The following is a 264,556-nucleotide window of genomic DNA, read 5'->3' on the forward strand; positions in this document are numbered from 1 at the left end:
CCTAATGAATTTATGTGTCAACTTGTTATGTGCAACTTCAGTGTGTTCTGTAAATACCAAATTAAGTTCATCGTTCAGTCTCCAGGCACCCGGAGCACAGGTACTCTGCAGCCAGCCGACTTCACGAGCCGAGAAGGATGCAGAGCAGTCGCCGCTGTCCCTGCTCCTTGGCAGCGCTCCAGCCCCAGGCCGGGCACAGCCGCCTCGCCGAACAAACCCAGAGCAGCGGTGCAAACGTGCGGGAAGTATAAACAGCACAACAGCTCAGGGCGGCCGCGCTGAGACGGCTCAGGGTCCTCGCTGTGGGCTCGTCCTTGTCCCAGGTGCTCAGCCGAGAGGAGGGCTCAATGCCGGACCTCGCCAGGGACAGATTTGGGCTCCGCTGGGCAAACAGCGGGACGCGGGCTCCAGTCACAGCCCCGTGCTGGGCACGCTCTGCCGCCTGCCCCGGCTGCTAACAGCTACCGGCTGCTAGCAAAACGCTGCTGGTGCTCTGCCGGCACGTGGAAGGGGTTCCCAAGCTACAAAACCAGAAATTAACCCAGAGAACAGAAATGTGTAATCCTGTTGGCTTCAGTGAGACTTACAAGCAAATAGTGCCGTTCATTATTAATTGTTATGATTGAACAAGACCAAAATCCCTACCTGTGCTCATGAAGGAAAGAGAAGCTTCAGCAAAAGTTACCGAAATGATGCCGTGCTCCCATAATGGCTCTTTACAGAACATAGCTTATTGTCATTGTTTTTCACGTTTGCTACCAAAATACCAGCTACAGCTCTCCTACAAAGCTGTGCATGTTAGTTAACCTCATTAAATCCTAAAGGATTAGTCAGCTGTTCCTCAACCACAGAACTGTTAGGAAACATCTAAAGCTCAAAGTTACGTGGCTTGGAAAGTGATTTTCTAATACGCAAACTTCAAAGGAATTTTGAAATCCTGCAGCGTAAGGGAGACAGACTAACGTTAATCCACTGGAGTGCTGCTTAATGGCCTGTTTAATTTTTGTCTTGCTAGGTCTGTATAAGCAGCTGCACATGAAGGCTGCCTTGCGATAAGCAGGGCTTCAGCTTCACCGCCGGGCGCCGCGTCCCCCGTGTACCGCCCCGCGCATCACACGCGGCTGTCCTCTCCCCCATGGATGACAGCGTGCACAGGTACCGGGGGCCGTGCTGCTGTGGCCTCTCGTAGGCACGCACGGACACAGACCCACCTGGGGAGGGTCTCCCCCGGGCCCACTGGTGGGTGATGGGGAGCATGGGGAGCCTGTGCCTGGCCAGGCTGGTCCCTGTCGCGGCTGCAGAGAGGCTGGCTCACGGTCGGAGCGGGCGCACGTTCCGCTCAGCGATGACTGCGTGCTGCCAGTGCCGGTGGGTGCCCGGGGTCCGCGGGGAGCCGTGCCGGGACAGGCAGCCTGCACCTCCCGAGCCCACCCCGCTCCCCTGCGCCAGGGCTGCTCCTCCCGCTGCCCGTGCAGCGTATGGCATCGGGAACCCATCATCGTGCAGGCTGTGTGGGGACTGCCCTAACTCAAATAAATAACGTTATTAACTGTGAAGTAATGAAGGAATTAAACACACTGCATTTTGAGAGCACAAAGCACCAAAACCCACAAATTAATTAAGCTTCACAGCCCCCCTGTGAGACGCAAAGGTAATTGCTATGTTCGCAGTGCATGTGGGAAAAGAGAGAAAGGGATTTGTTGTGGCGGTAGAGCCTCTGTAACGTAAGAGCAGAAGCACAAGTGGCATTTCAGCCCCGAGAAGCCCCTCCTGCCTCACCTACGTCTCCTGGGGCTGACAGGGAGCTGGAAGAGCGGGGCTTGCGCGCTCCCGTGCTGTGCCAAGCCGGGACAGGTATCCCTGGCTCTGGCCCCATCCTGCTGCTGAGCCCCGCCGAGCCCCGCAGGGCCGGGGCAGAGCTGCTGCTGCCCACTCTGCCCCTACGGCGTTGGCCACGCTCTGCCAGGGCGCTTGGCCACGGCACAGCGAATCCTGGGTTCTCCACTTGTAAGTGTCGGAGGATGTCGGTGTTATGGAGACAGCCAGCAGTGGCAGTCAGCGAGCCAGGCTGAATAATGTATTTGCTGGTATGTTATCAGCTGAGAAACCTGTTAGTAATAAAAATACATGAGAAGAAGCAAGAGGACATGAATGTTTAAGTGGATGAGGGCATCCTCTAGGATACCCACATCTCTGCCACTTAGGCTGGCCCAGCGTGAGTGGAGACGAGCGCTCCCCGGGCGTCAGACGCGCCGAAACGCTGCCGGAAGGCAGCGTTTCGGCGCGTCTGACGCCCGGGGAGCTAGGCAGCATTTCGGCACATCTCCTCTCCGGCATGCAGCCCTCGCAGAATCTCCGAGGCACGGCTCTGCAGCTTTCCGGCACCCGTACCGCCTCGCCAGCGCGCTCCTTGGCTTTGCGCCTTTGGTGAGCCTCCGTAGCGCTTCTGCGCGTCCTTGCTACATCTTATTTCATTCACCTGATAATGAAAGGCACCGTATCATGGTCTGGAGACCACCAAAAGACCCTGGCAGTTGGACTCGATGATCTTAAAGGTCTTTTCCAATCTAAATGATTCTAAATGATTCTATGATTCCCGACCCTTATGTTGATAACAGTGCCTGAGCCTGCAGGGGCCGTCTACCAACAGGTCACTCTCTTTTTCCTTTTCTTGCTTAGTGAAGCTGGTTTTGAGGACTGGCACTGAAAAATGGAGAACTGTGTACTCCACCACACTGTCCTTCACAGTGAGGTCGAGCCAAGCTGGGGAAGCTGAGAACTGATATCTGTAAAACAGATCCATCAGCAAAGAAAGAAGAGTTCCTGCTTTCTGAGAGGGAAATTAATTTTGACATCTTAATTATAAGTCAGAGGAAAGGTTGGTGCTGGAATGGTGAGCTTTGAAGATTATTATATTGTCATTATTCATTAATGACTACAAAAGGCACTAGCTCCAAATGATAATGGTAAAGTATAATGGGAAACCTATGAAGCTTCTATTATATCCCATTTACTCCAAAAGAGTCCTTTGCTATTAACTTGATAACAAAAAGCAGAAGTACTAATCAGGTTTCGGTCTACAGTGACATGTATTGCTGTATAAACACTGCCAGGAAAAAAGAACCTAGAAAATCTGTCTCACTGTGTTTAGAGCAATAATCTTAAAACTGAATTAAAACAGAGCAGGACTTCCAGAATTATGGATGTGGTAACGTAGTGGTGGTATTTTTGTCTGGCCGATATGGCTGGGCATAGGGAGGAAGGGAGAAAAAGAATGACTTGGAGAAAGGTGTCTCGCCAGTGCTCTTTGAGGAACAGTGGCATTTGTAAATGGCCTCTCATTCTGAGACTGCCTCTTAAACGTGCTGAAAACCATGGGGAAATGGAGAAACCCGATCTAGGGACCAAACGCGGTGCAGTGGAAAGACGACTATGTCTCAGTTAGTGGATGCTCAGCATTGCACCTCGCAGCAAGATTGCCATGGCAGCCACGGAAAATAAGGAGACCTTTATTGCTCGAGTGCGGGGAGGTCTGGGCGAGCTGCGACAGCAGCCGCTTCCAGCCCTGCTCTGAGGGGCGGGAGGCGGCTGGGGACGGGGTCCCCTGGGTGCCGCAGGCAGCACCCGCTCGGCAGCTGGGTCCCCGAGAGCCCCGGAGCGCGGCAGCGAGCCGCTGTCCCCTTGCAGAGGGTTCCGCGGGGGGCGAGCGGTCTTGTGCTCGAGCGGTGCTGGCCACCCGGGGTGGCAGCCTGGGATGGGCTTTGCTGGTGTAACCCTTGGGGTCCCTTTCCCACCACCTCGTGCTCCTGCCATTTGCTGGGGAGCAAAACAGAGGGGCCAGAAATCTCTCTACAGATTTCCTCTGAACCCTGGGTATATTTTTTGCCAAGTTCTTCAGCTATAGCAGCAATACCCGGATGACCCCTCCCTTGGGGGGAAGTCTGTTCTGTCAGAGTGTGTTATTCGATTTTGTGTACTAAAATGTAAATGAACTTAAACTCGCTGTAAGAAGCTTAATTCAATATGAGCTGTAATTACTGCTGGGGCTGTAAAAAAAAAGCTTTCTTTAAAACTTTTATCAAAGTTATTTTGTGTTATTATTGCTTTCTGTGATGTGTCTGGATTTTCCAAACAGCAAATAATTCTGCACTTATCTTGGTTCCTTTGATAATACTTTCTATGACAGATCTACTGAGACTCTAACTACATTATTAACATTAAAAAAGGAAGAATGGGGACAATCTTTTCTAAATAAGCCTTAAAAACCCTTGCATGCCATTGCTGCTGCTTAAATACTAGTCATGGAAAGACAAGAAATGTATTAATCATATAGCTTTGTACAGAGTAATGTAACCAGATAGGAATTATCATGTTGCTAGGAATAACGAATGCAGCCATCCTTCTTCACCTGCGCATTTGTTTGCTCAAATGAGGCTTTCTGAGATGTTAGTGCAGTTGGAAGAGATCCTTGAAGTGACAAAGCCAGCTACGTGTACAATAGCAGCAAAACAAAAGGCCGGTTGTGTTGGGCTGAAATCGCACCTCGGACACGGGGCAGCGACCCCCGGAGAAGGTGGACGCACACGCTGCAGCTCGCAGACGCAGGCAACCAGTTCTCCTTCCAAACAGGAGGGGCAGGAGATGTGTTTTTCTGGTCCCAACACTCCATTGCTCCTCCTTCGTCCTATTTTCTAGAAGTAAAGAAAATGGTTAGTGTGTTGTTGCAGCTCAAACCCCCTCTCGTCCCTGATGGCTCCTCTTTCAATAGGATCGGTGTAACTGGAGAGGGCAGGATAGCATCTCACCCCTCCGTCACTGCTTCAAATCCACCTTCGTTGCTGTGATAGAAATAGCTTCTCTCTGAAAGACAGACTGTAGTACGGCCTGCAAGTAACTGAAGGACTCTCGGGGTCCCAGAAGGCAATGGCTTACAGGAGTGGGCATCTGCTCTCAAGAAAGTGGATTTTCCTTCTGCGTTCTCCAGGGAAGTTCGACTGTGTTTGCACACAGAGTGCCTGTAGTGCTGCTGCATGAGTTTGGTCCGCTCCCCCTTGTTTCCCCAGCTGCTCACGCAGCCGATACCCAGTTAGGAGAGGGAAAGTGACTGGTGAAAAGGAGCAGGGGATTACATTTATCAGGCAGAGACTGGGATAGGCTTTTGGACCATGTCAGCTACCCCAAATCCCTGTGAACAGGGCTATAAAACTTGACAAGGCTGCTACAGATATTTCAGATCCTATTAAAGATGTAAAACCACTGACAGAGCTGAACCGCTTACAGATGCTAACTCGGCTGCTGGTGAAGTAGGCTGACACCAGGGAGAGGGTTCAAGCAAGGGATTTTAGTGGGTGATGATCAGAAACACACCCCAACGGAGAGAAATAGCTGAATTGATGAACATGGTGAAACATCATCAAACCAACAGCTTCTCCTGTTTCTGATAAATGGTCTAAATAATGCACCAGAAGTAGTAGTTCAAACTGTAGTTGAATTTGATTTGTTTTAGGTGAGCTCTAAAGAGTAAATATTTGCAACAGGTAATTCTGTTCCTATGAATGATTATGGATTGACAGACAAAAAGTCCTCCCTCCAGTACGCAAGTAGACAAACAAACAAGCCTAGCTTGAAAGAGCAAGAAACCAATCCTTTTTCTCAATTCCTAAATTGTCTGGTTCGAGTCAAAAGGTTCAAGTTCTGAGCTGGCAGTAACCTAAACAACACAGCACACGGAAGTGCTGAGGAGTAAAGATTCGCCTCAATAAACCCAGCATGCAGCAGGCTTCGGAAGTGTTCAGCTCTGGGGGCACCCGCTGCAAACCGCCTGGTCTTTGCCAGTAAGTCTTGCATGCAGAGGAGAGTTGGCCTGTGACGCTAGGGTTGCATCCTATTGTCAGCACAGCGATTGCCAGGTAACGAATTCAGGAGCAGCGATGCATCCTCTGCACGGACGCACGGGAAGGAGGAGAGGACTTCTGCTGTGGCGGAGTAAGGGCCTACGATCAAAGCCTTGTGGCTACTTGTGAGACAGTGCCAGTGCCTCAGCACGGCAAAGGGGGGACACCGCCCCTCAGTGATGCAGAAGGGAGAGCGCCAAACGGCGGGACCAGCGGAGATCAGGTCAGTTCTCACAAAGAGCTGGGATGTGCGTTCATTTCCCGAACGCGCCCTGACCGCAAACACCCAGATGACCTTTACGAGCAGTCGCCGCCACCACAGCCCCCTGCAAACGCTCCCCTGGCCCTGCCGCACTTGCGTCCCTGCTGCCCGAACCCCTCAGTCCTGCTTGCCTCCCCGAGCCACATCAGAGCATCCCACTGGTTTTCTCCAGCCTTGATTTTTCTGCAAAGCACTAAGCTCTAGATCTAGACTTAAATGCTCCATTACTACTTTTAGGCTCTAAATCCAATACATAGACTTCAAACCCATGCTTAGCTGTGATTCTGTATGACTGCGTGACTCTCTCAGTTCACGGTTTGACTGGGCCTTTATCCCCACTTTGCATTCATCGGCGTCTGCAGTGCTTGATCACATTGCATTGCAGGCGTTTCGTGTGCGTCCCAGAGCGAGCGGCTGAGGGGTATTTGCATAGGCTGCTTCTTTATTCACTTTGACAAGTCCTCTTAGTTCATCTTGTTAACTCTTCTACAGAAAGCTACAGCAGCAACCAACCGCGCTTGCAGCAGGCATACATGGAGCAATATCTCTGTAGTTGCTTTTTTTTTTTATTCTGGAAGTTTTGACTCTTGAGGGTGAGCTGCAGAGGAAACAGCCAAGTAGATGAAAAGTGCTTGAGAGCATATGACTGCGTGCTCCGTACACATCTGCGTTACAACTGCTGATGGAAGTTATTTCCCCTCTTTCGGCGGTGCCTTGTTTGTTGTTCTCTCACCCCATTTTTTTTTTTTTTTTTGCCAGCTTGAGGATAACTAAACACTGCTGTCATTGCGCAAAGCAAGTACAACACAGGTCAGGAGCAGACTCATCAGTTGTCCAAGCTTTTAACCTGTTGGCAGGTGCTTGCGTCAAGCAAGCAAACCATTCGGTGTCTTTTTATTGTTTCATATTCTCCACTGCAGGGATCTGCCTAGACACAGCCTCCTTCCGCGGAGGTTTCTTTCGTTTTATGAGCATTAGTTTAAAGGAATTTGTGGTGTTTCAGGTATGAAATATTGTTGAATGTGCAGCTGGGAAGTTGAGGCATACAGAGGATCTGACTTGAATTAATTTACTGTAAAGGCTTGGTCAAAACACAGTAAATTCCCAGACCAGCGCTCCTGCTGTTTGAAAATTTTACATGATTATTTATGAGACATGCAATACCTATCATATGCAATGATCGCTAGTTAATATCTGCGTTGCTCAAGGGTGGTTTTTATTTGTGGAAGCGGGGCAGAGAGAGGAGAGGAGGACATTATGCTGCGTGAATGCTATTCTTGCCGGTATTGCCTCTCGTTTGCATGCCGCGGCGATGCAGGTATTAAATAGAGGCAGATTTACGGAGCAGCTTTGTATCGGTGAAGCATTCATTGATACTGAGCTACAGCCTGCTGGGGCTGATACGTTCTCCGTTCCCGGGTGAGGAGTCCAGGCACCAGGGCTTAGTCAGTCCAGGTTGACACAGATCTCTATTAAGACGTGGGTTTATTCTCTAAGCTTTTTTGGAGCTTGACGAAATTCCCTGGTAAAAGCTGCTTGCATGGCAGCTCTTGCTCCTGTACAAGTTAATTTATGACGTGCTTAAAAGTTTGCCTTCAGATAACTGTATCTTAGGGTCACACAATTTTCAAATAGCCGGTCCTGGATGTGTCTGCCCACAGAACAGCAAGTGCCTGGCTTTGAACCACTCTTACCCAACCGTGATTTTTTTATGCTTCCTTAGAGGCACGTAGCTTACTGAATAATTTGTTACCCGTGTTTGAGATGAGCGCTTCTGTTAGGGAGGAAGGCTGTGCCTACTGCTCCTCCCTGGCAACTATTTTTGTTTTCAGTTAATGCAGTGCAGTCAACCATCGCCGCTGGTTCTCCCAAAAGCTTTAACAGCGTTGTGGTCAGGTAGCACTGCTGTGAGACAGCCGGAGCTCCTGTGTGCCCAGTCGCTGGGAGGGTAGGAAATGACACACTTGTACACATACAAACGTCTGCACATTGCTCTGTGCTGGTGCAACTTGCTTTCATTTCATCCTCGCTGAGGATGGAATTGTTCTTATTTTGTGTGCGTACGTGTTGCGTATTTTGCCTCTGTGTGGGTCTCTTCCCGTAAAGCACAGGACTGATGAACGGCATGTAGCACAGACCGCGGCATCGCCAGTGCTGGGCGCTAGGAGAAGGACTTTGAAGGAGTCCAAACATAACGCCACAATTCCCTTTCTTGTCCTCTCTGAGAAAGCGTGTCTTCACGCTCTAATTAAACAGCAGTCTGACATGTTTTTGCTGTTTTGATTGCCTTTGAACTTTGGCAGTGTGATAAACAAACTTTGCTTCCCTGCCTACCACGAAGTTGCACTGCCTTGAAGCAGTTTCTTTCCTTAGTTCTGATGTGGCAGAGCTCAGCACCCTGTTTTCGTGGCATCTGTACACGTGCTGATGTCAAGAGCAGAGAGGGACGGCAGCTGCCATGGCACGACGGGTGATGAACCGGAGATGCTGGAGCACTGATGTCTCTTTGATGGCCCCTTTTAGCTCGCTGAGGTTTCAAACGCTAGCGCTCCATAACCACGCAGCTCTTCACACCTCAGGAGGCTGGGGCTGGTGGCGGTGCAGAGCACGTTCCTTCTGAGCACTGCGAGGTGGTGCAGACGCCTCACGGGTCTGTGAGCTGCAATGAGTAATCAGAAGGAAGGAAAGCAGGACAAACGTACTCGTCGTCATGTGGCATAAATGAGAATTAAAATTGTCCGTCAGTTCCCCAGCAGTTTGTTGACGTTTCAAAGTTTGCTCCTGACAGAACAATAAAGCAGGTCCTGGGGGGTGAGGTGTGCTGCGTGGGTGGGCTACCCCAAAAGAGCACGGTGGCCTGGGGGGGCTGCCCACATCTCCAGCAATGTCCACCCCTGCAGGGTGCGGCGACCCCGGCAGAGGTGACACCGGGGAGCCCAGGGCAGGGCCCCAGGGAGCCCTGCGGGCTGCGGCCACCGTCTGAGAGAGGCTTCGCACATCTACGGGATTTGCACGTGGCACCAGTGCATCCACAGCCCGGGGACTGAAGGGGAGGGAGGGGATTAGCGAATGATGCTGAGAAAATAAATATCTTCAACACCACTATTTACTCTCTCAGAATACAATGAGACTGAAAGGTAAACGTGCAGCTCCAGAAGAGAATTATATACAACGTACAACTAACCTGCACATCTCACTGGCATCGTGGAGGTGGGGAGCTTCATAAAATTTACAAAGGATTAGGCAGCTCATTTTGGCTTTCAAGTTTATATTGAAGCATACTGTTAAAGACAACAGGCCTTTCACTGAAGGAACAGCAGCTTCGTGACTTGCTTTTGTTATTAGCGTTATTAGCTAGCACGTCAAGCTCAGCCTTTCTGAAGCTGCCCCCCATTTCAGGTGTGTAAACACAGGGGGGATCTCACTCTGAGGTTTGAAAGTCTCAGCCAGTGAGAAGACCGAGGTGCATTTTCGTGAGATAAAGGGCGGACAAGCCTGCTGTGTAGGGGGATGGATAAACTGCTAACCCTGGAGCCAAAAGGACACTTTCCTCCTCCTTGAGATGCCCATGCTGTCCACATGATCGCGCGTATTCTCTGGAACATCTGGCACAGGCCACTGTCAGCGGCTCACAAATTACGGATCACGCCTGGTGTCACAATTCCTGCGTAAAATATTGACGGCTGGTCTTAAATAATGTGACAGTGTCCCTTTTAATGTCCAGATCGCGAATGCCACAAAGCTTTCAGCCTTCTTGCTTCCATTCTGCAAGTGAGAAAGAAAATTTATCTCTGGCAGTTTTTTCCATGCCTGTTGGCAGAGAGCCCAACATACCTCAAATAGCACCGAGCACAATGAGCTAACCCTGCGCTTCTTGCAACTCCATTAATGCCGGAGGCATTACACCTCAGATGTATTGGGAGCATTTGGTTAATGTCCCCAAACAAGTTTAGATTACATTGTTTTACCCCAGCAAGCACGGCTTTATTATATGATTGGCGTTCTTCTAACTTCTTTGGAAGCATTCTTGCTTTTTTGATAATAGCTACTGTAGAAGTCATAGACTAACAGGCCTTAAAGGTAGAGGAATCTGTAAGAACTGGAGAATATCTGGTAGCAGCAGCTATTGGTATTTGTTAGGAGCAGGTTTCTTAGTGGTTTCTGTACTACGCAGAAATTAACCACTTGCTGCTATTTACCATTGCAAAACGTTCCGTGTTGAAATGCGATGCTTGTAATGCGCTCTGTTGTGCAAACTGAGGTGAACGCAGGGACACAGCAATGGAAACAAAAATCCATTGTTTTACAGCTCAGCAAACATTCTTTGGACTCTGCAGACACCGGCCTCTTCATTTCCTCCTATGGAAAGGAAAGAAGTATTTGAGTTATGCGAAGTCACGCCTCTTTATTTGCAAACAATGGCAAAGCTACACCTTCTCGGGACTCAGATTTAATGCAGCCCCGCTGCTCAGCGAGGACTTCAGCCCATGAGGTGCAGCCAGAGCCTTCAAGACACTCCTAAACGTCAAAAAAGATTTGCAGTGGAAATTCAGCCTCTGAGTAAGAGAAAAACAATTTAAGAGGACTGGGCAGAGAAATTTGCAATTTGAACCATAAAGCTTCCAAAGGATTAAGCTTTTACAGTGGCGGCATTGATTTTGAACGAACTTTCCCGTGGTTCATAGTTTTTGGTGTTTCATTTGTTAAACAGCTGTGCTATGCTCCCAAATGCCACGATTTTCACAGTGTGTACCTGGCGTGTCATCCGTACCTGGCATGGGCTGATTGCTACGCTGAAATCTTTGACACACAGCTAAATAAGAAAGCTCATGTGGAGAGCAAATGCATTGGGTTTGTGTTTTACAGTTGAAAAAATGTCTTCACGGGTATACCTAAATCGTTTTGACCTCTGCTTCGGCCCAACGTGCTCCAGCCAGCTTTGAACCAGCTGGCTCCAGCAATGGTGGCCATGCGGAGAGCGGCGTTCCGTGCCTGTTTAGCTGTGCAGGCAGTAAATACAACTATGAAAGGCAGCTGGGAGAGAGGTGCCTGCACACCCCACCTCAGCACCGAGCGAAGGACGGTTGGAAGCACCGGGGCGATGCGGGGAGGTACCGGCAGAGCGGCCGAGGGGAAGGCGGCCCTCCCTGCAGCCACACAGCACGGCCGGGCTGAGGGGGGCCCTGCCTGAGGAGGGATCCCGACTGATGGGAGACCTTGGCTGAGGTGGGATCCTGGCTGAGGTGGGTGCTGGCTGAGGTGGGTGCTGACTTGAGGGGGGCTCCGGTCTGAGGAGAGGTCCTGACTGAAGCAAGGTCCCGACTGACGGGAGACCCTGGCTGAGGCGGGCACTGACTGAGGTGGGTGCTGGCTGAGGAGAGGTCCTGATTGAGGTGGGCACTGACTGAGGGGGGGCTCCTGCCTGAGGGGAGATCCTGACTGAAGAGATGTCCCGACTGCCGAGAGACCCTGGCTGAGGTAGGTGCTGGCTGAGGTGGGTGCTGACTTGAGGGGGGCTCCGGTCTGAGGAGAGGTCCTGACGGAAGCGAGGTCCCGACTGACGGGAGACCCTGGCGGAGGGGCTGCTCCTGCCGAGGGGGCCACACCCGGCCCCGGGGGGGCCCTGGCGGGGCCGGGTCCGAGGCGCCCAGGCGCTGGAGCCGGGGGCCGGTGGCCGCGCCGCCCGTGACGGCACAAGCCCCGCCCCGGGGGGGCCGGCGGCGCGGCGGCCGCGCGGGGAGGGGCGTGGCCAGCGCGGCCGACAGGGCGTGGCGGGTCCGGGGGCGCGCGGCGGGGGCGTGGCGGGGCCCCGGGAGCGCGCGCGGCGGGGCGGGGCCGGGCGGGGCGGGGCGCCGCCGCGGCGGGGCGGCAGTCGGGCGGCAGCCGCGGCCGGGGCGGGAGCGGCGGCGGCGCGGCGCGGCGCGGGGCGGGCAGCGGCGCCCCGTGGTGCGGCATGTCCAAGACGCTGCGGAAGAAGCGGCACTGGCTGAGCAAGGTGCAGGAGTGCGTGGTGTCCTGGGGCGGCCCGGCGGGCCCCGACCCCGACCTCCTGCGCGGCGGCGCCGAGCGCGGCGAGTTCCCCTACCTGGCGGGCCGCCTGCCGCCGGGCGGCGAGGGCGCGCCGGGCCCCGCGCTGCTCTCGGGCAAGGCGCCGGCGCCGGGCGACGTGCTGCTGGAGGTGAACGGCACCCCCGTCAGCGGCCTCACGCACCGCGACACGCTGGCCGTCGTCCGGCACTTCAGGGAGCCCGTGCGCCTCAAGACCGTGCGCCCAGGTGAGCCGGCCGCCGCAGGCCGCGTCGCGCCCGCCGGACCCGCGGCCCGGCCCCGCCGTTGCCCGCGCCGCCGCCGAGCCGGCCGCGGGTAGGCCCAGCCGCGCCGGCGCCCTGCGGGGCGGCGGGAGGGCCGCGGCGGGGCCCGGGGGGCGGCGGGAGGGCTGGGAAAGTTTCCTCGGCTCCCGGGAGGGCGCCTCCGCCGAACGGGGCGACCGGGGCGGGGAGGGGGGGGGACCCGCTGCAGCGGCGGGCGGCGCGGGGCCCCGGAGTCCCGCCCCGGCCCCGGGGAGGCGCTGGCGGGCGGCGTTCGCTCCCCCGCTCCGTCGGGGACCGCCGGCCTCGGCAGCGGGCTGGCCTCCGCGGGCCGCCGGCTCGGTCCCGCCGCCGGTGCCGCGGCCCGTCCCGGTGGCCTCAGCCGGGGGAGCCGCTGTCCCGGCGGGGCGAGGGCCCGGTCCCCGGCGCTGCCGCCCGCTCTGCCTCTGCCCCCGCCGTGCCGGGCGGCAGCGCTGCCCGGCGGCCCCGGCACCCGGCCGCGGTGCGGGAGCCGCCGGGTTTCACGCCGCCGTGGTTCGGGTGTTTCGGGGGTGCGGGGCTCGGCGGGGCGGGCGGCGGTCGCCTTACGGGGCTGAGCGGAGGCTTCGGGTGGCTCCGCCGCTCCCCGGCGCGTCCCCGGCCGCCGCCGGTCCGTGTGCGAGGGCCCGCCGCTTGAAGAGACGGTATTTCGTGGTTTTTCCATGGTATTTGTGTGAACTGCTGCTCAGAGCCGGCGGAGGGTGGGAGCGCGGCTTGCGGGAATGCCATCGCTGTGTCCTCTTGGTTTCTAACTTGCCAAAGGCAAACACCGGGAACAAACTCGGGGTGTTCTTTTCCCGGGGATTTGGATTAATTTTGAGTACGTTTTAATTAACTAATGATATCAGATCATTGTGGTAAAATCTTCTTTCTCAACATGCCTGTCAAATGTCAAGTTAATGCTGAATAGTGGCACCTGCAGTCACATGAGCTAATGATTCACAGTGTAACGAGCTTCAGATTTACCGCTTTCCTGGTCAGAGAATCCAGGTGTGAGCTCCATGCATTACAAAGAAACTGTCTTTGGTAAAACCATTTTTCTCTGAATCCTGATACCGGTATTTCCATGATGAAGCCTGTAACATTTCTTATACAGCTTCTTTGTTTAACACCTGTCTTGTACTTCTTTCGTAACGGCTGGGTTGCTGTTTGACATTAAGGAATGCATATTTTAGATCAGATTTTCCTCGTTTGACTGCTAATGAAAAGTCATCCTCTGTATAGAGACTGTGCAGTTGGTCCTGATGCATATCACTTGTTAAACAAATTTAAAAAAAAAAAAACAAAACCAAAAACAAAACCCGAAAACGAACCCACACCTTAAAAGCACTTATAGAAGCCTGGTAGGCTTTGAAAGATGTCTTCATTTCCAAAATTGGAAATCCCATCTGAGTGAAGAAAAGAGAAAAGAACAAACTGCTGCAAGTTAAATGTAAAATAAGAGGATAAAAAAAAAAAAATTGAGCAACAAATAAGGTAGAAGACAATAATGAATCTCTTCTTAAATAGAAAGCTTGTGGAAGATAAAACTATAGTTAGATCAAAGGAATTTCTTGTGTTTACTGTGGAGGGAAATAGGGATATTCCTGTACTGGGACTTTCCATAACAGATGTCTCCAACTGCCGAGGTAGAACTGGCAGAAGAGATTTTGGAACCAATTGATCCAGTGAGTAGTAGAAAATGGCCAGAGCCAGATGATGTTCATCAGGAGTTCCAAACGTGAAAGTACTGAACAGCAATGCGTTACCTGTTCCTGACGTAGTCGGTGGTGTGGAAGGGGTAGGAGGTGGGCAATATGGTGCCACTGGGAAAAGGGTCCAGAAGATCAAGAGGACTGATTTCTGATTCCAGCAACATGGTTAAAACTACAGTTAAGAATGAAACTACTGGGCATGTGAATAAATACCACGTAATGAGGCGAGTGCGTTGCTTTTTAGAAGAAAGTCTGTTAGTTTTTGAAGGGTTACCGGTTGGTTTAATCAAATGCAAGTATTTTGGTGTAGTGGATTTTCAAATAGACTTTCAGCAAGGTATCAATAGACTTTGAATAAGGCGCTCTCCGAGTGAGTGTTGTGTGGTGGTGTAGCTGCTAAAAGATAAGAGCAGAATTCTCCTGTGGGTTAGTAACTGGTTAAAATACAGGAACAGTTTTCTCAACAGAAGGAAACTACTGCTGAGTCTTGCAAAGACCTGTGCTATTTAGCATAGTCATCCACAGCTTGTAAACTGAGCGCTGGGATGAGTTGTAAAAAGAGAACTAGCATTTTTGTGCTGATTTTATATAACTTTTGGAACAAATAAAATCGAGGCTTCAGATCCAGCAATTTTTCCCATACAGGAACATACGGAAAGCTTATTTACCGCATCAGATGATTTTTACAGTAAGTGTCTGTGTTAGACTTAGTGTCCTTAAATACAATATTTTGAAGCATACTGCTTTTCTTGGTGTTTTTGTTTTGTTTTGTTTTTTTTTTCCCCAAGATTGCCACGGTAGCGCTCAGTGGCAGTATTCCAGTTAGGGTATATGTAATTAGGAAAGTCGTTGACAAGGCATTCTCCCTGAAGACCTGTGACTTTGAATTTGGCTTCCCTTCTGCCCCTCGTGATCCAGAGCCGTCCGGACTTGCTGACCTTTGGAAGGCAGCCGGGAAGATGCGTGGGGTTGTGCGGGTGGTGGTGAAGGGAGCGAGGGCTGGGGAGCTGGTGGTCCATGGTGCGCTCATAATATGTCTGAATTCTCAGGAACCTTTCCTTGCATTACCGGGTTTTAAGGTCCCGTTTTCCATGTTTAAGGTCCTGTTTTCCATGTTTTTCTCCAGTCAAAGCTGCATTCTTTCAAACGACCTGTCATGTTGAAAGGCACGGAGTGCCTCTGCCAGCAGGCCTTCGTGTGCCCAATGGCTCTTCAGATTTGAGTGCTGTTGGGACAGAAATTTGAGGGGATCCAACTTCAGGGGTCTTTACCATGACAGCAAGGAACGTGTCACCTTGCCTCTTAATTTTAGGGTGTGTATAAGGCCTTGATGCTCAGGGTCTGCCTCTGCATTTTAGAAGGACAACTTTGGTGTTTAAGAGCTGGCTCCATCTTCCAGGTGAAGTCTGTGCAGGTGTCCCGATGGCCTTGAACAGTGTGTCGGGGGACTGGACTACTTTATTTCAAGTAGTGATGTAGTCCCTCGTTAAAGGCAGCAACAGCTTTAGTTGACAGCAGTAAAATCTGTCTGTGATACTTAAAGCAAGCTCATAGAAAATTTAAAATGGAAATTTCAAGATGCTGTTTAGTCTTGTTTGATAAGACACTTGAAAGATATGAATGTTAATTTGAACGCCATCTGTTAACTGCACATCACAAATGATGGACCATTTTGTTGATGAAGAAATTTGTCCTTCCCTTCCTTGCTCTGTCCTTACTTGCTGGGGAGGGAGAACAAGACCGGCGTGCCACGGCTGGGGATGAGTGTCGTCGGTGCCGCAGCCGTGCCCCAGGCGAGGTCTGGCTCGGGTGTGTGCAGGCTAGCTGGAAAATCTTTGATTCTGGTATCAGTAGGGGCCGATGTAGCAAAGTCTGCAGAAGGCTGGTCTCAAGCTCTGTGCCAGTATACCTGGACTGATGCTGGGATCCGAGTTGTCTAAATAAAAGTTAGATATCCCTTTATTCTGGTTGATGTTTGAGATTACAACCATACCTCTATTTTTGTATCATCTTGATCAGGTGAGCAAAACGGTAGTGGAGAGAAATAGGGTTTTTTGTGCAATGTAGTATTTGTATGTATATGCATGTGTGCTAGCGTTGGCTGGCTCATCATAATGAGTGCATTTGTATTTTAGCCACGCTTGGTTAGTGCTGGTTTCAAGCTAATCGCCTGCTTACATGCATCCAAACGATGGCTGGCATGTGGCTCGAGGACCTTCCCTGTCCAGTGTTACTCGGATTAGTACATTAGCCTTGTAACTAGCTGGCGTTGCTGCAGGTTCATTTATTTCCATTAAGGAAAAACTAAAGCATTGTGCTTTAGTCAAATCCATTGTCTTTGAGTGCTAAGTTCATCCTCTGAAGTTACCTACTAGTTCCATCTGGCATTCAGATTGAGCCAGAAAGACGTTTGTATGTGCAGGCGAGCCTGCTTGCTAAAATACTCATCAATATAACTTTGAATGCCCTCTTTCTTCATAGCAGCATGGTAGCCAAAATACATCAAAACTAGGTTGCAGACTTAAAGTAACAAAAATTACTGATTATCTGCAAGTTCCTCTTTCTGCAGCCTGAGTTGCCAGATAGTACGTAGGAAGGAATGTGTTTTCCTTCCAAACTAAGGAGCTTTGATGAATACAGCTACTCTGTGGCAATTATTATGGTTTCATGGCCACTATAACTAGCATCTGGGAAGAAATGGCAGAGTCTTGTAGTTCTTCCACTTGAGAAACGCTTCCAGAGCGCATAGTTTTGTCCCTTGATTATTGAGAGAATGTATGTTGGCGCCATTGCATCGAAACTGATCTTTAATAAAAAAATGCCGCAAGATTTAAAATGATTAGAAGTGCCCTTCAGACTAAATTTTTTTAGTAGTCTCAGTTCTCCTGAAACTATGCAACCTTGGTTTCCTGTGTATTTGTTTCACAGCTGCCTTTCACAGCTTTCACATTCGTGGCGGAGCTCTTCCTCCGCCTGGGGCATTTATTTATCTCCAGTGTGGATGGCCTGCCCTCCAGTAAGGTGTCCGTTCGTGCTTTCATGGGTTTTTTTTTTGAGCTGGGGCATGTGGAGGACTTCCCAGCTCATGCTCATAGAACTCATGGAGTCTTTATTTTTTCGGTCCTTCGTGCCGTTTGCAATACGCACAGTATGCCTCAGTGCAAAGCTGGTGCGTGTTGCTGCTTTGTGTGCGCTCAACCATAGTCTGCAGCCTTTCGGAGTGACATCTCGAACTAATTCAAATCTATTGCTTTATTTGAATTACGATGCATTAGTACAGAGAATGAGATGATTGACAGGTGGATGTAGTACTCTGAAGTTCTCAGTACCAAACGAATTTTTTTTTCGAGTCAGTATCTTTCACTATATCATGTAATGCTCTTGGGACTTGAGGATCTTGAAGCTAGCAAGGTCTTATCTTACCAAAATGCTCTCCTGATCAAAATCTAGTACAAGCTTACAAGAAGACAACTTACTACTGGATGCATTTCCTCACGTGACTGTAAAACTGCGTGGTGATCGATCCCGAATGCCTCCGTTACCAGCAGGAGTTAATGGAAATGTTTAGAAGTTGGCTTGTGCATGGGGGTCCCCTCTTGGAAGCAGAGTGAATGAAAACGGTGATGACAAATACAGTGACTCAGATCAGGATTCAGCACTTGAGACATAATACTCGAAGCTGAGTATATAAGATTCATTTACATTTTCTCTTGTGCTTGAGGTAGGTACAAAGCCTCCGTGTGGGGGTAAACATTTACATGTTTGGCAATTAAGGCAGAAAGGAGGGCACGCCGCACTCCGAGACTGTTTTCACAAAATCAGATGAATTCTAAATGTGCCGTGTTAAAACGGAGATCAGAGTACACACTAGGATAATTTTGCCTCTCTGAGGAAAGGCATTACCCTAATTCTGTGTTTCTCTGGAAGCTGGCAGTAGGCCAGCTCGGTGATTAAACAGACTAATGTGTTACCCTGCTAGTCTGAGGAGCTGAGGCAGCCAGCTCAGGCCCTTCAGTTCTTGATGCGCCTTAGGTGGGGGGCTGCTGGATGCTGGAAAGCTGCCCTCCCTGCTTGAGAGTGCATGGGGAACTGATCCATTTTTATACACAAGAAGGAAAGGTTGATTCATTTTTACTACACCAAGAAAAGCCCAAAACATACAGGGTTGCTATAATGAATGTGTAGAGTATCCCGGTTTCATGAAACTGGGCAGAAGACAGATGTGCAGTCTTGAAAAAGAAAACTGAGCAAGAAATGCTTTCTGCTGGAGGCTGTCATTTCTCTAAAGCATGGGCAGGAGCAGTGGTGTGTCCCGTAGCAGTTTGAGAGGGCCACCGTGCACAAAAAGCTATTAGCCTGCATCTCAGATGTGTGAATGCAGAGGACTATCAAGCATTTGCCAAGGGATGGGTATTAGTATGTGCGTGTAACTTAGTCTTGTTTCTCTTATTCTTCTTTATATAAACATATTATTCTTGGCACAGAACATACTGCCTTTCCCTTTCACATGCTCCTTTGTTTAAATTTTTTCTGCAATGAGAACTGTTAATGATTTCACCATAAATGCGCTCTAATGATTCTATTCTTTCTTGGCGTGCTAGTTTCAAATGATAACGAGGCCTCATGCGGCTTCTGCTACTGTGCTGCTTAACACCGCGGTTTTAATTTGTACTTTTTTGTTCCCTTCAGGAGAGCCATTCTCCTCCCTGTACCGTTGGTCGATGTGTCTCAGGAGAGACCCAGTAGCATAGCGCAGAGTAAGGCCAGCGTTTACCTGGAGCGGGTGGTGCAGTCGCTGTTCTCCAAACCCACCTCCTCTGTCTCCATGTCCCCTGCTTTAGGGGAGTGAGATTTTTCACTAGGACTGAACGATCAAGCACTTGTATTCCAGTTATTCCTGGAAGGAAATTTTCTCATTCAGGTAGACAGTTTTGATTGAAATTCTTGCATATATGTTTATGTTGCTTTTCTATTGGGGGGGAAAAAAAAAAGCTTCAGTTTACATGCCAGCATAGAACTTGTTTAAAATCCTTGAAACTGTAATTTTGCCACTGCTCTGCAAGGGCAGGAGGCTTTCTCTTCTATGTGAATGAAGCCTAGAATGAAATAAACACGAACCTTTACTAGAAGCCATGATTTCAACAGCACATTTTGTCTTCATAGTTTTTGTCTTCATAATTTTTGAGTTCTTGGCTGGCTTTAATGAAATGCTGGTCAGTTGTAGAAAATGGCTATTTTTTGTTGCTCTCAGAAGATAGTTTCCTTAATTTTTTTAAAGAATTTTCAGTTTGCTTTTATAAAACAAAGATGCTTTAAAACTGAACTGTCTTTTTAGAAGATTCCTGAAGTAAACGAGCTGTGCTTGTATAACTTGCTGTACACCGTGCTCCTTTATTATTGAAACATCTGCTTCAAGATATTTTTCAGCTGATCATTCTTAAAAAAAAATAAATCTTAAAATATAACAAGGCTCTGTTTTAAGGTCTTTGAATTCATTCTTCTGGTTCTTGTTTTTAATTCATGATGCTTCCTTTTAAGAAATACCTTGTCGCATTCATGGCCTGTTAGTTAAATCACATCTTGTTCCCTGAATGGGAACAATTTTCTCCTTCAAAGCAGTAGTATTCCTGAGAGTACTAGATTTGGATTAAGAAAAATACAAGCTCTTTGTATTTGAGAGTAAATTCCTTATTTAGTCTGCTGAACAGAAGGTGAGGGGAAAATGCAGTAGGAAGATTGCAGACTTGTATTGATTTGTTACACCGTCATCGAAACCAGAATCCTAAGTAATTCATCTTCTCAGTTGCTAATTGGTATTTGAATCTGTGTTAAATTAATCTTTTTTGGGCCCTCAGCGGGTCACAGTGGGAACGGGAGCTGCTCCCAGGTGACGTACCAGCAGTAGTTGGGTACGATGGGCCGGCTTCCAAGCTAATCGGTTTTAAAAGCAAGAGCATATACTTTTGGTGAAAAGGGGAGTATCCTGGGAAGGGTGTTTGTCAGTGGGGTGTCAATGAGATGGTAAAGGTGACACTAATGGAGAAAAGGGGATTGCCACTATGGGTGCAGCAAGTCGAGGGACGCTGGGGTTTATATTAAAATCGATGTACGCGCTGTCCCTCAGTGCTGTTGTTTAAGATGCAGATAGGGGTGGTTGCACGTAGCCATGTTCTGTGATTAGTTTAGGTGTAGCTTTCAATATGAAATACAATCATAGCAATCTTTTGTTCAAGCTTATGTCACTGTGCTTTTTTTGTAATATGGAAATGCAACACGTTAAAGTAATGATCTTATGTGGAAATGTAATTTCATTTGCAAAGCACACCCGGGTTGTTAGACATAACTCTGGGCTTTCTCTGCCAGTGAGCTTCTAAAGTGTGTTTTCATAGATATCTTTAAAAATGCTTGCTTAAAGCTACTTTTCAATATGTATGTTTCTCAAGCCTGTAATTTTTCATGAATTGTTGGTTGCTCTCAGTTGAATGTAACTTCTTCAAATGGAAAATCACTAGTGTGTTTACTATCCATCCTGTGTCGCTTTTCACTTGCTGAATAGTAGTCTAGTTTGTATAGCTTGATCCATTGTAAGTTACTTTCCCAAGTTATGAGTAAAAAGTTAATTCCTTTAAGCTCTGGATTGCCACATCTCTTCAGTTACCTGTATAAAAAAATGTAAAGCTTGAATTCTAGCTCTATCAAATCATGGTACACTTGAATATTGATTCTTACTGTGTTCTACTTCAGTGCCGTTTCATTACTGACTTTTGGTAATAAATACAATCAGACTAACAGCTGGTGTCTTATGAATATGGATTGTGGATGCTATATAAACATCAGAAGTATTCTGGTTTTTGGTGTCTCGAAATGCGTTATTTCCATCTGCATGATAATGAAGTATTCTTTCAAAAAGGTGGTAAAGGCAATCAACAAGGTTAATATGATTGTGTGAATGATCTGCTACTGAAGTTGTCTCTTCTTAAGTCCTCTGCATTTGGAAATAGAGAACACGCATTCTTACAAATCCAGACTAGTATTGCCCTAACATGAGAACCTAGCCCAAAGTCTGACTACAACAGCAGTTGCATTGCACTTGTACAAACACGGGTTGGTTTGGTGAGGCTGGGGCCATCCAGGATCATCTCTGGCGCTGGGTGTTTAGAAGAAGCCAGCAGCATCACCTTGTCTCTGCCGTGGCACGGGTGCCTGAGCCGACACGTGCGGGGCAGGTCGGATCCAGCAGGGAATGTGGGAGCTGCGAGTCACAAGCTGGTGTTGCCGACTTCTGCAAATGATATTAGGGAGTACTTTGAGGATGATTGCTCACCTTATCTCAGAGAGACAGAAGTAGAGGAGATGCAAGGAAAGAGATCACCAGCCTGGAAAAACGCTCGTGCAATGAGACGGAGAAAGGTGGAATTACAACACAAAGGAAATAAGTACGAGGAACAGGAGTATGCAGTAACAGTACAAAAGAGCAGGATTAGGAGTTTGTTGCTCCTTCTCTCACAGCACAAGTACGAGGCCATAACCCACAGCAGATAATCCCTGATAGCAGGAAACTGTCTTCAGGCGTGTAAGGTGCCAGGGGCAGTCCGTGGAGTCGAGTTCAACAAGGTTCAGTAATTGTTTGAACTTTGCCTTGTAATGCTCTACTATTGTAGCGACTTGTACATGCTAATTAATGACTGTGTGTGGGAAGGCCCAGATGTTCAGTTTTTTTCTAATTTGGTCCCAGTATACCTTCAAACTGAAGGCATGGGAATGCTTCCCTCATGTACTGGATTGTTATTTAAAACTTTATCTTTTTGTCGGCCAAGCGGGAGCTGTAGGAGCCTGTGGAGGCCCGGCGCCTGCGGACGCCTCTGCCAGGGTGGAGCTCGTCCACTCCACGTGCGCCCAGCTGAGATGGGAGTGCATCCCCTTTTGACTGAGTAAATGTCATGGGGGGACTATAGAAACTTCAGCAAAGTCACCCAGAAACGCCTACAGCCCTGGATGTTCATATGCAGCTGGACGTCACTTGGGCTTCTCGGGAAGTGGGGACATGGCAATCCTCCCGTCCTCCCTTTGTGGGACTACAAGTAGACATATGTTTGTATAGCTGGGGCTGAAGAGCATGGCAGTCTGAGACAGGGTGTGAGGACAAGCTTGGCACAGACACCTTTGGAAGGGTTCCCCCGTTGCAGCGGGGGGCCCGGGGCCTCCTTGCAGCCGCTGGGCACTCGTGGCCGGTGCACACCTGGGGAGGGCTGCACCCCCTGGGCAGGCGGCCATTTCAGCAAACTCCGGCCCAGCAGAGCCTGAAATATTTGCTTTGCAGGGTGTGTTGGTCATTTCTCGGCTCTGACAAGAATAAAGAATTAGAAATTGGATTTTTTTTTTTTTTTTAAAGAAACTGCTTTTCTTGAAAACAATCATTCAAGCACCTGGAAGGTGTGAATCAGGGTGATGTTTACCCCATCTTGGATTCTTTGCTTGCAGATTTACAACATTCATTAGCTGTCTGCAGACCATTATGAGTTTACATAAAAACACTTTCAGAAGTTTTCAACTCAAGATGCATCATAGACTAAACACTGTAGTCATTTAAAAGAAAAACCAAGCTCCCTTCCTCACCTACCCCACTAAAAACCCACACGCATTTTTAGGCCTGGCCATTAGATATTTCACTCCTTTGTAGTGCAAATATGGATAAAGATCTCATGTCTTGGAAATAAAAATGAATGGTTGGTGTGTTCCAGTGTTGTTTACCTCCTGGTAATCAAATGCAGTTTGAGGTATGCATCACCGGCCAGCTTCTCTGAGGTATGAAGAACACCGAAGGCCATTTTGAATTTTAAAAATGCAAGTTGGGAGATCTGTGCAGTCATCTGCCAGAAATTGCTCTGAAAAACAACCATTGGTACTTGGTGGTTTAGCCTGTATATCAAGCTTTGAATGTAGAGAATATAAAGGAATGCGTTTAGTGTTGAGTTTCTACTGAAATGTCCCTGCTGCCTTTGCCAGAGGTTTTTTTTGATAAAACATTTAGGGAGAAATTAATTTCCCTTGGACTAAGATTGTTTTGCAGTTGTATTTTGAGAGCAGTTCAATGTTCGCTATTATGTTTTGGGATTCAAATTGTGTCTCTTCTATTAAGGACTGGTTTAGCATGCAGGCGAGGACGTAGCATGCGATTTGGGAGCCATTTTGCCAGGACTCATCTGTTTGCCCTTTGAAAGGGTTTGTCAGCTCTTGCGTGCTCTGTGGGCAAAATGGGGCATACTGGTGTGGGGGAAAGGGGAAATGCCGTGACCGGCCTCGGGCTTTGCCTCTGGAAGTCTGCGATTGCAGATTTCTTCTGGAGTCCTCGCCAGCCGTGGTATAAAGCCATCTTCTTGGATCGTCCTTCTGCTTGGCTTGGAGAAGGTGCAGGCCTGTCGGCGCGCTCTTGGCAGCTTGCGGCCGGGTGAGCAGGAACGCGAGCGCTGAGCTTCGATGGGGAAATGCCGCGTTGCGATCGTGGCGGGGGACGAAGCAGCTGTCCGTGCCCCCGGGGCCCTGCTCGCTGCCGGCGTTGAGCGCCGGCGGGTCTGGAGTGCCGGGGGAGAGCTATCTCAGCAGGTCCCCCCGACCGAGGTGGGAGAGGTACGCAGTGGCACGTGCACCGGTTTTAGCTAGAAGAAACATGTTTTTTAAAAAAAAAAAAAAATCTCCTTTCATGTTGATGAAAGAACAGATGAGAGAAAAAATTCCATCTGAAGTGGCTGCTTAATTACTGTTTGATACGGTGATGTAGTTTATCAAATTAAGTTGTTAGTGGAAATAATGTTAGGGTAGAAAGTGGTTTTTGCTCTAGAGCACTAACTTTCAACTTGTTTGTCTGAATTTTCCGGTGTCACCAAGTCTTGTGTGGCAAATTTAAGCCCGTTTTTAATCTGTGTGCTCTTCTTAAATGTTTTGTGAACAGCGTGGGAGTCATTCAGGGCATCTCGGTCTTCACCGGCCGCAAGCTGAGAGCTGCTGCTGCGGGGCGTCTGCCAGCGGGGCAGCCCTGGTGGCTGACCAGAAGGGTTCCCAGAAAGAAATTCAAAATATGGCCCGAGGTATTTAATCTGCAATTGAGTAGGTCTTAGAGTATCTGCAAATATCCCTTCCTTAACTCATGAAATCGGGCAGCTGGGTGAATCCAAATAGTTAAACCAGTTTTAATTCTTGATATCCTAATAAAAAATTTATCTGATTCAGTGTTAAGCATAAAGAAATCATTCTTGTGAATCATTGAAAATAAAATTCCTGTGGTGGTTAGGACCTGTAGTAAAAATTACAAAGAAATAGACAAAGCAACTTGTATGCAACTTTGTGCTTTTGTTTTGTGTGATGTTTTTAACAATGTTATCTTAAAGATAACAAAATGAAGTATATATAATTTTTAGATGACTAGGTGGTTTGCTGTCTAGTTTAGTAAAGAAAGCCTCTTAAAAAGTATTGTTTCTCTTAAATAGTTGCTGTAGTTGTAGCCAATCTTTAGGAAAAAGTAGTGTGCGTAGTGTTTTGGACGTGCATTTTGGATTCTGAAAAAAGCAGCACATAGCAGGGGCGCGGTGTCCAGCGGAAACCTTAGTGAGTCTGGGTAGCAAAATCACTCTCTTAAAAGCAAATTGAAATAAAAAGCAGAAGTGCCTGTCTTGATAGTAGTTTCCCTTTTTCCTGCAAGACTTTTTGGAAGATCACAACAGAAGTATAACTGAAGTAGAAATGAGGGCTGGTTTATTCTGTTTGGCACATTTCTTATGTTTGCACAGCTGGTGACCTACCAGCTTTATCCTGCAGCTGAATACAGAGATGCACGTATGTAAGCTATTTCTTCTTTTCCTGACATTATTAAAAACCAAAACATAAAACCCTTGACAAATGATTTGAACTCGGTGTAAGTCAAGATGCTGATAAAGTATTTCCCTCCTGCACTAAGTGATTGGTATGAAAAAAGCTAAGGACATAGGTGGATTTTTAAATCATTTTGACACATTTTTTGCTCGGATAAACAATAGTAACACCCAAACCGCTTAAGCCTTCCCCCTCTCTGTAAGATTTCATTGCTAGTATATGCAACTTTGTTTTGGTTATATGCCAACTTTACCCTGATCTTCTTGCGATAGGCAGAAGCAGAGTTTGCTGGTACTACTCATTAAATGCAAGAGGATTAACATCCAGTTTATTTCCTCTAAAACCACAGAACTATCAGGAAATAACTAAGCCCTGAAGTTTTAGGTTTGTAGAAATTATTTCCTCCTAATGCATGTACTTGGGGGGAATTTTAGAATCCTGTTATGTAAGAGAGAGACAGAGCCCAATATTAATCCTGGGGGATGATGTTTAATGGCTTGTTTCGTCCTTTATTGGTCTAAAGAATTCCTCAGAAATCAGCTGACCAAAAGTGCCAGGAAAGTATTTTCACCTCTGTTGCGGAAACTATTATCGCTCAGTAATTTCACTAATCTTCTTTGCAGTGAGATTAGATTGTAAATGCTTTGGTGCAGGGAGAACTTGTTTGTGAAAACTGCTTTGTCCTGTGGGTACCATTGAGTGGAAATACCAATAAGTAATCAAATGTGGTATTCCATTGCTGAGCAGTATTTTGAAATATTTATTGCCCTGGCTTTACTTCAAGTTGACAGTGTTTCCTTGGAAGACAGCGTTTGTAATGTGAACTTCAATGCATTGTGTTTGGTGTATGACAAAAAATGCTAATGACGTAAGTTTGAAGACAAAATTGGTGTGGTTTTATTTCATATTGAGAGTTGGTCCCTATTGTATGAAATAGTTTTGTATGAATAAATACAAATTGTTGTCCATTACTGTAGATCTCTGACATCTTCAGGTGCCACTCATGCATGTACTTTTTAAATGGCTTATTATAGAAGCATTAATATGCCATATTTATAAATAAAAATATTTTTAGATGTATTCACTGATAGATAAGGTATGAAATGTTGATGGGTGGTTAAACCATACAGAATAGCTGAGGTAACAGCTGACCGGCTTATGCTGTGTCCTCTTAGGAATTTTGAAAAAGACAAATAGTTACGTCCTTGACAGACCTACATACTGTTATTAAACCCTGTTTTGTGGCTTATTCGCAGGCAGCAGGAAAACAGTTTTACTCAATGCCAGGCCTGAAGTATTGCTCATGTCGTGGAATTACGCACTACAGCAACTTGCCTCTAAATTGCAGGCTTTCCTATCTGCCCTACTTACTCAGTATAAAAAAACCTAATCCTGTGGATTTTGTTTCCCTCTCTGTAGGACAGCAGTGAGTAATTACTCTTCTCTGGTGAAGGTAGAGATGCTGGAAAAGTTTAATTAATGCCCATTAGGAGATGCTGCTAGTACTTAAATGAATTCATTAGGGCAGGGCGCTTCATGTTCATCAAAATAGCAAATAATTGCAGTGGACTGAATGTTGTTTACGCTGTGCTGCGTATGGTATCTTTTTGTTCTGCTCTGTTCTGCAAAATATTTCAGGATATGTGCGTCTTCCTTAGCCAGGGTCATCTTTTCTAACCCCTACGTAAAGTGCACGGATTCCAAATGAGGTTTGGGTTTAGAGCATCAATCTCTTGCTGCTTTGTCACTGCGGAGTTGAGTAACATCGGGGGGAAGAGGTACATTTGTCGGCTCAGCCGTAAGGTACTGCACTGAAAATACTTCACTGTCACTTAGTTTTGTTAGCTGAATAGCCTTATTAATATGAATCTTCCATATTAATCTTTCTGCCTAGTAAATAACTTGCAGAAGGCCGTGAGAGCGTGGTGACTGCTCGTCTCCTGCTCCAGGGCCCTCCGTTGTGCGAACAGGAGTGCCAGTAATCCAGATGCATAATGTCACCCACCTGTAAGCTCACGTGCGAACGCGGGCGCCCTTTTGGGTGTTGTTCAGACTGACTCGTCTCAGGCGGAGAGGGTGAAGTTTGGGGGTATTTCCGAGGCAGACCCGAGCGCGGGCGAGGTGCCCCGTGGTCACAGCTCGGGTGGCGTTGGGTGTCTCCCCGGCGGTGGGTGGTGGGGAGTCCTTGTCGGTGGTGGGGTCTGCCCTGGGTTCAGTGGAACATTCAGTTTGTGATTTGAACCTGGAGTTACAAATATTTGTAAATCACAAGTATTTGTATTGTTGGACCAATGTTCTTAGCACGTTTTGTAAATACAAGCATAGATAAGTGATTTGCACAGTTCTTAATTTAAAGCTGTTTTCCCGTAATTAGCTGTCTGCCACCAGAACTGTCAGTGGCTTTTTAAAGAAGCGTCAGAAGCGATTGTGCTGTTCAAACGGTTCCTTATCCTGAATACTGAGAACTGGAACTCCCTGGAGACCGGAGAACGCTGCTACTGTGCTGTGATTTGCGTAAATTTAATAAACTTTGGCCATGCCACAGTCTTGATTTTAGCACAAATTCCGTAACAAAAAAGCGGCGAGACAGGTGTGTCTGTTAGGAGGTATCGGCTTTTTCTGGTCTTTGCAGAGGGAGGGAACATGGAATGAACACAAAAATTGCTTTGTGGATGGGCCACTGTTTAAACTGTGGTGCTGAACATGGCTTAAAATGGAATTATTTTCATCAGGCTGCGGTGGTCCCTCTGGGGGCAGAGGTGACCCCGAGGACGGGATCCTGGGGTCTTTGTTAGCCTTTTCATCGGCCTGGATTTGTACACAAGCGCGTGTAGTATTTCCACAGGGAAGTTTCAAAGTATTCAGAAACTACCAACTGTTCTCTGCTTTTTCTCTCAGTTAAAAGTCTACTAAAAATAGGATATTCTTCCATTCAGGCATCAAACTCAGTTAAAAGTCTACTAAAAATAGGATATTCTTCCATTCAGGCATCAAACTCAGTTAAAAGTCTACTAAAAATAGGATATTCTTCCATTCAAGCATCAAACTCTGATATGTAATGTGAAGTGTCATGCAGTAGGAATAGTAAAAGGGTTTTTACCTGAGGAAGTTCTTTCTGTGGGCTGTTTTCTCTTATACCGGGTGAAATGCAGCAAAGATAAAAAGGACTTAAATCAGTTTCTGCTTTGTTGAATCGCCTTCGGGGGGCATAAAATTTGTTGTTCTGAAATCCTTATTTATTGCTTCTTGGCAAATACGCCTGCTTTTTTTTTTTTTTCTAATTGAACTATGGTCTTAAGAGGTCCATTGCTCTGCTGGGTGTCTGTGGTTGCAGAGAGGTTGGGTATTAAGGAAATGGCAAAGAAAACCAATACCTGTCATGTTTTCAAAAAAACCCCGTTATTTGACAGAACTTTCTGTCTCATCTCAAGAATTTGAAATGGGACACGAGAACTGGGCCCTTTCTTCAGGGTGCTTGCAGTGATCTGAGAGATTTAGTGTTCGTTGTTACCTGGAAGTACAAGTTTTAAAGGCAAGGTGTGAGGCTTTTCTTATATTTAACAAATGCACGGAGATAAGAATAAAATCTGCTTTTTGAAGTAACAACGGGCATCTGATTCAAACGCAGGAAATTCGAGTCATGCCTGTGGACTTACCTGGACCTCAGCGCTACTGCAAACACTGTAAAGTAAATCTGGAAGCAGAGGATATTTGAAATTTTGCTCTTCAAAATTTATTCTTAGCCTGCGTGTTTTTTTGCATTGTTTTTTTACAGTAACAAATTATGCAGTCTCCCCTTTCCAGCAATACTCCTCCTGGCCCAGTAAAGCCTCCCGCCGCGCGCAGCACACAGGGTGCGGAGCTTTCCGAGCGGATGCTGATGTGCTTCGTACCAAATGCACACAATACGATGGGTTTCACCTGATTGCTCTGACAGCGCCTTCAGGAAAGCCCCGTTAGCCTCTTAGTAAGAATGTAAACTGGCAGATAAAGACAAGCTAATCTCTGTTTCATCACATTATTTATTTGAGCAGCAAGATGTCTGGTTTCACTTCTTTGCTGTTTCTGTATAGCTGCCAATGGGGACTGAACGGTGAATTTTGGAATTTAAATGGTTTTGCTTAGTAACAATCAAGTGCTAACTATGTAACTGCTACCTGATTCTGACTCGATATGACGAGTAAAATTAGGAAGGATCTTGACTACGTTCCAGTCACAGTTTTGTGAGATGATGATTGTTAGGACGGGTATCGGCTGTCAGAATTGCGTGATGTAATTCTTGTGGTCATAGGCGCGGGGTAGTTTTACATCATCTAGCTGTACGTTTTATTATATTGGTAAGTTGACATATATATAAAATCAACTTATATGGAGTTTCTGTTTGAACAAATGACCGAGACTGGCTGTGTATATGATGATATATACCGTATGATATTATATATCATATACCTGTACTCAATCAAAAAAGGTAACCTTTTAAAACTCTTACCGTCAGGTTCCTATGTGTGTCCTGGAAGCAAGGAGAAAGGAAGCATTTCAATAAGAAGTATCTACTGTGGGTAACAGAAATATCTGCTCTGTGAAATGCTGTGCTCCGGCGATAGTAAAGCATTTCAAAGAGATTACTGCAGAACCTATACAGTCAGACAAGGATGACAGAAAAGGGAATGATGCAATAAATACAGGAAAAAACTACCGTGCTGTCAGCTTGGGTTTTCCTGTTGGGGTGTACGTCCATAGCTGCCTTCTGATTGATTGTGAACTGAGAACAGAAATTAGATTTGGCTTTGCCTTCAAAGCTATCTCTTTATTTGAAGTGCTTTCTTATGAGAATTCCATTTCTGTGTCAGTCTTGAATTTAGTGAGCTCTTTAAGCAGATATAAATGAGTCCAGCCTTTGGAGACAGCTGCATAAAGACGATGACTGGCAAGCTTCCCGCGCTGAATGCACCGCAATCCAAGAGCTAAGTGCTCCGAATGTGAAACCTTCATTATTGTAACTGGATGACCCTTTCTATCTCAGCCCATACAAACATTATTATTTTGCTTACGACATCTACCTTGTGCCGAACTTTCAGGGGCAGAAATAAAACTGAAAGCAACCGGTGAAAGTTAATCACTGATTCGAATTGATTGTCATCCACACAGTTGTTGCAGACATCTGCCAGGGAGCAGTTGTTCTCTGCCCTGTTCTTTAGACTTTGATTCTTGTTCACTGCCGATATGTCAGTTCTGTGGCCATTTATTGTAGCTAGAGAAGGGAGGGTAGGCGGCTTGGAAGCTGACCACAAGTGAAGTGGTATGTGCCGTTTGTATCTGACGGCAGCCGTGGCCCATGAGGACCTTGTAAAATCGGATTGTTTAGGTTTTTAAGTATGGTTGCACATGGCTTACGTAGACTCATTTTTATGGTGGAAAGCACAAAGTAAACATGAAAATGGCAGTTATCTTGCTGTGAAGTTGCTGTCCTTACTTCTCGTCTCTGCTTCAACTAGTTCTAGTTTATAGCATGTTTTAACGTAGCAGAAGTTTGTTCTGAAGATAAAAATAATTGGAAATACAGCTATCGTGTTCCTCATGCAGAATGACCTCTCCACAGGTGAACATGTGCCAGTTAGAACTTAATCTGCTGCAGAATTGACCTGTGGTCTGTGCTTAGAAGTTTACATAGGTGGCAATGAAAGAGCGAGTTTTGTTTAGTGTTCAGTAAGTTCTGGTTTTGCAAAGCAGATTTATTGTTCTAATGAATAGGTTATTTGCCCTTTCTTTATCTGCCAGTCTCTGAAATGCAGATGTTCTGAAAACTTTATTACAGAAGCATTTCTTCAAGGAAGATTATCTTGTAAAAAACTCTTTGGAAATTTTACCTTTTTTCTTTTTTAGCTTCTCTTGATAATATTTAGCAGATAAAAGCACAGAGGAGAGGCAGCAAGTAAATCTTTTCAAAGTTGCTGAGAGCACTGCATGTCAGGTTCTGGGGCCGAGGGAACTGAAGTGGCTTTGGTCGTAAGATGGGCAACTGTCCGACTCTGCGGCCGGCCATCAGGAGGTGCTTTGGTAAGTGCTTGAGAAGCGGTTGCCAGAATACTCTACAAAATGCAACTTCCCGCTGCGGAATTCAGCGTGAGGCTGCTCTTCTGCGTACCGGTTCTGATACAGTCGGGCGCTGCCGTGCGGCCAGGGCTCATCTCCGCAGGAAAGGCGACGAGCTGGGCTCCGGACCAGGCTGCTCTGAAAGGTGAAACTGGTCGGGAGGCCAGGTCTTGCAGAACGGGTGACGCCGGGGGTGTCCGTTACTCCCATTACCTTCTCCTTCTGAGTTGCAGCAATCTTTAATAAATGCCTTGCGATGAGGAAATCGGAATATCTCTTACCTATTTCATGTCTGCTCTAGGTGGGCTTTCCATTCTGAGATACATGGGTTCATTAGTAATTTGAAGGTTTATGTATTAATAGCTGTTAGTTAATAAACTCATTTATCAGCTTCTTTTTCCACATACTGACTGACATACTCCGTTGAGACTGTTTTCTTACAAACTACTGATAGATAAGAAAAAGAAGAAATGGTGAGAAGCAGATGTTGCATGACCAAGTACCCAGCTGTGTACTAACAAAATGAATCTCATGGTGATTAGTTAACAATTCCTTGGCAGTCAGAGGCATATGTAAAACAGTAAACACAGCATGGGGAAATAATAATAATAATTTCAAAAAAAAAAAAAGCAGCATTTTCTGAGCTTAAAACATTGGCAACATCAGTTCAACCATCTGTGTTGCTGAAGAGCTGACTGTGTTGTGGGTAAGTCATACCAAGGTCAGTTGAACTGACTTAGAAGTCCTTAACCCTTTATTGGTAAAATATAACATTTCTGTTTTCTAAGCATGGGATGCATCGTAATTTGAATGACGTGAGAGCCACAGCAGGGATACCTCAACGTAAACTGTCAATAAAGGAAAATAATCGTTGGTGCTGTGGAGTTTTTACCTGCTGTCACGTGAAGACGTTTTGCCAAGAGCAGCAAAGCCCAGGAACTGACAAAAATAAGACAGACAGACGTTTAAGGTTAACTGTTAAAGTTTAAGGTTAACTCCGTTACTGGAATGGACTTGCCATTGTTGTATCTACGGGTGAGTGTGTGCAAAGGAGGAAGATAAAGATCGTTATGACCTTCTGGCTATATAATTTAAAGCTGCGGCTGCAGTTACAATAGTCTGCCCTCTGGAATCATTCTGTTCTGCAATGCCCTTTTTCCCCCCCCCCACTAGAGAAATAAATGAGTATGTGCTGGGCTGTGAATGCCGTCATCCTTCCCTTTTTACCCCCTTCAATGCCCTTATTGCCCCCGCTGTCCAACAAGATAGTACAACCGTGTTTTTCTCACGAGTTACTCATCACAGGTTATGACAGTTTGAAGAGTAAATTTGGAGAAAGTGTGTAAGTTGTGAACACTTCTTTTTTAGCATGTTGATATAAGGGGATTTATCAGATCAAAGATGTATTTACAAAATACAGAATTAACATACAGATTCCGCAGTAGCTGCCCTGGCGATACGGCTGGTTTTAGACATGTTTTTATGCAGAGAGATGATGGGAAGGTGCACGGATTTCCAAGCTAAATGCTGACATCGATCCATGTGTTCCCAGGGCGGCTTTGTGAACGGGACACGGCTGCGGTGCTGTGCCCAGCCCCGTGGGAGGCTCCCATGGGTGCAGATTTAAATTGGATCAGACTTGGTGCAAAAGGGTGTGAGGAATTCCTGAACGGGAAGAGCTGTTGACTGGAGGTTGGTTAGTTGGGTTTGGTTTTGTCTTGCTCACTGGCTGTTCTTTCTGAAAAAAGCTGCTTCCATGATTGAACTGGTTCGGTCCTTGTTTATACATGCTGGATATCATTAGGACAGTGCAGGAACTGACATAAGGAATAAAAACGTTATATTTTCTGCAAGACATTGGAAACACTTGTCTGATAATGTAACTAGAAGTGTACGGTTTTTAATTTTTATAATTTTATTTGGTTTTGTCGTGTGCATAGAATCTGTGTAAGGCATAAACCTCTCCACCAAGAGACATTTTCCATGCTGGGTTTAGCAGCCTTTCCTGCCTCCCAGCATGAGGCCGTTCCCTCTCATCCCATCGCTTGTTCCTGGGGAGCAGAGACCGACCCCCCCGGCTCCAGCCTCCTTTCAGGCCGTTGCAGAGAGCGATGAGGGCTCCCCTCAGCCTCCTCTTCCCCAGGCTGAGCCCCCCCAGCTCCCCCAGCCGCTCCTCCCCAGCCTTGTGCTCCAGCCCCTGCCCCAGCCTCGCTGCCCTGCTCTGGCCATGCTCCAGCCCCTCCATGGCCGCCTTGGGGTGCGGGGCCCAGCGCTGAGCACAGCATTCGAGGGGCGGCCTCACCAGCGCCCAGCACAGGGGGACCATCCCTGCCCTGCTCCTGCTGGCCACACCATGCCTGATACAAGCCAGGGTGCCACTGGCCCTCTTGGCCACCTGGGCACACTGCTGGCTCATGTCCAGCGGCTGTCGACCAGCACCCCCAGGCCCTTTCCCGCCGGGCAGCTCCCAGCCGCTCCTCCCCACGCCTGCAGCGGTGCCTGGGGTTGCTGTGCCCCCAGGGCAGGACCCGGCCCTGAGCCTTGCTGACCCTCACCCCGGGGCCTGGGCCCATCGACCCGGCCTGGCCAGGGCCCTCTGCAGAGCCTCCTGCCCCCCAGCAGATCAACGCTCCCGCCCAACGTGGTGTCGGCTGCAAACTGGCTGAGGGTGCCCTCCATCCCCTCGTCCAGATCGTTGATAAAGATACTGAACAGAACTGGCCCCAGTACCAGCCCTGGGGAACAGCACTGGTGACTGGCCACCGGCTGGGTTTAACTCCATTCACCACAACTCTTTGGGTCCAGCCATCCAGCCAGTTTTTTACCCAGTAAAGCGTACGTCCGTGCAAGCCATGAGCAGCCAGTTTCTGCAGGAGAATGCTGTGGGAAACGGCGTCAAAAAAGGCAAAGTCCTTTTACCAGGATGCGGTTCCTCCCTGGCGCCGGCGTTGCCTCTTGCGGTGAACCAGGCTACGGTGCTGGCTGGAGCCCTGGGGCAAGGAGGGTCTGGGTGAGGACTGAGCCTCAGCATGGCCCTTTCTAACCTGCGTGTTTGCATCTGTTTTCCTCTTTCTTTACCACTTGCTATTAAGCTAAATCAGTATAGTAACTATTCAAATAATTCTCAGTTCAGTAGATACTCTCTATGGAAAAAAAGCAAGCATTGCAATATGGACTCAAACGTACACAATGCAACTGAATGGTTTTAATTTTTTTTGTTGCTACTAGTGTTGCCCTAGAGAGAAAACAGTATCAAATTAGGTTATAATAATTGTACTTTTTGGTAAAAAATAAAAATAGGCCATTTTTGTAGGACTCTAATAATTGAGCTTTGTTCTTAGAACGGAGTTGTGTCTGTCTTCATGATTTTCTGTGTGCTTAATCTGTAGGATAGGAATTGTTCAACTGTTTGATTTACTAAATCACTTTTAGTTCACCCACGGTTTTTTCCGAGTCCTCCAGGGTCCAAACACTTTTATTTATGGAACATTTTAGAGTGGGAACAATAATGAAGCAAATTTTTTCAGTAAATTGCAAGTCTTCAATATCTATATCCTCCTGTAAATTTAAAGCTACTGCATTGTTTTGCATCAACATAGTCATTCCTACTTTATGTTGCAAATTCTCTGCCTGCATGACCATAAAAATAAATTATGAACAATCAGTTAGGACAGGAGATGGAATCAGTTAAAGCCTAATGAAGCTTATACTTCAGAGCAGGCTCATCTGCTAAAATATTACGTTGGCTGAATCGCTGCTGCAAATGGGTGGTTTCATAATTGCGTTTCAAGGGAGGTTGATAGTACACTCTTTTATCTCGATGATACCTTGTTAAAGCCAATCTGCCCTCGGTCACTGCACATTTGTTGCGCAGACCTGCTCTCAAGGAGCAGGAAGGTTGAGGAGCCCCTCTCCGCGTTGGAAACCTGTTTGGATGAGGTGCGCCGGAGCCTCTTCGTGCCCCCACCTGCCGTGCTGCTCTCTGGAGCATGTCAAGGGCCTTCGGTTGGCTGGCACCCATGTCGGCAAACGCTGGCAACAACTAGCTGGAGGTTTAAAAACTTACTTGAACATAGTGCTGAACACCAGGCAGAAGCTGTTGGGTCCCCAGATGCGCAGGAGCGAGCTCGGGCGGGTGGGTGCTCACTGCACTGCTCACAGCAGTTTCAGACCCCGAGTACCTGTCTTACCTTCTCCTGGAGTGTAAGTAACAAGAAGGAATATGTCAGCCTCAGCTGCCTGAGTCTGTTAGAAATTTAAATTAATACGCCAAACCCTGGAGGTGAGCACGCCATTGCTTCTGACAGCTCTTCCGTGGCTTTCAGCGGTGCTGATTTACACCACTGCCACGACTTGCTGTGGAGCTCGTGAATCGGCACCGTCGGTGCAGTTGTGCCAGGTTAACTGCTCTGATCCGCCTTGCTGTGGAGCTGGGCTTCTGCAGCGAAGAGTTGCGATGGGATGCGCTAGGACTGCCTGGGCAATTTCAGTTCTTGCTTGCGCTTTGCTAGGAAGCAATTGAATCTCAAAAGGCTGAGCAGTTCCTCTTTGCTGGCATCGAGCTCTTCACGCTTGCTCTTCTCAGAGAAAGCACTATTTCATATTTAATTGAAAATCCTGGGTGCCATAACTGAAAATAAATCTTAGAAAATGAATAGTGATGAAATAATAGGATATGCTCTGCAAGGGAAAAGATGAATTCCTTTCATTTTTAATATTACAGGATTATTAAGTTAACACATAGGGAAATGTTCTTTCCTTATGTGATTACTTCAAGAACAGCATGCCGTTAAGATTGTAAACACGAGCTTCCCTGCAAAATTAAGCTATAACAAAATTGTAGTTCGTTGAATGAAACCAGTGAGATTTGTGGGTGTGTGACAGATAACGTGTGCTCGGTCTCCGGGGACAGGGCAGGAGCTCGCTCGTGTCTCCTGATGCGCTGTGCTGCTGGCTGCCCCCTCTTCTGCAGGTAGCTGGGACGAGTCTCCTGGCTCGTTTTGTACTTCTCACAGGTAGATGTAGTGCCAAACAAGTGATGGAAAAGTCTTGACTAGCATCTTCATACAGGTGAAAGTGAGAATTGCCTTATTTTCTGAATGGGAAGATTTTTAAAGTATTTTGAACAACGTTGGTAGGTCTTGAATTATTTTTTCTTTCTTCTAGGTTACTGTGTAGTAACGCTGTGATTGGGGTACACAGTGTAAAACTGCGTAGTGGATGCTCAGTACGTTCTCAGAGGCATTCTGGGGAAAATTTTAAATTTTGTAAGATTCCTTAAGGGTATAACTTAGCCACAATTGACACTAAATGCTGTTTTGTAGGTTGTGTTTTGAGAGAAAGTCTTTCTCTTATTTTATTTTTAGGAAAATGGTGCGACTTAGGCAAGCTAAAAGTTGCAGGACCGTTTATACCAGCACTTTAAAATGTCAGCGTTGATACTTCTCCGTAACAAGCTTGTTTTTGCTGAGAAACATGTTGAAAAATCTGAGGAACATAAACCTGTTTCCTTCCAGCCATGCTTGTGCAAAGGGGGTGTCTGCAAGAAACACTCGGCAGCCTTCGCGCTCGCTGCAGCCCGTGCGTGGTTCCCACGGGCGCTGCCCTGGGACTTCTCCGTTTCTTACCGGTGCATGCCGGTGTGCCCCCAGTCCTTAGCCGTTGTAGCAGACGGAATAAAATGTCTCTCGATGCAGAATTGCCATGTGAGCTCTGTGTGAGTCAGGCATTAACATTAGTCATGGCCAGCGCACATCTGGAGTTACAGGGATTTTGCTGACTGCCCATATCGCGCAGAGCGCGCTGGGGTGTGTGTTGTTTTCCAATTAAACTTTGAGATGTCTCTAATCAATACCGCTGTGACATAGCACATCTGTTAATTTGATGCAGAGGAGTGCTGACCTAGCACTTGGATGCTGGTGTTTTTAAGTTCCTGGGAGTCCTTGGGAGCGCGGTGAGGCACAGCGATGTGATCTGCAGCTCGAATTTACTGCTGAACTGCCTCTCTCTGGCGAAGCACAAGCTATCCGTCGGGAACGCCGCAGCCCACCTCTGGGACTGTTGGGATTTCCCGAGCTCCTTGAAAAGCCGGTTTGAGAAGCTCTTAATTCCTTCATAAAAACTGCATAATGACTGTTCCTCGGAGCAGGAATTGCTGCTTTACCTGTGTGCCCAGTGCTCCCTCCCTGGGGTCCCTGCCCGGGCTGGAGCTCGGGGGCCCTGCGGGAAGGGGGGCTGAGGAGCCCAGCAGAGCGGTGTGCCCGGAAAGCCCATCGATGATATTTCTGCACGGGCCAGCGTGTGGGAATGAACCACACTGTTAGGAGAACTGTTGTACTTGAAAGCGATGTGAAGCAGGGACGTTTGGGATGGGTCCGGTGTTTGAGAGCCCAGATTGCTGTTGTGTAAACTTGGTTTATGGGTCCAGCTATGACGGACCTTGCGCTGCCGCTCACGGACACAGCTGAAGGATGCCTTTGCTGTGAATGTCTCCTGTTGCCCGTCTTGGTCAGTCATCCAAGAGGTTTGTCCTGTTCCAGGAGAAGAGACATACAGCATCTTTGTGAATATAGTATCTTTGTCAGGCTCCTACTCTGCCAAATTCCAGACTGAAATAGGTTAGTGGGCCTAGAAATTATGCAGAGTGTAATTGCATGTCTTGTTTCCTATGGAAAGCAGGCTAAAAATAAACATGTCTATGATTTGCATAAGTTCTATTCTAATCAGAACACTGGGGAAATAAAAAAAAGGTCTTGGCATGTGAACATGTACCCTTATGCTGGGAAACCAGTGCCAAGTCCCAAGCAGATTAAATCGCTTGTGTAACACAGAGCAGCTGCAAGGACGTTTTTCTTTGGGGATGTGACTGAAATGTGTCATTCTATAGAACTGCACGCTGCTTAAGCAATAAGATACGGTATGTTATACGTACGTCAGTGTCTGAAATGTGGTGGTGTGTTAGGACAAGCAGAAGGGCAAACAGTTTTTGCTGAACACTACAGTAGGTTAACCTGCAAGTGCCCTGTGTGGAATCCCTTGTGAAGCAATCCCCGGTGAAACAATACTTACTAAGTGTCGGTAACTTTGAATTTGCACATTAGCTGCAGATTATCAAAGGGAAGCATTAATATTAGAACAGTTTTGGGACGCAAGTAACATCTTGTTCAGTTGTGTATGTTAATTGTGCTGTCTAGAGCAAATTGGTTTGTTTGCTGTCTCAGTAAATCATTTTCCCTAGTGTGAATAAACTAAACCCTCACATTGTAAATTTAAGGGAATGAATGGAAGATTGTTTATAAATCGGGAAAAACAAGCCATAGTTACCCGCAGGAAAATCACCTGTATTGTTTGGGTTACTAATCTTTGTTTTGGAGTGCTCCAGTTCGGTGTCTGCTCAATTAAGAGCAGAGTAAATGATTTATGTATTATTATAACCTGTGACCGCTACAGAGGGCTCTGATTTCATGGCTCCTGCCTGCATTTGACTTTACAGCACGAGTGTTGCAGCGACAGATACCACTCGTGCCAGACAGTCTCTGTAGGTGTAGTGAGTTGCACAGTGATTAACACTCAGCAAGGGATTGAGTGCATAATTAGGAAGCCTTAGTAAAGTAGTGCTATTATTAAAACAACCCTGTATTTTTAATTTTTTGAACATGTTTGCTTATTACAGATTCTAATTGTTGTTTTGACCCTTTAGATTGTTGTAACACACTCTTTTAACAGGTTTGAGCCCGTTTGTGTGTCGCCGCACAGGCTTCATCACCTGCGTGGTGGTTCGATTAGATCATATTCTGTCCTGTCCCGCGTGTTTGTATTCGTCGACTGTCGTGATGTCAAAAACCTGTTGCCTCTCATGCTTTACATTTCTCTCTTACTTTGAGAGGCAGTTAGATTTTGCAAATCTAAGTTTTGTTTTGCGAGGCGTTTCAAGCTCCCAGGCTGTGCTTAGTGAGCTTTCCAGAGATGCCTGTGAATCCTTGTCTTTGTCTTAAACCTGGCAGTCGCAGAGGCTTACAGGGTGCAGTTTATCTGGGTTCTTGTTCTTTATCATCAATGCAAACACATCTTATTTGAGATGGAAATCATGTGCCATTTTGGCAGATGGAGTATTGTGGGGACTGCTGCAAAGCGAGGAGGACAGGGACGAGCAGAGCGGCGGTGGAGGTGAGGAGAAAGAGCAGCTACGGCCGGAGCCGGAGGGAAGGATGCCTTTCCCTGCTCACCCACAAGGACGGCTTCGTCAGGTGTAGCGACCGTGATGTCTCAGGGGTGGCTTTCCGCACAGGCGCCCTTCACCGACTCTTCCCCCCAGCCATCGTCATGGCATCAAACAAAACGCTGTCTGTGAGCTGAGAGCAGAGTATAGTTCTGCTTTTAGGTACGACTCCACAGTAATTAAAACTGAATTCTCTTCAGTGAGTCTTAGTTGTTTCAGAAAGTTGTAAAATGCTCCGTCTTTCCCATGAATTAAGTGGGATACCTGCTGCCTCCCAGTGAAGTGTGGCGAAAGATCTTGAGAAAAGTAGAGAATTAAAATCTCTTGAAAATGTAGCAAATCTTTATAAATAGGCAAAAGATTGTTGATCTGTTGAGTGCTTTTTTCACTTCTCAAGAAAATACCAAATCAAAGAGAGGAGTGGAAATTCTCCATATATAATATAAAAGGTCAAACTGTTCTCTTGCGGAAAATTCTTCTGCGTTTTTCTTCCCCACTGTTAAGTTGAAGGAAATGGTTATGTTTGCATTTTATTTGAAACCCATTCATTATTTTAAATCATTTGAGTTCTTCTCATATCTCCTTCAGTGTCTGATCTTATATCAGAAACAGCTGTACAGTTCTTTGTGCCTTGCCGTTCTCCTATTTAATAATGGTACATTAAAATACTTGGCGTTATCAGAGAAAACCCTATCCATTAGTAATTCTCCTGACTGTACTTCCTTGGTTAATGGATTTTTGTGTGCGTGCAGTATATTACTATAACCATATCAGATATCAGTATGCTTGAAGCTGGCATCTGAAAGTTTGAACTTCTTCACTCAAAGGATTTTCATTTTAAAAATCCTTAAGGTTGTAGGCAGAGATTGTATTAGGCTACGTGAGCTTTTTTGCTACCGATGCATCGCACAAAACCAACTGACGTCTGCTGTCATTCCACAGAAGTCATGCATAGGCTGAGGATGTCTATAAATGTAACAAGATACAGAAAAGAAAACGTAGCATTCAGTGAAAAATAGTGAACTGACTGTGTGGTCCACCAGTAATTGCCAACGTTTCTCATCATCTCTCAGCGTACTAATCTCTTTTTGGTTTTTTACATGCATGTTTTGTTTCATGTTAACTCCACTAAATGTATATACTTTATTTTCATGAAAAGATAAATGCCTCTTCACCAAATTGCGCTAGGCTGTAATGAAGGAGAGTCACTGAAATAGCATTGCTGCAAAATGCTACTTGTTTTTGAGTCCAGTAGAGCCTTTATCTCTTGTTGTCCTACATACGGGTCTCCAAATGCAGCTGGTCTTAATTTACAACTTTTTCCGCAGCTCCGAAGCGGTGCGTGTGACCGTCCTGCCGCCTGTCAGCCGGCCGCAGGTGCCCTTGGGGAGCCGCGGCAGCGTCCGAGGCGCGGATCCGAGGGAAGGGGCAGCCCGTTAGCCAGGAGCTCCGCGCTTGCGCTTCGAGCCCCGGCGGCCCAGGGCTTTGCGCTTGAGCTTTGCTGATGCTGTCCTGGTTCAGTATGTGTTCTGGTACGTGAGCTAAATGCTTTTTGCCTTTAGGTGGCTTAAAGAAAAGCTGCCTTGTTCGTGGTTAGATGGGAGCTGCCCTCCCTAGGTGTGGGGCAGTGTCCCCCCGTGCTGCCCACAGACCTTTCGTGCTCTGGAGCTGAGGGGGATGAGCTCGGGGTAGGTGGAAGAAGATGCTTCTTTCCTCTATTAATAACCTCTTGATTTCACAGTGCTGGGTCTTTATTCTTCACTTCCAAGATTCAGCCAACTGTGATGCATCTATTTGCAAACGGAGGCAATTGTTAGTTGGGTAACAAGTGTTATTTTCATATACCGACCAAATGGCACTGAAATACTCTATCTAAATGCCATCTATGTTCTGCCAATATTTTCTTCTTCTTCCTTCTGCAGTAAACAATAGATATTTTTTCTTTCATGGTAGATGAGGAACCTAGCCATGGATATTCACAATCTAGAGCCTTCTGTTACAGTTGACTTTGCTGTTTCTATACTGCCAAAAATAAAAACCTGGAGGATTGCATACAGGCTCCCACTGTTTACATTTCATCTCCTGTCCTTCTCAGCTGGGAGTGTTTTTCAGAATAAACAATGGATTATTTGCCAATGCTTTTTGTATTTCTTAAAGATTGTTTGGGGATATGCCTTCCGAGGCATATTTTAGTTATCTTCAAAACTTGAAATGCTTTAATGAAGAAGTTTCTAAGCAAACACAAAGCCAAATTATTTTTGCATAGGTTTACCAACAGTGGGCTGGTTTGTTGGTAGAACATGTCCAACGCTGTAAGATTTCAAGGGAATGGTACAACACGGTATGCTGTGACGTTCAAGAATGAAGACTGAGACACTTTGTCTCCCTGAATCAGTCACCACCTTGACTGAAGATCTTAAGGCATTATCCTGTAAAGGCTTGTGCTGATCGCCCCTTTGATCATGTCCCGTGATGAGCAATCTCCTAAATCTGTAGCCTTAAAAAGTCAAAACTCATAGTTACTGGTGTTTTCTGAGTGTATTTTGTATTACTAACAAAAATAAGATCATCCCCAAAGTGAAGCGGGATGTACATACTCTAATGAGGTTTGGGGCGACCTTATTTCTCAAATCTGGAGAAACAGTTTTTCATTTATTTCAGAAGTACTGTAAAACACACTCTCAGTATTTCGGATGCTATGGTAAATGATTTATTAATACTGTGAGGCTTATCTCTGCCATAATTTCTGTAAATATGAACATATTACCAAGGATTTATTGGACAGCATGCAACAAACTGCAATGAAACAAGCCTTTCAAAGTAAACCTTTCTAATATTTTTCAGCTTTCAACTAGTAATGAGTCTGGTTTAATGCATTATTGTGGCTATGAAGTGCCATGAGATTTTTTTTTCTGTACAATAGACCCTATGTAAATTATTCTAGGAATTGTTCTGCATCTATCATGTTAATGTAATTAGATGAATCTGACACACTTACCCTTTACTTTTTCTGAATTTGCAGAATATCTTTAATGACACAGCCATAGTTCAGCTACATGAAAGATCCTTAATTCAATTTTCTTTAAAGAAGATTGACACTAGTAACATTTAGCCACTTCACAACCTTTATTTCACAGCATGGTAATTGGCAAACGCTCTGCACCATGATTTCTCTTCAGTACAAAACCCCACGATTTGCTATTGTAGTTAAAAGTTTACGGATTAGTTGTGTTGCTTGGAGGAATGAAATTCCTCCCTCTGCTGCTCGCGCAGGTCCTGCTGCTTGTCGGCGAGGTCTCCTGCAGTCCCAATTCCTTCCTTCTGTGCCGATGCTCTGCAAATTCCCACCCGTACTGGTTGGTCTTGCGTTGTTACTGTATGCCTTGGAGTATTTGGTAGGGATTTGTAAAATCAGTCTTGTAAATGTGGCTATTTGCACAGTTATTGTGGCTATTGCAGTTTTTGGACATACTGCATTGCACAGGAGAATGGTGGACAGGACAGTTCGCAAGTACACAGAGCAGGTCGGGTTCGCCTGTAAAAACCTACCCCAAGTCTGAATCTCTCCGTAGGACGCTGGCATGCAGGAGGGTAATGACTTTCATATGGCTAGTGTTCCCTAGATATCTTCATCTGTGCAATTAAAAAGCATGGTAAAATAAAGCAAGTGGATAGCAATCTCCTCCAAGCTTTCGGAAAGCTGGGATGTGCTTGGCAGGGCTGTGTACAAAAGCTCATCTCAAAGGAAGAACGGTGTAAAGGACTTCTCTCAAAATGTCCTTTGCCCGAAAGTTTTGATAATTTCTCAAATACTTTTTTTCCTTTGTTATAACATGTTTTCCCCAGATGCTGGAATAACTTCCAGAACTGCATAACGAGACTGATTTGGATTTTCTGCACACAGACGCCGTGCGAGGCTGCATCTCTCCCTGTCTCTCCTCTCCACGTTCACCCCACTTGTTCCCGAGCCTCTTGCTCATCCGTGTACCTTCATCACCTAAAGCTGGGCTGTCTCCGCTGGTCCCACGGTCGTGTCGCAGCTGATGCTAACCTTGTGCCAGTGGCTCCAGTCCGCAGAGTTTCACGTCGTCTCATTTTTTTTGGGGGGGGACACACTCATGTAGTTTGCTGAGTGCAGCATGGCTTAATAAAAATATATTTGCTGTCACTGTCTTCAGTCAAATAATTTATTATTCTCTGCAGACATTTAGTGGAGGGAAATTCACAGAGCCCAGCAGGCTTTAGTGAGATTCCATTAATGAATATTTGAAAGCTTTTGTGAGACCTCTTACAGAGGAATTTAAAATGTATTTGAAAAATATTTTCTCCCTACAGCATTATTCTGAATCATAACGCCTCCTGTGATACCTGTCTGTATTTGCAAACAGTCCAGTTCGGTTTTATCTGTGCTCATCAGCTTCTCATCCTCAGGACTTGCCCTTCCCTCACCAAACAACTTTCCCAAGTCATTCCCCGATTCTCCCTCTGCTGATAACAGCGTCAGTAATTTCAGAAGAGTTTGGGTCTTGGTGTCTGTTGGTCTGCTCTCAACCCAAAGCTCTACAAATGATACAGGGTTGAGGGAGAAGGTGAGAAGTCTGTCAGTATGGCCAGAACAGATTAAAATATATTTTTGCTCTTTTTTTCATGCCCTTTAATAATCTAAGGGTTTTTTTTAATTTTGTCTTTGTAAAATACATCATTTGCATTTCACATCCAAAAATAAACTTGTAATGTACTTGGCTCTTCTCCCACGTTTGTTCTGGGAAATCAAGTTTCATTCTTTACCTTGTCTGTTCTGTTCGTTGTCGAGGGAAAATCTGTGTCTTGTGACAGATTTCTCTTTTCAGACAAATGTCGCTACCTACCAGCGATACAGCAAATCAAGATGCCCTTATGGTACCCGAGCCAGAGACCTGCCCGCTATGGCCCTTCGGAGGATCTCCGCTGAATTAGTCAGCGGTTGGCCTTTTCTGATGTCGGATCTGGCAATCAAAAGATGTGATTAATTTAGACTTTGGGAGCAGAGCAGTGTGGACCTACTGCTGTTTGAGTCTCATTAAAAGGCAAATGAGCAGAAGCCTACGTGTCACATTCCTGAGATGACTATCTGCTTTTGGTCTTTTCAGCCTCCTTGCAGCGACTTAACTCCAAAGCAGCTTCTCATCGCGGATGGCGTGTAGGTGCTTACTGAGTCCTGAGAACTGAACACGTCGATTTTCTTATTCCTTGTCTCCTAGAAAGTAACGCTTCGCCTGATGGTGAGCTTGATTGCTCTTTGAAGAATTTACGTAGTGAATAAGCAGAAATCATCTTGAGTGGAGCTCAGCCCGTAACAGGACCAGGATCTCTGTTGCCAGACGGATCGCTGGCCCAGATGCCATCGTCATCTCAACTATCTTACTGGTCTGAATTTTCCTAGGGAGCTCCTCTCTGCAACAGGCAGAGTCCAAACTTAGGTTCTTGCCTCCATTACCTGGAAGAGGGACGGGGAGGTGTTGAGTGGGAGCGTGTCCTCGGAGCCCTCGCTGGGCTCGTAGCTCCTCGGTGGGAGCTGCTGAGCAGCGCTGTCGGTCTCAGCCTTCCTCCGCGGCGGTCCCCGGGCTGCTGGCCCCTCCTCTGGGAAGGAAAAGCAAACTTTTGCACAGTAATCCATCGATGTTTCTGCCCCACAAGCTGAGCAAAACCGCGCCTGCTGACTGGGTCGGACATTCTCAAAATGTTGCTGTCTCTTTCTAATTTAATTGAAATAATTTGAACCTCCTACATGTTTCTTGTACTGAGAATGTAGGTGTGTATTTGGTAGGTGGGCAGCATCGCAGCGCAAGTACTGAAGGCCGTGTTAACTGCTGGCCTTTTCCATCTTTTCTTTGATTCTCTTGCATGCTTTTAGAAATAATTTATTGTGTTCAGTGAATGCATGTGTTCGGATCTGTAACTTCAGTTATCGTATGTGAGGAGTTGCTGAGGAAAATATCATAAAGTTAATGTGTTGCACACTAATTATAACTTTGGTTTCCTAATGCAACGTGTCTGCTTTGTGTAGCTGAACGTTTCTTTAAATGGCTTTTGCTTAGTCACGTCAAAGATCGCTTAATCTTACTTTATGTATTGATAGCCTAGTTTTAATTAAACAGTAACTGTTTTCCACTTGATCAACCCTGAAAATTCCTATTTTAGTTAGCCGCTTTTGAGCAAAGCCACTTAGCTGTTTTATTAGCCCTTAATGTGTGTTTCACGTGGAATTTTCATATTCTGGGTTGCCTTTTGCAACCACGGCTTATGTAACACATCACGCAGCCGAGCGTAACCTTGGACGGTACGAAATGCTGTTTACATCTGTGAAATTCTGGATTTACGTTACCCCTCTGCTTGGTTCCCATTGAGAAAACAAAATGGTGCAGCGGTATCTAACCTGCGCTTTTTTATCGTTCTTTAATGCTTAGAAAGCCCTCTGGACAGCGGTGCCGAGGCCAGCCCAGGGAGGGGAGGGCTGAGGGCATTTGGGGAGGTGGCAGAAAGCTGGGAGTTGGGTTCAAAACCCCCAAGCAGATCCGCGGCGCTGCCGGGGCCCGGCCCGGCCCGGCCCGAGGCCGCCTCCCGGCAGCTCCGCTGGCGGCGGGCCCCGCTCGGCCGGCGGCACAGCGGGGCGGCCCGGGCCCGCAGCCGGCGGCGCCGGGAGGTGGCGGCAGACGGCCGCGGGCCTGCGCCGAGCCGGAGCGGGGCCGGCCGGGAGCAGGCCTCGGGGCGAGCGGGGCCGGCCGGGAGCAGGCCCGGGGCGAGCGGGGCCGGCCGGGAGCAGGCCCGGGGCGAGCGGGGCCGGCCGGGAGCAGGCCTCGGGGCGAGCGGGGCCGGCCGGGAGCAGGCCCGGGGCGAGCGGGGCCGGCCGGGAGCAGGCCTCGGGGCGAGCGGGGCCGGCCGGGAGCAGGCCCGGGGCGAGCGGGGCCGGCCGGGAGCAGGCCTCGGGGAGCGGGGCCTGCGCGGCCCGTTCCCCCCCGAGCCCCCGGCCTTGCCCCTGTCCTGCCCCGGCCCAGGACGCCCTCCCGCCTGCCCTGGGCAAAGGCCTCAGATGCCGCCCCTGCCTGCCATGAGCTTCGGGTTTTTTTCTTTTTTTTTTTCTTTTTTTTTTTTTTTACCCTTGAATTCGACAGTGGAACACACTGGGACTGCAGACAGGCTTTTTAAAAATTTACTCCAAGAATGAGGGAGTGCAATTCCGTTTTCACATCTGCTCCCTTAAAATATGTTTTTGTGCTAAATGCTGCAAGGAAAGTGTAAGCCCTAGTAATGAATAATATAGTTTAATAGGAAAGTAGCATGCTTTTAATGAACTGCTACTTTGAAAAATTGCTTTTATAATTAACAGTAAAAGTATTTTTCGAAAAGTTTGAGAGAAAAATGCCATGTACTCCTTCGTCCGTCAGCATTGCAGCTCCTTATTAGCATATAGATGCCACTGTCTGTAGGAGGTGTTGGCATGGAAACTTCAGAGTATAGCTCCCCGCCTGGTGCAGTCAGTGTGGTGTGCCGTACCTCTGGAAAGTTGTCACCTATGTCTGTCTGCATAAAATGTGCATCAAAACGAAATGGAGAGTTTCCACGTGGTCTTCAGAGCGATTTGTGGGGGATGTCACAGATACTCCATGTACTGGCAGCATTAGCCAGACGTACTTGTGACATTATTGGGCAGCAACACAAAATCTTCACAGATTGAATTCTTAGAATTTATTTGCATATTTAAACTTCGAGCTTTGCTGTTTTACCAACATTGCTTTTTTGGAAATGGACTTCTTTGTGTTGAGGTCTAGTAGCCCCATGGCAATACTCATCTGTTTGTAATTGCAATATGTATACTTTAGTGTTTCCATGACAGGTTGGATGTATAAATAGCTGTCTTTGTCCTGCTTAGGTACAGCAGCAAAGGCGACTTTACCATTGCGGTTTGTGGGGTAACAATAGAAATGAAAGCCGCTACCGGTTTTTTGCAGTGTCTCTGTCACTCATACTTGCCTCTGTCCTTCACAGCCCTGTATTTTGCTGCAGTGGTACTCAAGCCTTTTTTTCTTCTGCAGTTACTTAGTTTTCCTTACTGAGCTGCAGTGTGCATATCATCATTGAAACAGTTCCTTTGTGGTTAATTTAAATTAAAACTGAAAACAAGATGCTTGTGCCTGTTCATCTTGCAGAACCTGAATGGTATAAAGTACCTCATTCCTCTTGACTGGTCCCTGTGTTGCGTGTGTCATCCTTCAGGGACAGCTCAGCAGCACAACAAACACTAACCTGACATTTATTAGCTCATTTCGGGGAGTCTGATACATGAGGATTTCCTAAAAGCTTGCGTGAAACAATGTAAAGGAGCATGTTCAGCTCCTGAAGGAGGAAATATCTGGCTTTTGCGTAAGAACAAGCTCTGGAGGTTGCCTAAAGCATCCTTACAGTTACTTTATTTTTCTGCTCTCTAATGCACACCATTCTCTATGTGACTTTCTGTCATTTTCTCTCTGCCTACTATTTTGTTTGTCTGTCTTCTGTTTTCCCCAGGCAATCCTTTCAATCTTCAATTTAGTCATCTTGGTCTCAGAGTATAGTCCAATCTTTAAGGTTTTAATGTTAAGATTAACCCCTCGATGTCAGCATATCCTTAGTAGCAGCTTTGCTTTTACTTTTTTTTTGGACTGAGTTAATACTTATTGAAAAGGGTTTATGAGCTTTTAAAGTTTAAAACATGAAGAGGGTAAGATGAGTGAGCAAATAAAGTGTCTGTAATTCTATATCCAGTACAGATTTTCACCTCTTGCCAAATTTTTCCAACATGCAATGCTCTGAACATAGCTAACGACCAGATTCATCCGCCCGAGTGAAATATGTGTGTATTGATCCGCCTAAGTGAAATATGCTTGTATTGTTAAAAGTGCAGTGCTATAGATCTGGCTTTGACAGGGAGATGGATGAACCGTTTTAGTGGTAAAACATTTTTTAATGTTGAGAAACCATCTTGTCTACAAACAATAAAGCGATTTGTAGTAACAAATGGAAAATATTTTTCTTGCTGGAGATTACACCATTTGTTTTCATTTTCCATGACATGTTTTGCTCATTATGCTGCAGAAAGCGAATCCAAAGTTTTATAAAGAACAGCTCATGATGGCAAAATAGGGAATTGAGCTCGGGGCTCGCTGTCATAACAACAGAGAGCGTTGGACCCTGGGGAGCTGCGGAGTTGCTGCGAGTTTTGGGTTTGGGAAGGAGTCAGGGGCCGGGGGATGCTGCTCACCCCACCCATGTTAGTGGGAATTGCTGTTTCACTTGTATAACTCCCAGAAAGCCGCGAGGACGGTAGCGTGGTGTCCTCTCTATGCTGTAGAATGCTTTTTGTGTTTCTGGATGTAATTTTTAAATAAACGACAGCGTTAAAGGAGGGTGAGAAATGGACTTCATTCGGAGCTCAGGGCTCACGTTAAGCACTGGCTGTGCTGGCTGTGTTCCTGGGGGCGTGCGTGTGGTGGGCTTTTTCTTTGTTCGCTTGGGGGCTTAGGGTGGTTTTGTTTGGGTTTTGGTTAATTTATGGACAGCACAGACCTCTGTGAAGAGAGGGCTGATAGGTAATCTTGGTGTCGCCTGTAAATACTTTCCAGCACACCATTGTTTTACTGGAAAAGGGTGCAAATTGCAGTACGGTTTGCCATTAACGTATGGTGGTAGCCGAGGTGATGTTTGAGATGTGTATAAGGTCTGTGTCTGCCCTTGACTTGGCAGAAAGGGGAGGGAAAGTATAAACTTGCCAAAACCAAAACATGCAACTGACTTTGCAGCAGTGACGTGTGCTTGGGAAAATGTGGTTAGTGGTGGTGGAAGGGGGTTTTGGGTATTGGTGGGTTTGGTTTGTTGGGTTTTTTCCAAATTTGACATTTCATGGAAGCACCGTAATCTCGGTTTAAGGTGTAGGTGAGCTTTGCATTCAGACTGATGTGGGTCTGTGCCCCGTTTCATTCTTGGGCCTTTTGAGGTGGCTTCTTCAGCAGCTGGCCTCAGCAGGCTTCGGAGGCTCCGGCAGAATCACTCCTATGGCCAGCTTATACATTTTGTAACCTGTTGCTGACGTAACTGAAAAGGAGCAGTTGAGTGTGCCAGCTTTTTGTTCCTGCTGTAGTGGTGCACCAGCGTACGCCCGCGCCGGCCATCTCCTACGTTGGGTTTTGAAGCCAAAGACTAAGAGTCTTTTTCCCTAAAGCCCCGAGTGTTCTGCTGTAGTACGTAACTTAAATTTATCAAGGTCACTGAACCCTATTTAATGTGCTTTCTGGGAAGATGACAGGGTACAAAAGATTGTTTTGTACCCTTCTGTCAGAAGGATGAAGCAGTAATACAAGAGCTCAGTTATTTGTGTGCTGAAGGGGCCATGGTTATCTAGTGATATGACAGATTCGCTAATGATACCTGACAGAAGTATTGCAAAGGAATAATTGTAAAAAAACCCTCTTCTATCATGCAGTGTTTTTAAAAAGAAAATATTTTCTTTTTATAATATCAAGAATGCAGATTCCCACGTGAGAAGATATTGAGTTCAGGTGCCTAACCAGTAGGGGTAAATTGAATAGAAAATATTATTGCTATATTTTGTAGCAGTTTCCTGTCTGTAGAGACTTTTGATTTTGTATTATAATAATTTTTATTGATTTCAAAACAATTCCAGAATATTGTCACTGTCTTGCGTGGGAGGTACTGAGGTTGAGTGGTTACGGCTCAGCTGTGCTTAAAGTCACTGTGCCAATTTAGACCAGCAGAGTCGGGCTTTGGTAGCATGGAATGGCTTTTCCGTTCAGGTTGTTGCATTTAAAACAACCCAACTCTTTCTGCTGCTTTCTTTTTTTGAAACATTTATAGCAATGAAATACCATTCTTGTTGCAAGATCCTGCTTAATTTTTACAAGTTATTCTTGTTTGTTGTTTTTTAAGGAAAAGTCATCAACAAAGACTTGCGCCACTACTTGAGCCTTCAGTTCCAGAAGGGCTCGATAGACCATAAACTCCAGCAAGTGATCAGAGACAATCTCTACTTGAGAACCATCCCTTGTAAGTATGTAAAGATCAGCCTCATTTGATCTGTTCCTGCTAACTGTCACGTAAATTGAGAGTTTTAAATGCCTTCTCTCCTGATCTGGTTTATAGTTTTACCTTGCAGCAGGAACTTCTGTGAATGGCTTTGCTAGAGTAGTTTCATATCTTAAGTTGCAATGAAAAGGTACAGCCAATCTGGACTGACAAAACAGCAAAAACTTCGGCATTCGAAGCTCAGAGTATTTCAGGAGTATTTATGTTTTACTCATCGGAAGTTTGTCAGTTGTTGTTAGAGTAACCAGAACCACCATGGGAGATCAACCTTCCTCGGCGTGATCAAGCAGTGCAAACACGTCCTGAGTTTTGTCAATGCATTGGTTTTTGCACAAAGAGGAAACTTGGAGCTCGAGAGGGTCACATGCGTTAGGCAGAGTAGCGCAGCTGGAAGGAGAGTTGCAGGAGAGATTATGTGCAGAAAGGGTTGCAATGACAGAAGATACAGAGGAACTGTTGTTCGCTTGTCCTGAGAAGACAGTACAAGGAGGTGGCGGTGGCAAGAGGGAGGGCAAATCCGTGGCCCAAGAAGAGGAGGAAGGAACAGCGCATGGACAGACTTTAGTGTCACAGCAAGAATTAATTAGTCAGGGAATCTGGATGGTCCTGACGTCTCATCAGTTACGCCAGCCCTTCTGCTCTGAGCATCTGCTAGCATCTCTCGGTCCAGCCAACACAGGTGTTAACTTGCCTTTAGCGAGGTGCCTAAAGGTTACTGCTCCCGCGAGCGGAGGTTTATAGAAAGCACCGGTCAAGGTACAGGACGCTCTGACAGCTGCCAGATATCCTGTCCTTGCTTTTCACCCTTCTGTGCCATTTCATTTCTTAATTATCACAAGATCATCCTTTACCTTGTCTCAAAGTTTCACTGATTAAAAAGACTCATCACCGATTGTATTTAAATATTCATTGCGCTAAAAACTTAAAAGTTTGTCAACTAACATTTTTGTAACTACAGGAATTCCGTTCTCGGTTTAGCATCATTATCATATTAAGCACGCCCAAGAGTTTGTGACTTTCTTAAAAGATTAGAAGAGCGAAAGGCAGTTTGGTTAGTAGCAGCTCTTGTTCGTGCTGCTGTCTGAAAAAATTGATGTATGCCTTTAAAATGCTATTGGATTATAGACAGTAATGAATCAGTGGAGTCCTTTCCAGGAGAGCTTTAATTAAGCAATTATAACTATGGGAGGCCCGTATTTATAGACGTAACACTTTGAGGACTTCTGCATTAACACAGCAATTTACTGATTACTTTGAAAAAGCTTACCTATAGCTAGGGTTTGGAGTATAGATGAATTACACTCTGAATTGTAAGGTTAAAAAAATAGTCTTTGTGCCCAGTTACAGATTTAGTGGCCCAAAAATCAAATGTGTTTAGTCACGCTGACCTCATTACAAATTAGTGAGTTGGTACTGGTGGAAACAACGGAGAGAAGAAGCACCTTTACAGCTGTGTTAAAATACCACAGCTCCTAAAGAGCTCCCCAGAATCCCAGACTGCTATTGCCTGGCTCAGGCGTCATCAGCTTCCACAGAATAAGTTTTCAGTTCACTGAGCATAAGAAAGAATTCTCTGCTATTACCACCTCACCCAGCATTTTTCTCCTCCTTCCTCAATACAAGAACTGTCATTCCTATGTAATTCATTGGCCTAGTTTTTATACATTTTGTTCACTTGCTCGCCTGTGTTCTAACTCTTATCTTACTGGAGTGACATCATCATTGTATAAAGATTCACAAATGTATTGTTTTTACTGAATTGTACAGCAGGCAGCGTTTGGTAAACAGGTAGCAGTTAAGTATCTTACAAGAGTGTTTTCTCTGTCTTTTCAGGCACTACAAGGGCTCCCAGAGATGGGGAGGTCCCTGGGGTAGACTATAATTTCATTCCTGTCGAGCAGTTTAAAGCACTGGAAGAAAGTGGAGCCTTGCTAGAAAGTGGAACATATGATGGTATGTTGATAACGTTTCATGGAATGGGAATAAGGACCCAATACTCGTGTCCAGTATCGTGGTCTAAGTGTAGCTCCTTGTACCCAGGAGGTGCCACTTTTCCTGCCTATCGATGGTCATTGCGGTAGTAGAGCGGGAATATTAAATCTATTTTTGAAGTACCTGTGAAGAGGAGCAGTGGTCTTGTTTTGAAGCTGTCTAGTGAATCACAAGTTGTCCTTTCAACCAGTCTTAATGCAATCTGATTATTTTCCCTATTGTGTTTTTGAGGAAGCATTCTGAAAACGTTTGTCTATGCTTGGTAAAATTTTGTTTTAATAGAATTCGTAGTCAATTTTGTTTAAACCTTTGGGAACAGAGCCGTGTTCTTCTCAGAAGTGCATATCAAAAGGACAGAAGGCAAGGGAAATTCTGATACAGCAGGGGAAAAAAAAGTATTTTGCAATGAAAAATTGAACAGCGCTAGACCAGATTGTCCAAATCTGTAGCAACATCGGTTTTGTTAAATGTGACGGGGAAAAACATTGTAATGAAGGCAGTGAACCATCAGGAACTGGTTATCCAGAGGAGTCATGGAGCTGCCACCGTGTGATGGGCTTTTGCTTTGCCTTTTGGTTTGTTTTGTTTGAAAGGGTTTGATGGCAGTCAAAGATAACTTTAAGGTTCCTCTCGTCCCTGTGCTCCGGGGTGGGGGGACGGACCGAAACCCACCTTTGTTTAAAGTGAGAGGGAGGAGAGACCAGTTGGACTGGCTCAGCCCTGGGGTGTCTTGCACTCCTGCGGAGGGTGCCCCGGTTGCAGGTGGGTTTCAAGTGACGATTGCCTGGTTTCCGCTGCTTTTTACTATTGGACGACTTACCTCTTGGCACCACGGACAGAACAAATTGCAAACATCTCACATTGCCTTTTGTATCTCAGTTTATAAAACCTGCAATATGATCTGGCTAGATTTTTTCAAATATATAGTTGTACTTGAAGTCAACTAAATTACAGCCAAATTTTCAGAAATGCTGAGCATGTGCAGCTTTCATTGATGCTCAGCAGAGTTTACCAGATTATAAACCTGCCTGATTTTTACATATGTTTAATATATATTTGATTCAAGCAACTTTAAGCATGCATCTAGAGGACTTCTTTGGTAGGTGGTGGTTTTACTGGCACTTGAATGACTTCGATTGACACACACACACACACACACGCACACACCCCCCAAAAAAAAAGAAGAAAAAAAGAAAATGTCCAAAGTAGAAAATTCTGTGCAAGGCTCTGTACCTCCTTGTTTTCCATGTCTCATGCTGTCTGTTAACATTGTCCTGTCTGTGGAAATCTAAGCAAATTCAGACTAAACTAGCACTTTTTTTTTCCTTAGCTCCCCTTTATCTGGCTGTCACCACTTAGAGCCTCGCCCTCACTGATATTTCAGAAGGGTTTCTTTTTTTTTCTTTTTTTCTTTTTTTTTTTTTTTTTCCCGTGGTCAAAACCATATCCAGCCACCAAATGTTACCCCAGCAGGAATTCTGGGAAGCTCTCTTGCTGTGTGCTCAATTCCCTAATAAAAATCATATGAGCAGTCAGGAGAGAGGTCAGTTGCCGAAATTCTTTTCCAGAAAACAACAGATGATTCCTGGTCTTTGTGTTTTAGATTAAAATATTGAAGTAAAAATCTGCTCATTTTTCTCAAGTACAAATCATTTTTAGATGAAGCTGTATTAATGGCTTTGTTTGGCAAGTGTATTGCCAGTAGAAAATTGTAGGGCTGTAGTTTTAAAATCAATTATTTGTAACTGCTTTTATGTAAGTAGATACTTTATGTTTCTGCACAAAATTAATTTGCTTTTTGACTTTAGTGTGTTTCTGTTGCTGCATATTACTCTGTTAATCAGTTAAACAGTATATAGAGTAAGAACAATTGATTTTCACTGTTTTGCTTCTCTCAGACTGTTCCCCAAGTCTCTTTATGGAGCATTAGTGAATTCCAGGCAAAGTAATAAATCTGTCTTTTTCTTTGAAAACACGTAGCAGGACAGAAATTTTGAATTAAACCTGTTGTTTTCTGATGTCCAATAGCATCATTGGCAAAAAAACCAATGTAGGAATAAATAGGTTTTGACTGTTGACTGGGTTTTGATTGTGCTGATGTCTTCTCTAAGAAGTTAAGTTACAGTTCAGGTCTTTCACTAAAAACACGTTATATGGGCAATAAAACATTCACTGCCAGTACTTTCAGCAGGTATCAGTGCTTTAGTCATCTTGATTTCTCTCTCATTGTCAGGTAATTTTTACGGTACTCCGAAGCCTCCAGCAGAGCCCAGCCCCTTTCAGCCTGATCCGGTGGATCAAGTTCTTTTTGACAATGATTTTGATACCGAATCACAGAGGAAAAGAACCACGTCCGTCAGCAAAATGCAAAGGATGGACAGTTCTCTCCCCGAAGAGGAGGAAGAGGAGGAAAAGGAAGCAGTTAATGGCAGCGGAGGGATAGGTTGGTTGACAAGGGGTGAAATTCCCTGAAGTATTGTATGAATGGATAAGAAGTATACGAATAACATTTATGCTTGCTTGAACTGCTTCCTTAGTTTTGGTGAAGTTTGAAGGCAGTTTTCTATTCAGACTGGTGTTTTTACTCGATTTTGAAATTATCTTTTAAAAAGAAACAGCTGTTCTCCCAGCCAGATGTGCAATTGCATCATAAAATGCACTGCTCAGTAGAGAACATGTAGTGCTGGGTATCAGCCAGTTACATGAGGAGGAAGGAAAAATCTATCCACTCTTCAACTAACAGAATCCTTTGCAGAGTATAATTCATACCCTGTAAATGTTATTGTTTAATTTTGAGGAGATTACTGAATTTGTATGCAGGAGATTTTAGTGAAACGATTGGTTTAAGGGGCAACACTAGCTCATACTGTAAACTTTTCAGATTATTTTGGTTAAGGGAACTATCATGCAACCTGAAACTGCCTAAAGGGGAGAATGCGGAGAGAAATAAAGCAGAGTGCGTTGAGACTGGACCAGTGTCCAGTTGGACGTTTCAAAGATTGGCAGGAAGCCCTTTTCGTTTCGCTGTCATGGTTACTCATCTCGAGGGGGAAGAACTGATGGCGGAGAGAAACCGTCACATTGCATTTGCAGATGATCCTGTGCGTGAGTGTTTAAGACAGACTTATATTGACTAGACCTGACCTAATCTTGCAAGCTTTGGGGCTGGCAACACAACGGCACAGAGCAGCCCGGAGGCTGGGCTGGTGGTTAGGTGAAGCTCACGGACATCGTTGTGTGACGGAGGATACTGAGCATAACCTTGGGACTGAAGGGTGGAGGCTTGCATTTAAAGTTTTCTGCAGGGATTTTTGGGAGCTTTTTCTTCTTGTGGCCTGCAGGAGGGTGTTGTTTGTTTTATTGCCGTTTGGGTCTTCTCTACGTTTCATTCTGGTGCTTTGAGGAATATTAGTAGGATTTGGAGTGGGGGTCGATGGCATTACAAACATCGTTCTCTATGTAGGGACTGCAACAAAGTGCAGTCAACTTGGATTTCTGCCAGTGTTGATTTTTCAGCGTAGGCTCAGGCACATAATACAAGGTTAATTCTGTTTGGCAGAGGAAGAGCAGAGTTCAGTGTTCTCATGTCAGCTTTTCAAAGTTCACAGCTGAAAAAAAAGTGGAAAAATGCACATCACATACAGGGACGTGTTTGACATCCACTCGTAGCCAGATTAAGAGGGTGGTTCTTTGTGAGAAACAACATAAACATCTGACAAATAGTAACACTTTCCCTGAACAACTGCAGAAAACAAAGAAAAACATTCAGATTCTCCTGACTGGATGAAACCTGTTCCCAGCTACAACCAGACAAGCAGCTCTATGGACTTCAGAAATTACTTGTCGAGGGATGAAACCCTGGAACCGCTGCCCAAGAACTGGGAGATGGCCTACACCGACACTGGCATGATCTACTTCATTGAGTGAGTAGACCGACACTGCGGGGGGGTTGCTGTGCCCTTCGGAGGAGAGAAGTGCTGATGAGCTGCAGTCTAGGAAGCTGCCTGCTGCTCTTACACCTCTCTTCTTCTGCTCTTACTGCTTCTATTTCTGTATGAAATTTAATGTATTCCTACTGTTCAGTTCCTTACTGATAGTCATCTGTGCTGCGTGCTTGGTATGACTGCCATCGTGCAGGAAAGCCTTATGGTTCCACGTGCATCATATAAACCTTCACTATGTCAAATTTCCGAGAGCTTGTTTATTCTCTCTTCGCTACTTGAGTTCCTTGGCTGGGAATGCATGCTTAAAAATACAAATAGCACAGATTAAAGGCCAGGATAGGAAAGCGGCTCATATGTGCACGTGTGAAACAGCCTCATTTATTAATTTCTAAAGGCAACAAAAACCTTACTGGGAGTCAAGCGTAAGAAGGGGCTAAAAATGTTTGTTCCTTTCAGGTAGAAATAGCTGATATTCCCACATGAGCTCTTGGGGGCAGGGGAGAGTGTTTGTACCTCTAATATTTCACATCTGTCCTGGAGAATCTCCAGTGTGCTCGTACCTCTGAGCATCATTGTTGCCTTTTTTTAGCATTCTGTGATGTGCTGAGGCACAAATAAAGGTTACGTTATCTAAAGGCTACAGTTTGCACATGGTAGTAAATATTTAAAAGTAAAGCAAAGTTTCTTCAATCTGAGGGAGTTCTCGTCTTCTAATGGGGTGTGTTCTGCTCCACAGTCATAACACCAAGACAACCACGTGGCTTGATCCACGGCTCTGTAAGAAAGCCAAAGCTCCTGAAGATTGTGAAGATGGAGGTGAGATGTTCAGAATTCATCTGTCACCTGTGACTGATAAATGTCTTGAGTTTATCACAGCTGGATATGATCCATTACTGCTGTGGTAGAAGCTTCTTCCTGATACACGTGACTGGAGCAGGCAGTGTAGAGCCGAGTGTCCCTAGTTTGGTGGCAATAGGAGTTAAAAGAAGACTGGGAAAGTCCGTAGTGTATTTTCCCTGGAGTAGTAGAATCTGACTGAATCGTGGGTTTGTCTGCATTCCTGAGATGCGAGTGAGATATTTTGTTCCAGTAACTAGCATTGCTGGGGAGAAAGCTGCATATATTTGTGACGATCTCACTGGAAATTGTTGTGCGGGTGGAATGTGGCAGGAGGAAAAGGTCCATAAGTGTTAGAATATAGGAGTAATGAAGAAGGTACAGCATAATACCTGTTGCTAATGATACCTATTGCATGTGACATGATATAATATTTGAATCCATAAGTAGGGTGAACAATCTGACTCCCTTCAACTCTTCATGTTGTTGCTTCAAGACCTACAGGTCAGGTTCGTGCTTGGCCTACGGACAATTCCTGCAACCATTTCCTAGATAGTCACGCAATTTAGTCAGCTAGAAGAGAGTACCGAATAGCTCTGTCTTCAGCAAATGCCTGACATGTTTCAGAAGCCGAGGCAGACTCAGAATAGCCTGTCATCTTCCTAAATTGCACAGTCTAACAATCATGAATTCATAATGAAGCCAGCTGCAGCAATGGACGCGTACTGCTGCTTATTAAACATATGTGCAGCTCACCACAGGATAAAAAGAGCACTTTAAACAGAGAGATGCAGGATATCCAAACGAACAACGTTTAAATGAATAGACCCACTGGGTCTTTTGTCAAACCCTGTGGAGTGATGCTGGTATTAATAATTGGTAACATGCTGTCATATGCTAGGAAGATTCCTGTCACCATCAAACTTAAGGCAGCCTCAGACAAGATTACATAGCAGTTTTATCCTTCAAATGTCTAGCTACCTGACTATCCATTATTCTAATATTTAAATTTCCATGGTCAAGATAACTAGCACAATAAAGATAGAATAATTGGACCTCTGTGTTAACTGCTTATCACCTTCAGTAGTAATGATCTGCTGCTGGGTGCCATCTTACCAGATTCTGAATTTGCCATAAAAAGGAGCTTTTCACATGTAACTTTCAGTACCTATATCAAACAGGTAATTTTTTTATTTTAGACCTCTAGTGTAGGGATGTCCAAGGCAGTCAGGCCCGAGCCGCTGTCAGCAAGCTTGCTGTGGCTGCAAGAGCAGTCAGGCTGCAGCAGCATAGAACTGCATCTCCTCGTCTTGGCAGGCCAGGCAGTCTGTGCTGAATTTGATGTGGCCAGACCCAGACACGTGCTAGCTCGTTTTGGGGTGTCTCACTATATTGTAAACATCAGGGCAAAATAGCCTACCATGGCTGGGGCTCTCTTCTTGGTCATCGCATACGGCTGTTATAGTTCTGACTGAAGGTTTCTTGGGTTGACTGAAAACCGAAATGCTGTCAGAATACAGTGAAATATCCTGATGTTATTGAGAGAATAAATAAAGGTGGCATTACTTCTGCCAGGTGGTCTTAAATGGAAAGTACAAGAGGAATGGAGATGCATGGTTTTACAAGCTTGGGATGTGATTCTGCAAGGCATTTATAGTTCTCTTTTGTGGTGTGTTTGGGGTAGAAGCAGTGCGACCATATTCATATTGTACAGTTTAAAAAGTTGACAACTATCAAATCACATTCCTAATTTATAATTAGATTAATTTTAAATAATGTATTTTTCTTCCCCTTTATAGTTTCTTCCTCTCTAAATAGGTTAGGTTGTATCTTATTCTTAAGTTTATTATACGTTTAAAGTGGTGTGATTTTGTTGAATACAAGTCTCCTCATCTAGTGGAACAGAGCGAGAGTTACAGGACTTCAGATTCCCTGGAACAGGCTGATGTCCTTTCATCAGAAGGACCAGCCTCAAACAAACGAAGGGAAGAAAAAAGGACCTGTATTTTCCTCGTATTTTTCATGAGTCCGTAATCTGTCCTCCTGTTCCTTCATAAGACCTCTGATATTTGCTGATCGTTCTCCACTGTAATGGAGAATTTTGTTCTTTTTGATTGCAGAACTTCCTTATGGGTGGGAAAAAATAGAAGACCCTCAGTACGGAACATATTATGTTGAGTAAGTACTAATTATTAATTTGACACAGTTATAAATTGAGCAGAAAATAATGAAGCTCTTGATATGCAGCATGTATAGGTTGTAATGCAATGTAAGTGTTAAACATATCCAGTAGAAACAGTTCGAGAGGCAATGAACACATGGTGCGCACTGCTGAAGCACAGGCGTGTGGGAAGGTCTGTGGTGTGACCTGCTAACATTTTTTGACCTTGCAAACCAACACAGGTATTCAAATTCTGCTCAAACTTACTGTTTTTTTCCACTCTGCTGTACTACTCTAACATCTACTAGTAAAAAGGTGACGTCTGAGTTTGTAGAGGTAGATGGAAGCAACGCATAATGTCAAGAGAAAAAACAGATTTTCTCAGTTCTAATCTATTACAACGTTTTGAAAATTTGCAGAGTGGAATGAAGGTATACTCTACCTAATAATTACAGGAAGTAAAATTGTATTGGCTCTTAAAGTAAATCAAGTTGTTGAAAGAAGAAAAATGCTTTCAGTGTTGATTATGATAGTTTATTGTTCATTCCTCCAGAGCATTTATCTGAGATAATAAAAAATAGTATTTGTAGATGTATCTTTTGGGGTTGTCTTTTCTGTGAAATAGGCAGATGCTTTCTGCTGAAATCTTGATCTACCTTTTGTATGTTTACAGTCATATTAACCAGAAAACTCAGTTTGAGAACCCTGTATTGGAAGCCAAAAGAAAAAAACAGCTAGGACAGACTGACGTTGGCCCTTCAAAATCAGGTATCACTGAATATTGTGTTCTTTGTCACTGATATCTTTATCTGCAAGCATGCATCGTAACTAACCGATTTTGGAATTCACCAAGGCATTAGCCTTGTCTTTTCGCTGGCCACTGTGGTGTTGCCCTCCCAAATCTGTAGGGGTTTTTGAATGATTTTTTTAATGTTAAAGTTGAACGGAGACCCTAAGGCTGCTTTAAAATCATTTTGCTCATTCTGAAGCTGGTTGTCATAAGCAGCTTTTGAATATACGGAGGGTTAGAAGTGCCAGCTGGAAGATGCAGGTAAAACGACACCTGGAATTTTTATGCTTTTGATCTGCTTTAGGCTTGGTGTTCAAGGGTTAGAGTGCGAAACTGGGAATTAGAGGTGGGAGCTTTACTTCCAGCTCTCTTGTAATCTGTACAAGTGTCTTGAAAAACTCTTAACTTTCCCATTCACCTAACTCAGCTGTGAAATGAGCGTTACAGTATCTTGTTTGCTTTACTCCATAACAGTGCTGCAGAGGGTAACCACTGTTAACCAAACAAATCATTAACCTTTATGACACCTTAAAAACACACACACACACACAAAAAACTTATCAAAACTAACCCTGGTTTCCTACCTTCGTGTCTCTTTGTTCCATAATTCAAAAGGACCAGAGAAGTCTGTCTTCACTAGAGATCCATCCCAGCTTACAGGAGCACTTATACGGACGTCGCTGAAAAAAAGTACAATGGGATTTGGCTTTACAATCATTGGAGGGGACAGACCTGATGAGTTCCTCCAGGTGAAGAATGTGTTAAAAGATGGACCCGCTGCACAAGACGGGAGAATTGCACCAGGTAAAGTGTTATTTCCCTAAACTTCCATTTCCTGTGGTGCTTTTTGAGAATGCAGCTTCTGAGGCACGGGAGGTTGGATGGCTCCATCCACTGACTCTGATTACGAGCTCCTCACTAAATGAAATAGTTTTTGGATTTGTGAAAGACCTGTGTAGAGCAGTGGCTCAAAAGGAAAAGAAGCAATGTTCTAGATGCAAATCTACTTTGAAGATTTCAGTAGTTCTGCTTTAGCCAAGACTTTTAGCTTCATGGTTGTTTACAGAATGTATTTTTATTCCCTCTCTATATGTAAAGTGCAAAACGTATAGTGCATTTGAATCCTGGTCTGTGTTTTGCCTTGTTGCTGCCAAAAAACATAACACCAACTATTAAATTTGAAGAAAACATGCAGCAGGAATGAGCAAGCAAAGCTATATGAACTGGGCAAGTGAGAAAACGAGAGAGATGAGAGAGCGCCTGCAATCCATGAAGAATTGCAGGCTTTTTCATTGTTATTATATGTTTAATTTACCTATAAGCTTACTGTAACATACAGTTTACATATTAAAAAAATGCATAATGCTTCTTTACATACCACATGAACTCTCTTACTCCTCAGAGAAGAAGAGTAAGAAGAGTTCATGCTTTCGATGACTTAATATTATTTACTTACAAAATGAAACAATTTCCTGTTTTGTTGCTGAGCTATTACTTGAACTTGTTTGTATGCAGTTCACTTTCCTCCTCTGTAAAAATGAAGGTGATCGTGCAGTGTTGTGTTGCGGTGCACACACATTTGAATGAAAAGATGTATATCTGTTCCTGTTGTTGTTCATGTAATAGGGGAATTACTGTTTTACTGATGCCCGGGCATTTAAGTGATAAGACAGTTTGCTTGCTGGGAATATTGTATTGCACGTGCAATGTTTCATGATCAAAATGATGCAAATTATAAAACAAGGTTTCAGGATCTGAAGCCTGCTTCCATTTCATTTTGAAAATACATGCTTAGCCATGTGTGGCAACAGTGTAAGAGTACGGAATGTGTGTGGGCGCAATCCTAGCTTAAGTTCAGCCAGTCCTAAAATAAACATAGGACCCCCCCCCCCCCCCCAAAAAAAAAATCCGATTTATTCTGGATTGAGTTTAGGATGATGTACAATATGAATTAAAGTAGAAGACATCTGCTTGCAGTAGTGTGCGTGTGCTGCTTCATCTCCTGTGACTGTACAGTATCATTTTTTAAATCTGCTGCAGATTAAACTTTATATATTTAGCACACTGTGTTCTGAGATGAAATAGAATAAATGCAAAGAGGAAATCCTTTATGCTTCTTGGCAACAGATAGCCAAGAAGTAGTAGCCCAGCCACCACTTGTTATTAGTTTTGAAGACTGCGCGGTGATTTCCTCCAGTTAGGCTTTTGTTCTGAGCCTCAGAACACAGGACAGGTGTGGGCGGTTTCATTTCTATTTTTGACGCTGTTGAACTTCCTTTTGTAACAGGTGATGTCATTGTAGACATAAATGGAAGTTGTGTCCTTGGCCATACCCATGCAGACGTTGTCCAGATGTTTCAGCTAGTTCCTGTCAATCAGTATGTGAACATGACTTTGTGTCGTGGTTATCCTCTTCCTGACGACAATGAAGACCCTGTGGTAGATATAGTGACAGCTACACCTATCATCAACGGACCGCCTGTGACCAAAGGAGATGTTTGTGTGACCGGCCAAGATTTAGTAGCAGGAACAGTTGTGTTGGACCAGAATGGAAAAATGGGCCCTATGTTGGTCAATGGTCGTCTGAATGGCCCTTCCGTGGATACAGCTGAGCAGAGGATCTCTCTTGCATCTTCAGGAGCCTCTCAGCCAGAGCTGGTCAGCATTCCTCTAGTCAAAGGTCCTAAAGGCTTTGGGTTTGCCATTGCAGACAGTCCTACAGGACAGAAGGTGAAAATGATTTTAGACAGCCAGTGGTGCCAAGGCCTTCAGAAAGGGGACGTGATCAAGGAGATTTGCCATCAGAACGTACAAACCTTGACACATCTGCAGGTGGTGGAGGTACTGAAGCAGTTTCCAGTAGGAGCAGAGGTGCCGCTGCTTATCTTAAGAGGAGGTACATACGTAGATTTATGGTTGTCATATATGGTTATATGCTTTTTAAAAGTCCCTTTTTAGTGTGCTATCTAAATCGTGTCCGGTCTTGACAGTTAAGTAGCAGCTTATTATGTCTCTGAGCTGTTATGTTCTAAGTTTAATTTATACCCCTGAGTATTTGGGGTGAGAGCATATTGCTAGGGTTTTTTTTCCAAAATTTTATTATGATATGTTTATGCACTGTCTCTTCCAAGTGTCTGGGGAGTGCTAAAGCAAAAATGCGGTCTCTAGCATAATACAAAGTGTATGACGCATAGAGTTTTCTGAGGTTCTCCAAATGCATTCCAGTAACTGTAGCTGTAATGGACAGGTGATTAAAGGAGAGGAAGAAGCATCAGCAGTGAGGTGGAGCTGGTCACTGGAAATACCAGAAAAATTCTCATTTTGGCTCTTGCATATTTATACCTCTTCAGTGACTGTCAGTCACAGACCAGAATGTGTCTTCTCCCCAAAAGCTGACTAGGAGATAGTGTGCGTTTGCCAGAAGGAGCTGAATGAATTACGAAGCAACACGTGGCTGCTTAGTGTCCCTTTAAGCTTTTATTGTAGCCCTGAGAGTGTCACTTCAAATAGTCATCCACATTTGCAAAAATCTCCAGGTCTTTTTCTGTATAAATGCTACTATTCCTTAATCAGCTAAGGAAATAATTAGATTTCTTTGGTAGCAAGTGAAATTCCTCTAGGCAAATTCACAAAGTCTCCCTGTCCAATGAACTGATGTGCGATTTGGTTGACCAGTGTCTAGCAAAAAGAGAAATAGATGTTTTTCATTGTTGTACAGCCGGCAATTCTAATTTGAAACTTCTCTGAAGTGACGTTTATGGTCAACTGAACATTCACATTGCCATTTAAAAGAAGTCTGAATAAGCAGTTATTGTTTTCAACCTGGGAGGAGCTCATTATATTGCCTTAATGCTGTTTAAACTTTTGGTGACATAGTATTGAAATTGCTTTCTACATTGTATTTTCTTCAGGTCCACCCTCACCTACTAAAACTGCCAAAGGGGTGAGTATTAGCAATGTATTTAAATTTGTTTCTGATAAGAGAATATTCAACGGGTTTTGGTGGTAAAACAGACTCACAAATATGGTGTACTTAACACAAAAGATTCCTTGGAGTTTTTTTGAGTTGTTTAATGGAGGTGATGGATGTCTCTCTTCTTACTCCTGAGGAATCAAGAATGCAGCAAAGATCCTGTATGATGATGGGTGTAGTACTGTGGATTTGTCCTGATTTTAAATATGACATTGCCACTTAAGTTCTATCATTATTTCCTTTTTTTTGCATTATATTTGAAATTGCTATCTCTGTGCACACTTTGGCCTGCTTTTGTAATCTCATCTCCTCTGGGTTTTAGTCCCTGTGATAACCTGCAAGATGATTTAGCAAAACCGCGTCTACTTAGCTGGCACAAATTCATTGACTTAAGTAACTGCTGTCAGAATACCCATTAAATGGGAAACAAAAGACAGTATATATATTTTTTTTCATTGCTAATTATCTGTATTAAAGTGAAACGGGATTTCTAAAATAAGTTTATGATACTTCGGTATTTCTCAATCCTCGCATAGAATTAATGGACTTGTTAGTACTCCCTTCTAAAAATGCTTGCTTGTCTTTGACTCCATATTTTCAGGAAGTCTCTATGTAGCGGTACATTTGTAGTTTGATACTCATTATTCTTGGAAGTTTTATCTTTTGGGGTATCTTTAATATATATTAGCTCAGTAAAGACTCCTTGGGCTTAATAAAATACCCTCTGACTGGATAATGCTGATAGTAATGCATATTTTTGTCACGAGCACTTCTTTTATGAATTAGGCTAGTTGGTGAGCAGAGCTGTTTCTTTAAAAATGTTTCTTGTACAGAAAAAATTATTTCATTTTTGGAGAACCCCATTACCAGGATGTAGATGTAGCTTCTTTTTCTGTCTTTGTCCTGCTGTTTGAGTATCGAAGTCGTATCCCAGCAGTGGGATAACATGAGCACACAAGTTCAGCGTGCTTGAAACAGACTGCACTCAACGAGATTTGCAGATTCAGTTCCTTGCAATCGTACAGCTGCCCACACTAAATAAATCAGTGCATAAATCTCTGCAGTTTGAGGATGCAAGCCTCGTCAGCGTGGCTCCTGTGTCAGTGGACTCCGTGCAGGCATGCTAAAAATACTGCAGACTCAGGGGCTGGCGTTCTAGCACACGTGCAGCAGCAGCTTCCCGTGGAGCACTCGATGTTCAGTGGCATTCAGCAGCATGGCAAAATAATTCAGTTAAAAAGGGCAAGTTCTTGTGTTTATAAACATGCAAGAAGTGTCAAACTGCTAAATCGCTTGGGGCGGTGTTCTTCCACTCTTCGTAAAAGGGCATATCTAAGTCTATTCTGCCTGTGCTTTTGCTTAACATGCACAGACGTATGCAGACTACCATGTTCCAGTTTGCCAGGTTGGGTTTCAGCCCAGAATAAGTATTGAGAGTTACTTTAGTGCCTAATCGATTGGAAATGAGGGTGGGAGACCACAAGGATGCTTGGTGTCCTTTCTTCATGAATACTAATAGGAGTGTTGCAGCTATCAGATCATAAAAGAAAAATGCAAATACTGGATTACTAATGCCTCGCACTACCCACGTGTATTCCTCCTGTTCGGTATTTATAATGCCGTTGGGATACCTGCAGCAAACCACCTGACGTTGGGCACGCCTCACGTGCTCTTGTTGGGACGTGGTTTGGCAGTGGGCAGGAGGCAGTGCCTGCGGAGCAGCTTGCGCCCGTGGTGGTGGACCGCGGTGCAGAGCCCGGCAGGTGCCTGCTGAGGAATAGGTCCCTTCTCTGAACATGACCAGTCCTGCACGCCCTGCTTCATCCCGGGTGTCGGTAACCACCAGGAGCTGGCTAGCTTACTCATCTCTGAGCATCAGTCACTTCAAACCCCCTTTCTAAGCCCAGTCTTCAGTAGAAACCTGTGGCCTGTGAGGAAGACTTCAGTAGTCCGGTCAGACACATACATTGGAAAAGCTACGTTGAGTTGTAATATTATTCCCCTATTCCCTTGTTTTGCTCTGCGTTTCACCTCTGCATGATGTTTATTGTCTTTGCACACACACCTACACAAATTCAGTTACACTTTGGATTTAATACGGATTTTGTGGGGTGGGGTCTGTTTCAGAAGGACAAGCAGGACAGTTCAGGTAGTTTGGAAGCTGTTGGCGATCCCATCCCGCAGCCGATGCCGTTTCCACCCACTGCTGTACGACCAGGCTCTCCTAAACTAGACCCTTCGGAAGTCTACCTGAAGTCTAAGACTCTATATGAGGACAAACGTGAGTATATCAACTTCAACTTGGAAATATTCAATTATGAAGGAATTTTTTCTTTGTCATACGTGTGGTAAAACTACTGTGACTTCCATATTGAGTTTGTTAACCTCCTATAGATAAAACATTTCAAGAAATGCATAATTCATACAGAAATTAGAAAACTGTGGAACTTCTTTTTAAAAAAAAGATACAATATGCTTCAACCATATTTACGATAAAACACTTAATCATAGAAATGGTCTCAAGGATGATCTGGTTCTGAAGTAAACTGAAGTAGACCTGACCATGTCAGAGTTTATGGAAGGTAGCTGTGAGTTGTGTTACAGACCGGATTTTATCCTGGCCCACCATACAAATGCAGCTGTGGTTTCTCCTTTGGCATTTGTCAATCTATCCTTTCCTTTTTCAGCCTTTTCTTGAAAATTGATTTTTCCATTTTGGAAAGAGAATGTCACTGAAGATTTGACTGTTTGAATTATTTACTGTATTTCTGGTTGCTGTGTTCTGTTGATAAGAAGAGTCAGAATGCACCGCAAAAGCATAATCTTTCAATAATCAAAGATAGCTCCTTACATGTTTTGAAATGTTGCTTCGTCTTAGCTCCAAACACAAGAGATTTGGATGTTTTCCTGCGAAAACAAGAGTCAGGCTTTGGTTTCCGGGTGCTCGGAGGGGATGGACCAGATCAGCCCGTAAGTGAAACAATTTATGGTTGCCTATGTGTTATCTTACAGTATTACTGTTAGAATGACTCCTACTCTGTCATCCTCATTTCCCTCTCATCCTAAACAGTTCAGTGATGACAAAATTGATCAATGCAGTAACTGCCTTTTAAAGATAAAGATTTGATTCAGATTTCCTTTCTTCTTTTCCTCTTCGTGGCTGACTTTAATCTGCAAGGTTCCCGTGCCCTTTCTGCTATCTAGAGTCTGTCTTTGGCACCAGTTTTCTCTGTCAGGCTGATAATACTGATGGTGTTTCTGTAGTCGTTGCTGTGTCTTGGGAGCACTCAAAAGGGCAGCGCTGGTGCTCAGCCTTTGCCCGTTTCCACCTGATGCCGATGGTGGCCTTGGCACACAACGCGCCCCGGTAATGCTCAGCGTGCCGTGCATGTCGGCGCGTCCCGAGGAGCAGCTGAGTGGAAGGAAGCTGCTGCTGACCCTGCAAAAACTCCATCAGGCCATTCTTTTGAATGCAGCCCAGTAAAAACAGGCAAGATCTGGGATTGTGTCGCACCCCTTTTTCCCCCAGCTCTCCTGCCAAATTTTCAAAAATGCATTTTATTCTGGCAGTCAGTGTGGTTTCTGGTGGCTTCGTCTCAAGGAGACAAGCACAGCCTTTCCAGTGCACTCTTTCAGGCTTTTATTTGCCTTGTGTTTTTCCCTCTCATCTCGGAAAATACAAAATGCGGTACTTCAGGATTTTCATGAAAGCCTTGAAGCAGAACCTATTAAGACTGGCTTCCTTCTGCAGATGGACGTTGGTGGTGTTTTGCATTGTAACTGGCATCAAAACGTAGCTCTGATGTTTGCACAGGAGGAAGAATACTAGTGCGAGCCTGGTTTGCTTTAACCTGGTCAGTGACTAGAGTTCAGTTATGCTTTTAAGTTGTCAGTGTAGTTGTGTTTCCTGGCCTCAGCCTGCAGAGCTGTTGCAGTTGGACTTGGATGGCTCTCTGCTTGAGAGGTAATTGCCAAGGAGTGGCGGAGTTGGAGGCAGAGGGGCAAATGCCAGTGTGGAAGCCCCTGGGCAGTCTGTTCCTCTGCCAGCAGGCTTTAGGAGACTCCCTTCTATTTCCAAAAGGCAAAAATTTTTCTCTGGGAAGAAGTGCTAAGACTTGTGCTGTGTGTCAGGGGCTGTTGCTTCAGCTGCCAACTTAAGAGGAAAAGCTTTTGGAGTAGACACTCATAGATTGCTTTTTGATCACAGTTAAGGAATACTTTTTTTTCTATTCACAGCTGTGATCCAGTGCTAGCACTCCCCGCCCCCCAACATGCATTTAAAGAAAAGGAAGAGCAAAACAAAACAATCTTACTTCTGTTGCACTTCATAGCATTTTTGTGGTGTTTTGTTTCCATAACAGCCATAGCTGTTGGTGTCAAGCTAATGTCACGAATGCTGTGTGCAGATGATCTGTCCCCCATTGCTTAACCTCCAACAACTACTGGCCGTAATTAATCTTTCATTTAACCTGAACGGGATCCTAGTATATGAAATAGCGTGTGGTGTTCTTATCTGTGTTATATTTAGTAGCACTTTATGAGGTGGGGGTAGACAAAATTGATAAGGGCAGTGCAGCTGTTTGAATTCACTATCTAATCACCAAAAGCTGTGCACTGAAAAACCTTCAAGCATGGAACTGTCTACTTTTCAGCAGTAAATTTGAGTTATTTTGGAAGCTTTTACTTCTTCCCCAGTCACTCTGGCATAGTCTCCGTAAAAAAAATAAAGTAAGTGGAATAAATGACAGAAGCTTTCATTTCAGTAATGTCTGAGAAATTGTATATATGTAATAAGTACACAGTGTGTACTTATGTCAAAAGTTGGGCTTTTTAAGAAACTGCCAAATATGCTCAGGAGATAAGAGATGCTTCTAGAATTCATGGAAATAAGAATTAAAAATCCCCCCCAAACTTTGTGTATTTACTGAATGCTTTGAGCCCCCACATTGTATCCACTGAGTCAGCTTGTGCAAAGCTTGCTCGCTGGCTGTATTTCTGCTAGAATTGGACAGTCAGGTAGTCTTTAAAAATATCTTCCCAAAAGCCCTCATCTGTCTGGATTCACCTGGATTCCAACCATTACGTGTTCTGATGAGTTCGTGTTCTGCCATTCAAACCCCTTGACTCTGCTCTTCTGACAGATTTATATTGGAGCCATAATCCCGCTGGGAGCAGCAGAAAAAGACGGCAGGCTTCGAGCTGCGGATGAGCTGATGTGTATCGATGGAGTCCCTGTTAAAGGGAAGTCACACAAACAAGTTTTGGACTTGATGACCAGTGCTGCACGGAATGGCCAGGTGCTGCTCACAGTCCGGAGAAAGATCTTCTTTGGTGGTACGTGTCTGTCTGTCCGGAGGGGGTACTGCAGGACATAGATGGGGCTAAAGGAACACTTAGGTCTTTGTAATCAAATCGACTGAAGCTGCTCTGAAACTTATCAATTATTGCACTAGAGCTGAGCAGCCTGAGATTCAAGAGGGTCAGCTGTAATTCTGAGTAAGCGGAGAAAAGCAGAATTTCATAAGCTGATGCTTTAGTACTTGCTAGTTTGCACTGCTCGCACAGGTAAGGCTCTGAAAATTATGATGGCAGTGGTGTTTTCTTCAGCCCTTTTTGCAGGTATTAGTTAGAGCAGCTGCTAATGCTATGTAAATCGAGTAATAACACAGTCTCCTCTGTACAACCTGCTGTATTCTCAAGTCTTTTGGCATCTATGTGTAGCAAGAATGAGTGTATTCAAACCAGAGATGATTCAGGGCAGCATCTTGTGATTCTGCAGTTTTAGATCAGTGTCCAGATTGGTAGCGTCCAGAAGATTATTGTCCTTGACTTGATGATGCTGATCAAGTGAATGACAGAGCCGGGATGGGTTCAGGAGAACTGGTAACAGTCCCCTGTTCCAATTAGCAACCAGTATTGTTTTTCCATTGCATTATTCAACCATTAATTCTGAGTATATACAAGTAAAAGGAAAAAGTATTTTTAAGATCGATTCTCAATTTCTTTAAGATGCCTTCTGATAGACTACTTCAGGACCAAAATTTTGCAGTTTTCCTAAAGAAAGCCTGGCTTCAAACTGCCTTTTAAAAAACGTTTCCATTGCTCCAAGTACACAGTTGTTCCTCGCTTAAGGTAGCAATAGTTGTAGTTTGTAGCTGGATCTCTGACATAGATCTTGTACTTGTAGCATGCAGAAAAGCCACAACGTTTGGGTTTTTTTACTATAAAAAGGCATCAGATCACTCTGACAAAGTCTGTGTACACACTGCCAAGTCTGTTCGACTCTGTGCAACCAGTGCACAGCAGGCTTTCCTTGCATACTGGGCACACCTGTGTAGGACTGGGCCTTTGAATGCTTTATCCTGCATCTGATTTCTGTTTGATCCAAATTGTATTGTTAATAAACTCACCCCTTACTTTCCCAGGCAGACAGTGTTTCCTCCTGCTGGCACTGATACTGAGATGTACAGTTTTGCTGTAGTTGCTTGGTAAAACAGCAGTATTGTTTTTTCCTTATTTGTTGTTTGTCTGTTACCTGCAAGGGGAAAAGCAACCGGAGGAGGAGGAATCTCAGCCTGTCTTGACGCAAAACGGCTCTCCTCGACTGAATCGGGTAGAGTTTGCAAACCAGCAGTCCCCAGAGGTCTACGATGTCCGTCTGCAGCGGAAAGAGAATGAAGGATTTGGCTTCGTCATCCTCACCTCAAAGAACAAACCTCCTCCTGGTGGTAAGTGCTGTGTTCTGGCAGCGTTGTCGCTGCCCGGCCTCACTGCGTGGCACCTGTACCAAAGCTGCTGCTGGCATTAGCAGGCGTGAGCGAGGCTGCGGCTTCTTCAGGGATTTCTCTTTCTTTGATGTGCTGGAGTTACCTACACAGCACTCTGCGTAGATACAGTCGTCTTTCACTCACAGTATTTCACAGCCCAGCCCAAGACAGCTTGGTCTGTCTTGCTTCGCGTTTATCCTCTTTTTAACCCAACTGTGACATAAGTGGGGAGCAGGGGGAAGGTCTGTCCCACGCAGGCAGCCCGTACACAGGAGCGTGCGCTTGTCACAGGACGGTCTTCAGGACGCGGATAGTTGTCAGGCTGTGGTGGTGATGTAGATTCTCACACTGTGTTAATTCATAGGCATTTTAATGGAAGTATAGTTTCCACCTTGGCTTTGTATTACCTCATCAGGTCGAATTTCTTATTTTGGGGATCTGAGAAAGTAGAGACAGCAGCACTTGGAAGAAAGCGATGAAGTTGTTACTGTCAGACAGATAGGGTGTTTGTCTAGAAAGATCATCAAAATGAAAAAGTAGCATGCTCTGGTATGACAGTTCTGATGTATGGACATGGCTTCAGGCATAGTCATGAAGATAAACAGCAAAATAACCAAGGTTAAAAGCAAAAGTAAAAAGAAATCTTGTGAGCAGAAGTGAATGAGAGAAGCTGCTTGCAGGAAGCCCTGGAGTCCAGCTCAGTTAATGGAAAGATCCGTGAGCCCCTGCACAGGAGCCGGTCTGCTCTGTAATCAAGTGCATTTGTGTTCCTCGTGCTGATGGCTGCTGCTTACCTTGCAGTGCCAGGTAGAGGCTAGTGAGTATTTTTTGCATGAGGTGGTAAATAGGATCATCTTTCTGAGATTCATTCCCTTTGGCCATCGGGCTTGGGTTATCTGTGTCAGCCCTTGAAATACAAGCCAGCTTAGTGTATTCACCCACAAACAAACTCAATTCACTGACATTGAGGTACAGGTAACTCCCGAAATCCTTACTCGGTTCCTTTAGTTCCTTAGTGTAAATCACCCTTCTGAAACTTCCTCAGCTGGTTCCAGACAGACATAATGATGGCTTGAAAGTGTGGGTCTCTTTTATTGAGCCTCAGACACTTTCTTCTGTTTTTCCACTTCATTTTACTGCACAATAAAAAACCAGCAGGAGCGCAGAAAAAAACTGTTTCTAAATAACATTGTGCTGAATTCACATGATATATATTTAGAGTGTGATGCAGCTTGGCTCAGACGATACCTTTTCAAGAATGTTAAAGCCAGCTGCTCTGGAAGCGCCTGGCGCGGTGGGCTGGCGCAGCGGCCCTGGTCCACGTGCGGAGCTGCCCACTGCTGTCGGGTTCCCGCGGCGGTGGCAGGGCGAGCTGTCACCCTCCCGGGGCGTGATGCTGCACAGATGGTCGTGGCCTACGTCAGAGTGGCCGTGAGGTGACGGTGTGTTGTCTGGTCAGTCTAATCATAGAATCGTTAAGGTTGGAAAAGACCCTTAAGATCATCGAGTCCAGCCATGAAGATATTAAGAAAAAATATTATAAACAGAATTATTCTATAATATATTGATATTCTGTTTATTATAACTTTACTACAGACATTTTTGTCTGAGGATCTGTGGCAAATCCCTGTTTATTTGATATTAGAACTGAAGGTAGAAGACAGCTGAAACCAATTCCAGTGCTGGAAACATAAGCCCTGTGGTCCAGGCTGTTTCTAACACACAGGAAAAAAAAGAGATGCTGGTGCATCCACAGGCTGTGCTGTGCAGAACTTTCCTGTGCCACGGTTTAACATGAAGCTACTGTGTTCTTCTAAAGCCAGGATATTTTAAAACAAGTAATCAGCAGTTGAGTCTGCAACCCTGCAGTGCTTTACTCTTCACAGTTGGCTCTTAGGTTTATATAATACTTAAAAAAGCCAGTCTATTAAGGGAAGTGTAATTAAAATTTAAACTCATGGTAAATGCTAGAAGGCATCAATGTCTGTTCCTTCACAGCAACTTCTGTGTGTGCTAGCTCATTAAAACAATCCTTGATGGCTTTTTAATCTTGGGTGGCTGATGATGCTGTGAAAGTGTTTCAGATTTGCTGTTACGGTTTTGAAAAGCCAGCTGATAATCCTGGCAGGCGCATAATGTTCCTCACCTCTCCGATCCCTCAGAGAAAAGCATGTTTGGGAGGGCAGCAACTACAGAAAACAGGTATCCATTGAACCCACTTCAGGCTTTGGAGATGCAAACAGGCTTTTACATGAAGTACCAGGAAGAGCATTTATGAAACATGTGGAGGTCAGTCTGGAGAGGTGTTTGGAAATGAGTTACAAAGGAGCAGCGCAGCAGTTCCTGTGCAGAAGAACCCTGATGAGGGATTTGGGAGCCAATTTGCTATGCTTTCAGGCATCCAGATGAATGAAAGGCTGGTTTAGACGCATGGGAAAGCATGCTGACTGATGTGCTTTGATGTAATGCAAATCTGCTCTGTCGGGGCCACGTCAGCACGCAGGCAGCTCAACCAGCCGCTCTTTTGCCCCAGGTTTTGGTAGGCTCCTCCTGTCACAACGGCATCTCGCTGGCTACCGAGTGCCATCTTCGGGTCAGCAAACCATAAAACATGATCTCTCCGCAAGCACCAGCATGGCTCTTGGCGGGGAGGGCGCGGGAGCCGCTGGGGCCGTGGCGGTGCTCTCCCGCGGGAGAGGTGCCGGAGGAAGGGCCGTGCTGGAGTGGAGCATCCCTCCCTCCTTGTGCCTTTTTAGTTCTGCTCCTTCCTGCACTTGTGTTCACCTCTGGGAAAGTAACTAAAAGCAGTCTTTCTTCCTCCTTCTTCTCCTAAAATTCCCTCTTTTCCCTGTTCTGTCTTTTCTGGCCCCATTGCTTTGGCCTCTAGAGGAGTCTGTATACAGAGCAGAGTGTCACTAAGGGATGAACCGAGGAGACCGAGCCAGGAGAGCCAGCTAAAATTCAAGCCAATTATTACAGGTGCAGGTTCATCTCGGAGAGCGGGAATAGGGAACGGGTCTGCAGAGCTGATCTAGCACACCTCGCTGGGCTGCTGGGCGTGCTGAGGGTCGCTGCTGAGGTGTTCACCAGGTACTAATAGTCTCTGGCAGGAGAAGTTTGACTTCCTTTTGAAGTGTATTTAAGGCTTAATTTTTGGTTGCAAGGAGGAAGAGTTAATCCGTGCATCCAGATTTCTAATGACTGTTAAACTGGATGTCCGTAACTGTCTCTGAGCCCACACAGTGCTCCCGGGTGGATGCATGAAATGGAAAACAATACATTGAGTGGCAAAACAAACTGCTTCAGAGCGCTCCTGGGACACCTGGTCTTACTCATCCCTTTGCAGGTGTGACCCATTTCCTTCCCGTGTTTTCCTCTAGCCACAACACCTTGTATGTGACAAGGCCGTGCTGTCAGGGGTTGGCGTTTCCATTCGCTCCACTGAGGGAAGCTTTCTTCATTATTTGCAGGCTTTTCTTGTGCTAGCGGTGCCGCCCTTCAGAGCAGGAGCGGTCTCTGGGGTGACTGTGGCAATTCTGGGCTTGTGTGATGTTTATCTGACATGAGTATTAATTGCGTTGCTGTGCTTGTTCTTGATTTCCTAGTGATCCCTCACAAGATCGGGCGAGTTATAGATGGGAGCCCAGCTGACCAGTGCGGGAAGCTGAAAGTGGGAGACCGCATCTCAGCGGTGAACGGTCAGTCGATCGTTGAGCTCTCGCACGACAGCATAGTGCAGCTGATCAAGGACGCGGGCAACGTGGTGACTCTGACTGTTGTAGCTGAGGAAGGTAAGGAGGGCACGTGGCCTTGTCAGGCGGATGGGTCCTACCACACTGCCAAAGTCTAATGTTTGTAACTTCTGTAGTTAATTTACTTAAAGTGGAGTATTTTAAGATGTTAGGAAATTAAAGAAAAGAGTGAAGGTCATCTGTTTGCCCCACCTGCCTTCAGCTCTTCCAGAGCAGAGAGAGACAGCTGCCGAGGTGGTTGTATTGAAAAATAAGATACAAGTATTAACAATACAGTGCAGGGTAAGAGAAATTCTCATGGTTTCTCAGATGAGAGAGGGAGACTGCTGCTCCCATGGAAACATGTCCTGTCCAGACCTTGTATTCTTCAACCAAAGAGAAATGTCTCTTGGGAGAGCTACAACAGACTGATGGGACAGCGCTCAGAGAGAAAATCTTCTTGACCCTGGACAGGGTCCGTCTCCTGCTGCTGCAGTGGCTGATAGGAGCTTTGTTGCAGAGGAGGGAGGTGATCTCGGGATGCTCTGGAGTGGCTCTGCCAGGCACAGCTAGGGTGCTCTAAGGCCGCAGGGACACCTGCTTTCCAGATCCTCTCCATTTAGGCACTCTGAGTTTTTCCTTCCTGCCACGTTAAAATACACAAACTGCCTAATGCTGCATCCCTGGGATGCAACAGAAGCATCCTATGGTTCTGTCTGCCAAAGCTGCGCTTTCAAAAATGGTCACATCCCCCCATGAAAACCTTACTCAGGGTTTTCCTGCGGAGCCTCCCAGGCTGCTAGCAAATTCTTCACACGCAACTGCCATGTCATCTGAGCAGCAAAGTGAGTATTTGTGACTCCAAAGTCCCATCTTTAGAGACCGTATTTTTAATGAAAGCTCCCATGCAACACTGTGTTCAATATGGTATTGTTCCTATATAAACAGTTCACTATAAATATGTAAAACCCAATCATTTGAAGAGAAAATCTGTTTTCCAGCCCTGCTTACCACTGCATTTTTCTGGATTGCTGCTTGTGGGTTTAATTAAACTCGCTATCATTATTTTGCCAGAAAGTTGGCTTTCTTCACCTTCTAAATAATAAATACCTAAAACCAGAATGTGAATAAAGCCAACAAATGATTCTCGTAATTTCGCGTTCATTGCAAATATTTAACATGCTATCTCAGCCTGTAATACAAAATTTCAAAGACTGAATTTTCCTTTTTGTTAATGCTTGAAGCAGAGAGACTTCTATATATTGTTATTTTTCTATTAAGATTTTCATTTTTATCAAGTCTCATTCATTCCAGTTTGAAGGGACACACCTCAGAGCAGTCGCCCAGGGCAATGTTTATAATGCAACTGAAGTTTGGGTTGGTTGCATTAGATCTGTTTCTCCAGGGCTCTCAATCAGCTTTGTTTTCAAAATAAGCTTTCTGGATATAACATTATTGTCCCTTATTTATGCGTGGCCTTACCTGGACTCTGGGTAAGAACTTAGCTTTTCCCACTTCTTCAATTACAGATTTGGAGCCAAAATGTAGAGATAAAACAAGAACCTGAGGAGATTTAACAGAGAGAGGGGAAAAAAAAGTCATAAAACAAGAACCTGAGGAGATTTAACAGAGAGAGGGGAAAAAAAAGTCAGTAGCAGGTGATAAAACTAGACTGAAGAGGCCAGTCAGAAAATACGTGTGGCTTAGAGGCGCTGGAGTTGGTGTGTTTCAGATGTAAAGGATTTGTGACAGCGAAGGAGAGAGAAGCAGAACCTGTTCCACAGAAATGGGAATATATCACCACATAAAATTCTTGATTTAGCTGGAGAAATACAGTTTAGTTCACAGCATAACCCTCCATACAGCAGACTCCCATAGAAAGCCAGAGTGGATGTGAATTAGTCGGGGCCTCGAGCATTTTCCCCGCTGGGCTGCGGGGAGGGAGCTGAGCTTCGCAGAGGTGGTTCGCAAGACAGTGGTTAACACCGAGGCAGATGCAGGAGGCAGCTCCAAAGAGGCAGGCGCCCGTTTTGCCAGAAGCTGTTCGGCATCACGAAGTGTGAACCCTAACAGAGTTTGCGGCTCCCCAGTGCATCGTCTTCAGCGCTCTCCTCCGAGACTGACAATGAAAATACTGCCTTGTTCTCCTTCCTTCTCCCTCCTGGCTTTCACAGATGTGTGATTTTTCATACAAATTTTTTGCTTTTCATACGAATAAATGAATTCCACTTCCTGCGCCAGAAGACATTCTTTAACATTTTTCACAAAAGCAAGAGCCGTCAGCTTTTGTCATATATTAGCTGGAAACACGAGAGAGCAGGCTGAAAAGAGGACTGGAGAATTTGTACAAACAGATGGCATTTTTCTTGCTTGTGCTTCTAAATTAAAACTCTGAATATAAACCAGGAGTAAAAGTTGACATTTCGTCTCTAGAGAAAAACCTCTTTAAGGCATGTCATAGTAATAGCACCAAGCAGTTCTGTGAAGGACTTGGGAGGTCTCGCATACCTGAGAAATTCAGTCTAATAATATCCGTTATGTTTTCCTTCCCTTAAGATGCTTGGGCACTTTGTATATTTTACTGGGGTTTGTTTGTTCCTAACTGAGAAATGCAGTAATGTGATGCACCCAACAGAGGACTGGAACATCTCTAGTTTGGGTGCTTGGGAATTTTTTTAACCCTTATAAGGAAAAGGAGTTTATTAGTTTATAATTCAGTATGTAAGTTCATCTTGGGCCGCAATGTGCCATTTCAGGTTCTAGCTAAGAGGCAGCTTTTTTGCATAGACTATGGTTCATTACTCTTAAGTGACAGAGACATTTTGTATCCTGAAACATGTTTTTTTCATAAATGCACTGGATTTATTGTAAAGTGCACAATTACTGTATTTTGTGTGGCAGGGAAAATCATGTTAAACTATTTTAAAAGATTTTATTAAAGTGTCATTATACTTTAATTTTTACTTAGCCTTTGGGAGAAGGCAAAACACTTTAAGATTCTCGTTGATAACCTGTCAGTGAACGAGTCCCTCCAGTGTGGTTGTGGGACCAGTTTGTAACCTTTCCTATAGCTGGCCGGTAGCAAACTCTCCGTTGTGCCTTAAATGAGTTGACAGTTTCCCTCCATTGTTAGGGTCTTCACCTGTGAATTCTTATTGCCACGGCAGATCCTCGTTCTGCTCTTACCTTTAGAAAGGGCTATGTTCTCAAATGGACATTGTTCTTCATCTCTTAAAAATTTTATTATATTGACCATCCGAACCAACTTCATGGATCTGAGTAACCCTAATCCCTTCTGGTCTTTATCAACTTGCAGACAGTCCAAAACCCTTCTGTTCATGTCTGGTTGGGTTAAAATTGTGTTGTTTTTCTGAGGAAAAGCAGCATAGGTAAGAATAAAATCCCTAGGAATTTATTCCACGGAACCAGTGAAGTGCACTTGGGTTCCTGGCTTATGGTGTTAGACCTTGGGAAATCCTCTTCGCCTTGTGGCTCAGCTCAACCTGAGCTGCTGTGGCAGTGGCATCCTTAGCAACAGCAGGCACGGCGCTGATGGTCACCGTGGTCTCGTGAGTGTGCCTAGCTTTGTATTTGGGAAGTTCTCTCTGACTGTCGCTTCTGTTTGAATTTATTAGAACACCGTGGTCCTCCGTCAGGAACAAACTCCGCCAGGCAGAGTCCAGCTCCGCAGCACCGACCGCTGGGATCGGCACAGATCAACCCTTCCAGCGCAGACAGGTACAGAGCTTTTGCTTCTAGCAAAAGGAACTGAGAACAGCTAGAAAAGCTCGACCAGAGCTTGACCATCATTTGTTAATGCAAAGGTAACATCCACGTCCTTTTACCTCTGTGTAGGGGAGCTACGGAAGGTGAAGCTGGAAAAGAAGTTTCAAATAGTTACAGGCTTTCCTGGCCCGAGCATAAGCACTTGACACAGTCCGATGCTGGCGTTGCTTCGGTTATTGGTAGCCGTCATGTCCAGGTAACCATCCAGAGGGTGCAGAGGCATGCAAAATACTCGTTCGTCAAGACACTACAGTGGCATTGCCACGGAGTATTCAAAAGCAGAACAATAAAACTTTTCCCTGTCAGACGTGGGTAGAAAAGTTGCATATAAAAATGCACTAAAGTGTCTCACAGAATGTGTTTTTGCTAACGTTTTAGATTTTGTTATCTCCTTAGTATAGTTGAATACTCATTATAATTATAAAAAAACCAGAAAATGCTTGCAACAGGGCTAGTACAGACCCACATTTCATGTGTATCTAAAACTTAGAAGGAAAAATGTTCTGTATGTTTAGACTTAGAATGAAACCATTACACCTGGTCATACGTGAGTTGTGATGAATTCAGTTTAAATCGTGGATTGCATGTTTCTCATAATACAGAAATGCGTGAAGCATTTTTCTAGAAAAACAAATGTTTAAATCTGCCTGCAGGTCCTCATCTTTTTTTTCTCCGACTTCCCGTACAGAATCCTGGCTGTTTCCCAGTAGAGTTGGAAAGGGGCCCTCGAGGGTTTGGATTCAGCCTTCGAGGAGGAAAGGAATACAACATGGGCTTGTTCATCCTTCGACTTGCTGAAGACGGGCCGGCTGTCAAAGATGGGAGAGTACATGTGAGTTTGTCTTCTCTAATCAATTTGCTGATCACGTTGGCCTTTTGACATATTAATTCACCTACAGTGGCAACAAACTTTGTTCTTTCATGAGTTCGGGGTCCCGGCAGGCAGTACAGCATCGGGGCAGCTGCCCTTCTTCCCGCTGGTACCGTGCAGTGACAGCAAATGCTGGGGCGGTAGGCTTTTAGAGGAGGAATATATGAACAGCTCTGGCCATCCAAAATGAACTGTCCATCCATGCTCGAGTTACAATAACATGCATGTCCCAGGGTGCGAGCAGCAGCTACTCAGGATACTTCAGGAGCCCAAAGAAGAAATTACACAGTGGAGCAGAAAGTTGAAAGGAGAATCACTGTCCGAGTCAGTGAATTTGTAAGGAGTGTTTGTGTGTACATTGTGCTATTGCTGTTCTGTGCAGTCTTTGAAGATATAAGCCTGACTTTTTTCAAAGATTATTATGTTAATTCTTATGTTTGTGTAAGGAATTCGCTTTCAAATATTGTAGTAAAAGCAAACTACATGGGCGCAATAGCACAATGCAATAGCAAAGCACAACGGTACGTGAGAATCTGTGACTGCTGCCCAGAGCTGAATTTTCAGAGGCTGGAGCATGAAGGTGAGCCCTCTGCCCGTGAGATGCCGTCCCACGTGCACTCCTGGGGCTTCGCTGCACGGACGGCCGCTGGCACAAGGCTCTGCTTCCATTTGTGTTATAGTTTGTAGAATAGTGCTGACACAGATACTTGCTGGGGCTACTGTGGGGCTTAATTGGATGTGAAATTCTAAGTATTGTTAACTTCTATTATCCTAATTCTTTACAGTAATTAGCTTTTTTCCCTCATGCTTGAGAGGCTACATGAGTGTAGTAGTTAGTACTAATATTTTCTTTCGTATTGCTCCTTCGAGTGGTGTTACAGTAAGCTCCAGGGCTTCGCTTTCTGGGCAAGAGCAACCAAAAGGTTCCCAGCTGACTGTACTGTGCTTTGCGTAGGCGACCTGTGCCAAGGCCCGAGGTGGTGGGGGACTGCGATAGCAAGATGTTGCTGCACGCGCTCCAGCTCCCACATTTCAGCTTTCACTCCGGGCTGTGGGTCCTCGGCAGTCTTGCGCAAATCCCCCTCCCACCCCTTGGCACCGAGCACCTTCCTGTGCAGGGGATGTGTGTACGTAGGGATGCTTTTGCTGCGATGGTGGGTGGTCACGTCCTGTGGGGAACGTGAGCCCTCCGCAGCCCGTGGCCGCTGCTGGTGGTTGTGCAGGAGCAGGACCACGAGCGCTGTGCCGTGTGTCCCCAGCAGCTCAGAGCACAGAGGGGCTGCGCTTGCCCAGCGTGAGGTTATTCACAATTTTCACATCATTCAGTTTCTCCCTCCTCAGCTGGAAAAGGGTGTCATTCTTCTGGCTGTACTTGAAAAAGGTGAGGAGGAATTTCTCACCCAGTTAATGGCAACTGAGCATGACGGGAGGCACGTCCTGCAGCGTCCTGTCCTGTCCGATGACTAACCAGCCAGTGACCTCCTTTGGCAGAGACAGTTTATTTAACAAAGCCCCATCAGTCTCTTCAAACTGCTAATTTTGTGCACTAGTGACATCCATTGGCTGATCCATGTGTTGTGCAATAGGTTTCACGACCCTTTTTGGGGGGGTGCTATTCCAGCCCTTCCCAGCAGCCTGCAAAGGTAGCGTGAACTGTAATTACCTGCCCGGTGCCTTTCTAAGTTGCTAATTGGCCTCAGAGACCTAAGTACCGATAACCGCGTAGTGGTGATCTCTCCTACCGGGAATAAAAAATCCTTTCCTTACATAAAACCTGTTCAGCCACGATAGCATTCAGCTCTGCATTAAGCATGGAGAAGTTGCTGCGTTGCTTCCCTGGTTAGCGTGACTTTACACAGGCGCGTGGTGCCAGGTCTGACGTCGTTCGTCCATGAGCTCCCTCTATACGACGATCCAGAATGAAAATACATTGAAGCACGTGGCTGTATCTGTCTCATCACTTGGAAATAAATGGAAGACGTGTTTAAGGAACCTGAGATCTTCTGTTGAGCTGGCTGGGCACGAAGAGCTCTGAATTGCCAGAGAGTTGCGTTGCATCGTGTTAATCAGCAGCCGTGGAATGGTGTTGCTGTTGCTGAGTGGATTTTGGCATGAGAGGAAAGACAGAAGCATCTGCCTCTATTTTTTTTCTTTCTAAATTAAAAACTAGTTTATAGTGTCAGAGATTCACAAAGACTAACCTGGTTGCTATTTTCTCGTCAGGTTGGTGACCAAATTGTTGAAATTAATGGAGAGCCCACCCAAGGAATCACTCACACACGAGCCATTGAGCTGATTCAGGCTGGAGGGAATAAAGTTTTGCTGCTGCTGAGACCAGGGACTGGCTTGATACCAGATCACAGTAAGTCATCTCAAGTGCTGCTTCATTTTGAGGGTCCAAGGTAATGGAGTAGGGTCTGATAAAGAGACTTTGGTGCTTGTTCACTGAAATCGTTAGCAGTTCCCTTTTTGATAGCTGTGCAGGCTGCTTATGCTTATTTTAAAATACAAGGAATATTTTTGGTAAAATTAACGCATGACAAGTACTTAGGAATATTGCGTAGTGTGAAATTATTGCATATTTGTAATTGTAATAAGTTTCTCAGCTCTGTCCAAGCTAATCAGACTTTCCTATAAAAATGTGATAATTAACACTGATTGCCTTTTAATTTAAATTAAAATTCTCTATGATACCGTACTCAGTTCAAGATGCCTATGTTCTTAAGAATAGTATTATTTCTGTACAGATTTACTTCACTGTTTTTAGCCTTCTAAATTATGAAATGCTTTGTTGTTCAAAGCCAAAACTTCAGAAAGCAGGGGCAGAGACAGCTTTGCTCTCAAAATGGATTCTGTTTGTTTAAAGTTGTGACGTCTGCCTCTGCAACAGGAAAGCACAACTTTGTAGGCCAATAAAAAAAAGGAAGGACAGAAAAGCAAATCCTTGCAGGAGCTCCGAGTTCAGCTGCAGAGAACAGAGCTGGCGGTTTTGAGTCTGACTTAGGAAATGCTGCAAAACTACAAATCAAAAAGACTTGTGGCCGTGGCAGTATTTTAAAGCAAACACCACCTCTCTGAGTGCACGTTTTAATCTTTTAACCCGTGATGCTGACACCAAGATTCTGCTGGTAAACTTCTTAAATTGTAAGGTCACTTTTTCTGATGAAGAGCTTTTCAATAATAGTGACCAACCATGAGTCTCCCCTTTGAAAATTTTAAAACACGCAGTTTGAACTACCAAATAGTTTGTCGTGTTCAGTCGTTGCAACTGGCATCCACTCAAGGGATAAAATCCGCTCAGAACTTTCTCCATTTCTTTTCTCCAGAGGGCTACAAGATGGCTCTTAACATCTTACTGCTCCGACCTGCGCAGCACAGTAAAATCAGTGAATTAGCGCGTGGCACGGAAGCAGCCCATCTGTGAACGGCGAGGCCCGTTCTGTGCCATCTTGCTCGATTCCTGGCTGCCTGGGTTTGTCTCTCACACTGAATTACCTTCTCATTAAGGGCGAAAGTTAAATATAGTCCTCCTTGTGTTCCGATGAGCTTCTGTTGAGGTCCTCTTTAAAATCAGCGTTTACAAGCTAGAAGAGAGGGAGGCAGTGCGAAGGCACCTCCAGCGCTCTCCTTACTAACAGCTACTTAAGCTTGGTTTAATTTCAGCAGTGATAAATGGTGTTTATCCTGCACCACGAGGGCAGCACAATAGTTATCTGGAATCGCTCCTGGCCCTCTTATTCACAGAAATCTCCTGCGTCTGAGGTCGAAACACAGAAAAGTCTGAAGGAACCTCTGGAGACCATCTGGTCCAGCCCTCTGTCACAAGTGAGGCCTGAGACTGGGTTAAGCAACTTAGATTAGATCAGCAGCCGTGGAGAAGGGAAGGGTTTTGTTGCCTCTTGTCTTGCTGTTAATCATACGTTTCTGATTGAAATCTTGCCTGCTGTACTCTGTGATTTTGGTATGTAGTTCTGGGCTTTTTCTCTTCCTCCTTCAGGTTTGGCTCCTTCCAGTCTGTGTCCCTACGTGAAACCTGAGCAACATTAAGGGCTTTCAGTGCTTTTCTTGGTTTTTCCTTAAAGACTTGGTAAATCTGCATGTCTTGTGTTTCATCTCTTCCTATTATTAAAGTGCAAAGCTATGAATAACCTCAACTTTTCCCTGTTTTCAGTTTTCTTTTAGCATAACAGTTTCAGTTCATTTGGTTTTCTTATATTAAACAACGTAGGTCAGGGACTTTTGTTTTGCAATTTTGCTACGTAGGCTCTGAAGTTGTGCTGATACAAGAGCGTGTCAGTCCCGCAGAGGTCGTGCCAGCATTCTAAGCACAAGATTTTTCCCAGATCACATCCTTATGGTTATTGTAGGTTGTAGAACAATGCAATATAGCAAACTGACTAAATAAGACTTTGAGAGTATGCCACTACGTAATATTTTTTAAATTGAAGATTTCATATAACATCCTGAAACCTCAGTAGTATGCACGTTTCTAAAATATTTAGTGATTTTTTTTTTTAAGTCATTTAATCAAATCTCTCATTGTTCACTTCCAGGTGATTGGGATAGTTATAATCCATCTTCGTCAAATGTAATATATGAAGAACAGTCACCATTATCTTCATCTTCACATTCTGCTTCCCCATCTGAAGTGTGTTATTTACCAGTACCAGGAGAAGCTTTAACGAGAGTTCAGCTGTCTGAGAAACTGGAACAAGCAAAGAACACTGTGCCTGAAAAGATAAGCACTTTAACTGAAAACCAGTTTGAGATGAAGCCTCTGCCTTCTCCCCAGAGAACAAAGAGCAGATGGGAATGTCCCTCCAGCCCTGGAATCACAAAAGGCAGTTTGGAATTAGGGGCCAGAAGAGACAGATCTGCAAGTCCAGAAAAGTTGGTGGCTGCTGAGGGACACCCTCACACAGGATTCCACAGCCCCAGAAAAGGGGATCCAGAAAAAACCTACAGCAATCTGTCACATAAATCTGACAGTTCCAGAAAGAGAGAGAGTAAACCCACAGAAACAGGGGTGAACAATGGTAACAAAAAAGAGTATTCCAGTGGAAATCAAGGAAGGTCTGCCAGTCCCCACAAGCATCTCGGTAAGCAGGGAAACGTAGAAACGGTAGGCAGGTTACAAGAACATCAAGACAGAACAACTGGTGGTGATAAGACGACTGCTGAGCAATTGAAAGGTGGAAGTGGTAAAACAGGAGTCAGGAAAGACACGAAGCAGAAAACTTCTGGAAAGACAGAGGGGTGGTCTCCAGAGCGACAACGTGCAGCGTTTGATGAGAGTAACCTTCTGTTCAGTGACTCCAGGAGAAACACATCTGAAGACGAAAAAATAAAGAAGTCAAACTCTGGAGCGCCGAGTTCCAGCAGATTCAAAACTTCCAGTCTTTCCAATATTCCACTGCTTTCCACGGAGAAACAAAGCAGGCTGGGAACACAGGAGACGCTCACGCTGAACAGACAACACAGAGAGAGATACCTGGAGCTGCCCGATGAAACCAAAGATGATGGAATTTCCAAATCTGAGAGTAGTTCTCCAGTCAAGAAAACACCGATAACTCCTGGACCTTGGAGGGTGCCCAGCGCATGTAAAGTCACCCAAACAGCAGGTGTGGCTGAAAAACGGGTTTGACTGACGCTTTTTTTTAGAACATGTTTTAATCAAGTTTCTAATAATGGTCATTTAAAAGCATTGTTTCTTTTCACAAAGTTGTCATTTTTTTTCAGGAACTGGTTAGAGGGTAGAAAGTATTTGACTCGTTCTTAAATTATCTAAGCTGCATGAAGGACCTTTTGGATTGCTTAAATGAAACTCTTCCATAAGCTGCTGTCCCCTTGTCCTTTTGAAGGCGGTGTTCTGCTGCTCTCAACGTTGCACTGCTACGGCTTTCTCAGATAGTATTGTGAGTTTCTGAACAAAATTATTTAATGCCTATATTGCCAATGTGATCATGACTCCCTTCTTGTTCTTGTGCCAAGTTATCTACTGTATCCAGTCAATCTGATCCTTCTCATCCGTATTCCGGTCGCAGGAGAGGCGAGGTTTTGTTTGAAATGGGTATTTTCTCAAGAGCATGTTGCATGTTTACATAAGGAAATACACGTGGTCTTACTGGCTCGGTAAGAAGATGGGTGAGTTGGTTCTATCAATTCCAGGGCAGCAAATGAGCCACTGATGCTGTTCAATTGACGTTTTTTTCTTAAATTTTTATACCTAATACAAAACCGTGTAGATAAAAATTATATTTGACATAATCAATGTTTTGTAATTTTGCTTTTTATGAACACAGCAAAATTGCTTTATTTTCTTGATTCATAAGGATGCTTATAACAACTGTTTGCAAACATATGTCTGAAAAGAGCAAATTCTGGGTTCTGTTAAATAACATCATTCCTTTGGTTTCACTCGTGGCACTGTCTCCTCCTTAGCATTCCTTGTAAACGCAAGCGATGAGTGCACGTTTATTTTCAGCCTCGTTGTGGTGCTGTGTGCTGAACGCCCATCTATCTTTAATTATTTAACGCTAGTTAGGAATCGGATTTTTCCCCTCCGTAGAGGTGAGAGCTGACCTTTAGGACAGAACCAGCTGCCAGAGCAGCTTCGTAAATGAAGTTCTTGCCCGTGTGCATTAGACGCCTCCCGTATGTTACTTGGAAGGCGTGATCTGTTCCAAGAGTGCCAAGTAGGCTGATACACAGGGTACACGAGGCTTAGCATCCGCTGTTGGGGCTCTAATACCTACTTTAAAAAGAGGAGTGTTACCACCAGAATCTACTGAGACGTCAGTCCTACGGCTGTAAGAACAGCAGGCTGCATAAATTGGAGGGTTTTATTTTCTTCATAGCTTTAGTGATGATTTCCTGACACGCTCGGGTTTTAATGACTGCGGAGAAGTGGTACAAGGAGCCCGCTGGTCCAGTTTGCAGAAGGAGAAAGAAGTGTAAAAGGTCAAGCTTTACTCACGCTAAAATTCAAACTAACACGATTTGCTGTTTGAAAGTGAATGAGCAAATATCTCGGTTTGGCTTTGAAACATTGAACGGTTTTAAAGCTTAATGAAGCACAGTGAATCAGTTCCGAGTCGAATTCTTTAGAAGTACAGACAACTACTCAAACAGCGTTTTAAACAAAAAGACTTTGAAAATGAAACAGGCTTTAAAGCAGATCTGAACTGCGCTCTGCTGCTTGACGTTGGGTGATCCATTGAGATTTGCTGTGTAGCATAACGTGTACAAATACTCCATCTTGCGGAGTATGACTGTGAAAATATTTAATACTTTAAAGTAGCCTCTGTAGATAGTAACCATGTATTCTTAACAAGAGATTCTGTTTTATGTTGAGCTGTATGCACTTGCCCTAACCACTGAGTACAGTAACAAATCCAGACGTTTAATACAGAGGTGAATTAGCACCACTGAAGTTATCTCCCTGTCATCAACTACCCCTCTCTTTTTTCTCTATGTTAATGTGACCTGATTTAGTGTCTTACCTGTGTGTGATTTCTCCTTCCATAGAACTTGTGTCTGTACTTACTGTACCGGATGACTTAGCAACGCGGCCTTGGAACGCTAAGCAGTGTATGGATGTACTGGGTGTAAATGTTTATATATTGTACAGCACCTTTATACATACTTCTGAGGTTCTGACTAGAGAGAGACCTGTAAATCGCTCATTATTTTTTATATAGATATTAAAAAGAAACTCCAGTTCATGGCCTGTTGGTTCTGCACTGTATAAAATAGATTCTTTGTTGACTTGCAGTGGTGGGATACTTTAAGCAGCTAACTCCGAGACCCGGGTTTTACCCACAAACATAATACTCTTCTGGAAAACAAATACAATTTATTATTGGAAGTTTCCTTGACTCCCTGTTCAGATAACAAATGTTCAACAAAGGTATTATAAAAATCATCAAGTCATGTTGAAACAGTTGTTAATGATGAAATACTGGTACTGTAGGTTTATTTGTACATTCTGATATATCAAACTGTCATCTCCTTTTACATCTTACAACTTTTCCTTGTACAGAAAAGAGCTGTAAACAATTTACTACCAAAAATTCTTCTGCCATCTTACCCCGTATGTGAAAGAATGAAGCTATGAAAAGTTCCTCAGTTTTTGCTTTTGTCATTACTGATATAATAGCGGACAGCAGAGCCAGTTAAGGAAACTGTAAGTTTAACGTTTTCTCTGCTATGCCCTTTAAAACATGAATCTGCTCTTGGGTGAGGAAGCCTTTGCCACATCTCCTCCACCGAAGCGATTCTCCCAGCAGTGTCCTCCGCAGGTATTCCAGTGTCAGGCACCATCGCAGCGCGGAGCTGCAACAGCTTCTCGGACCGCGGAGCAAAGCTGGGTGTCGGACAAAGGCACCCCGGGATGCCCTGGGTGCGGAGCGGAGGCCTTACGGGGACCGAACGCAGCAAAACATTCTGTAGCATCTGATAAATGCTTTACTTGCAGGTTGCGTTGTAAGGTTGTTCTCGTGTAACTGATGTTTCCAAAAAAATGATCGTGTATTTGCCGAACACCCAAGGTAAGCCAGCCAGCCAGCGTGGATCTGTTCTCTCGCTTAATCGTCAACACGGAGGCGGAATTCATCGTGCGCAGAGCGAGTTTCAGTGCAGCCTGCGGTAGTTCAGGGCAAAGAGGCAAAGCCTCAAGCGCACCGAGCTTGTAAGAAAAGAAATGCTCTGCAGCGCATCCAGATAGCGCACCCAAGTATCGTCAGGCTGAGCAGAGCTCTGAAGGATGCACAAATTGGAAAATTCCAGTGTGGCGCCAGCGCGCTCTGAGGAGGAGGATGGCCAAACGGGAGGCCTGACTCCTCACTTGTCACAGGCAGAGGGTTCCGATTTTGCAGAAACAAGGCACCTGTAGCAGTCAGCGGTGTCAGCAGGAGCTCTCGCACGGCTTTTAGTGTTTGGTGCCCCACTCTGTGCACGCAGTTCCTGCTCTTTTCAATGCCAGCTGCTGCTGTTTGGCCCCATTAATTCTGTTTTGCTGGGTGTCCATGCCGTGGGATGACTTTGCTAATTAGACCAGTTTATTCTGTATATTCTGTTACAGAACAGAGGGAGATAAAGCAGAGGGAGAACTTTTGATACGTACACGGAGAATCTGTTACAAAATCGTCATTACAGATTTCCGTAGTTGGAGAGCGCCTCTGCCTGTTGCCCCAGTGATTGGTTATCTTCTCTGGTCTGTCCTGGTGGAGAGGGCTGAGTGCTGATGGTGGTCAGTTCACGGTTTAATTTTCCATAACTGGAAAGAGATACGGAGAGTGAGTACTGGTCTGCAAGCCGCAGGTCTGAAAGCTTTTCACCTACAGGTGAAACTCCGTCTCCTTTGCCCATCCTGCATTGAATGCTCTGCTCAGCGAGCTCTGATGTAGAAGTGTGAGCCACAGGAGGACTCTGTCTTCATTCTAAGGGAAAGAACCCAGGCTCCTGACTAACTCTGGCTTTAAGTGGGCACCAAAGACCTGAACAGGGCTGAAACGTAAAAAGTCAGCCCTGTCCTCCCGCCGCAGGCTCAGGGAGACGGAGACGCGGTCAGCGTGGGCTGTTCTCCGAATTGCCGTGCAGGGGAGCCCAACGCAAACCCAGACCTTCCTGCCTGGCTGGGAGGGCCCGGGCACTGGTACCAAAGTGTCCCCGGCCAGAGGCTTCCTGGTGGTTTGTGGGGGAGTTGTACTTACTCTGATATTGAATCCTAGCAGATCACTTATAACGCCCGAGACGGCAGAGAGTATTACAACCCGTGTGATGTTGTAGATTAACGGGTTCATGGTCAGTCCATACAGCCTAAAGGGAGTATCCAGTTCCTGCAGTGAAAGGAAAAAAAAGTCCCTTAGGGTTGGTCCGTACCAGAAGGAATTCATCTTCTGACTTTTAGCCTAACAGTGGCTCTGTGGCAGGCTTTGCTAATCGCGCGCTGCCTCTGTATCCTTACTTAAATGTACGTACAGAAATTCCCACTCTGTATTTCAGGCCTCCCAGCTCAAAGACCTTTTCTAACAGCCATGCTGAATCTGGAAAGTCTCCTTTGTAGCAACACTGGCTGCGTAACGAGAGCTTGACTCAGCAGGCTGTAGAATTTGTCTGGACTCATTTATGTGGCTCTTCTATGCTCTTTCTACTCTGCTACCGTCAAGAAGCTTCAGCATGGAAGCTGCAGAAGGAAAATGAGATTCGAGCAGTAAGGAGACATGCTGCGTTCATACAGCCTCTCCTCTCGCTTATCGAAATCGTAGTAAGCTGCTACGAATGACAGGTTTGTAGCACTAATTAACCACATGGGTCTTGTACGGCTTTAATCTCATGCCATGGCTATAGAAGCACAGAAAAACTCCCTTTGTGAGACCGAACTCCCCTAAGCCAGAGAAAGAGAAATGGGAAGAGCAAAACCCCACACTGTCATTAGTCATTGCTTCCATAAAATGGAGCGACTGCACGTTTTTAGGGAGAGTAGCTTACCTTCAGTAGCTTTGTAGATAGTTTCAAAACGTTGTTCACTAGAGACAACTGTTCCTTCTTGTTTGGCTTCTTCTCCATCTTTAGGTACAGGTTTATCTGTGACAGAGATGGTACAGAGCAGATGTTGATACTCCAGCACTGGCCCCAGCTGATTCCTAACTGGGGGAAATGAGAGCCCTTCTTTGCAGTCTGCTGTCACTCCAAGAAGTGGACGCATCCACAGACAGGAATTGAGCAGTGATAATATCGCTCTTTGACGTGGCTAACACGTGTTAACCCAGAGACAAACATAATCTAGAATTTAGAACTGTTTCACACCTTGTCCGTCCCCAGCTGTACGGTGTTTTATTGCCTTCTGTCCAGCACAAGTGTTGATGTCTGAATTTTAAAATCTGATTCCAGTATTTTTTTAAGCTGGTTTGAAAGGCAATTATTACATCCAAACACGCCGCAAAGCCAAAGGGAGAATAAGCCAAACGGAGGTACCTGCTCCGTGAGCAAGATTGAAATACTACTGTATTTCTTGTTGGTTTCGGAGCCCAAGGATGCCAGCCGTAGTAAAAAGAGAAGCAGCGCTGCCTCCCAGATTAGGAACTCCCAGTTGTAAGCCGCATTCAGAAATGTCTTGTGACCCTTAAGAACCTGTATTGAAAAATGAATGGCAACGTGAGGAACGCGTACCGTGCCCGTTCTTCGGAGAAGCGCAGAAGCGCTGCCCTTGCTCCTGACCAGCCGCCCCTGCCCGACAGCTACCGGCGGTTTTTTCCCTTGAAGTGTAATTCAGTCACGTAACCAGGTTAACGTAAAAGCTCTTGTTTCTAACCTGGCTTTAGCTTGGAATTTGATTCTTTCTGCTTAGAAAAGGACGCTTGTTCTTTCTCTGTGCAATTAACTGGTACTAAAATGTCTTTCCTTTGATCTGTGCTTGTCCCACCGGCAGCCTTCGACCACCACAGCCACGCTCAGCTGATGCTGCCTCTCCCAGTACAGACTCATCGGGTCTAAGAGCGGGACTGGGATTGTAATGACTTCCTCCAGAAGGCTGTGGCTTAGAAAAGCCATCAAAGGCAGCAGCATCCATCTTACTGGTACCACAGCTGCGTCTTCGTGGTATCGAGAACTTGCCTAAACACTGTAATGAATCGCTTGCCAAAACCAAAGAAACCAAGAAAACGGCTCCAGCACTAACAGTGCTTACTGTAACGGAAGGCTTAGTGAAGGATTAAAAGGCGTAAGGAAGAGTTAGTGACCTGCTTTTCAACAACAGTGGTTACGGAGGATGCTGCAATCAGCCCTCTTAAATAAAATGTCCTGTGAACACCCGAGGTGCTTGGGCACCCTTCCCTTTGTGCACAAAAGCTTCTGTCCTGAAATTTTCCTAATGATTATAAAGCCCCAGACCTTCCTCTGCAAACGGAGAATGAACATCTCTTACCAGCTAAGCATTGCAAAGCTTTTAAAAAATGCAAACCCCTCCGTATTACTTCGGAGACAAACAGCTACAGTTCAGCAGTTCAAGCACTTTGTTGGGTGGCAAAAGAAAAGCCTCCATTAGTTTGGGGTTGGTTTTTTTTTAAAAAGACGTAGGGGGAAGAAACCCAAAAAGTTAAAATCTCACCTGGGCACAGCATATAAAAGCAATTGAAAGAGCCAGTAAAAAGATCGACGACACGACAACGTCCACAGACCGCTGGGGGCCTCGCCTCTGCAGAAACAAAGACACCGAGCCAGGTCTAAGGTTTGGATGCGGAGGTGGGGAGTCAGGGCTCCCCACGAACAGCTGCTATCGGTGGTTTAACGATTCAAGCCGCGCTGTCCAGAGCGCCAGACAGCAGTGAGGGGAGGTACCTGTACCGAGAGGCTTGGTCCCAGCCTCTGTAATAACCAAATGCACCCATCTCGGATCAGAACTCACCTTTAGATAAGAACGAAGGGACAACCAGATCTTAATGTTTTCTACCTTCTTGAGTCTAAAGTGAGGAATTTCGTATTTCCTGGCTTTCCGAGCAGATGTAATGTGACTAAAAAGCTTGGCAAACAAAAACCTCTGCAAATTCAAAACAACAACATCATACACACACACAAACATAAATTAGTCTAAACCAAACCAGATGATTGCTTGGGATTGCTTAGTGGTAACTGGTAGAAGAGGTGGTGAGCCTTGCAGCACGCTGGGGAAGCCTAACGGGGCCGAGGCGCACGGCCTCTCGGGTAGCTAACAGTCGTCTTGTGCGTGGCGGAGGCGGAGCTGCTGTTGCTTTGCAAGGTCAGCCAGAAAGCTCTCGCTAGAACAGGAACTGGCGGCGGCCTGCCACGCAGCAGCTACGGCCACTGCGGCAAAGCTGGATGCGATGCAGCCGATACCGCGTGCTCCAGCTTCCAACAGGCCAACTGCGCAGGCTGCTTCTGCACAAACGGCTCCGCGCTGAAGCGTGCGCTTCCTTGCAGAGTGCCATTTTGAGGTGTTAAAAGGGTATTTTTCCCTTGGGGGCTGGGAGGGCAGGAGGGGCACTGACAAGTTCAAGTTCGTGACTGATGAACGGGAGTCCTACCAGACTCCCTGCCGAACCTTCCTGGACATCTTACCCGGCTTTGACACTTCAGCTTGCCGAGACACGCTTGTCTTGCCAGCGTCTTCAGCGACGGGCAGCGCGGTTTGGGTAGAAGACTGCCCCGGGGTTCACGGAAGGTGTAAACCTACCTGTTTGTACGTCCTCTCAGCAACACACATCATGAAGAAAAACATCCAGGTTAAGCAAAGTCTTTCGAGGAAGTTGATCGCAGACAGCACAATGACGGGGGTGCTTGCCGGTGCTCCACAAAAGATGTGCAGAAGCTCCATTAGAGAAATGGAGCACAGCTGCTCCAGGTTATCCGTGCGGAACAGTCTGTAGAGGAACGGTAGGAATGCTAATCCAATGGTGATGATGTTTCCCAGCATTTGATAACCCACTCCTTGCTGGTAGGCATTAACCTGGCAAGGAGGAACAAAAATGGGATGATTACCTGGGTTTTTGCATCAAGGAAAAGCATGCTGTTGTGGCAGCATTAATTCAATCAAACATTCAATTCCCCTGCTCTTCAAAGGACATAGCCTAAAATAATTCCACCCATTTCACTCCCAAACCAACAACAATCAGTCAATAAATAATAAAACCACCGCAGAGGCACAGCCAGCAATAATCGGCACTCATTAGTCTTCACCAGGACCTCTTAAATTTTGGGTTGTGCAATTTTTAGGTAAGAACATTTGGGACAACTCTGTTCGGAGCTGAGGAGGGAGCAGTTTTACACCGCGCTTCATGTCTGCATCTAGTGCAGGGGTTTTGGCTGGTTTTTTAAAGCGTGAGGGAGAGGGGTTGCAATGCCTCACAGCCCTCTTACCCTGCTCATGATAATCCCACTGATCTCCAGCACGGACATGTCCACCTTCTTACAGTCGTTCCCTTCCCAGATCAGCGCGCTCACTTTTGCAGATGCTGGACTTGTATTCTGCAGCCAGAACAAATGGTTCTATAAAAGAGAAAAGAATGCAAAAGGCATATCAGCTATCTCTGTCCCGCTATTAAATAATGCTGCTCCCTAGGAAGTATTTCGATTGAGAGGGCGATTCCAAATTTGTCTTTGGGTGAAATACTTGGGTTTGGGATTAGCGGTGGCCCAGATAATAGCGGTGGGGAGGAGGGAGTTGCTCACTGGTATCGTTTAGATCATTCCAGGCTTCCGTGCGATTAGCACAGCTGACGGAATGGGCTCACCCAGCATTAGGTTGCTCACGTTATACCAACAGCATTCAGATGACTTTCGTGTTATTTGGCCGGGGGGGGGGGGGGTGTCACGGTATTCTCAACTACTGGATACAAATCAACAAACCTGCTGGAAAACATCTTCCTTCAAATCCCGCCTGGTACCTCTCACCGTCACCTCCTCACTGTCGCTGGTGCAGGACGAGCGACACTCGGGCCCGTGAAGCAGATCATCCCAAAGCATATCTTCTGTCTCAGAGTCGTGGCGGGTACTTTCCGAGTCTCGCCGGGTCACGCTGCAGCTCCGGGACCCCACGCTAATGCAGGACCTCGAGTCCTGTGAAGGTGAGCAAAATTTACACGGCGCAGCCCCACGCCCCATTTGCAGAACCACCTCCTCCCCCCCAGCGATCGGCTACATCGGCTTCCCGGGGCAGCCGGGAACTCCCAGTCGCACCCCCCAGTGCAAACTGGGAAAGACGATATCACTCGCTGATGGTTTTTGCAACCAGCGTTTCATGGGAAGTCACACAGATACCATCAGTTCCCCACCTCCGTTCCCAACTTTACAAAATAAAAATGACTTATTCATTCTAATGCAAAAGTTTGCCGGCTTTTGCATAATCTGTTTTAAAATTTCATTTATATTTATCTATAGATTTTTATAGTTTGATATTCATATCTTTTCTTTCTATTTCTATTTTATTTTCAGGTGGGGGGAGTGGCAGGGGGGAAGATAAACAAAGTAATGAGGTGAATGAGTATATATCACAGAATCGATGTATTTCATCACATTAAAATCAAAATGGATTAGCATAAAAGCTGCAGTGCTGCCTCCCAAACCACAAGAGCAATTGTAGCAATTCAACACGAGCTATTAACGGCAGCTTGGACCATACTACGCTGCCGACAGAGTGATTTTTTGTTTGCTTGTTTTGTTTTTGTTAAGCAAAGTAGTACACTCACAATTGTGAACAAACTTTACAAAGCTGCAAACAAGCAGGGAGGGAGGCCGCACCTCGCACCTGACGATGCTGAAGCACTGTCATTTAATAACGGGCTGTTCTAACGGGGAGGATGTCCCTGTGCTGGCCAGGCTCGGCAAAGCTCCGTCTCTTGAGTTTATGACCGTACCTGACTGTATAACGTGGATTCCAGTTCAGATTCCACGACGCTATCAGAGTCTCTGGCACCTTTAAGGGCTTGCTTGACCTGCCAAAACCAAAGGAAAACCAGCTCATTATCCGCAGCAAAAAATTGTGTGGAAAATGGCATAAATTCCGCGTGAGTACCTGTGAGACAGCCTGGTTCAAAGAAACAAGAGGCCTCTTCTTCTCTTCATAGCTGTTGTCACTGGAAGCCCCTTCTACATTCTGGCGTAACAAGATCCTTTGGGCCATTGCTTCAGCATCCTCCTCACTCGAAAGCTCATCAGAAACGGCACCTCTGTTGGTGCAGTCATCCTGGAAACACAGCAGTCAAAATAAGACGAAGGCACCGAAAAAGGACCAACCTGAACTGCATCAAACCAAAGTTCAAAGCCGGTGCTGCTGCTCCCCTGGGATACGCAGTAATCTCTGACTACCTGCACACGCCAGCGGAAGATGATCTCCACAGAACACGCGGAAACAGAATCCAGCTCAGCAGCACAGAAACAGCACAGATTTTAACTCCCTACCCCTGCCCTCGCCTTGCCACAGAGGCAGTGAGAGGGAATCTTGGGGGGGGGGGGTTGGATCTGGGGCAAGGGCGGGAAGAGGAGGAGGCAGCAGCAGCTCTTGGCTGTGTCTTACCAGCAACCTTAAGCCCAGCAGAACAGACGTATCTACAAGCTGGTGGCTCGCAGACCCGAAATCGTGAGCTGTGTCCCCCTGCACCTAGCTCTGCTCCTCTCCAAAAGCCTAGAAACAGAGGAGCTGGGATGGCACGGTGCTACGGTGTCCCGCACAGATTCTAATCAAAGTTCTCCATGTGGGAGTTAACACCTTACCAGCCCAGAGCAGCCTCAAAAGTAACTCCACAAGCTTTATGTTTTAGAGATTTCAACAGAGGTCACAATGCTTTAACTCTGTCTTTCTCCTGCCCCAAGGGACGTTTCAGTCTTTATTTTCCTGCCTCCCCCTGAGAGGATATTGTGGGGAACTGTTTGCAAGGCAAATTATTTTACAGAACTGCTTCTGATAATTGCTAATTTATTTATTTTTAATCATTATCAGCAGTCTTCCTTAACTGAAAGTCTCTACAACTAAACAGGCACCTTGGTAAAACAGACATTTTCCAGGATCGTCTGTTTGACACACTTGACTCCTGAACAGATGAAAAAATGCTGACAGTAAAATATTAGCACCGTCTCAGCTGTTCAGTGGAGAAGCAGAAAGGGTTTTCACGGTTCCTATATGCGAGCAGAGATCAGCAGAAGAAGGGAGTATCTCGTATTAGATCAAACCACACAGTTAAGTACCAACAAACGTTTGGGCACGCACAGAATACACTGAAATTTCCGACTTCAAATGGATCTTCCCTGCCAGTACCTGATGGCTCTTCTCCCCATCGGAGAGCTTATTTTTCTCTTTGAAGTGCAACAGCCTGTGTTCAGATCTGGCATGTCTGTGCTTAATGCCGTTATTCACAGCGTTCACGCCGCTTTCTGTCTCAGTCCCTTTCTCAGCTACCAACTTTACTCTTCTAATCCTATGAGAGAAAATACAATTAGGTGCTTTTACATCAGAGAAAAGCTCTTTGAGGAAAACATCACGGTCTCTTTCGCTTGCCACACAGGTACACCATTAAACGATAAAGCTAAGGGAACACATAGTCGTCTTCTGCTGACAGGCTCTTTGTGTCCTGATTCTGTTGAGGAGCCTTATATCTGCTTCACTCTCACTGGACAGCTCCTTTTGTAACTTCAATAGTACCTTAAAACTTCTAAACCAAGAGGGAAATTTTTTCTTCTTATTATTTTGAAAAAAATAAATAAGAGCAATTCACAAGACCAGAAGTCCTCACCAAGAGAAAGGAGCTGTCATCAAGAAACTCACCTGAGAAAACAGCAGAAGACAATGAAATATTATCCCAATCTATCCTCCTGTTCCTCAAGTTACTTTTAGAAAAAGTAAGGTGGTCAAGTGGGATGACTATTCAAGCAACTTAAACTAGAAGGCCCAATTGCTTCTGGAAATCAGGCAAAACAGTAATATAACTTGAGCATACACATTCAAGAAAGGTCACTTATCCGATAAATAAAAATAAGCTCCGCCACTTTCTGCCACTCATCTAACGCTCGGTTTTAGCTGCAGTGTGAGCCATGCTGTGATCTCCTAATAAGGACATACTAAAAATTCACGAGGAGTCAGCCTCCCACAACACCAAGAGTGCTTTTAGCTCAAAAGAAGCTAGCTGGCAGACTCTGGGGACGTCAGTGACAGCACACATTCTGTCTTCATTTTCCAGATATCAAATTGTTGACAGCGTCATTACCAATACACCAAACCCAGTGAAGATCACATACCTCCTTCGGAAAAGCATACTAAATAAATTGTTAAGAATGGATGCAGATTCAGACTGCTCTTCTTTACTGTTTTTGTCAGGAGAAGACCAACTGTTCCCATCGACACCCACAGATTTGCGTAACTTCCTGATTTTTAAAAAGAGGAGAATTAAGTTTGCATAGCAAGCTACTCTTCGGTCTTTCTTAAAAGATCTGAATCAGATTTGATCAGCCTTTTAGATGCTATTTTTCTTAAGTCATGCAGACAGAATGCTTATTTCCAAATAACATAAACTTTATTTGGATTAACATGCATATACCCACAAGACATCAATATATCACTAGTAAAGGATGCAACAGACAAAATCTGGACGAAATCTTTCCTGTAGAAATCTAACGGAGGCAAAACTTTATCCACATCCATCATCCCGTGTTCAAACGTATTACATCAGTGTTTAAACTGAGTCAGGCACCGAACAGTTAAATATCTAGCCGGGGAACCGTAACATCTCCCACATGCCCAAACGAATTGCCAGCAACGAATCCACAGAGTCATCTCTGCCGTCAGCGGCCTGTTCTCAACACACAGCAGCAATTCCCTGCATTAATGCCAAAGCAGGGCGCCAGACGGGTCTGTAAAACCTTGAAGCTGCCGTTCTGCGCAGAATGCCCTCCTCTGGCCACAAAAAGAAACCGTATTAAACGCTACGGTAGGTAAAGGCCCAGCTGGCAACGACACCAGACCCAGCATAGCCTGGTAAATCTGCAGCATTCCTCTTGGTTATGAGAAGATTACAAGCAAGACGGAAAATACTCATTTTCACATTTATGGTTAAAGAACACATTTACATAAAACCAGAAGAGAAGATATTTACCCATTAACTTCTACCATGAGCAATCCGCCATATGCTTTGATGGCAACAACTGAACCCGTTACCCCGCTCACCTCCTCCGCCTGCTGAGCCCGTTGTTTCCTGAAGGTTTGTTGATCTGGGTGGACACTATTTGACAGTGAACAGTTCCCATCAGTAACATAAGGCACATCGGTCCCATGACTTCACTTGCATTCACAACAGGCATCATGAAATACAACACAACTGCTATGACTGAAAAGGAGAAAATTGTATCAAATGCAAAAATTAAGAGCATGGCCCAAGTTCCTCTGTCTTAACTATTTACTTTTCCTCTGTTTTATAATTTCTGCAAATATTAGTGCCACGCATCTTGAAATCTGCATTCAGTAGGTTTCAGATAGGATCCTTCTGCTCTAGATTACGGACCACAAAATGATGTCACGTTCCTTGCAGACAAAGGACCGTGGCACAGCCTGCCGCCCCCCCTTACCTTGCATAATGTAGAGCACCAGGAGCCACATAAAAATACGCTGGGAAGTAACCTGTATCCACCACTGGCTGAATAACGGAAAAAACACAACTCTCACGATTCCTTTCCGAGTTAGCGACGTCCAGGGAATTTCAGGCTTGGCTTTGGCAAACGTAGAGCCTTGGAATTAAAGGAAAAACACACAAGTCATTAATTGTGAATTACAAGAATTTCCTTACTTATGACTTCCTCTTTGGCCGAGACCAAGCCCTGCCAGAAGGCTGCAGTTCAGAAGGGTGACAGCAGCCCAGCTTCGGGCACTCAGCCAGTCCATACAGCTCAGACAGGCGCGTCTAAAAGCAGCCCCTCATCTCATCTCATCTCATCTCGGCGCGCCGGCTGCCGACCCTTCCCTACCCGCCCAAGTCCGCTCTCACCAACTGCTTCGCGCTGCTTTTGCTGAACCACCCCGAATTCCTCCTGCCTCTGCTTTCAGGTTTCAATGCTCCTTTTGCACCGGCGCTACCGAGCGTGGGCACCCTGCCCCGGCGGCAAGGCCTGGGGCTTCAGCGGCGCTCGGTGCTGCTGCTGCTGCCAAAGCCGAGTGACTCAGGCCCCGGGCAGCCGCTTAAGGCTTCCAGCAAAGACACCTGGCAGAGCGCAGGCTCGCCTTTCCCCCACCCTGGGCAAAGCAGCGATGCTCGGACGGCTGCGCGGGGACGCCGGACGCCAGCATCTCTCTCGCGGGCCGCGCACCTCTGATTAAATCCACGTCGATCAGATCAGGCTGAATGTGTCCCTTCTTCTTAGGCTTGTTTTTGAAGCCCTACGAAGCCAAAAACAAAGGGCTGTTAGCTGCCAGGGGAGCCGGGCCCGGGCTGCGAGGGCGGCGGGAGCGCCCGGCCGCCGCCGTTACCTTCATCTCGGTCTGCTCGATGGACTTCTCCCATATCTGCTGGTCGTAGGCCCCGATCTGGAAGGAGAGGAGGCTGAGGGCACGGCCGGGCCCGCGCCAGCCCGCGCCGCGCCGAACTCACCTTCTTCTGGTACCAGGAAATGGCATCCCTGTCGCGGGAGGCCATAGGGGGCCGCGGGGCGGCGGCGAGCTCGGGGCGGCCCGGCCCTGGCCCCGGTACCGGCCCCGGCCCCGGCCGCTGTTACCCTGGAGACCGCCGCCAGCCCGCTGCTCGACTGCCTCCGCCTGCCCCCGCCCCGCCCCGCCCAGGCAGCGCTAGGAGAGCGCCGAGCCGGCTCCGCCCCGGCCGCCCACAGAGCCGAAAGAAGCAGCCAGGCCGTAAAGGACAAAATCAGACTTTGTTTATTAAAAAAATACTTTACAGGAAAAAATTCTATGCATTCCGTTGGACTATTTTACAAAGAAATAGCTTAACAGTTTGACACTGGTGTACAGTCAGCTACTGACAGAAATGCACTGCGTTAGAGTATTCACACAGAGGCTCGAGCGCTCCATCGCCGCACTACTCATTGTAAAACCTCTTTGAAACACTTGCTAATGTCAATAAATATAACTAAGGCCGCACAAAGCAAACAGTCTTCCAGGCAATTGTACACGTCCTCTGTAGGCAGAGACCCTAGATAAATTAAAACCACAGAAAAAAAATCGTAGCTGCCAATCAAAATCAAATTAAATCACAAAAACAGCAATACAGAAGTCTCTTTACATGTTGTACAAAGAAATCAGAAGCGTATGTATTTCTCCAAAGGCTCGGAGCGCCCCGCGGGCACCTCCTCGGCCCCCGCGCCGTGGCCGGGCAGCAGGAGAGCCGGCGGGGCGAGGGGCCGCGTCTCGGGGAGGAAAACCAAGCCCTCCCCTCTCCTCGCACCCCCTGCGCAAGTGCAGAGCTGCCAACACTTAGCACTCCTCGGAAACTACAATTTCAGAGTTTAGTACTCGGTTGATTCAGACCTGAAAACGGCAGGCCACGCCAGATTAAGGACTTGAGCTCGCGCCTGTGGGAAAAGCTCTGACCATTAGCCTTGTCCAGGGGAACTGAACTGCAAGGCGCCGGAAAACCGACGGAGTACAGCGGAGAGCCCTTGTTCTGTATGGCAAGATCTACACCTGGGAAAAACGCTGATTATAAATCCCCTGAGAACACTTCGCTGAGTGTCCCACCTTCCTGGAAGAGAACGTGCCAAGTATCTGCACAAAATGACTTGTAGCATGTCTAAAGGAGAGAGGAAACTGAAGCTAACTGAGATTTCATCTTTAAATTGCATTTTGCTAGTCCCCTTCTAGCACACTGAGCTACTCACCTTTATCCCAAGTGACATTTCTAATCAACAGCACTTTATTTAAAATGGAAGCCTACGCCCGAGTTCCACATCTCAAAGCTGATCGCCCCTTACAGACGGAGCGCTTGCTCAATCAGCAGTTGTCTCCAGGACAGAGCAGGAGCGTTTTCTCATTATCAACCGACACCTCACAGGGCAGAGCCTCATAAACGGAGAATTGAGGATTTACAGTAACCGACCAGCGCATTCGTATTTATGAGCTGTTCAGTATCCACCTGGGTACTACTGACAACTGTTAGAACAACCCATGAAATCTGCCCAAGTTTCATTATCTCATTAGGCAGGCTGTTTTATGAAATCTTACAGAGAAATTCAAACAGCCAGCTATTTCACGAGAGAGATTCAGAAATATTTACTTGGACCTACCCAGAGATTTGTTTTGCTCAGCAAACACTAAGTGGCTTGAACTCGTTACTTCATTTCTAAACAGCTATAGCTTATAAAAATCGGTATTCTACGTGTCTTGTTCTGGAAAACATTTGCATCTTTCACATCAAGGCATTGTCCTAATTCTGCTCTCATTTTCAGCGCAATTGCAGCCATTTTGAAACAACGGCTAGCGATCAGCTTCATAAGCAATCGCTCTCCTACTTTACATCCAGAATTGAGGTGGCGTTTGAGAGCAGTATGTCATTTTGGTTAAAGCCCACCAAAGCCGATCATCCATTCAGGTAATAGATTTTTATAAAGTTTGCTCCTCTCTTCCTCAATCTTTCAGGCATGCTAGAACGGCATCAGCGACATTCAAGTCATTTGAAGATACGTTTCTGTAGTTAAATCTGACATTAGAGAGTTAGATTAGCTAGCAATTGAACGGAACGTAAAGAGAGCATGATACTATTGGTCATGTCCCTCCATCCAAAGAGATAAGTCGGAGCATTTTCCTGGTATTTTAGGCTGTAGTCCCAGATTTCACTAAAGCTACAGTTTTGAAAGCAACATGAGCCACTCTGGTCTTCTTCCTTTAGCCATTTGAAAACACGCTATCAGAATTTGCAGAGGACTTCCAAATTGATTCCCTCTTCCTTCTATTTCGACTTTCACTATAAAACAGACAAGTTGGTATATGGGGGCTCTTAATCTGTTTATTCTGCCTTTAAAGTTACGTTTGCAGACTCACTGTAGTATCTGCAGATTTGTCAATTCCTGAGTGATTGTACGCAGTGCTGGCTGTCGAAGAACGGCCACCTTATTGATGCACCTCTACTGACACGACCAAAGAATAGCACATGTGAGAAGTGAAATGGGCACTTGGAAGACTAGCAGACTTCGTAAAAAGGAAAAAACACCCTCGGGTGATACGATCTTTGAATGTGAAGGATGAACTGAAACCGCTATTGCCTGTGAGGAATTTTACTTTGCACAACCCTTAAAGCTATGAAATTCCTCTCAACATAAAAAGTGGAAAAAACCCACCAGAGAACAGACAGCTCATTTATGAACCAGTCTGGGTCATCTAGAATTTCTGCTAAGATTAAATTACACCCCTGCATGAATCACATTACTTTTCATCATAAAAGCTTTCCATTCTAACACCTTATTTACACAGATTACTAAACAAGTCACTACCACTTCAATCTGTAAATTAGTTTTAAATTGAAATATTTCCTAGTCCTCATTTTTGTACCGAAGACAATACATACATACACATAAGGAGTAATACAGGTTCTAACTAATCACTGCAGTATCTTCTGATGATTATTTTTCTATCAGTTTAAAATAGTGACCTCTACACTGAGGTGCTAATATGTATATAAAAGCCTACACAAACAATATTGCACAAAGTAAGATTTATAATAGAGTAACATATTTTAGAGACCCTTATAAAGAGAAGAGTAATAATTGATATTAAAAAGATGCATCCAGAACTAACACAGCATCTTTGCTTTTGTCTAGTCTAACATAGCGTTTCAAATCTTTCCTACCCCAGTGAGGATTAGAACAAATAAAGTTATCTGGAGACAGCTTAAGTTGCACCAAAACCCAACTTGTACTCTAAATGCGGGGAGGGGGAAGGGAGAGGGAGAAGGGGACGGGACTTTTCCTTCCGATGACTGGGAAGGGCAGTAATAAACGGGGTGAGTGAAAGTCAAATACAGATTACACGTTAACATCCAGAAATATTGAAAGATTGTTTAAAAACTGTTGATAGCTGACACTTACATATTTAGCATGTGCCACTGATTTTTCCACAGTACCTGGGCACTCAGAAGCTACACATGGAAACAGCAGTCCAATGCCATAATACTTTTTATTGTGAAATAGTAATACAGAACTTCCTAGAATAAGGACAGCCTTACTGTGCAAGTCAGTTATCAACTCAATGCTATTATATTAAGTGCGTCAGTACAAGGGAAAGTGTGGTTCCATTGGACACGTTACGACCTGATCGAAACAAGCTGCCAAGTTGGTTAGTATTTTAAAGCCTTAAAGTGCTCAAAGATAGCAGTTTCCTCCACAAGACTACCAATAGGTTCTCTAATTTTGACACTAGTATTAATCACGTTCAGGGAAGATGTATTTTGGAAGCAAAACCCTCACACCAAACAACATAAGCAGTGCTATGAAAAGTGTTAGGTCAGTAAGTCATTGCATTTCAACAGGATCAGACACTTTCTTCAGTTAATTTTACAGATCACCTTTGTCGGAACTGTAAGAAAGAGAGATCAATTTCTATAGCTCGTATATAAACCCAACTTGTATAGAAACCAACATGTCAAGAACAGACATACCAAAATTTCACAAATCATCAAAAGTGCTGTGCTTTCTTTTTTTTTTTTTTTTTTTTTTTTTAAGCAATTAAAATGAGATGGGAAAGTCACTTTGCAAGTCTTCTACAAAAGCATCACTTTCTGGTGAAGATTAGAGATAAAGTAAAAGTAGGGAAATAACACTGACCAATATAGTTCAATCATTTTATGTTCCTGGAGGAATTTCATTCTGACTTTGAGGAGATATTCAATATCTCTTTACTTAAACAGAAAGAAGTGGTAGACCACTGTTACAGGTTGTACTAAGGGGTTAAAATACAACTTGAATTTTGCATAATCTGTGTAAAAAAGATATGCTTGACATTTTGGAATGTCACCTTTCTTTATAGAATTATAGGCAAGATTTCTCCAATAAAACATAAGCCAGTTATAAAACTATAACTTCACATCAAAATTTTAAAAAGTTGTTAAAAAAATGTTTGATTATATACATATCACACAGAAGAGCCTGCATGATCCTGGGGATTGTGTTGCTGATCAGACTCTATTTTAAAACCTGGAAGGGGCTGGGCCACCTGATCTGGTTGCACAAGTCCTGATATTGAAGAAACAGAGGAGGAGAGCACCCCTGTTGTAAGCTGCATTTCTATACCTGGTTCTTCAGACTCTATTTTTACACTCACACACGGGGGTTCACCTTCTGACTCTGTCTTCCCAGGAACACTACTGTTCAAGCTTGAATTGCTTTCTGCATTTTGAGAAGTCTCCCCCACAGGGTGATATTGTTTAAGTCTTATGTGCCAGGCTAAGCTGCAGACTGCTGACACTGTTTTGAACTGATGAATGACATTTCTAGGGATGAAGTAGATGTCATTGTCACACAACTGAATTCTAGCATAGCGAATGCCTTCCCGTCTCATTTGGTTTAGTTTGGCTTCATCCACCCATTGAACACACTGAGAGAAGGAAAGATGGCAAAGTTAGTGGTATACTCCGTTTAGAGGAAACAATTCAGTATCCACCTATTTTCAACGCGCTTCGCGTCTAAATCAGAATGTTTCTGTTTAACAGGTAAAATTTAAATGAGAATTGGGCTTTTTAAATATAATTTATCTAATGTGCCCGTCTTAGGAGAGGACAATGAACAGTTAAGAGCATTCTACAGTTACAGTTGAAAACAGTAGGCTCGACATGAGGCTGCATTGTTTTGGCTGACAGGACCGACTTTAGATGCCTTCACATCCTAAGACAACATCAGTATATTAGAAAAAGCAGAAACAGGCATACATGACTTCTTAATCAACTTCTAATTGTTTCTATAGCACATGTCATGACTCTCGGCATAAATCTCAGCTTGGTGGAAAGGAAAAGCAGTTGGACTGATGATCGTTGTAGGTCCCTTCCAACTGAACTATTCTATTCTGAAACATCAGAAGGGAAATTGCCCGAGAGCTGTGAACTGAGGGCCGCTGAGGACACAACGGGGAAGGCTATACAGCGAGCCTGAAAACTGTCAGAAGCTACTTCCAAAATGCTAAGAATGAGCTGTCGCTAGGGAAGATTGAATACCTGTGACACTGGAGGTTCATGCAGGTCCAGCTGAAGTCTCTGCACAACATCAGTGAAATCTTCAGCATGAAAACAAACCACATCTTTGGTTATACGAGGCTGGTCACTCCTGGAAAAAGATGAGAATTCCAGGAATTTTTAAAGAATTTGAGTTACAGAGAATTACAGCTCTTTCCAGCAGAAAGTTTCATTGAACCAATGACCTACTTCAGTTTTACACTGCGCACAAAGACTCATCACCTCTCGATACACATAGTAGTTTGAAAAGGAGATATCATTCATGGATTTCTTTTTTTTTTTTAATTTTATTCTTTCTTGATGCATGCACAACAGAAGCGATGTTTTCATGGACAAATACTATACTGAAGTGTCCGAGAACTAGGTTCAAATTGCCACTATCAAAGTAGGAACCACAATTTGCCTCAATTATTCCATTCTATACTTAGAATAATTCTGTATTAAGGGAAAAACGTAAAGTTTTTTTTATTCAACATAAGTGCATCAGAGTAAAGGAAGTTCCGGCACCTTTTACTCATATGACAATCTAATGAGATTGCTAAGGATGCTACCCAATTTCTGCTGTAATTGCTAGAAATAACAACGATGCAAGTCTAGTTTCTGTGCAAGGTCAACAGCAATGTCCTGGGCACATGAAATGAGAAAGCACTGTAGCTGTGAAATTAATTATATTGAGTTCTTAGATTACTGTTACGGAAGTTAGCATTCACCTACCTATTCAGGAAAAGAACAACCACAGTCATGGTCTAGGCACGGTATCTTAAGGCTTATTTTGTATGCCACTAACATTTTCTGCAAACTGCTGTGTTACAACTTTTCTACTGCCTCAGGAAGAGGGAAAAATAGCAGGTATATAGCTGGGGTTTTTCAAGCTCTAGACAGCATTTATCTCATTACAGGGCTTAAACCATTTCTTTGATTAGGCTTGTTTTCCAAGGAATTTTCTTTTTTTAGGAGAAAAAATGTTTAGAATTACGCCCTCTGACTAGAATAGTTGCATTTCAGTGGCACTTACCATTCCCCAAACTGTACAGCCTTCAGAACACCTACGGCAGCTGTACTCTGCCAGTCAAACCCCTGACCCACATGATCAGCGTGAGCTCTCGTTCTGTCTTCAAACAGAACCTCACGGGGCTCGCTGGTCCGAGGTAGGTACTGGAGATTCTTTATTTCGTTCATTGACCTACGACGTGATAAAAAGACATACTAAAAAATGTTTCAGACTACTCAAAAATAAATACCTGTATTAAAATAATCTTTAAGTGTTGTGTGCTGCAGGCTTCAAAATCAAAGACCAAAGCACTTCCCTCTGATTTCTTCTAGGTGTTTATTCGACAAAAGATTGAAACAAATACAGCAAAGTACAATTCAGGTTATGAGATCAAACTTTATAAAACAAATCCAATCACCAAAAAAAATTTTTTGTTCATTGTGCTGAAAGAATTCTTCCAGGAATTTAATAGTATGTAAAATAGAGCTATTTTAATAGATACTGAATTTTAGTTATTTGGGAGTACGTCCAAAAATTCTGCTTGAAATTACAATTAAAATATGCTTCCAATTCTTTATCTCCTAAAATTTGTTCTACAGCACACTCTTTCTGAGAAAGACAACAGGTACCTACGTATGCCACAATATTTCCCGACAAGGCAGACAGTATCACAAGTGCTTTCGCGCTAACATTAAAACGTGACACGAACAGCGTAAGGATCTCTGCTGTTTTAGAGCATTTCACCTGCCCCCACCACCAAATTAGTTCTTTCCACAGAAATAAGATGAATAAAAAAAGTCTCCTGAAGGATAGTAAAAAGAGGTTTCAATCTTAAGAAAGCATGGATCTAGGACATACTACTATGAAAAGCGGTGAAATAAAATGACCATTGCAAATAACATATTTGTCTTATCCTCTGAGCCAATTTGAAAGAGAAATGCAAATGAAACTTAAATCTGTGAATAAGCCTTCTGCAGAACTAGTTACACATAAAGCATGTAGGTTTTGTTCTCACATCTAATGCAGACATAACCGCAATGTTTTACCTTTAACACGGAAAGGAAAACAAAACATTACCGGCGCCGTTTGAATGGCGATTTTGGCATATCAGCTGTTGGGATCATCTGCTCTCCCGGTCTCACCCACATTATGGGACCGTCATCGCTTTGTGACCTGCACTGAAGTCTGAGACTAGAAAGAGTACCCCAGGGCAAAGTCATCTAAAAGAAAACAAAAACAAAACAACCCACAAAACACACATAACACAAAACACTGGGTGAGATAGAAAAATTAAATGATGCCTTTGGTAAAACTGGTTCAAATTTGCTGTCAAAAGAATTGCATAGAAACTAAAGTAAGTTCAAGAGGTAAAATATATTCCAAGCTAACTTTATCGAACTTAATTTTTAGGGAAGTAGTTGATTATGTAGTGCATATGTATGATAAACTATAGTTAGTTTTTTAATTATTCGCACAACCGTAGCTACCTAATTCAGTACCTTTCATTTGGACGCAGGAAAGAACATACCTCAGAAGCCCAAATGATAAGCACGTCAATAGAGAAAATACTTTATGGTTTCTAATTACTGGGAAATGTATGAACTTAGTAATCACTTAAATATCTATAGCGCTCTAAACAAAACACCACAAGTTACTCCTTACTCTGAGAAACGGAGATTCTTCTAACATATCTAGAAATTCTGGAAAGTAGTCCCCAACTTCTTCATCCACTGCTCCAACAAGACTGATCTGCCGCATTGGTCCTGCTCTGTAGGTTCCACAGCAGTACGTTCGATTGACCTGAGTGGCCAGAAGGGAAAAGACAATACCACCACGGCTTTAGTTCTGTTGCAAGAGATTACAATTCATTGATATAATACACTAGGCCACGGCTGAGATGAATCTTGGACTCATCTACATCTGTTTCATCAGGGATGCCTTTAGGAATATGCACAGAGACTGTTTAGAACAGATGCCCATAGGGTATCCCAAGAGAAAAGAACTCCTGTGTGTATTACTGATAGGAAATACTTCTAAAGTTTGAATAACAGCAAGTTAGTACTTGACTAATTCAGGAACAATTCAACACTTCCAGGCTGACTTGAGAAATCCACCATGCAAAGTTTCATTGTGACTTGGTCTTTCACCAGCAAACTTCAACTCCCTACTCATTTGTGCAGTTGACTTCTCCATTTCACACCGTACGCTATTGAAATATGTACATTCTTCATTTCAGTCGTGTCCTATACGTCTTTTCCCTATGACCGTAGTGAAAAATCTAGGTGTCCTTCACGCAGTGGTTCTGATAATATTGCTATAGTATATACACAAAATTGGACAAAACATTGAGGAAATGAGGGGTCTAGCTAGAAATCCAGCGTTCACGTGCAACAATTTTAGGGTTACCATTTGCAATATAACCTGCTGTCACTGCTGTGGCCAGAAACACTTCCAGCTCTTTGCCATCCTCTGCAGCACAGCCTGTCCCACTTTCCCAGGTCATCTGGAAACTTTTCTTGCCAGTTTCCCATTCCCAGAGGAAAACCACTGGCAAGGCTCCAGCGCTCTCTAGTCTCGTCCTATGGGCTGCAGCTGTAACAGGCCATACGGCCACAGAGGAGGTTGTATGTAGATGCAGCAGCTATTCAATCTTAAAAGATCAGAAATTCTGCCATAATTAATGTTTTGTATACTCAGTTGTGTCTGAGCCCCAACCTTCCATCACCCTTCACCAGCCTCTCTGCATCTGTCAAGTGGTTCTAGTGGTGAAAAACTACAGCCAGTCTCCACGGCTAAGTGGTGGGACAGGTACAAAGGACAGAGGGTTACTGGTAAATTTGCAATTTTACAGTCATGTTCAGGAAGCGTGCTACCTTTTATAACTCCATGTATAGATATATGTATGAAGCAGCTTAGTTTTAAGTTTTTTAGTTTGAAGTTTTGCAGTTTAGCCAACAAACCAGATGTAGTTAAACTACTCCATGAAGTTGTTAAAGGTAAATTAGGAAAGACAAATAAAGCAAGAGTTACAGTTACTGCTGCAATTTTATCCTCTAGCAGCAGCTATAGATATTTAGCTTCTTAATTACAGGAGTTTAGCTCCCTCCTACTTCCAGAGTCATCCTTTCTTTAGCTTTGTATATGTGCAGTTGGCAGCTCTGCACTGATTGCGCACACTTACATTTTAATTAAAAGCTAAGTAGGAGCCAAAGACAACTTCACACGTAGCTTTATTCCTCAGCCCTAAGCCAACGGCTGCACAGCATCACCTCTACCTGCATGTGCAGAAGTTTACATCCCAAGCCGCTCACAGATCTTCATCGCGCAGCCCAAGCGCTCCACCTTCAAGCCCATCAAGGCCAGCAGCAGCAGCCGGATGAGCACACATTAACTTTCTGGCTTTGACCATACAGATTTCATGAACCAGGCACTACCTTCAGAAGCTGTTAATTCTTTCTGGCTGTTGCCCTAAGAAAGTTAACTCTCCACATCCTATTAGAACACTACCGGTAAAGGTTCATATCTAACGTTGGCAGAGTGGAACCATTTCACCAGCTAGCTAGAATGCATTTCAGAGCAGTAGTATTGGAAAACCATAGCATTAGTCTAGTTCTGTGCACCTACTGGAGAACTAAGGACTGAAATGTTCCAGTCCATAAGCCAGTTAACTGCCTGGTACTATTAAATAAGGGGAGATAGACTGCTTCCAGATGAGACTCATTCTATTGAAACCACCTGCTGAGTACTCACTAGTAGTTCACAGGTGTTTGTCACAAGCTAAAAATGAATTGTAATACCATATGCAGTTTCTCCTTGTAAGGTTTTCAAAGGGAATGAAAAAATGGAAGCTTAAATTATTTTTTTTAATGCACTAGAATGCAATGAAAAAGAGAAAAGAAGTCAAGAGCTATAAAGGAGACACTAAAAATACTAGGAAATCTTGGATTTCAGTGTTTTGCTATTTTATGTTTTTGTGTAATAACAAGCATGTTCATGACCACCTAAAAGAACAGGCATCTTACTCATGCGACACCCAACTGTAAAGGCAGCCTAAGTAACCTGCTTGCTGCACCGCCTTGCAAACTACTTTGAGCTTTCATTTGCCAAGCGCTCTAGATGCGCTCTTAACAGCGACATTAACTTCACAGCCATCTTCGTGCACCCCTCTTTTCAGGAAGAGAGATGAGACTATGAAATACCTTTGTTATATCCACTAGGATCCTATATCCACTTTGTTATCCACTATATCCACTTTGTTATATCCACTAGGACCTTTCTCAAAGTTTCTTATTTTTGTTTAAAGTTCAATTCTTGTTTAGGAACTTAGCACAGGTCATTCCAGTTTACATGGCTGCCAGAAGTTAATAACTTATTACCACAGCACCTTTATTGCTATAATTTGTTCACTATGCTTCTTTAAAAAGATTAGTGGATCATATCAGTACGAACTGCCACTATCTACAAATCAGATCATATGCTATCTTTACTGTTGTGAAAGGACCATCGGGTTAGTAAGACCACTCAGGCGTCCTGTGCCCTTTCAAAATGCCAAACAGCTATCACTACCCTACGTATCCCCTACTCCATACAGTATCACACTAAAAGTGAAACTATAGGCATATTTAATATCAGCTCTTGTGTTCATGGAGACATTTTATAGCAGCTGAATGACGTGCCTATCAGTGTTTCGCACACTTGAGTAAGAACAGAAGCAGACAGCATCAGTGTTTCCTGTAGAAGATGCAGATCTGGTGTGTGCGTGGTACCGAGATCATTCCGACCTCGCCTCATGAAGGGTTAAGCAAGCAGTATGCCTCTGTAGGGGAAGAAGAGGACATACAGATGAGGCGTAAGCTTGAGACAAACAAGGTTAAGTTTCAGAAGTTTCTCTCTAGTTTCAAGAAAAGCATGAATCAGTTGACAGTGACAATATTTCCATATGTCATCAGCTATAAAACCAACCACACAAACGCTTTGCTACAAGGAAGAAAGCAAGACGAGGCCTACTATTTACAACAGAAGAAGGAAAGGAGGACAGCGTGACATGCCACTACAGCAAGGGTTGTGTGTGACTAAAACCTGTCAGATATTTCAGTAAGACCATCGGGCATTATTTATATGGCTTAAGGGATAAACCAAATTAAGTTTGCAGTACAGATGCACAATTTCTCCATTTCATACTCTGATAGCTTCTGCTAAAGAGAAGAAATTGCCTTTCCAGAATAAGAGACCTTTTTCCAGGAGTAAGAAAAGTTAAGATGGGGCAGACAACCAAACCGTGATATGGTTCATTAACCAAAGCCGTCAGGAATAGAGTAACCTTTTCTGCCAGTATGCTGCAGGAGTAGGGAAACTTATCCTATTTACCTGCTGGCTGCTTCTCCCACCTCCTTCCCAGAAGCAATAGCAGTTATGCAAAACCTGCTTCCCCCAACTCTTTCCCTGCCTGTTCCCAGAACCCCCGCTCCTGTGTGACAGTTTAACTGTTCTTGGCCCATAGAGAGAACTGATCAGGCGGCTGATCAGTTTGTTCTTGGAAACAAAAGCAGAAGTGGTTTTTCAAGTCTAGATATATTCCAATTCGGTGAGCAGACCTAGAAGCAGTCGTACTGAAACAAGTGACAGGGAAAATAAGAGTTCATTCTAGCTGCACTGCTAAGAACTTTCAAATTGAAGTATACCCTTATGCAAAGAAAGCTTACAAATTACTGTTCGGTAATTTGAGTCTTGAAAGCTTAGTCCATGTAAATAGCTCCAAACTAAACCTTAGCCTTAGCACTAAAGTATTAGAATAAATGAGCCAGAGCCAATGCAAGCAAGAAATCCGGAGAACATTGAAGCTTAATTATTTTAATATACAGAAACCAAACAGTTATACTACAAATACACATTGGAGCACTTTGTTATAAACGTTCAATGTACATTGTCCTCACTGCCCTGAGAACAAAGGAATTCGCCTTGCAAGGGAGTTAATTATCAGTAGATTTTTATGAAGTCTTCCAGATTGAAGTCCTTATTTTGAATTGGAGACATTTCCTACTAAAATTCAGTTTGTCTGAAAAGGTACACAAAACAGCTGAATGCTGTACAAGCCAAAGGTCACATTAACTTTCAGTTCACTTGCAGTTTACAGATCAAATTTTGATTTCTTGACACCAAGTCTCCAAGACTCAAGACTACCTAATGCTTGAAATCCCCTTGCCACAGGATGGTTCAGTACAGCACACAAGCTCATGCATACAGAAGGTTCAACCAAGAATGGAGGAGACTTTTAACTGAGCATCTTCAATTAAAAATAATATCAGTATTACAGCATACAACACTACTGTAACATGCTTAATTTGCAAAGGCATAACTATAAAGTGTTTTTTTATTGTAAAGTGGTTTTGTATTATACAGTTTCTCATATAGGCAGGTCCAAAAGTGAAGCTTAACCAACCTGTTCATTCCTCAACAGTGCCGCCAAGGAACAGCAGTAAAACAGCCAGACTTATCCTCCCTGTGCTCGCTCAAGCAGGGCATTTTAGCCTTCTCTATTTAAAGATAAAGCTAGCTTGCAAAACTTGAGTTTTAGCAGCATGCAGCTACCATAATTGAATCCACCATCAACTTAAATGCATCCTTAAACTAGCTACTTTACCATCATCTATATTCTCTGAAGAGTCCTGTTTCAGCTGTCTTAAGAGTTGTGACAACTACACTGCTCTGTGTTTGCTCAGCACGTGAACCGCACTAACATACACCAGCCAGAGAGGATTAATTAACCAGGTCACACCAAAGCTGGGCTTAGAGAGGTGTTTTAGACCAACTGAACCTTACGTTATGACTCAATCGTAATGAAGTTTAGACAGTACTTAAAATAGAATTAATTGAAATACCAGCACAGACTATAACCCAGTGAAGCCTCTTATTTATTACCATACATTCCTCACGTGTATTTATAGTATAAGCTGTTCACGTTCACAAGACTGAGACGTTCACCAAGAAAAAGTGTAATTGTTAAATATCCAATCGGCGCTGCTTAGCCATTTTAGGGGGTCATCGCATGTACTCAAAGTAAATTAGAATGTAATCACGATGTCAAAGAACATAGGTAAGTCACTCATACAGAATACTTTAAAACCTAACCTGTGGACAAGTTTCACATCTGCAGAGCACAGGTGTGTACTGTGCAAAAGCGTTCTCGCTGATAGCAGCCGTTTGTACGCTCAGACAGACTGGGTTTGGAGTACTACGCACTCTGACGCAGCTCTGTCAGTGCAAAGAATTACTTAAATCAAGAAATAGAAGCTGGTTTAAAATAAGTGCCGCAACAGCTATTCATTGTCAAACAAATTCATAAGTTAAGTGTCAGAATTACTAATTTAATGCTCTCTGTGATAAATGCTGGAAGGTATTTAAAGACTCCGCAAGTGACCACACAGTAACTTTCTGAAGAGCAGTAACTGCTTTTCCAATGCAAATCTTGCTTATAAGCATCTGGTAAACTCTGGAGAGATCCAGAGAGCCCATCCACAAGCGTTACCATTTCAAAATCTGTTGCTAAAGAAGGTCTGTTCCAGTAGCACTGAAGTGCACTCCGCTACAGAGTTTCAGGTTTTTCCTTCCAACAGGTGAACCAGTAAAAGGAATTAAGGTCTTGAATAAATACTTTAAAAGTAATCAGCAGTTTGAATCTGTTCTCATACTAGACTAACCAGAAAGAGGTTTTATTCCATCTGAATCAAATTTATCTCAACTGTAATGTTGCTGTATGTTCACAGATATTTCTAAGCTTGATCAAAAGAGTCAATGCAAGGGTTTTTCATATGGGAATCCTGAAATTAGCTTAGTTATTACTGTTGCATCCGTTTAAGTTACATGGAGATACAGTTTGAGAATTTAAGATAGTTTAAGCCTACTATGGAAATCAAGGTAGCATATAAAGTGAAAGCCTTTTCCAAAGGCAATTAAAAAGATATTCTAACCACCTCTCTGAAGCTGGAAAGTTTAAACACCCAGCATCAGCCACTGACAGAATTAAGATGTTAAAAAACCTTATTTATTGTGAATGATGTACTGAAACCTGAAGAGTAACGTCATTGCAAAAAAACCCCACATCTGTTGAATAGAAAAAGCAGCATTAGTATTTGCAATCTATACAACTCTTAAAACGGATTTGCCTGTTGTTTTGAACAATGTGAGTGTTCTTCCAGGTTTAGAAGATCAACTGAAAGACTGCAAGAAGATCAGTGCAAATCTTTCTACAGGTCATGGTTAGCAGTCTCTGAAATGTGATTCACCAACTACCAGTGGGCACAAGAGAGCTTTAAGCAGAAATAGAATAAGCAGCACAGTAGCAGCAGTCCCAACATCATCTTTTTTTATCTGCTTAGAAAAAAATTTGTGCCTCACCTATTTTAGGCCATCCCTGCTCTGGATTAATGAGATTAATCAAATCTAGGTGTTGTGCAACTTTTATGCCTTTAAACAGTTCTTACCTGAGAGTGAAAATTTGAAATTGTTGTTGTTTCAATGTCCTTCTTGCCCAAAATTTCCATTTTCACTGGAGTGTTAGGAAAGTTAAAAGCAAAGTAATCCAGGAAGTCTGGTAAATAAGCAGCTGCTCCATGTACTATGGCTAAAGCATAGTAAGCTGCATTTTTATCATTTTCACTGAATGACAACGCAAGAAACTCTTCTGCAAATCTCTCCATCTCCACTGGAGACAAAAATGAGAGTTCATCCATGTAAGCATGAAGGACCAGAGCACCACCATTGGACTGATGTTCTTCATGAATGAAGTTACTAAATTTAGTGCCAGTTTTCAAGAAGCTGCTGCGAACAGAATGCTCCTGGTGTGTCACAAATGGTGTTTGTACTCCCTGGGGTATTCGATATTCCTGCATACCCAAATTCAGTCTGCAGAGCTGCTCATCCTTCAGATACCTGAAGGATTCCTTGTTCATTTCTAAGTTATCACACTGTCCTTGAGACAGAGTCTCTTTGTCGATGCGAGTGAGTCCAGCACACACAGTCTGCACTTCCTTGTTGTACATCTTCAGGCGTTTTCCCCTCATATCTTCCCGGTGTTTCTTTTTCTTTTTTTTCTTTATCTTCTTCATGATAAGACCATCAGCTCGCTGGGTTTTCCCATTTTCATCTGGAGTTTCTGGCAGCAACAATAAAGAGAAGATTAGAGTTCTGCAGTTGCAGCATATTCACCCCAAAAGAATTAAGACCTCTCATTTGCTAAAGCTAGCTATTCCTAGGAAGACTGACCAATAGTAACGCCTTGACTTTTGACTTACAATACTCAATTACTCAACAAAAAATGCAGTACATCTAGTTATTATGCAAAGGAAGGCTTGAATTAAGGAAAACTTCCAAAACTCAAGCTTAATATTTTAGAAATACTTCCATTTTTAATAGATTTATTAGAATACCTTTAAAAGGAGTCCATATTTCAGAACATCTATAATTAAGTACATTAATAACTTCTGACATTTAAGGCAGTGCCATGCAGGGGAAGAGGATAAACAAGTATGCGTAACATTTAAACATTAAGACTTTCATTACAGAACACTTCCCTGATTTTGGATACACAATATAGAAGCAAAACAGAGTGCTACTGAAGAGGTGCAAGCATTACAGACATTTAGAAGTAAAAACACTTAAAGCAGTTAGTTTTCTGGCCCCCCAAAAAAATAAAATCTCAGACTGCTGATCTTTTGTATTAAAGGATTCGAATTATCATATCCACATCTTGAGCTATCTTTTGCTAGTCTTATAGTTAACCACTCAGTGAATTCAGAGCTAGAAATTAAGAGGTTGGGGTTTTTTTTAAAATGTTAATCAACCTGTAAAAGGCTAAAGGCTGAGAGATAAAATGTAAAGAAGTAGTTCTGTTAGGCAAAATGTATTAGTTTAATTGCTCATCTTCTAGGAATAAAAAGGAATTCAAATAATATTTAGCAAGTGACAATGGTAGAAATCTTGATAGTCCAGCTGTTAAAAAAACTCAATTGCCAAGACAAGATTTTAATCTGTCCAAATCAAAGAACGATTTCATACCAACAATGCACATAAACCTCTAAGAGCCATACTACCAGGACAGCTATGGGGATCAGAGCGATCTGCTGCTGAAGGTAACATCTGACTGGAAGATGCAATAGCTAAAGTTTTTCAGTTTCACACAGCACAGGGCTTTGCGCGAACAAAATTTCCTTTCTTTGTCTGCAAAGCTATCCAATCTGTATTCCCTCTTCATTCTCTTGCAGTACTTGAACTTAAAGGAAAAAAAAACATGTTACACTGATCTATGAGAAAAGGTGTAATGATAAACACATGCAGCTGCAAGTTATTTAGTCTAACCACAGTATTTAACTATATCATTACTAGTTTGGTCTCAGAGCTCTTTAGTAAAGATGGTTGACCTCCATAACAGCCTGGTGTAATGAACAGAATTACTCATGAAGCAAAGAAAGAGCCGATTGCTTAATACTAACTTCATACAATTGTTTTAGGACCTGAAATACAAGTTTTCACAGTACTGCTGTTAGCCTTTACAAACAGCAAATGCCCTTATTTTTGTATTACAGCTAGGGAAACCAGGAAAAGAAAGGTGGTATCACTTGCTTTGGTAAGTCAACTGAAACAGTTCTTTGAAAAAGCTTTTCTGGAAGTCTCAGAAGTCAGGCGTGCATAAGTTTACTCAGTCACTAGGCTCCCAGGTATAGATACTGCTTTACTAACTGCAAGGAACATACTAATCACACAGAAGATCTTTTTCAGGTGGGACCAGAGATTCCAAGCTGAAACTAAACAAGAATTTCATGCCACCACTGAGCTGTTGGGAATACTTCCCTGTAGATGTTTAAGTTAATTTTTGGTTGTTAAAGGTGTCTTATTTTAAGCATTTCTAATTTTAGATATAGTTTAAAAATCTCAGACGTGCACTACTTTTAATTCAGAGTATCTTCCTGTTTGAAGATATTCCCTAATAGCAGACACATGCCTAGCACTCTTTGCATTTTGGAGCTTCCAGTGAACACTGGTCTATTTTCAGGATAAAAGCTATCCTGACCACTGCTCTGTCCACTGAACACAGCAGAATCCCGCTACTACAGTGAGTAACCTCTGTATTAAGCAAAGCTAGACAGTGACATTATGGTAATGCCTGACAATCTTGGAGGAAATACAGTTTTAATCATTCCTTTAAATAAATGGAAAGCTTCCAGTACCTCAAACACAAAGAAAGCTATAGCCAGGTCAAACTACGGGCTCCCACAGTGAGGAAGAATAACAGCAGCATCAATAACTCAGCTAGTCTAAAACCATTAGACATCACATAACTGAACGCACTAGTATCACTATTAAACAGCAAAAACACTGGAAATGTTCATTGTCACCTGTGGCCAAAGATAAGAATAGTATAGTCAAAGAAATAGGCAGTTTAATTAGATTATACATAGAAATAAAAACTAATAGTGAAAGACAGGAAAAGAAATCCAGCCCCAGCCTGAAACCCACTACACATGCAGTCTAGGACAAGTAGTGAAGAGCTCCAGAATTCCAGTTAGCAAACAGCTTCCCTTCACAAATCTGGAATTCAGATGGTAATTTTAAGTGTTTAAGTCTTCATTAAAAGAAGGCCTCATTGGATTACCGGGTTAGAACTGACATACAGTGACACTCCCAGTCTACAAAGATATACTGCTTCTGTAGTTTTATCAACACTTATCAAGCTAAAGTTTGAAGTTTACAATCCAGAACCTTTTATAGTCATTATTCAAACACAGTGGTTTAGAAGCATTTGACAGTGGCAAAAAGTCCCTCCCCATAATAGTTTTGCCCATTCTTAAGACAGTACTATCTAGCGTTTACACTAGAGACCTAAATTCTCTTAAGTACACGCACCTTTGGTTTCTTTGGCACAATACCCTCACATATACTCCTGGAGCATAATTCACAACATAGTATCTTTATTACAGCAGCTTTTATAATTGCTTTTTATCTATGTTGCTCTCACCAAGAGGTTCTTTCCTGTCACAAATCTGTGAGCAGAACCAAAACAGTCATTCTGTACTGTTAAAAAAAAAAAAAAAAAAAAAAAAAGGAAAAAGGGGACACCCCCCCCCCCCCCCAAATCTAGAGACGTCTTGGCCTTCCTATTAGAGAAATCTCAGGGCATTTACTAAAAACAAAAACAAAACCAAAAACCAAACAGCGGCTTCTCAGTTTAGTATATGTTAATGCAAGCATAGTAGGAAGAAAGCTTTACTATCAAAGCACTTGTGTTTTGAGCCTGCGAGGAGGGCAGTTCTGACCAGCAGCAGCAGAGGAAGAGCAGCACCAGCGGAGTCCCCGTGCCTCGCACCGGGAGCCCGCGGCTCCGGTCCCTCTGCCGCACACGCCCGGGCTCTGCGCTCCCCCTGCACCGGAGGGAGCGTCGTGCCCCACGACGACGACGGGGACCAAACCCCGGCGCTGCTCGGGCTACCTCGCACACCGCCGCACGATAACGCTCAGGGCTCCGGGAGCGGCGAGCGTTCTTCTCCGCTCCCGCCCTCACCCGGGCGGGCGAGGCCGAGCCCGAGCGAGCGGCTCCGCCGCCGAGCCCGCCCGGCCAAGGAGGGCGGCGTGCGAGGCCGCCGCCGAGGGACGTGGCGGGCGGGCTCCGCCGGGGGCGATCCGCACCGGCCGAGCGACCACCGGGCGCCCAAGGCGGGCACCGGCCCGGGTGCGCGGGCGGCAGCCGGTCAGCCGCGCTGCCCGCCCCCCCCCCCCGCTCCTCACCTCGCTTGCTGGGCCGCCCGGCTGCCCCGTCCGCGGGGCTGCCCCGCCTCGCCTTCTGCGGCTGCCCGGCGGCCAGGCGGCCGGGCTCGGGGCCGGCGGCGGGGCGATGGCGGTGGTGGTGGTGGCGGCGCTCCTCGAGCGCGGCGGGCGGCGGCAGGCTGAGCGGGGAGAAGGTGAAGAGCCCGGCGGCGGCGGGCAGGCCGGGCAGGGCGGCCGGGGGCAGCGGCTCCGCCGGGCCGGGCCCCGCCAGCAGCTGCTGGCTCAGCCGGGCCCGCTTGCCGCCCGCCGCCTCGCCGGGGGGACCCCGCCGCCGCCGCCCTCCACCGCGGGGCCGGCCGGGCCGGTCCCCCGAGGGGAGCGGCGGCGGCTCCTCCGGGGCCCGGGACACTGCGCGCACCGCAGCGACCTGCGCAGCCATTTCACAGTCTCCCTCACACACATTTAAATGGCCCGAGCGCCAGGCGGGAACGCGCAGGCGCCGCGCGGTGCCCCCTGGGAGCTGTAGTTCGCGGCGGCACGCCGGGAAGTGTAGTCCGCCGGAGGGCGCATGCGCGGGCTGCGGCAGCGGGGGGGGAGCTGGTCACGTGCCCGGGCGGCGCGCGCGGGCACGGAAAAGCGCGGGGTTTACCGCAAATCCGCGGCTGCGTCATCGCGGGGGGGGGGGAGGTGCGGGGCCCTGCGGTGCGGGGCTCTGCGATTGCAGGGCCCTGCTCGCCGGCGGCCAGTCGCACCCGCTCCGTGACCAGCGATCCTCGAGCGGACCCGTCGGTACAACCAGGCCGATGAATAAACTTTATTTTTACGGCATTTCTCACACGTCATAACCCGCTTCATCGATTAAACACGCAGCCCCTGATTGTGGGTACAAGGCGCCGAGCGACAGCGTTGTAAAACGGGAGATGAGGCCGGCGGGCGCGCGGCGGCTGGCGTCGCGGGCGCGGTGACATGGCGGCTGCGCCGCGCGAAGGCGGCGAGGCGCTCCTCCCGCCTCCGTCCAGGCCGCTCCGCTGGCTGGCGGTGGCGGGGTTTGCTACAACACAGAAATATTTGCAACAAAAGTATAAATTAGGTAAGGTCTTTTGCTGGTTTCTGCTGCTGAGAAAGCGGGTGGCCGGTGAAAAATAAAGCTGGCTCTTTCTGGGCTGTACCAGCCATTGCTCCAGCAAAAGTAGCTTTAAACCAGCTCGAGTTCTCTCTTCCAGTAGTGGTCAGTAGATTCCTCTCTCGACCAAATTCCCCAAATCCCACTTTGGTTTTTTCTCTCTCTACAGGAAAATAATCCTTTACAGCAGTTTTCCACATCTGCATCCCTCCCCACTGAGGGTATAAATAGCAGGAGAAGCTGGTGAGGAATCTGTCTAGAAATCTAATCTTCCAAGACATCCGTCTGAAATTTTGTGCTGGAGAGTCACAAGTCCTTAAAAACAGCATTGCTTTGAAAATACAATGATATTTTGCTTGCTGTGGTGGTGTTTGGTTTTGTGTTTTTTTCCAGATGGCGAGGGCAGCTGGGTCAGCGAACTCTGCGGTCTGTTACACTGGTTCAGTTTCTATATGATCAATCAGCATCTTGGTCTTATTGACCAAAAAACTAGACAAATTACCTGATTCGCCCAGATGAAAAAAACTTAAATTATTTCTAAAATCTGAGATGCTAAGTATCTTTTAGTCCAAGAAATGTAAACATTTAAGGAAGTGCGGGTCCTTGATTATGGCAGACCGACACGTGTGACTGAAGTTACACAGATGCTGCTCTGCACGATGCAGAGTCTTGCTCTGCTTTGGTCCTTCCATGTCGTTCAGTAGTCTTCGCTGGATCCTGTCACTGGTTTACACTGCTCCGTTTCAGAAAGCTCAAATCCATCCTTTTGAAGTGAATACGTTCCAAAACACAACAAAAATGTATCCCTCCGTAGGATAAAATGTCTATTCCCATGTTTAGTTTCCATCCTGTTGTAAATTAACTGAAAGTGCTTAGCTGCTGATACTTCTATATTCTTCTTTACTTTAAAACTTTAGCTGATGAAGAACGTGCAAGTAGTGCCTGAGCTGCAAATATGCAACAGCTTTCGATGTACTAATTTTGACGGAAACCTTACTGGGATGAGCACTCAAGGCGTATCGGAAGGACTTCACAAATCTGTAACGCCAAATCTATAAAACATATCTAAATGTTCCATGCTGGTGGTGGATTTCTTGGTCCTTTGGGTTTTGAAAATCGATTCACAAAGCCTAGGAAGAAATTATTTTTTTAATGCAACAAATTCTGTATGTTATAGATGTCGATTATGTAATTCCTTAAGATAATATGGTATTTGAAAATTCTTGTAATTCCAGTTCTTTCCCAAACTTTCAGATAGGGTAGACTTAAAGGAATATCCTGTAGTTGTAAGTCAACTGGTGCAAAAACAGTCTATCAATGTACTATCTATTGTCATTATGGCATGAATATCGAGATAACTAGATTTTATGCCTAATTTAATAAATGGCTACTGTCTAGCAGAAGAATTTAAAACGGAAAAGATGGTATTTCTCCTCTTCCATATTACAGAACATAAGGCAGCAGCCCAGTGGCAATGCTACAGCTTTGTCTTTGTCTTCCGCTGTCTCTGTTGCCACATAAAGGCTTTCAGATACAGGAAAGACAAATACACACCGCAGCCTCGTCACACACTGAGAAACATTTGTCAGAGTAGGTTTCAGGGTTTGTGTTTTCCATCCTTACCTGTTTTTCAAACCGTTTGTGAATAAAGTTGTAAACGTGTAAAAAATAATAAGCGTTATTTGTAATGTTTGTAATTTGTTAGCATTCAGCCTGGTACCTGCATTTAGACTTTCAAAAACCAGGTACTTCCTACACCAAAACACAAAGAGAAAAACCTACCAAAGTTAAGGAAAGACCTCGAGTGGTTTGACGGGGCAGATTCTGATGGTTTTGTCAGTGAAGATGGGCTACAGATGCCTAGAAATAAAAAATTAAGACTGAAGCAGTTAGTCACTACGGTAATTCCCTGAAAAGCCGGACTCGGACGCACCTACAGGGACAGACGTACTGCCAGACGCACGCTGACGCTCGGCACGGATGCTGTCACAGCACAAGGCAAAGCCAAGTCCTTTCCACGCTAGCAGAGCTTGGATGCCGCGCAGCTTTAACAACATTATTTGCTCATAGCAGGGAGCGAGTGTACAACTGCAGCGCAATCCACTCAGAAAATGTTTGCTCAGAAGCGCTTTAGATGGTTTTTAGCAGCCCTGTTTTCAAGATAAGCATTTTAATTTTAGATCGAAGGGGGCTTAATGACAAACTCCTTATTTATGCTCCAGATAGGCTGGGCAGAATCCAGGATGGGGCTCCCATTCCCCACAGCACCCCTACCCCCATTTTTAGAGTATTTGTCCCACAACCCTGGTTTGAACGACGTGAAGGATTTGGTAATTTGGGTACACCGGAGCTTTCCCCAAGGTACCCAAAGGGCATTACAAGGGCCCCGTGGCATCCCTATGATAATCCTAAAACTCTGGCTGTCCAGATGAGATGGTCCTCAGCAAGGCAGCGCAGCTCTGTGTCCTACTCCAAAGTAGGCAGAGGCGCAGGGCGTTTCACATCTGACGAGTTCAGGTTCTTGAAAATTCAGTCCCCACATATTTCTTTATATACTTGCTTAAAGCCATCAGGAAGATGCACATTAGCCTGACAGACTTACCCTTTCTCATATTTTTCAATATTTTCAAGCTCTGTAGGAAAAAGAAAAAGAAGGCTTGTTGGAAAAAAACATAGCAAGCAGTAGATCAGCTACTCCGATAAAGGGAGTTCACTGGTAAATATACATGTATCCCATCTCATAAAAGGTATCGTGCACAGCAGCTGAGACTGAAATGCAGAGTTCTGCCGCTCACTTTGGCTTTTTTCTAGCCAGCCCAAATGCCTCCAGTTTGTATTATTCTTGCCGTTTTCCTCAAATGCTTTTCTGCTCAACCCCAGCATCCCGAAGGACAGTTGCTCACGAGGAGAATTAACTAGGGCCGCAAGAGGAGACTGGTGATGAGCAGAGTCTGTCCTACGCGGGAATTCAGACTCCCATCAAGCACATTTTTCCAGGAGGAACTGGCACCTCAGGTGGACGGAGTGCCGAGGCAGAACCGTTCACGCGGGTATGGCCGTGTTACTCTGTTCCTAGTGCAGACAGTGGTTTTGTTTGAAGTTCTACAACAGAGTATTTTTATTAGTCTTGTTTCCTTGCCCGAAATAGGAGTGGTCTCAAAGCAGGCAGTTTTCACAAGGTTAGCAATGAGAAAGCAGCAATAGCTGTAGCTAGAGCGATCTCCTCACCCCCTCTGTTTTCAACAGCTTTTATTTTGTCTTGTTTCTTTTACCTTGCTTCTCCTGAAGCATTTCGTAGGCTCTTTTGACGATGTTTGGGAAGCGTTGTTCTCCAAGCCGGAAAGACTCATGGTAGAATTTCTTGCAGCAGGCTGCAGACCTGGGAACATAGATCAGAACATTGTCAGTGATCAGTCAAGAATCCTCCTGCTTTTTTCTAAGTGCTTTGTTGTTGCTTTTCATTTCCTCTAATGCAGCGGTTCTAGAAATTTCCAGCAGGTCCGCTGGTTGCGTTTACTTTCTTTGTATCTGCTGAACTCTCCTGCAGTTAAGTCCTGAAGCACGGCCGTTGGCAGTGCTTTGAACAAGTGGGCCGCGATCTCCTCGGCTATCTACAGGTTTAGGTGTAAGTATAAAATCCCAGTTACATGCCGAGAAAAGAACTCATCACTCACTTGCTGCATCAGCCAGAACAAATGACTCCGGGGTTCTTTCAGGAAGCGGGGGTGGAGAGTTAGAGCGATCCCGGGTTGTCTCTTAAGAAAGCAAAGATAAAAGAGTTGGTTACCTAGCTTCTAAAAAAAAAAAAAGAAATATATATATATCTCTCCGTTCACTGAGAGGTCCACAGCACTCTAACAGGCGTATCTCAAGCATCTCAGAGGAAACACACAACCTGCAGCAGAAGGTGTGACAACCCTCAGCCTGAGGACGCCGCAAGGGACATCACCACGCACAGGGCAAGGCAGGAGCTGATTAGGAAATATAAAACTACTGGTTCGTTTGGTTGCAGAACTGCCTAGTTCTGTTTAGAACTATTTAGTTGCAGAACTGTTTAGCAACACAAAATTTCCGTTGGGCTGAGCACAGATCCTAAAGCCATTTACTAAATATGGTAAAGCAGCTTCAGTAAAAAGCAGACCTTATCTCCAAAGGTAGTTTATCCCAGCGTTAAACTTATACCTGTTTGTGGGCTCCGAAGCTTCACACTCTGGAAACAAAAAACAAGGAAGGTATTTGAAATTCCCACAACCAAATGTCGTTCTCTTGCACACAAGCAAGCCAGAGAAGACAAAGAAATGATGTTATGTGCAAACACCCTCCCACGCACACCTCCACGCTCATGTAATGGAAGATAGACTTACGCCTTATTGTTTCCCTGTACAAAGCTGTAATTCAACTGTGGGATGATCAAGAGATGCCTAAAGTTTGTTCAGCTCCTGCCTGTTCCACAGGGCAGCGTGAACCTCAGCGGACCACTAACTCCCTGTCTTCATTATCCTCCTCTAAAATAGGGACGATAGTTTTACTACCTTGCATGGGATTTAGGACACCAAAAAATAATGTTTGAAGTAAAGTAGCTGTTGATACGGAGGAGCCTGACTGAGACCACATCTTCCTCCCAGTCCTGAACCCTGAAATAATTTATGGAAAGTCCACAGTGCCAAAACCGGGGTCTTTCTCACAGAAGGAAACATGATAAGGGAACTGGCGTAGTGATAGTGGTGGAGAAGAGACAAAAAGCCGCTTACGTACCTTGCATGGTCTCAGTCTCACTGCATCATTAAACACCTCCGAGTGAGACTCGCCGCTCCGCTCCAAAGAGGTTCCGATATTTGTATTTCTGGCTGGAAGCTGAAAATCAGAAGTGGCCAGAGGAAATTGTCCTGGAAACAATTGAACAGAAGAGAGGTCGTTCCTCATCCCAGAGAGCCAGAGCAAAGGCGCTGCTGGATGCTACGATACCACGCAAACACGGGACGAGCCCTCGGAGCACTTCTCAGCCCCTGCTTTGTTAAATGCACTTACCGGGTTCACTGGCCACAATAAAGGACTCGGGGGTTCGCTCGGGCAGGGGCGGAGGATCATCATCATCTGGCTGTGGCAGGGTGGCTAATTGGGGAGACAGGGACAGGTTACCTGCATGGCCCAACACGGCAGGAGAACTGCAGACCTTTGCAGAGACGGCGAGCTGGCTGCTCTCGCCCAGCCGCACGCCAGAGCTGATGGCTAAATACCTCTAAACTGTAGTTAAAAATCCAAATAGCCCTCAGCACCAGTTCACCTGCTGCTAGCTATGTGGCCCCAAGGGCACGCTTCCAGCGGTGTCGGCAGCAGAATTCCCATTGCACAGGGAGATGACAAGCGTACCCCCAGCACACAGCCAGGCTCACAGCTGGCGGTACCCTTGCTGCTTGGCTTGCGCTGCAACTCCCATGACTTTCCAAGAGTCTCTAGCACCTAGATAGCGAGCACGCTTCTGTAACACTGCAGGCTGAAGGGCCTGAGCAGGATAAAGCTGAGCAAATGCCAAAGCTGCGGGCAATGGGAAATGTCTGCCTGGGCCAGCATTGACCAGACCGAGGAATAATTCTACCTTCTTCATATGGTGGGTGGTGGTTTTATGGCTACAGATCTGGGCAAAACACTAATGTTGAAGTCCTGGTTCTCTCAGTCTCAGTGGGATGTCAGCATCCCCCTGCACGACACTCTGCAGAAAGGAGTGGGTTTTCACCTGGAAACTAGATCCTCAAAGAAAACCATTTCTGGGAGCTTTCCAATTGCTTCTTGGAGCACCCTGTTTTAAGAACCGGTCAGCACCTATCCCTGCCTTCCTGTGAGAGCCGTACCGAGGTGACACAGTAGTCCAGAGCAGCTGTGCAATGCGTAACCCCAAATCATGCTGTTCTAAAAATATTGTTTCATAGAATCGTAGAATCATTAAGGTTGGAAAGGACCTCTGAGATCATCGAGTCCAACCGTTAACCAAACTGCCTGGTCCACCTCTAAACCATGTCCCCAAGCACCACATCCACACGTTTTTTGAATACTTCCAGGGACTGTGATTGCACCACTTCCCTGGGCAGTTTATTTTTACGGGAAAAATTCAAGGCAGGCTGAAACGAGTGTGAGGGTGAAACCAGTTGCTCCCTTAGCTTCTGCGGGAACGCGGTCCCGAGGAGCAGCTACAGCCCTGCCTGGGCGCCAGAAAACAACACCCGCCGCTCCCTCCAGCACACCGAAATCCAGAGCGACCAAGCCCAGCTTGTCGCAGTGCTGCACCACTTACTCGAGGAGGATCTCCTCTCGTCCTTCAGCAGGGGAGCATGGTGGGACACAGGCCTGGGTGGTGGGGAGCTGGCCACAGCAGGCTGCAGTGGGGCACTCGCAGCGCAAGAAGGCAGGAATGCATCGGGCCCCTCCGCGAAGCGCTCGGTAAGCGCCGGGGACACGGGGTCATCTGGAGAGAGCGAGGAGAAGTAGGGGTCTTCGGCTGAGCAGCAGTAAGGGTAAGGGCATTGCCCATGGCTCCTGCGGCTTGGGGGGCCGTCCGCGTCTTGGCTCGAGTGGTTCAGCTCCACAGGGGAAAATGTGTCCTGCTTCACCTGAAAGCTTGGGTAACAGGCATTTGGCAACTGTGAACTCAAAACAGGCTTTGCACCCCCTCGATCCCATTCCCAGTCCTCTCGCCGCTGTGCCAGCACAAAAGGGGTGGATGCAGCCCGTGTCAGAGGTGCTCTGCCACGAGGCCATCTCCTGCCTGCTCCCTTCGGTTCCAGGTTCAGAAGCAGCTGCTCAGAAGAGAGGTTGTTGAACTCCAAACTGCGGTGTTTCTGGAGAGCGTCCCCAGCGCCCTGCTTCTCAGCGGCACCTGCCTTCCTGTAGTTGAAGAAGTTGAAAGTGCCAAAGGAGATGGCCTGTCTGATGGGAGGGACTCCATGCCCGGAGCTGTCCTGTCCTCCCGTGGCGGACAACGATGTCAGGGATGCTTTGCTTTGTACCACCAGAGGCAGACGTTGATGCACGTCCTGTTCCTCCTGCTCTGAGCTGCAATAAAGCACCGCGATGTGAAGTCAAAGCCACTCAGAAATCTCTGCTAGCCTACTAACAAGGCCCCACAACATTGCTCCTGAGAGCAGATCCATCCCCCAGGAACGTAGAGCCCGGTTCAGCCTCAAGCAAGGAGCGTAGGGAAGGACTGTGCACCCCGGTGCCCCATTTGAACACCATTGCATGGCGAACAGAGGAGGCCCCTTTACGTGGGTAAACTACGCCCTCAGTGCAGACTAGACCAAAAAGCAAAATTATTTACAGAAAGCAGACACTGCAAACCAAAACACGCCCACAGGAAGATCCCGCCACGCTCTGAAGCTGCCCGTGTCGGGAAGGTAGACTCCTCCAGCTTGCTGCTCCTGCAGCAAGAGGCACTCGAGTGGCACGTGCAGATGAAAGATGGGACCAGTTAGGGGCACCTTGCAGGGTGCGCAGCTCCAGGCAGAGGGCTGAGATGAACCAGCACTGGGGTGTCTCCACGTGCACGCGCCTTTTTTTATATTGCCCTGGGACGTGTTTTCAGTTCGTATGTGAAACAACAGGTAAGCACAACATGAAGCAGAGCCAAGGGCAGAAGACGGGGACAGATAATGGCACGCAGGGAAGAGGCTGAGACTCAGTCTCGGAGACACATCGGTGAGAAGGGCAGGAATTATGTTAGGAACAAACGTGAGAGCCAAAGTGGGGCTCAAGGGAGGCTGCGGATCCTGCTGACAACTGAAATGCAACATTCAAACCTAACTGTGTCACAAAGCCCACATAAAAAAATGCATCTTCCTGAAATCATATGGGTGACTGAAAATACTAACCCAGGGGATACTTGTGCTATGGCCTTACCAGGTTAGTAATCTCAGGGAATAAATATCTTCCACGGGAGTCAGAAGTGGCTTGGCTACAGGATGCCTTGTTTGTACCTAGTGAAGGAAAAGATTAGAAAACAAGAGAGTGAGGAAGAAGAATGCAAAGAACACAAACATGCTATTTCAGGAGCGGGAATTTGTGCCAGCTACTTTTAATTATTAATGCAGTTTGGAAATGACAAACACCAACTTGAAAACACCAAGCTGGAGCTGAAAACTGAGGACAGATCCTCCTGAACAGCAGTTCCTGTCAGCACCTTCTCGAAACGCGAGTACAGCGAGCCGTACAGCCATCCAGCTGTTCCCAACACCTGCAAAACAGCCTGTGCAGACCGCTCTGCCTTCAGGACCCCAGGCAGGCATTCAGCCTGGTTTCATTTGCGACACTTCAGCAGGGGACCGTCCCCCGTGCTCTGCAGAGTGCTTTCAGAGGGCAGTGAGGTTTAGGCAGGGGAGAGAGAGGTTTGGCCAGGAGCTACAAAACCACATCCGGACTTGAACCGTTTTCTGCGTTTTGTGTCAACTTAGTCTTGCATCTGTTTTGCTTACAGACTGTCCACAACATGTAGAAAGAGGCTCTTTCCAGCTCTTTTCTCACTCAAGAGAAACTATGGCAAAACCGAGGCATGTACCATCACAGGATCCTGCTCCCAATTCTTTAGACAAAAGCTTCTGACAAAATAAGCTAACTGAAACCTTTCAGCCTTTACCTAAGCATGGCAACGCATGTACTTTAGCCAGATTGCAAACAGCTACACAGGCAAGGTAAGGTTCATGCCAGCAGTCACAGAAGAACAGCAAGAACAAGGAAAAGCTTAACCGTGGATGCTTTGGATGTTCCTGTTTACATGCAACTTTGTGCCAAGACCACATTGTTTTTCCTCGGAGGTGTATCAGATTTGAAACACCCTGACACGTTTTTTCACAAGATATTTTAGCCTGCTCTCTCCCACAGACAGGCTGTAATGCTAACGACCTCACTAGAATACCACCCTGTTGCAGACTAACACTTTTAGCCATACCGCCTTGTGCTCCCAAGCTTCTCAGCCTCGACTGAAAGTCACTCTGTTGCTTGCAAGCACGCCATGAAGACGAGTTTCGCTGGCACATCCACATGGAAATCAGCCGCTACTATGGAAAGTTGGGTCTGATTTGCCACAACTGACGGTTTCAGAAATTGAGGTTTGAGTTAATTAATTTTTTACTTTCTTTGTACTGTACTTTTCTATTCACTCATTACATTAAACAATTATAAAAGTACATAGAAAACGGTTTTGAGACTGAAGAAAATTTAGCTCTTGCTTGAGGCCAAATCCTGTGATAAGCATTGCGCATTCAGGGGACCAGCTGGATTCTCATGGGTTAACTTGAAAAGAGGCTCAGTTTGGGCATAAAGGGTAGCAGAAAACATGGCAATTCGTTCCAGGTCTGCAGAAGAGACCTCTGCACTTGGTATCTAGGCTAGAGCTGGCATGCCTGAGGCTGGAAGAGGCAGCGTGTTTATCCTGGGGACTTTTACCTGTGAAGCAGCAGAATCTTCCTGGGCATCGAGTGCTTTAAGCTGCCTTTTGAAGAGCTCAATCACCGCATCATAAACCAGCTCATACTGCTCCTGCGTTCCAGAGAAATAAAACAGACATGAGAGCCAGCACCTGCAGTGCTTGTGAATGGTCACCTGCTACCCAAATCAAGCATCAGCCCCTGAGAGAAGCTGCCACTTTCCGGTCCATTGGCAGGGTAAATTCTCAGAAGAGGTAGAAGCCACAGCTTTCAAAGGGTTCAGACTGAAGCACTTGGGTTTTTTTCGGGTGCACAAACAAGGCTGTTCTGCATTGAGCTTCCTCTTCAGTCTGTCTCAGCTGAGAAGAGTTCCCACTTTATTTCCTGGACAGTCCCTTGTTTCACAGCGTAAGCGTTCGATAAAGCAGACTGCAAGCACTAAGCTATTCCAGCTGTCTACAAGGAAATGGTCAGCTACCAAATTCATTTCTGCAAAATCATTCTTCTGTTCAGAAAAAGGACCTTACAGAACATCTACAGGCCCCAGTTCCCAGCAGCAAAACCGCTCTGTGTTTCCTTACTGCGAACCCTCCTGGGGAAAAGCTGAGGTCCCAGCATGGGGAGTATACCAGTTGGCAACAGCTCCCGACCGTACCTTGGTCTGCACTATGGAAGGCCTTTGCGTGCGCATTTCCTGGATCAGACTGAAAATACTGAAGTTCACTGGGACAATCTTGCAAGAAAGAGAAAAGACGAAAAATTACAGGCAGGTCTAATTCCAAGCAGCTGTCAAGTCGTGATGCAGTTTAGAGCAGTGTCCAAAATTCAGGCCTGCTATTGCAAGAATTTTTAACAAAGGACCTGCTTAAGGTGCCAATTTTGATTATGAACCAGCTTGCCTCCTCCCTCCTGTCTTGCACTGCACAGAAAATACCCTTTTTATAACAGCATTGGTAACAGCCGTGAATAGCACGAAGGGCAAGACAGCCCTGTCCCAGATCAGTGGCTCCGGGGTTGCTGCAGTACAGAAAGCAGCCACTCCTCAGAGTCCCAGCAACCTGCTGCAAGGCCAGGGACTACTTCACTGTTAAAACATACGTTTTTATTGAAGAGTCAGAGTAAAGCAAGGTGTTAGTTTGGAACCCTGGATTTCTGATGCTTGAGTGCAGAGAGACAAATACAGACAGTAAACTCGTATTGAAGACTGAAGGCCAGGGCAGAGCCAAGCTCCCTGATCTGAAGATCCTGCCAGAGGGAGCAACGGGAGGGAGAATTCTGCCCCATCGCTACAAGCACCGGCTGCTATTCGCATTGGGATGAGGAGGGGAGCAATGGCAACGGACAGTGCATGGATGGTGCAGAGCCTAAAGAGAGACAACCAGCACAAACTGGGAATGGGGTATCAGCGGTTTGGCCACCGCTGTTCTCCAGTCAGGCTGGCGGGAGTTCCCGTTCATGGCTGTCATCTGAAATACATCTGCATGCAGTCAGAGGGGCGTGAAAGGGAGAGTAAGGGGAGAGAGAAGGCAAGGGAGAGACAGAAGATGCAGCGGTGCTGCACGCAGGCGCCGTTCGGAGACGCAGACCGGGCTGATACTCACTCCGTCCTTCAGCAGCTTCTGGGTGTAGTCGATTGCACAGATGACTCCTGTTCTCCCGCAGCCAGCACTGCAATGACAGTCACGGCAGGGTTGCTAGCAGGGGTCAGGGGATGGGCACGCTGTATTTTCTGGCAAGGATATTTGAAAAAGATCCACAGCCACCTGGGACCCTCCCGCCCCACGTCGCAGAGGATGCAGACCCACACGACGGCCCTGCTGCAGCTTCACCCACCCCACGTAAGGCTCCGCCTGCCCACAGCCCTGCTGCAGGCTGGAAGGCACATCTTGTGCTCCTGCAAAGAGTTCCCAGTCCTCCTGTGGTGACCAGCCCACACGTGGACATGCCCAGTGCTGGTGGTCTCTTAACTACCCCTGCTGTCGCGGGCCTGCTGCTATCTCCTTTCCTGCCACCCGGCCGTGCTAGCTGTCCGCAGAGGACACCTTTGCCTTAGGACTTTCTACAAGAGGAGCTTGGCTGCAGGCTTGTGCCGGCTGCCACCGCCCCTGCGGCCGCTCAGGGGGCCGGCAGCCCTTCCGCACCGGTGACCGGCTCACCCACCTGCAGTGGATGCAGATGGGGATGCTGTCATCTGGCTGGTAGCAGCGAATCTCACTGATGAGCTCCAGGATGGGGTCAATGGATGAGGGGACATCATGGTCCGGCCAGTTTTTATAGTGGAACTGGTGGACGGTGCGGATTTCCTGCAAGAGAAGAGCGCTGGCAGGGTCCGGGGCCAGTCTGCACCACCGAGGGGATGCTGCTGCAGCTCCCACGGGCGCAGACTGGGATGTCGGCACAGCAAGGGGAAGCTGGCGTGCTGCAGACATCTCCAGTTCCCGTCTGCATCGGTAGGCAAAAGTTGAGGTGCAGTTTGCAGCTGTTCTTGCCACAAAAGAAGCATTGCCATTTTATGACATTCTTGATGTTACCGGTTGGCCTCACTTAGCCAGGGTCTGATTTGCCACAACTGACAAACAGTTTCATAAATTGAGGTTTGAGTTAATTAATTTTTTACTTTCTTTGTACTGTTAAATCTAAAAGAGCAGGCTGAGCAGCATAAAATTTTCTACACAGTGTGCCGTATTTTAATATTTATATAATAAATGTAGCCAGGATGCATTTCCTGCCTTGAGCTTTCCTACTTACTTCATTCAGGGTCACCTTTAAAGTCCTAATCACATACTCGTTTCTTTTCTCTTCAGCTTCCTGCAGAACAAGAAGTTAGAGTCACATTTTCTGCGGATGACACGAGTTTCCAGTGCACGTGATGTGACATGGCGCTCGCGGCAGCCGTACTCACACAGGCGATGGAGAAAGGACCACACTGCAGGGGAGAGCCGCCCACCTCTGCCCAGTACCGCTCGCATTTCTTCTGTTGCAAGAAGCAGGACACGTTTGGTTACTCACTGCCGGCCCACCCATGCCGTCTCCTGTCCCACTCTGCCGGACAAAACTCGTGCTGGGAGGAGGCCCGGCTCTTGCCGCTGGCCAGCTCCAGCCTCCCCTTCCCTGGAGCCAGCATTGCTGGTTTTTCCCTTCCAAAGAGGCTAGCTACACTACTGGAAACGGTTTAAGAATCTGCAGCTGGAGACTCAGGGAACAGCTCGTATCAAACAGAAACTCGCTGTCACTAATGAGATTTAATAAAAATCTGCACCTCTCCACCCTGCCCTGGCACTGTGGCGGCAGAGGCCATCTCTGACACGTTACTCACCTTTCCCATTTCAAACTCCATACAAGCCATGACCACGATCTGCAGAAAGAAGGTTCATTAGAAAAGTCTGAACGCAAGTTTCTTATCCAGGCAGCAAAGTCAATCTCATTACTTGTGGGTACTTATCAGCAATGAGCACGTTCTGTGGGCTGCCTTCCCCAGAGCCCCAGCCTGCGAGGCAAATCAGACTCCGGACATCATCCGCAGCCCGGTCGCGAGGACCTTTCCCACTCAGTGCCCGAATGCAGAGGCAGCCGCGAGCAGACTCCCGTCTCAGCACGAGTGTGGAGGAGGCTCACGGGAAGGATGGGGGGCACACAACATCTGGAGTAAAACCCTGACACTCCCACTGTCTGCTTAGTCAAAAAGGATTGCTGGCTGGCTGTATGGACAACTTTTCTTTTTAAAAAAAAACCAAAAAAAACCCCAAAAAACCGACAGACATATAAATCTGCACCTTACCAGGACTTCATACTCCCAAATCATCCTCCAAAAGTCAATGACGGTAGTGGGGAGAGGACCCTGCGTTGCAATGTATGCTCTTGGCCCATAGACACCCTAAAACAGCATTCAGATCAGACACGGAGACATATTTGCATAGTTCGCTATCAGAAATAAAGTAATCTCCTTTCTGAATCTTACTTCTATCCAATAAGCCCATTAAGGACTTAGAAGGGCTTTTATATAGGTAAAATTTAGGCACCTAATTTAAATTAAGCAACCAGAAACCAATGGTGTGCGAACCTCCCAAAGGAAGACCCAAGCCAGGGAGCTGGGCTTGAGGTGAGATCTGCTCCCAGAGACCACCAGTCCTTGCAGTGCGTTTGGGAGCTTGGGGTGATGTTGCAACAGCTGATCCAGCTCTCGGGTGTGCAGCTTGGCACATTAGTGGCTGTTGGCCAAAGAACGAACCGTGATCCCCTTGTGAAGGTCTGTTCTTCAGATGGGTTACACAGAGCCCTTGGTCACTATGGTGGAGAATGAAGGAAACCTTCTACCTGTCTATCAGAGAAGGGTCGTGGGCACAGGAGAGTCCCGAAACACGTGGAGCTCCTGATGGAGAACCAGCCTGCGCTGACCTGCCCTGTTGCTCGCCGCTGCAGTGGGTCTGAGCTGTGCTGCAGTGCAAGGCTTCCTGCCTGTGCACTGGTTTCGGGCAAGGCGATTCTGACCACCGGCAATTTTACACCACTATCACCCACTAAAGGCAGTAACACCGACAAGGAAGTTGGGGCTGTGAGCCACAAACTGTTCCACCACCTGCCCCACCAGGAGCACATGTCCCTTGTCCTGGAGCCTGGTGCCTCTGTGCTGCAAGGGGTGTTTTTGAAGGGCTCACGGATTGAACACATCTTCTTTACATCAGTTATCCTTGAGCACAGCCCAGAAACTACTGCCTAGTCCTTTCACTCACCAGAGCCACGGGACCTGCTCCTCCTGGCACAACTCAACCAGGCAGCACCCACAGCTGCTACAAACACCTCTGCACGGCAAAACACCATGAAAGAAGCAATACCTTGATAAAGTTGGCATTGATGTAATGAGAATCTTCATCTGATGTGATCAGGGACAACTCCACTCTGCTGTGGTCAACTGCAGGCACAAAAGCAGAAGAGCAGCCATTACTGTTTGTCTTTCATGGTGGTTGAGCTCCCCAGACTGCAGCACAAGGAGCTTTGGAGGAGCGCATAGATCAGAGAGCTCATCCCAAAGCAGATGAGTGGCTGTGCAAGCAGCTAATGCCTCCTCCCGCACCGACCGATAGCCCTGCACAGAACTGCCATTGCCTACACGCAGGCAGCAGGCAGGCAAGCTCTCCTTCAGAGCAACGGTGAGGGCTTAGGCAAGAGCTGCCACCACCCCAGCTCAATGCCAATCTCCTCTGGCCATGGAGCAAGCCAAGCCTAGCATCACTCCCCACTCCGTCTTACGGGCTCAAATGAGATCTGTGGGTTTAGATTTTTTTTTTTTTTCCAAGCCCGAATGGATGAAAGGGACAGTCTGCTCTGATCCTAGGGCAGACTCTTCTTTGGAGACTACTGCACCAAGCCGGGACAAGCCACAACAGTTTTTAACTGCAGTCTGCTTCATACGTCATGGAGGCATCTTTGTTCAAAGCCATTCTCTACAAGGCCTTGGAAAAGGAGCGGTTGCAATGCTGCCCAGAAAGCTTGCAAGGACAATCATTAGAGGATGTGTTTCCTACTGAACAGGAGTTCTTCTGTCTGTAGAAAATACGTGCCGAAGTCTTCCAGAGCATGCACTGCAACAGTCGCAGATAAAGCCTTAAATCCTAACAGCAGAATTCAAGGCCAACTGACAGCCAGTGACACGCTCACATGCAAGCAACTGTGCAGGCAGATACTGGAGGAAGAGAACAGACTCGAGCTCGCAAAAAAAAAAAAGGCTGAATAGCAACATTTGCCATTTCCAACCTACAGGGTAAGATGTCCTTGTATCTGTTCTTCTTGATGTTCTCTGGTTGCTCAGATGCTGCTGTAGGGTAGATTTTATCCGATCTGTACTTTGTTGACTGCCTTTTCAGCTTCTGTGATAAAAGAATGGAACAAATTACAGCAGATGTGTTACATACAACACACTACTAAAGAGTATGTGTGAAGGTCTCTAGGGGTCAGGTTCACTACCACAAAGCAAGGTCTGCACCATTAATTCTTTCCTGAGTGGCTTTTCTCAAGGTCTTCAGAGCAAGAATAGAGACAGGAGCTGCCCGAGAGCCCCAGCACAGGCTTCTGAAGAATGGAAAGTGTGTGCTGAGGCAGTGCCCACACGAGGCTTGGGCATGTAGGCTTCTGAAGTGAAACAATGCATTTATAAAGCACATAAAGCATTGCCCTCGCAAATAAGTGAGACACAGGGGAATCATTCTCGGTATAAATGGCACCCAGATAAGAGGAGTGAGAATGTTAAACCACCTTTAACAAATGATATCAGAAATGCCAGATGAATCAATTGATTTTTCTCACTTTGGTAAAGATGCTCCCATCTGGAGCTGCAAACAGCAATGCCCAAGCCACTACAGGAGCACAAGCAATTGGAGCAAAGTAGCTACGTGCACTCCTGAAAGAGAAAGGAGAAGGAGTCCTAGGACAGACCCTTGGGGGTACGTATCTCCCGTCTCTTTCTTTTCCAGGATAAAGCTGCAGCACTCCTGGAGAGTTCAAGCATCTTTTTCCTGCCAAAGCACAGAACTTTATTTCACTGAGATCAGCTTCTAAATAACACGCGCTGTTCATTACCATCAACTTCGAAAGCACCATTCTTGCTTTATTTTTTCTTTCATCATTTCTTGTCTACCTGACCACTTTTCTTGCCACCAAGGGGTGCTTTTGATTTTAAACAGAAGGCCATTTCTCTAATCAGTGCCTCTACGGTTTGACACTCCGAAGGGTAAGGCTCCCCTTCCCACCACCCTGGGGCCGTACCTTCAAGCCCTTCTCCTGGAGATCACTGCTGGGGTCCAGAGAATCAGGCTGACACCGGAGAACCCTCAGTCTCCTGTGACTTTATGAAAGAAAGGTGTGCAGGGGTGAAAAGCAAAGGGAAGGGACCACGGCACACCTGAGCTGCAAGGTGAGAGGGTTTCTCATGCCTGGTGCACACCTCGCAGTGACCTGCCTGAGCCGCTGAGAGAAAGTGGGAACGGTGGCTCAGCTGCTCACGGCGCGGGGAAAAACAGCCCGCTGGTCTCGGGGTCACCAAACCAAAATAGTGCCATGGCCAAAGGGATTAGCGCGGAGAAGGCGGCAGACCCTCCTGCTGGTACCGGCAAAGCCCTCCCCAGCGTGCTCGAGGGCTCAGAGGCTGCAGCTCTGGCGCGGCAGCACACGAGCAGGAATTGCGGGGGTCCTGGCAGTTTCAGGGCCCTGATTTTTGGGTGTTCACCATAAATCACCGAGAGTCAGCTCACCAGTGACCTTCCCACGGGAGCTCATAAGTGTCTGCGTTTCAGCTCTCCCAAAAACTTTCATCCAGTTTTGAGAATCCCATCCCTTGTCCTCCCTTGCTGCAGACCCGACGTGTTAGCAGCTGTGGGAGAGCTGCAAAAGCCCCCTTGGCTCCAGCCTGCTCTGGACGAGCACCCGCTAGGACACGACACCCTTCAGGGCCAGCATGCATTAAGCTACAGAGGGATGATATTTGCCAAAAGACCACATCAGGAGCTGGAGGGCTTTGTAGCTCGTACATATTTGATCAAGCCAAGCAGCCCCTTAGCAATACCACAGATAAAAGGTATATACAGCAATGTGTATCTCATCTCCACGGTGTTTCTGTGCGCAGATATTCAGATTCAGATCCAAATCAGAGTTGCTGTTTTCTAACATTAAACTGCAATTTTTAAACCCTAAATTCTGCTGCTGTCCAGCCACAATACGGCAGGAGTCACATCTCACTGACCTGGATGGAGTGAGTCAGGAAGAAGGTGCAGGAGGCCCAGGACGGTCCACGTGCCCAGTCTCTATTAATCAAGAACACGGGGGCAGGTACAGCATGATAGAAATTGTGAGAGCAGGATGGTTTTTGTAAACTACGTGCCCCTGTAACCTCCTGAGCTCTTCTGGTGTTGGTGGCATCCTCCACCTGCCTCCTGCCAAGGCAAGCCCAGCTTCCAGGGTAAGCTTTCATGGAAGGGGCATCACCTAGTACCGAAGCCAGTCTTCTCATAGCTGAGGCTCTGAATCACCTTACTTTTCTGTCTCTGCATAAACTGACATAAAACTGCTTGGGAAATGGCTTCATATGAGAAAGGAAGTGAGAGCAGTAAGGATCAAACTCTTGCTGTGAGACTGCACAAACAGAAAAAGGGGAGTTGAACAAAAAACCCCGTCATTTACAGTAACACCACCACAATTGGCATGTACAAATGCTTGTTCACACAAAGAGAGGTGTTCGGATGGAGAAATAACATCGAACATTTCTACCAAGTTTGGAAATGCAAGCCATCACAATTGCCTGCTAAGGCTTCCAAAAGTGGCCAACAGCTCGGGCCATCCTGGGAAGATCTCTTCCTCCCAGTACAAGACGAAACGCAGCCCTGACCACTTCTACCTGCCATTTTGGTCAGAAAATTAACTGTACACTTGGCTGCTAGAACGAGCACGTGCCCTGAGGCTGCGCAGCCCTGCTGCCTCGCACGGCACAGTACGGCCCCAGCACAGCCCAGCCCCGGCACAGCAGCGAGAGGGGGAAATTCAGCAGCCTGTGACAGCGCTTTGTTCCATGGAACAACAGAATGTCACTGCAGACTCAGATTAATCACTTCCCTCCAACCCAGACGCCTGGAAACCAAGCACTAAGCTTTTCCCAAGTGTTTGAAGTGCCAGTCGGGTACGACAAAGCAGGGCTGGATGCTGGGGGGACTCCTAAGTCCCCTGCACCTTCCCCAGAGACCACTGCCCGATGCAACCCTTGTCCAAGGCGGGGAGGGGGAGCTCAGGGCCCATGGTTATTCTCGTGTTTGAGACATCTCAGATCTTACAGATATACCAGTTTTACCCTTCCTTATCTCTGCTAAAGCTGGGCTTTGCTTCTCAGAGCAGCCCAGACAGCCTGCCAGAGCAACCTTCCTCCAGCTGATAGATCGGCAGCCATTGCCAGCCATCGGCTTTAACTGTGAGACAGTGGATTGCCATCTAAGACTCACCCCTGCCACCCAAACAAATAAAAAGATGTCAGAGAGCTCACAGATCGGGGCACTGCACAGATATCAACCAGCTAGACGCTGCAGAAGGCTGGGGAAAGCGAGAGCCATCAGCATTTTATGGTAGTTTTGCCTTTAGGGAACAAGAAATTAATTTCCCGGAGGGACCAGAAGCGCTGCTGGACGTAGAGCACATGCGCTCATTGCAAATGGATGCACGAGCCCTTCCACGTAACAGCGCGGGCGGCTGGGAACGGCCCGTCCGGCTGCTCAGCTCGCCGTCCCCCCACGCCTTGGCCAAGGCGCCCGGTGCCGACGGGAGGTGGAACAGGCTGGGGTCCCCAGCGCGTTTATCTGACCGCCCGCTCCCTGCTCTGCAGGTGGTACAGGGGCAGGGTGGGGGGTTTCTACTGAAACGAAAAAAGGAAAAGCTATCTCAAGTAGCCACCGGAGATCCCTGCCAGGAACACGTGTGTCACAGATACAACAGAGTGCAATGGGGAGGAGCGGCAGTGGCTCCATATTCCTCACTCTACCCTCGGTTGTTTTACCAGGCGAAGTGAAACCGTGTCTTGACAAGTGCATTTGCAAAGTAGAAAACAGGAAGCACTCGGGTAATTATTTAAAAAGCAAACAGCTTTACTTTGAATGCAAACTACTAAATTACTCTTCTGTCTTTACGTTCCTTTTACCCCAGTTAATTACTGCATCTCTTTCTGCTTTAAAATTCATAGAAAATCTTATTGTCACATGCAAATCACATTCCCGTTAGAGGAGAAGTGACTGAGTTCTTCCCTTTAAAATCAACTGAAACGCAGAGCTGTCCCTTAAGTGAACTTACCAAAAACTCGTCTACAAACTCTTCTCGGTTGAGCCTCTTGCCTTGGGCCCTTTCCAGGTTTTGCAGCAGAATCTCCCTTTGGTCCATGTTGCCGGAGACCGCGCGTGACTGGTCTGCCGAACCTGGGAACGGACATGTCAAGTGCGTGCCGCAGCGGAAAGCACCAGCCCGGAGAGCACTCGCGGCAGGCTGTGGTTTACTGACTTCATCACAAGTCTTAAAGGAAATTAGTACGTAAGAGATACCGTGGTCAAATAACAAAACAAAACACACAACCTGGGGCCCTAGCGCCTCCTTTTAAAACCACACGCGCTTCGCATGTGCCCCATGGCAAGGGCAGGCGGTGCTGAGCTGGGCAGGAGCAGAGCTGCCCCGGGTCCCTCGGCCGCAGCGTGCCTCCGGCGTGCCCGATGGTTTCCCCGTGCCACGAAGGTGGTCAGATGTTGGAGACCAGAGCCGAGCACCTCAACATCTGACTTCTTTAAGCACCGTGTCCAGCTGCCACCAGCAGCACGGCCCTGCTGGGGTCCAGAGGGGCGAGCAGGGGGGCAGCAGCTGGGCACACGTGCCCAAGCGCAGCCGCGTTTCACTGCCAGGCGGCCGCGGGGAAAGCTTCAGACCGGGAACACGCTGCAGCTAGAAGAGTCCCTAAAACGGCATGCAAAATCCACAGTTCCCCTTGACACTTATAACTTAGCCTGTTTTCCACCTTAACTGCAAAATATTTTGAAAGAATACTTCAGGCAGACGGCGAGCACCTGAACCTGGCTTGCACGTGTTACTGCCCTGAACCGCACGACGGCTTCTGAACAGAGAAAACCTATCAATGTGCTTCAGGTCAGCTCTTCCAGCCACAATTCCCCATGTCTGGCAGCTTGGGCTAGAAGAGAGGGTCAAATCTGACTCCAGTAGACTATAGAAATCCAATTCATTATGCCAGCCTTACTCACCTCACTTGCACTCAGTAACATTTACAGGTGCTCAAAAAAACCCCATAGGACAAAGTGGAGGTTATTCTGAAGTGGGAAGGAGATGCAGAGAGCGAAGTTCTTGTCTACTTGCAGAAGTAGGGAAAACTAAACGAGACTAACCTAAAAACAACAATCCCCCAAAAACCAAAAAAAGGTATGGGAGTCACAACCTTGATCTTTCCAATATCTTACATTTTGCACAAAGACCTCAGACTGGCTGTACTACGCCTGTTTCTCTTTCTGATTGGAACTACAGTCATTAAATGTATTCCCCTCCTGTGTTTTCTCGCAGATCAGGTATAGAATAGCCAGAAGATTTCTGTATGCAGCTGCTAAAAGGCAAAGGGCTGCTAATCACTCTGAAAGAGCCATCAGTCTTAGTTTAAAATAATGACAAATTTCCATTTTGCACAAATAAGCCTTTGAATCAACGGAGAGGAAAAGAGAGATCTTTAGAATAACTAATGGAAACGTGTTTTAAAACAAATATTCACCTGACTAGTCTGAAAATTAACACTGCAGCACTAAGCACTGACCTAGAAACCTTGAATAAGAGTGAAGCCCACTTTTATGGTTATATTTAAGAGAAACACAAGGAGAAAAACAAATGAATAACAACAAAGACTTATTAACTTTTATTTTTAGTGGTACAGAACATCTTTTACATGTTGTTTATATGTAGAGTTCTGCTTGCAGTCTCCTGAAGAAATACAACAGCATTACTCCCAGTTAAATCAATGAAAAGCTCAGCTTCACCTCCTGGAAAGTAGGATAGCCCTTTCTCTCAGTTGTCCAAGTTCTCCTGAAAACAAACAAAAACCGCCATGTGCATGTGTTTTAGAGAAAGAATTCAAGGCAGGTTTAAAGGAACCAGCTGGAAGAGAAGGACGCGGGATGGAGGGACGGGCAACCCGCCTCCTGCTGCAAACCTCTCCCGGACCGATTTCATCCCTTCCCCCGGTAAAATGCACCAAGCGGGGTCTGTAAAGTTGCTTTTTGTATGACCCATCCTTCATTATTTTGATTCTCATCTAAAGGAGCAAGCTGAGCTCCCAAGATACCGAGACAAGGAATTAGACCCTGAGACCGAGAAGCAGATGGGAAGATTGATGCTGGCTTCAGTAAGACTTCACCGAGGTGTTTAGCAAAGCCGTGCTCCCACAGCTATACGCTGAGTTAGCTGCTGCACGGGTCTGGGGGACGCGCTGGGCATCAGTGACGAGCCGAGCGAGGCGGGTGGGAGAGGCGAGAGACACAAAGGAAGAGCCATGGACACCCCGGCAAATGTCACCGCCACCTTTACATCCTTACCCATCCGCCGCAGGCCTCAATGTAGCTTCTCACTTGAGAATTTCCATTAATCACTTGTATGAGTTGGTTGGGATGCACCATAGCTGGGACTTTCTTAGCAATGTGCATTACCAGTTTCACAGAAATAGAGAGAAAAGCTTTCTCATAGACCAGCCCGGGGTTCTGGTCACTCCAGATCCTGCTGAGAGAGTCCACGGCAGCCCCAAACTTCTCCATCTGCAAGCATCGAGAGGGCAGTTTGAGCTTCTTTTTAAATGACAGTGTGATAAGTAAGTCTTGGCTCAAAATCCAGCATTCAGTTAAATTCCTGCACTTGCTGCTTCTACCCATGACCAGAGCAGGTGACCCCACAGCTTCCTGGTGACACCCGTACAGCGCAGGGCTTCAAGGCAGGGCTCTCCTTTACCGCGGCTCGTAGAAAGGGCGGCAGCGGGGAGCGTGGTTGAAGGACTGGGGAGGAGGGCTGGTAGCCCACCCAGAGCTGCGCCGAACCTGAAGCTAGAACCGCTTGCAGCGCCCGCACCAGAAGCGTGCTGGCACGAGGGCTGTGGCCGCAGGGCTGCTGCGGCCAGATCCCCTGCAGCAGGCTGCAGCGCCCGCTCTGCCCCTCTCACCGCAGTCTTCCTCCTTTCCCCCTCTGCACACCCGCTGCCCCCACCGCTCCGGGCTGCAGAGCATCTCCTGCAATAACAGGTCGGCCCAGGCAGCTCCAGGGCTTCTCAGGTGATAAAAGCAGCTCCTTTGGAAGCTCCCACAGTGCCTTGTCCAGCTTCTGTCCTGGTGGCTCGCACGCCACCCGCGACACAAAGACGGAGGGAGGCTGCGGGGCGTCGTGCCCCTTCCCCTCAGACCCCCCGACTCCTGCAGCGTAAGCTGTGCTGCTCCCCGGGCTTTTGCTATTCTCCGACACAAGGCTGCCCTTCAGACAAGGAGCGGGCCGGGCCGCGCAGGACAAGGTGTGCTTTACCTTTCCCTGGAGCACTTCAGCGAGAGCCTCTGAGGAATTCCTTTCAAAATCCATGTTGCACTGGTCCCCCATGCGCCGCAGGCGACTGGCGATGATGACCGGGTCAAACGTGGTTGGAGGCTCTCCTGCAGACTGCACAGGCCCTAGGGCGGAGAGAGCAGGGTGAGGGGTTTCAGCACAACCCAGTAAAGGTGGAGAAAGAGAACTGGTGCTGACAGCCCAGCCTCTTCAGCTGCCTGCTGCGTCCAAAACGCTGCCTTCAGCGGGCGCTACGGTAGTTACTGCCTCAAGCACGCAGGTTAACGCAGGGTAGACCTCTGACAAGACACATAGGGAAATGCAAAACCAAAGTCCCCGAGGAATACTGTGCAGCTATTCAAGTATTCATTGATTTACAGGGACCAAGGGGCTCTGTACCACGGGTTTGTCCAGGTCTCTCTCCTCCCACCTCAGCTGCTTCATGCCCAAGTCTCGGTTCATCCCCACTCCTGTTTCTCCAAGGGCATCCCTAAGGCCTCCCTTTTACCCCTCCGGGTTCTGGCAGCTCCCTCCTCCCAGGCTGCCAGAAGCAAGCAAGGAAGGTCAGAGGACTCGGAAAACATCTCAGCTCGCGCTTCTGACTGCGGTGACACAGCAGCAGCGATCGGCTGGGAGAGTCCTGCCTGCGTTCCCCCAGCACTTCGAGGCTGCAGATCATTGCGTGCCGTCTTCGGAGAATGTAGATATTATACTCAAGGTCTCTTCCGAGCAAGTGCAAATGGCAACGTTTCAAAGTCTCATAGTGACCCAAATTTGGGAAGGTTTTCACAAAGGAGCAAAAGGCATCCTTCACAAATCTCAAGTATATAAAACCATTAGAACTTGTCGGCGTTACTTAAAGGGGTGGCGGGGGGGGAGCACCTCAGTTAAAGCATTTTTCCCTTAAAGCATCCTGAGGGGAAAAAACCAACTGAGTATTATTTATTTTTTCTGAATATTATCAAAATGAGGTTCAGCCAGAAGGAGCTACCCGACACTGAAAGCTTCAGCAAAACCATTTCCATGCTTGACGAAGTCATGAGGAACTGAAAGCAGGATCTTTCGACATAAAGCAGCGGGCAACTTTATCTGGAGGCATCGCTTCCTGATCCAACCCCCTCCCTCATCCAGCCGCTAATTCCAGTTTAACTCATCCGGTTCAGGTGCCAGCACTCGCTGCCCGCAGCCCTGGGCAGAAGCCTGCGGCTCCGGGGGGTCGGGGGCAGTTTCACAGCGCTCGGGACAGCGGAGGCGGAGGCACAAGCCCCAATCCAGGGAGGGAAACGAGCAACACGCCAGCGGAGACGTTTTCTTTAGGCAAAACGACAAACTTCCATGAAGCTTTTGAGAAATGGACTTTGCTTGCTATCTGGTGTCAGCAAGATCCCAGTGCCTTCTGGGACATTTTAACTGCCTTGCTGCCAAGAAATTAATCGGAAAATTAATTTTTCCCATTCATATGATTTATACGATATGAATACAGGCGAACGCTGGGTTTCTTGCAGCATTGCCCAGCAAACCAAAGCAGCCCAAATGATTTTAGGAGCTCTGTGAAGCAAAGACCACATGCTGGCTTACATGTTAAAACAACCGGTTTTATCCAATAAGCAATATGAGCTTTCTTTTTGATAATGACAGTTAAAACTTGTACCAGCCCGTTGGCTTGGAGGAAGTTACTCAGGACCTGCAGACCCGTGTGGGGCACAGCAGCCGGCGGCACCTTCCCTGCCGGCACTGCCCAGCACCCGCAGCCCCGAGGGGCGGCAAGCGGGGTGGCCGTCCTTCACAGCCCCCGTTGCCCGACCCTGCCAAGGCAGACGGCAGCTGTGGGCTGCCCGGGACTCAAACAACTCTACCTTGCTCCAACTTTTCCCCCCAAAAAGAAGTAGCTTGGAAGTCATCACAAGCCCGCAATTTAGGAAACCCAACCGCAAGCTACAGCCTCCTTCCTTCAAATGTTCCGTCAAAACGCTCCGCTCATCCGCGGCAAACCAACCATTTTTTTCCTCCCACACAGGCCCTACCTCCGAAGTCCGTCTCCAGGCTCCGGTAGTCAGTCTGGTCTTCATGGAGGAGGTCAGAGAACAAGGCTTCCACAACGCACTCCGTCTGCAACTCGAAGGTTGCCATTTCAGCCTGTCGCCCCACCGCAGGGTGGGCAGGGGCACCACCGCAGCTGCTCTTCTTGGCAGGTGAGCTTTGCCTACAGATTTTGCTTTCCTTTTCCCAGAGCTGCACAGGTTCTTCCTTCTGGGAAGAATATGACCCCAGACTCCCTCCCCGGGAGAGCACGTCATGCCAATATTTGCTCTCTTAACTGTCGTCATGCAAGCTATGGGTGTGGTTTAGTTTCAAAATAAGTTCTTTCTGTTAAGATCAACTGACATACATACATACATACAAGTTATTGCATACTGTTGACCTGTTCATTCATCAAGAAAGGTGTCTGGATAAAAGGCTAGAAGCTCCAAGTCCCATCCCAGACAAAGACTAGACTCAGTCTAGCCACAGCGCAGTAAATGATAGCTTGCCAAAAAGCTATCAACTATTTTTTTTTTTTCTACAAACTGCATAATGCCAATGCTCCAATGCATCTCTCCGTAAGGACGGGAATACAACATATGCACAGAGACACTGGAAATTGTTAACAGGAGCCCAGCTACAGCCGACTTCTTACCTTCCTTTGAATTCACCTGTAGGTAGCTCACCTGTTACAGTAATTTGGCATTTGAGACTGAAATAAGTCGTTGCACAATTGTTCCTTCAAGCCTTGCTTCAAGGAAGTTGAGAGGGAAGAGCCCTGCCCGACACAAAGGCAGGAGCTGGACCGCAGCTCTCTCCGGATCGACGGCAGTGATCGGATGACCCCATCCCGCAGGACTTCAGAGCTGAACGAACAAGTACACCAGAAAACAGCCAGGAATGGTTCACGTTTTTATTAGGAAAAATCAGCAATAAAATCTAAAACCTGTTGTTGAACAGTGGCAGCAGTGTTTCAGTGAAGTGCAGGGAAGGCATATTGCAATTTAAAGGTACAATACAGTCATTAAAAGAAATCAAAAATTACAAGAAATCTTACAGAATAGGGTTAACAAAGCCACTCCTTACAGGGTACCATAAAGCACTCTTACAGTATCTAATAGTACAACCCATGTACCTCAGCCTTAAGCCAAGAAGCCTTCTTCAGGGTTTTGCCACTGCGTAAAACACGGCTGCGACAAGCACACTTTTCATGACACCGTACAAAGTCCAACTCTCCGTAACTTTCAGCAGAGCAGATGGAACGCTATCGACACGCTCTTCAAAAAACAAGTCCCCAGGCTGGCCAGAGTAGAACTTCACAAAAACTGTAAAAATTTAGGCACGTGGCACCGCACCACCTCACGTACCGGATTGTGAGGACAGGCTGACAGCGTTGAAGACGTGGGAGAAACAAACCAAAGGTACCGTGCGACCTCTGTAGATAGTTAATAAGACATGGAATAAGACGGAACAAGATGGCAACATAAGTCAGTCAGACTAGAAAATACCAAGAAAGTGCAAAGGGAGTAAAACTGCTGCTAAGACCAAGGAGAATCACTTGAATTAGGAGGAAACGACCCCAATTAACATGGTAAAAACCACACCTCCAGCAGTGAAGCCCCCGGCCCAAGCAAAGACCCCTACCCACTGAGCAGGCTCTGTAAATTTAAAACACACTGTACCTTTAAGTAGGAGACAGGCTTGCGAGAACCAGTAGAAGCAAGAATGGATACGCGGAACTGTAAAAGACTGATAACAGATACTATGAATGTATAAAATGTCACTGTATGTTTACCAAGGTGTGCTTGATTTCTGGGAAACCACTGAGCACCCAGGATTGTGCAAACCTGAAATAACTAAGCAGTGTGTCTCCTGAGTGTGTGATGATCGGCTTATTGCACACCGGGTAACGAATCCGCTTTTCGGACAACAGTACTGCACAGAAATAAGTGCTACACAGAAAACAAACCTTTAAATACGCATTCTAGTTACAAAGTAACAAATGGTAAAAATCAGTATCAGCTAAAATTTAATATTTCATACAAGTTAATTACCTAAACACCAATTCTTCCGTTACTGGTGTGAGTACCAAGGAGCGGCAGCTCACTGACACGGCCAAAGTGATGCAGGCTACACAACTCAGGCCACGTTAACTCAGGCAAACACATCATACACAACCTGCACGCTCCTGCGTTTTCTTACAGTAGCCCTGAGGGGGGAATTTCAGAGAGGGCGATTCATGATTTCAGTAACACATTTCAACTAGAAAATACACGTTTCTCTTGAAAAAGAAACATACTGTTTCTAGTGAGCACGATGTACCCTGTCCACCCATCCCTGACGCAGCAGAGCCCCGTTCACCCATAAATACTATCGAAATCTGTGTATCAGGCAGAAAACTAAATCATATGTAAAGGGAACCAAGAACTAAATACTTCTCTCTTCACTGCACTGCTCCTCTTAATGGGAGATAAGGAGCAGAGCCCCGGAGTCTCTGAACTGTATTTTGAATAATTTACAATTCTCATGAAAAAAACCCTCTCCAAAACACATCCCTGAATTTTGCTCGTTTCTGGTTCCATCAGTCACGTTAGTGTCTTGTGACAATCACCACAGATGCCACTTCTGTGACTCACAGCAGAAGCAGCGAGCTCACAAATGCATTGCCTTGTCCTTTCCCCAGCCCAGAGGGAGGACAGACCCTTCACCCTGCCCCGCTCCCCAGCTGCAGCTACCCCACACATGTGCTTGCTCGGCCCAGCTCTGCTCCAGGAAAGGGCTGCTAACACTCCCAAAGTTTAAAATACAAAACCAGCATCAAGTATGGCACATGAAGCCAGAGAAAGAAAGAAATTTTTCCTGGGCCCTGAGCAAGCATCCTACTGGGAGCAGGGAACAATCAGGACCCCAGTCCAGCAGCTGCCCCCATGACCGTCCTTAAGGCCGAAATAAAGGTCTGCAGTGCCTCCGGCTTTGCCTCGCTCTGCTTCACTGAAACCTGCATCTCCGAATCTGCCGCCTCAAGCAAGAGCTCTGTTAGGAAGAGGCAACCTGTGTCATCCTGAGCACTGAGATAAGCTTTCCACGGCTGGACGCCAGCTTTGCTCATAGCAATAGTCTGGATGTGGACAACGTGAAGAGCGGTCTGTATGGTATCTGGATGAACAGTCCCGCACCAGGGCAGAGAGAGGTGGCAGCTCATGTCCAAGCTCAGCCACGTCTTCTCAAACTGTTCTGCAGTCAGGTAAACATCAGGAATTAAGGTCAGGCTGCCTGTATCGGGATGAACCTTGAGGACTTCTTTATTGCCTTCAGAAATCAGTGACTCTGAAATGAAACCACAAACATGTGAGATGCAGCATATAATGTGCAGCTCCCAGTTTCACAAACATCATCTTATGGAGCCAACAGATGAAGAGGGCTGGAATCACAGTGCCTTCAGCAGTGATCAACCATGCATTGCACAAGATAGTCAGAAAGCTGACACAGTATTCTCAAAGCACTGTGATCTTCCAAAGAAACCCACACGAGAACACCTACTGGCAAGGCAAAAAGGGATCTGAGATGAAGGTGAGGCGGGTTACCTGTGTCTCTGTTCCCGGAGCCAGTACAAGGAGAACAAGCGTAAGAGGGTTCTGCTGGCTGGTGAGCGGTGACGAGTGCCCAGCGTTCTCGGCCGTAAACTGGTGCAAGAGTATTAAACTCTGAAGCCCAAGTATTCACAGGTCGCTCAGTTTGGTCTTCCAGGAGCCCCAGAGAGGGGTCAGACTTGGGGCTACACAGCACCCGTTTCACTTCTTCCACACCAGACTGCAAAAGGCGATAGTAGAACAATCCGCGGTCTCGTACTGCCATATCCATCTCCTCCTCTGGGAATTAGAGGGACATAATTTATGGGGAACTCTATCATCCAGATTTTCCTGAAGTACTAACCCTTAACTACTAAAAACAGCCTCCCAGGGATACAGCGTAAGCCTGTTGCACTCACCAAGCAGGCAGCTAGGAGCCGAGTAACAGCCTAAGGCATAAAGCCACCTTGGATGGTCTCCTCACAGATGGAGGAGATGCTGACACGCAGCATCCATGCACGGGGGCCAGAGCCAAACCAGGTCCCAAAAAGCCTGTACTATAGCTTCAGTGACACCGAATGAAGGGAACCCACCTATGCAGTAATAGAGCAGTCTCCCTAGCATGTCCTGACACTCAGCAGGCCGAGACAGGAAAAGCCGCACCAATGCTGTCAGAAGCTCCATTTTCACTGCTGGGAACATCTCCGATTTCACGTTCTCCACAAAGTCCTCCAAAACATAGGGAGCATTAGGTACTTTCTCACCATGTGTGCCCAGGAGCCAGATCAGCGCTTGTTTGCCCTGAAGGAATCACAGAAAAAACAGCAAACAGGCGCTGTTTACCAGAAAGTGCTGACATGAAATAAACAGATATGATAGAACAAGTCTTCTGATCAGATTTCCGATTTTTGCCCGCCGATCGCGAGCCAAAGGAAAGCCAAACAGTCATTGTCCACCCACGCTCAACAGCTGCCAGCCCAAGGCACAAAGCCAACTTACCTCACTGTCCTGGATGGCGTCCTCACAGCCAGGCAGCGCCCGACACACCGCATCCGTGCACTGGGGACACAGCCAAACCAGGTCCCGAAAAGCCTGAACTACCGCTGCAATGAAACAAAATGCTCAGCATTCCCCAAGAGTTATGAGACCACTGGGGGAGGGGGGAAAAAACATCCAAAAAACCCCACTCAAGAGACTTTGCAAATCTCCCTGGATTTGCATCCGTGCACTGGGGACACAGCCAAAAAAGGCCTTGCTTGTGACTATGAGTTGAGACACCCTTCTTCAAAGTCGCATGACTCTGCATTCGTCAGAGCAAAGTTGCACCAAGTCTAAAATAAAGCACTGAAACTTCACACTGTTCCTCTGGCTGCTGGAAAGTAATCTCTCTTCTGGACATTCCCCAGCCTTTGAAAAGACACTGACTCATGATGCTTCAGACACACAAGGTTAGAATGACAAATTAAAACTAACACCAATTCAAAACGAGTCTCATGAACTTTAGGTCAAAATTGTAAAGGCTCTGCTGCCCACTTACAGAAACACCAGCAGCTTCTAAGATCTAATTCAACAGCTGAGTGCAAGCGTGTGATTTTCAAAACTGAAAGCAAGACCATTTAAAAGAGAGGGCAGAACCAGCAGTGATATGAAGTTAGACCTGAGGGCAGCAGAAGAAAAAGAGACGCCTGGGTACAGCTGAATCAGACTATTATATGAGGAACATAAATCACAAAGATTTAAAAGGTCTATTAATCATCTTGGCCCTCAAACAGTCACTAAAATGTCTCTGCCGAGTCCCTCACTCCCTAAGTCAGCGGGCGGCAGCCAGAAAGGAGCCTCCACATCAGACCATGAACACAGCTATGACCATCTCCCCCTTCACCACAAAAAGTAGTTCCTAAGGAAGGAAAAACTACAATGGCTGGTCACACTGTAAGCCCCATTCCACCAGGAAGACTTCCACCTGAAGATGCCAACTCAATTAAAAGCCAGGTGCCTTTCAGAGCCTCGGGTTTGGGATCACAAGCCCCAGCAAGGCCGCTTTCTGAAAGCGTAAGCCAGGCAAACAACCTGCAGATGATTACCTGAAGTGATATGTTCCTGCTGAAGCCCCAGGAGCTCTGTCAGAATCCCCACACACTCTTCTGTGTATGTCCTAGCAATATTGCCTGCAGAGACACCAAAGGACATGAAAGTCAATCCTTCATCAGAGTGAAATAGGAACCATGAGCCCAACTATACATCACAAACTCACTTTGAAGAAACAGTCTCTCTCTTTTCCTTTTTGACTACGATTTCTGAAAGTGTAGTCAAATGAACTTGTTCCCCACACAAGGGTTATGTTCCTTTCTCTGAAGCCATGCTTCAGAAGAAGCCTGAACTTTTCTTAAACGTAACACATACGAAAGGCATTTTAGCTTTCTCCTTATGAATACTATAGAAATTCACCTATTTTAAAGCTTACAAAAACAGAACTAAAGTGCCCCAAATCACTTTAACTCTGCCCCCATCACAACTCAAAGAACAAGCAGGTATTAGAGCAGCTCCTCCACCCACTACACAGTTTCATTCAACACTATAAGGCTCCTTAATACGATGAAATGACACAATTTCTTTAGAGCATCTCATCAGAGCACAGACATTTGAACGAGATTCAAGGACATTATGCGCAACCTGAAACAGTTCAAGACCCGGACTTCTGAAAGAATCGGCACAATCGTGGTTTAGAAACATACTCACACAAAACGATCCTGGGGAGGCAGGTCTACAGAGGGCTGTACTGCTTCAGCACAGAGCAGTTATTTGGCATTTGCCCAGATATACTTCAGCAGAGAAAGGCCCACCTTAAAGGTCTAGGGCTGCAGCTGCTCCCGAGGCGAGACACAGCTCTTACCTATGGCGAAGATCGCCCCTTGGGCAAGCTCTACCGACACATCAGTGCAATAGCCCTTCAGCTCCTCCAGCACTTGCTGTACGTTTTCATCATTCACCAGCTCACACAACACCTCCATCTTCTGGCATTTGATGTAGTGGGGCTCTGAATACGAACAGAAGAACTTCTTGTAGTGGCTGCTAAAATGGCCAGGAAGGCTACCAAGGATCTGACGCACATGGCACAGCGCAGTGAAGCAGAGCTCCCTGCTCTCAGAAGTGCAGGCAGACAGCAGCGGTCCCTTCACTCTCACCAAAACATCTGCCTGCACATGTGGGTACTCCCTGGCCAGCACTAGGAAAAGCTTGGTGGCTGCCATCACAACGCTGGGGCTGCTGCTTTTGAGATAGCCATCCAGTAAATTGAGTATGTCGAAGAGTTCCTCCTCACTGCGGGGTCTGTAACGCAGGAGGAAGGTAAGCACCTCGCTTTGCCCCCACTGATCCAGATCAGCCATCCTGCCAAGAGAATAAACACAGTTTGCAGGAGTCAAGAAGCGCACGAAGATCTGCGCTGTGCAGCGTAGAGGCCTTAGCCTCTGAGTTTCTTACAGTCTCTGTTCCAAACCAAATACTATGCTTCGGAAGTAGATACCACAATTTCGTCTCAAGAGAATTGACCAGTTTATGCACATAGGCTTAACCCAGTACCAGTCGTGCACTTTTGCTGGTGCTCTAAGCCAGACAGCAACATTGACAAGAGCCCTGGGCAGAGCAATGCCCCTCCTTTGCCAGATCATATACAATTATCTGCATTATTCTATCTAGAATTAGCTAATTTCATCAAGCAATGGATAAGTTATATATCTTTCAAGGTATTAAGAGAGACATACTAGAACATACCTGTTCCACAAATATATCATGTATACTGTCATCAAAAAAAGCCCTAATCACATTAACTTACAACTCCAAAACAAATCGCCAACTGAAGTGAAGACTCCCTGGAAAAGCAGGGCATCTCAGATTTCCCTTAAGGTCTTAGCATAAAAGTAATTTGGTTTCTCTTAGGATGGGCACCGCCATCTTTGGGTGCCTGACTCTTCCCTTCAAGTTCTGACAGGAGCCCAGAAATACGTGCTTTGCTAGCATGCAAAATGCAAGAATGAGAATGAAACGTCCAGCACCATGGTAATACCAAAGAAAACAAACCTCTTGAGGAGATGATGGGCAATGGGTTTGTTGATGACAACTCCTCCCTCCTTCTTTAAGATCTCTTCTAAGGCCCTCAGACAATTCACGACTACAATAGGATCCTGATCACGAAGCAAACTGTATAGCTCATTCACCAACGCACCATCTGCAAAGAAGCAGACGTCTCCACATCAAATTCTGGTGACGCGCTGCAATTTAATCACCGTCTATAAGCATTTATCACGAACAAAAGACACGGCTTGAACTGGGAGAAGCAGCCAACAAAACTCCAGCTCTACAGTAACACCTGCCCCTGGCGCAACTTTTCCCTGAAGGTCTGCGGATGAGAGAACGGCACCCGGCCGATCAGAGACTGCGGAAACAGCCAGGTGTTGTGGGAGGCCCTGTAAAGGCAGGTACCACTGTAAAAGCAGCACTCCGATGTGGAACCTTGCAGCGCCTGGTGTTTCATTCATGATTTGATACTCAGCGATAGCCCACTTACCTTCCTCTTTCTCCCTTGCGGCCACGACAACCCAGGGGCAGCTGAACACAGGACAAACCGCAGGCCTAAAGGCGCCTTCAGCATCTGCGTGCCCCCAGCTCCCACGGGCCACCCTCTCCTCCCCAGCCTGCGCGGAGCCCCCCTACCCGCTTCGCAGACCCCCCTACCCGCTTCGCAGCCCCCCTTACCCGCTTCGCAGCCCCCCTTACCCGCTTCGCAGACCCCCCCTACCCGCTTCGCAGACCCCCCCTACCCGCTTCGCAGACCCCCCCTACCCGCTTCGCAGACCCCCCTTACCCGCTTCGCAGACCCCCCCTACCCGCTTCGCAGACCCCCCCTACCCGCTTCGCAGACCCCCCTTACCCGCTTCGCAGACCCCCCCTACCCGCTTCGCAGACCCCTACCCTCTTTGCAGCCCCCTTACCCGCTTCGCAGACCCCCCCTACCCGCTTCGCAGCCCCCTTACCCTCTTTGCAGCCCCCTTACCCACTTCGCAGTCCCCCTGCATCTTCAGCATCTTGGCGCAGCCGAGCACGGCCGCTCTCCGCACGTAGGAGGCCTTGTCCCGCAGGCCGCTGAGGAGAGGCTGCTGGAGGTACTCCTGAATGCCGGGCATCCTGCGGGCGGGCGGGCGGGCGTCAGCGGCCGCCGCCGCCCCGGTACCCCCCGCCGCGGCCCCGCCAGCCCGCCCCGGCCCACCTGAGGCCGCACATGCTGCGGAGGGCGAGGCCCCGCACGGCGGGGCTGGGGTGGGCGCAGTCCTTGCGCAGGGTGTTGACGGCCAGCAGCGCCAGCTGCGGCTGCCGCGGGGCCTGCGCCCGCACGTACAGCGACACCAGCTTCTTCTGCACCACGTCGGCCGCCGCGCTGGCCTTCACCATCTCCGGGAACAGCCCCGACACGTCCGCGCCCTGCGCCATGTACCTGCGGCGGGGACACCGCTCAGCGCGGCCCGGCCCCCGCCGCCCCGCGCCCCCGCCCGCCCGCCCGCCCGCCCTACCGGATAACGCGCAGGACGGCGGCGCGGTACCGCAACCGATCCGCCTGCACATGCGGGTTGGCCAGGGCCCGGCGGAGCTCCCGCAGCGCCTCCTCGCCGCCGAGGTACGGCATGGTCCCGGTGCCGGTCCCGGTGCCGGTCCCCGCCGCCCGCAGCCGCCGGCCCCGCCCCTGACGTCCGCCCCGGCCCGGCCCGGCCCCGCGCGCTGCGCGCGCCGTCCCCCGCCGCCCCTTGCGCCTGCGCGGTGCCGCCCGCCAAATTCGGCGGGAAGCGGCGGGGCGGCTGCCGCTGCCCGCGGCGGGCGGCCGCCATGAGCGGGACGGTGATCCCCGGGACGCCCATCGCCGTGGACTTCTGGAGCGTGCGGAGGGCGGGCGGCGCCCGCCTCTTCTTCCTGTCGCACCTGCACTCGGACCACACGGTGGGGCTCTCCAGCACCTGGAGCCGCCCGCTGTACTGCTCGCCGCTCACCGCCCGCCTCCTGCACCGCCGCCTCCAGGTAGGTGCGCCCCGCCGCCCCCGCCGCCCCCGCCGCCCCCGCGGCCCGCCCTCACCGCCCGGCCCCCGCAGGTGCCGACGCACTGGATCCGGCCGCTGGAGGTGGGGCAGAGCCACGTGCTGGGCGAGGAGGCGACGGTGACGGTGACGCTGCTCGACTCCAACCACTGCCCCGGCTCCGTCATGTTCCTCTTCGAGGGCGCCTTCGGCACCATCCTCTACACAGGTACGGGGCAGGCCCCCGCCGCGGCCGCCGCGGCCGCCGCCCCGCCCTGACGGCCCTGTCCTTGCAGGGGATTTCCGCTACACCAGCACCATGCAGGGCGAGCCGGCGCTGAGGGGCCGCTGCATCGACCGCCTCTACCTGGACAACACCCACTGCCACCCGCACCGCTCCCTGCCCTCGCGGCAGTGCGCCACGCGCCAGGCCGCCCACGTCATCCGCGCGCACCCGCGGCACCAGGTTGTCATCGGTGAGTGCTGCCTCGCGCCGCGGTGCCCTCGCCTTCCCCCCGTCACCCTCGGCACCCTCCCCTCGGCAGGGGCTCGTGCCCCCCTGCCCCATCCCCGGCGCGCTGCTCACGGCTCTCCTCGCAGGTGTGTACAGCCTGGGGAAGGAGACGCTGCTGGTGGACCTGGCAGTGGAGTTCAGGACCTGGGTTGTGGTGAGCCCCTGGCGCCTGGAGCAGATGCGGCTGCTGGAGCTGCCTGATGTGTTCACCGCTGAGGAGGGGGCCGGCTGGATCCGTGCTGTGGATGTCACTGAGATCCGCTGGGATACCCTTGTCAGCTGGAACACGCTGCAGCCTACCATTGCCATCCTCCCTACCGGCAGGCCCGTGAAGGTCACCCACCCCAACATCCACCTCGTTCCGTACTCGGACCACTCATCCTTTTCGGAGCTGTGCGAGTTTGTGAAGTGGCTGAAACCTTGCTCGGTCATTCCGATTGTGAAGGGTGGCATGTGCCAGGCTTACTTTCAGGAATACCTAAGTTCTGCCCCTCAGGCACTTCCTGACCTCAAAATCCCAAAGCCTCTGCAAGAGTCGGTACAGCAGCAAAGCAAAAGGAAGGGGCAGGGACCCCTATGTCTCTTGAAAAGAGCTGCCCAGCATTCTGTGCCCCGAGGAGTTGTTTTTGAGCCCCCAGAGAAACTTACTGAGGAACCTGAAGAGTTCATGGGTGTTAAGGTTCTTCAGCAGAACTACTTTGAGTCAGCTTGCTGCTCGAAAGAAGGCTGCACTTGTCACATGGGCAAGGAGAAAGGGAAGGAAGAGCTGAGCGGAGAACAGCCAGGAGTAGCAAGAGCAGCTAGCGCGGTTAGCCAGGCACCCGCTTCCAGTGAGCACTTTCCAACTGGATTTGCAGAGCAGTATTTACTCACTCCCTTAAATGTCCTAAAGCAGAATTCCTCACAGACGTTTGACAGGCTGGTAGAAGATTTCTTTAGGAGGGGAGAAGCGTCCTGAAAAATTGTGTGGCGCTTGCCAGTGCCAATGCAGTTGACAGCAGTGATTTTAGAGGTCTTACTGCTGCATCCCATTCTCTGCGTTCAAGTTTCCCATCGGAAGAGAGGAGCTCAGCTCTACGTTCTTTACCTCTTATTAGAGGACAAGGAGGAAACCAGAACCAGTTCGTAGGTGTTAGATTTTTTTAAAATTTATTTATTTTTATATCTGTGTCTACATCTGTTGAGTCTCCACACTACACTCGGGCAGCGTGGTCCCACTGCATGTGTGCCTTGTATCTACTTTTTGCAGTGACTTACCTGTCTCTTGTGACAAAAGATACTGCCAGGTAGATTCAAGTTGAGCTGCAGAGGGCGTGAGCTGCCTGCAGCTGAAGTAATTAATGGGAATGGATGTGATGAAAGAAGCAAGAAGGGGGAATCTGAGGCCCCCAAAGGTTCTTCTTTCTATATGTCTGTAATGCCCTCGTTGACAATGAGCGGTTCATTCCAAGATGCATTACAAATATGATGTATGAAGGTACATTTAAAAAATGATGCTTAAAGAAATCTAGAGAATGAAGTGCCTTGAAGTTTATTAATCTGGTTTTTATCTGTTAATCTACTAATACCTCCAGACAGCACTGCCTTGGTATCCAGCCAACTGCAGCTGGGTGCAGTTCTCTTCTGAAAGCACCATCTTAACATTAACTGTCCATGCTTTTTCAGGTTACTGGCTGAAAAAAATAGGAATTGTCTGGGTTCTTGAGTTCTGGACTTTCTGGAAGGGGTTACTAGATCCTCTGCAGTCTCTGCACTCAAGTCTGCAAGTCTGAATTCTGCTTGACTGCAAAGCGTTTCTGGTATCTGCCAGCATTCTGCTAGGCCCACTGCCTTCCCATCCACTGCCTGTTCTTATCACACAATGGCAAATGGGATGGAAGATAATGAACCATCTGCTTAGTGGTGTAAAGTGCTTAGTCTTAGCAGCATTCTTTGGAAGGAATACTGTGGCTGAACAGCAAAATTGGCTCTGTTAGTTAGAGGTCAGGCACTTCCCACTCCCGATCAACTGCAGAGAGCCACAGCCTGGCTGGTACAGTCGGGAAGTGTCAGTAGTGTGACTGGCCAGCGGGTACCCACTGTGGAGCCCAGAAACACTGTCCGTGCCAAACTGCACTAGCAACATTACAAATTGGCTCCCCACGGGCTCAAGGCAGCACTACCAGAGTGAAAATGGTCACTAGGCACTTTCCTGGAGCAACAAACCAGGTTGTTATTCAGCTTTTTCTAGCCTCCTTTTCGTTACTTTCAACACAAAATGTTTCACATGGTCTTGATGAGGATCAGAGTCTCTTCTGAATGTAGTGTCCTGCAAGGTCTCTCCAAGACCAGTCAGCTAGATGGATTGAATTCCCTGAATCATGCCAGAAAAGGAAGCGTTTGCTCTTTGAGTAAAGCTAGGGCTTGTGGAAAGCAAAGATGCCTGTGGATGCAGCAGCCACACCTGTTAAAAATAAGGCTGTCCTGAACAGTAATCATGATGACAGCCAGAGTGAGTATGTTTGGAAAGCTGTTTGGCAAAGAGGAGTCCTAACTCCCAACCCTGTGCCTTCCCAGGCACTGCAACATTTGTCACCGTAACGTAAGCAGTGCCTCTCGCTGGGACTGCCCGGTGATTGTGCCTGCCAGCTGCCAGGGGGACGCTGGAAGTGATGGAGCAGTGTTCTCTGAAAGACACTTCAAAAGGGGTAGCAAGGGCAGCTCAGGCTTCTTGCTGTGGTCTGTACGGTCCTGTTGTTGGAGGTTTCTGTGTGGATGATTCGCTAACTAAAACTCAACTGCAGAGCCCCATCAAGTCAGCGTGAGTGGAGACACCTGCATCTTTTGTAACATGGGAGACTGCCAGGGAAATAATTGTGCTATGCTTGTAGTGTTTTGTCTGCTGCTGGCTGCCTTGGAGATGCAGGCTGTTATTTTAATATTGTTGAAATTTAAGTGACTCATTTGAGAGGCAGGCGAGTGAAGCACTGCCTGAACTTCCAGATTCCACGTCCTGTGTGCAGCCTCTCCATTGCTCAGAAGAAATGCTCGCCTTCTGAGTCACTGCTCCATTTAAGTATGTTGCAAATGACCTCAGAGATCTGATGCATTTCGCTGCTGATGTTTTGTGGCATCCAGCCTTTCCTCATTTATTCGTATCAATTATTCTCATTGATCATTTATTCAAGTAAATGAAGTAGAGAATCTCCTGGTGAACCTCTGGGCAAAATGGAATTGTAAATGTTAATTCTTTACAGAGGCAACTCTGATCACACAAAAAAGTATAAATTCCAGAGACTTCAGAAGCTGGGGATCTGCACCCCATTTCTGAACGCTTAGTTAAAACTGCAGAAGAAATGCTGGCTTCTGTTACTAGAGCTTAAAAGGTAACTCCTGTCACATCAGAAAGAAATTATCCAAATTATATAAAGCCAAGGAAACCTAAAATCTCTCCATGGTTTTAAAAGGCAACAGAAGCAGGAGAGACTTGACCAACTGTCAGCATGTTGGAGATCCTTGCCTCAGCACAGCAGGTGCATGGGACATTTTAGAGTGCCACATGTTTCCTCCCTCTCTTAGGTGTTAAAATACTACTTTTGTGTGTTATCCTAAAATCCTGGAAAACAAAACACGGCCTTGTGGGGAAAACTAGCAGTATAGTATTGCTGAGCTCTAAGGGTTCTGAGAATCCTTTGGCTTCCCCTGAAGTCTCCTGGCAGTAAATAGCTGGCCTCGTACAGGCCTTGTTCTCCCTCATGCTTGCCTCCAAAATCTCCCTCTTTTCCTAGCACCAGCCTAGCTCACAGGGGAGCGTCAGCACAGCTGAGAGCTGGAGTGTCATGTACACCAGGGTCTGAACATGCTGCTTCCAGCTCTGTCAACCCTGCTACCACAGGTGTGTTTTGCTCACAACAGTGACGATGAGAAGCTGTAGCCAAGTATTAGCTTGACAGCGGGGTATCTAAGGGCCACATGCTTGGAAACTTACAGTTATCCTGGCAGGAAAAAAAAAATGGTGCTCAGACCAAAGTCCTCCCAAATCTATGTATGCAGAGCATGCTCGAGCCGCTTATCTCTGTTCCAGAGTTGGGAACCGAGCCCCAGTGGGATGAAACAACTCACCCAAGGCCTTACAGAGCCTACAGAGGAGCTAGGAATGAGCTGAGTTTCTTTTGACAAGTTTTCAGCACTGTTTTACCAAGCTGTGATTAAATGCTGGCGTGTCATGAGGGCAGGGCAGGCTTATGGTTCTCGGAGCAGGGCTCCCCATTGAGCTCCTTCCACACAGTTGCCTGTGAAAGTCCAATCACTATACTCTGAAACACTTTATTTGGCTCTAGCTTCTCTAAAACAGCGTAGAAAATCATGAAGGGGTACCCTGCCTATGCTATGGAGAGAAGGAAATGTACTCTTTAAGTTGAGGTTGCTACCAAGACACCAAGGTAAAACTTAACTAGCTCCTGCGCTCCACAGCAAACAAGCGTATAATGTAACTTTGTAGGGAACACCCTAGAGCGCTCTGCTCGGTAGCGTTTCTAGCTCTGCTTCCCGTACTACAAGGCTAAAGCACTTACGACAACTTCTCCCTTATCTGCTGCAGAGCTGCTGTCCATTTCTGCAGCGTAGGTTCTTCTTATTGGTTATTTTCTAGATAAAAAGTGTGTAACGGGGAAATCTTCTTCACCAAGAAAACGAATTCAACATGTTTACATAATTTCCTATATGGTGTGTTGTAGCTTTGGGCTTATTCCAAATTAGCCTCAAGCTTAAAATCTACAGCTTTGTGCTCTTTATGGACCCCTCTGAAAAAGTAGTAGAACGTGTAGAAAAGGGGAAAAGGAAGAGTCGCCCTGAGGATCATGTGAGGTGCCTTCTTCAAATGAGCAGCTGTCTGGCTATGGGTATTCTGTGTGCGTTTGCCATTCCTTCTGCTAAATTTGGGCTCTTTTGCTAAGGTCGCTACAGTGCCTAAATTTTTTTTTGCTGTCGCTTTGTACTTGGCCAAATGCCAGCCCCAGCACAAGCAGCCACGAGCATGCAGTAAATTTGTTGGGACAGACCATACTTGACAGCAAACCTCTTGGCCCTGGCTCAGGGAGTCTGGGACTTTGTGAGCAGGTGCCCAGGAAGATGAGAATATTTTCATTTTGTGTGCATGCTCCACTCGTGAGAGCCGTGCAGCATGGAGCAGCACGTGGGGCTGAGCCTGTGCTTGCTTTCCAGGCATTGCTACCAGTAAATGGTGGAGCGTAGGACGTGGGCCATCTGGGAAGCTGTGCTCCTCACCCCAACAGGCAGGAGCTGCGGAATTGCATGGGGGAGGAGGAGGAGGGAGAGCCTGGGGAGGCGAGTTCCCCTCTTCTTGTAGGGGACAGGTTCCACAGTGAGCACAGAGCACAGACCATGCCTGGCTCCCTCGGATTTGAAGGGGCTCTGAGCCAAGCCCTCGCTGGGGTGTGTTCCGTACTTTCTTGCTTTGGAGTTCACTGTAAGCCTGAAGAAAATAAGGGCAAGAGAAATGCAGCCCCCAAGTCCTCCATGCAGGACGGAGCCCTTCCTTTAGCAGATAGTACAGAGGGGTGAGCTTCTGAATGGGATTTTGCTAGAGATAGAAAGTGGAAGATGTGATTTCTTGAATCTTAAGCACACACACATTACTTGTAGGATTTCACACAAAGGAGTAATGCTGTCCCATTCACGCTTCTCTGCTGACAGCTTGTTGTCTCACTGTCCATTGCAATGTTATTTAGTGCCCCAAATCATAGCTGCACTTAGACTTGCCCAGCACTTCCTCATGAAAAAAAGTTGCACTTAAGTTTCTGCAAAGCAGAAAACCTCCTCAACACACCCTGAGCTTTCTCCCTCCCGGGGGATCTGACAGCGGCCCTGAGGATGGTTTAGAAAGGCGCTTGTGTAACAGCAAACGCCAAGATGAAGGCTCTGCCAGCCTGCGTTCCCGGATCTGAATTTTAGCACGTGTCTGCGTGAACTCTCCCACCCACCTGAGGTGGAGCGCTGTGCTGACGGGTGGAGGCCTCAGCTGGAGGAGAAGTGACTGTCTGCAGGCCGGACAGACAGACAGACGTGCCTCTGCAGGGAGAGCCCAGAGGGGTGGAGGGTCCCCAGGAGCGCTCCCTTTCCTGGGGCTTGTGTTGCTTTCAGCCGTCTCGGGGGGCCAATTTCCTTCTGCGTTTCAGAAGGATCAGTAGAGTAACACTTCTGTCCTCCTGTTTTTGTGTGTAGCAGATATTACTTGGTACTTTTTAAAGATGAGTACGCGACCATCCCTATCAGTGCACTCCTTGGTAGTGCTAGAACTTGGCACTTTTTGTCTGAGGACCAAGACCCATCAGCCTCAGGGAAGTCACGTTATTAAACGTGCTCTGCCGTTCAGGGTTCTGTAGGCATGTTTTTGCCAACTCGGCATCGCTGCTTCAGCCTTGGATCGCTGTGACCTGTTAACGAACGCTCCAGAGTCACAGGCCTGGGTTTCCAACAGCCTCAAAAAGCCCGAGGTAACAACATGTGGTGGCTTTTGCTGAGCTGGTGTAGGCTCCATCTGTCACCCTAAGTGGATTGTGAGATCAAGGTTATTTTAATTTTTGTTATTGTATGTTTTTTTCCGCTAAACTTCATCTCCACCTGGATGCGAACTACTAGCCTTGATTCTTTGTGCTCATTAAAAGATGCAGGTTTGTGCTTGTGCACTGCTGTTCATGTAAGAGTAAATACAAAGCTGTGTAAGTCTCTTGAGATTTCGGTAAGCGTATTTGTAAACATTTTTAAACGCTGTATGCTTTTGCAAGAAAACCAAGAAGCGTCTCTGTAATGTTATTTCGACTCTGGAAGAGGCTGAATTAAACCCCCTTAGAGATGGGAGTTCCTCTGACTCGCCTAATCCCTTTTGGAAGTGTCCGGCCTCCGCGGGGCCGGCCTGGCCTTCCGTCCCGGCCTCTCCCTCAGGCGCACAAGAGGGCTCCGGCAGCCGCGCCCTCGTCCCCGCTCGTTCAACGGGCACCGGTTGCCGGGAAACCAGGAGGCTGCCCGGGGAGCGGCGAGGGCCCGGCGGCAGCAGGCGGGCCGCTCCGACGGGGTGCGGGTTGCTGGGCAGCGGCGCTGCAGCCCCGGGAACCGGGAGGGAAACGACGCTCGGCCCTTGCGTAGCCGCTTCACCACAGCTCCGACGGTCGGTCCCCGCCAGCCCGGCCGGAGGGGAGGCCGCGGCCTACCGGCCCCGCGTTGGGGTAAGGGAGGCCCCGGGGCGGGGCAGCGGCCCCGGAGAGCCGCCGCGGGCCTCGGCGCCGCCCGGGCAGAGGCCGGCCCGGCCCGGCCGAGCTCCCCGGCCCCGGCCCCGGCGCTTCCGCCTCGGCGGCGCCCGCCCCCTTCCGCCTCGGACGCCTCACGGCGGCGGCGCGCACGGTCACGTGGGCGGGCTCGGCGCTCGGCCCGCCTGGCCGGCTCGGGGCTCGGCTGGCTCAGTCTGGCGCGGGCGGCCGAGGGGCCCGGAGCGGCGCGGCGGGAGCGCAGCGGGGCCGCGGGGGCGCTCGGGCCCGGGCGGCGGCGGCGGCGGCGCGGGGCGGGGGGGGCCCGGCCGGGCCGTGAGGGCGCGGCGGAGCCTGGCGGCGGCGGAGCGGCCTGGGGGCTCCCCCCGGCGTGCGCGGGCCGAGCGGGCCGGGCCGGCGGCCGCGGCGGGGCTATGATGCGCCCGCTGCGGGGCCCCGCACCCCCGTGTGTCCCCCAGGCAGCTCCGGCCCGCGGCTGAGAACCCCCCACCGGCGGTGAGTGCGGGCGGGCGGGCCCCGCCGGCGGCGGCGGGGCGCGGGGAGGGCCGGCGCGGCCCGGCGGGCTCCGGGGCGCCTCAGCGCCCGCGCGGCGGAGGCCCGGCCCCCCCCGGCTCCGAGCGGGACGCGGCGGGGCGGCGCTGCGGGGCGGGGGGGGGCCGGGCCGGCGGGGCAGGGAGGGCCCGGGCCGGCGGCGGCTGTCGGCCCGCGGCGGGGCCTGGCCCTCGCCCCGGCGCCGGGCCGGGCGAGCAGTTGCTGGCCGGCGGCCTCGGGTCGGGCGCTGCCCTGGGCTGCGCTCTGCCGGAGCGGCCCCGCTTAGAAGTTCGGCTTGTCCGGCGTGGGTCTCCCGTTGGCTCTGTTTTTAGACACAGGCCTGGGGGCGGGGGGAAGCGATCTTAATTTTCTCAGCATCTTCCCACTTCCGTACTGTCTTCCATTCTTCAGTATTGTTTTCCCATCCCGTGGTGGGATTTCTTTAGCCTTTAGGAAGCTGGATAAAGAGCTGTCTGCTTCTTATGCTATAGGCAGTGAGGTAAAATGCAGGAATTCCACTGAAGAGCCTCGCTCTGTGGATGCCCATAGTTCAGAAGGTTGCCTTCCTAAGTGGTAGGCACCATATGGTGCCTAGAAAAATACTTGTCATTCTCTTTCTTGTGCAGATGGAGGATCTTGTTCTGTCGCAACCTGCCGCCGCTAAGCAGTCCTAATGAGTTCTCCTCTCCCTTTTCAGGTATGGCCTCACAGCTGCAGGTGTTCTCCCCTCCGTCAGTATCCTCGAGTGCCTTCTGCAGTGCCAAGAAACTGAAAGTGGAGCCCTCTGTCTGGGATGTTTCAGGACAGAGCAGTAGTGACAAGTATTATACCCACAGCAAAAACCTCCCAGCAGCTCAAGGGCAAGCGAGCTCCTCTCATCAGGTAGCCAATTTCAGCATCCCCGCTTACGATCAGAACCTCCTTCTCCCTGCTCCTTCAGTTGAGCACATTGTGGTTACAGCAGCCGACAGCACAGGCAGCAGTGCAACAGCATCCTTCCAGAACAGCCAAGCCCTAACACATAGGAGCAACGTTTCTTTACTGGAACCATACCAAAAATGTGGATTAAAAAGGAAAAGTGAAGAGGTCGACAGCAACGGTAGTGTGCAGATAATTGAGGAACATCCACCTCTCATGCTGCAAAACAGACCTGCGGTGGGTGCTGCGGCCACAACCACCACGGTAACCACTAAAAGCAGCAGTTCCAGTGGTGAAGGAGATTACCAGCTGGTCCAGCATGAGATCCTGTGCTCTATGACAAACAGCTACGAAGTCTTGGAATTCCTGGGCCGAGGGACGTTTGGGCAGGTGGCGAAATGCTGGAAACGTAGCACGAAGGAGATTGTAGCCATCAAAATCCTGAAGAACCATCCTTCCTATGCTAGGCAGGGCCAGATAGAGGTGAGCATCCTCTCTCGCTTGAGCAGTGAGAATGCTGACGAATATAACTTTGTTCGCTCCTACGAGTGCTTTCAACACAAGAATCATACATGCCTTGTATTTGAGATGCTAGAACAGAACTTATATGATTTCTTAAAGCAAAATAAGTTCAGTCCATTGCCCCTGAAATACATCCGGCCAATTCTGCAGCAAGTGGCTACTGCCTTGATGAAGTTAAAGAGCTTGGGTCTGATACATGCTGATTTGAAACCAGAAAACATCATGCTGGTGGATCCTGCGCGCCAGCCCTACAGAGTGAAGGTGATAGACTTTGGTTCAGCCAGCCACGTGTCTAAGGCAGTGTGCTCCACTTATTTGCAGTCGCGCTATTACAGGTAAGTACGGACACAGTGCTCGCTTTCATATGCTGCGCGAGCAAAGAAAAGCTGATCCTGATGGGGTGCTAGGGGTTTGCTTCTACAAATACTTAACTTTTCTGCCATTAGGTCTAATCCCAGTTGAGGGGGGAGGAGGAAATGAGCAGTCTGTCCGCTGTTCTGCGTGTTTCCTGGAGATTTCTTCTGAATTTTGTATGTAAATAAATAGAACTTCTGCTTTGCGAGCGTGACATAATATGCAGTCCAATACCTTGCTTTTATCCCAGATTAGTGCAGTAAGTTGATTTTACCCTGTCGCGACGATGTGTGAAGTAGCAAACTGGGGAAGCAGTATGCTACTAATAAGTGGTGCGTTTTGGATTATTTGCCATGATCTGAAACTAGTCCATTAACCGTGGTCATTTAGAAGGGAGAGAAGCCAAAGGGATGCCGATTTCTTTTTATCCTGTTTCTTGTGGTTCCATCTTTGTCTGAACCCACTTCGTGAGCACATGACTTCCTCAGTCAACCCTTGGTAAGTCATGCTTTCATGAGACCTGTAGCTCTCTTAAAACGGGGATGAGCTAGATCTCTGCTTCCCTTAGCAAAATGTAGAAATGGCTTCTACCCTACTTCTGTCTAAAAATGAAAAATAAACTATGGGCAAAAATGTTAAAACTCAGAAACTGTGTAGCAAGCTGTGTTTTTCTTTCAATTATTCCTTCAGCTTGGTTCTGCTAATAGTGTGTATTTCAATATAAGTAGCAGTAGACTTCAATAAATGGATGCAGAAAGAACTTCTGGCATCAAAGGGACATGAAAAAGTCCGTGCTGTGTGTCAGGGTTGCTTTCAGTGGAATGTGAGCTCACTTGACGCAAAACTTAACTAGTATCTAGTCCTTCCAGCTGGGACGAGACAGAGGACTCCAGACGCTCCACCCCGTGTCTCTGCCCTGTTTGATGTCTTTCCTGTCCTCCTAGCTTCAGTTTAAAGCCCTGGCTTCTTGTAGCCTTGTTCTGTCTGTTTGTTCCTCATACTCCTTGTATCCTTGCCCCCTTTGTTTTGTTTTGGTTTGTTTTTTTCTCCCTCTAACACTAAGTACCAGCTTTCTGTGCCATTTCTTTCATGTGATATAGACTTCTCTTAATCCATTGCTCATGATCTTCACTCAGCTTGTTGGCACCAATCTTTCCAATTCTAAACTATTGATTGTTATTTTTTGTAACACGGTTGTCTTCTATGCACCATAGCTCTGTTAAAATGCTTGCTGTCTAAAATGCATTATTAATTTCGTTGTTGTTGTTGCATTGAAAGAGGTGACCGCTGATCAAGAATCTGCTCTATCTGACTTGCAACACATGCGAGCAAAGCAGTTTGGGGAGGCATATAGTGCTTTCCAGTTTCTGATATCGCAAAAACCAGATTTGGCTGAGGCACAAGCAGCAAGGGATGATAAGTATCTTAAAGGGGCTGCTGGAGGGAAGCTGTCTGCTTCATCTTTGCGTGCGGCTCTGAACTCCGAGCCACTTCCGCCTCCCTGACGCGGGGTGACTGACACTGCCAGAAGGGCAAATAACCGGAGATTAGATGGTGTTTAAGGCTGTCTGCTTGGCTGAAGTTAAGAGTGCTGTGATGTGGAAATCTAATATTTAGGGACATGTAATTAGTTTAATGGTGATGATTACTAAAATCCATAATCTAGGAACTTATGGAGATGGTGTCAAAGCCAGCTTATTGTGGGAGAACTGGATTGCTTTAACCATATTCACATTAAATTAGTGTTCAAATGAGTTCTAAGTTGGAGATTTTTTTCAATGCTTTGTTTAATAAAACAGTATAGACCAATTCTTGCATTTGGTTCTCTGTCAGCTATTAAAAATAAACTTCTTATTCTGTGTTCTCTTTTTTTGTTTTTAATGCCTGTTACTGGCACTTATGTAACCTCTGTCCCCTGTAGAGGCGTCTAAACCAGCCAAACTCGGGTACTATAAGGTGAATTTTCTGATATATATACCCTGAAGGAAAAAACCTTCCTTTATTAATTATGCTCAGTGTAGCTGGAGGTCATCTTGTCCGACAGCCCTGCTCACTCCAGGTTCTGATTGTACTTCTGGCAGTTGGACAGCTTGCATCGGTCTTGATGACACGGCCGGAGCCGTACATCCAGTTGGGATGTAGTATTGGGTTTGTCAGGGCAAGCGCCTTAAGGCTGAGGCAGGTTCCCTCTCTCCACAGGCGTTACTGCTGCCTCTGCAGAGTAACCCCCGTCAAGAAGGGCCGTTTTACTGCCGTGACATGGTTGACTTAAAGTGTGAGCAGAGGTGCCCATGAAGAATTCTTTGGTGCTGAAGCCAGGCATGGACTAGGAGTAGACTAACTCTGACAGTCATGCTTCTATGCAGTGACTAGTTTCTGTGGCAGTCCTGAGATCTATTAGCAGTAATTCCTGACTGAAAACCAGAGTATATGCTTGTTACATCAGTTGCAGAAGGGTATGGATGCTTTTGTTCTCCCTGGGGAGGATAAACAATAGAAGGAAGCAGACAGCTTGCAGAAGTGAGAAATCCCTGGGAAGACTGATCTCCCTGCTGTTCAGAGAGTGAGGTTTCCTCGTGTCCTGTTATATGTACAGCCCTCATGTGAGTCTTGCTCGATCCCTACGTCCTGATGTTTCCTGTGGGTCAGCGTAGAGACGCCTAGCACATTGAAGATACTAAGCTGAAGGGCTGAACAATTTGGGCCATGAGAAGGTGGCACTGAGTGTTGAGGGAGCTTGCGGAGGGCAGTAGTATCTGTTTCTTACTTCTGCTTTGGGCTACATGACCTACTTCTGTCCCAGTCATGTTGGCCAAGGAGGCAGCAGCGCCTGCTGCCAAATCTAACTCTCTGCTTGCTAATCGAGCTCTGAGTGGTGATCATGTTATTCACTGCCTTACTAGTTGCAGTTGTAGAAGCTTCATATTACCATCATTCTTCACAAGGGGGAGGGCTGAAGACCCATGTGTAAACATGGTGTGTTTTGAAAGGCTAAAAGTAAGTCTCAGATTTTTCCGCTACTACTGTGAATCCTCTCCTGAGAGTGCCTGAGCATATTTGCCAACTTTGGAAGTCAGAGTTTGGCAAGCGTGTATGCAAAGAAAGAATGTTGTTGATTCCTATTCCAAAGAGCTTAAGATCGTAAAATCACTTTAATCTCTGACAGACCAGCTATGAAAGTGACCTCTGCCTGTTGTCCTGTTTCAACTCGCATCTCATAAGGCCGCTAATTATAGTGGTGTAAAAGGAGATGAGAGAGATTCTGATTTACCAGCTCTGTCCTGCCATCAAAATGAAATCCGGTGGCTTGTGAGAAGTTCATTTATTTAGTTTCAGGGAATAAAATGCATAGAGTTCAGCTTGCTATCATTTTGGTATTGAGGTTTCAGAATATCTCAGTCTGTTCCAGCATGTAGTTAAAGGCTAACAAACTGTCACATCCAGCCTTCGTCGCTGCTAATCCCTCTTTCCATTGGAATTGGTGGGATTTTTTTAATGCACTTATGAAGGATTAGCATGCTCTGCTTATTCCATGGGCCACTTATATTTTAGTTTGTTTGCCAGTCCAAACCAAGGAAGCTTATGCATGCAGCATTCCTTATGTGACGGGTTTGGGTCCTATCTGAATTGGAAATTCCTGCATAAGTATGATAATCAAGAGGATCAGTGCAGTTTGTTGATGATGACTAGTCTAAGACTAATAGCGCGTGGGGTTCTGAAAATCCTGTGTGAATGACTGCGTCGTGCTCACTGTACCAAAGACCAAAGTACTGCAGAAATGGGTTCCTCTTGTTTGCACCTGTTAGCCTATAGAAAGTTGGATCTATTCTAGCATGGTTCTTTAAATATAAATGTTTAGCAGGACATTCATCATTCAAATACCAGGTATTTATCATGCTTGCATAATCATTTTGTATTTTCATATACACGAAACCATTCCAAAGTCGACTGCTGCTAGGGATAGACAAACAAGAAGGTAGAAACAGATCAATGTCAAGTAGAGCCAGTGTCAGAATGTCTTAGCTTAAATAATCTATCATTCTGATTGCTAAAGGTATATGGCGGCTCTGTTTTTGGGGGGCTCCGACATAGTAGAACCACCTCCTTGCTTTAAAGCTGAACAATAGAGAGAGGCATGGCCTCGCTGCAGCAAACAGCTGCTTCCGCGCTCTGTCTCTTTTGATAGATCGTGTGCTTTCTCAGGGGCGCTGTGCCTGGGCAACTGGGATGAGCGCATTTGTTTTGGAGACTGGCTAATGGTAATTGTGTAGTCACCCAAAGCAAAAGCTGTATCTGTGTCACCACGACACAAAGGGTGATTAATTGGAAAGTCACTTCTTGCCATGTACAGTTGGGAGGTACATTCGGGCTGAACAGTTGAGGAAGGTGAGTGTCAGATCTATGACACCTGTACATTATGCAAGCCCTGTTTTTTAGAACTCTGTAGAAAGATCAGCACTGGTTTCAGAGCCTTTTTTAACAAGAGAAATATCCATACTGTAACACAATAAATGTCATGCAAACCCTGGGGCATGCTACCCGAGTCACAACCAGAAAATAGATAGCCTGGAGTTTAGGACTTTTCTGTCTTCCTTTGCGCTTGTGTTAGTTATGCATGAAGAAGATCAAGGTTCATGTGTTTCCTGTACTTTCCAGAGTAAATTCCCACACCAGCTCACATGGTTTTTGCAGCACTTGGGTTTTATGCTGTATGCAAATGTATGACCAGAAGTTAGCCTGACAGACCGGCGTCGGTTTGTTTCAGAACTGTGTGTAGGTGAAGAGTTGTACTAAAACATCCTTTTGGGTTATGAGTCAGTTCCAGGCAGAAATCTCCCTGAAATTCCAACCTGTTGCAGAAGCAAGCCCTGCGTGGAGTTTGAGTTTTTTTTCATCGCCTTCTCGTAAAGGCTAGGCCAGACAGGTAAATTTTGCATTAGGTGTGGTTCAGCGCACAGAAACCTGTAACACAACCTTGCAAAGCAGTCACAATCTCCAGCTGTGTTCTCTCCGTCCATTTTAAACTCGAAACTCCCCAAACAAACCCTGTATGAAAACCCGCTGACAGAAACCGAGCAGCTCTCTGAAGAGCTCCTTTTTCTGGCTCTGCAGATGCTCTGCTTTTCCACATGAAAACAGGCAGCCTTCTGCAGCTGGTTACCTGGGGTCTTGCGACCTTCTTCTGAGAAAAGTCCGAGCACCGTTTGCCATGACTTTTCTTCCCAGTTCTGTTAGAGTGGGTGGTGTGCTGTCTCAGGGGTGCTTCGTACCATACGTAGTCAGGTGTAATTAAGCAGGTTCCTGAAGGAGTAACTTCGTGTCGCAGTTGTATAAAGGCCACCTAGGAGCTGGAGGGCACCACGGCAATAAAACGAATCCAGCTGTGCCAGTAAGTGATAAAAAGGTTGGGATCTGTGAGGCCACTTGAGGAAACGTCTGCTTTAAAGTGAACCACTTAGTTTCACACAGATTTGCTTGTGCTTGGAGGAGAGAAGGAGCGGCGTTATCCAGGTTTATAGGAAAGAACTACATGCTTTCAGAGTCGAAGATTTTACTTTTTTTTTTCTCTTCCCCAACAGAGCTCCTGAAATCATACTGGGTTTACCGTTCTGTGAAGCTATTGACATGTGGTCGCTGGGCTGTGTGATAGCTGAGCTGTTTCTAGGCTGGCCTCTGTATCCAGGAGCATCTGAGTATGATCAGGTGAGAGTGCGTGGCGGACGTGAGGATGTTCAAATGAAATCGCAAAGATCTGTGTCCAGACGCTCCGAACTCAATGTATCCTGTGTCAAATTTAATCTAGTGTAAATTGGTGTTGTCTGTCATCTTAAGTTCATTTTCTTTTCGTGGTGTTCCCATTGCCTGTCTGTCCCTGTTGTTGTACAGGAGAGCATGGAGTTCTGTGTGTTTTACCTTGAGTTGAATGTAGTCATCCAATATAGAGAGTCAATTTACAGTTAACCCCCTGGCTTCCAAACCCAGAAGCTGTTGAAATACCTCCCTGTCAAAACAGAAGTGAGGTGTGTGTTCTGACTTGAAACACCCTCTGTAATTTCACCATGAGGGCAGTTTTTCCATGTGGGGACAGAGCAAGCCTATCATTCCTGTCCTGTTAATACCTCCAGCAGCCCTCATTTTTAATGCAAAGTGTGGGCCCCTAGCTGTCTCTGAAATAAAAGGGCAAGAGTCTGAAAAGGCATCTTGAACTAATTAGTTCTTTCCGTGGATACTTGGCATTATTACCTGGGCTAGTCAGTTGCCTATAAAAGGACAAAAAGTCTATATGAGAGGGTTTTTGAGGGTAACTTTTCCACTGTGGTTTTTATGGTGGTACCTTGTTACAATGCTTGGTATAGTTTTCCTTATGTGATAAAATACATGAAAACTTACTAAGTTTGAAAACTTGCCTGTGTTACATCTTCCCAGCCCTGTAAATTTCCAAAGGAAGCACAGCGGTACCTTAATGAGCAGAATGAGTTAGAAAATAAGTGAGATACAGCATGGTGGTTTCCTTGCACACTGGGTTTTGTGCAGTTCTGAGAACCTTATCTAGTCATGTAGGTGGGTGGGGAGGAGGTGCTTTTTCCATTGCTTAATAGACAGGATTTTGCAGTCCTTCATCAGGCAGCATGAGGTGTGACTTCATGTGGTTGATTTTGATATCTGAATTGCCCTTGAAAAATAGGGATGACTTGCTTTCGTATTTTCTGAGACTCTGCCGCAGCAAGTAAAAGCTCAGGCAGAACTTGTGAGAGGACCTCTCCAGGAATGAGTTCACGGGCTGGGATGGGATTTACAATTATTTTTTAAACACCCTGTGGCTGTAAAGCAAGAGTTATGTCTCATGAAAATAGCAGAACTCTTAGCTCAGCTATTGAGTAGATACAAAAAATACTCACCTGCAGACACTTCAGATCCACGCTGGCATAAATGAAAAGTGAGTCAATAAATTCATGTGGATCACAAGCTGTAACAGCGAGGTAAGTGCCCTGCAATGTTCAGCTCTTTCGTTACAGTGGCATAGCAGGAGTTTTGCAAATGAGAAATGAGACGTGCTAAAGGACCTGTAATTGATAATTCAAACAAAGCCCAGTTATCTTAACACTGTATTTCCAGTCCTCATTTTATGACTTATCAGGGATTTTTTCTTAAACTTTTAAATAGACTCCTTTGAGGGGAGAGTCATGACAAAGGTGATGTCACGTTTCTCGCTGTACATCTTGAGAGCAAATAGCATTAGCAGTTGGGCAACATTTGGAATACTTTAAAAAGCTGATTATTGTGCTTTTTCATAACTTGCTATTTTCTTTCCTTTTGAGCATACCTTTTTATTTATTAGCTCTTTACCAGTGTCTTACTGATACTGTCACAACTATTCAGGTGCATTTTCCAAAATTCTGAGCTGTTTTTTTTGTTACATGTAAAGTATATTAAATATTTTTGAGGATGTAAGAATCTGAGATTGTACTAGAGGTTTGGTCTTGCTTTCTTGGTCGGCGAGAGCTTTCCCATGACGTTATTCTCAAATGGCGTGCTTAGAGTGTACGTGGCCAGTCAGAGCAATGTTGCTTGGATTCTTATACCTTTAATTATATATACATACGTGATAACTTCTGTGGTACTTTTTCTCTCAAAATGTGTCCTTCTTACATTGCTGATACTAAAGACTATTGGTGTTACTTCATCCATGTCTGCTCGCATATATATATATATATATATATATACTTGGGCAAAAAATATTTCCATAAAATAAGAAAGATGTATTTAAAACCTAAAATTTCTGCAGATAATATGATTGAAAAAATTAAGTGTCCTTATAAATACTTCAGATAGTCCCTTTAATTTTGCAGTTTGCAGTTTCAGTTATCTGGGCATTCTTTATTGACAGGTTCTTTTCTATTCCCTGTGAACAAATGCGATTGATAATTACTCCATTAGCTGTGAGTTCTTTATATTGGGAGTCCTCATTCTTTTAATTTTCTTTTCTAGATTCGTTATATTTCACAAACTCAAGGCCTTCCAGCGGAGTATCTTCTCAGTGCGGGAACGAAAACAAGCAGGTTTTTTAACAGAGATCCAAATTTGGGATACCCACTGTGGAGGCTAAAGGTTTGTCTGTCTTTTTAATTCCCAATTCTGTTTTGTTCATTGAGGACTTGACGTAAATTCACACTTAGTTTTAGTGTGCTGTGAAAACATTCTGAGTGAAGATTGGATTTGAAATGCCATTCAGATATATATTTGTGTATTTCATTTCAGAAACTGCACAGACCTCCTGGTACTCAGCTAACAATAGCAGCTGTGCGTGATAGTACCAGCAAAGAGTGGGTGTTAAAGTAATTGCGATAATGGTTACTTATTATGGCCAGCTCAGTCTTGGTGAAGTATGTCATCTTGTTGTTGTCTCCTGACAATACAAAGAGTAAAACAGAGAGTATTTCATGATGGTGTTTGTTAGTTTAGCAGAAGTCTATTTGTGTATTGGCAAAAGACAGGAAAGAATCAGATGTACACTTCATTTGCCTTTAAAGCCAGGCAGCAAAAGGAAGGCGATTTTACCTTTCTTCTTTGCAAGAGAGGGATTAAAAATATTTATAGCCTCTTCTCTTCCTAAATCAGAAATCTTCAGTTCTTCTGGCATTAGCACTACCTAACGAAGCCTTGAAGTGAAGTCATCCTGTTGTTAATTCAGCTTTGCAATGAATCATGTTTCCAGTTGAGGAAATGAGAACCCATGGCTGTTTTGGTTTGGCCTACTGGCATGTCGTTTGTCTTCAAGCAGGCAAAAGCTCACCTGGCTCAGCTCTTTTCTTGCTGCTTTTTCTTTATCAATATGCGATATCTCAGTTTATATTAACACATGCTTTCTTTTATAGACCCCAGAAGAACATGAGTTGGAGACAGGAATAAAATCAAAAGAAGCTCGGAAATATATATTCAACTGTTTGGATGATATGGCGCAGGTGTGTGGAGGTCTCGTAACACACAGATAACTATCACATTAATTACATCCATTATTGGGATCTCTAAAAATGAGGCTCCTGTACTGGAGCGGTCCTCTTCCACAGGCTGTAGAGAACACTGATGTAGCTTTGCCGTGGTGCCAGTTTGCATCAGGAATCACTGTATTAAAGATCAAAATGTTAATTATGAAGCTGTTAGAAATTTGTTGTTTTTTCTTAGGCCTTGGTCCGGTAGATGCAGCAAGTGTGCTTAGCCTGTTATCACTAGAAGTAGTCAGGCAGTGGGAAAGCTAAGCACCTCCAGATGTGTTTATAGGATTAGGCCTCTTATTGGACTTTGGAAATGTTTTCTATTTTTTCATTCTATTTTCAGAGGTAAAATGAAGGAATATCTGAATGCTTTTAATATCATGAGGCCTTGAATCTTAAATACGTTGGTCTCAATTTTCTGTTGCTTTCGTAGCTGTTACCATCACTTTACACCTCTACAGAGAATGTAGAATCCTGCCATTCTGATCTGCTCGCCCCTTATAGCCCCACACAAAAGTTGAGGGCACAAAAGATTGCCAGGCAGTGGAGAATGAAGCCTGGTTGATATCTATTGAACAGGCCAACTTCACGTTGAGATGGGAATCCCATGTGTAGGTTTGACTTCCTTTTATAGGATGAGCAAGGGAGAGGCGGTGTGTTAGCACTGTAGCACCTAAAATTAAGCTGGCTAAGAGACAGAAATGCTTAGTAAATATTTCTGCGTGATGTGAAATTACTGAATTGTTAGGTAACAATTAATTTGATGGGATTGATCGATTGTTTGTGTGAACTACTCTCATTTTATTTTCAAGGTGAATATGTCTACAGACTTAGAAGGGACTGACATGTTGGCAGAGAAGGCTGACCGAAGGGAATATATTGATTTGTTGAAGAAAATGTTGACAATTGATGCAGATAAGAGAATTACTCCACTGAAGACTTTGAACCATCCATTTGTTACAATGGCACATCTACTGGATTTCCCACACAGTAATCAGTAGGCTTCCTTAGATTTCTTGTTTTGTTTCAGGAGGACTTACTGGAAACACAGAATAGCACTTTTCTGCTTTCTGTCAGTGCTGTTTTCTGCAGTTTCTGGCTGTTCTGAAAATAGCAATGGCATGTATAAGGAATGGAATGTTCATAAGCTTCCTTTTCATGTTTTAGAACATTCTTTGTTGGTTTAAAAAAAAAAACAAAAGAGCCTAAACCTAAAGGCATGTGCATAAAGTTGGGAATCTGTCATGTGTCTTGTACTGTTTTTACATATCTGATATTTTCCTTCTGTTATTCTGTTTCAGTGTGAAATCTTGCTTTCAGAATATGGAGATCTGCAAACGAAGAGTTAATATGTATGATACAGTGAATCAGATTAAGAGCCCATTCACAACTCATGTTGCTCCTAATACAAGCACAAATCTGACAATGAGCTTTAACAACCAGCTCAATACCGTACACAATCAGGTATAGCATCTTTTAGCTGTTTTATACTAATCAAAGAAATGGAGTAGTCTAATTTTGTGCCTTCAGGCCAAATCCTGTTCTGCAAAATACTGTATTTAAATTGCTCTCCAGAATTTGTAGTCTTGCCTTGAAATTTGATTTTCCCAAACTCAGGCCAAGCCCGTCTCTTTACTTCACCTAATCATATTTGCCTGTCAGTTCAGGAACCTAAGTAAAGTTGATGCAATTCATGTTTTTTCTCCTATGTTGTCTTATATCTTTTACCTGAAACCTTTTCCTGGTCCTTTCTTCATAGTATAATACTCATGGTTCCTGTTGTTTGTTTTATAACAAGTACGAGTGATAAATCTGACTTTTTTTTTTTTTTCCCTAGGCCAGTGTATTGGCTTCCAATTCTACTGCTGCTGCTACTCTTTCCCTGGCAAACTCGGACGTCTCACTGCTAAACTATCAGTCTGCTCTGTATCCATCATCTGCAGCACCAGTTGCAGGAGTGGCCCAACAGAGTGTTTCCTTGCAACCTGGAACCACCCAGATCTGCACGCAGACTGACCCATTCCAGCAAACGTTCATTGTTTGTCCCCCTGCTTTTCAAAGTAAGCGGGAAAAACCCTTTGTGTGGTACTGTGGTTTCAGTTAGGTAGAAACGAGAAGCTGCAATTTGCACTAAATTGAGAAACTACAGAAGACCACTCTGTGCATGTCACACAGTGCTCTTGCATCAGATGTAGTGCAGAATCAGGTCAGACGTGTAGACAATTTGGTTCTCTTCCAGGTCATGCTTGAACAGGTGACGGTATCTTGCCTGCCTGGGTTGCAGTCTTCATCTGGTTGCCGAACCAGTTTTTCCCCCCAAACTGAACACAACAGCATTCCACAGAAAGCAGTGAACAGAGGAGCCAGCCCTATCCGAAAATAAGAAAGTGTGGTGCTATGTTTTGTATGTCAGGAGGGAATATCTGGTCTTTGAGTCTCGGTTCACAAGCACGGATGCAGCTGTGTTGTTTGCTAGCAACGAATTGTCACAGGTTGCAAATATTTGCACAGGCATAGCTTTGTTAATCCTGAAAGTTCTCTATTTATGCTTATTTCTGGATTGTGTTAGTATGGAGGGTTATATATGAAATGGGAACTGATCGTGTAAGGTTTGAACTTTGAACTTAGTCTCAAGCAACATAGAATTAGATGTCTGTGTTCTCTCTGTTTCTGGAAACAAGACTCTGGACTTCAACAGAGCCAAGCTTTTGGGGACTGGTTGCCCATCGTTGCCCTTTGGCGTACCAGGACTGCAGAAGTATTTACTTCAGCTGGTGTTCTATTAGTACGCTTTTGTCAAAGGGAACAGCTTTTCTGTCTCTTCATCTGACCCTGTGTTCTGCCCTTACCTGGTAGGAATTTGATTTTGGAAAGAAACTAAAAAAAAAAAAGAACAATAAAGCAGCTTAGCGATGACGTATTCTTGTCCTCCGCAGCCGGACTTCAGGCAACTACAAAGCATTCTGGGTTCCCAGTAAGGATGGAAAATGCTGTCCCAATTGTACCACAAGCACCTGCAGCACAGCCACTGCAGATCCAGTCTGGAGTTCTCACACAGGTAAAAAAACAGAAACAAAAAACCCAACAATCCCCCCCTAGAGTTAACTGCAATTCCTACCACCGTCCAGGAGAACCTGACTGCCCCTCCGGTGCTGGGGTGACCGCAGGGGGTTCTCGGAACACTCTGAAAGGTTAAGTGCAGATCACTTCTAAGACAGTGTTTTCTTGTTTTGTTTTGTTTTTCTGGAATATCTAAAGGCTAAACTATTTTATGTCTTGTGCCACCCTGGTTTTAGGAGTTTGATTTAATAATGGGAATAAATATGTAGTTTTCAGCTGCTAAAAACAGGCTGTATTTTTTCACGGGTGTACACTGCCTTGTAGGTAGTGGTGTACGTTTTTGCCTACACTTTAAAAATGTGGCAGCAAATTTTAGAAGAAATCATTTCTGTGAGAAGCGAGATCCCAGTAAACAGAAGTGGCAACACAGATCACTCACGTTAGAATTTCATTTTTAAATCAATAAAATTATTTCTGAATCCTTCTCAACTAGTTACATTGTTAGTGTGAATTGATGTGTGGCAATGACATCCCGATTTCTGTTGTTTGCAGTTTAAACAATATGCGATAGCAAAATTCACAAATAATTCTAAAAAAGGATATTTTAGCCATTAGTAATGTGTCGTGAATGAAAACAATTTTTATTTCCAAAAAGTAATGCTTTAATATATAGCGAGTGCCCAGTGAGTCGCAGGTTTTATTCACTGAAAAAATTGTAATTGCCTTTATAATTAAGTGCACTTTTATTTATTTGCATAGTTTTAGTTTCTGCTGACATTAACACATACTTTATTAGTTTTACTCTCCAGGCAGAATGTTGTACTTACTGACCTACTTGTAGAGGAGTAGTTTTTAGATTGTTCGGTCCAAATAATTTTGGTGGTATTCTGTGATCTGTGGTTTGTTTAGCATAATTATACAGGTAACGGTATCCAAAAAGCAGAATACGCTTGAAGGAGGCCCACCTGAATCCAAACCCTGCTTTTCCTGCAAACTGTGCAAACTGTACTCTAAGAATCTAGATGTAATTAGACATTTGAGGGACTAACATGTGTCTTGGTAGTTTCATCACAGATAACTTTGCTCTTCCATGATACAAAAGACCTACCGTGCCTTCTATTAAATCCCTGAGTTTATCTTTTTCCGAGAGTACCGTATGTGGATGTGGAGGTACGATAGTAAATGCTGTGTCCTGCTAGGGGTGCCGTTTGTGTTATGGCTTAGTGCAGCGTATGTAGTGTAACTTGCTCTCTGGGACCCACTAAAGTACCAATAGCTGAACACTATCTCATTTTTACCTTTTTAACTGTGTCATCGGAGAGATCCTGTTCCCAGATTCCCTGTTCCTTGTGTTCCCCTCAGGGAACTGCTTAGGGGAACATGCCCGGAGGGCCTGGGTGTTGGTTTCGCTGCATCCGTTACAGTTCTGGAGTCTGCTCAAGCACCATAGAATGCCAGTGAGGTGAAACCTTTTCTGGCCCTATTGCTGAACCCACTTATCCTGCCTCAGTACGTGTGTTTCACTCACTGCCTGATCTACATTTCAGGGAAGCTGTACTCCACTAATGGTAGCAACTCTTCATCCTCAAGTAGCCACCATCACGCCGCAGTATGCGGTCCCCTTTACTCTGAACTGCGCAGCCGGCCGGCCAGCGCTAGTAGAACAGACGGCTGCAGTACTGGTAATTGCCTCCCTTGATTGTGTTCACTAACTGAGTTTTTGTTTTAACTTAGACTTGCAGAGGGCATGGAAGCATGTGCCATCTTGTGGCTGTGTTCTTGCTACATCTTAATGTCTCGTTGTTTTCCTCCCCAACATTGCTGAAGCACTGTCTGACTCTGACGTTTAGTGTGGCTCTGTAAAGAATCCAGATCCATTGACTATGACTTTTTACTAGCCTAGTATTATAAAGCTCTTCTACGCTATACTATAGAAGAGTTATAATTGTTCCTGTTCTTCGCTTACTATCCTATCTTTGCCTTTTGATTGTTGAATACAAAGGAATCAGTCTTTAGCTTGACTCTGCTACAGGTACCTGGATGGCCAGAATTTGAACTACTTGGCAAGTTAGCTACATATTTTGTTTTCAACACGTGTAAAGCTGCTTTGCATGTAGAAATGTTTCAGGTCATTAAGCACAGGCTAAAATCTCTAATGACAGCAAATTCTTTAACGTATTGCTTTAGCAGTCGATTTCTCTTAACCTCTGTTGAACATTGACAATAATTTTCTGGCCTTTTGTTATTTATAGCCAATCGCAGGTAGCTTGCTTCATCCAGATAAAGATACTGTTCTTCACAGATACTTTCAGTTCCTATGTATTTCTTGGTTGAAATTAAAGGTGAGCTCTAGTATCCAAAACGGCAATAGCTAGCTTTTAGGCTATTTGGAACAATTTTTAAAAAGGATGGGGGAAGGGAATAAACACACCTTTAAGAAGCGTACATTTTCAAAATTGTCCTCTTCTGTATTCGTTTGGCACCTGCATCAGAACAACTTTGCAAGTGCCACAAAGAAGTCATTGTAAAACTCCAGAATCAGATCAGTGAAGCTTATGAAAACATTGCAGTGCACTTAAGCGCTGGTATCCTCACATGTCTTTCAAAGCACATTCCATTATGTGAACCATGTTGTTTCTTGTGGCTTCAAAGTGGTAGTCTGAGTGTCATTTCTTCCAAGAGGGAGACCTCTGCTGAAGTGGAATTTGCTCGAGTCATACCTGTACTGAAATTAAAACCCACTCATTTGAGTTCTTCTGAACCAAGTGAGCTGCTCCCTGTTTCTGAGGATGGGAAGGCAGGAGAGTGGGCTTCTCCTGGGTCACGGCTCTCAGCTGAGCAGACCCAGGGATGTGTCTCCTTTCCTCCTCTTGAATTGCGATTGCTGAAAGGCTGCAATCTAGGCTGTGAAAACAGCAAGGGGTGACTGTAGCAGAGCTTGGGACACAAGTGAGTTGTTAGTGATGCTTTCAAAAGTGTATTTGGGCTTTTGATTCAACAGGCAAATTCTATTCTCCTGTGTGTGTGCAGTGGACTTGGCATTCAACTCCCCTGTACAGCAGTGGAGATCAGAGCCAGCTGTCTCCAGACTATGAGCCTGGATTCTGAGTTTCTCTGGAGGACTTCACTATTTCTGTTTGGATTCTGGGAGCCTTTGGCGTGAATTTGCTCACCTTTAGTGCTTCCGACACTTCTCCCTTGCTGCTTCCCCTGAGTTTGCATTAGCCATTTGCTAAGCTTTGCATATTTTTGTCCTTCCTCTGTCAAAACAGTTCGTCGCTTGGAAGGCCCGATTTCTGCCTCTCATTGGGAATTTATATCTTGCTGTATTAAACTCTCTGCTTTGTCTTGTGCAGGTGTTGGCTTTTGGAAAGACGCATGGTGTGACTTTTAACACATTTCTCTTTTTTTTTTTAATATTATTATTATTATTATTGTATTCTGCTTATGTTGGCAGAGGTTTTAGCAGTTCTCTGCTTTGAAGGCTTCTTGTTTGGAACCAGTATTTGTAATAAGTGGATCTGTTACTTGCAGAAATATTCTATGTAAAACAGCAGGTGTTTATGGTTTTGCAGTTTAAACTGCAAGAAAGAGAGCCATATATTTTCAAAATCATAGAAATATTGTACTGCCAAATCTATTTTGTTTTTTGTTTGGTATTTTCCCCAGAAAAAACTGCATTTTGTCAATTGGGACAGGAACATTAATAATATTAATGAACTGAAAATATCTTCACGTATCTCCCTTGTAACTAGATGTTTCTCTCAGTGTGTCTTTTCTTAAATACTTTTGTTGAGGTGGAGTGAATTTCCACAATAATAGCACTGTCTCAGCTCTCTCAGTGTGAGCCCTGTGAGGCAGAAAACCAGAAAGGACCAAATTGGCTTCATATTTTGGAATCCTTCAGCAGAGCAGTGTGCAGAAGCTTACATGCCGAAAGAGTCCTGGCCACTCATGCTGCACCTGGCAGTACAATATCTGGCTGCGTTAACGCTCTTTTCCCCAGGTGACATCTGTGATACAAAAGGTTAGCAAAGTGTCCGGGGAAGCTTGTTTCTCTGGCTTTCTTATTCTCTTACTGTACTGAGACCTTTTGAGAAAGTGCAATGATGTGCCGTTATCTCTGCAAGCTAACAATCTACACGAGTGCATTTATTGCTTGGAACAAATCTCTCTCTCTCTCCACTGGTAGGAACTGAAATCTAGTGAGCCTGTGTATCTGTTTGTTGTTTTGCAGCAGGCCTGGCCTGGGGGAACCCAGCAGATACTGCTTCCTTCCACCTGGCAGCAGCTCCCAGGGGTTGCTTTGCACAACTCTGTTCAGCCAGCGGCTGTGATTCCGGAGACGATTGGCGGCAGCCAGCAATTAGCTGACTGGAGGTAGGGATTGCACAGGGTCCGACTCCGTGCCAAATGGGAATACGTGCCATCGCAGCACTGCCTGCAGTGCACAGAATTTCTCCCTTCCCTTCAAAATCACGGAGGGGCTCGGTGCAGCTTGCTGTGCTTGCAGTGTACTCATGGGATTTGGGTCTTTTTCTTTTTTTTTTCCCCTGCCCCAGGAACGCACATTCCCATGGAAATCAGTATAGCACTCTCATGCAACAGCCATCACTACTGACCAACCATGTGACATTAGCTACCGCGCAGCCTCTGAACGTTGGAGTTGCTCATGTTGTTAGGCAGCAGCAAAGCAGCAATGTTCCAGCAAAGAAGAACAAGCAGCCAGCACCAAACGCAGCCAAGTAAGGCTTCCTTTCCCAGCCCGAGAAAGACCGTGGGTGTGTTTGTGGAGGTTGCCTTTATGGTGTGAAAAACTGGTCTTCTGATCACAGAGGCGTTGTCTGTGTAACTTTTTAATGTGCTAGAGTTGCTTTTAAAGATGCCTCAGAAGAAGTCTCTGTACTGTAGTCACTGATATGTCATATTAATTTCAGTGAGGGTGGAAGGAACATGGTCGACCAAGTGCTTTGCTTTACTGGTCGAAGGAGGGTTTTACACATTCAGGGTGTGTTGGTGCCATAGCAATACCAGTGACAGAACTGGCATCTGTCTAGCAAGGGGTAGCAGGTTTCTGGCAGTGTTCAGATTAATCAGTCCAGAGCATCACTGTGTGCATTGGTCCCTTCTGGGATGCGTCCTATGGCGCTCTCCTGTATGAGTGACTGCACTGAGGTTCTCTTCGTGTTTTTCAAGATGTTTCTTCTTGTGTGTGTGCTCCAGCCTGCTGGAGCCTGGCTCTTCTTAATGCTGGTGCTGGTTTGTCCCAGCCTGCTGACACGTAGCTGAATACTGCTTTGGTTTTCCTTCAGGCCCAGCTCAACTCTAGAGTCTGTGCCCTCCCAAGTTTACTCGCTCATTGGGAGCAGTCCTCTGCGCTCCACCTCCTCCTCTTCCAACGTGCTCGTCCCAGTGCAGGAGCAGCACCAGCCCATTGTGATCCCAGACACTCCAAGCCCACCCGTCAGTGTCATCACCATTCGCAGCGACACTGATGAGGAAGAGGACAGCAAATACAAACCTGCCAGGTAGGAGGTTCATTTAGGCAGCCAGTACTGATTTGTCCTGAGCTCAGCCCAAGCATCAAGGAGAGTGGAGAACACTACATGCAAAGCCCTGGCTAGGCTAAGCAGTACTGCATAAGACAGAAAATTCTGCGTCATGTCCGCTGTGCTGTTTGTGTCCCTAGTTAATCAGAATTTCATCTGACAAGGAGGGAGGGTATGAGATCCCAGAGGGAGATCTCCTGTATCTTGTGGTAAAAGCTAGAATGTTTCCCACCTGTTTTGTTTGTTTGTTTTTTTTCTCTTCCCCCTGCAGTTTGGGTATGAAGCAGAGATCCAATGTCATCAGCTACGTTACTGTTAATGACTCCCCTGATTCCGACTCCTCCCTGAGCAGCCCCTATGCCACAGACCCGCTTTCCTCTCTCAGGAGTACAGGCGGTGCCCTGGAGCTGCCGAGCAGAGGAGCGGCTGACAGCTCCAGCTCTCGGACTATCATTGTGCCACCACTGAAAACACAGCTCAATGACTGCATTGTAGCTACCCAAGCTTCAGGTGGGTATGCTCTCATACGTTACTGTGCTCAGCAATTTTTGCCAAGGCTCAGATGCTGTCTTATCCCTGACAGCTTTGTCCTCACAGTTTTGGACTATCTGCGTTGGGTCTTCAGCAGCTTTAGATTTCACAGCTGCTGTTCTGAGAGTGCAAGCCTTGGTCTGGTTTCGGTTTCACTGATAGATTTACCTTTCATATAGGTTTGGCTGCATTGAGAAAGATCTGTAAAAATTCCCAATGATTTCTTGTACAATCAGATTTTAAATCATAATTGAAGAAAAGGCTCTGTTACAGAAATAGTCCTGTGTGTTCTTTGGTTACCTAAGCTGGTTATCACAGCGCATGGCGTGTGAAAGGGAAAAATGGACTAAGGTTTTGAAATCTTTCAGGCATCCTGAGCAGCACCAGTAAGACCAAGCCAGTGGCCTCTGTGAGCGGGCAGTCGTCAGGATGCTGTATAACACCTACTGGGTACCGCTCACATCGCGTGGTAGCAAACGGTGTGCAGCCTCTCAATCTCAGCCAGGTAAGCGCTGCGTGACTTTGGCTGACCTTTGAACACGATGCTTTAGAATTGCTTTAGAAACATTATGTTGTATCGCAGGGAGAATGGCTTGGTTGCAAGAGGATCAATAGCTGCTACCTCATTAATTGTTTGAAGCTGATTCTGTCCTGTGGCCATACAGGGTAGGGTAAACCCTGTAGGGAGTATCGGTGAAGTTTCTCAAAGCAAAGAATTTGTTACTGTGCCAGAGGGCAGGAGAAGGAAGCATGGTTATGTCCATACTCTCTCCTTGTGCTCCTCGTCACACGTGTCTTGCAGTGAGTCATTCCTGCCACTCAGGTGGGAGAGCGACACCAGGATCCAGCTGTTGAATTAGAGTAGTGTCGAAGGCACTCAACAGTATGAGGAGATTCTTTTGTTCTTTACCTTCCTTCTCTAGATCTCACAAAGGCCCAACCAGGAGATTAAGGCTGGACCTTGTCTCTCAGACTAACAATTAGCACCTGACTTCCCTTGAAACTTTTAGAGACTGGTTTCACTTCAATTTGCATCACCACTCTTGATGTTTGAGTCAAGCTGCAGTAGCCTTTCAGAAGAGAGGAAGCGTTACACCTCCAGTTCATTTCTGGCACGGGGACAAGAGAGGCTTTGTTGTGCTAAAATGGAGGGGCCCTGCTGCCGCTCTCGCTGATGTGCAGAAGAACAGATGTGTGAGGAGTTCAAGGGCTGGGTCAGTCTTAGGACCTGCCTGGACTTGTACAGCTATGTATTGTGGTACCCCAGGTGTGGCAGTTTGATCCCATTGTAGAGGAAAAGTGTAACCTTTGTCTCGGTGGAACTGCAGTAACCCTTCTCAAATGTATGTGAGGGTTTCACAGAGCTGGGAAGGGAGGATCTGCAGAAGCGCCAGTCCCGCAGCTAGAGCGGAGGTGTTGATCGGGAGGCTCTGGCTGACCCTTCCTGGCTCGCCTCCTGCCCACTGCACTTTTCCCTGAGGAGAGCCGCTAACCTTATTTACTTCTTCTCCTTGCAGAACCAGCAAACAACAGTGCTGGCCTCACAGGAGAGAAGTGGAAATGCTGTTCCACGTAGGCAGCAAGCTTATGTGGCACCCCTCACGTCAACTATTTCTCAGGCTCCCTACACGTTTCAGCACAGCAGCCCAGTGCATCCCCACCTGGCAGCAGCAACGGCAAATGCCCACCTGTCCAGCCAGCCGCACATGTACACTTACGCTCCAACCACTGCTGCAACGCTGGGCTCCACCACCTCCATCGCCCACCTCTTCTCCCCTCAGGGCTCTTCGCGGCACACCACGTACGCTGCCCACCCTAGCACACTTGTCCACCAGGTCCCTGTGAGTGTTGGTCCAAGTCTGCTGACTTCTGCAAATGTTCCGCCTGCCCAGTACCAACACCAGTTTGCTCCCCAGTCCTATATTGGTGCTTCCAGAGGATCTGCTATTTACACTGGATATCCGCTGAGCCCTACAAAGATCAACCAGTACTCATACTTGTAGTTCCTAGTAAAGCACTGTCCAGCAATAGGCCTGAGAGATTGGAGAAGGATTTCAGGTGAACCTTTACCTGGTAATGACTGCCTGGTTTTTGTTTCTCCCTGATCTGGTTGTATGTTGTTCAAAAATGTCTCTAGTGAGTTCAGTCACTAACTGAGCAGCATGCTTTGTTACCAGTACGAGGGTCACTAATTAAGTTTTTAAAATTTTACTTACTTTTTATAGATGCTTTTAAAAAGTTCATGGTCACATTTATTTAAAATTGTTCTGTTGTGCTAATCAAAAGGGGAAAGAAAATCAGTGTCTTGGAAGACAGATCCTGATGACTTTTTTAACTTGTATAACTTAAACAAGAAGACTAGCAGGTTATATTTTAGCAGCTTGCACAAATCCATGTTGCCACTAAAAATGTAATGCACGTTTATCTCATTATGTTGCTGGGGCAGTTTTAAAATCAAGTTTAAGATTTTAACATTTGTTCTCTAATTCACTTTGTCTCTAACAAATTGCTGGTTCTGCAAAAGCCATTACATCTCCGTATGCGTTACTGTCAAAGATTTTGTTTACTTCTCTGCTTTGTTTAAGGACTGGTAGAGGCAGCTGCCTCGTACTAGCAACATTATGTATTCAGGAGTCGGCGTAAACCCTGAAATCTGTTTTGTTTTCTTGAAAATTCTGTGTCTCCATAACACAGCTGAATTTTTATTGCGTTCACTGCAGAATTCTTCTAAGTTTTTCAAACCGTATTCGAGATCTCACTGTGTAACAGAACTCAGCAGCTTTGTCAGGATGCTGTAGTCTTCAGCTGAGAATGAATAGTGCAGCATTGCTCTAAAATTTGGTTTCTGCAACTTGTTAGATGCTGGCCCTATAACGGAGCTGGATTCCTTCACAGAAGCACAGGGCTTTTCTTTGTTCTGTTTTTCTTAATATTTTTCCTCACATGATTCATTTAGGAGGGAGTCGAATTTGAAATACAATGAAACATCACTGTATTGATGTGTACAGCTTTTTATACTCCTGTGAGCGTATCCTCCTGGATATGTCAACAGCTACTTTAAAGCGCTCTTAATAAGACTTGTATACAGTACATGCATGTAGGAATCGCAAAAAAAAAAAAGAGAGAAAGAAAAAGAAAAAAAGGAAAAAAAAAATCCAGATTTTAAAGTTTATTACTGAATTTAAAACTATTTTAGAAGTTTTGTATTGGTGGTGTTTTAATATTTTACATAAAATGAAATATGTACATATTGATTAGAAAAATATAACAAGCAAAACTTCCTGCTAACCCCAAATGTTCTGTCTTTGTAATCAAAATGTGTAGTGATTATACTTGAACTCTGTACTTAGTGTTTGTCTAATTCTTAAACGTTCCTGGGGATGGAGTTGATGTATCCTTTGTATTTAAACCAAAATGAATTGATTCATGTTGGAATGTATGTGATATAATGCAATGGTTAGAGCTCATCACTGTAGCACTGAGAGAGGAGTAGAGCTTCACGAGAGGAAAGGATACCTTCTGATTTGTTTTGCACAGGTATGTGTGATGAAGAGTTGTTTGGTGTGTCCCCTTATTGTAGTGCCTTAAATGATGATGTAGTGTGACTAGAGTTTACAGTGAGCTTGCCTTATGAGGGACCAGCAAGCCCCCGTCGAATTGAAGCAATTCACTAAGCTTATCACAGCAAGAACAGCAGTATGTCGCGTAGGTGCATTGTTCTCAGTTTTAATGCTATCATAAACAGCTACATTTTTGTTGGGAGTGAAGCGATGTTTCCTTAAAGCTTTTCCTTGAAATGGCACATGTACTGTTAGATGTCTGTCAGTGCATTTCGAATAAGGTAGTGCTGGGAATGCATTGGAATGTTTAGTCTAATATTGCAGAAGTGATTAAATATGTGCAATCACTTTTTATTAGATTAGTATGGCGTTACCTTCCCCCACGTTAATAGCAGACATTTCTTGTAAAATATTGCTAGCTTGGTGATAGAATATTTATACCAAAGAGAGCCTGCTGTAAAGCACACAATACCATTAAAAAGTTTTGTAATGCTACTGCTAATGTGGCGTTGTTGGGAAGGTCTGTCAGCTGTAGCCCTAGTTAGTGTGCGGAGGAAGTACTCATCTTGGATAATCAGTGCAGTTTTTAAACTACACTTTGTTTTCTTGGGTCCCTTGTACTAGGAATTGTTTCTCATCTTCAGTACGTAGATTAAGTATCTTGTCCAAATGGCTGATCAACTGGCTCGAGCGGTCGTATTACTGCAGCAATAAGAGGTTTTGGTAACCTTGAATCCCAGTTTATGTTCCGTCCCAGTGGAGAAGAGGCCAGTCCTCTGACCGGTATGTGACAAGAAGTGCAAAAGTCATTTCTGAAATTCCACATTATTGATAGAAGAAGGTCTGGACTGACCTGAAATTGGTGAACTGTTCAAGGTTTGGCATCTCTTTCGATAGAGGGATCAAGGACTTTGGAACTGGACGGTAGCATTAGCGACGTTGTTGTTCGGTGTATTTTTAGTCAGAGCACTTCTGCAAGCGTGCGGATAACCAACCGATCTTGCAATTCCTCATCATTGGTGTGAACGATGCTATTTGTTGCTGTAGGCACTTTCTTACTTTTTTCCTTATTACACTGCTTGTGTTCAGTACTTGCCTTGAGATACCTCTTGGGTACAGAGTTGTGCCTTTCCATCGAAAGGCAAAAGAAGCTCCAATTCCTGTTTCAGGAAAACGTTATTCCCTCTTTCACAAATTGTAAAGTGTTTTCCATGAAGTCCTAACAGGAAAAAAGACCTCTAGCAAAATCTGCTAATAATTTTGAGAAGACCTCGCCCACTTCCCCCCCAAAAAAGCAGATTAAAATGACCATTTATCTTTAGAGTCCTTGTTATGTACTGAAACCCAACCAGACGGATTCACAAAGCGTGGTGCCATCTCTTCCACTGTCCCAGTTTCCAAAAGCGTTGGAACACGGAGGACTAGATGGAAATGAGAGGTAAAATGAAATACTCCGTTTAAAACGAGTTGTCGATTACCCCGAAATTCCTCCGTGATACGCAGCATAAACCAAGCAAAGAAAACCCCACCCCGGCAGGGCCGGATTTTCATCCTGGCGCTGGCTTCACCAGTGTGGCGGCTCCCAGTCTGGCCCCAGTATGTGTTGCCCAATTTAAGTATATCGTAGTCTGCTCTAAGGAGATGCCTCCCTTCTTCCCGTGCACATCCAGCCCTCGAATTAGGTCGCAGACTTGACTCTCCTCCTCGTCAGAGCCGCTACACATACTTTGTAAAGAAACGTGCTATCTCTGGGTAGAAATTGGAGTCCTCTTTAATTTTTTTTAAAACTGGTTTGGGATTCACCTTTCGAATATTTGATAACCGTGGTCCCATCTAGGCTCGTCTGTGTGATTCTTGAACTGTTAAATCGGTCGTTCCTCTTCCCTGACCTGTATCCGCAGCCGCGATAGCCACTGCAGAGGCAACTTCTGAGGCTTTCCTGCTTAGCACCTAGTTGATGGGATGCAGTAATTTACCTCTGACTCGGCAATTTCTTTTAGTACATGAAACTAAATTGCTTCTAAATGACAGGATTGGCACAGCCCTGCTTTCTTTTTTATTTAAACTTCTGAATGGTGCCGCATGTCCACATGGTTGTTTGTTGCTAAACTTTATATAATGTGTGATTTCAGATTCAGCTTGAAATATATCTATCTCACTACATGTAGCAGTACATTATATGTAATGTTAGTATTTCTGCTTGAATCCTTGATATTGCAATGGAATTCCTACTTTATTAAATGTATTTGATATGCTAGTTACTGTGTAAAATTTAACTTTCTTTTATGGTTGTGCTCTTCCTTTTTACAAGCCGCTAGATACAGGTAGTTTCTGACAATTACTGATCTATGTTTGTATTGCTGATGTACTTAGGGGGTATGTAAAAATCATTTTAACAAAAGAAATAGATATTTAAAAATTTAATACTAACTATATGGGAAAAGGGTCCATTGTGAAAACATAGTTTATCTTTGGATTCAATGTTTGTCTTTGGTTTTACAAAGTAGCTTGTATTTTAAGTATTTTCTACATAATATGGTAAAAATGTAGAACAATTGCAATGCATCAATAAAAAGGGTTAATTTTCTGTACTCAATTCATTTGCTCACTTGATCTGTTCCAGGGGATGGAAAAGGGGGTTTGGCACATCTGGGATGAAGTTTCACAGGCTGCCCAGGGCAGGGGCTGAGTCCCCGTCCCTGGGGGGATTTAAAAGCCGGGGAGATGTGGTGCGCGGGGACGTGGGTTAGCGGTGGCCTTGGCAGCGCTGGGTTAACGGTTGGACTCGGTGATCTCAAGGGTCTTTTCCAACCTTAACGATTCTGTGATTCTATGATAAATACGAGCACTAACTGATAATCGTTTGCTGCTGACAGCGTGGTGGAACCGTACATTCGGGGTAGCGTGCGATGCGAGGTCCTCAGCAAGCTCGTTTCAGAGCGAAGGCAGCGCGTGTCACGCCGCGCCGGGTAGCGGAGCCGGGCCCCGGCTCGAGCAGGACCCGGACCAGCCCCGGCGAGCTGTGCCGGCTGGGCAGCTGCTCTGCCGCGGCTCGGGGCTCCCGCGGGCTCTGCGGCTGGCAGCGGTGCTCATGGTGGGTAAAGCGGGATCAGGGCTATCTCAAGTGGAAAAAAAACCCTTTCCCATCACCTTGGTTTATGTTCATAGATGCGTTTGACTTTGCGCATCCAGCTTGGGTGCTCTGAGGAGTGCTGAAGGTGGCTGTGCTGCTGTAGAGCCGCCCGTTCTGGTCTGAACCCCGCTTGGGTTAGATGCTGCTGGGGGGTGCCGAAAATAATCTCTCCCTTCTGATCTTGGTGGATGCTTGGATGCCCGGGAAGACTTCAGCGGGAGGCGAGGACGGAGTCCCTCGCCTTCCCAAAACACCCGTGCCACGCCGGCTGATCTGGGCAGCGATGGGGCAGGGAGCGCGGAGGAAGGCTCGGCGTTTGTCCTTCGGGCTTCCCCGGGGAGCGCTTTGAGAGCCTCTGGGCGGGATGGCGGGGGGGACCGCCAGCGAAGAAGGGCTCCTCTCAGATGTCCTCTCCTCGCAGGGGCAGGTGCGGAAGGGAGCGGCTCCCAAGGCCCCCCGCGAGTCCCTGGGTCCTGGGGCACCCCCGCGGCAGCCCAGGCCCTCCCCGGGCCCGGCAGCCTGCGCAGGCTGGACGGAGGGTCCCTGCGTTTGCCCAGAGAGGGGGTTGGGGCGCGTCCGACAGTCTGCAGAGCGCGTCCGACACAGTCTGCAGAGCGCGTCCTGGGGCACGAGGCGCAGGAGAGCGGTGTCAGCCTGAAACTGCTGCAGCGCCGGCGTGGGCTGAGCTCAGTCCATGCTCATGAGTCCATGCTCAGCGCATGGGACGGGCTCAGCCAACCGCCCCAAAAGCACCGAAGGGCCGAGCGCTGCTGTGCTCAGCGTCGCTAACCCGGGCAGGCGGAGGTGCACCCTGGCCTGCGGGTGAGCTGTGTTTTGCTGGCAGCCTGGTTGTCCATCTGTGAGCAACGGCCCAGCGTGAAACGCAGCAGAGAGGTGCTGGGGCTGAGCCCAAACGCTGCCCCAGCGCGGCAGCTTTGTCTGGGGCGCAGCACAGCGCTGTGCAGTCCGGTGGGATGCTGGATGCGGGATGCAGGAGCACTAGATGGCACACTCGCCCCGCACGCAGCACCGCAGCCCTGCGCACCGATGCAGCCGACCCTCAGCCGGGTGCAGATCTGCAGCAGCAGAGCCTGGGAAACCCACGGGCCGTGGCTGGTGCCCCAGCCTGCGCCGGCAGCACCGCCAGGCCTGGTCGCAGGCACAACCGCAGGCCTGGCTGCGTCCTGGGCACAGAGCTGCCGCCTCCATCCGTCAGACTGCAGCCTCCCTCCGTCGCACGGCACCTGGGCCCTGCCCCATCCCTCGGCTGGCACTGGGGTGCAGGAGCTGCTGTGCGGCTCCGCACCGGCACTCGGGCAGCCTCGGGAGCAGGCGCTGAGCAAGCGGCCCCAAACGGCAGCGTGCGGGCAGGGCCGGCGGGGCAGCCCCTGGCTGGCTGCTGGCGGTCGGCCGAGCTGCTGGGCCAGAATGGCTCTGCATGGGGGGAGCCCGCAGGACCCCAGCATCAGGCAGGGGCAGGCAGGAGCTCCCAGCTCAGCAGCCAGGAGAGGGGCTGCCACAGGCCTGGGGGGCTGGTAGCCACGGTGCTGGCCCAGCTTTGACTCCACCAGACGTGGCGGGCGGCCGAGGCAAGCTCAGGCTGGCCATCTGCCTCAGGCATCTCTGCAGATCGGCACGCTGGGAGCCAGGGCTGCGGCTGTGCCCGTGGCTTCACGCCAGGCCCAGCTCGGCCCCACGCTGTCCCGCGGGCTGTCCCCACACTGCGACTCACGCTGTCCCCAGCACCAGAGGACGCGTCCTTCCCTTGCTGCATGGGGCTGCTGCAGCGCTCCCCGCACCCTGCACCCTGCACCCCGCAGCAGCAGCGCGTCCCCAGGCTCCTGCCCCAGCCCCGCAGCTCGCTGACACCGTGCGGGGCCGGTGTGGGCACCCGCCGGGGTGCGAAGGGGTTAAGGCGCCTGGGGCTGGTCTGTGGGGAAGGAGCAGCCTCTCCTCCCCTCTTCACATCTGGATTCAATAAGGGCTGCGAGAGGCCGGAGCATTCCTGAGCACTGAGGTGGAGGCTGTACTCTCCGACAGCCATGGGGCCCTGGCGCTGCCTGCTCCTCCTGCCGCTCCTCGCCGTGGCCCTCCGCGCCCAGCAGCAGCAGTTCATGGAGTACGTGGAGCGGCGCCTCACCCTCCTGGAGGTAGGGGCCCGCACCCCACTTCGCCCCACTTCGCCCCGCTTGGGGCTCCCAGGCCCTTCCTCCCCGGCGGCCGGCGGGGCTGGGAGCAGGCCTGGGGTGAGGAGCAGCCGGGATGGGGGCAGAGCAGAGCTGGCGTGGGGTGCCCAGGGCCCCGCGCAGCCCAGCACCAACATCACAAGCACGGGAGCACAATGGGAACGGGAGAACCGTGGGGCAGGCGGATCGTGGGAGTGGGGGCGTTGTGGGTCTGGGAGCATCGCGGGTGCAGGAGCATGGCAGGATGGGACCCAGAGACACGAGCACCAGGGTTGCAGTGCTGTGTGGCCCCAGGGGCTCCCACAGCCACGCGCGGGCAGTGGGACAGCTGCCGCGGATGGACCGTGAAATGCGGAGACCTCAGTGTCCCCTTGTCCGCCCCAGGAGAGGATCTCGCAGTGGCACGACCAGAGCAGCCGCTACTCCACGGAGCTGCGGGACTTCAAGAACCAGGTGCTGGGGATGCTTGAGACAGCAGAGAAGGAGCGGGAGGCGATGCGGTCGGAGGCAGAGAGCGCAGCGGTGCGCGTGGACCGCCTGGAGCGCGAGGTGGACTACCTGGAGACACAGAACCCCGCACCGCCCTGTGTGGAGGTGGATGAGATGCTGATGGAGAAGCAGGTGGCCACGGCCAAGCAGAGGAAGAACGAGAAGTACACCAAGCTGACAGGTGAGGGGCTACCGTGGGTCCCTGGGGAGATGGTCCTGGGTGCGGGTTTACCCCTGGCCTTCCCAGCCCACCCGGGTCCAAGTCTCTTGCGGCCATGTGCTGTGGCATTGCATCCCAGCAGGGCCTCTCTCGGGTGTCTCTGGCACAAAACCCCACATCCCTGCAGCTGCCAGGGAGCTGCAGCCAAGCCCCAGGCCAGAGCCTTGGGCTTCTCCAAAGCCCTTGGGGCAGGGCTGGGGTGAGGGTGGCCTCGCCTGCCCACCGCACGGGTGCACGAGGGGACTTCTCGATGGCACCAGGGACAGCTCTGCAACCTCTGCGGCGAGTTTGCAAGGCATTGCCTGAGGGCTGGGGTGGGACGCAGCGGGACCTGTGTGACTCCAGCGTGGGGTGGGAGCAGGCCCCGCTGCAGGGCCAGGTGGCTTCCAGGCTTTCACAGCTGCCCCACTCTTGCAGACTGCAGCGACACCATCGCAAGCATCAGAGCCATGAAGATCCTGAAGCGTTTCGGCAGCACTTCAGGGCTCTGGACCAAGGATGCCGCAGGGAACTCTGAGAAGATCTACGTCTTCGACGGCACTGCCAATGACACGGTGTATGTCTTCCCCCGCATGCGGGAGTTCACCCTCTTCTCTGCCACCCGCAAGGCCGCCCGCATCAAGCTGCCCTACCCCTGGGTGGGCACTGGGCACCTTGTCTACAATGGGCACCTCTACTACATCCGTCAGCAGGGCCCCTTCCAGGTGATCAAGTTCAACCTGGCCAACAAGACGGTGGTGGACAGCTCAGTGTTCCCAGCCGAGGAGCAGATCCCTGTCTTTGGGCTCTCCCCCTTCACCTACATCGAGGTGGCGGCAGACGAGGAGGGGCTCTGGGCCATCTACGCCACCAAGGAGGATGAGAAGAACATATGCCTGGCCAAGCTGGACCCCACCTCGCTGGACATCGAGCAGATGTGGGACACGCCGTGCCCGCGGGAGAACGCCGAGGGCGCCTTCGTGGTGTGCGGGGCGCTGCACGTGGTCTACAACACCCGCCTGCCCAGCCGCTCCCGCGTGCAGTGCGTCTTCGACGTCAGCGGCACGCTGGCCCCCGAGGACGCTTCCCTCGTCTACTTCCCCAAGCGCTACGGCTCCCACTCCAGCATGAAGTACAATCCCCGGGAGAGGCAGATCTACGCCTGGGACGACGGCTACCAGATCATCTACCGCATGGAGATGAAGAAGAAGCTGGAGGTCTGAGGGGGCCACGGCAGGGCGTCCCCGCACGTCCGGCCACCCCGCCCGGGCAAGCGCGGCTCTGCCCATCCCGCCCCACGGGGCACAGCCAGCCCCGGCATGGGACGGCATCTCTGCCCGTCTCTCATCACTGTGAAATGATGAAATGCTGGACCCCCGCCCCTGGCCACCCTCCACCCACCGGCACCAGGCCTCCCTGCCCAGGACCGCCCTGCAGAAACCTGGACTAATTTAATGAGGTTTTCTTCTCTGTGATATAATGAATAAATACTATGCAGCGAGCTGCAGGCACCTGCTTGGGGGGAGCGCGGGGCGCTGGGGCCAGGCTGCCAGAGCCACGAGCTCCACATTGCCCCAGAGTCACCCCAAAAGACACTTCCCAAGGGTGGGGTGTCCATGCAGGGCTGGCCAGAGCAGCGAGCGCAGGCGGCTCCTCGGGCTGGGCTGGGGGACTGGGCTGGGGCTTTGGGCAGGGATTTATGTCGGGGCTTTGGGCACGGGTTTTGGGCAGGGATTTAAGCTGGGGCTTCAGGTAGGCTTCTGCTGCAGCAAGGGGACCTCTGAGCCTGGCCAGGGCCAGCCTGTTTTGCATGTACAAAACTGTGAGCAAACAGCAAAATCCCTTAATCTGAGAGGACAACTGGAGATTTTCCTCGCATGCCGGGGAGGCGTCCTAGCCGGCAGGCACCAGATGTTGCTGATTTTCTGAGTTCACTTCTAATGAAGCACAGCCATCTTCCCCCTGCAGCCGCAGGATTGCCACAAACCCTTTATGTAAGGCCCTGAGTCCCCCGAGCCCCCTCCCGTCCCTGTTTCACCGGCGCCAAGTCCCCGCACGGCCCCACGGCAGCAGCGCCCCAGAGGAGATGGGGCAGGACAGGGCAGGTGCTGGGAGCCCCCCGGGATGGCCGCTGCAGCACTGCCGGGGCTCGAGACCCCCATCCTGGGAGCGCATCCTTCCAGTCCCTCTCGCGTCACCCAGCAGTGACTGACCCACGCACTGCCACTTGCACCGCACCCTGAAGGGCGCAGGATTTGGCCCATTTCTGGCCAGAGATGCCGTGTCCCCCTGCCCCGAAACCCAGATTTGCTGTGATTTATTCCCATCACAGTGTCCTGAGAGGACAGAGGTTGAATTGCAAGGTGTTTATGTGTCGTTAAGCATCCCTTTTTCCCATCGGAGATCAGTTCTGGGGACAAATGCTGAACACGTGAAGCCATGAGCTGGTCTGGCCAGGCGAGGGTCGCATCCTGCCCATGCCAGCACAGGTCCCCCCTCCACGGTGAGAGGCCACGGAGCTGCCCGGGCGCCCTGGGGAGGTGCTGGCCCCGCGGGGAGCATGGCTGCAAGCCCCTGGGGTCTCCCGTGGCCACCTGCCCTCCAGGAGCCGCGGCGCAGCCACGCCACCCCCACCTTGCCATAAAGCCAGGCCTTCGGCATCCCCCCCGCACCCACCTCAAGGCAAGCTGTCCTGCGATGTGCAGGTGACTCGATATTTGCTTCAAGTTCTTCTGTATTATAATTAAAATATCTTTTGGTTGCATAAGAGAAATGTTTAAATACACACTTTGAATGACTGTAATTGGATGGTGCTGAAAGTTCAACACACAACGCAAGTCAAGCGGAGAAATTATCCAAGTGTGAAGGACTGTGTGAACTGTCAAGTTAATTTATAGCCCTTTTCAAGATCAATAACTACGGTAGCAGAAATATAATTTTCAGAAATTGCACAGTTGTAAATAATTATGCCAATGATTTCTTTAGCTTGAATTAAAATTGATGGGGCAGTAACCATCTGCACCCGAAACCATCTTCTAACCTGAAACAAGTCCTGCAAAATCTGACACTCGCTCCCCTGAGACACCGGCGCTCGCCTTGGCGTGAGCGGGACGGGGGTACCGCCGCTGGCAGCAGTTGCCGGAGTGCTGCTTGTGCCGAGCATCACGTGTTCATCAAGTATTTTAATCTCTTTAGAAAATCTTGCTCGTTAGGCTTCATCTTGCTGTGGCAGGAGGGGCACGAAGCCGACGTAGCTGGGTGTCTGGCCTGCGCTGCTCCGGGTCCCCCGCGGGAGCCCCAGCTGCCGGGAACAGCCAGGAGCAGACGCAAAGGTCAGCCTGTCCAAAAGGACATGCGCGCTCCTTCTACGAGAGCTGAGACCCTGCGCTTTACTCGCTGCCAGAAAACGGCTCGTGAAATGGGAGGAGAACAGATTTCTCTCTACCCAGGCTGCCCAAGAGGCGCAGCCCCCTCCGGTTCAGTGTCAGCCCTGGCTCACAGCCCTGGAAGCAGCCATGGGGGGGTCTCTTGCTGCACCCCCAAATGCTGCCGCCTGCTCGGGGTGACCGCTGCCGCCTGTGCCGGTGCGGACGTGTCCCCTGGACCGGGGTGCCGCGGGGCACGGCAGCAGGGGCGCGGCGGGGCCCCCTGCGAGTGCCAGGAGGGTCCGGCTTCTCCCCTTTGGGACACGTTTTTCCGCACGGGAAATCGCCGGTGTGAGGGTGGGCAGGCTGCCGCCCCACAAAGCCCCAACATGAGAAACGCCTACAGTAACCACATGTTTGTGTGGAATTTGTTTTGTACAAACGCTTTGGGAATGAGAAGCAAAAGGGAAAAATAACTGCAGTGTCTGATCGGCTTATAAAGCGCAGCACTTATCTAGCACTCCACATCTTCAAAGTACTTCAAGAAACATCAGCTAATTAATCCTTGGAATAACTCCCATAAAGCAGAACAGCATTATCTTCATTTGCTGACAAACACTTAGACAAAAATCACATGTTTGATCGTTAAAAGTGGTTCAACTCCGAGCTGGCTGAAGGCAGCGTGGGCGAAGAGCAGCAGCACCCTCACCGTGGTCCCTTGCAGCCGTTGGGTGCCTGCGAGGGCCCAGCGAAGCCCAGCGAGCCCCCGGCTCCCGCACGGCAGCTGCCCCCAGCGGGAGGGAGGCTGTAAGGTGGGTGCGGGTGGCAGGGCTCGTCGTGCTCACGGCTCGTCCCGGGCTGGGGTCGGCCCTGCTCGGCACCTTCTTGTCCCGCTGGAGATGAGTCTCTGCCATCGTCCAGCTTAACAGATGACTGTGCGGAGTGAGAGACCCATCTGAGCGGCTCTCCTGCCGAATAACCGACAGAAGAGAGGGTTATTCACGAAAGAGAAAAGCAGCAGAGATTCTGGGACAGGCGTTTGTGTTTACCGTGGGATGGAAACGCGCACCCACTCCCCCGTCTGCTGCAGGCTCCTGCCCCGATCCCCCCGGCCACCCCCACCGGGCACCACGCAGGCTTCGCTGCTTGCAAACACGAGAGTTCATCTCCTGCTAGGGTTTATTGATTTCTTTTTTTTCTTGTTTAAATATTTATCAACCCCGTTAAGAGAAAGCAAAGGTTGTTGCCAGACCCTCTCCCCCATAGAAGGCTGTGAAAAACCATTTCCAAGCGCGTGGTCCCGTTCAGCCACCCGATGGAGGTGGCTCTGGGACAAGGGCTGGCTCCCGGGGCTGTGGCCGTGGCCGCCTGTGGGCTGCAGCACGAGATGGCTGGTGGCCCTGTGCCCCGACCCCGGGCCGCGCGGCTGGGCAGCGGGCAGGAGAGCCCCTCCGCCGCGGCAGCGCTTCACAGCGGTGTTATCGCTTTCCGTAATGAGGGGTTAGTGGAAAATATGCTAATGGACGGCTCCAGTGAAGTCGCTGCTTTCCTCGTGAGTCCGCAGCTCCTTGTGCTTTAATTGCCAAATATTTTATCTCTTTAAAGAAGAGTCTCTGTAAGTAATAATCCCTTTCATCTCTGCTCCTCTTGAAAAATTCTTCTCTTCGGAAGGCAATCTGATAAAGTAAATTGAGAAGTTATGCTAACAGTAGGAAAGAGAAAGCAAGACCTTCTGGCTAATTTTTTCCCCTTTGTTTAATTCTCAAGGATATTGGCTTTTTTTTCCTTCCTGACTTTTCCAGCTCACAGGAGCTATTGATAAAGTGAATTGGTTCTGCATGTAGTGTTAGAAACAAGGGAACTAAAATTAAAAGTAGGCAGCTTAAACAAGTGTATTATAAAGATGCTGTTGTATTGAAACAAGAAGGGGGGGATAATTTCTCCATTTAATACTTTCTTAATGTCTGGTTGGCAAGTATAATCACAGGCTTTTAACTTCAAATAGGTATTTCTGCCCACGTAACATCTGGTTGAGGTCTAACTCATCACACATGAATTGGGAGGCAACAAAGCCCTCTATCCAGGACCTCGCAGCAGAAGTGGGAGGACGCCGGAGCTTGAGATGATCTCAGAAGTGCTAAGAGGGACACACAACGGCAGCAGCTTGCTCACGGTCCTTTGCAGTCTCTGATGAAAATAGAGAATAAGTAAAATCAAATTCACCAGAAACCTTTGCCTGGAGCTTTGTTGCAGAGAGGGAGAGCTCAGGCCTGGGCCTTCGTGTCAGCGTGGGCTGGAGCTAAATCCACCTCTGCTGAGCGCTGCCAGCGTCCGGCCAGATGTGCTGAGAGTGGGGTCAGCGGGCCGCGGCCTTCTGAAACGGAGAGAGTCTCCTTCCTCTGAAAGTGGGATCTTCCCGTTAATAACAGGGATTTAAAAATGTGTGCTTAATCACAGCTCTGTGCTATTTCTGATTTTCCCATCATCAGTGAGCTCGGGGATCTACAAGGCAGTTTTATGGCTTTGGGGACAGGAGGGTCCGGGCGCGGTGGGGGGGTCTGCAGGGCAGGGACCCATGAGGTGCCGGGGGAGGCTTTCCTGGGATGCTTGTCCATCCGCAGGGACGGCCCTCGCCTGCCGCGCTGCAAAGCCCTGCGCTGCCTGCTCCAGCCGGCCGTGCTCAGCCTGGCAGCGGGGCGTCCCTGGGGGTCCTCTCGTCCGTGGCCATTTCTGCCCGGGGGATTTGATGACGAGAGGTTTGAGGGTGGGCGCATTGGGCCACAGCTGTGTTCGGCTGTGTTCAGCTTGCCCCCATTTCCCCCAGCCCCGCTTTTCCTCCTCAAACACCAAGCCTGGCTCCTGCCGTGCCCTCTGCGGCACAGAGCTGCCCCTTGTCCCCCGCGCCCCCCACCGCCATCGTCACCCGTGCTGTGTCGGTGGAGGTGTGCTGCAGCTCAAAGGAAGGGATAGAAACTGAAATTTCTTTTAAAAAGGTGGGTTCTGCAGAACGATGGGGTCCTGCAGAGCTGGCTTCCCACCCGGCCTGGGTGCTGGAGGTGCCCGGGCTCCTCTCATCCCCCCCGGTGCTCGGGTGTCCGCTCCTTCCTTCCCTCTTGACAGGAAGACTAAAAATAAAGCCTTCAAATTCGGAGCTCACAACCCTGTCAGAGGAGCTGTGGTTTGTGACACGCAAAAAGTTTCATTATTTTCTGGACAGTTTCATTTACTAACAGAATTTGCTGATATTTCAGTACTTTCATCAAGATGGATTACTCTGCATGGATTGCTCCCATTTCTGGTAACACATCTGTCTCCAGCCAACAAGGATATCACTGACACGAGGAGGACCCACGCAGGCAGCTCACACCATCCCAGGGATTTCACGCATCCCGTAGCCTACATGATTTCACTAGGATTTTCTTTGGGGTGTTATTATTACTAATGCTATTATTGTGAAAGATGTTTCCTGAGGACAGAAAAATACTAACTCAGCTATTCAGCTAAGCAGTTCTTTAATTTCTTTCCTCTCTGAAAATCAGCTCCCCAGAGCTTTTCTGGAATAGATCCGAATTTTCTGCTTAATACATCCTCCTGAGGCAAAAATGCTGAGGGATGCAGTGATTGTCCCTGTGCAAAGGAGGGCTTGGGCTTCCCTCCCCGGTGCTTTGCCCCGGCACTGGCTGCAGCCTGGGGATCGTGGGCCAGCTCCAAGAAACACGAGATAAAGTTTTGTTTGGCTGTTTGCCTCCAACTCCCTCACCCTCACTTGAGGCTCGGTGAAACACCGCATTTGGGGGCCCCAGTCCCCCTCGCCTCCCCGTCGGCTGGCTGGGGAAGGACGAGCGGTGCGGGCAGGGGCCGGTGCCCTGCTCTGCCCCGGGGGGTCCCGGCACAGCCAGCACCCACGGCTGCAGCGGTGCTGGGGCGGCGCAAGGATGCGGGGCCCCGTGGGGGCCGGAGCAGCCGCCCCCCCCAGTGCAGCACCCCTGGCTGTGCTCATGCAGGGCCTGTGTCTTTCTGCTGCAGGTGTCTGACAAAGTGGAGGGAGATATAACCATGGTAACTGTGATTATTACGGAAAATTGCTGCCATTACTACAGAGGTAGGGTCAAAACAAACAGAAATTACCAATTTTTCTGTTTCTGATAAAATACAGAAGTGTATTCTTGACTCACTAATTGCTCAGTTAAATGGATTTCTCCAAAATTACCTACTAACCCTTGTAAAGGAAAATGATGCAAAGATTAGCACTTCCGTGGAATTGCTCAGGCAAGGAAAAATGAAAAGTCTGATTAAATCCAGGAGGCAAAGCCACTGGAGGAGCATCCGTCCGAGGAGACCAGATGTCTGGCGTAGAGGTGCAGCGAGCTGAGGGGCAGCCGGCCCATCGTGCTACAGGGGCTGACGCTGAGCTGAGGTCTTGCACCAGGGCACCCGCAGCAGGGCGGGTGGGTGCGCGGTGCAGCCCTTCCCGCTGGTGCCGGCGGTGCCGTGCTGCGGCGGGGTCCTTCCCCAGACCCGCTTGCAAGAGCCCATGGACACGCGTGTCCCTGGTGCGTCCCCATCTCTGCTCCCAGAAGGCACTCGGTCGTCCCACTGATCCGTCAGTCCCCCGAAGCAGCGTGCTTTGTGCTTCGTCCCTTGCCAAGAAGCAGTGCTCAGAGGCTTCATAGCTCTTAATTCAAGCTATAAACTTCCCGTGGCTGCAGAGACATTTTAGCGTTGATTCAGAGCAAGGGCACTTTTCAGATCACCCAGCCCCGGGCTGGCAGAGGAGAACCAGGGCTATGAGCGAGCTAAAGTGCTGCTGGGGGGAGAGCCCTGCGCCCGGGGGGCTCGGGGGGCACCAAGGAGGGGCAGGGCAGGGGCACCTCCTCGGCCGCGGTGGGACGGAGCCCCCCGCCAGGCAGCGGTGGCAACAGGCAGCAGGAGCCTGCGAGCCAGCGATGGACCGGGCAGGGGTCCCGCGGGGATGGGGTAGCAGCCGTGGGGCAGACAGGCAAACTCCGAATGGGAAAGCAAGATTTTTAATAGGTAATTAGACATGCCACTAAGGCGAAAATGGAAACAAAGAAATAAATGTGAATCCATCGATTAATTTGCAATGGAAATCCAATCCCTGACCTCCGGGTAGCTGCTCCTTGCCAAGTGTTGGGGTCCAGCCCCGGTCCGTCTCGTCTTTTACTTTCCATTCTCTTTTAACCTAAAATTGTTTCAGGCCCGGCAACCTGGGGGACCCTTAACAGCCAAACACGCAGGCCACGGCCCAGAGCTGCGCTTTGCCACCGGCTGCTGCAGAAGATTGCTCCTCACAGCTTTGTTCTAAATTGTCAATTCTTCCTTGACTGCAGCTTTTCAGGAAAGCGAGGTTTTAAATGAAAAGCGGTTTTCCCCAACTGAGCCACCTCCAGTGTCAGTGTCATCTACCATCTCCTGCTTCCTTCCATTCCTGACCCGCGCTTGCCTCAGGAATTGAAATGTTCATCTTGTTGTAGAATAACTGAAGAAAGAAATATAATTTAATCAAGAGACATCAGTACCAATAAATCCCATGAAATTTTGCACAGCTGGGGTGCAGTGTCATCATGCCGTGCGTTGACTGTGCGCTATCCCCTTGTGATGCTCAGCTGCATGCAGGCAAAGCAGGCAATTATGTGCCATTGATTTGCATTGCTGGCTCTTCCATTTTCCCCTTCATTGCAAGAGCCACTTTCATAGGTTTAGAGAAACATGCAATTTTAGGAAATAATTATTTTCATTGCATCATCAACTCCGTTCCTGCCACTGGGAACTCTCGCTTTGGGCAAAAAAGATCAAATCTGCCCAGGCCTTTGGAATTGGACCTGGATGCAAAGGCAAGCCCTGCCGGGGTGCGTGGGGGCCCTGCCCGGCTGCAGCCACCCCCAGCACCCCTGGGCTTGCCGTGGGGCAGAGATGCAGCCCACAGAGACGTCCTAACTGCTGTCCTGGGCTTCTCTGCCCGCAGCACTGGTCCCTGCACCTTTGCTGGGCAGAGGAGACATTGTTCAGGGTGGGAAGGAGGGTATTTCAGACTTTAATTCTCACATTTTAATTCTTCCTCTGGCTAAAGAAATCCTTATTGAATCCAATCTCTAGCCAACCGTGCTTTGCCCTGAAGGATGTTTGCTGCTGACATACCTGACAATCCTGCCTCTGGCAGCACAAGTACCCATTGCTGCTGGGACTGTCTTTGCTGTGGAAAACATCTTATTTTTTGCTCATCATTTGTGCATACCAGACAAATTCCAGGTTTCAGAAAGGAGCTTGATTTTTAAGTACTGTGGATTTATGACAGAAAATAATGAAGACCTTCTTTGGCATTTTTGACATCTTTGCTCATTCATGAGAAGAAATCAGGCGTGGGGCACGGCCGAGGAGCAGTTCACCCCCTCGGTGGGTCGGGGTGTGCGGGGCTGGCCGTGCCAGCCTGGCCTCCGCGCAGCCCCCAGCACCATCACCCTCTGCAGCAGGCCAGAGATCGCTTGTCCCACACCATGAACATTTTAAGCCATCCTTTGCTTTGGAGCAAGGAATCCAAAAAAACTGCTGGAACTGCAGCTCCCATCCAGCACAGCTGCTGTCGTGTGGCCGTGGCCGGCCGTCGCCGAGGGAGAGCTCTGGGTGAAGGTGTTTCGTGACTTCTGCGGTGGCCGCGAGCACTGCGGGGCAGGAGATGTTGCTGTGGAGGCTTTTGAATACCCAACTCGGCAGAACAACGTTAGATGCTCCCTTAGTGCAGCAGCATCCCAAGAAGCCCAGGGGCGGCACGGCCCCCACTGGTGGCATCGCCTTGGAGGAATGAGCTTGGAAGGACCCTCTCCCATGCCGGCACCAGCCCATTTCTCTGGAATACAAACAACCTCGACTCCTGTTCACAGGGTGCTCTTTATGGGTTTGGTGATTTTTTCCTGTTGAGACTGCAGGAGGGAGAAGCGCTGGCCTCCCACTGGGGCCAGGCAGGGCACAGCATGAATCCACAAACCTGTTTGCGTACGAGGCTGTAGAGACGTGCCATTTCTGCTGGTTCATCCCCTGATGGGTTTGCGAAGCATGCCGAGGCTTGGGCGGCTGGGCGTTGTGCTAGGAAGCAGCTGGGTCTGCGCACAGGAGCCTAAAGCAGCTGGGTCCCCGCTCCCAGGACAGTGTTTGGCCGGTCCCGAGGCACCGCAGATGCTCCAGCCTTGCAGCCCAGCACCACGGGCGCCCGAGGAGGAGGAGAGTCCTCTGCCTCTGCTGCCCCGGGGCTGCAGCTTGCTCCCTCCTGCTCAGCCCTGGTGCAGGACCCCGCTGGCGCGAGGAAGGAGGGGAAAATTCCCTCTGCTCTCACGGCAAAAGGGCCAGGGTCGCACATCCCTGCGGAGGGTCCAGCTCCGTCAGAGGGGGACAGGCAGAGCAGCCCAGCAGCCCTGCAGAACGCACACAGCGTGCAGCAATTAGAGGTTCATTAGATAAAGCCGAGGTTATGCAACAGGCAGAAAGGTCCTCCTGGTTTCTGTAACTATTATGTCCTAGAAAAACTGCATTAATTCATCTCCAGCAGACAGGGGCCATACCCAACAGCAAGCACTGGATTGCTGCGCCTGGTACAGCAGCCTTCGGAGCAGACGTGCTCAAGGAGGTTTGCAACACGCACCGCTGTGCAGCGCCGAGCTGGCCGGGGTCCTGTGGCACGGGACCAGTCCTGTGGGACCAAAGCCCTGCCGGGCTGGCGCAGAGCGGGGCTGCCGGAGCTGGGAGGGAGAGACGTGGCGGGGTGTCCGTGGCTAGAGGGGCAGGCAGGGTGCTCATGGGCGTCAGGAGGAAATAAGCAGCGCAATGAGCAAAATCCTCCTTCATTTATGTAAGCTATCCAAGAGTAACACCAGCAAATTGGCTTAATTAAAAAATTACTGCTCTTCCACACTGTCCCTCATGGCAGCAAAGAAACCCTCATCTTCTGAGGCAATTTGAAATGAAGAGGGATGCGCAGTTGCTAATGGCAGATTAGGAGAAAGTCTTCCACTTTGGAAGCAATTAACAATCCAGAAAGGATTTACATATGAGAATTTGATGGCTGGGTCACATTCCCCGCTTTGCTATGGGGCGCTGCCCCAGCAAACAGCCGATGTCCGCACCCGCAGCCCCTCCTGGCTGCCACGCACCCTGTCCCCACCGGACGCCTCCGTGGGGGCACAGCGCCGTAACCCCCACGGCGGGGCCGGGATCCCGGCAGCTCCTCCAGCCCCGGGAAGGACCGCGGGGATCTCAGTGTGTCTGGCACCCACAGATGGGTAGGAGACGGAAAACTGCTGCTCTGGGTTTGGGGGGGCTTTCTCTCCTAATCTGATTTTTGCCTGTTATTTCTGATGCTGCAGGTTACCGCGTCTGCACTTGGCTTTGGTGCTGGCTGTTCCCACGGCAACGGACCATCCTCTGGATTTGCCTTGACCTATTCTGAGGTACTTTATTAGCTTTAATGAACTGCATTTTTAATAGAAGCCTACACTGGATTTTTGAAATATATGTGCTTTAAATTCCATGTTTTTAATTACAAATGGCATGGGAACATAAGACACATAATTCTATTTGCATGACTAACGCACTGTCTTAAAATGTATATAAATACAAAGCTGTAAGATGTAATTACAAATTATCTTTGAGAAAAGTCCAGGGAAGAAAAAAACCCATTTCTTCAGCATTCAAGCAGCATGGCCCCTGAAGGCTGGCTGGAGAGGTCTGTAAGCCGAGCAGAGCCACCGGCGTGCCTCTGGCACTCGGGCTAAGGTCCAGATTTTCGAAGCCCGTGTGTCTGCAAAGAAGAGCCAAACTCCACTTCGCCCAGGCTCGCCTGCAGCACTGGCCTCCTGACAGCCCTGCTTTTGGGGTGATGCTCGCCCCGGCAAAAAAGCAGGCTATATGTTAACCTTTGATTGCAAAATGAAGACTAGATATTTTTCGCTGTGGAGACATTAAAAAAACAAAACAAAACACCAGCATGAAAGGAAAAAATACCTCTTCCCCGTCTGTTTGTAGTGCCCAAGCACTGAGTGTATTCGCATTCACCACGAGATCACCCCAGTGCAGCCCAGCCCCGTACGCCCCGGCAGCAGCCGTGTAAGCAGAGACCAAAGGGAGTAAAGCAATCGGGTTTGTGCATCCAGGAGCTGTGACTCTGTCTAAATGACAAACAGAGTTTCTAGTCCCAGGGAGGTCATCCGTGCATAATGCATTATAACTAGAAATTAGATCCCTGACCCGGCATTTAAATAAGTGCACAACTGTACTGATGTATATAATCTTAATGGCAGGAAGAATGATCAGGGCGCTCGGGGAGAAAACCTCCAGCAAAATGAGACTGAGAAGTCTAGGACTGCTAGATTAGAGAGACGATTAAGAGGGCAAATATTAAAAGTAGAAAAAATGAAGAACAAATAGAGAACTGAGATAAGGATCTCAAGGAAAGGGGCTGTACTTTTCTCAAACGAGCTATAATTTGTTGTCTGATTTATTACCTCATAAAAGAAGACAAAAGTAGCTGGACTGAAGATACTTGGACTAAAGACTGAAGCTTCCTATAGAAGAAGCGATCCACAGCTGCGAAAGGTGGGGACACACAGCCACCCTTAATACGGCAGCTGTGACACACACAACATCAGTAGTGAGTTTAAATTTCTTTCTCAGAGATTTTTTTTCCCCTAAGATAATTACAGGGCATGTTTATTTATTTCTTAAAACCTTATAAAACCCCAGTTGTTTTCTTCCTCGTTGGCGCTTTTTTGGGGTTTTTTTTTTGTGATTTGCCTACCTGTGAGTAGCATTCCATAATTAGAAATTAAAGGCCACTCTTGGAGAATAAATATAAATTGTTATGACAAGATTCTTCTCTTTGCCAAACAATGCATTGCTGATGTATGAACAAAAAAAATCACACAATAATGGAACCAGCTTGGAAGCCAATATCGGAGAAGAGCGGCAGAGGAACCCGTGTATGCTCCTCAGCTGAAAAGGTGAGTATGTTTAAAGACCCACGGCCCCTGCAGCGACCCGGGACTCCCAGCTGGAAGGGAGCCACGGCTCCCGTGAGCCACGGGCAGTGCTCCTCCGCTGCCGGCAGCGACGCTGGGCCAGCTGGCTGATGCACGCTAGAAAAGAGCTGGGGTTCAACTTTGGACTGAACTCTGCTCAAAGCGATGCAAATCGTCCTCCCGTCTTTCAGGGCACCAGCTGAACCGGGCCATTCACTGAGCGGAGCAGCACAACAGCCCGTTTCATCCCAGCAATACTTTTGTCAAGGACAGGGCTCTTGATTTGCTTGAAAAGGCAGCTCTGTGCTAAGTGCAGGGAAGGTGAAGGCTTTTCTGAGAGGCCAGCTACTGACATTCTCAACAGCGTAGCCTCAGGGCACCTTGCCGAGCATCTGACTGCCTGATACCGTGAATGTTTGGAGGCCCTGGGACTGTTCAAAGAGGGGACATGGGAGAGACGAGTCATTATGGCCCTTTGACACTGGTGAGCACCAGTGGGACGCAGTGCTGGTGCTTGGTTTCAACAGCAACAGTTCTGCAAAAGCTCCAGGCAGAGCAGGGCAGCTACAGCCGCGACGCACTGGTACGGGGCTGACGTCTCAAGCGCGCTCGGGAGCAGTTGCCTCCCCGAGCGATGGCTGTGCTCAGAGCCCCCCGACCCTGGGCCGCGGGGATTCCCGCTGCCGGGAGCTGCAGCACGGCTGGGGCTGTCCCCGGGGCGGGGGGAAACAGTCGCCCCTTTCCCATCCCCGCTTCCTTCACAGCGCAAAGAGCGGAGCTTCACTGTGGCTGAAACTCGCTTTCCACTGGGTGTTTTTCATTTTTTTCTCATAAACCAAGTTATTTTGTTCTCAAATTGCTGGGAGGGCACTTGGCTGGGATGGTTCCTCAGTCCCCTGACCCCTTGTAATGAGCAGTGCAATGGACCCGTGGGATTTCATTTCTCCCTGTGTCCCCATCATTAAACCTGCAGCCGTTAAGTGGCAGCCCTCACTTCAGTGTCTCTTACTCTTCCTGCAGTCGGTCATTGTCCTATGAAATTGGAGACTGTGAGACTAAAACTAAAAAGAAAGGGGGGAAAAAAAAAGGGAGGTCTGGGAATACTCATGTGTGTTTATTTTGCTTGCAGTACTCAAAATAAAATAGACTATTCATTTGTGGCTGCTTGCAGACTTTGCAAAGTGACCAGTAGCCAGTACTTGGTTTGTGAGCGTCTCCTTGCCCGGCCTGCGTGCCGGGGAGGGCCATCAGGAGGGGCCGCTGGCCGCCCGGCACCGCTCTCCCCAGCGTGCTGCCAGCAGCCTGGCACGGCACGTCGGGCCCCTGAGCAGCCACCGGGTCCTGAGCGGGGCCGACAGCACCAGGCATCCCGCTCCGGCGAGGGAAATTTGCCTTTGCCGTGAGGTTCGAAGGAGCACAAGTCCCACAGTGGCAAACCGTCCCATGGGACGTGGCCCTGCGGTGGTCCTCCTTATTTTGCTTGGTAATAATTTAAACTTCTCTGAGAGTTACTATTCTACAGTCAAGAGTAGCATGGAAAGCGAGGAGCAAGAAAGCAACTTAACTAATCCTGGGATGGCACTTGTGCCAGGCTCAGCTGCTTTTCAGTGTTATAATCCCTCTCTAGATGAAAGGGAAATATTTGCACTTGTACGGTATATGTCGTTTCCATTAGTGTGACCAATCGTCTCGAGTGGCTGCGCTGAGGCGATGACAAACACACAATGGTTTGATTATCCCCTCGCTGAGGGATGTGGCAAAATCTCAGCATTTAACTATAAGTGTAGGGGGGCTGAGCCATCTAGGCGTGGGCGTTATTCACTAGCGTGAGATCCAGTTTCCCAGTAATGCAAGTGACAGCCAGTATTGAGTGGAAATTGATTATCTGTGCGAAGCAAGGATTAAAAATAGAAGCTTTGTGTCAAACCCCACGTATGTTTTGACTAAATCCTAGATAACAAGAAGAATGGATAAAAGCCAGAGATTATACAGGGAACACCAAAAACTAAGAAGCCAGGATTAAAGAAGAAAAAGATTTGAGTGGGTTAGTGCAATTAATGATCGTCAAGTGCCATCCTTGCACCCAGCTGGGGCTGCTGGGGCTTCTTCTGGGTACGTCTGGCGTTACAGGTGCTTTGATCCGCAGACCCGCAAGAGGCACTTCCAATGCATGGCGCTAAACACCCGAGGCTCCGTTCAGCTCGGGTCAAGGTTCGGGGGCTTGCGGTCAGTTTTTGAGCCATCCACCACTGTAAGTCAGTTCTTTGGAATGGTTAGAAACTCCTTCCTATACTGAGACCTGGAACATTCCCAGAAAGGATGGGTTGTCTCAAAAAGGGGCGTCCTCAGCCACATCCCTCAGTAGAAGTCTATAGCACTCTTTATGCTTGAAAGCTAATGCAATTTTACCACCTTTTTGTTTCAATGAACTGTAAGCACTTGAAATATATTTTTTTTCTTCCGTGACTAGTGCTCAGCAATTCCCCAAGGGATGTGCGCTGACTGGCCCAGGACAACCAAGAACTGCAGAGCTTATGGCCTTAAAGAGCGTCTGCTCCAAATCACGCAGGCTGCCCTTGCAGCGCCTCGTACCATGCGAGGGTCTGGTATTAGCACATTTTATTGCAGCCACTGTGATTACTATAACCATCTAAAATCACAAAACACACAATTACTGCTTTCACAAGAGGAAGCATTACACCAGAGACGGCAAGACCTACAAATAAAATAATTTTATTGAGTTTCTGCTTCTATAGCATGTGGCACATAAAGAGAATTAAGACACAAGGTGTGATGAGAAATGATGTATTTGTCCTTCACTGAACAAAGGATCCATCTTACCCAGAAAAACAATGCTAACAAATACCCTTCTCTGCTAGCCAGGGTGTTCACTGAGGGCTGATGCTGTGGCACGTAGGAAAATGGAAACCGAAGTTGACCTGAAGATCGTGGCCGCCGTGTGCAGTTCTGCTAACCTGATGTGAGGAGGAATGGCTGCCTTGCTAGCAAATTTTGTTTTAACTCGAAACCAAAATATTTGCGTTTACTTCATTTAATGACAGTGGAACAAACAGCACTGATGTACTTATTAACTCAGAGAAAAATCCACAATGAGAAAGTGTCCAAAATCCCCAGCTGTCTGATAAGGAGCGGCTGATTTAGCTCCGTTTGCAGAGCTAGTACTTGGGATGTTATAGCTTCATTTTTGGCCTCCGCAGCCAAGAACCAGCAAAGTTTAATTTTTTCAAAACTTGATCTTCCTCCAGGGTTTGGGCCTTAGAAACTTTTTGCATTAAGGAAGTGCTGATAGTTCAAGAAAAAAGTTTGGAAGCTTTTTTTAGTATCGGTTGTGTTTCTATATTTCCCTTTATCCTTTTGTTCACCCTTTATTGCTAGGATGACACAAGAAATAAAGATCTAGCGTTCATGCAAGGATGCCACCTATTTCTGTAACATCTTTCCCCCTTTATGTCCGAACCCCACTTGTGGCAATGCAGTTCTCTCCACTCCACTCCAGATAACGCGGTGATGGACGGGGGGAATGAGCAGCAGCTACGAAGGGGTCTTAAGAAACTGTTCATGCAAGTAGCTCTAAGGAGACTTCAAATACAGGGAAAAAAACAGGTTTTCCCCCCTGAGGAACCAACGGCATTTTTTTATATATGACAAAAGGAATTTGGGGGACACACTGCACAAACTTCTACCAGCTCATGAACACCTCTACATGAACAGGAAACCTGTGAACACGCTGCTGGATTTGGGCTGACCACAAGAGTAAAGAGCTGCTCGCAGATCAGAAGAAGTCCCTCGCCTTTCGCTGCTGCTCTTCTAAGCGGGCACAGACACCGCAGCAGGGCCGATCCAGATGTCCCCTCTCCTGGCCGCCAGTGCTGTCTGGGGACACTCAGAGCATCTTTGCACTTTTCCAGCCTTTGTACACACTAAAAACTATTTTACATGTTATTTTACAGACCAACCTTCCAGCTCATGTCTCAGTCCACCTTCTTCCTCTGGAAACAGATCCATACAGTAAAAGCCACAAAAAAAAAACATCACCTTGGGAGACATATTAGACAAAGACGTATTTGACCACGAAACGGGTTTCTGCCTTTACTTACGCAGGAACAACTAGGCTGGAAAGTCTCTCTGCTGCCACTGCCACTCAGCAACAAATTACTGAGACTGTAGGCCAAGTGCAAAAATAACTTGGTTTAGTCCCATTTTCCTCGCCGCGCTCTGTATCATGGTGTGGGTGGTGGTTTAGGCGAGGGACAGGAACCCTGGCTGTCAAAGCTCGCTGCCCGGCCTTGCCACTGGTGGGAGAAAAAAGAAAGCAAGTCTAAGCAAACGGGCTATACATTATTTGAAATTCTTCACGTCCCTTTACCACGTTGCCTGTCTCCTCTTCTGCTCAGAGTCTCATCTGCTCTACAGCGTGTTTCAACTTATTGAACGCCTGCGTTTAACCACTCAGGAAGAATTACTGAACAATTTACTTTATTGCCTTGTAAATCAATTCACAATCGTGAGGACCGCTCACAAAAACGGAAAAATAAACACTATCTGTATGTGCTATGAAGACAAAATTTGCTCTCAGTTTAGCTTTCTGTTGTTTCCTGGTTTAGTGCTGTTGCCTTTTTGTTTTAGAAATACTGCCTAATTGCAAAATTACTTGAGTCTTTCCGGTCTGGTAATTTGACTACACAGAAACTATGTCCACAGTGCCAGAGACATTTCTCAAAGTGGAAATCAGATCAGAGAGTCAGTGGATGCAGCAAACATTTTTTTGCCATACTTATGGGATCATAAGTTACTAGTCATCTGCCTTGGGGGCTATTATTATAATTCAAAACCATTACTCCTCATTTTGAGTACTTGCCCATCTGACCATCTTGTTTTATTAAATTCGAATGACAAATGATAGACATCTCCCAGAGACAACAGGAGGCATAGTACTTCTACTGCTTCATCCCCCCCCGGACCTATTCACCCCTCTCCTACATAAGCAGAACCTCTTTGCAAGCTAATATTAATGCTCTAGCATGTACGAATTTCACTTCTGTGGGTGAAAACTCATGTGGCAAATCGAACTGCACCCTTGCCTTGGCAAAGGCATTTCAAATGAAATGCAACTGAAAATAAGAGGCCGGGATGGCTGTGTGGTGCTCACGGGAAGGCTGAGCAAGCCACGCAGCCATTTGCAGATGGTGTCGGTGGCAGCAACACCAAAGCGCCCGGGGCCGGGGCGGCCGTGCCTCCCGCCTGCTCCGGGGGTGCATCCCCCAGCCCCAGCCTCCCCGGCTGCTGCGTGCTGGGGGCTGCGACCCTGCGGGTAGCCCTGGGTGACAGTGACACGCCACGGGGTCTGCGGTCCACGGGATGGCTGCTCATCAGCGCTGGCCCCTTCTGGGTCAGGTCTGCCCTTGCAGCACACAGAGCACGTTCGTGTTCGTTTGAAGCCAGCTGGCAGAGGCTGGGTTTTACCATTGCTTCACAAGCGTGCATTTTGATGGTTACAAAGCAGGGGCAGAGATAGGGTCAAGAATTCAGCGAGTTTCCTTCCCCAAAGAGACCAATCAGTGTAAAGTAACTCAGAGCACGGGTCTGCATCGTACAGACTGTATTTCATCAGGGCTGAGCAGAAATGAATGAATGAAGAACCTGGAAAGGTTGTCCTTCCAAACTGGCTACCTTAAGGTTTCTTCTATGTTTCTCATGTCAAATATATTTGCTAAAATCCCTGAGGAATTGATAATATGGATACAACCTCCCCATGAGAATTATCAATAAAACAACAGATAAGCAGAAATCACAATAGGAATGGGCTTTTGGCAGCGTCCTCAGCATGCTCCCTGCGTTGTTCTGTCTGCAGGGACAGTGACAACATTTGCTACTCCAAAAATGTAATGAAAACTCTTCTGAGAGTAGGTTCAAGTGACCAGCGTGCCGTGAGGAACCTGGAGATACTTTTCCTTCATTTAATTAGAAAAGGTGAACCACCCATTGTGTAATTAACAGTCAGAAACTAGGAACAGTTCAATGAGAGTCAAACATGCCCAAAAGTCTGGAAGAGGCTGGTTTTGCATATCTTTAAAGATAAATGGCTGTTCTTGATTATGGGCATGACTCAGCTCTCAGCAAAGTTACTGGGTTTTATCTGGAGAAATAGTTTAAACAAATAAATGCTCCCATGCTGAATGTCAGAGGGACTTGGCAACATCACAGACCCATTTTGCATTGCGCTGATGACGCTGCTCTACAATATAAGACAGAGTTTGTCTTTCACAGATAACAGAGAAATTTTCAGTTTTCAGAAGTCCCTTTCAAAGTCTGGAAAGACACGCCGTAATTTTATATTTCTTTTTATAGACACATCACTTAACCTGGCTGATGGACGTATTGAGAAATGCAGAAGCAGCAGCAATGGGTGGGGTGGCTGAAGCACAGCTGGGAGGCCGAGGCCACGGCAGCAGGACCTCGGGGCTGAAAAACGGGAACAGGTTTGTGCTGAGGGCAAGAGTTCATGGTCAGAGTAACTTCAAAATGCAACAGCAAGTGGGATTCTCATCTTCTGCTCACAAACTCTCCTTCTAAACAGCTGTGTGAGGAGCGTAGTACTTAGAAGCCTACAATTAGTGATTCATTTGCACATGTTCTCTTTTTAATTATGATGGTCATTAAAGAAGTGCAGTCTTTACAGTTTGTTACTCACTGTTGATAAATATGGAGCAACCAAAGACATGAAATGTAACAGAAGCAAGTTTCCCTAAAGACTCCAGCAATGAAAGAGAAGAAAGAGCAACGCCGGCTCACGGAGAAAGGGCCCGAGTCACGCCACCGACCCTGAAATGAGGTTTTGGGGCCGTGTTAGCCCAGCACTGCAGCTGGTGGAACAGGCTCCATGCTGCCCGGGGTCCTCGCGTGGGACAGGCAAGGAATCATGCCGTTAGCGCAGGAGGAGGCTGGTGGCCTGGCCCAGGGAGCACAACCCCAAGGGTACCGGCGTCCGTCTGTCCATCCCACACCGCTGTGGCGAGCAGCCGGGGGCTAGGGCCGGTCTGTCCTCCTGGTGCAACACGCCTCTGGTGATGCTTTTCCTGGTAATTTCACCAGAACCCGTGATTCTGAGCTGTAGTCAAAATACAGCATAAGCCCTTTTTTTTGGCCAGAGTTTTTTCAAGGCATACCAGGCGGGGCAGTACGCGTGTAGGCTAGTAAAGAAATTCCAGATTCCCCACCCTTTTCTTCACCCATCTGCAGCCCTGAGCTGCGTGGGGAGGGGAGGGGGCCAGGAGCTGCGGCTGCGGAGCAGCACAGGGGAGACGGCAGCAGGCACTGAACTGCTCTGTGCTCCCGGGTTAACCACTCCGGTCATCCATTGCTCAATTTATACCTTCAAAAAGACAATTCAATCCTAGCTTTCTTGCTTTCGGTTTAAGATCAAGCCCTCAATCAGGAAAGACACTGAAGTACAGCAGAGGCTGTTACTAGTCGCGAGAGCAAACAGAGAAGAGCATGAGGATCAACGAGAAAGCAAATGCTCCATTTGCTGGTGCCCAGCTGCGAACCTCTTGAAGATGAAGATGAAGATGACCACTCGGGATGCCAGCACAGCCTGGGCTCACCCCCATGAAGATACAAGGGTGAAAAAGGGATGGACGGTCAGCAGCTTCTCCCCCAGCATCTGCACTCAAGGGTAGAGGGACCGGGCAGCTGGCAGCCCGCGGGGCCTGGACCGACGGAGCCGGCAGGCGGCTCTGCCGCGGCGCGCGGCCGCGACCCTCGGCCCCCGCCGCCCAGCGCGCACCCCCCTGGCCTGGACGGCCTCCATGTGTGCGGGGACCCGGAGCTGATGGTACAGCTGATGATACAAAGCCCAAATCGCTTTTAAAAGATGCACAAACACATATGGAAAAGATGATACGATTAGTTGTAACCAATAAATGCCATTTCCCATTAATTTCTGTCCAGGAGCTGTGCCTTTTTCTGTTTGATTTTCTTTGAGCTGCACGAGGGATTTGCAGACAGCAGTGCTAAAACTTAAAAGGGCAAATAAATACAGGGACCATTTGCTTGCTGGCTCTGCGCACCAGCTTGTGGCAGAAATACCAGAACAGATGATCAGAGGCTTTTTTTCTTTTCTTTTAAGCAGAGCTCCTGACCTGTGCACTGGGGGGGTGCAATGATTCACTCAGGGTTTTTTTTCCAAAGTCCTGGGGGCTCGGCAGTGGTTTTCAAAGTACATTTTAGAAGGTGAGTCATCTTACATGCCTGCCTTTGTTTCTCTGAGTTTCATCACAATAATTATGTCTTTTTTTTTTCTATTGATTATCCAAAACTTTACAGGAGTCTTTCTTTCAAACTCCCACCTGCATCTGAAAAATAGGGTATTAAAGTCATACAAATTACAAACTGGAGAAGGCACTCCTGCCCCTGGGTCAGAGGTGGCAGCCGGTATCACGCTGTGAGGTGCTACGGGTGCTACGGACATGGAGGTAACCGATCAAATGATAGATCACTAAGCATTCATGCTGAAACTCAGCGGTCGCTGATCCCCAGCTCTCCGCGGCAGTGTGAGATGGCATATGCTGCCTGCCTAAACAGCTCTGGCTCATGTGTACGATGCCAGCGTTCCAGCATGCAAAGGCTAATGAAAGCCCGGTACTGCTCACCACCCAAAGGCAACGTTACCGTTACACGCAAAGTGCACGGCGGTTTAATTCTGTTTTGATTTACACCAGTTCTGCACAGCTGACCCTGGGTGGTTACTCCCAGTTTACAGTGGTGCAATATGAGGTCACGAAACGCCTAATCCAAGTGAGTGTGAATTTTCAGATTTCCATTATCTGATAGATGTATCTCCACTGTGTCTTAAACTAAAATATTCATTGCCAGGTTTTCCCACTGGGTGTAATTTGACCTGGGTCTAGGAAGCGAGGATATTCCTCTGATAAACCCTGGCTCTGGACAGGGCTCTGCGTTTCATCTGCGATAGAGAAATGCCCACCGAGGGACGCGGCAGTAATGAAAACGGCTGCAGAGCTCTGCTCGGGCGGCTGGCTGGCCTCACCTCGCACGGCTGCTGCTTACAAATGCTCGGAGAAAGAAAGAAACCCGGAGAGGAAGCAGACCTGCCTCTGGGATGGGCACGTCGGAATTTCAGAAACCAGCCTGATGAATATGAGCTGGGATAGAAAGCACTCAGCACAAACTGCATTCTTGTTAGAGGAAAGAGCAGCTTTCAAAGAAACATAGGGTTTGCTGCATACCAATTCAGACTACGGTGGAGGATCACCGAGCCTAGTATCTGCCTTCCAGTAGAGCTCAGTATCTGATCTTCAAAGGGAAAATAAGATGCTTTTTGCTATGTACTTTGTCTGTGGCTTTGAGGGAAAATGCCTCCTTAGCCCCAGATATGGTAGGAGGTTTTATTGCCTTTATTATACTATCACTGGCCACAAATGTTGGCTTGCTTTTCATACCTGAAGTGTCAATAGCATGTGTGCCATTTTCCACATCTCCTCCAGAATTTATGACCTAAATAAGGCAAAACCCAAAGATCCCTGTAGGAGCATGAGAAAATGGAGTGCAAGGAGGAAGACAATGCTAGAGATGGTCAAAATGGTACCCAGGCATTTCAGCCCTATTTTATCATCTGGGGCTGCATCAAGTGAATCTCTTTCTCTGGAGATGCTTAGAGCAATTATATTGGTTCTATTTATTCTCCCTCAAAGGCCTGGAGATGAGTCAACAGAAAAAACTTTTAGGATGAAAAAATTGGAACTTGAAATAGGCGATATCCCTGGACAACTTGTTCCGCAATCAGAACAGCATTCTCTTCCTTACTGCTCCCAATCTCAAACTTAAAGAAAAAAAAGAAAAAAAACAATACGGTAACAGTCACATCTGTAAATACAGCCCCTTTCATTCTTGCTTGCAAGCTCAAGGCGCTATTTCGAGACAATACGGAGATGCTTGTTTTCTAGAGTTCATTTCTGGTGAGAAAATTCCCTCAGCTCTTGTCAGAAACTCCCAAGTGAGAGCAGAAGCTCTCTGAAAGCCTTGAACCTGCTCAGTCATGCAGAGCACATGCATTAAAAGGAAAGAATAACTCCACACACCTCTTTGAAAGACTTCTTTACCTCCACTAATGGATGCCAGTGCGCGATGGGCTTGCGTGGGTATGCCAGCATCTCATTCCAGTGGTCTCTGCCCAGCCCTTCAGCATTGACCCCCACACGGCAAACCCCAATAATCTCGTTGTGACCCACTCTGAAAAACAAGAGAAAAGCAACGTGATAACGCCCGTGCATATTGCCCGTACACTGTCTAACCGAGACTTCTGACCCCATGTTATCAGAGTGCCACGAGGCACGGTGCTAGCGGACGTGGGCTGTCGTATCTGCACGACGAGACTCAGGTCTTGTCTGCTACTGTCAGCGCACGCAGCCCCCAGCACCGTGAGGCGCTGCCATCGCCAGAAATAATTATAATAACTTTAAAATGATTTGAACTGTAGATCAGTCCAGATACAGAATCTGGAAGGATGCGTGATGTAGTGGCGTACAGCAAGAAGAAGTACAAGTTCAGTAATGGATAATTCATCCACCAATTGCTGCTCAGAATGAGACCATTTACTTTCTAAAATGGGATGATGGTTTGTGGGACAAGCAAATAGCGAAGGGGGACACAGTACCCACTCAAGAAAATGCCATAAAGCAAAGGATCAGCTTTAGCATACTTACTGTTCTAGCAGGCAATTTTCCATAACCATAAATAACAATGACACTTTAACAATAAATCACTAGAGACAGATTGATGCCACAGAGCCGTGCGACCAAGGCCGCGATACTAAGGAAAACGGCTGTTGAGCTGGAAAACCTGCGCCCAAAGGGATGTTTTCCCTTCCAGCTCTGCAGACCCTCCCACCTACCGATCATAATCCATGACGGAGATAAGCAGACTGACTTGATCCATGTTCTCTGGGGGAATGTCAAAGATTATTGCTTCATTGTAAGTGGGATTAAGTGTGTTTTTCTTTATGGTGGTTTTCTTCTTTTTCAGTCTTCGCCCATCACAGAGCAAAGACACTTTGACATACGGATCTGGAGAGGAAGAGATAGGAACAGGCCTTCTGTTTATGGAGGTTTATTTTGTTACCGTCACAATATAGAAGCAGCATTACCAAAGCATGGGCTGTAAACTCCCATGAGCCAAAGGCACTCCTCGAATGTACTTTTAGAAAGAGGGATGTCTGTGTACCCATCAAACCCACCATTTCTCATACTGGTGTGAGTGCTGACATGAGGTTCAGGCACTGGAGAACAGCACTGTAGCCTTCTTGGAAGGAAAAATCAGCCATTTCCATAAGTTTTTCTGTGATAAGGGCTTGCAAGTATAAGAAGACCCCATCTCAGACCAAGAGCCCGTATTCATCAGCAGATGATAACGGGCACTGGGCACTCAGGCATTCTCGCTTGCGTTAACTGCATGGCCACAGACAGCAAACCCCGTGCTTTCTCTGAAGCAAAACTGTAACTTTTTCAAGATTTTCCTGAGAGCAAAATGAAATGCAGCATTTTGATGACCCAAACAGGCAGAGGGGGCTATCTTACAGGGATCCTTTCCTGCACTGCTACCAAAACTATCCAATTGGTAATATTATGTAGCAAAGTTACAGTGAGCAGGGGAATTTTAAAACCCATTTTCCCAACGTCAGAGAGCAGCAGAAAGAAAAGGTATTAGGGCAGCTCTGCTTCACGTGCTTTCCCCTGGCTGATCATGGCAGAATGCCCTCAAGTTACAAACAGCTCCCGTTTGCTGTAACGGCTGCTCAGGAGATTTCAATGCATTTTCAAGTAACAGTAAATGTGCAATGTATTATTACAGAAACGCTGAGCTGGCTTCATCTGAAGTCTCAATTCTCAGACATTTCATATGGTATCAAGCTCCAACTTGAGTAGAAATGTTTTCTGCAAAGACCTTTTACGGTATTGTTACTGCCTTTTATACAAGTCATCATTGAAATTCAAATACTATGATGTTGAGCTCTGGAAAAGAAACTGCTTTTCATGTTGAAATCCAGAATTTATGCATGCTGAATTTGCAAGCCAGCTCTTTGGAACCATGAATGCATACAGCCTTCACGTGACTTGATCCTAATGTTTGAGTACTGGCCACTGTACGGACGAATGCACACTCACCCGGGATTTACCCCGCTGGCCCATGATCCTTGCCTAATCTTGGGGTGAAATGATTGATTCTGGCTGGAGGGGGTTATCTGATGGAAAACCCCCTACTCACAGAAAACTGCTAGGGTCAGTATCTGCAACAGGTCGGAAGCGTCCAACCCAAGAGATGCCTCAGAGCTTTGACTCCGCAAACCCTCCGGTGGGGATGGGAAACTGCTGGCAGTCTCCTTCAATAGTACATTCAGGTACATACTAATCTCCCTCCCTGGATTCATGTCCTTGGGCTTAAAAGATAATTCTACTTTTAAAACGTTGTATACCTAAAACACGGACAAAGCTTTGTCAGGTGTTTTGCTGACGATGCAGCCTTGGCATCAAGAGACGTCTGCCCACTGTCCGTTGAGGCTACCCTGAGGGAGGAGGAAGAAGTGTGGATGGGGTCGTCCTTAGACCTCGAGCACCTACCTGAGTAACCAGTGATGTCCATAGCCTTGAGATTCCTGCATTTAATGACTGTTAAGGTGAGGCGACCTGCAGTTGGCAAATAACAAAGGGAAAACATGATCTCTCCCAGGTCCACGCTTTCCTTGAATAAAACAGAGAACACATTAGATTGGAAACGTGCAAGAAGCAGCTAGGCTGCCTCCACCCTCCACCGCCGTGCTTCGTGCAGGATTCATGCAGCACTCGCACCGAAAGAGGCTGTTCTCTAGTCTGCCGTTTTCAGATGAATGACACTTTACTATACGGCGGTGCTGCGGAATTTATTTTCCACTGTATCCCAACATTATTTGGCTAAAAATGAATATAGGGAACAGGAAAAAAAGTGCGTCCAAATGTTACAGCTTCAAATCATAGTTAAAGATAATCTTCCACTGCCTCACTATGTGCTTCCTATTGCAACATTACAGCTAATGCACTCCTCTTTTTCTGCTCCACTGCTCACGCAGAAGTGAAGTGATATCTAACACCAAATGAAGGCCATTAAGGAAATTACATTAGTATCAAGTTCTGCTTGAATATACAGTATATATCTTCTAGTGCCAAGTGTGTGACACTGACATCTATTTCTTCAAATGGAGAAATGCCAAACACAGAGCGAGATCACAGAAAGGTGAGACCTTAACATGCAGCGGGGCCGTAATTCTCTGGTTGTACGCTGCAACAAATGCAACGAGGGACTTGCTAGTACGCCTGCTGCCATCGGTTCAGTAATAGAGGACTTTGTGGGTGCCTGACATTTCGGCAGAGAATGCAGACAGCTCTAGCATGGTGATTTTCTCGGAAGTTGAGCATGAATTACCAGGTAGTTACAGACCAAGGGGTCATAGCTTTAATACAGAAGAGAACCATGAAGGGCTCCATTTAGTAGCAATTGAGCTTTTAGGTTGTGACATGCTTACTAGCATTTGGACCGCCAATCCCTTTGAGATGTCTTCAAAGAGCTAACAAAAGCAGCATGGGGCATGTATAAGTATGTATATAAATAGGGAATTAACCAGCAGATGGCACTCAGAAATGTTTGGTAGTTTCTGGATTACATAGAGGCAAATACGATTTACTCTTTTAGTGCCCCATAAAACAACTTTTACGCATAGCTCTTAGCACCTCTTGTACATACAGCTTTATCTACTACACCTCCTAAAAGCCCATTCCGTTATTGCCTTGCTCATGGGAATTCAGGAAAAAAATAAACAAACCAAAAGTATTATTTAAACTAGAAAGCATTATCATCTGAAGTCAGCAGAAGGATTTCCAAATACCTTCCAAAAATGGATTTAAAAAAATATATGTCTTATTTTGTACATACAGATCCCACATCTGTAGAGTGAACAACTCATTTATTTTGGGAAACAGAGTGTTTGATTCATTTCAATGTGATATAATGATCTGCTGTGATATAATGATCTGCTGAAAAGAAATTGTAGCTGTTAGTAGTAGACTGATGGAACTAAAAAGACGAGTAAACGCATTAGGCACTTAAAGCTTTGCTAAGTGTTAGGAGAATAGGTCTTGTTGATGGATGAGGTTTTTGCCAAAAGATTTCCTTCTCTTTCTCTTGTAAGGCAAAGATTAGATATTTATTCCACTTAGACATGCAGAATACTAATGAAAGTTATAAAAAGTCTTGATTCTTGACAAGACTTCACTTGAAAATCTTCTTAAGCACAGACGGTTCAAAAGAAACAGTGGCAGCCAAATGTTTTCTGGACAGAGCAATGCATGACTAGAATTGTAAGTACCTAAATAAACGTTGTCTCAGAAGGTGCTATTTGCTGGTAAACAAGAGTTTAATACTCTCACTCACTCAGAGTTCCCACGCTGATCTCTTGCTCGCTTTAATGAACCAACGACATCCTAAACAGCTTTCCTTCCAATGCGGCAAAATGCTCTCGAGTCGCAGCCTCACTGGCGGTGACCAGTAATGAAATAGGTGAAAACATTTACTGAGTTATTATTCCTCTACCTTCAGTACCTCCTGATGTGTCTGCCGGGAGGTAAATTTCTTGCCTCACAAAATATTGCTAAAGGTACCTTATTAAGGCACCAGAATCATTCTCATCACACACAAAAGAGCTTTCAGAGCCCCTGCAGCTTCTAACTCTTGACTTCATTTCAGCTACGGCACCTTGAATACACCGGGTTCCCCCGAGTCGGGCTGCTGTCTTGGAGGTAGAGCAGCAATGAACAGCACGACTGTGTGCTCCGAAACGTTTGGCAGTTTTACTCTGGGGTCACCTGTACCCTGAGAGCTGAGCTGAGCCGCGGTTCTTGCTGCCTGACTCCCATGTGGCCAATTTGCAGAGGACAGGGAGTTCCTGGGTTTTTACAGCGTCTTAAAATGACCACTCATCATGTGGCCAAAATTCAAATTTGCTTTTTAAAATATGGCACTTCTTGTTACCTTTAGAGGTATTCTTCCTCTTTTGAGATGAATTGCTTTACACGACAAAAAGCCCGAATGAATAACTCTGCACGGAGGAGGCACTTCGCAAGGAGCGTCTGGAGCCTGCTGCAGACACTGCCACTGCACCAGAACTAAGCTTGAGGACTGGGATTGCACCTTTTCACTTAAGTGTCTCCAGCTCCAATCAGACACTGCACCTACCAGTCTTACCTATATACTTTACTGACAATAGAAAAGCATTTGAAATAAATATTGGGAAATTATGATTAGAAATGGTTGTTCTATTCCCAAAGAAACGTGCACCTGAATCTCACTGCGTGCTGGCTGCACTGGATGCTGTGTCCTCTGCGCAGTGCAACAGCAATTAGCATTCAGACGACACGCTGGGCTGGGTCGGTTCCTTCACACATTCTTTGGTTCGTGTTGGTTTGGGAGGGATGAGAGCGGGAAGCCTCGGACACAAATGTCAGAAGAGAGCAGCCCCATATGAGCTCGTGAGAGCACCCTGTGGGCATCATCTCATCTTCTATTCCTCTCCTTGCACTGAGAGGACCTGTTCAGGGTATAAAACTAACATAAATTGTTCTTTGACCTCGTTGTATTAGGTCAAGAGATTTTTCTTTGCAACCATAGCTACAGGAGATTAAAATGCGCCCCGTGGGTACATTATTTTCTTGCAGATTATAGACATTGGGACATTTCCAAAATTCGTATCAGTACCTCTCAGGAAATAATGGAAGCTCTGAATCAATAACCTTTGCAGACTTGAAACCAAAAATGTTTCACTGATTCACAAGCTGTACGATCATTAATTAAATAGTTGAGTGCTAGCTATTTGAATAGCTTATATCATTGCTTAAGTGCGTTCCTATCTTCTTACCCACAGGATTGATCCAATGTATTATTAGTCACCCAGAGCTTTCCTCGGGTATTATGAAAACTGTATTTACCCTTCTCATTTTTGATTAAACAGAAATGTCCTTGGGTGTGTTACAACCGGCTGAGATGTACCAATATTGGCCCAGTCCCAAAGAATGGCACAGAGAGAAGGAGGGGACGGAGCCAAATGCGGCACTCAGCGTTTCTGTGCGAGCTCTGCAAGGCTGCTGCACAGTGTGTCTTGGGCATGATGCTGGCTCTGCTCCTCTCACACCTTCTTTCGAGGCTTCTCCCTCAACAACACTTCTGTTGGTGTCTCTCCACCTGGTTTTGTGGTTTATTTTCCATTAAATTATTCTACTTAGTCAGCTAGGAAAACATCCACTATTTATTGCAGAACGATCCCAGCAAAGCACAGAACATACACAGGTTAAAAACTCCATAGTCTTCTCCTGCAGCTACGTGTTTTATGTGGTGTTCCTCTAGTTTCCTCCTGCCCACAGATCTTTTCCCTCCCAACTCTTCAGGCTTACCATACTCTTTGTATGCTGATCATATAGCAATGGAAGGGAAACTCCCTGCCACCACACAAGGGACTTCACCCCAGGATTCAACACCAGGGCACGTCACAGCCAGCCTGGCAGAGCTGACAGCAAGCTGAGTCTTCAGAGGCAGCAGATGCAAACAGGTAGATGCCTCCCAGAGGCATCTGCACGTGTGATGCTCCTTGTTCCTCTCCGAGCAACCCTTTGCGAGGCGATCGGATACGCCTGGTGCCTGCTTGCCTCTTTGCCAGTGTTTTTCCTTTCATTACCATCCATTAATCATAACAGACATGGCTATTTGTGGATTGAAAGCCAAAAATTGTAAACACCCTGCGAACTAATACCATTGACTTTCCTCGTGGTTGATCCTGTGCCTCCCTCCCACCTCGCTTGCAGGCGAGATGCTCAAAAGGCAGCCCAGCTGCAGCTCATAGCACGCTCCCAGCAACGCCCCAGGGTACCTGGCAGGCACTGCGTGTATCTCGGCGTCCTTAGGCAGGCATGGCAAAAGCTGTACTGCCACAGAAGCACGACGGCCTCTCTCTGCGCCCTACCAGGGCAGCTGCTAGCCCGAGAGTTACCTACCAGGGCCAACACGCTGCACACACACTGTATTCCCTGCGGTGCCCGGGTGCTGAGCTCCCGCACCAAGTCCCAGCTGCGGCACCACAGCACAGGATACAGTGCTGCGCACGTGTGTCGGACCTCACAGCTCTCAGAAAGGTGTGAACACACTACAGTGAAAGAACATGCATTAATAGTAGTGACCAAGGGGTATAACTGATGGTACTGAGAAGAAGCTGCAGAGAGTTGCAAAGCAAATGTCTTTTGATGCTGCTGACCACAATGCAATAAATATTCATACTTGAAATTTCATTCCCCAATACAGAAAGCGGGAGAGCAAAGGTATGAGATGAGCTATGAAGGAAGTTGCAAGACAGATTTTTGCAAGTCATGGGGTTATGCCAGTCACTAGGAAAGATTTGACAGGCCCGTGCTTACAGCCACAGGGGCGAGGACATCTCGGATTCCAGTTTCAGAAATAACAACAAGAAATGACAAAGACGATGACTGACTTGGTGTCCAACTGCAAAGCAGTTCAATCATTTGTTTGCCCTCAGAACCAGCCAGGTCCTCCTGGGAGGACAGCGGAGGAGCAGACAGCTATTATGTAGAGGTTAATGTCATTGCTTCCGCACTCAGCGATCAATGTGAGAATGTGGCTTCTCCTGCCGGCTCCCTGCGACACTGAAAGTGGCTGGGACATCTCCTTCTCTGATGCTGGGTTTCACTTTCAGAGGGAATTCAACAGAGCTACTAAGAGACCCACATCAAGCTCTGGAAGAGTTGCCAGCAACACATCAGACCGCCCTCAGTGCAGTAAAGCCCAGTACCGCCGATGGCTGGCAGTGGCCCTCCAGAGCTAATTCCTACCGTTACCACGTGCACGTGGCAGGCAGCCAGAACCTGAGACCCTTCACATGTCGAAGGGATGCCGGCCAGGGAACGTACTGAACCCCTCAGTTGTTTTTTAGCAAACCTGCTATCAGTGAGATTCGCTGGGTGAGATAACAGCAAGTCATTAAGTAAGGGGATGACATTCCAGTAAACTGGGATTTTGGTAAAGCTGAGAGGCGTGCGATGGTTGTAGGTCCCCAGGGCTAACGGTACCAGCTGCAGGGAGGCAATAAACCCGTCAGCTGGCAGTTGTGCAGGACTTACCCCTTTAGGCAGTCCAGCCAAAAAGAGAAGCCCAACCCCTCCTGCCCTGGAGCCGCCCACCACACACTCGGTGCCTGTCCTCCGCATGCACAGGTACCGCGCACCGCGCCGCAGCACCGCGCTGCAAACGCTCCCAGGGCAGGGACGGCCCTCCAGAGCAGATACTCACCGTCGTCGCGTACTGAATGTCCTTCCAAATGGAAGTCTCCCGGGAAAGGTCTGAGGCTTCAAACAGGTTCTCCAAGATAACTTCTCCTATCATGTCGTGTCTGGAGAACCTGTCAAAGTCAAAGACGCTCAGGTGGAGCTTCCTGCTCGCCAGCTCCTCGTGGGGCACCGGGAAGTGGAAGGACTCATCGAAGGTGGGATTCAGAGTCTTCCTGTGGACTCGTGTCTGGAACTTGCGCTTTCTGTCGGGCAGGAGGTAGATCTTCACATACGGATCTGAGCTGCCGCAGAAGTCTTTGGCTGGCAAGTCAAAAGCCCTGAGAATTCGGACAGTCAGCGTCTCATTCTCGTAGTCGTACTTGAGAGTGAAGTTAATTTTCCCACAGGTCTTTGCTGCCTCTTTTTTGGGGTCCTCAGAGTCAACAGATTTTTGCTTATAGAGTTCGGGCTTAATGCGACCGATGCTGGTCGGCTGCTCAGCCACAGCCGGTGGGTCCATGCCGTAGTCCATGCTGGATACGTGCATTTGCCGAGGAAGGTGCCTTTTGAAGGAGATGTGCCTGCAGGAGGAATACATGACAGCTCTATGGTTTTCCAAGGACATTTCTTTCCTTTTTCTCCCCTGGGCTACTAACGCTAGGAAAGCAGGGAGAGCACAAGAACGAGTGCAATAGGTGCTCCTGACCTCTGCACGGAAACCACGTATGTTATGGAAATGAACACCGAAGGGACACCTGCAGTGGTCAAAGGAACCGATCCAGCAAATTTCCTACCTTTCAGAGTATTTGCAGCAAGCTGCGTTTTTTCACCTGTTACACAAGTAACAGCCCACAGGTAAATATATGAGACCCAACAACTCCTTAACCAAGCCATAGACAACGCAGCGTGGAGACTCTTCCCCACCTTCAGTCCTTACACTTCCAAGATGCTGGCACTAAGTTTCCCTCAGGCAAAAAAAAACTTTTAAAGTGAGAGAACCACGACCAGCTCGGAAAGTTAGGTTTTATTCTGAGTATTGCTGCTTCCAAACTTCTCCAACAGACTCTCATTAGAAACGGATAGATAATTCTTGACAGGGAGGAACGCGCAGCCTCATCTGGAAGCTGTCTCTTGCCTTGAGCTCCCTTTCAGCACAAGGGAAACTGTATGTAAGCAAAGCTTTATCTAAGCAAAGCCTAAAAGCTTTCTGTGGACTCATGGCATTATTTCAGATTATCTGCTGTTTACAAGAGCAGTATATGGAGTTATTTAACCATACTAGAACTTGTACAGCCAGAGCGTTAGCCTTCGGTGACACACGGCACTCTGAGACCTCGCTTCTCCTTGGCAGGTTCCTCAAAGGCATTTTGGCTTGGGCTAGGCTGGGCTGTGAGTCAGAGATCCCAGACTGCTGAGGTTGTTCCCCAGTGTCCCCAGGTCTGGCTGCCTGCCTGTGGTTCATGCTGGGTTTTTTTGCTTGAGAAAGTGGGTTTGAAACCTTCCCGCATACAGCCAAGCCCCACTTTGTCCTAATTCAGACAGGCTGAGCTTTTGTTTTCTCCTCCATTGGAAAGGTGTAATAAAAGCAGAATGAGTGCATGCATGACAGGGAAGCAATCAGCTGTCCAAAAAACAGTGCAGTTAAATAAAATAGTATGTGGCACAATCGCAGGTGGCACCATGTTGATTTTAACTCCAGCTTCTTCAAACAGAAGGCTGCGATCGGTGCCTTATTAATTCTGCAATACTGCAGCCAATTTTCTGAGCAATGTCTGTTTTCGCAGTTGCACTCTCGCACACATCATGGCCATGGCCAACAAAGCAAGCAGAAGTGCTGGGGCACAGCCAGGACCCTGCGATCACCCTTTCCTGTCCCAGTTTCACCGCCTTCTGTGTCAAGGAAGAGGTACCGTATTTCTCAGTATTCTGTCCGAGAAGGCATCCCAGGGTTCATACAGCCTTATCCTGATTTACTGAGCATGATGTTGACATCTCTGTCCCCGGCTGAGACAGACGCACTGAGCACAAGCACTGAGCGCAGCTGGTTCTAAGCTTGTGCAGTGAGCAATACGTCAATTCTGCTTATCTAATTGTTTCTGCTAGGAGCCACAACAACAAGAGAGAGCAAAAAGGTCTAATTCTGTCTGACAGCAGACCATCATTGATACTTCAGCCTGCCTCTCATGTTGGAACAAAATTAAAGTGGCCAAAGCATACTGACGGCTTGACACAATGAGGTCAAGTCACAGCAATAGGGCTTTGAAGCCTTCATTTTTTTAAAAGGGCCCACGGTAAGCCAGTCTTAACGCATTAATTGGTTAATGACCAATCTTTGGAAAGTAATCCAGCATGGAGGTGGGAGGGCTTTCTTTAGCCTCTCTGAAGGTATCCAAACCTCAGGCTCCATTAAACGCTTCTCCGGCCCTGCCAGCTGCCCCGAGGCGCAGCATCCCTGCGGAGCACCGCGGCCCGCTCACCTGGTGGAGGACGCAGGCTCCGTTGTTTGCCTCTGGATCCGCGTGCGCCGCATGATGTGGTCTTTCATGGACATCTGGACCTCTGCGGGGATGTCTGGCGACGTGTGGCTGATCTTCACCGCTGCCTCCAGGAAACTTATAGCACCCGTGTCCTTGAGCTTGTCTGCCATGTTCTCCTTATTGCAGCCTGCCTCGCTCTGCAAGACGGCCAAGTTAGAAGAAATGGCCTTGTTCCTCCAGGGAACCCAGCACAGCTTCCAAAAGAGAAACAGAAAAACTGCCACCAGGGCCAGTCCACACACGATAACTATCACTGCAAGGAGGCTGACGGAGAGCTCTACAGGGGGAGAGAAGGCAAGAGCGACAGGGAGAGGGGAGGAACGGGAAAGGAGAAAAGAAAAGAAAGATGGTGAGAAAGCCATAAGTAAAGGGAAGAAATGGTCCAACCTGATTTATATCACAACTAATGGAGACCTCTTAGCAGGTTCTTCAAGCAAGAGTCAAACCCAAGTGAGCATCCCCTGACAGATTTGGGACGGCTCCCGCCTGACACATCTGGGGAGAAATGAGTGTCTCCAGATGGCCAGAGCTATGAAGTTTTATACCGTGATGCTTAGACTGGCTATAAAATATCATCCTTGGTTTGTTTTGTGGCATTGGCAAACTGCTGAGTCTGAAATCGAGAATTGCAGAATTGCGTGATAGAAACAAGCTCCAGTGCTGTACCGGCAGAAACTGCCTTTTTGCTTCATACCACAGGTGTTCAGACACTATATTAAAAAAAAAAATCTATCTACCATGATCCTGGAAGCAGATTGTTGTTGTACTATCAACACTCTCATCTTGTCCAGATGTGCCCATAGGGAATAAAAAGTAAATACCAATCAAAAAAAAAACCAAAACCCACAAGCTGCTGATGCAGTGAAACCAAACATAGAAGGAAGCTGTACAGAAAGTACTACACATTCTTTCGCATTCGGAATAGCACAGAAGCTGTGTATGTTCTCTGACTCTGAGTCACTTTTACCTCATATGCTACGTATTTCAGCATTTCAATCTTTTTCTGAAAAGGAGCGAGCTTCCATACCTATGGCTGAAGAATCAGCAAAAAAGGAGATATAGATAGATATAGATATATGATCTAGGCTGTGAAATGATTCACAGCACTTCAAAAAGAGAAAACACTGGCTATTTTTAGTTCCTTTCCTACAGTGTATTAATTCCCAGATTTCCACCCAAACCAAAATTCCAAGAGTTCGCAATCACAAAGAGCACCAGTCCCTGAAGATGGCGACAGGTTTTGCCCTGGAGTTAAGCCTGCAGTGTCAGGACTACGGACGATTCAGTCGCAGATTGCTACGAGTTCAAGGGCAATTCCTTGATTGCCTGCTGTGTCATTTGTAGTGACCGGTAAAGCTATGCTCCTTAGATTACCTAAGTGCAAGTCAGGACAGAAAGACAGGGAAAAAAATATCAAACACTCCAGAAGTTTATACAGAATAACCATTACCTCTTAATCCCTTCTGTTTGTGTGTATGCTTGGACCATAAACGTTTTGCGTTACCGCATGAAACACAGCAGCTACTTACCTCACTACCTGAGAGCTGTATTTCTGAATTGTCTGAGCAGTCACAGCTGAAATGGCTCTTAGTGAGCATAAGCAGCCTCTTGTAAAACTAACTGAAGGCCGGCAGGACCAGGTGTAGCTGCTAGGAAGCGAGCGCGTCGTGCGTGGCCGGGGATCGGCAGGACGCGGCTGCTCCTCTCCTCCTGCGGCACGGGGCTGGGTCCCAAACCGGAGCTGAGCCCCTGCTCCCCCCGAGCGGAGCCGGTGCTGGGTGGGAGGCGTGGGACGGCGGCCCTGTCCCAGCAGCCGACAGCTCGCAGCGCGGCGGGACACGGCCGGCCGCGGCCGCACCCCAGGATGGGACCCGGGTCTGTTCCTTCCCCGCGGGGTCTGCGCAGCCGCCCTCGGCAGAGCGGCACAGAGCGGCCCTTTGTCAAAGCTGGTTAACGCTGACATTCGCAGCTGCAGATATGAATATTTCAGTTTTGTCCACGTGAGCTGACAGCGCCTCTGTAGATCCTGTCTAAATGTACTCAAGGCAACCAGTTTCTCACCTCCAGGAGCTCTAAGGAACGCTAGACTCACTCAAAAACGCATTTAAAACCATCATCTCCCACAAAATCCATCCTTACCAGGGAGCTTAGCTCTTAGAAGATAAACTGGCAGACTCACATCTGTGCTTTATCATAGCTCCTATAAATGTGATCCCTGACATATACTTTACCTTAAATAGAAGCCGTAAGAAGACATTCTGTTTCCTTTGGTCATATAGTTTAGTTTTGTACAGCTGTAATAACGTATTTAATGTTTAAATACGGCTGAGAAAAATCTATAAAATCTATAAAATATGAGGGAAGACTACATGTTTATCTTGAAAAAATAGCTGAATTTAAAAATTATTTAAAAAAAAAATAATAAAAAACCCAACCACCATTGGTGAACCATAGCAGCAAAGTATTCAGGAAGCCATTTGTATCAGCAGACTTTGCTAACACGCTGTCTGGGAATGCAACAGCTACTATATGTTTAGGATTTTCGCATCAGTTCTTATAAGTGAAATCTCAAGGAAGCATCAGATGCAAAATGCGACATCTACACCGGAGCAAGGCGGTTCTACTGAACACCTGGGAAACCATCTGTTGTTTCTGATATCCCAGAGGAAATGCACTGTTTTTCCACAGAATTACCTAGCTTACAAATTCACGAAGAGCTTGAGGCAAAGCTTCCTGACTGCCCACAGGTTCTTTGACTCGAAAGGAAGCCTGGAAGATGCCAGCAGGTGCATGGACAAGAATAAATGCCATCCAGAAGTTTTTGCAACTTTTCCTCTTCCTCACCAGCCTCCTGTGCATGTCAGACCGCACCAGTTATTTTCTGCTGTAGCTCCAAGGTGGAAATACAGACCACTCTTGGGGTGAATAAAGAGGTTTTGCCTTATTCAATAATAAATAGGATTGTACAAGTCAGCAGTGGAGCTTCCTTAGAGATTTGGCTAAATGTATTCTCACCAAAGCAGAGAGGGCAGAGGTACCACTTTCCTGGACTTTCAGTTAAGTCTTGGAATTGTGCCCAGGAAACTCCGTGTCAAACAGTTTCATAAGAAAACTTAAGAACCTGGACTTTTTGCAAATACGTCTATGTTGTTAGAAAAGAAATAGTTCCCATGCAGAATCTGTCACTGCTGGGAGTTGTTACGTGACAGGAAAGTTTCTGTTAAGGTACTTCTGCCCATTCCAAGGAGTTATATTCCATGCATGAATCCGCTGGCACACCAGACTCATTAATGGAAAACATCAGAAATAATCAGTTACCCCTTCTGAAAACCTGTTGCCAGCTTGAGAAAGATCTTAGGTCGTGTCACTTCTTGGTGAGCTGGCGTTCATAATGGATTTGACAGGATTCACAGATACTTTTATGCATGACCTCCTACTCTTTCCTCTGACGGCTCACATAAAACACAAGTAGAAGGGATCAGAATTTTACAGACATTTTGTAAGCATCTGCCTGGGAAGAATATTGGTTTGTCTGAAGATGACATTGAATTCCCCAAGACTTTTTTGTGACTTTTAAAGTTAAATATCAGTTGGACAGAGTTGACCTTAATTGATTTAATGAGCTTTCTCTTATGAATTTGAAAATACCAGTTACTTGAAAAAAAATACTTAGCATTCAAAATGTTATGCTTTAAATGTCCTTTAACTTACCAGAAACTGTAAAAACAAGATAATTCCTTATCTCACAGAAGATGCCCCAGGGCAGAGGTTGCTCAGGTGTCCCTGGCGTGGATGGAGGTAAGGTCTGTTCCCCTCAAGACTTCTCCAAAGGCAGCACAGACCAAAAGGACACCTCCGCCCAGGGGAAGGATTGCCTCCTTTGTTTACATTATCCCACCCTGTGCCACGTTCGGAGCCAAGGCTTCGGAGCCAAGGGTTTGGGTAAAGGAGGGTAAAGGATGGCAAAGAGGGACGTGCCCGTGTCCGGCAGTAAGGAAGGGCTCCGTCTGCCACAGAGCGGCACAGCAATAGTGCAGCCTCTGCTTTACCGAGCGTTTCCCGCCCCGCAGCCAGCTCGCTGGAGCCACCGCTCGCGCCATCGCCATCCTCAGCAAGGGACGCAGGCACATTATCGCTCTGAGAAATGTCCTGTCTGAGGAAAAATACAACAAGAGCTATGTTTCTATTCTATTCTCCTCTAAAAAAATAACAGTGAGTTATTTGTCGCTTTGTTATCAGGTAAGCAGGGCCATACAAGTGCAGAACAACTTCAGCCATTCCTCACCCTGTTCTTATTTAACTCGGTGCTGGTACCTCATCCTAGCCCAGCTCCCTTGAGAGACACAGCAGAAATTGCCATGTTAGAAAATGGCTTTTATTACAACTTGTAATTTCAAAGCTAAAGCTTAAAAGGAGGAGGTGGCAAATACAAATTAACACGGCTATTTTCCAGTCTAGGTCCCCCCTGGGAGCGAGAGCCCCTTCCCGGAGGAACCCTCAGCTGGAAACTGCTTTTGGCTACAAAGCAGCAATGACGAAGCTCTCGCATGACTAACGAGGAGGGAGGGGAGACCGAGCAGCAGGGAGGACACGGGCACGGACATGAACATTTACCTGCATGAGCTGATACGCTTAGGCTAAGGCACTGAGATGTTATTCACCTAGTGGAACAGAGACGGCTCCTTCAGGGGTGGTCTGCCTCACTTATGAAGGTCTTTTTGAGGTAGAGGTTTAGCATGGTACATAAAGCAAAAGAGAAATTGTGAATTTGTGACCCCCTATGTTTCTGTGTGCACCTGAACTCCTCGGAGAACTGAGGCTTTGTCCCGATCCCTACAGACACAAAGCGCTATTACATCTCCCAGCAATGCCCCAGAAGTGACCATCAACAGCCGCCAGCAGCAGTCCTGGTCCTTCGCTGCAAAGCAGAGACCTTCACCGAAAGCATTTCCACACCAGGAGAACCGGGGAAAGGCTCTCCTCGGCTCGGGAAGGAGCTTTTGATGAGTTGTGCCACAGATTCCCCGTCAGAGTAGCTGATGGAGAGAAACAGAGATTTCTAAACCAGAAAGCCACTTGCTGCCCGGACAGACATGAGCACATCCACAGGAAGGCCCACACGGATCATGGTCTTTGCTCTGCTTTCCTTTAGTGAACAGGAGAAAGCAAGCTGTACCTGAGAGGCTAATGATAAATGATCATTTATCACCACTTACGCCGTAGGAGGTACTGCTAAGTGTCAAAATTGAGTCAACGGAGCTGCTGCTCTCACCCCTGCAGCCTGGCGTAAGGGAATATAATGAATCAAAGTCTTTAGAGACGGCACAAACAGCTTAGGTCGACTTGTTACAAAAACACCACTGCGCTTTTGTTTCCTTGCAGCAGCAGCAGTTATGTGTCTGTGAAGGAACCGGGGGTGAGGGCAGTGAGAAGCCGGCTGGGTGATGCTCGGGAGCTGCGTGGCCCAGGACCGTCCCTCGCCCGCGGTAAAGGCAGCCCCGGCAGCACCGTGCTCCTGGAGCCATCAGGAGCAGCGGCAAGACCAGCACAACAACGGGGACGTGCAGGGACACCCCAAGGGAGTGGGAAGGGACACAAGCTGAGAGACCAGATCATATTTAAGCATTTAAATACAAGCAAGTTTCACAACGGTGAATATCTGGCAGAGGACTCAAGCAGTGAAATGCTCTTTGACAGAACGAACTCACTGCAGAAAAGACCTGAAGCCGACAGCGAGCAATGGGGATGCCAAGAGCACAAAGGAGATGGCCTGAAACCTATCAACTTTACCAGCAAACAATCTCGTTTCTCTTCTGACTTGACTTCTTGGTTTGTTTTTACTGTTTTTGTGGCATCTCAAAACCTTGCTATTGAGCCTTACAACAAAGCTCACAGAATGGCTCAAAACTATAAAACTTCTGAGAAGGTCACTACTCTCTACTGCCTTTCAAATAAAAGATGAGATGGCCCAAGGCAGGACAAAGGGACAGGGGAGCAGTTTAAAACTGTAAAGCTAAAAGCAAATTCAGGAAAGGGGGATCATTTCTCGGTTAGCCCAGCCCCTCCCTTGCCCTGGCACCCACGCACTCGGGAAGCAGCTCATCAGTACAACTACCCATTTTGTTTCATCTTGGATGGGAACTAATTAAGAGAATATGGCGGAACTACCTTTCAGCTTTATGTCCCTGATGAGTTCACAATACCCAAACTGAGTTACCAAAGGGGATAATTAGCAAAGTCCAAACAGAAAACGATTAATAATATGACAAAGCCATGATTACAACAGTCTATTAACTGCAAGACAATACTGGTCTAATTATGGCAACATTGACTTTTATTACTGTGAAGTAGCTTGCACTGTCATTAAAGAGATTCACGGATAACTCTGAGTTTAATGTGAAGAGTTATATTTAATAGCTTGAAGATGTAATTTAGCTTTCCTTCCACCCACTCCCCATAGAGAAAACAAAATATGTTTGATGGCTCTCTCAGCACTCCAGCATCTATTAGTCATTCCAGCTACCTGTTGGATTTAAACACAGTTTGAACACCACGAGTGGCAGTTCAAGGGGAGGGTGAAAAAATTAAATGCTATAGGCTGAGGCCCAGCATGAGGCCAGGCTCCGGCTGGAGGAGTTCAGCTGCAGCGGCCACCAGCCACCAGGACGCGTGCCACTGACCCAGCGGTCCCCTTCCCGGAGCCCCCCAGCACCTGCGAGAGGACAGATGCGTTTCTGCAGGCCCTGGAGCACCCAGCGCAGCTCCCTCGCCAAAGCAGCGAGGGCGCTTTGACCTGACGTTCTGCTGAGGTTGGGTACCGGCAGCGCCGCCGCCGCGGCACGTTTGGTCCCACAGCTCCGTCGTCACGCGCAGACCCAGACAAAGCCTCTGACCCCATCCTGCCAAGAGCAAATGGACATCTTCCCTGCAAGAGGTTCTTGCTGGTAAGTTTTCCAGTGGCCAGTGGAAAATCTTAACATCAGGGAGAGCTCTGGCTGGTTTGTGCCCAACTAGGTTTCTTTCAGCTGAAAAAGCAGCTCCCAGCTATCCTGAGCTATGACTTCATGGAGCGTCTTGCCACAGCAAATGCTCCTGGACGAGCAGTTACAGGCGACGGCAGAGCCCAGAGGTAGGGGATGATGGTGATGTACCTTAACCACGCTTGTACTGGCTGCGTGACTGGTTTTCCAGTGTAATATATCGACCATTGCTCATACCACATCAGGAGATATTCCCAGGCTCCTCTGTCCATTTTTGCTACGTTTTTCTATTGCAACAGTGCTTGTGAGAATATATTGTTCTGTTTCTGTAGGGCTTTGTAGAGATCACGCATTCAAATGATGGATTACTACGGGAGTTATTGCTAGAGCAGAAGACAGGCAGCTCTGGGGCTACAAAAGACCACGTGAGGCACCCACCAACTGCTGATCTAATTTTCTCTCAATTGAGAAGCATCAGCAATGTAAGTCTGATGAGCTGAGGGCTGGAAATCGGGCATGAGAAACTGTGGTGAATCTCGGACGCCTGGGGCGGGGGCAGAGGGGAGCACAGGACAACAGCAGGGGAAGAGGAAGAGGCTGCCATTAAATCCTGGCTATAGACATGTTTCTTTAGCAATGCCGTTCAGCTTTGAAGCTTTACAGAGGAAGGAGCGGGGACTGGATGGAACAGACACTGAATGCTAAACCGACGCAGCAGCACAGCATCCAGCAGCACCACAGCCAAAACCAAAACACGAACCACAGCAGAGCAAGGGAACTACCCCTTTGGGAACAGAGCTCAGAGCAAACCCTGCAAGGCACCAAGGAGTGCAGCAGCAAGCAGAGCACTTTGCAACAGGAATTTTGAAAAGGAAACTGGCTGTCTTCTGAATTGTGAAATGCTGCATTTGATGAGAGGTGAGCTGCAGTGCAGCAGCGTGGAGTCGTCAGCCAGCTCCTTATCCCCTCCCCAAGCATGGCACGGCCCTGGGAATGGTAACAGGGCAAATAATAAAGATCAGATTGTCCCTGTCCCTCAATGCAGCTTCAGTTCTTGTATCAGCAAGCAGCTCTACTTAACAGAGCCCACAGCTAAGCGGGCACTGGGGTCTGCAGAGAACACGGCTGCAAGAGGGAAGCGCTGCAAGCCTGCTCACTAATTGCCTCGGTTTGCTGGGATTATGGCCAGGGTGCCAGTCCTCTGCTGATGTCTTCACTGTCACATCTTCAGGCCCACTCGCTGCCATTTGGTTGTCATTTTCAACTTCAGCAACAGTTCTTCTCTTCTTGATTTACCGGTTGTGCTCTCTAGGCAGCTATGAGCTACAGGAACACGTCCTGAAATATTCCTGAGCTAGACAAGTCATTAGCAGCTGTCACTTCAAAGTCTAACTGCAGTCAATTTGCTTTTCACAAGCAGCCTAAGAGCACAGGAGCTGGATGTGTTGTGAAGCACTGCAGCAGGGGCTGCTGCTCAAACAAGATCCCAGAGGTGTGGGTCGTTAGTGAGGGGAAAATATTTCATCAGGTTCTCAGCAGATGGTAAAGGACTGGGTCAGAAAACAATTATGGATTGAGCAGAGCTTCCGCCGTCCCTCAGACGTTATCTCATGCTGGGGGGGGGGATAAGGGTTGCAGAGCAGCCCCCATGTAGCAGCAAGTCAGGCAGCAAGACCCGGGGAGCACTGGGGATATCTATCACCCGCAGGTCCACGGGTCACGAGCCCGTTTGCTTAAACCCTCCAAACTGCTCCCATCCAGGGAGCGATCCGAGCCACAGGAGCAAGTGCCAGCTGTCACTTACGGCTCTACCTGCACCTACCGACACCCTGCTCAGACCGAGGGGAGCCTGGCTGCCTGTCAGGTTTCCTTGCAGGGGGACGGGGACTGTCACCCCGCCGAGGACAGTGCCACATCCCTGGAGTATGTGGGAGAGGAAAATGAAGACACGGAAATATTTGGTACCATGACCCATCCAGAAAGAAACAAATCAGGGTGGTGGTGTCTCTTGGCAATGTAAGCAGAAATTCACTGATTATTTCTCTCAGCTGTCCAGCGCAGCACAAGGGTACAAAATACCCGCAGAGACCCTGAGAGGCTCCGGCACCGGGCACGCTCCCATGGCCCTGCTACGCTTTACAGAGTTTCTCTGGGTGAAGGCAAGCAGCGGTTCCAGCTGCTTTTTGCTGTGGAGCCTGCCCGAATCTTGTTCTGTTACTCTATGTCAGCCACAAGTAATTCCACAGAAGACAGCGCAATGAAAGTGAATTGAAAACAACGTGAAAGCAGGAAGGGTTTTCACAGACTGCTTTACACGAAGAGCACTTTCACACCGGGTTCATCAGACGTAGCTCAATGGCAAACTCCCCTCTCAAACCAGAGGAGGGTGGAAACCCTCATGAGATGAACGCTGATGTTCTGAGAGGAAACGTTCACAGAAATGTCCCCTTGGAAGCTCTGCAAACTCAACCTTCCTCCCGCACAAAGCTAAAAGGAGATTTATCCTGTTCGCATGCTTCCTCGGCCCCCCAGTCCGACGCTATCAGCTCCCACCAGCTTCCTCCCGCCAGCGCGGGCTCCGCAGGAACCCAGACAGAGCCTCCTCGTCCCCTGTGCACACCCAGCTCCGTGAGGGATTACAGGAAGACAGAGACACGAACGCTCAAACTGGCTATGCCAAAGTTTCGGTTAGATAGAAAAAAGACTTCTTAAAAATTAATTTGCTGCTACCACAGGGTTCCTGCCATGCGAGAGCTTATTGGAATGCAAACGATAAGCTTCAAAGGGAAGGATGAATCAGAAGCTATTTTGAGAGTAATTATATAAGATTATAAAATTCAAACCATCTCATTATTGCACGTTCAGTATGAAGACAACCTGCTTCATAAGGAGACCTTGCAGGGATCCAGTGTTTCAAGCAACTGTGATGTATGATCCAAGAGCAAACAGCACCCTTGTAACTCCCGTCCAGACCAAACTTCCTTCATTAGGCAATGCCAGGCCTTTTTTCACCATTTAATGTAATTCTTTAGGGGAAGTGGTTCTGTAGTTGGGAGAATAACTAGAAGATGAGACATGGAAAACTTCATGCAAAGTTTTGTTCCTTTAACAGTTGTGTGATTTGTTGTCCTGGACACCAGCTATCAGCTTCTTAGTGACAGTACTTGCAAATTGCCAAATTTTATAAACTCTAGTTCAAATTATAATTAAGGAGAAAACATTTAAACAATAAATTTGCACGTGGAATAAAGTCCTATTCCAGCAACTCCAGCCGCAGCCGCAGGCAGCAGCCTGGGTGCGGGTGCAGCCAGGAAACCCGACTCGGTTTCCCCAGGCTGCGACGGAGACTGCGGCAGCTCATTGCTGCAAGAAGACGGGGTCCTGGGACACCCCTGAGCAGTCACCTGCGTTGTGCACTGCCTGCAAGAAGAAAAGAGAGTTGGGTTTATTTTTGCTTACGTATCCAGGCTACAGCTGAAGCTCCTGCTATGTCTTGGCTTGGAGGAAGCAGGTGCGCAGGCGGGAGGGCTGCGAGCTGCTCGCTCCCTCGGGGAGGGCAACGCGTGCGCTGTCCTCGTCCTTGCCGCACCCCGGTGCCCGGTCCCTCGGGAGGGACCGTCACACCTGATGGTCTAAGAGAGCTGATTAGACAAGTGCATGAAACAGGGAAAAAGTGGGGGGCATAGAGGCTACCATACCTTTTACTACCGGGCGTTTTTCAGTTTAGGTCTGGTACTTTTATCACCCAGGGAACAGACGGTAAATGCACACAGCTAGAGGAGAGGGAGGTGCACCCAGGCTGAGTTTAAAAAAGCAGACAAAAATCTGAGCAGAGTAATTCAGAGGGAAACACCAAAGGCGATTTTCAAGTGCAGAGTCAACAATGAGGCACTTTACACACATGTATGTATATATAATAAAAAAAGAAAAAATAAACACATACATATGAAAGTTCCTAATACACCAAACAAAGGAAAGTAACATAAGAGGAGACCTCGGTAGGCTGGAGCTTGTGTTTTGCTCACTGAAATAGAATGGAGAAAGATTTAATTGCCAAAAAAAAAAAAAAAAAAGCAAAGAATCATGACTAGCTGACAACCAAAAGACTTCTGCATGCTTGCTACGCACAGAAGCCTCCACCATATCAGATTCTGGACGGCCAAAACACAACTACGAGATATCATGCAACCTTAACAAGAGCTCAGCAAAATCTCTGCTAAGCAGTGATACCAAATACGAGCGACAGAGCGGTTGCCGCAGGAATTGCTGAATTGTCGTGGTAAGATATACTCAGTTCGTTGTTCATTTAGACTGTGGCAACCACAACCTTAAGCAAGTTGAAACGGTCTTAAGTAGCCCGCAATCGGCTGCAGTTCAGGCCAGGTTCACAGGCAGAACAGTCGGTGCCTCGCGCTCGCTGACCTCGCAGGGTGCTGGGCTGCACCCGTCCCCGCGGAAAGGGCTGTGCCGCCTTCCCCTTGGGGACTTTTGCTTGCTGACCACCGCAAGGGAGACGCTCCTATGCCTACAGCCTTTTCTGGTTTACGTATTGAAGGAGACAGGCCAAAAAAAATTCTTCCCCATCCACAGGACTTTTTGGATCCAGGGCCATCTTCTACAGAGAAAAGGAAATCAGAATTTCAAGCTTAGAAAAAGACAGCCCATTCCTTTCCCTTAGTCACCTCCCTTCAGATCAAAGGTGACGGGTAGCTCAGTGAAAGCCCGCATAAGCCGAACATTTTTAAAAACCCAGATCAGATCATCGTCGAAATGGATTAGAAACAGAAAAGAAATCTCAAACCTGTCTGGGTGGGAAGATCCAGCCCAAAGGTTTATTAAAGCACCAGGGTCAGCCCTGGAGACAGGGTTAACATGCCACCTATCACCCTGGCTGCAGGGCTTTTAGGAAAGCGACAGGCACAGCAGTCACACTGGCGGTGCAGCGCAAGTCACGGTAACATCTGGAACAGCTCTTTGCAAAAGGGTCTCGGCACAGCTGGCAGAGCCCCGCTCCCTCCTTTTGACGTCCCCTGTATGGGGGGAAGCCAAGCCCAATGCGGCTGCAGAGGACGCCCAGGGACAAACGCCTGCGGCAGAGGAGGTCTCCGACACCGCAGCCGTCCCGGGGCTAGGGCGCTGCCGCAGCTCTCTCCGCTGGTAGCACCCGCTCCCCAGCCAGACGCGCAGAGGCAGGCGCAGCGCCGGCACGCTGCTGGGGACGCCGCGCAGAAGCGCTCAGCGACCTCGAGCAAGAGTCGTTCATGTTGCAGAGCCAACACAGCAGCAGAGTCCACGCCGGGCAGAGGCGAGCAGGCGGCCAGAGCAGCAGCAGGCGACCGCGAACGCACGGGCATCCTTGGCGGTGCCGTCCCAGCCTCCCGCTCGCAAGTCGGCTCTGCCGATGGACAGTCCCTAAGCCATCCTCGGCCTGGGCTCCCCAGCCAGGACCTGGAGATGAAACTGCCTTCTTCCACCGTCGCCTGGCCCACTAGTGGCTACGGGCTTCGTACACAATGCTGGGAGGCCCATATCAATACCCAGAGAACATAACCAACGCATTAAAATGGCCGTGCCCCGGCAGAACAGCTGGACCAGAGGAGACTGATCAAAGGCTTCTGAAGACCAGATACGTTGGCATTCAGTGGTTACTGACCCGCCTGCCGATTCGGACTTTCCCTCCAGGCTGCATCAAAGCACATTTGTTACTCAAACTTTTGCTGGCACGTGCAACCAGAAAGGGAACTTGGAGCTGTCAGCAATGCAGCATTTCTGTTATCAAAAGTGACAAAAAAAGAAAAAAAAACTGTTCCAAACCAAAGGAAACATTCCCCAGTGATTTAGGTCGCTTTGTGTCTTAATCAGCTGTTCTCTAGAGTATTACAAATGGGACAGTAAGAGTCGTCATTGCTTCATGCCTAACTGATGACAATCTAATGAACTATTATAAGCCACACTGCCTATAATTATAGTGCATAGCTGTGTGCTAATCCCATGACATTTTATCACAATATGCTGTAGCAACATCTGTAAACGACTCGGCAGCGTTGAACACATGCGCTGTCCCCGGGCTGAGGTTAAGTAACTGTCACTGAGCATCGTCTTCCTCCCATGATGTGACCCCGTACCTACGGGACCTGAGCTGGGCACTGAAGATGTGCCAGGGAAGCCTTGCTGAGGCTGCTCAACACGGGGGCAAGTCTCTGCCCAGACCTGCCGAAGCTGAGCAGAGCTGGGCAGAGAGCAAACCACCATAATACGGACACTTCTGGATGCAGAAATACAATTGCGTTTCAAGATGCAATGCAAACAAAACAAGCAAAAGCTTTTCACTGTCACTATGTCTCCGTTAAGTGACCAAAGACTCTGGACCCTAAAATTTCCCTTCAAAAACTTGGTCAAAGCCATGACTGTTGTGAGACATCAGAGAGGCCAGGGTCAGCAGCGCTTCAGTGTCCAGGCTCACCGCACCAGAGCTGCCGTCTCTCTGCCCTTCACAACCTACAGTGAGATTTGGTTTTGGGGAAAGGCTTCCCTGCAGCTCTCTCTCTGACTCCATTTTGGTTAAAAAAAAAAAAAAAAAAACTAAAATCAGGCTGCCCTGAAAAGATCTCGGGATAAAGCTTGACTGGGAGCAGAACCAGGGTCTCTTCCCATCCCAGCCTGCAGCCCTGGAGGGTGAACCCTGCGGCGAGCGCTGACCTGCATCCCAGCATGGGCGCCGGGGAGCCTCCAGCCCCGCGCCTGGGGTCGCGCCAGAGGACGCAGCCCGAGAACCCAAAAGAGCAGAGCTCAGCCGGGGAGGGCAGAAGGCCCCGGGCGTGGGACAAGGCGACCCAGAAAGCTTTCCGGAGGCCCCCCTCCAGGGACACAGAGCCCCGCCAGCACAAGGGGACTCCTTGACTACATGAAAGCGTGCTGGAAGAGCGTTGTTGCCTGGACCCGCGCCCCAGCAAACCCAAAACAAGAGATGCAGGATTCATCCAGAACTCCCCTGGCTCTGGATGCTGGAAAGACTGGGCGATACGGAGATCTGTGTCCTCAGCAGGTCGGGTTGCCGATTAAAGCCACCTAGACCCAGTAAGACCACGTAAGCCCATGTCATGCCCTCTTTCTCGCTCTCTCAACCTGTCACGCTGATGACACACAGAAGACAGTCTGGTCTGCACGGCAAACCAGCACCGGCTGGTTTGAAGCAGGCTCTGGGCAGGGTGCAGAGCAGCCGGGAAGGATCCCCCAGCCCCTGCCTGCGCACCTGCATGGGACCGGCTGCTCGGCACGGAGACCCCGCGCTGCCCGCCCGGGATTGCAGCGGTTATGAAAAGAGCATTTCTTTGTTCGGGCTCCCCTGACCGATCAGGGCACTTCCTCCCTGAACGGCTCTGCTCCCGGCATTAGCCGCTGCTGCTGCTTCCATTAGCTTGTCACAAAGACAGAGATCTTTAACCCCTAAAACATACTACACAGCAGTCACGCGTGCAGGCTGAACTGCCTGATCCTACAGATTTATTAAATGGATTCTGAGATTCCTGTTTCCCCTTTTCCAATGACTCGTATCACTCCGTGCCGTGCAGCTCAGAATCCTTTTAGCATGAACGTTTTGACCAGAGACCAGATTCAGAGCTGAGCTCAAATAACTCTGGGCAAATGCTCGCAGACGGCCAGGAGATGAAGTACTGCGTATGGAAAGAATGCATTGAAGGAGGTGCTCGCTGCACTCACCTAGCCCTGTGCTGTCACAGGAGCACATGCATTTCTTTGCAGCAGTTACAAACATGCACAGAAAAATCAGAGTAATACTTACATTACCAGAGACACTGGTGTGCCAGAATTTCTGGGCAATTATTCTTCCGTGGAACCAAATACTCTAGGACTGTGTGTCTTAATGATGGTTTTGAAAGGGCTCATATGAACTGAGCGCCTGCTATCCTGCCTTTAGTCTTCGCTGCCCAGTCTCCTGTGATGTTGTCAAACACTAACCCGCTACAGCGTAACAAACTGAACTAAACATAAAGGTGGCCTTAATTAGCACCTGCAGTTTCACTGTGGACAAGACACCCTGCAGGATAACTTTCTTTTTTCCATAGACATGGGAAATGTACAGTTAAGGTACAGTCACTCGAAACATCCCTTCTCCGTCCCTCTAGGATGCCATTTTGCAAGGTACAAGTATAATTAAAGACAATGCATGGCAGAGAGACAAATCACAGCCCTCCCAAGCAACTGCCAGCCTAAGTGACTGTGATGTTAGGGAGTCCACTGGATTGAAACAATAAGGGCTGCTGCAGACAAGCTTCCTGATTTTACAATATGCAGATAGGAAGGAAAAATACATATTATCGTCTTTGAAAAAGAAATAAGTATTAAAGCTAGAAAAAGCTGCCTAACCAACGTGAGATGGAAACCCGGGATCCTAAGGAAGAACATGCAATTGTACCTCGAAACGTGAACAGTGAGAAGAAGAAACAGGTAAGAAAAACAAGGATAGTTGCAACTATAGTTAAATGAAAAATTGTATCAGACATGAGATCCGGTTATGGTTCTGTTTTCATCTCTGAACAATGAATGCACACATGTGAGACGGTATGACTGTGAATGTGTATGATAGTCAATACACGGTAGGTGCGGCAGGCTGTGCACATTGCACTGGTATGACTTCAGCAAAGCAAAGATGTCAAGCAACAAACACTTGCAAACACAGAAATACCAGCTTCTCAGAGTCAGCCTCCAAAACAACAGAGAAGATCCGAGTCAGGCTATGCCCTGGTTTGAACTAGCTAAAAGCACATGCTTGGTTTCTGTGAAACGTAGGCAGAATACTAAAAGCAGAAGAAAATGTTTCAACGGCAAAGACAGAAACTGCTGAAGTAAAATGTTTGTTAAGGAAAAGAGGCTCCATATTATGAAAAAAGGCAAAAAATTAACAAAGTAACTTCAGAAATGTGGACTTACCAAAGAGGTATCTGTTCCTCAGCTCAGTCCCTGGTCACTGTCCTCAGCCTGCTCGCACACTCAATTAACACCAGCAGCAATCTGGCTGCCTGTTTCTATGGAGTTTTAGATGCTGATCCCTGACTATGCATGAGGCTACTGCAGCTGCACTGGAATAGGCTCCGAGGTCCGCAAAAAAACCTACAAACATGATCAGCCTCCCTGTACTGCTTCGGGAATGAATCAACCGACAGCAATTAGGCAGATGCAAACCTGCATCTCTGCAGAGAGGTACTTACAAAGCTCCTAAAGATACACACTCCACACAGCTCCAGAGGTGCATTTTATTTGCCAGGACCATCTCAGTGCATAGCCAGAGGCAGCTGTAGAGTCACAGATCCACACAGTTAATGCATAAGCAGAGAGACATGTTCACAGGCAGGCTATATAATCCATTTTCCCTAGATCTATGCTGCTGGTTTCAACCTTATTTTAATATAGTTTTGCAAACCTTCCTCTGGTAGCAAGGTTTGAACCTGACACCTTCGGGATCAGAGCACAAACCTGTTTTACTTGAGCTAAAGAGCAAATCTGCTGTCTGTAGCTCTAGCTGGCTCTTTTCCTGCTGGTGGACCAGATGCTCGCAGAGGAAGGCGAGATCCATTTTGCGAGTGCATTGCTCCGTGACAAGAAAGATCTTTGCCCCAAGGTGCTACTCCTCACATGCCTGGCCTCTGGAAACACAAGCTTCAGTGATTAATGGTAGCTTTGCCTGGGTGGCTTTAAACATGTTGACTGTTACATTTACTTAAAATACACTTGAACGGTGATTCAGAAAAGCGTGTCATTACAGGGGGTAAGTAAAGTCAAGACTTGCCCATATTTCATAGGCAGTGGCTGTAGGTATCCCGTATCTATGAATGGGCATGTCATCAATTTTCCCATTAGTCAAACTATCCTATCAAGGGATAATTTTTTTCCCAAGAAAAACACTCTAGAAGCAATTTCTCCGTATAAAAGTGATCTTTCTGCACCAACAATCCTGCAATGAAAAAACCCCTATTGCAGAAAAATTCACCCCTTTTTCTGCCTGCAGCAAGAACACTTATGTACTTGTGGGTTTAACATTTTAATAGCATTTGCAAAGTGCCAGGAGGGTGTTCAGTGCTGTACAAGATGTACTGCCTGCATCATGAAGTTTAAAAAGAACAGTTCATGCAAAGGGCAGAACACTAAATGTGCTCTGAATTATTGCGGGATTAGAGCACAGAAGGACAGCTGACAAAGTGGGCTAGGAAACAGAAATTATCGTCAAGTCTCTTCTGGTTTTGCATTTTCCCCAGCTGTCCTCCTTCTTCCTCTCCCTTCAGCCTTCGTATCCTGCACTAGGAAAGCTCTGGAGCATTTTGCTGGGTGAATCATTGCCTGCGAAAGGGTTCGAGGAGGGTACACGCACTCTGCCGAGATCGACAGGGACTGCTGCGCACGCAACCCGATGGCGGCCTCCTGGGCAAAACCTGCAACACCTCTGCACATCACCCATCGCCTCCGGTACTTATCCTACAGGGCAGTGAAGCTTTTTACACATGGATACACTGAGGCAAAAGAAACATGTTATTTAAAGAAAGTCGCAACACAGTAGTGCTGGAGCTAGAAATCAAACCCAGGGTTTGCTCCCGGATGTGCTCTGATCCTGGTGTAAATTCCCTCCCAGACCCACGCACCATCCTCTAAAGGCAGCAAGCATCACAAGCCCCAGGCTCCAGTCACACTCCACCAGTTCTGCACACACATTTCAGAATGATCATTTTGTTTTTAAATTTCTCTGTGGAGGCAAGCTCCCATCTTCTGTGCCATCCCCTGCTTGGCACGACCTCCCAGGACCGGCCGGCAGCCTCTGTCCGCAGCCAGACCCGGCACTGCATACCCGCGGGGAGCGGGACCTGGTTCAGGCGAACCTTGGGAGTGAGTCGGTAACGCAATTCAGTCCAAACTGAGCGACAGCCTGACCGTGCAGACAAGCACACAGCGGACTTCATGGTGGCGAGAGCTGTGCAGGGCATGACGCAATGCCCGGTGCCCGGGGATGCTGGCAGGCTGGAGCCGAGCTGCCTGCAAGAAGGACCATGGGCTTCATACCCCTGGGAGCACCTCTGAGCAGGAGCAGTCGGGGCAGAGCTTGTTCCACCGTAGGAGCTCGTAGCAGGCCCTGGAGAGCAGGATTTGGCACCCTGTTTCCCAAAGACCCTGGAGCCTGTTGCTCTCCAAGCAGCAGCTCCACTCCCATGGGCAGAGGGCGCGGGTGACACGGGGTGGCTCGCTGTGCCCAGCGCAGCTCTCCCGCGGGAGTCTGGCAGCGTGGGCTCCCCTGCATCATCAGCCAAGTGCTGGGCACTTCAGCAGGGCTTGTCCACAAATTCTCTGAGCATGCTATATCCCAGAGCACTCGCTGCCCCTCCAGGACAGAGAAGTGATGTATCCATTTATTTAAGGTACATCGCCACAGTGGTAAATGTTGTCCCTATATCACCGGCGTTTCCACCGTCTACAGCTTGTGCCTGTGTACGAGTCACACTCACAGCCTCACTGCACAACAGCTGAGGACTGGCAGGGAAGAGAGCTATCAGATGGAGGGAGCTACGGGGGAGGATTTCAGATAGGCACAACAAAAGGATGCTGCATCTTGCTCGATCTCAGGGCCCACGGCCAAGAGATCAGTTCTATTCCTGGCACCGCCACGGGCCAAACTGCAGGCAAACGCTCCCCCTCGCATATCCACTGACGCATCCATACAAAAACCTTCCTCGTCCAAATACCTTATTTTTCTGACATACTTAGCTGCTGGATTACTAGCCAGCAGCAGGAGCCTGCAATGCTCCTTTGTTGGCTGTACGGTAATGTATGGCATACTGGAGAAACACCGCAGCTATATTTCTTTTATTGACTTTAAGTAGGAGAAAAAGCTATTACACAACCCGAAGTACAGAGAGTAGAGGAGCATCTACTTTATACACAGCAGCACTTTCCACAGTCAGTCCAAAATGGTTTAAAAAAAAACAAAATCACTGCATAAAACCATAGTCTGACATATTCTTACATAAACTACTCAGTAATATTTTTATATTCACAGATTTTTTCCCCTCTCAGATGCAGTTCAAGAAGGCTAGTGATACCTGGATTATTTCTTTGCAACTCCACAGCACCCCCAGAAGATAATGCTCTCCGTCAACACACGAAATGTCAGGAAAAACCAAACCACCTCTCAGGGGCTGATGGCAAGCAGAGCTGTGCAGAAGCAGCCCTGGCTCCCAGCTTTGGCAGTGTTAGAACGCTTTCGTCTGCCTGCTCACAAATTACACAAACTTCATCGAGATACTTGACAAGCCAAGCTGATTTAGCTATTAGCTAATAGATTTATCCAGGAGGTAACAAACTGACAGAGAAGCCGTTGACTTCACATGATGATGACAAATAGGGCCAGTTTTACTCCAGCAAGCTTTGCATCCAGGCTGCCGAGGCTGTGCCAGCCCGGGTGCGCTTCGGCAGGACCCGCTCCTCACGCTGCACAGCTCCGCCGCCTCTCCTGTCGGTACCGATACGGCACCCTGGCGCAAAGCCGTATCCCCGCTCATCTTCTCACAGCCTCACTTTTTATTGGCATATCTTTATGGGGAAGGACTCGACAGATCTGAACATAGGGCTCCAGGTAGCCGATAGCAAATTCGCTTAACGTAAGTCTTCAGTGTAAAATGGACAAAGCACAAATGCAGATAATTGAATAAACATCCAGACGCTAATGGGAAAGGTATCTTACCACCGCAACCGTTCCATTAGTTAACACTTAATGCAAATAGATTTGTTTCCCTCGCTGAAGCAGTTTTACATCCAGGCATTTGAGAAATATTAGTACCCACTGGGCCCAAACAGTGTCCTCAGTGCTGTCTAGACATAAAAATGGGCCCAGTCGTGCGGAGCAGAGACAAGAGTAATAGCTGCTAATGCAGCCGGTGCAGTCAGCCAGCCCCGCGCGACTTGCCCAGGGCACTGGGGTAGAGGCTGACGCTTAAACCAGAGATCAGAGCAGACAAACACTGGAGATGTTAAAGGCATACGATGATGTGATTGCGACCTGAAAATGAGGTCCTGAACAAGCGGCGCAAACAAATGCCAGGCAACTATCTGTCATCTCAGGGCAGACAGAACAAGAGCCGTACAGGTATTTCTGCTGCACAGAGTCAGGAAAACGTTAAATTTGGTACCAAGGCAAAAAATTATGAAGCAATACAGTAAGTTATTTGCAATAGAGAAAACAGCTGCACTGGATGCAACGCATGAGGACAGTACCAGCAGTGGTAAGAGGCTTTCAAAGCAAGCAGGTATAAAGCAAAGGCGTTTAAAGATGATAATTAAGTTACAAGCAGAGTGGGATGTGAAATGAAGATGTTAGGCTGGACGTGCTGGCAAAACAGTGGTGGAAGCACCACTGCAAGCAAACAGATGGCAGAAGCCCAGAGAAACCAGAGAGTTGCCAGCGCGTCCCGGGTGCCGGTCGCGTCCCGGCGCAAGACGCTGGCAGAGAGGGGCAGGAGGAACGGAAGCAAGATGAGACGGAAAGCCTTGGACGGGGACTGAGGGCTACTGTGCTGCCCCTGGGCCCTGCACAGCTATCCTCAGAAGGAGAGAAGTTTCTGAAAATTTATGCTGTGACACCAGGCTGGGTGGGTAGATAATTATCTACAGAAACCTTGGGGGGGGGAAAAAAAGCAAGCACTCTAGGCAAATGTTCTAATACACAAACAAATCAGAGCATGTTATTACTAATTCTAAAAAGCATGGGATTTTGGTTTTGCTCCTCAGGCTGCGAGCCTGGGATGTAAGCTCCCCCTGCCAACGCCTTCTGCAGCTACAGCAGATGATGACCTCTCTGGAACAAGAAGCTGTGAGCAGAAGTGTACAGAAAATTAACCGCTTTCCAATAAAGAAATGCCCCTTTGCTCTTAGAGCAGTGTGCTTGCTCTTGATTCATCGCTGGCACGCCAGGGTGTGTCCCTAGCTAACCAGGAACAACTTCAGGCAGTTCTTAGGGAAAGTAAGAGAGATACAGGGAAGTACATTAAGATCCCTTACTGGTGACCAAAAATCCATGCAAGTCCTTCCTTTTCTCAGACTGGGCTAACAGCAATCGGTTCCTGTCATCTCAGTTACTTAAATAGGCTTTTTACTGCTTTTTTGCTTTATGCAGGACAGAAGCCTGTGTTTCTAAAAGTAAAGAACTTTCACAGAAACTTTATCTCATTAACCACCTCCTCACCAGCACCTCCCCGTAGCAGCCCGTCTGTCCCCTCTGCGCAGCTACCCCCATCAGGCTCCACCGCTTCGCATCAACAGGTGAGGCAGCGCTTGCCCCCAAAACTTCACAGAGGAACATGTGTAAAGGAACCCACCCACACAGAGACGCGTGCCCCGGCCCGAGTCCCCCGAGCCTAACACGGGGCTTGCAAACATTGCCCTCCCCTTGCGAGAGTCCTCCTGCCTTCCTCCGGCTGCGGGCAGTCACAAGCGCTACTGGAGCAGACGGGACCAGAGTACCGTACCTGGCTCGGAGATAATCAGGCTCTGGTCGGAAGGCAGCAGGAGGAATTCCCTGCAAATGTCCAGGTCCAAGCTAGGCAGGCTTTTCTTCTGGCACAGCTCGGTGACAATGTGGACTGCCTTCTGACAGCGGCTGTCATCCTTGGTACCACTCATCTCCCACACCGCATCCTCCGCTATCCCCCTCTGCTGTCTAAGAAAGTCAAACTAGGAAAAGAGGGTTTGTTTATTTTTAATCACACAACGAGACTCACACCAGTTCCACCCTCTGGCATGGCAGCACCCTAAGGGACACCCTGTGCCAGGCAATGCTCCAGCTCTGCAAACCCGCCTCAGCTTTCAGACCAGGGAGTCTCCATCAGCCTCCAGAAACCACAGCTCACTGCAGCCCTGCCAGTGCTCCCGAAGCCTTATTGCCTCTGAGATCAGATATCTGTTTACTGCCAAGGCGTGTTCCAGACAAAGAACCTCCTACCAAATTCAGTCTCCATCCAACGTTGTTAAAGCTGCAGCCCAGATAATTCTTTTTAACCCTTTCATTGCTGCCCCCTTCTCCATTCTCGAGGTGCAGAGTTTCAAATCCCAGCCCTGGAGCAATTCTGCAAAAAAAAGTGAATGCTGAAACCTTCTGGCTGAGGACGGCACATCATCAGAGCGGAGAAAAGAGAGTGCTCCCACGAACACTGCACAAACTACTTCCAACTGCCAAAGGCAACATAAGAAAAGCGGCAGGTTTTATTGATTTGTTGGTACTGGTCCTAACGCAACACGCTGCAGATGGCAACAGAGATTGAGAATGCCATTGTATTTTATAATTAGATTTTTTTTTTATTATTTTCTGCAGTATTTTTTTATTCCTATTGTAATTTAGCAGACAGGTCATGCCGCATGACAGAGCTACACTTTTGAACAGAGAATGTATTTGACAGGCATGGGAAAAGAAGCAATTGTATAACAGGCAATTAAAATTACGTATAGCAGAATGATTTCTTGCGGCTTCTGGAGCAGAGAAGCTGGTACAAATATAATGAGCATAGTGGAGAGCCAGGGCTAAAGCTACACAGGTCCCTTGGCCCCACATCGCAACAGAGTATGTTTAGCTTCGTGCCACTGTGTTTATTTTATCTGTTAATTACTTGCTGAAGCACTTTGAGCTATCACACCGCGAGTCCAGGAGCTACACAGGCACCAGGCTGCCCTGGAGCGCAGGTCCTCTAACAACCCTCCAGCCCAGCCACGCAGGCTCCTGCGAGGCAGCAAACCTCCCAGAAGCTCCGTACCTGAACCCCCGGGCTGGGAACTCCAGGATCTGTCCCAGGTGCCTCTCGTGCTGCCTCCTCCTGCCTGCTCCCTGCCCGCTTCTGCCGTCTTGCCACCAGCCTGGGGGGGACGGGCCAGGCGTCAGGGAACCGGTATTGCCCCAGCGCTGCCCCACACCTCTCCCGCAGCTCAGCGGGACCCAGGCGCCCTTCCACCTCACCGCCGCTCTGCTGGGGGCTGCCAGTCCCCAGCGAGGCTCCCTCGCTGGCTGGATAAAACGTACTGCAACCTCTCCAGCCGCTGGGTTAGTGACTTGCTCCCAACCCACAGGGCCTGCGGAGCGGCCGAGGCGCCTGTGGCAGCCGCACAGTTAAAGGCATGGCTCCAACATGACCCTCTCAGTGATGCTGCTCCTTCTTGCCTCCTTGCCCAGACCAAAGTGTCTTGGACACCTCACCATTGCTCGCTGAGCGCAGGCTTCTGCCGCCGTGCTTTATTCAGCCCGGCAACCTCTGTCTGGCAGGAGCAACTTACCTACTAAGCACTTCTCCTCCCAAAAACTTCTGTTGCCATGACAACATGAGTGAAATCTTTTATTAAGACAGCAATATCCTACAATTGGTCACAAAGAGACACTTTTAATTAGACACTACCACCTCCCGGTCAGTGCCGTATAACCTTCTGCTGCAAACAGTTTGAGGCATGCCTGTGGATTAGGAAGTATTTCTGAAAGCGTTTGCCACATGCAAGCAAACACCAGCGTCGCCAGCTGCTTGCTGGCAGCGCCGCGGCTTGCAGAGGTCTGTGTTTACCGAGTAGAGATTCCAGACTTTGCAAGGCTGGAAGCTAAACCTGTAATTTGTCAGGAGCTCAAGCTCAGGTATAGTTTGCGTTACATTTATATGACAAATTCACTGAAACCACTCACCTATTTATCTTTTTAAGAAACTTGAAACTCAAATTATGCCCAAAACCTGTCTTTAGAACCAATCGTTTCCCCCCAGCCTTCGTCTTTCCTTGCTCATTGCACAGTATTTTTCCTTAGGCTGTACAGCTCTTACAGAAGGGCCTTTCCCTCCCTGATTTGGCTCCGTACAACATCTAGCAGGGGCTAGGCCCTGCCCTGCTACAGCCTCTTCGGTGTACTGAAGTAGGAAGGAGTTAATGATGGTTTTGCTTCAACAGGAGTTCAGCCCAGGACCTTTTCCAAAGCTGAATATTTGGTTTGCTTCTGTCTCCTGCTCCGGAGGAGAAACTTGCATACACACGTACACAAAGAAACCCAGTGCCACTGCAGAAGCTCCTACAGAACACTTTTTTCCGCCTGTGACTGAGAAGATGCAAGAGCAACGGGACGCCCTGAGCTGAGCCCGCCCTGCAGGTGCTGTCACGATGCAGCGCAGGGATTTGCAGTCCCCCGAGCAGGATCCATGCAAAGGAAGGCCATAGCTGGGGCTCCGAGCCCTCCACGGGGAGGCTGGAAGGGTCAGAGATGATGGTTTCTCAGCAACTGGGACAAAGCTTAACTGGTTTACTGTAACCAGCATGCTGCTCACCTGGACAGATTAATAACACATCAATCAGCACACAAAGGAAAAAAAAAACAAACATGAGACTACATACATGCTGGTACTGCTTCTTCACTATTAGAGTCTTCCTCAGGATGACTGGATCCCAAACATCTGATCTCTCTCCATTAGTGGTCTGCTGCCCACTGCTTGAAAGCCCCGCTAATGGCAGCAGTTCCAGAACCGGACTGGCGTATGCAGAAGTGATTAGAGACAGATCAGCAAAACAACCGCCAACCTTTCAGGACAACATTACCCTCCTCTGGGAAAATTCAGATATACACAGCGTCCAGGAGGCCACTGTATTTTAATTTCAGAGCTCTGCAAATCCAGCCTTCTTATAGCTTCTGTAGCCCCATGAAACACCACATGTCCTAGAAGCCATCTGTACTTGAACAAAAGGTGTGGGAAATGCATACAGACCATCCCAAACTGGGATCACATACTTCCTAGCAAAGAGTGCTGGAGCAACCCCAAGTAGCAATCAAGTGTACATTTGTCACTGTGACACCTCCCCCAAAGATTTCACCCAATTTGCTTCGACAAAGCAGTGGAGCAAGTAGCTGTGCTTTGCACACACCACGTCCCGATAGCTCGGTGGAGGTCACGTACAGCGGGACTTAGTGATAAACTCCTATGCTGAGTGAGCGCCTACAGTTCACAAGCAACAAAGAGTCCCAGGCTTGGGAACCAGCTTCAAAATAGGAGCTAACGACAGTAAGAAGCAAGGAATAAGTACATCAACACTCATCGCAGCCTCCCAAGGGTTTTCTAAATGGAGCAGTTTTGCCCCCTGCATCACTGAAACCCGTAAGCTATGCACGCGGCCAGCCTTGGCACGCGCACGGGCAGCTCGGACGCTGCTTCGTAAGAGCGACCGGCCATCAGCCCGCGCCCGCCAGCGCTACCGCGGCGGCGGGCGCTGTCGGGTTTGCGGCCAGGCAAGAAAGGAGACGAGCAGGACCTGGTGAGGGAGCAGCACCTCTTCTCCGCTCCTCATTTCATTGCCTCCTCCGGGGCACCTGTGGCCCAGGCTCCCAAAACCAAGTACAGCGAGACCCAAGGGGATGCAATGAGCCCCTGGCTAACGGTGCCACCACCACGTCCCCCCGGCACAGCAACAGCTTTTGCCTGAGCCACCAAAACTGGCACCGAGAGGGGAATTCCTGGAATACATCAGTCAAGAATTGCATTTGAAATTTGAATTTACCTTAAAGAGATTTCAACAGACAAAAAAAAACCCAACCAAAGCCATACAAAAAGGTTAATGTCCAATTGAGAGCTTGTAACACAGAAATCAATAATAAAATTCAATTATTTGGAAAAAAGCTAATTTTATTTCAAAGGTAATACCAAGAACTTTTTACTTTTACATCTAAAAATCACCCTTGGTCAATTATTCACCTTCCTTTACATATCAGAGGACTCCAGGCTTGCTGGGTAACAATAAAAGGAGACCCTGGTATCAGCATCCATACTCTCAACAAATATTTCTTCAGAACACAAAACCAGACTTTTTTTGCACCTTGTAACTTCGAATTTATGTCAGATGCACTGTTTATTGTCCAATATAGAAGGCTGGGAAATAGGCAGACAGCAGCTGCTGCGTCTGAAAATCCAAACACTGCTTTTCCCAAGCAAGGACTCTGGCGCCTACTCTTCTCCCATATACGTACATATAAATATGTATGACACATGGCTGCTGAGATACAAGATTTTGCCTCTCATCTCCTGCTGGGAAGCTCCCACGGAGCTGCACAGGGAAAGCTGTGGAGGAGCCAGACCCCTGTCCCAGGCACTGCAGCTTCCACCGCCCTCCAGGCTGTGCTGCGGGTGCCCCCGCCCCGGCCACGCTGCAACCCTGCGGTCAAAGGCTGCAGGGGCACAAGCACAGAGCAGATGCACAAGCACGGCTCCTAGACCGCTGCAGAGCATCCTTTCTGCAGCCTGCCTCAGGCTGAGTTTGTACTTGGAGGCCAAATTGCTCCCCGAAGTCGTGTTTCCCCCTTCCAACATGAAGAGCAGAGGCAACCGCCCCCCCCACAACGCTCCCAGGGACCTGGGCAGAGCTGACGATCTCTGAAGGGGTTCAGCAGCTTTGTCTCGCCCGCATCCACCCTGGCATTTCAGACTTCCCGTGTCTGGCGAGCTTTTCCCTGCAGCTGCGTTCAGATGGCATTTAGGAAAGCGTGGCATGCCTTCCTCTCACATGGTAGCATTTATCTTCTCCCTGTCCAGTGGCCTGATGTTACATTTAGAGAGGCAGAGCTAACCATTAAATAGAAAAGGCTGCATCTGTGGCTAGTCCAGAGGGGCTTAGAGATGAATAAATGCTAGGGAAAATGGCTCAACAGCCTTGGATTACACGGAGAAATGCATTATATGCAACAACGCAGCTCTTGAGTTACCTTTGAAATCATCACTTCGGGCAAGACCACAAAATGAATGAAAATCCTGGCTAGAGTTCGCATCAGTCAGAGGGCTGCCCACACCGCTCGGTAAGCAAGACTGAAAGCGGAAAAATTCATAACAACCTGAGAGGGAGCAGATTGAGAAAGGATGATAATTTTCCCCTCGGTAAAGCAGAAGACAAGCACCAAAGACAATATTCCCATAAACATTTGGGGAACTTGGAAGTTTTGGAGCACACTGAGAGCTACTGAGCACTAATGAGAGTGTGTTCGATACGTACCTAACTGTAGGCTACTTACGGCTGGAGTCCGAACACGGCTGACTGCACGTACAAATTGTTTGTCTATTCAACATATCTGGTCACACCTGTGGGATAAGGTGGAATCACAAATACATTTGTCCAGCTGAGATAGAACATGCTATTCATTTAATTTGGATTAGGATCTATTTGAAGCTGATTTTTTTTTTTTTTTTAAATAATAATCAAGTCTGGAGAGGGAGCAGCAGCATTTATTTATGCCAGTTCTAGCTAATAGTATGATATTGTTTACTCTCCCGGTTAATATGATAATTGGAAACAGCTCAAAAATGATTCAGAGCTTCTTGCCAGGAAAAATGGCGCTGATCTGGATCCTCTGGCAATGTCAACGTGCCATCTGTGTATACATGTAACATGTATTGCGGTGCACATTCACGCACCGCTTTGATATGCAGATCTTTGGGGGTGGTTGACGGTGTGCAAGCAGCGAGCAAAAGAACCCAACATCCTCACCTAATCCCTGTGTGCACAGGGAGGGGATGACCCTGCTTGTCCTAATGGAGACAGAGCTTTAAGAATTAGTTTAAATCCAATACTGGTAGCAAGAATTGGGCTCAAACTAACTTTAGAAAAAAAATATTTAAACAAGTGTTGTGCTAAGTATTAAATCTGTCCCGGACTGTGTGCGGTGCAGAGCTGCCAGGCAGCAGCAGTCTCCTGCCTCCGTCCCCAGGAGCACGTGGAGCAGCCAGAGCTTTGCATTTCTGCTGGTAACCGTGCAGAAAAAAAAGCAGCACCTCCCGTGGTGAAGGCAGTTCGGCAGAGCCGTGCTTTCCCTAGAGAGAAATGATTTACGCTTTTTTGCACAAAAAGCACAGATCGTTCCTCTGTTCATCTCCAGCAGAAACATTTGCCAACGCAAAGGTCTCCAGGACCCTGCTCCCTCATACTGCTTAGCAATAAAACTTGCCAAGGCTCCGTTTATTGCAGAAAGCAACACAAAGCAATACATAAAGGAGATGCTGTTCCCCACTGGTGTGTACCTGGTCTCTCCTGGCCGCACAGCGGCTGCTCATTCCCCATACAAGCTTTCTTGGGAGCAGTCATTCAATTCTAGACACATCTCTCCTTGAATATCCTGGCAACACAAGGAAGAAGGAAGGAAAAATAATCCTGAATTTGTAGCCTAAAGTGACAGCCCCCGGACCGCACTGCGAGCAAACTCTGAGCTGTGAAGTTTAACGATAACCAATTCATTCACCTCCTCAGCGCAGCACATGATAAACCCGCATAGCAAAAAGGCCGCCGCAGCAAGCGGTAAGCGGGACCCGCTGCAAGCTCCTGCCCTAAAGCGTCAGCGAGGCGTTGCCGTGTAACGCTAGCTTCATTGGTTTATCGGCAAGAAACTGTGGCTTGGTGTCCTGAAAAGCACCGCTTCCAAGAGGCATTGCAGCTTATTGCACAAAAAAATGGGCACCGAAGACAGACTTCTTTGAAGCTGAATACAACCAGGCAAGAAGCTTTCTAGGGGCAGGATTATCATCAAAAATTGTTTTCTGGTGATAGGACTTCTGAAATATATTTTATTGACCTGGAATCTTTGCAGATCCTCAAGGTGAACAGTCACGGCATGATTTGGCAGGGCTGGAAGCTCTAAAAAGCCATTTCTGCTCCAGCAGCATCAGCTGGCTGAGAGACATCAGCTGAGATTGTATCAGAGAGATGTGGTTGTGAGTATTGCAGCTATCAGCCGTGCCCAAAAGCCATTAGCTCAATAGCTTCGGGAACTCTGACCTTCCATTCTCCAAGTATCTGCATTTGACACAAGGCACAATCTCAATAAAATTAATGAAGTGAGAGCCCAGGGCCCGTGCGGGGGTACCTGCCCGAGGACTTGACGTCTTGGCTGCACCCAAGCAAGGCGGCCGTGCGAGGCACAAGCCCTGCGCGCGCAGTTCTGGTGACACGCGCGGCCACGAAGGCCTGCCGCCCTCTGTAGTCGGACAAGCTAGGGTTAGTTAGGACCTAAATTTCAGGAAGATTGTGCCAAACATGGTGCCGCCTCCCAGGAATGAGCGTTAGGCTGAGGTTAGACCCGTTTCAGTTCCTCAACCCGATTTATAGAGTTCGTTAGCCATTAGCTCCCCCCAGGTCAAAAGCACGTTTCTGCAATGCTGCAAAAACCCCAAAAGTGGCCGTTGTCTGGTACACGGCTATCAGAAGGATTAAGCTGGCCTTTGCCTAGATGTCAACAACAGATGCTAACACATCCTTTTTCTGAGAACAGATGAAAAACTGCTGGGTTTGGGGTCTCATTGCAACCCTCTGTGCCATGGACGCTATTATCAGTATCACTGCATAATTTATTTCAAAAAGACTGCACTTTCCTCAAAGGCCAATAAAATGCTGGTGTCAGAACCCAGAAGACGGATTAAAATCTGTCTTCGGTAATAAAGTGCTAAAGATTCCCAAGAAGCTTTTGCCCTCCTACGCTCCTCAGCCACTGTCATTCAGCAAAGGAGGAGGAGGCCCTTTCAAGCACAATTGCAGCAGCCTCCAGGTCTTCCCCGGTGGCAGCGAGCGTTTCCAGAGCAGACCGAGGGCTTGGTCAGTGGTTTCCACCAACAATTCATCTCACACTTCCAAGCCCATGTATGCAGACAGCTCTAGCAGCCTTGAGGTGGGGAGTCTTTAGATTTGAAACAGCACCGGACCACATCGCGTGCGGCTTTATCTCAGCACAATTTCTGTCGGGAAAGACGACAGCTAGACACTGAGACAGTTGGATAAAAGAATCTGGAAAAATCCCATGTGCACAGCGCAGTAAGAGGCTGAACACATCCACCTGCAACCATCTTTCTCCTGCACCGTAGGCAATAACGCCTGGCAGAGAGCGCAGCAGGTTGCAAGCCCAGCCTTCCTTGGAATTAGCACGGGCTTTAAAACACAATTGTTTTTGTGGAAACAGAAAAGCAAAGCAGAATATACTTAATCTCAACTTTCTGGAAGAAACAAGCCAAGTTGATATCTGTAATGGAAAATAAGGACGTATAAGCTGTTTTTTTCCCCCCCAGTGTGCTTACAAAATATTTGCCGTATTCTAGTTATTTTTATCCCTCCCAGTGGAAATACAAGTAATAAAAATAGCAGTATTTCTGTAACAGAGAAAACAAAAACAATGGTGCGCAATTGTGCCTCTGAGAGAAAACGCTGGAGTGTTTTTATTTCAGGACAAAATTAACATGTGAAAAGAAACCTGAGAGCTCTTTGATCAACCTGCTCGGATCAGCCTCCAGAGAGCACCACAGAACGGCCGGGTCTGCTCCCCCGTGCCGATGCTCCCCATCCAACACCCCAAGGACACGAGGGGTCTCCTCTCAAACCGCGCTTTCCAGACGGGCACAGGCCCTGCTCCCGGAGCGCTGCTGCCCCGCATCATCGCTCCGCATTATCCCCCTGCATCATCAACCTCCATCGTCGCCCTACATCATCACCCTGCGTCATCAACCTCCATCGTCGCCCCGCGTCATCAACCTCCATCGTCGCCCCGCATCATCGCCCTGCATCATCAACCTCCATCATCGCCCTGCATCATCAACCTCCATCATCGCCCTGCATCATCAACCTCCATCATCGCCCTGCATCATCAACCTCCATCATCGCCCTGCATCATCAACCTCCATCATCGCCCTGCATCATCAACCTCCATCATCGCCCTGCATCGTCACCCCGCAGGGACTGACAGCTCCTCACCTGCCATGCTCCGAGGTACCCAGCCCATCTGAACTGAGCCCAGCGTCAGGTCTTTGGCCGCTGACTCTCATTACCCCCTTGTCTCTCCTGCTCCCCCAGGCGCTTCCCTGCCCTCAGGGACACGGTGGCGGGGTGCGGGTGGGGGTCCTGCAGCACAGGCAGCCCCAGCGCACCCGGGACAACGATGCCCAGCCTTTTTCACAAGACCCCCAGGCAGCAAGCCGAGTGATCTTGCCAGAGACGTACACACATCGAAGATCTCTGTTACACGTACAGCTTTTACCCTCAGAGCATCCTCTGCAAGGATCTCTCCTGGGAGCCCAAAGCAGCATTTGCAATACTCCTATTTATTAGTAAAAAAGGAAAAAAGAAAACCCTTGCCAATCACTTCACTACTTAATAATCTCCTTCCACAGGTGACAATGGACAGAAGTTAATCCTAAATGACAGATGTGCTGGCAATCATCTCGGTTCCTGAGGAGCCTCATAGAGAAACATAACCGGCTTTATCTATCAGCCATGCAGAACACGGGACTTTCCCAAGCTGTTGGTTTCTGTTGCACCTGCTTTCCCACAGCTTCATATCCCCCAGAAAGAGGAGCATCAAGTCCTGCAGTTTGGAATAAGGGTGTCCTTGCCAGCCGCCCATGGGAAGAGCAGGAGAGCCATGCAACAGAAGAAAAGCAACAGGCTGCTCTCACCAGGCAGGAGGGTTCATAGCCCAGCACCGGCGCCGAGGGCTCACCCTGGGGAAACGGCTGGGACAGTGGGGAAAAAGGATCGTGTCTGCCTCATTGCAGGGCGTTTGCTGCTCCAGCCAGCGTTAAATCTCAGGGCCAAAAGATTTCACTGGGTTGTTGTTTTTAAAATCTATTTACTTACTGATAACGTTATTTCCCAAGGCTCTAAAATGACAAGAGGCAAGGACACAGAGCCATTAGCACTGGCAAAAAGTTGTTTACTTAGTAGGTCTGCTGAGATAATAGTCAAACATCCTCCCCACCACCGCTCTCAGCCAGACGTGCCCTCCCTCGTCACGGCAGAGTGCTGCCAAAGGCAGTATCCCCAGCCACGGGCAGCCCAGATGCGCAGAGGGGGACGGGCCCAAAGCCTGCAGCACCCCGTCCCCGGGAGGCACACGCTCCCGGGGTGCCGGGCTCCCCGCCCCAGGCATTGCCCAGACCCTCACGGCTGCCCTGCCAGAGCCCTCCTGGCTAGGGTCACACTGCAAAAGGCACCTTTGCACGTTATTACTACAACTCAGGGACAAACAAGAACGAACATTGTTTAGTTTAAAGGAAGAAGTAACTCATCAAGTAAATGAGAGGATAGGTCTTCCGCTGACTTTGGTGAAGCTCTGTCAATTTACACCACCTACATATAATCATCTCAGACACAGGCATCCAGAAAGCCTCCTCTGTGCTCACCATACAGTAAAGGCAAGAAAGAGAGAGGGTTCCTTGGGAGTACGGAGTAGGATAGAGTCTCCAGGCCCAGCAGCAGCATTATTGAATTACTTTCTACAGAATTTAGTTTTCAACAGCCAGCAGCAAATAAGATGGCCTGACACATTTATGTTCTGCTCAGACACTAAAAGGATACTAGGTCTGTCTGTATCTGGAGCAGAATTAGATTGATTATAATTGGGACCAGGATTAAATTGGTTTGACATGTCCACAGCCACCCCCTGAGCCAGCAGCACACCGAGCATCGGGTCACTTGCTGTGAAAGGGAACTGGCAAATTGTAGAGTTAACACAGATCATACTGTAGCTCTGGACACCAAGCTAGGGAAAGAAAACTTCCAAACAACAAAGCAGAGTATTGAATGCTGACAACACATTCTGATTAATCATGTTTTCCAGAGGGAAGGAGAGCATTGCACAAGGGTGGTAAAACCAGGAACATCCTGCAGCTTCAGCAGGAGACACAGACCACACGCAGCTCTTCCAATTACCTACCGAAGGAATGACTGAAATGCCTCTGTATTATTAACTTTGGCACTGCCTGTCTTTCCAGCATTAAATACTGTTCCTTAACTCATTCGGGGTAGTTACGGTCCTTCCTTTCCATTAGATGCAGGGCAGCAGGACAAGAGATGACAACGGTGAAAATCCAGTCCGCACCATGGTCGTTACGAACACTCTGTGTTCAGTACAGCCGTGCCCGAGCTCAAAGCAGGCTGAACATATCCAGCATCCGCTGCACGGCCTGATTCAGCACAAAAACCCAGGGCTAGGATCAATGGCAGGCTCAGATCTCACCTAGTCTCAGCTCTTTGCTCAGCACCAAGATCACACAAGGCCAAGAGACAGCGTTAGACGTGGGGCCAGAGCACGGGGCTGCTGTCTACAGGCGATGCTCAGACCTTGCTTCTTTTGGGAGCGCACACTAAGCCTCTGGTGGCGGCAGTGGTCACTACCTTGGTTACTTGCTCTGCTTGTGCAAAGGACCCTGAGACACAACTTTTAGCAACAAAAAATGACTGAGGAGCATCTCCTTCCTGGGCAGGTTTCAGCAGTGCAGAGAGCACCCAGCGCCTATCGCTCCCGAGTCAGATGCAAACCCCACTGTTCTTTGTGGTTGGTACCAACGGTGCTCAAAGCAATTGCCAGAGATGGGGGAAGAAAGCTGCTTACCATCGTAGTAGCTCCTGCTCGCTGAAAGCCTTCCTGACCCCCGCGTTCCCTGCAGTCGCAGGAGCGAAGCGGGGGGACGAGGCAGGTCGCCAGCTGAGGCCGTTCCTACGCGCCTGCTCCCCGCAGGCGCGGTTCGCCGTTTCCCCACGGCGGGAGGATTGCTGCCGCCAGCTGTGCCCAGCGCACTCGCTTCCAACGTCCCCCACGCAATGTGACGGCATCGCCCTCAGCTCGCACATCCAGGCAGCAAGCACAGGACTCTATTTAGGCTAAGATGGAGAGAGAAATGAATGAGATTGGAGTCTCCACGTTGCCACGTTCAACTTAAACACGAACGCTGACCCTGGGGTACAAGGCAAGGCAGGCAGGTCTCAGCACAGCACCCACCCTCACTCCCAGCAGACGGCGGGTGCGCAGCAGGTACCTCTCACACCTCCAGAAATCAAAGCCAGCCTTGCCTGAGAATTTCTTCCCAAGACAAAACTCTTTGCTCACTCAGAGACCAGCACGGAGACGGCTGTGTAAGAGCACCATCTGGTGACGCATCCCGTGCAAGAGATTTTAACGAATGAAGGGTTAATTTACAAGTTCTTAGCAGAATGATGCATAACTTACAGTTCGTGATCTCTGCTTTCGTGCAGGGTGTGTGTCCGACTGCAGAAGGCTGATTATTCACAGACCACTCCGTGCTTCCTAACGCAGTTGCTGCAGTTCTTGGAATTCCCTGCACCTTCCCTCTTGTGTTGAGCTGATTAAACCTCAGATCGGCAGATAATCTGTCTTCATTTAGAAAGCAGAATTCGCCGTTGAGCACGGCCCCTAAGCATGCTGGCAGGACTTGCTGCTGCAACATCGCCTTCCTTTGAAAACATGCTAGGGCCAATAGAGCAGATAAACGACTGACATTTGGGATGGCCTGGAGACACAGATGACCTCCAAGAGGAAAACAGACTTCAGTCTGGCATTCTGCATCTTGCCCTGCAGCCAGCTGCAAACCCACCGTCCGGACCCACGGCGCAGACCCTGCAGCTGCGCCCGGTGACGGCTGCAGAACCGCGCTGAAGACGTCTCCAAACGCAATTTCAAAGGAGTGGGGTTTCCAGCCACTTTCAGAGCTAACTCTTTCCTGATAGGAAGCCGAGCTGAAACAGATACACAGTGCCACGCAGATCCCGGTGTCAAATTCACAGCTTCGGCATGCCCTAATGGTACAGCCCAGACCCATAGTGGGATTTCCCCACTATTTCTACCCATAGAGATTTCCCCTAGTGGAAATCTTCAAAAGATGTGATTTCCAAACACTTGCCGTTGCCAGAGCCGTGACAGACAGGATCACTTGTCACCCACCAGCTACGTAACGTTTGCTGAGTAACTCTGTCATGCAAGGCTGTTGTGTTTCTCTCTGATATGACATAGGAGATAAAAAACCACCCTCAACAAGCCAGTTGCTCTACAGGTTTAGTTAGGGAACTGACTGCGTCCAAGCGAGCCTCAGTGCTCTCTTTAGCCGGCTGGCGCCTGGCAGCGCACGTGGATCTGGTTCCCGGGGGAGCGCAGGGGCTGAGCTGCCCGTGGCAGCAGCCAGCTCCTCCCGCGAGCAAGGCTACGGCTGTCGTCGAAGCCACGCGCGAGGCGGAAAGGGCTGTCAGCAGATGAAGAACAGCACTGTCAGGATGGAGCAACAGATACACCACCGACTCCCAGGTCCGCCACCGCACGCCATGATGGGGCCCTTGCTTGTTCCTTGGTGGAGCCTTCCCCAGGCACCCATCCACCTTAGCTGATGGGACCCAGCCCCGTGTTTTGCGAGTCTTGTGTCATCTGCTAATTCAAGCTACATGTTGTCGGGAATACGATTTTTTACACGGCTTTGATTTAGCAGCAATTTAGGGTTTATTAATATTTCTGAGATAGTTCACAAAGTTGGGTTGTATAATTCTTAACAGCACTTAAGCATCAGCCAGTTTAACGGAGCGATTCAATGGAATCTGTTACAGTCAAAATAGGGACTTCGTTAAAGATTCGAGTACGGCAAGGGTCACCCAGAGCTTACGGCAGGGCTGCAGGCACGGATGGGGCTTAAATCAAATCACACACACGGACAGACCGACAAACAGCTCTAAATCAAATTGCACACAGACAGACAGACAAACGGTTCTGAATCAAATCGCACACGCACACACAGAGGTTAACCTGTGATTAAAATGCCCCTTTTCATGAGTTTCATGAATTACTCGCTTTTAGGTGCCAGCATTCATCGACAGACATACCACAACATATGCTAAACGTGCTCATCTCCCTGATGTGTTAATGAAAGGAGCAGGAATTGACATCCCCGGTTTTAATCCCCGCTAATTTAGCAAACATTATCCTAGTTCCTAAGCATTAAATCACGTGAAGATCACCGAGCACTTAGCCGCAATGGTAGCCCATGAAACGCATCGGAAGGCAACGTCGCAAAGAGCAACTCCGCTCAGCGTTAAGTGCTCAGTTCTGCGCGCTTTGCTCCCCTAACGCAGCTCAGCCCCCGAAGAGCTCACAGGGTGAAGTGGAGTAACAAGAAGGGGAAAGGCGGCCAGCGCTCTGAAGATAGCGGTTTATCACCTCAGCCCTCAGAGGGCAATAATTCCAAAATCACGTACTTGGCTACAGAGATATAGATGGGAATTCTATAACGGCAGCAAATGGTAAAACAGCCTCGTGGTGTAGCTTCCAACTCTTGGTAGAATTTCAGGACGGAAAGAGGAGATTAAGGCATGCGCCCCCGGGGGGGGGAGAATAAAAAATCGGCAGCTGAATCGCAGCCCTTTGCGATGTGGTGAACAGCTCAGTGTCATTGGAGCAAGCCAGGAGAAGTTCAGCTAGGACACAAAGGGAAAAAACCCACGGAAGCCTACCGAGGGAATCCAGGCGACTGAGCGACGTCCAACAGAGGTGCTCAAAACGACAGATCGCAGTCCAGCCGCAAAGGCAGCCAACACGCGCGGCACAGAAAGAGATGGAGCAGATGGGCTGTCAGAAGCCGGAGCAGATGGACCGGCAAGGCTGCGATCGCTCTGGACACAGCGAGGCAGCGCTGCAGCGCCCAGCAAGGAGAAGCGAGACATCCACCCGGAGAACTCACCATTGCTCCTCTGCCAGCAGAGCCCCAACCTCCAGCTCGGGAGGCACGGGAAGGGTCGGCAGGGGGTCCGGCCATCCGGCCATCCGTCCGTTCGTGTCAAGCACGGGCAGAGCAAGCATCACCTCACACAGGCAGTAGCTGGTCTAGCAGCAAAATCCGTCTGAAGTGCAATGGTTTAGGTTCAAACCATCTGTTCCTTTGCTGCAGATTGCAAAAGGCAAGCAAGTGCATTCCAGCGCTCACTGTAAATGCAGGCGTTCTCAATTTTAGAAAAAATAAACGTGTACTTTAGTGAAGTTAACTAAACCTTTTCCTAGAAGACAGCTCTCTCATCATGGAGCTTCGGTGATATTAAGCCACCACAAGCACTTAAAGAATAAACACACAGTAAGAGAAAAACCCAGCTTCTTTACGAGCCACAGCCTGAAGTTAGTTCTCTGATACATAACAACAGGCATGCTTGGATCAGAGCCTTCGCCAACTGCAAGGGTTATGAAAGTACAAACATACCTTTAAGATGGTTGGCCTTCCAGGTTACCAGACCTCTCTCTCATTGCTTGCAGAAAAACTAGTCGGAGGTAGTTTTAGCTTATGTGCAAGCTCACTTTGCTTTTTTCCTTGCAGGTCTGCATGGTCAGCTGGAGTACAGCCGATACACCGGTGTCTGGAAAGACCCGCAATCGTTTAATCTGACTCCTGCTAAAACAAACCAGACTAGCTCCTACTTCAAATTGCACAGCTGTAGTTGAACTAGGCCATATCCCAAGATATGTAAGCTCAATTCTGCCTTTAGAGCTGATATGGTAAGTCATGAGGCTGCTCCAGCAGCAACATCAGCACAAGAAATGGATTTATCCGTAGGGGGGAGCAGCTCAAGGCATATACTCTAACCGGCAGTTAAAAGGTGAATGAACACAACAGCGTTGCACGTGCTCCCCTGTATTTTGAATCACACCTTGCACCCAAGTGCAGGGCCACACATCACCTTGCTGCACGGATCTGGTCCCTGATATACCAAAACACGGATTTATTAAGCAAAGGAGCGCGCTGACCCTAGCTCTGCATTCACCACAGGCTCATTTCCGACAGGTACAATACACTACCCACCACGCAGAGCGGAGTACGACGGACAGACGGCAGAGGAGCAGCACCACGCAGCTACGGGTGCAACGTTAACAAGTTCCAGAGCAATCCAGTTCAGCTCCCTTTCCGTTTGTCCAGTGCTTCCTGGGGGCAGGGGGGGCGCGGGGAACACCACCTCAGAGCCACCCCCCCGGACCGTTGTCAGGCCGTCGGAAAGCATCCCATCTCCAGCACCACACAGGCACGAGCTGCACACCTCGGAACTGCCTCCTCCAAGGCTGCACCAAGCTTCAGGATGAGAGCAGCACAAAAACCCCTAGAGAAAACCTTCAAATACCCGTTTTCCATGCGCTAGATGTAGATAAACCTGACAAATCATTTTATGGAAACGCAAGTGCGGAGCGGTGACGTGACAGCATCTCCAACCCAAACTCTGAATCGAGTTGAGGCGTCGGTATTTTCCGTCCTGGCGCTACCGACGGCTGCGGACCAGGCACCTCGGGGCTCGTACGGAACTGCCACAGCGACCACGTCCTCCAGGTAATTTCTGCAAGTATCAGAAAAGTCGTTTGCCAGACGTGAACTAGCACCTGCCGACCTAAGGCAGGCGTACAAAAAAGAAACTCAAATTGAAAGAGTCATTCTTCTAATTTAATAGAAATAACCAAAACAAAATGGGTTTCAAACAATGCTTTCAACTGATCTAATACAACTTCTACAGCACGTTCCAGAGCACTTAACAAGAACTATTTACAGGCAGCTAATGTATTAAATAACCACGTAAAGAAAAACTTTTTTTTTTATTACACACCAGCAAA

At 47.4% G+C, this 264,556-nt stretch overlaps 9 protein-coding genes across 24 annotated transcripts; 4 read left to right on the plus strand and 5 right to left on the minus strand.

Annotated features, from left to right (window-relative positions):
* Positions 1-12,109: 12,109 nt before the first annotated feature.
* MAGI3 (membrane associated guanylate kinase, WW and PDZ domain containing 3) lies at positions 12,110-87,017 on the plus strand (the record flags this gene model as incomplete). 2 transcript variants are annotated; one of them, XM_082330231.1, is made up of 21 exons in its annotated part: positions 12,110-12,431; positions 50,334-50,450; positions 52,323-52,442; positions 54,715-54,924; positions 56,230-56,404; positions 57,162-57,241; positions 59,383-59,440; positions 60,097-60,191; positions 60,829-61,017; positions 62,501-63,109; positions 64,125-64,156; positions 66,314-66,467; positions 67,065-67,156; positions 69,328-69,520; positions 70,729-70,914; positions 74,559-74,744; positions 78,320-78,422; positions 78,540-78,666; positions 79,159-79,302; positions 81,565-81,703; positions 83,895-87,017. In XM_082330231.1, the coding sequence occupies 21 exons, from the start codon at positions 12,110-12,112 to the stop codon at positions 84,983-84,985; spliced, it is 4,422 nt and encodes a 1,473-aa protein (XP_082186357.1). In that variant the 3' UTR covers positions 84,986-87,017. The 2 variants fall into 2 exon arrangements, with proteins under 2 accessions (XP_082186357.1, XP_082186358.1); XM_082330232.1 differs by lacking the exon at positions 83,895-87,017 and adding an exon at positions 83,339-83,430.
* A 105-nt stretch (positions 87,018-87,122) lies between these two features.
* LOC309599090 (protein PHTF1-like) lies at positions 87,123-119,224 on the minus strand. 11 transcript variants are annotated; one of them, XM_082330243.1, is made up of 23 exons: positions 118,771-119,216; positions 114,474-115,144; positions 107,656-107,793; positions 107,071-107,213; positions 106,018-106,185; positions 104,985-105,093; positions 99,305-99,361; positions 99,145-99,214; positions 98,410-98,568; positions 98,012-98,171; positions 97,087-97,212; positions 96,062-96,269; positions 94,871-95,041; positions 94,713-94,790; positions 93,706-93,915; positions 93,217-93,345; positions 92,534-92,806; positions 91,748-91,879; positions 91,451-91,537; positions 90,319-90,474; positions 89,833-89,928; positions 89,055-89,180; positions 87,123-88,618 (listed from the first exon to the last, which is right to left on the minus strand). In XM_082330243.1, exons 1-23 carry the CDS (start codon positions 119,186-119,188, stop codon positions 88,598-88,600), a joined length of 3,906 nt encoding a protein of 1,301 aa, XP_082186369.1. In that variant the 5' UTR covers positions 119,189-119,216; the 3' UTR covers positions 87,123-88,597. The 11 variants fall into 11 exon arrangements, 10 of the variants coding, with proteins under 10 accessions (XP_082186369.1, XP_082186370.1, XP_082186373.1 ...); XM_082330238.1 differs by lacking the exon at positions 118,771-119,216 and adding an exon at positions 117,892-117,950 and having other exon boundaries at positions 87,132-88,618; XM_082330241.1 differs by having other exon boundaries at positions 87,134-88,618; positions 96,110-96,269; positions 118,771-118,898.
* An 883-nt stretch (positions 119,225-120,107) lies between these two features.
* Positions 120,108-139,256, minus strand: PTPN22 (protein tyrosine phosphatase non-receptor type 22). The gene is made up of 21 exons (XM_082330248.1): positions 139,102-139,256; positions 135,041-135,149; positions 134,118-134,194; positions 133,064-133,159; positions 132,602-132,640; positions 132,188-132,259; positions 132,034-132,093; positions 131,446-131,588; positions 130,887-130,953; positions 129,941-130,018; positions 129,305-129,397; positions 127,763-127,839; positions 126,162-126,919; positions 124,901-124,984; positions 124,628-124,758; positions 124,055-124,082; positions 123,547-123,627; positions 123,145-123,251; positions 122,475-122,505; positions 121,655-121,732; positions 120,108-121,002 (listed from the first exon to the last, which is right to left on the minus strand). Exons 1-21 carry the CDS (start codon positions 139,186-139,188, stop codon positions 120,938-120,940), a joined length of 2,361 nt encoding a protein of 786 aa, XP_082186374.1. The 5' UTR covers positions 139,189-139,256; the 3' UTR covers positions 120,108-120,937.
* A 1,519-nt stretch (positions 139,257-140,775) lies between these two features.
* On the minus strand, positions 140,776-144,525 carry BCL2L15 (BCL2 like 15). The gene is made up of 4 exons (XM_082330251.1): positions 144,393-144,525; positions 142,351-142,493; positions 141,384-141,599; positions 140,776-140,874 (listed from the first exon to the last, which is right to left on the minus strand). Exons 1-4 carry the CDS (start codon positions 144,496-144,498, stop codon positions 140,857-140,859), a joined length of 483 nt encoding a protein of 160 aa, XP_082186377.1. The 5' UTR covers positions 144,499-144,525; the 3' UTR covers positions 140,776-140,856.
* A 676-nt stretch (positions 144,526-145,201) lies between these two features.
* On the minus strand, positions 145,202-153,693 carry AP4B1 (adaptor related protein complex 4 subunit beta 1). 3 transcript variants are annotated; one of them, XR_014230186.1, is made up of 11 exons: positions 153,527-153,693; positions 153,226-153,450; positions 153,013-153,143; positions 152,040-152,187; positions 150,853-151,349; positions 150,044-150,127; positions 148,959-149,062; positions 148,553-148,760; positions 147,975-148,259; positions 145,526-147,717; positions 145,202-145,256 (listed from the first exon to the last, which is right to left on the minus strand). XR_014230186.1 is itself a non-coding variant. In XM_082330249.1 (10 exons), the coding sequence occupies exons 1-10, from the start codon at positions 153,637-153,639 to the stop codon at positions 147,290-147,292; spliced, it is 2,223 nt and encodes a 740-aa protein (XP_082186375.1). In that variant the 5' UTR covers positions 153,640-153,693; the 3' UTR covers positions 145,345-147,289. The 3 variants fall into 3 exon arrangements, 1 of the variants encoding a protein (XP_082186375.1); XR_014230187.1 differs by lacking the exon at positions 145,202-145,256 and having other exon boundaries at positions 145,345-145,825; positions 146,073-147,717; XM_082330249.1 differs by lacking the exon at positions 145,202-145,256 and having other exon boundaries at positions 145,345-147,717.
* Positions 153,694-153,782: 89 nt separating this feature from the next.
* DCLRE1B (DNA cross-link repair 1B) lies at positions 153,783-157,973 on the plus strand. Its single transcript, XM_082330250.1, has 4 exons — positions 153,783-154,025; positions 154,097-154,250; positions 154,318-154,497; positions 154,622-157,973. Exons 1-4 carry the CDS (start codon positions 153,837-153,839, stop codon positions 155,491-155,493), a joined length of 1,395 nt encoding a protein of 464 aa, XP_082186376.1. The 5' UTR covers positions 153,783-153,836; the 3' UTR covers positions 155,494-157,973.
* A 1,432-nt stretch (positions 157,974-159,405) lies between these two features.
* Positions 159,406-188,406, plus strand: HIPK1 (homeodomain interacting protein kinase 1). 3 transcript variants are annotated; one of them, XM_082330235.1, is made up of 16 exons: positions 159,406-159,424; positions 163,026-164,103; positions 169,702-169,825; positions 172,112-172,231; positions 172,999-173,085; positions 173,928-174,112; positions 174,417-174,579; positions 174,953-175,175; positions 176,052-176,173; positions 177,723-177,857; positions 180,413-180,555; positions 180,738-180,920; positions 181,488-181,703; positions 181,996-182,234; positions 182,624-182,760; positions 183,773-188,406. In XM_082330235.1, the coding sequence occupies exons 1-16, from the start codon at positions 159,412-159,414 to the stop codon at positions 184,256-184,258; spliced, it is 3,654 nt and encodes a 1,217-aa protein (XP_082186361.1). In that variant the 5' UTR covers positions 159,406-159,411; the 3' UTR covers positions 184,259-188,406. The 3 variants fall into 3 exon arrangements, with proteins under 3 accessions (XP_082186361.1, XP_082186362.1, XP_082186363.1); XM_082330236.1 differs by having other exon boundaries at positions 180,416-180,555; XM_082330237.1 differs by lacking the exon at positions 159,406-159,424 and adding an exon at positions 162,153-162,292.
* Positions 188,407-190,966: 2,560 nt separating this feature from the next.
* OLFML3 (olfactomedin like 3) lies at positions 190,967-193,317 on the plus strand. Its single transcript, XM_082330108.1, has 3 exons — positions 190,967-191,098; positions 191,519-191,804; positions 192,261-193,317. The coding sequence occupies exons 1-3, from the start codon at positions 190,991-190,993 to the stop codon at positions 193,043-193,045; spliced, it is 1,179 nt and encodes a 392-aa protein (XP_082186234.1). The 5' UTR covers positions 190,967-190,990; the 3' UTR covers positions 193,046-193,317.
* Positions 193,318-209,435: 16,118 nt separating this feature from the next.
* SYT6 (synaptotagmin 6) lies at positions 209,436-247,797 on the minus strand (the record flags this gene model as incomplete). The annotated part of the gene is made up of 7 exons (XM_082329987.1): positions 209,436-209,525; positions 215,334-215,484; positions 216,146-216,317; positions 217,869-217,989; positions 223,627-224,185; positions 226,082-226,418; positions 247,644-247,797. 7 exons carry the CDS (start codon positions 247,795-247,797, stop codon positions 209,454-209,456), a joined length of 1,566 nt encoding a protein of 521 aa, XP_082186113.1. The 3' UTR covers positions 209,436-209,453.
* Between the last annotated feature and the right edge of the window lie 16,759 nt (positions 247,798-264,556).

The sequence above is a fragment of the Platalea leucorodia genome, assembly GCF_965183815.1.
Source record: "Platalea leucorodia genome assembly, chromosome: 19".
NCBI classification, from domain to species: domain Eukaryota; kingdom Metazoa; phylum Chordata; class Aves; order Pelecaniformes; family Threskiornithidae; genus Platalea; species Platalea leucorodia.

Bases quoted from the DNA above. Each gene is read 5' to 3' on its own strand.
- LOC309599090 (XM_082330243.1), bottom strand. From the start codon at position 119,188: ATGGCTGCGCAGGTCGCTGCGGTGCGCGCAGTGTCCCGGGCCCCGGAG. The intron at 97,213-98,011 runs GTGAGCGGGGTA...TTTAAAAATCAG, and splicing joins GGGCTCAGCAGGCGGAGGAG to GAAGTTACGCAAATCTGTGG. The intron at 88,619-89,054 runs GTAAGTACAACT...ATCTCTTTCCAG, and splicing joins TGCTAGGATTCAATATCAGA to TTATGGAAAATTAAACCGTG.
- PTPN22 (XM_082330248.1), bottom strand. From the start codon at position 139,188: ATGGACCAAAGGGAGATTCTGCTGCAAAACCTGGAAAGGGCCCAAGGC. The intron at 131,589-132,033 runs GTAAGTAGGAAA...CTTCTCTTGCAG, and splicing joins TAAAGGTGACCCTGAATGAA to GAAATCCGCACCGTCCACCA. The intron at 124,985-126,161 runs GTAAGTGGTGCA...CTCCCCAATTAG, and splicing joins CGAGAGGAGATCCTCCTCGA to CCACCCTGCCACAGCCAGAT.
- BCL2L15 (XM_082330251.1), bottom strand. From the start codon at position 144,498: ATGGCAACCTTCGAGTTGCAGACGGAGTGCGTTGTGGAAGCCTTGTTC. The intron at 142,494-144,392 runs GTAGGGCCTGTG...TCTCCGCCCTAG, and splicing joins CCTGGAGACGGACTTCGGAG to GGCCTGTGCAGTCTGCAGGA. The intron at 141,600-142,350 runs GTAAAGCACACC...CGATGCTTGCAG, and splicing joins CTGAAGTGCTCCAGGGAAAG to ATGGAGAAGTTTGGGGCTGC.
- AP4B1 (XM_082330249.1), bottom strand. From the start codon at position 153,639: ATGCCGTACCTCGGCGGCGAGGAGGCGCTGCGGGAGCTCCGCCGGGCC. The intron at 151,350-152,039 runs GTTTGTTTTCTT...TTCTCTTGGCAG, and splicing joins GCCCATCATCTCCTCAAGAG to GATGGCTGATCTGGATCAGT. The intron at 148,761-148,958 runs GTAAGTTGGCTT...TGATTCCTTCAG, and splicing joins ACGCCATCCAGGACAGTGAG to GGCAAACAAGCGCTGATCTG.
- DCLRE1B (XM_082330250.1), top strand. From the start codon at position 153,837: ATGAGCGGGACGGTGATCCCCGGGACGCCCATCGCCGTGGACTTCTGG. The intron at 154,026-154,096 runs GTAGGTGCGCCC...CGGCCCCCGCAG, and splicing joins TCCTGCACCGCCGCCTCCAG to GTGCCGACGCACTGGATCCG. The intron at 154,498-154,621 runs GTGAGTGCTGCC...CTCTCCTCGCAG, and splicing joins GCGGCACCAGGTTGTCATCG to GTGTGTACAGCCTGGGGAAG.
- HIPK1 (XM_082330235.1), top strand. The intron at 169,826-172,111 runs GTGAGAGTGCGT...TTTCTTTTCTAG, and splicing joins GAGCATCTGAGTATGATCAG to ATTCGTTATATTTCACAAAC. The intron at 180,921-181,487 runs GTAAGGCTTCCT...GTTTTCCTTCAG, and splicing joins CCAGCACCAAACGCAGCCAA to GCCCAGCTCAACTCTAGAGT.
- OLFML3 (XM_082330108.1), top strand. From the start codon at position 190,991: ATGGGGCCCTGGCGCTGCCTGCTCCTCCTGCCGCTCCTCGCCGTGGCC. The intron at 191,099-191,518 runs GTAGGGGCCCGC...TGTCCGCCCCAG, and splicing joins GGCGCCTCACCCTCCTGGAG to GAGAGGATCTCGCAGTGGCA. The intron at 191,805-192,260 runs GTGAGGGGCTAC...CCACTCTTGCAG, and splicing joins GAAGTACACCAAGCTGACAG to ACTGCAGCGACACCATCGCA.